Genomic DNA, 288,358 nt, shown 5'->3' with positions numbered 1-288,358 from the left:
GTTTAGATAAACAAAAGGCATAGCATATATATTTCTACCCTGCACTGTAGAATTAAAGACAAACCAAAATAGTTGTCCAAATAATAGACACGTGCATAAAGCATTGCAGTCTGTGCTCTTCAGCAGCCAAATATCAGAGTTAAGCATGAGGTTGCTAAAGGAGCGTCTTATATTGGAAATCAAAGGGGTAAAAAGAACGCTGGGAAAAAAATGTCTAAAGAAGGCCAAGTTAAAATGGGGTGGAAAAGAAGCAGGTGTAGACAGTTGAGTGGGATGGTCTCTTTGAAGACGCGTCCATAGACAAGGCTTTTCCTCTTCCTCAGCTTGCCTCAGGCCATGCTGTCAAGCTTCTTGGCATTGGAGTGCTTTCAGTAAGTACCTGGAGCGTGGGGTTGGGCTACTTTAGTGCCTTTTCTTCACTTTAGGTTAAACACCTTAAATATCTTTAGTACCATCTGAGTCATAATAATAAGATCATTTCCACAGGGGAGTGTCATGAGGCCTAATTAGTACCTGTAGAGAACTCTGTGATCTTAAGAGGAAAGGAGTGCAAAGTGCTATTTAACCTGGGAACCAAAATGGATAAAGAGATTGCTCAATTTAGTTAGAGTCATAGTCATCCAACACACTGGAAGGAAATGCGAGTCTCTCCATAGGGATGCTTTCCAAGGTCAGGATTTTATAAAGTCAATATTTTCCTACTGGTAGAGTAGCTTTCCATTTCAGTGATTTGGGAGGCAGCTTGCTGCTGTGGAAAGGATGGATACACAAAAATTGGGTTCTAATCCAAGTCAATCTGCCACTACCTAGCAGTGCAAAATAAATTGGTCAATTCATGGCTTTGGGTGTATTTTACTCTTCTATAAATTAAGGGGATAAATGACACCTGAACTAAATGAACTAAGTGAACAAATAAGCTAAAGGACATCTGAAGTTCTTTTGAACTCTAGCATTTTCATGGTTGCAATTCCTGGTTTTACATTAGACAAATTCAGTTCAATCAATGTCTACTGGGTAGGTTTTATGTGGCAAGCATTGTGGTAGCTTCTAGGCAAGGTCTGCTTCTTTGTAAAACATCAAAGGCACCATACATATAGAATCATCACTCCCTAGAAGTGTGCAACTAGAAGGGCCCTAGAAGGGCCAATTAATTGGCCCTAGAGGCTCAATTAATGAAGTCCAGTCATTGAATAGGGAAAAGAGAGATGAACTCAATTTGCATTGGTGGGAAGTAAACTAAAATATCTCCAATGAGTTAATGTCTGCACTGAATTTTTAAAGTTTGCTAGTAGACAAAGCAGATTAGGGAAGGTTCTTTAAGGGATGACAATCTGGTAAGAAAGAAGAGAATATACAAAAGCATGACCCATAGGTGAAGATTTTGTAAAGTTCCAGGGGGCATGGAGGTGACAATTCATTATACTTCTACGTAATCATGTGTCTCACTATACACAAGTATGACTTTTTAAATCCATGCCAGCTTCAAACAGCGGTAGTTATTTTTTTATTTGCAGTCAAGATTTGTTTAAAATCTTTATATCACAGGATCCAAAAAAGATGATTGAAACAATATAGAATCAAACACAAACAATGCAGGCTAAATCTTGCTTTGCATTTTCTGACCTATTTAAGAAAAAGAATGCAGGATTCCCATCAAGGCAAATGACCTCAGGATTGGAGGTTAGTTTTACAGGGAATTCATCTATGCCTGGCTTCTTCCAAAACTTGTCACAAAGAAGTGCAAATAAGGAGACCAGAGAAGCCAGCCAAGCGCTCTCTAAAATTATCCCTGTCATCAGAAACAATTAATACTACATACAGCACAGTATTGTTCTAGGACTAGGAGCCAAAGAAGTTTAGGGAGATTTGCAGATCATATAATTTTGTAACTGGGGTTTATGGTTGGCACTGGTTGGTGTGTCAAAGCTTAATAGGTGGGAGGATTCGTATAGGTCCAAATGAAGCTATTGAAGGGGTTCAAACAACATTACTAGAGGAAGTAGACGGTTTATATCATTGTCACAGCCTTTGGAAATTGAGTCTTTTATTTCTATTTAGAGCTGATCAAGTTGATTCGACTCAATAGAATCCTACATTGTGTTTGTGTATGTGAATGCATTTGTGTGCGTGTGTGCCTGAAAGTGGGTGAGATTTTCTTTCTTTCTTTCTTTCTTTCTTTTTTCTGCATAACATTCTATGGGTACTGAGTAAATGTCAAACCATCATAACCGGGAAACCTTTTCAGGTTGAACTAATGGGACCTCAAATGAATTTACTTACACTCCTTTGCTTTTGTTAATCCCGAGTTCAGTCACACCTGACACTCGTTACGTATTTTAACAAAAGGAAAGTCACATTGCCACTGAAAGGCTAATGTACGCAAGAAAATTAAAAAAAAATTAAAGAAAATGTGATAATAAAACAATAGGATAAACCATAACTTTTTCAATTAACATTAAATCATGACTCATTGTCTAGCACATTCACCTTTATGGCTCAATCTTCATTTATATGATCTTCATCCTAGTTTTTGTTGTAAAAAAAAGTACCAGCTTTATTTTCTTGTTCTATTTTTACATTTGAAAAAAACATTTTGGAAAAAAGACTAATTCATTAATAAATCCATCTTCTGGACCCTGGTTGACATTCAGTTTAATAAAAGCCAAGAGTAGTGTTTTTCAGGCTCATGAAGAAAGAGCAGAGAAATCAGTATTTATATTTTTGCTTGTTGTTAGAATTTGAAGTTTTTCCAGGGCAGGCTAATTTTGAGGTTCATGCAACTCTGGGGACTAAGTGAGAATTTCATAAATAATCAGAATGAAGAGAACGCATATGTAGATAAGGAAACATTTTCCAAGCAGGGTAAAGGTTTTCGGCAGCATATGTGACTGCACAGTTAGCCTAGCTCATCAAGTTGAAATTATAAGCAAAGCAAAACAAAAATACAGAGCTCATGTTTATCTGGGACACAGGGATTAAAAGAAACATCCTTGCTTTCTGAGGAAAACTACAAACAACCCCTCTCCCCCTAAAAAAAACTCTCTACAATAGAATCCCTAATGGTCAGAAGAGGACATGTTGTAGATTCACTTTGAAAGACAGCCTGAACCTGACCACCACCGTCGGTATTTGTGTGGAGGAAAGAGTGCCACCTACCGAATCACCACCTTTTAGATGTTTCTGTCAGCACTTTGATTTTCCTTGGAGTTCTACCAACCCTGGAGCGTGACCTTGCTTAGAATGAAACCTGACCTCATTACAATGCAAGCTTAGCTTTTTGCAGGCACATTACAAAATCAGCCAGAACCCCTCATCTGCAGATGTCCCCCCATATAGTGCCACACAAAAGAAAGATAAGGAAAGGGGCTAAGTAGAACCAAAACAGCAAGAACAGCTGCAAAAGAGGATCAGGCATCTGTGTAATGATATGTTTAGTCACTAAACACAACTATTTTATCTTAAGATAGACTAAAAATCCAGTACATATGTTTATGTAAAGTCTTCTTATTCTCAGTCAGAGGAAAGTGCCTGACTAAATGTTTTGTTGGATTGAACTTAATTGTTGACATCTGGAATTGGTTGATGTTAATATTAACCAAACCATTTGGCTAAGTAAAATGTTACGAGAGAAAGGTCTATTCTGAACATATTGTGTGATGTTAACATAGGTAACCATACAGTTTGACAGAAACCCTGCTAAATTTATAAAAATTTGAGATATCAACAAGTGTGACAAATATTGCTTTTTAAGTTAATTATAGGTATTGTATTTTCTAAGTCATACATTCAGGGAGTCCTCTCTATATTAAAATACATATTACAAAGATTCAAATATATGTATCAGGATAATGGCTTATCCTTTAGCTCCTAAGCATATTCATATGTTATGAACTGTGACAATACTAGAAAGAACAAAAAAATGTAAAAATATCGACCATATGTGCTTCTGCCATCTGATTCACTTTGAAATTTCCCATCATCCATTGTAACAAATAACTTATCTATTATATGTGCCTCAGGTACCAGTCACCTCTAATTGGCAAAACAGAAATATTTTGGGACCATATTTTTTCCCTAAGAATAGTGCAACTAATAATAATAATTTTAGGTATAAAGATAGACATGCACATTACTGTAAAAGAGGGCATATTTAGATACATTTGCTCATTTTGTGGCAGATACTATTGGTGTCCGTAATAGAATTAAAAAGTTTTATAAAATATGTACACTGGTCTTGGGAAATTCAGAAAGTACCAGCCAGCCTTGAGCTAGACTGAACAAAAACATCCAGAGCATCTTAACCCAATTAAATCGCTATCCCCAGACATCTTGCTGTAGCTAGTAATTGAAACCAATGACAAATGTTTTACTTTCATAAAGGGCACAGTGTTAGAAAAGCCTAAGTATTTTTCAGTTTTTATTACTTTTTTATTCTTTGAAAATAAATTATTGGAAGATAGTAGAAAGGAAGCGGTCAAAAATAAAATAAGGGATTATGTCAAAGGAACTAGGATGCAGCATTAAAGATCTCCCAATGGCCAAAGCTGGAAAAGTTTGAACAACAAAATAAATAGTACGATATTGATTATAGCCCAAAGTATAAAATAAATATAAATGTGGCTATACTAATATAAACACATATTAAATAGATTAAAAACGGAGAATAGAAAACTCTTCCTTACAGAAGACTGTAAATACTCTTTCACTTCTGAGTATGAATCGGATCTAGTGACTCATTTCCAATGAACAGAGTATGGAAAGGAAAAAAATAGGAGCTTTGCAGTGGAAAATACTGGCAATTACTATCTGTGATCAAGATTAATGTGGTCAATGATACCAGGTGGATATTATGTACCCCCGATATACCGTGATGAAGAGGGCATTTCCCCTCTGTGGTGGTCCTTCCAAAAACCCATAAGCCTATTCTAATAATGAGAAATACATTAGACAAACCATTTGAGCAACATCCTACAAAATACATGAACAGTATTTTTAAAATTGTCAAAGTTATGAAAAAGAAAAAAAGATTGAGAAAATGTCACAGACCAGAGGAGACTCAGAGACATGACAACTGAATGCAATGCAGGATTCTGAATTAGATCCTGGACCAGAAACAAGAGAGTAGTGTAAAAACTGGTGAACTTCAAATACAGTTTAAAGTTTATAATGTACTAATGCTGGTGTCTAGTTTTGACAAAGGAAAGATAATGTAAAATGGTAGTATTAGGAAAACTGAAGCTGGGTAAGTGGTATAAAGATTTAACTCTGAACTATCTTTGCAACTTTTCTAGAAATCTAAAATTATTCTAAAATTAAAAGCTTATTCAAAATATTTGAAGCAAATCCATTCTTTGCAGAAACAAAGTTTGTCAAATCTCTTAAGATATATCTATCTTTTGGCTGCTCTGTACTTATAAAATTTATTTGTGGGACTTCATTACTATACATGCTTCCTATCAAAATATATTTATTTGTAACACTTCTGTTTAAAAATGGTACAAATAGCAGCCTTACATTGTAAGTAGATAACATTGAGACTTTAAGTAGCTAATATCTGGGTAAGCGATGCTGTTATCTGCAAAGGAAATGGTGAAAAATTGGTTAGTTTCTGGATATATTTCGAAGATTAAAAACAGCAGATTTGTTGAAGTATTAGACAGAAGGAATAAGAGAAACTGCTGATTCAAGGAATTCTCCATGGCTTTGAGCCTAAGAAGGATGGTGTTACCATTAATTGAGATGGGAAAGACTTCAAGAGAAGCAGGTTTATGAGAAAGGAGGGGATCACACCTCAGGTGGGGATATGTTATCTCAACATATTAGGCTTAAGATATACATTTACGCTATATATTGAACATTTAAAATATGTACTTTAGACAAGGTGTCTAAGGTAGAGATATAGATTTGGGAGCCCTTAGCGTACAAATGAGACTGACTGATAGAAGCGAGGAAGTGGATATGGAAAGAAAAGTGGTCGGTGGGGTCCTACAATATTAAGAGATGAGATAGATGAGGAGGATCCAAAAGTGACCAATGTGTCAGAAAGACATAAAGGTGAGGCTTCATATACCATGGCAAAGAGAGGGGAACCCAGGTAGCCTCGGTGGACAACTGAGTTAGAGATAGAGCTGAGAGTTGCGGGAGACCAAGGTGGCAGGAATTTAAAGGCAGAGTATCAAGAAGAAGACAGTTTCAGAGAGAAAACATTCTGAATCTGTGCAGAGGGAACCCTCTCAAGTATTTAGCAAAATAAAAATCAGGACATGCACACCAAGTAACTAATAAAGACTGGAGAAATAAGTAATCCGAGACAATTAGAGGAAAGAGTGCCTGGTACTCACGCAGGCTAAGAATAGCACTTATTTCTAGCAACCAGATTAATAATAATAGTAAAGTACAGGGCTTGGGTGGAATACTTAGAAAAGTTTTGTCCCAGTGGAGGAGAGTAATTATTCCTAGAAAAAATGCTGCTCTGGTTCTGCCTAGCACAGAGAAATCCTTTCAAGAGAAAGACTTGAAAGGATTAAATTGTTTCCAAGTAAATAATTGTGTCCTAAAACACAGCTCAAAAGTATTACAGAAATATTAAAAAAAAAACGCACAGCTCCCATCAAAATAAAATTTATAATGTTTGGCATCCTATCAAAATTAGAAGGCATGAAAAGAAGCAGAAAAACATGACCTATGATAAAGGGAAAGATCAATCAATTGAAACTGACACAGATGTGACACAGATGTTAGAATTAGCAGACAAGGATAATAAAACTATTATTATAACTGTACTCCATATGTTCACAAAACTAAAGGAGGATTGAAAGTGTTAAATATAGAGGTTGGGTCCCTGAGAAAGAGAAGGGACACAGAAATTTATCTGTAGCATTAATGACCTAGTATTTTCCAAAATTGAAGATAACTGTAAACCAACAGATTCATGCAGCCCAACAAATCCGAAGTAAAAATAAATTAAAATAAATACTGGAAGGAAACTACACCAAAACACATTTAATCAAACGTCTTGAAACCAGTGGTAAGGAGAAAATTTTTAAATCTCCCAGTGGTGGGACAGGGAGCAGGAGAGACACATATGAGCTATAATAGCAAACAGAAGCAAAGGAGAAATGAGAACTCGATATAATATGATATCTTAGATGAAATCCTCAAACAGAAAAGAACATTACATAAAAACTTAAGAAAATATAAGTTTTAATAATAATAATGTATCAATATTTGTTTAATAGTTGTAAGAAATATACCATACTAATGTAAGATGTTAATAATAGAAGAACTGAGTGAAGAGTATATGGAAACTCTGTGTACCATCTGAAGATTTTTTTTTCTGTAAATATAAAACTTAAAACGTTTATTTAAGACTGTGTGAGGTAGCTTATGCTTATAATCCCAACACTTTGAGAGGCTGAGGCAACTTAAGGCCAGGAGTTCCAGACCTGCCTGGTTAACATAATGAGACTCCATTTCTTAAAAAAAAAAAAAAAAAATTAGAGTTAATTTAAAAGTATGCATAGAGGAATTAAAATATGGATGCTGGCAGATTTGTTGTTGTTGGAAATAATGTGAGTGAAAATACTGGGGAACAGCCTTTAATGGATTGAAGGAAAAACTGTCAACTTAGAATTCTACCTAGAATTCTATATACAACAAAATGTGTTTCAAACATGAATAGAGATTCTTCAGTCACAGAAAAGTTGAAAGAATTCATTATGAGTAGGCCTTGATGACAGAGAATGTTAAAGGGAAGTACTTTAAACAGAAAGAAGAGAAGATCAGATAGAAATACGGATCTATATCAAGGAATGAAGAGGACCAGAAATGGTAGCTACTTGGGTAAATAATGCAGGAACAGAAAACCAAACACTGCATGTTCTCACTTACAAGTGGAAGCTGAACAATGAGAACACATGGACACAGGGAGGAGAACAACACACAGTGGGGCCTGTCAGGGGTTGGGGTGGGAGAAGGGAAAGCATTAGGAAAAATAGCTAATACATACAGAGCTTAATACCTAAGTGATAGGTTGATAGGTGCAGCAAACCACCATGGCACATGTTTACATATGTAACGAAACTGCACATCCTGCACATGTACCCCAGAACTTAAAATAAAAATAAAAATTTTAAAAAGATACTCTTCTTATAATTTATATGCCATCAAAAGTAACTGAGAAAAAAGTAATTAACTGTGATATAAAAAATACAATATATGTAAAAGTAAAATTATATAGCCAAAAACTGTTTGAGAAAATTAATAACATTAATAAACTTCTAGACAGACTGATCAGGAAAAAAGAAAGAAGACAGAAAATTATTATATCAGTAATGAGAAAGATATTATTACAGATCAAACAGATAATTATAATAATGTTAATAATGTATTATTTGACAAATGTCATCCCAATAAATTCACTAACAAATAAAATAAACAAATTACTTAAAAGGCACAAACTACCAATCTCAATCAAGAAGAAATAGATAACTTGACTAGAACTATACCTATTTAAAATATAAATTTCTAGATATATAAACAAAATACTGGTCCAGATGGTTCTATTAGTAAATTTTACTAAACAATAAGGAAAACATAACAGTAATTTTACACAAACTTCCAAAAAATTAAAAATGAGGAAGTACTTCCTAACTCATTCTATGAAGCCAGCACTCCTCTGGTTCAAAAAACAAAGACACTGTAAGAAATAAAAACTACAAACCAATATATATAATAAAAATTGACATAAAATGTTTTTAAAACACTTAGACAATGAAATTTAACAATACATGGAAAGTGTTTTTAAAACAAAAACACTCTTTAAACAAACTAAAAATAAAAAAACATATAATCATCTCGATCATTAAAAAAAATCATTTAAGTTCCAACATCTATCAGTGATTAAAAACAATAACAACAACAACTTAATTCTCAGTAATGGAGGGGAATGTTTTCAACCTGATAGAGGATATCCAAGGAAAATCTCCAGATAATATTACAATTAATATTGAAAACTCAATATTTTACCTCTGAGATTAGAAAAGAAGCAAGGGTGTCCACTTTCTACTTTTACTTATCATGTTACTGTGGGTTCTAATCAGGATAAAAAGGCAAGAGACAAAAATAGAGGCATTTAGAGTGGAAAGCCAAAACAGAAATTCTGTATTCACAGTTGACATGATCATTTATGCAGAAAGTATGTTGACTCCACCAATAAGTTAATAGAAGTAATAAGTGCAGATGCAGTGTATGTAATAAAGGAACAATCAGTTGTGTTTGTACATATAAGCAACAAATAATTTAAAAATTACATTAATAAATTTATACCATTTAGAATAGCATGAAAAATATCAAATACATAGAAGTAAATCTATCAAAATATGTAAAATAACTATAATGGTAGCCATGAAATATTGCTGAAAGAAATTGAAGGTGCTCTCAATAAAGGGAGATACATGCTTTGTTGATGTTTTTCAATGACTCAACAATGCCAAGACAACAATTTTCTACGAATTGAAAAATACATTTAATATATTGTCAATAAAAATCTCAGCAGACTCTACTGTAGAAATTGATGAGTCAATTCTAAAATTCCTATTCAATGTAAAAAAACCTGGAATAGCCAAAACAACTTTAAATGAGACAGTATCAAGAATTATTATAAAGGTACAGTTGTTATCAAGACAGTTTAATATTGGTATAAAGATAGACACATATATCAAAGAAAATAGAGATTTCAGAACTAGATACACATATGAACAACTATTTCTAATAAAAGTGCAAAGGCAATTCAGGAGAAACATTATAGCCTTTGTAGAAAATAGTGTGGGACAAGGATATTCACGGGCCCAAAAAATGAGTTTCCACCTTGCACTACATACAAAAATTAATTTAAAATGAGATATGAGCCTAAGTATAAAATCTAAAACTTTGAGGCTTTTAGGAGAAACCTAAGAAAAAATATTTGAAACCCTTCCTTAGACAAAAATTTTTATATGTAACACCAAAAGCATGATCTACGTAAGGAAAAATTAATATACTGAATTTAATTAACATTAAAAGTCTTGAAGGACACTGTTCAGAGAATGAAAAGACAAGCCACAGATTGGGAGAACTTCTTAGCAATTACATATCAGTAAAAGATGTATCTAGACTAGCTAAAGATAGTCTAAACTCAGTAATAAGAGAATAAGCAATCCGGTGGCAAATGGGGAAAACAGATTCAAATAGATACTTCACTGTGGAGGAAAGAGGGGTGGCAAGTGAACACATGAAAAGATATTTAACACATAAATCAGGTCAATTCAAATTAAAAACATGATATATAACTACATATATATTAGATGGCTAAAATTGAAAAGAATGACCATATCAAGTGTTGATGAGGATGCACAGCAAATGTAATTCCATACAGTACAGTTTTGAATGCAAAACGTTACAACCAGTTTGAAAAAGTTGTACTTAATTAAATTAGATATAGCAGATGTATCTACTATATGATTTTCTAATGCTGGGCATTTATCCAAGAGAAGTGAAAACATAAGTTCATACAAAGACTTGTGCTTGAATATTCATAGCATCTTTATTATGGTTAAAAACTAGAATTAATCCAAATGCCCATCATGGATGAATAAATCAACAAATTGTTGTGTATGCATAAAATGGACTACTACTCAACAATAAAAAGCACTATGATATTAATACACGCAACACTGCGGACAAACCCCAAAGTAAGTAAAAGAAGAAAGTAAAAGAAGAGTAAAAGAAGAAAGACAAAACTTCCATTCATATAAAATGCTAGAAAATGTAACTAAACTACTGGGACAGATAAGAGGACAGTGGTTACCGGTGATGGTAGTTAGGGTAGGATGACATGTCACAAGCAAAGTTCTGGGGGTAAAGAGTATGCCCCTTACCTTTATTGTGGTATTGGTTTCAGAGACACAAACATATGTCAAAATTTATCAAATTGCACACTTTTTAAATATATGCAGTTTATTGTTTGTTGATCATACCTTTAAAAAGCTGTCAAAATGCGTTGGATGTTGCACGTATAGTAATTACACAGTAAATATTTTGTTGAATGAATGAATGAGCAAGTGAGTGAAATGATTGTGGATGGATCAGCATTTTCTGTAGAACAGTTGCAGCATTTGAAAAATACCAAGTATGTGACCAAGATTATATAGCAAATTGATTCCTGGGAGATCATCCTCTCCTATTGAAATATATGCCCCCCCAGTGCTCATTATCACTGTTCATCAGAGAAATGCAAATCAAAACCACAATAAGATACCATCTCACACCAGTTAGAATAGTGATCATTAAAAAGTCAGGAAACAACAGGTGCTGGAGAGGATGTGGAGAAATAGGAACACTTTTACACTGTTGGTGGGACTGTAAACTAGTTCAACCATTGTGGAAGACAGTGTGGTGATTCCTCAAGGATCTAGAACTAGAAATACCATTTGACCCAGTCATCCCATTACTGGGTATATACCCAAAGGATTGTAAATCATGCCGCTATAAAGACACATGCACATGTGCGTTTATTGCAGCATTATTCACAATAGCAAAGACTTGGAACAAACCCAAATGTCCATCAATGTTAGACTGGATTAAGAAAATGTGGCACATATACACCATGGGATACTATGCAGCCATAAAAAACGATGAATTCATGTCCTTTGTAGCTACATGGATGAAGCTGGAAACCATCATTCTGAGCAAACTATCGCAAGGACAGAAAACCAAACACCGCATGTTCTCACTCATAGGTGGGAACTGAAAAATGAGAACACTTGGACACAGGGTGGGGAACATCACACACCAGGGCCTTTCGTGGGGTGGGGGGATGGGGGAGGGAGAGCATTAGGAGAAGCACCTAATGTAAGTGACGAGTTAATGGGTGCAGCAAACAAACACGGCACATGTATACATATGTAACAAACCTGCACGTTGTGTACATGTACCCTAGAACTTAAAGTATAATAAAAAAAGAAAGATATCCCATTTCAAAAAATCTGATAAATAATATCTAAATAAATAATAATGCAAAATATCTTCTTTACAGTATGAATGCTGACCCCCAAACAGTGCAGAATTCTGAAGTGACAGAAGAAAAGAAATAAATCTCTTTCATGTAATTTTAGTGTTAAAGGGAAACAGTTTAATTTTGAACAAATGAGTATATATAATGTTCACAGTAACTTTCATTTAATAACTATATACATATTCAGTTAGAGAAAATCTACAATTTACTCACTTAAAAATGATTTCCCATCTCTGCATATCTATAAGACAATAACTGGGGAGGATCATTCTTATTACAGAGAAATTGTTCACTTTACAAAAAAGTTCACAGAGGAATTATTGAAATATCAGAGTTAACTAGAGCATTCAACTGTTAGTTATCAGGTCATTTACTTTATACGATGCGGTTATGCTGGAGGGAAAATGAACTTAATACCTGAATGGAGTATTGAAACTACTTTGAATTGAGTATATCCCACAAATAAGAGTTTAAGAATTTGGAAAACATAATATAAATCAACTGAAAAAGTACGCATAGTTAACACCAGTTACGTTTTGATAATACTTGTAGTGATATGTCTGTAGTGATATAAGGTGATATCAGTAGTGTTATGGGGTACACGTGATAGGAGTATATGTATAGCAGATGCTTGAATCAAGCATGTAAGTAAGCTAAGGTTTCCCAACTTGAATATAGACCCTATTTAGTTGAACATTCAGATATTGCTCCCAATTACCAGACAGACCACTGGTGTCTCTTATACCAAACAAAGGCATATATGAGGAAATCTGTGAGCAGCAGGCATCTCAAACCTAACAATGCATTTCTCTAGTCCTCCTTAGCCACCTTGCCTTGACAAGCATGTCTCCATGGAACCAAGAGAAACTAGAGCCAATGAGCCAATAACTTTATTTCCCATCCTCACTCCCTATCATGGCTTGAGCTAAGCAAACTATGCTGGGTGTGAATAAAATTGTGATATGTGTGTAGAGTTTCCCATTAGCATGCATGTCAGAGAACCAGACCAGCACAGGTCTACAGGTCTTTTATTTCACCTGGATAAAAAAAAAAAGAGGGAGATACAGCTATATAGCAGCCATTTTTTTTCTGGATCTTACCAGCCCTCCATCCTGCTACAATGAAATCACTATCTATTACTAAACAGAGCCAGAAGGAATCTCACTTGTGTTCACAAAGAAATCTTTGGGAAACCACAGATTAAAAACAAAAGGCAAGAAAGCAAACTAACAAAAGATACCACTTCTAGTCTGTCTTCCTTTTATTGGAAACCAATATGTTCATTAGGCACCACTGACAGTTTTATGGTTAACTTATTCCCAACATATGATGAACGTATTATTCCTAACATATGGTGAACCACAGTGATGGTACCACTGTATACTACCACCTTTCACCAGATACTGTCATATACCATGGGGTACTGACCTATCATATAAGGCATCATTGTCTTTTCTGTTGGTCAGCACCGTTTTGCACCCAAATTGGGTAATTTAAAGGCAAAATAGATAGAGCACACATCTGCTGATGTGTTATAGCAGTGTTGTGTTTTGTTCATCCATCCAATCAACATTTAGAGAAGCTTCTAGTAGGTGATAAAGAGACAATGGTTAACTTAAATAGACAGTCCTTGTTCTTATGAGGCTTTCTAATAGGGTAGTGGCACACAACAGAGATGAGTGTCTTGACCCAGCAAGGAGCATGTTGAATTTGAGTGGGGTTGGATTGTGCAGAGCTTTATCCTCAAAGCATTGGGAAGTCATTAAGTATTAAGGAAATAAGGATCAAATTTGCCTTTGTAAAATGTCCTGCTTGGTTGCACTGGGGAAAACAAAGTAGGTGTGGGGAAAGCAGTTATAAACCTCTTGCCTCAGCCCACATGAGTTGAAGAGACATGCATCAACCAAAGAGAGTTTCAGAGGGAAAAAAATTCAACAAGACTGGTTATTGATTAAGTGTGGGTTGTGACAAACTGCAAGAGATTAGGGACAACTCCCAGGCTTCTCATTTTCTCTGACAAAAGAAGGGAGAAACCCTCTTTAATTTTGCAACTCACATAGGATCCCAAAGCAGTACTCTCCGTCCATCAAATCTAAATTTTTACCAAAGGAGGCCACTATTTTTTTTTTCCTATGTGCCAGGTAGTGTTAAAGTTGTCATCATGCAATAATGCATTCACTTCTCTAAACAATTCCATGAGCTAAATGCTCACTATCCTTCCTAATTTAATGATCAGAAGAGTGAGGAACTGAACTTGAATGTCCAGCTAGGATAGGGCACAGCTGTGGTTGTTATTTGAGCAGCTTAATTCAAGAGGGCTTGTTTTAAAAACTGCAGCACTAAACTCTGGAGAACTGAGCTCTCAGTTTATATTTTTTGTCCTTTTCCTCTCCTAATAAAATGCAGACATAAATTCATGGAAGGTGTGTGTGTGTGTGTGTGTGTTTTTCTTTATGCATGGGGCTGTTTGTGATATACGTAAATAAGTGTATGTGTGTCACATGCATGTTACTATGCAAGTGTGTATGTTTAAGTCTGTGTTGTATGTTGCATGTGTGTATTCTTGTTTGGGAGTTAGTTGTGTTGTGTGTCTGTGTATGTGTAACATTTGTGAGTTCATGTGTGTTTGTGTGTAGTGTGTATATGTGTATTTGTGCTGAGCTAGGAGGTAAAATCTTCTACTCTGACAAAGAAGCGTTTACTCCCAATTTTGTTATGACCTGATTCTTTTTTCATCAACATAGTCTTTTTGCATTCTGAGTAATGTGCAAATTATTTCAAAAAAGATAATCTCTCAAGTTTCCAGCATTATACTGTTGTTTTTATTATACTGTCTCTTAAATGTTTGTATGTGTAAAGCTCTTATGTAATATAAAGCAAAAATAAGTTTATAAATTCAATAAAAACAGAAAAATATCTAAAAATAACAACATTAGTGTACTGTGATGGATGATGTTGTTTGGTTGAAACTAAATTCCGATAATGTGAATATGGCATCAATGTATTATGGCACAGTTTTTTTCTATTTTTAAAGGGGCATGTATTAGATTTCTCCACCAATTTCAACTCTTCAGTATATCATGGACTCTTGTTTTTAATTCAATGAGCTTTGATGTAGTTTGGCTTATGTTTTACGTTAAACGGTGTTTATGTGTCAAACAAATTTCTTCCTTTTTCTTTTTATTAGCAGACAGTAATTAAAATTGCATTATGTAAAAACTAACACTGACTCTGAAAACTCTTGCATTGCCCAGCTATAAATTAGTGTGTTCTTACAATATATTGTAGCTATTTGTATTATCATCCAAGTGAAATATAAAGCTCTTTAAAAAATCTTAGAATTCTTGAAGCCCTGATGGAGAAACACTGCCTTGGATTTTCTTTCCCTATAAAGGCTCATTAGTATATCACACAAATAGGTTCCTGTCTGCTAGTTCCTCCATTCTATAGACATACTTAGATCCATCAGAATCCCAGGAAGGATCACAGATTGGCCTTCAGCTCCTCCCTGCAACCTCCACTATCCCCAATCTAATGCAGCCTAAAGATTTCTCTGTATATACAATTTTAACAGCTGTGATCATCGGCTGGATAGCATTCACTTGGATGCTACCATTTTCATACATATATTCTTTCAGTCATTGCTTACATAAGTATATGCACTCTAGGCCTTTTGCTTGGCACTGGGATTACAAAGGTGGATGAGAGGCAGTTTATGCTTTCAGGGACCTTATTCTATTGCCACATGTAAGCAGTATAGGAACCTAATCCAATCTCAGCATCTGGAAGACTGTCTTTAAAAAGATGACCATGAGCTAAATTCTGAAACAGCAGCAGAAGTAAATTAGAGAAAGAAGGAGAGACATTTCCAGCAGCAGAAGCAGCACATTACAAGGGAAATGAAAGAGGTGAGATTGTCTGGATCAGAGTATAAGGGGAAAAGTGGTGGATGTTAAACAGGGCCATGTCATGAAGTACCTTATGTGCCAAGCTTAGGAGTTTGGACTTTTGCCCCAAATGCTGTTGTATTAGTCTGTTCTCATACTGCTATGAAGAAATACCTGAGACTGGGTAACTTTTAAAGAAAAAGAGGTTTAATGGCCTCACAGTTCCACATATCTGGGGAGGACTCATAATCATGGCAGAAGGTGAAGGAGGAGCAAAACACATATTACATGGTGGCAGGCAAGAGAATATGTGCAGGGGAACTGCCTTTTATAAAACCATCAGACCTTGTGAGACTTATGATCATGAGAACAGCAAGAGAAAAACCTGCCCCCATGATTCAATTACCCCCCACCGGGTCCTTCCCATGACACACGGGGATTATGGGAGCTACAATTCAAGATAAGATTTGGGTGGGGACACAGCCAAGCCATATCAGCTGTGGAAAGCCTGTGCTGAGTGTCAAACAGAACAAAAGAATTTAATAGCATCTTGAAAGTTCATTGAGAAAAAGGTGTAAGAGATAGATGGAGAGGGTGGGCATGGCTAAGATTAGGAAACCCAGTTAGTAGGATAAGATAGGAAGATAATGGTACTCTCAATTAGACAGTCATAACACAGAGATAATACTGATTAAGTTGAAAATATGAAAAAAGAGGCAGGTGTTTTTGAACTTGCTGAAGGAGCTGGAAACTTTTTTTAAAAATCAAAGATGAGGTCCTGTTTCTGGCTTAGACATTAATAGGATGGAGAATAATAAATATTGAATACTTAATATTCACAAAATACTAGAATGAGCGTTTTGCATTTATCATTTTGCTTAGTCTTCTAGAGGAGCCTTAATATTCTTTTAAGGTTGATGGTTCTCCCTTTTTATTAAGTGGAAGATCCAGATGACTCAGTGATTTTACAACTTGCCAATTTTGAATCTCACTCACTGAGCTAGAAAACACAAGAGGAGAGCAATGGTCATTTTGGGAATGGAAGATGAGTCTAATTTTGGACAAGTTGACTTTGAGTCATACATAAGGAAAGGTAGAGAGCTGCACAGCTCCAGGGAGGATCATTCACATAGACCATGACTGCTAGTTCTACTATGTCATGTATTTGCAAGTGAATATATTTAGTATGCAGATGTATATGCATGTGGGCAGCTCACCATCAAGAACCAGGCTACAGATTTAAATTCAGAATATCAGATTATAGTCTCTGGAAGATGAAAGACAGTAAATAAGTATTTATTGGCTATGTGTCAAATTGATGATGATGAAAGCTTTGGATATGGGTGAGATAATTCAAAAAATATATATAGAGAAGAGGTGTGTATTACATAAACCTTTAAGGATTAGGCAATAGAAGAAAAAGCCACAAAGAGGATTGTGAAGAATGTACCAGAGTAGTAGGAAGAAAACCAAAAGAGTTTTGTCTTAGAAATCAAAGAACAAATAAGTTTCAAGAGAATCCAGTTATCAGTGTCAAATACTGCCGAAAGTAAAGAAAGATGAAACCTGGAAGGTGGACATGAGACTTAATGGCAGACAGATCCAAGAATCATTTTGATGCCTTAAGAGTATGAACTAAGGAGAAGCTGGGAGAATATATACATTGGTGGCTTCTTAGAATACATAGAATTTTTCACTTGTCTCAGACCATAAGTGATTCTAGGAAGATGTGACTACTTGGAAACTCTGTCAAGTCAGGGCTGTTGTTGTTCTGTCACAGTAGAAATTTGCCAGAGACCATCTCACTGTTTGGGTTTTAAGATTACACTTAGTTTATACTTACATTGTTTCAGACCATTTCAGAATCAGCAATGGTCACATATTTGGAAAAAAAGTCAACCAAAGAATCATAGAATCTCATAATTCCAGTAATTCAACTATTCTGATCTCATTGTCTTCAAAGGAAACTGAAACTCCAACATTTATATCCCAAGTATTGACATATACTAGGCTGGTGCTGTTGTCTCTATACCATATTACTTGACTAAATTTAAATGTTGTGTTTAAACATTGTTCAAGGAAATCTCTTCCTTGAAATAATTCCAGAAAAGACACATTTTTTAATAAGTGATAAAATACTCAGAAGCACAAAATGAGGGGAAGACTCATACTTTTGAAAACTACACACAACAGGACCCTACCTTTAGGCCATATACATGTTAGGGATCACAGGAGCAGCTACACCCCAGTTTTTACTAAATTGTTGCTCAGATATATTTTCCCTTCCTCAGCTGATTGTTAGCAAGAATTAGAGCCGAAAGGTCTTCTGTCCACAAAATGAACAAATGATCAAGTGTTCATATTTATAATCAAATAAACTTAAAATTGATAAAAAGTCACAAAATGGTTATATGGTTTAGTTATTATGTACATGGAAATTTTTCATCTTATTCATCTTTCCAGGTGAGATAGATACCAGTCAGTTGGGAGACTCAAGGACTTTGGACAAAGAGTCAGACCAAGGTACAACAAAGGCCTCAATTTTGAGGTTGAAATTTGACCTCAAATTGAATAAACTATTATTTGGTCATGAAACTTCTATGTGCCTCAGTCAGGAGTCTAGGAACTCAAGGCAACTAACTCTTCTTAATTAGACCTGCAAATCCTAGTGACTATAGTTTCCTCCCTACGTTTCAATACCTAGCAGCTGTGTAGGATTTCTAAATTTTCTTCACCTTTTTCTTCCATTATGTCACCTTCCCAACAAGTCAGTGATATGGATAAAAACTACATTATTTTTCTCCTTGATAGATTAGAAGACAAGATGAGAGATTAAGAGATGTGTTCACAATCACACAGCTAGTGTCAGAACCAAGTTTATAGCTTATCTTATAAGCAAGTTTATAACTTATAAGCAAGTTTATACCTTATCTCTCTTAACCTTTGAAATGGACCAGGGAGCTAATAAAGAAGAATTCTTCCGCCCGGCACGGTGGCTCACACCTGTAATCCCAGCACTTTGGGAGGCCGAGACCGGCAGATTACCTGAGGTCAAGAGTTCGAGACAAGTCTGGCCAATATGGAGAAAACCTGTCTCTACTAAAAATACAAAAATTAGCCGGGCGTGGTGGCCGGCGCTTGTAATTCCAGCTACTTGGGAGGCTGAGGCAGGAGAATTGCCTGAACCCCAGAAGTGGAGGTTGCAGTGAGCCAAGATCATATCACTGCACTCCAGCCTGGGTGACAAGAGTGAAACTCCGTCTCAAAAAAAAAAAAAAGAATTCTTCATGATGCTTTTTTGATTTCTAGAAAGTTAAGAAATAAATGATTTTTCTCTTATGGGGAAGATAAAAAGTGGATGTGGATTCTTTCCTACTCCTGCAACTGAGAAGTGGAATCTAATTTTATCCCTGTGAGCCGAGGACACCCATAGTAAGTTGCTGGATCCACAGAATGTGGCAAAAGTGATGTTCTGGACTTCTACACCTAAGTCATCAGAACCTGTGCAACTCTGTCCATGCCTCTTGGAATGCTCATCCTAGGAGAAGTCAACTGCCATGTAAGCAATCCTGAGAATACCATTCTTTAGAGAAGTTCAAGCTAGTCATGGGGAGATACTATATACAGAGAGAGGGATGACCTGCTAGTCCCAGTCGTCTCAGCCATCCCAACTGAGGCAACAGACTTTTAAATTAAAAAGCCATCTTGGACATTCCAGCCCAAGGAGACACAATGTAGAGAAAAATGAAGATGAATTGGACAAAACTAAGGTTCTTGACATATGAGTACCATTGAGCTGGCCCAGATAAATTGAGATACTCGAGTCATCTTGGCTGAGGTTCCAGTCATCACAGAGCAGGGATGAGATCATCCTGCTCTACGTTTCTGAATTGTGAGCATAATAAAAATGAGTGTTTTACACCACTAAATGTTGAGGTGGTTTGTTATGCAGCAATAGATAAACAGAACATTTTAGTTAAAGCCTTTGATATGACTTCATGATTGAGTGCCCTTCAAAATCAGAATTGTTAGTCATGGAAATAACACAGCAAACCGCAGTTATTCAGAGCTCTTGGGGATTAAGTCATCTTGGATGATAGAATGATGGCACTTCAAAAGATAGAGGTGATTAATCTTTTAAATGTTGGTGATAATGTATTTTAACTGTTTAATATGCATCATTATACAGTCACTTATATATTGAAATGTATATATGTTGAACACCTATTATGTGCCAGGTCCTATGTTAAGGACTGGGTTAGAGTCTTGTACCTATCCAATGTAGCCCTTGCTCCCTCAAGTAATTTTCCCAAAGTTACAAAGCAAGAAAGTTACAGAGACAGTTTTCCAACCTAGATCTGCCTCATTCCAAACTTCATAGGAAGATATTTTGCAAGGACAAGTTCCCAGGTGGTACAGTTGAGGCCAATGGCCTACTCTCATGCTTTTGCCTTTACCCATTATTTATCATCATTTTTATATGTCACCTCTCTGAACAATAGTTACATTGAAAAATTATGCTTTGTTACCCCTTCATATCTGTGGGTTCTGCATGCATGAATTTAACTAACTGCAGATTTAAAATATTTTTAAAAGTAAATAAAAAATAATACAATGAAACATAATAAAAATTTAAAAATATAGTATAACAACCATTTACATACTCCTTACCTTGTATTAGGTATTATAAGTAATCTAGACATGACTTAAAGTATACTGGAGGATGTTTGTAGGTTATATGCAAATACTATGCTGTTTTATACAAGGGACTTGAGCATTTGCAGATTTTGGTATCTGGTGGGTGTCCTGGAACTAATCCCCCATGGATATAAAGAGATGACTGTACTTTTCTTTGTCTACAACCTTCTAAATAAGAAAAGCTGAGGTACATTGTAAAAATGAATTTTGCTTGTGTTTCTGCATGGTCATAGCTTAAATTTAATCAGCAAATTTAGGTGAGGCAAACTGCTTGCAATCATTTAAGATGGAATCAGTGATAACAATAATGATTTCTTACACTTTCCTGGTGCTTCTCACCTGAGGATTGCAAAAGGCTTTATAAACATTAATTAAGCCTTACAGGATTTCAATGAGGTCAAGAAACAGTTTAATTACTGTAATATATTATGATTTTTAAATAAAGCAAATGTAACATCAGAATCACATTTTGAAGCTCTCCTTTGCTCTTGTTGGGATAAACCCAGGAGTTTAGGAATGACTTTGTATTCCTTCATTTGTTTTCTAAATTTTAAATAAATTATTAAATAATATAGCTCTTTTTCATTTGGAAGAAACAAGAAAAATTACAGTGTGTATTTCATGGGAATTAATTGATTTATCGACTTAAATTTCATCTTTGGTCAATATTGGGCACAATGTTATACACTCAAGAATACAGAATATAATATGCCCTCAAAGGCTTCCCAACTCAGAGGGGAGATATACAAGTAAAATACAATAAATGTAATGTGATTAGAGCTGTAACAGAGGTATGCATAAAGTATTATTCAAGCATAGGAAAGTATACTTAACTCTGTAAAATAATGGCTAACACCATACAAAGCTTATTATGTTCCAAGTACCCTTCTAAGATTTTACTTACTATTAACAGCTTAATTTTCACAACAATTCTGACATGGAGGCATTATAATTTTCCTCATTTTATAAACAAGAAAACTGAGGCATAGAGATTGAGTAACCTTTCCATGGTTACATAACTCATCGGTATGTGGTATAGGTGGAATTTGATATTAGGCCTTATCTTCAGGGTCCTTGCTCTTGATCACTATTCTATAGTGTAAACATGGGTGGGTAAGAGGAGATCCTAAAGGAATAACAGAAAGAAGGAAGCACAGTGGAATATTTTATGCCTACAAAAAGCTCTTGTTAACTAAGCTTTGGTAATAGAGAAGCTCTATAGAAAAGTCAGTAAGAAATAATGTTGACTGCATTTCTAGTCAGCACTAACCTGTGGACAGAAATCATCAAAGAAAGGAAAAATTTTACCGTTGTGTTTTAGTACCTTCCAGCCTCTCCCAATGATAGGCTCGGCTCACAATTTCCTGAGTCAACTGTGACTACGGTTATTTCTAAGTAGCTCTGAAGTGCTGTCTGAGGCACATGACATGACACAGCTACACAAAGCAGTGGGCAGACATATGCTTATGCAATTAAGATACATCTCCCCCAAATTCCTGAGATTCTACCTTTGCTACTGCTTATATGTCTGTTCTCTAGTGATAGCATTCCTGAGTAGGATATGGCAAATTTAAGAAAGACAAGGTGGATATAAGAGAAAAAATAGAGAGATGCATTTACCTAACACGTAATTTTTGAGGGTTTATAATATACAGGCACTATATCACACATAGAGGATTTCAAGGAGCATGTCATGTAGGGAAAGAATCAAACAGCTAACCAGGTCTTAGTCCACTTTGTGTAGCTATAACAGAATTCCTAAAACTCGGTAACTTATAAAGAAAAGAAACTTATTTCTCACAGTTCTGGAGGCTGGAAAGTTTAAAATCAAGGTGACAGCATCTTGTGAGCGCTCCCTTGCTGTGTTCTCACATGGCAAAAGGCAGAAGGGAAAGAGACAGAAAATCTACTCCCACAGTCCCTTTTTTATGGCAGTATTAATCCCTTCATGAAGGTGGAGCCCTCCCAATCAAAACATCTCCCATTAACTGCACCTCCCAATACTGTTGCGTTGGGAATTAAATTTCTAACACACAGGGGACATATTTCCAATTTTAGGGGCCATATTCAGACCATAGCATTCTGCCTCTTGCCCCACAAATTCATGTTCTTTCCATGCAAAATACATTTATTCCATACCAATAGCCCCCAACGTTTTAACTTGTTTCAGCACAAACTTTAAAGTCTATGTCCCAAATCTCATCTAAATGAGATTTAGGTGAGATTCAAGGTACAATTCATCCTGAAGTATTTCTCTTCCGCTGTGAGCCTGTGAAACCACACAAGCTATGTGCTTTCAAAATGCAATGGTAGGCCAGGCACAGGATAAACATTCCATCACAAAAAGTAATAGAAAAGAAAGAAGGAGTAACAGGTCCCTAGCAAGTCCAAAACCCAAAATGGCAAACAGTATGAAATCTCACAGTTTGAGAATAATCTTCTTTGACTCCATGACCTGCCTTTCAGACACACTGGGGCAGAGGTTGAGTCATCAAGACTCCTGGTGGCTCCAAGCCCATGGCTTTGCTGGGTACTGCCCATACCACTCTCATGGGCTGGAAGAAAGTTCCTGCAGCTCTTCCAGGCTGGTGCTGCATGCTGGTGGCTCTACAGGACTGGAGTCTCAGAGCCATCCTGTTTCCCCAGGTCCACTAGGCTTTGCCCTTGTGGGAGCTCTCTGCAGTAGCCTGGACCCCATAATTCCACTGAGCATTGCCTGAGGCTGGGGGGATGGATCTTTTGGTGGCAGCTATATCACTGTAGCGCATCTCTGCCACAGTCCTGAGGCTGCTGGAGACATCCTTTGAAATCCATGTCGGGGAAGCCATGCCTTCACAGCTTATCCCTCTGTATGCCTGCACAATCAGCACCATGTGGTTGCTACCAAGGCTCACCACTTGCACCCTTTGGGGCACAGTGGCCTGGGATGCACCTGGACTGCACTTGGGCACATTTGAACCACAACTGGGGTGGTGCTGGAACGTGGGGAGTAAAGACCCAAGGCAGCCCTTGGCAGTGATCCCTGGAGTCCCACAGATGCCCTGGGCTCATCCCTTTAAACCATTCTGCCTCAAGGCCCTAGCATTGTGGGGCTATGATAGAAGAGGCAACCTCCTTGAAGATCTCCAAAATGCCTTTGGGGTCATTCTCCTACTGTCTTGATGAATAGCAGATGAATTTCTTTGATTCATACTAATCTCTTTATCAAATAATACTTTGGCCACACCCATGGTATTCTCTCTCCCTAACATAATTTTTAAATTCTTTACATGGCCAGGGTGAGAGGTTTTCAATTTTTTTCCTCTGTTTCCCTTAAGTTTATAAATTCCATCTTTAAATCATTTCTTTCTTCTTACATTTTACTAAAAGCAGTTAAGAACAGCTGCAGCACATCCTGAACAGGTTAGAGACTTGCTCTGCTTAGAGATTTCTTCTGCCAGATATCATAGTTTATCCCTCTTAATCTCTGATTTTCATAAAGTCCTGGGACACCAACATAATTTAGTGATGTTCTTAGCCACTTTATAAAAAAGATGGCCTTTTCTTCAGTTTTCAATGCCTTGTTATTCATTTTTGTCTGAGACCTCATCAGAATGGCCTTTACTGTCTGCACCTCTTCAAGCATTCTGGACATGTCCACTTAAGGAATCTCTAAGAAGTTTCAGACTTTTCCTACAGCTTTTCTCTTCTTCTGAGCCTTGAACAGAATTGCCCTTAATCCTTCATTCATGGCAATACAGGGTTTTTTTTCTGTTATGTGCTTCAAAACTGTTCTAGCCACTACCTATTAACCAGTTCCAAAGACTCTTCCATATTTTAAGTATTTGTTATATAGCAACATCCCATTCCTCTGGCACCAATGCCTGCCTTTGTCCTTTTTGTGCTCTTATAGCAAGATACCTGAAACTGGATAATTTATGAAGAACAGAAATTTATTTCTCAATTCCGGAGGCTGGGAAGTCCGAGATCAGGACACTGGCACCTGGTGAGGGCTTTCTTGCTGCATTCTCACATGGTGCAAAGTGGAAGGGCAAAAGAGAAAGAACTCATTCTTGCAAGTTCTTAATAGTGATAGTAATCCATTCATGAGAGTAGAACCCACATGACCTAAAGCCCTTCTATTAAGACCTACCTCCCAACAATGTTGCATTGGAGATTACATTACTAACACATGAATTTTGGGGAACAGCCACAGGTGATTAGGCCACAGGTAATATGCACTGATTATGAGGATGGGAAATCCCTTAAAGAGACCAATTTACTAGCTCTTATTATATCAATTAATAATGCTGGAGAAAAGTAATTTCTTATCTATGGTCTATTCAAACACTGGGATTTAGGTAGGTGGTGTCAGTGTATGTGTGAATATGCACATGTGATTGTCCAGAAGCAGAGAAGTGGGGATATTTTCTAGGTCAGAGGAAATAATATATAAAAAGTCATAAAATTAGAGACGGAGATTAGATGTTTCTGGCTGCAATGCTGCATATGGAAGAGATGGTGATGAGGACAAATAGAACTTCCAATTAAGGTACTGGTTGTGGAAATTTGTTGCAGAGATGTATTTAGGTGGCAGAACAATAGGAATTTATTGAATTTGATGAATTGATTGAATATGAGGGAGTAATTAAAGGTGACCTCTAGTTAAGCCACTTGCATAATGAGCAACATCACTCTTTTCAATGACATACTGGACACAGACAGAGACCGAGATTTACAATGAGTTCAGTGTTGGAGGTGATATATTTGAAATAATGAGAGTGAAGAGAATGGGCTCCAAATTCAGAGTGCCTAGTTTTAAATCCTGATTCCACCATTTATTAGCTGAGTGATCTTTGGTGAATCATCTCTACATATCTTTATTTCTTCATATTTAGAATGTTGTTAGATAATTGGAAAGGTTAATTTTACATGTCCACTTGACTGGGCCACAGTGACTAGATAATTGGTCAAACATTTTTCTGGATATTTGTCAGAGGGCATTTAAAAAATCAACACTTACACTGGTGATCTTTGAGGAAAGTAGGTTGCCCTCCATATGTGGGTGGGCCTCATCAAATCAGTGGAAGGCCTGAATAGAACCAAAAACTGACCTCCACCAACAGAAAGAGTATTCTGTGGCAAACACTGGCTCTTCTTTGCATCTGCAGCCTGATGGCCTCTGGAACTGAACTGCAGCATCAGCTGTTCTTTGAGACTCACCTTGCAGATTTAGGACTTGTCAACCTACATGATCTAATGAGTCAATTCCTTAAAATAAATATCTTTATATATGCATATGTATATGTGTGTGTTTATTATATATCTGTCTATCTCTCCATATAATATTGGTTATGTTTTCTGGACAATATTAATATAATTATAACATTACTAAACTCATAGAGTTATTATTAAAATTAAACAAGATAATACATGTAAATATTTCATAATAGTACTTAGTATATTGTGGATACTCAAAGTATGAGATATTATTGAGGTGTCTTAAGCATTCATTTCTCGATATCCAACATGTATTTGCACACATTGGCATGTATATGGGTATTATGTAGGACGGAGATAAAGGTTTGGTATTATTAGCAAATAGATGATAAATGATGCCATTAGAGTAGATTGGATTAACCAGAGAGAAAAGATGCTTTGTGAGAAAAGCTTAGAGCAAAACTTCTAAAAACCTAATATTTAACATATGGACAAAAAAGCTTTTCAAGGAGAAACCAGAAAGGAAAAAAAAACAGGAGGGCATTTTGCTAAAGCACTGCAAAATATACTATTTGCAAGATGAAAGTTAGCATATGACATTGACTATAATTAGAGTGAGCATATGACCAAATGTACATTAACCTGTTCTGGTTTATATTTGTTATCCAAGCATAGTTATTAATTAAATTTTATAGGAATCTAAGATTCAGTAAAAGAAGTCAGCATGTTATTCAACAAAATTAAAGAATTTATATACTCTGCTTGAGAAAAAAATTTTCTCACATTCTTCCACAAGATTTGTAAAAAGGAAGAATGTAATGCAGAAAAGCCCCTGCTGTTGTCTGAATGTTCATGTCCCTTTAAAATTCACACTGAAACTGAATCCTCATTGTGGTCGTATTAGAAATTGGGACTTTTAGGAGGTGATTAGGTCATAAAGCCTCTGCCCTTATACATGGGACTAATTGCACTTACATAAAAGGCTTGAGGAAGACTTCCATACCTTTGGCCACATAAGAATATAGCAATAAGGTACCACATATTAAGTAAGCATAGAGCCCTCACCAGGCATTAAATCTCCTGGCGCCTTGGTCATGGAGCTCCCAGCCTCTAGAACTGTGAGAAGCACATTTTTGTTTATTTAATCCCAATGCAAAATTCTGTTTTAAGAATTTAAGAGACAAATCTTAAAATTCTGTTTATAAATTACTCAATATTATAGCAGCCGAAATGAAGCCCCTGGCAACCATTTTAGGTTAAAAGAATGAAAGGAAGTACAGTGCTGCTTTAGTAGGTGTAATCAAGGAAAGACCATCAAAGGAGTAATTATATTTAAAATATATTTTTGATTAAGAGCCAAGTGGCTTGAATATGGAGGATAAAAGAAAAAAAAAGAGATGAGTCTTGTAAGTTTTTGAACTAAGCAACTGAGTGAATAGCCTTATCATTGAGTGAACTAGAAAACATCTTGGAAAGAGTCAATTTTGGAGGGAAAAACTACTTCTGTTTTGATCATGTGAAATTTGATATGCCTTTTAAAGATTCATGGAAGATGATATATAATAAGTGGGACGTTGCGTCTGTATCCCTGGGGAAAGTCCTGTGATAGACATATCATTATGATATTTATTATATTTAAAGTCATGGAACTGATGAAGTTACCCAGGGAAAAGTGGAGGTAGAAAACTCAGGGCCATCATTTAGAAGAGCCAGCAAAAAAAGATTGAGAAAGAGAAAACAGTAAAATATAAGAAAAAAACAGTTGCATATGGTGCCATTGAATCCCAGAGAAAAATACATTCAAGAAGGAAGCAATTAATGGAAGAAAATTATGAGTGATTAATGGAAGATAATTATGAGAATACTCAGAATTATTGAATATAGACTAGAGTAAGAAGAAAAGTCAATGATATTCTTAATAAGATGATGAAAGTCCAATTGGGAGAGGTGAGGAGAGAATGAGAGGTGACCATGCACAGTGAGCAGAGAGAGACAACTCTTAAGGGGTGAATTCAAAGGCAACCAGAGGAGATCTGTAGACAAAGATAATTTTGTTATTATAGTCACAATCTTTTTATTTTGGAATAATTTTACATTTATAGAAAAACTAAAGAGATTGTTCTTGGAGATTGTGTTTTAAGACAGGTAATTTTTAAAGAAGAGGGATAAATTGATGAGCAAAAGAGATAAATCCAGCAGATAATAAATTCTTCGAGGAAGTGATCCACAGGGGAGACATTCCTGATACAAATAGAGAGGTTTTTCACTGACTAGAAATAGACAAAGAATGGAAGGCAGAATACATGCAGATGATGGGGAGCTGGTAGACTTGATAATAGAAGGATGAGTAGTTCTCAATTATAAGGCATAGTCAACAGCTAAGGGTGAAAAGTGAGAGGATTTGGGGTTTTGAGAATATAAAAAATCATTTTCTGTAAGTGAAAGTGATCTTTCTAGATAAATATTCTCTGTATTAAATACCCATTCAAGATTTGTTGTCATGTCTTTGAAAAGTAGCCACTCAGAGAAACATGCACTTTTTATATTATGTATAATACAGGTATGTTTGGATATAGGTACAGAGTTAGCAGAAAGTTGGATTTAAACTAATGTGAACCAGGATTCAGGTTTTGCTAAGATTGTGTAGATATACCCTAAATTAATTCCCAGTGAGCCAAATGTTTAATTCTCTCATCTTGGCTTACTTCTAACTAACAGAATATGGAAAAAGTGAAGGGATTTTGCAGATATCTAGGAAAGGTCCCTAACTATTTGAATTTGTATTAATCAAAAGGGAGGTAATCCTTGGTGGGCCTGACCTAATCAGTTTAGCTCTTTTAAAGAGGGCTCAAGTCTTTCCTAAAGATAGATACTTAATGCAACAGAGACACACTTTCTCTCTTTTGATGGCTTTGATGGAGTGAGCTTCATAAACTCTACAACCACACAAAAAAGTATTCTGCCAACAACCTAATGGAGCCTGGAAGTGGTTCCTTCTCTAACCCAGCCTCCAGAAAAGAACATGGGCTGGCCAATAACTTGATTTCAGTCTTGTCATACCCTGAGCATAGAATCTAGCTAATGTTCAGACTTCTGACCTATAGAAGCTCTGAGATAATGAATGGGTATTGTTTTAAGCCATTAGGTTTTTGGTAACCTGTTACATAGCATAGAAAAACATAACATAGGGATTACAAAAATTCTAAATAGGAAAAAGGAAGTTGGGTGTTTTAAAAAAGGGATTATGATGCCAGACTATGACAAGGAGGCTAAACTTGGACAGAAGTGATAACGGAAAGGAGGTAATAGACAGGACAAATATTACAGGGTTATGGATTAGAAAATTCAATGATACTAGGTAGCTTCTGAAGTGAGCATTCGGAGAAGATGAGTTGGAAAGAAGAGCTTGGTCAAATGAAGGGTAAGACAAATGTGGGGTTATACAGGTACAGTTATTGGTGTAATATCAGAGTAGAACATATGAGAGGCTAAAGTAATGTGGAAGTATTAGGTTTGTACAAAGGTAACTGCAGTTTTTGCCACTAAAAGTAATGGCAAAACCAGCAATTTGGAATCAAGGACCAAGATGTGAGAGGCCAGCATGTTGGTTAAATCTGTTCTATTTATATTGAGAATTTTTAAAAATGAGGACCAGAGTGGTATTGAAAAAGGATATATACAGTCATCCACAAATGAGAAGAAAGGACTGAAATGATAACTAGCAACACCAAAAAGCAGAAGTAAATGATGACATCTCATTACACACACCTTAAAGAAATTGAGGTCTTTGAAGAAAGAAAAGGGTTTGAAAGAAGCAATCGGGGGCTAGGAGGGTAAAAAAAAAAACCCATTAACCAGTTACAATGAGGATGAAATTGTGAGACATCTAGTCTGGTAGAGAGAAACTGGGAATCAGAGTTCTCAGGGGGCACATATTTCAGTTAGAGAAAGAAAGGGATGACACCATTCAGAGAAAAATTTGAGGATAGTTGGTATATTTTGTTGACGGTGGATTGCCACTGCCCAGGATCAGTGTGACAGGGCTTAAGAGGACACGGTGATGAGTTCAGATTTAGGGACAGACAGCAGGAAGGGAAACAGCTTCTAGGTGAGGGAGACTTAGGTGGTACGTGAGGTAGGATGGAGAGTGACACATGATGGGATTGCTGCTTGCCAGAGTGTGGAAACTTCAAGGCTCTGAATTTGACCTGGAAAGAACACTGATTCACCTGAGGCTGAACAGAAATCACTTGACTATTCTAGACTACTACTCCCATCCATCTCCATTGCACTTGTGGTAGCCAGGAGTATGCTGGGTGGGAGGAACTGCTTACGCCACTGTCTTCATATTTTAGATGGAGTTATCACCACAAGAATGATATTTCTGCCTCTTATTTCTTCTCTATATTTTCAGCCTTTTCCTCTGGAATAGAAATACTCACAGGTCCACATTTCTTTACATAGTAAGATAATCCATTAAATGACTAAAGAACGGTGGAATTGTTCTTCTTATTCCCCCCAAACTTTACATGAAAATTTTTTATTCTTTCTTATTTATTTATTTATTTATTTTTTGAGACAGAGTCTCTCACTCTGTTGCCCAGGCTGGAGTGCAGTGTTATGATCTCAGCTCACTGCAACCTCTACCTCCCAGGTTCAAGTGATTCTCTTGCCTCAGCCTCCCGAGTAGCTTGGACTACAGGTGCACACCACCATGCCCAGCTAATTTTTGTATTTTTAGTAGAGAAGGGGTTTTGCCTTGTTGGCCAGGCTGGTCTCGAATTCCTGACCTCAGATGATCTACCCGCCTGAGCCTCCCAAATTTCTAGAATTACAGGCATGAGTCACCATGCCCAGGCAACTTTACATTAATTTTGTAGGCACATACTATCCCTCAGAGAGGCTGACCCAAAATCTAGAACAAGAGGGGATATGAGAGGGTGAGCATGGAAGAGAGAACCATAGAACCCTATTTGCTTGCAAATCAAAGCCTGGTTCTCCAGTCTAAATTTTCATTCGATAGTGAAGCTAACGATTGATTCCTGTCATTCTGGGTCTCTTAATCGTTTTCAAATCTTGGTGAGAGATAGATAATTACAATATATTTTGATTCTCTAAAACCCCAACAGCTATAATAGAAGACTTGTGTCCTTCTCAAGTTGGAGATATTCTGGTAACCTAGAATATACACCTCAGGGCAGCTGTTTACTCTCTTGACGGAAAAGGAGAATGAGTATATTTAAGAAAACTAGCATGAACTTGGTACATAATACATGTATATGTCCTTTTTTGTCCCTGCATAAAAAGTGAGAGGCCTTTGAATTGACTGTTGGTGGTAACCTGTGTTCTACAGTTGAAGATCCCAGGTCTTAAGAATGTCAGAAAATTCTGAATCATCATGTGAATTTGGCAGCCAAGGACAGGTGGAAATTTTAGTTCTGAGGGTTATCAAGGGGTCATTTTTTCATGGCAGTAGAAATGAGGTTGAGGATTATGAAGATTATCTAAGAGTTAAACACCTGACTAACAGTGCAGTGGGAGTGGCTGAGGGGAATGGAACTGACTGCCTTGTGCCAACTAGTTTACATGGGTTGGTCAAGTTGTTTCACACTTGGAGTTTGCAAGACCTTTGAAGATTACAGCTGCCAAATAAAGACAGAGTCAGCTGGATGAGGTATTTCTTTCCTGGGAGGTCATCTGTCAGCACTGATGCTAGACTCAGACTAAAATTGTCTGTGGTTAAATCTTCCCACCCCCTAAGCTGTCTAAGGAAGCTCTTGTGATGTAGGATAAAGTAAAATTTTCTCACATAGATAAGCAGAGATGAAAATGTGGAGAAAAATCTTGACATGTTCAATCCCTAGATCCAGTCATCCCTGAGAACAGAATCATCCTTGTTCTGGATGTGATTTGGTTTCATGAGTCAGCTCATTTCTTACTTACATAAATTATTTCAAATTGAGCATTGTTTTAACTCTGTGTTCTTAGTAATATGGAAAAACTGTATTTCTTCTTTCCCTTTCCTTCTCTATTTTGTTTATCACAATTTTCCATAATTTTCTATGAGGAATATTCATTTGTAAACATAAGTATATTAAATATCTATGGTATAAAAAAAGAGAGAAGAATAAGAATTTCTGCCTTTAGCAAGCCCCGAACATCAGTTTGGCTGGGGAATATCAAATGTAAAAATGTCATCTTAGTCCATACAGTGTTGCTATAACAGTATACTTGAGGCTGGGTAATTTCTAAAGAAAAGAGGTTTATTTGGCTCACAATGCTGGTGACTGTAAGGCTCAAGATTGTGCAGCTGCATCTCATGTTGGTTCAACTTATGGGAGAAAGTGAAAGAGGAAAGAGCATGTGAAAATAGATCACATGGCAAGAGAAGAAGCAAGAGAGAGAAACTGAGGAAGTCAGACTCCTTTTAAAAACTGGGTCTCATGGAAACTAATCCACTTCTGTAAGAGAAGAGCTCACTCACCACCTTGAAAAGGCATTAATCTATTAATGAGGGATCTACCCTCCAGGATCCAAACACTTAATACTAAGTCCTACCTGCCTACACTGCCACATTGGGGATCAAATTTCAACGTAAGTTTTGGTGGGGATGAACCACATGCAAACCATAGCAAAAGGTGTCAAGGACCAAAATAATCTCTCTCCAGTAATAAGTGGAGAGTCAACATCAGTTTGTTATTATTACTTGTGTAGATTGATCAGTTTGGAAATAAAAACTCAAAATTTGACTTGGATTATCTAAGAATGTATATCAAACTCATGGTGGATAACTTATACAGAAAAGGAATTTGCATAAGATTGTAGGAGAGTTCACAAAAGTAGTTTTAGAATAGGATAAGAGCCAGAACAGTGCCAAGGATCTAGAGAACATTGAGTAATAATCTCATCATGATAGCTGAGATGAATCAAGTTCTATTTTAAAATTTATTTTGGTAATTGTTTTACTCTTTCCAAGATTTAAAGTCCTGGGAGAGGCTTGTATTTCTTATTCTTGGTACTTTGATTTATTCCTGCACCAAGACAAAGACCAAGACAAAGTCTGACCTTTCCTCAGATTGAAAGAAAATTCCTCAAAAAGAAAAAAGGGGGAAAAAAAAGAAAAGGAAAAAAAAGAGAAGAAGAGAAGAAAAGGAAAAAAGAGAACAAAAAAGAGAAAGAAACGATATGTGAGTATTGTTGAAACCACAAAAAGGAACAACTGGGAAACAACAATACTTCCTTCTAGGATCAAGTAAAATGAATCAGCATTTGCTATTGTTCCAGATATCTACAGCTGTGTCACAAATCACTGGAAATCATAGAGACTTAAAACAATAACAATTATCTCATTATATTTCAAGATTTTGGTAAGTCGGACAGTTGGGAAGGGCTCAGCTGGGCATTTCTGGCTCCATCTTGTTTGATTGGTGTCAGAAGGGCCCTGGTGCTAGAACAACAGGGAGCTGAAGGAGCTGGGAGCTGTATGAACTTTTCATTTCTTCAAATAATTTTATGTCTGTTCTCTTCTTGTGATCTCCCCATGTAAGCTAGTTTGAACTTTCTCACAGCATAGCAGCTTGAAGACAGATTGCTCATATGGTGTCTCAGGGCTCCAAAGGTGAGTGCCTCAAGGAAATCAGCAGAACCTATGTCGCTTTTATGGACTTGCCTCAGAAGTCATGTAGCATCATTTTAGTCACAGTCACAAGACCATCCAGATTGAAAAAGAGGGAATTAAGACCTCACATTTCAACAGGAGCAATGTCAAAATCACATTGAAAGAAGATTGTATGTGCTGGTAGATATTGTGGGAAAATGCAATCTGAGACAACTTTGGACCCCAAACAGACTGAATCCCTATATAAGAAGCTTGGTGATGTCTCGAAGTCTTTATATTATTTTTCCCTCCCTCTCCCATCCACCCCCTATATTTAGGGCCTGAAACAGGCAGGATAATACTAGTGCAAATCACTGCCTGATATTTTTAGTGCACTTCACAGAAGTGAAGTTGCAAATGAAGTAAAATAAATTTCAATACGTGAATTTCTTTTTTCATCATAGTTTTATGAATATGAAGAATATCATTTCTATAGAACTATTCTTGAATACCTCAATCATAAAAGGGAGCCTTTCTTCTATGAAGAAATGTTTGAAGACTTTTCTGTTTTTAGCAGAGTACATTTCATGATTCAAAGCATATGTGTTGTGCATCAGCTATGTGCCAAGCCCTATTCTTGGTGATGAGAATACAGCAGTAAACAAAACTTATTTTTTAAAAAATCTCTGCCCCCATGGAAGTTACCTGAATACAATATTCACGTGGGAAAAGGACACTGCGTATTAATGCATATGTATTCAAATTCTTCCACCCACTATTGGATCAGGCTCCAGGGCAGGAACTGTGTCATTTTCACCACTGTATTCCCAGGGTCTAACACAGTGCCAGGAGGACAGCAAGGGTTCACTAAGTATTGAACTAATGTGGAGATATGGGGGAATTCAGGCCAGCTGCTTAAAAAAAGGGGGCTTTTCTGAGAAAGGAATCAGCATGTTCTCTTCTGAAAGGATTGGCCCAGATGAAGCTTGGGGAGATTGTTGAACTCTATCCTTAGGGGAAAAGGTTTAACAAAGCAAGGGGGAGCAGAGACAGGCTCTTTGTCATACTCTCAGTAAGAGAAAAGAAATCTGTAAGATTTCTTAAGCTTTGCAATTCCTCTGTGTTTGTTATTCTTGCTTTTCTCTGTTTCCCTGTAGTGATTAATAATAATTTTTAAAGAAAATGTCATGTGTACCTGTCTTTGGGGACTGGAGGAAGGAGGAAGCTAGAAAGACAGCTACTTTGTGCAGGAAGGCTGGAGAGGAGAGGACGCTCCGGGGACAGACTTGGAATTGGCAGCTTTGAGCAGGGAGTGGGAAGAGTCCCTGGGGCCTGCTCTGAGGAAAAACAGGGGAGTGCCAAGCCTGGGCTGCACAGGGTTCGAGGCTTCAAAGGGCAAAGCCTGTGTGCTGACTTGACCTATCTTTGCTGAAGTTTTCCTTGTACAGAATTAAAAACAAATTCATCTTCTTCTAATGCTTTTGTGGTCTGTCAGTTAAATGTGCCATCCAATACAGAAATTTTCTTTAAGCCCCACTCTGTTTCTTATCTTTCATTTATAATCACTTATCCAGTCCTGTCATTTCCACCTGTGAATATCTTCCAAATTAGTCCCCTTATTTCCATCCTCACTGTCTTCTGCCTGAGCTCAGACCACTTTATGTCTCCTAGATCCACCATAACTGCTTTCAAATTGGTCTTCAGCGTGAGAACCCTTAGTATTCCATATTACTCTTCTTAAAGAGAAATAAGATCATGGCTTGCTCTGCTTCACTTGCTCTGCTGTGAAAGCTTACTACTTTCAGGATGAAGTTTTAAATTCATATATGAGACCTCTGCTCCTCAACTAAATTTAGTCTCATTTTTTTTGTGCTTACTTCTCAAACATCTCCTACCCTCCTCATATAAGTTTGCTCACTAAAGCCCAAGTATGCCATACAATTACAAATGATGACTCACATACTTTTCTTTATAACATTCCCCTTGCCTAGAATGCCTTTCCCTGTCTCTCCAAGAGAAAAATTCCTTCTCAGTTTGAAATACTTAGCTCAAAGACCACCTCCATTTACTAAAGCTTTTGTTTTCTGCTTTCCCGCAGGCACTATTATCTTCCATATTCTATGCACATCCCACTTTAAAAAACTTTAAAATTTTCTCTAAAAGTTCTTAACTACATATTAACCATCACACCAGTTGGAAAGAGGATCTGCATTACTTAGAAATTCTAAATTAGGAAATTATGTAAAATATTTCTGATCTAGAGTTCCTTTAAATGTCTAGCAGGAGCAAATGCCAGTCCTTTTTCAAGAAGTGAACCCTTAAAATAAGCCTTTTGAGAATTCAACATCCCACATAGACTATCTTCCATAGCCTATGACACATATTCTTGTTGTGGGTAAGTTTCCTCACTAGATGGTGACTTCTTTGAGAGGAAGGATTTGCTGCTAATCAACACAGTTTCACAAGTGGCTAGCACAGCACATGTTATAACACTGGTAAATAACACATAAGAGGTGAGTAGCAGAATGTGAAAATACATAGGTAGTTGTTGGTCCTCAGTTATGTGATGGTAGATAAAGGTGGAAGTGCAAGTCTAGGTAGGTGTGGAAGTGGCGTCCCTGTTCCACGTCACTGATTGTACATGGAAATCTTCCATTTTGTTGCCTAGAGCTATAAAGAAATTAAACTAGGAAATACCAGTACAACAATTTGGTCTCTGGGCAGCTGGAAAACCTCACTTCTCTAAGAAATACCCAATTCTGTTCCTGGATGAAGGAGAAACACCAGATTTGAACAAAGCAGGGTTGTATAACTGTATGTACCTCTACACCTAAAAGTAATGTGTTCATTTGTTTTGTGCCAAAAAGGCCTGTTTCCAGGTGTCTTGTGAGGGGCCAGCCTATCTAGAAGTAATGACTTCAGCCCAGCAGTATGTTTCAAAGAGATGACACTACAACAACAGCAATAATAAGTACCAATAAAAATAATAGTAAATGTTGAGGTTTACTAAATGCTTGCTATGTAGAAGTCACAACTTTAGATGTTTTTATTTATATTGGCTCATTTAATACTTATACTGACCCTATGGAATAGATGCTAGTATATAGTATTCTCATTTTACAGATGAAGAAAATGAAGCACAGTTACTAACCTTCAGTAAATAGCGTGAGGTCGCCCAGGCAATCATTAGAAGAGCTAGAAACCAACATCAGTTAGTCTGGCTCCTAAGCTCAAAGTCTTAACCACAATGCTAATTTTAGATGAGGCAATGCTCTTGGAGATTTTCCTATTTAATGATTTAAAATATTTTTGTAGCCATGGAAAGTTTAATTTAAAATATATTATTTAAAAATCCTATTATATGAGATAAATAAAGGCTGAACTAGACTGCTTAGAAATATGGTGGACTAGATCCACTGGGAACTTTTCTTTTACAAATATGGGAATTTTTAAAATGTTTAATTATATATCTCAGTACTTTAGAAAACAGGGAAAGTTTACAAGGGACAGAAAAAAAGTGGGATCAGAAATAGAGTATACTAAAATGGAAGATTTCTTAAAAGCACTCATGAATTCCTGGTAAGCTAGAGCTGTTCTTTTAACAGCTGTGTGGGGAAGAAGAAAAGATCTTGGACCTATAGAAAGATGCAGAATCACAAAAGGCACATTTGAAAAGCTGGAATTCCCAAAAAAGATACTCCCTGAGTGAAATGCTGAGTAAGAAATACACGCGCGCGTGCGCACGCACGCACACACACACACACACACACACACACACTGTGTGAATAAATAAATCAAAGAAACTTGTCAATTCCAGCCTTAGATCTTAGGTAAGATAAAACTTTACAATTTTCTCTAAAAGTTCTTAACTACATATTAACCATAACACCAGTTGGAAAGAGGATCTGCATTACTTAGAAATTCTAAATTAAGAAATTATGTAAAATATTTCTGAACTAGAGTTCCTTTAAATGTCTAGCAGAAGCAAATGACAGTCCTCTTTTAAGAAATGAACCCTTAAAATGAGCCTTTTAAGAATTCAACATATTTCTATATGTTTCTGTATGTCTATATATATATACATATATATACACACACACACATATATATATATATATGCATTCTGGACCCAGATGTTGTAGAATTCAATAGCTAACACCAAAGCAACACAAATCTACAGAAGAAATAAATAGGCTCATAAAGAAATAAGGTGTGTGGTTTCTGGCGTAACATAAGAAGAGCTTGGAAAGTCATTACTCCTGTTCTCACCACACACACACACACACACACCAAATCACATAACCTTCTGTGTACCTACAACAGGTGCCCAAAACAGACAGCCTTTGCTAAAGCCAGTACTCATATGAACACTTAAATTGTAATTGATTGTAGAGGCCAGTGTGAACTAGCTTGGATATTAAAAGCTCCAAGAGTCTAGTCTTTGGAAGGCCTCTATACTTTTGTCAGTTCTACCTTCAAAACACCTACTAAATTATCAAGGTGAAGATTGGAGAAAATTCTCATCATACTTCAGAGGGAAAAAAAAATAACCACTGTGAAATATGTCTAGAGCATTCTATTCTCCTTAACAAAAGATTGCCCTCAATCCTGAAAAGAAGCTGTTTTGTCAAACAAACCTAACAAATTTGGGTTTACCACAGCTTAACTGATTTTGGGCTCTCTCTAGCATTCCTGTTTCACCTAAGAGAGAGAAGAAAAAAAAGGTAAGAAGCACTTTTATGGGTCATAGCCAAGGGCACAGGCTAACCAAAAGACTAAGACCTAATCATAGCATCCCAGAATGCTTCCCTTCCCCCTCATGCCTTACCACCATGTCAATCAGGCTCCTGTATATTAAAAGTGGGTTACAACTGAAAAAACTAGAAGCCTCAGATCCTATTTAAGGAGGAGCCTCTTGGGAAACCCAAGAATGACAGGAGACAAAAATAAGAGCATTTGAGGAAATTTTACTTTCTGATAGCTATAGCCACAGTAAAATAGTAAAGACAGCCTAACTCCTAGTCAAGTAAACATAAAACCTCACATAAAGACCTGTTTATTCAATTTATTTTATGTGATACGTCACAGCTAGCTTTTAACAAAAAAATTTACAAGCATTGTAAAGGCTAAAAACACAGTCTAAAAAAAAACCAAGTGAACATCAAAACCACACTTAAGTGTAGCAGAGATTTTGGAATTACTAGACCAGGAAATTAAAATCGCTATAATTAATGTGCTAAAAATTGCAACAGAAAAAAAATGAGCAACATGCAATAAATAGATGGAAACACTAAGAACAAGTCTGAAGAAAATCCTAGAAATCAAAAACAGAGTTCTGTAGAAACCTCGAACACCCTAATGCAAAGAAAAAAATGATTTTAAAATGCAAAGTAATACCTAAAAACTGTGGAACAATTACAGAATGTATAAGTGTGTGTAATTAAAATACCAAAAGAAGAGGGAAAGAAAAAAAGAGATTTTTGATGTAATAATGTCTTAGAATTTTCCAAAATTAACATAGACACTAAATCACAAAGCTCCTGGAAGCTCTGAAAGCACCAAGAAGGATATATATTTTCTACCTAAAATGTCTGTACCTAGGTATATTCTATTCTAACAGTTGTAAATCAAAGATAGAAAATATCTTCAAACAAGACAGAGAAAAAAAATAAGGCAGAATGAAGATAAACACAAAAATAATCTATAGAATCAAAGACTTCAGATTTTGGAATTTAGCATAATGAATGCTAAACATATTTAAACATATATTTAAGTACACAATTATAAATATATTTAATGGTGATACATATGAAATATATTTAAATGTTAAACATCATTAAATGTATAAAACATATTTAATTTTAAATATATCTAAATGAATTAAATACATATTATATACTTAAAGAGATGAACAACCAAACTGATTTTAAGCAGATTTTGAAAAAATGACCAGAAATAATTCTACAAAGAAGAATAAAATAAATGGAAATGTAAGTCTCATGTATTAGTCAAGGTTCTTCTGAGAAACAGAACCAATAGCATATATATGTATCAAAACATGGAGATTTATTGGAAGAAACTGACTCCTGTGATTATGGAGGCTGTCAAATCAAAGATCCATACAGTGAGTCAGCAGGATGGAGTCCAGGGAAGATGACCAGGACTTTTTTCTAATTCAGATCTTTAATTGATTGGATGAAACTCATCTTCATTGTGGTAGGCAATGTGCTTTACTCAAAATTCACTGACTTAAATGTTACTATCATTGAAAAACACCCTCACAGAATATGCAAAATAATGCGTGACCAAATATCTGGGCACCACATTTGCCCAGCCAAATTGATACTTCAAATATCATCACAACTCTGTATGAATATGGTAGATTGAATTGAGAGTCACCTTCTCCAGTCTTCCCCGGATCAACATCATTTGTCATAAGACAAGGCTGGTTCAACATATGCAAATCAATAAACATAATCCAGTATATAGACAGAACCAAAGACAAAAACCATATGATTATCTCAATAGATGCAGAAAAAGTCTTTGACAAAATTCAACAACACTTCATGCTAAAAACTCTCAATAAATTAGGTATTGATGGGACATATCTCAAAATAATAAGAGCTATCTATGACAAACCCACAGCCAATATCATACTGAATGGGCAAAAACTGGAAGCATTCCCTTTGAAAACTGGCACAAGACAGGGATGCCCTCTCTCACCACTCCTATTCAACGTAGTGTTGGAAGTTCTGGCCAGGGCAATCAGGCAGGAGAAGGAAATAAAGGGTATTCAATTAGGAAAAGAGGAAGTCAAATTGTCTCTGTTTGCAGATGACACGATTGTATATCTAGAAAACGCCATCGTCTCAGCCCAAAATCTCCTTAAGCTGATAGACAACTTCTGCAAAGTCTCAGGATACAAAATCAATGTGCAAAAATCACAAGCATTCTTATACACCAATAACAGACAAACAGAGAGCCAAATCATGAGTGAACTCCCATTCACAATTGCTTCAAAGAGAATAAAATACCTAGGAATCCAACTTACAAGGGACATGAAGGACCTCTTCAAGGAGAACTACAAACCACTGCTCAATGAAATAAAAGAGGATACAAACAAATGGAAGAACATTCCATGCGCATGGGTAGGAAGAATCAATATTGTGAAAATGGCCATACTGCCCAAGGTAATTTATAGATTCAATGCCATCCCCATCAAGCTACCAATGACTTTCTTCACAGAATTGGAAAAAACTACTTCAAAGTTCATATGGAACCAAAAAAGAGCCTGCATTGCCAAGTCAATCCTAAGCCAAAAGAACAAAGCTGGAGGCATCATGCTACCTGACTTCAAACTACACTACAAGGCTACAGTAACCAAAACAGCATGGTACTGGTACCAAAACAGATTTACAGACCAATGGAACAGAACAGAGCCCTCAGAAATAATGCCACATATCTACAACCATCTGATCTTTGACAAACCTGACAAAAACAAAAAAATGGGGAAACAATTCCCTATTTAATAAATGGTACTGGGAAAACTGGCTAGCCATATGTAGAAAGCTGAAACTGGATCCCTTCCTTACACTTTATGCAAAAATTAATTCAAGATGGATTAAAGACTTACATGTTAGACCTAAAACCATAAAAACCCTAGAAGAAAACATAGGCAATAACATTGAGGACATAGGCATGGGCAAGGACTTCATGTCTAAAACACCAAAAGCAATGGCAACAAAAGACAAAATTGACAAATGGGGTCTAATTAAACTAAAGAGCTTCTGCACAGCAAAAGAATCTACCATCAGAGTGAACAGGCAACCTACAGAACAGGAGAAAATTTTTGCAACCTACTCATCTGACAAAGGGCTAATATCCAGAATCTACAATGAACTCAAACAAATTTACAAGAAAAAAACAAACAACCCCATCAAAAAGTGGGCAACGGATATGAACAGACACTTCTCAAAGGAAGACATTTATGCAGCCAACAGACACATGAAAAAAGGCTCATCATCACTGGCCATCAGAGAAATGCAAATCAAACCACAATGAGATACCACCTCACACCAGTTAGGATGGCAATCATTAAAAAGTCAGGAAGCAACAGGTGCTGGAGAGGATGTGGAGAAATAGGAACACTTTTACACTGTTGGTGGGACTGTAAACCAGTTCAATCATTGTGGAAGTCAGTGTGGTGATTCCTCAGGGATCTAGAACTAGAAATACCATTTGACCCAGCAATCCCATTACTGGGTATATACCCAAAGGATTATAAATCATGCTGCTATAAAGACACACGCACACATATGTTTATTGCGGCAGTATTCACAATAGCAAAGACTTGGAACCAACCCAAATGTCCAACAATGATAGACTGGATTAAGGAAATGTGGCACATATACACCATGGAATACTATGCAGCCATAAAAAATGATGAGTTCATGTCCTTTGTAGGGACATGGATGAAGCTGGAAACCATCACTCTCAGCAAACTATCGCAAGGACAAAAAACCAAACACCGCATGTTCTCACTCATAGGTGGGAATTGAACAATGAGAACACATGGACACAGGAAGGGGAACATCACACACTGGGGCCTGTTGTGGGGAGAGGGGAGGGAGGAGAGATAGCATTAGAAGATATACCTGATGTTAAATGACGAGTTAATGGGTGCAGCACACCAACATGGCACATGTATACATATGTAACTAACCTGCACGTTGTGTACCCTAAACTTGAAGCATAATAAAAACTTAAAGTATAATACCCTAAAACTTAAAGTATAATAAAAAAAAGACTTAGTAAAGCCTCCAGTAAAACTGTAATATACTCCCCTGTATCTTAACTTTGATTTCAGCCATAGTGATTACTATGGCTAATATAGTGAAGTAGATGTAATGAGTGCCACTTTTGAACTCAGGCCTTCAGAGGTTTCTTTTGCATGTTTTCATTGTCTCTCTTATGTTTCTGCCATCATCATGAGAAAAGCATGTCAGGAGAACCCCATGGAGCAGAGTCACCTCAGTTGAGCTGCCAAGACTAGACTTACCAACCCCCAACTAATCCACATGATACCTCAGATCAGCACTTTCTAATTGAGCCCAACCAACATCAACAAATCTCCAGATACACCATATACTTGTGGATGACAGTAAATCATCATTAAGTTTTGGATTTTGTAATGTTTTACATAGCAATAGTTAACTAGTTCAGTTAAACAATTAATTAAACATATCTTTAAAAAGAATTAATAAGAAAATGAGTTCAAGTAAACATTTGAAATATAATACAGACACATAGAGCAAAAGTACAAAAGACAGGTAAAACTATGAATGATGAAATGAGATTATGAATAAATGACAAATTGAATTTGAAGAAGAGAGAGCAGATTTTAGTAAAGAATTAGTATCCAAAATATGTAAATGACTCCTAAAAATTAACACTAAAAATAAAAAAAACTCAAGAGAAAAAAAAGATCAAAAGGTATGAACAGGGATTTCATAGAAGAAAAATTTCAACCAGCCAATAAATGTATGAATGTGTCTACTAGTTATTAATAGCACATTACTAGAATAGTGATGTATAGAGGCCTGGAATTGTCCTGAGCTGATTCCCAGACAAGGAAGAAAACATACTGATTAATAGTGGTGTTTTATAATTATGAGTTTGAAGAGTTTGGGTTTATTTGTATCAGCTTGTCACTATTTGTTTATTAACAACAAGAGCATTAATTATTTTCATTTGGTTTTGATGAGACCCTCCAAGAAAGATGTGCCTTTGAGACTGGTTATGTGGAAAAAAAAAATGTGCTTATGTAATCAAGACGGTAAAAGACTGGGATAAAACTCTGTATTGCACTTTCTGTTTCTGAGGTGTGCTGTACACGTTAGTTGACCCTAAGAAAAAAAGGATGTATTCAGTGTGGCCTTTACAAGAGAAGACAACTGGAACTCATGCTTATCATTTCTAACCTCTTGCCATGAGGCAGTGTTTGTCATTGATACATATCCTTACTTTGTTATTATTTTGTTATTACTATTCTACAATAAAACATAAATTTGTAAGCATTGTGACTTTGGATTTTGTGAGTCTTCTTTTGCCATAAAACTCTGTCTAATTGTTGCTGCTAGTGAAAGCAAGATAAAAATAAAAAAAACCAGGAATAATAAGTATTGATAATATTTGGAACAACAGGAATTTTCATACAGAGCTATTTGGAGTATGGATTGATATGGCTAATTTAAAAGTGATTTGAAATGGCCTGGTAAAGTTGAAGATGAGTATATACCCTAAGATCCAACATTATTTCTTTATACTTTTTAAAAGTTCACACACATGGCCACTAAGATAGGTATATAAAATTTTAATAGAAGTAGCTGGTTCTAACACAAATATCTCACAACATAAGAAATAACATAAATATTTTGGTGTATATATAAGAGAATAATAATGAACACAAACAAGTCACTGAAGAATATATTTTATGAGACTGAATATGAACCATACATAAAAACTAAGAATATCTATGTTTAAGGCTACAAACACTTTAAAATTCTAAAGATGAACAAGAGAATGATATACAGTAATTCAGGATAGGTTATGTTTACCTGTGCTACCATTCTGTTGGGGGAGAAAGGATTTTTAATATTAAAGAGTTTGCTACTGGTTTTGTTAATGTTCTATTTTAGAAGAGTTTGTTATATTGTTTGATATGCCTGAAAAAAAGCTTGAAGGCTATTTGTCTTGACCCATGCCATCTATTGATAGCTAAATATATTGAAGACCTGAGAGATAGATAGCCTATATTATCACATAATTTACTACTAGCAGAGGTGTGTCTAGGCCACCTGACTTGTTTGTGCCACTTTCTATCCAGCCAAGAAATTCAAATATTGTGGCATGTAGTAAAACTATGGCCTGACATCCTGAATCCATCAAAATATATCCGTAAGATAGGGTGTAGTGGTAAGAAGCCATGAAATAACAACTGGGCAAGACTTAGCACCCTCATTCTAGGCCATACAATAAAGCACACCACTAAACAGTCTTTCTGAGGCAAGATCCCAGCCACCAGAAGCCGTGCAGTGAACTCTGCTAGAATGTTGATCCAAACACTGGAACTTTATTGGAATTCTCTGTAATGCTTTAAGTAACATGAGGAAGTGCTTTTAATGAGCCACTTGGGAAATTTGGAATAGTGCAGTTTGCTTTTTTCATAATGCTCAATGGCTAAGATTTTTTTTTTAACGTCTTTTTTTTTTTTTTGTCAGACTATGAGGCTCAATAGTAAAAATATGTTTCCAGCTTTCGAGAAATAAATTCAAGCTGGGAGAAATGTGATGCCAGTAAAGGCTAGCCAACCTTCAGAATCATTTTACGTCGTGCAGCATTTATGTTGGAACTTAATGGACATAAGACACCAGAATTTAATAAGAGACTAAAAGAAAATAGATGAGATACTTGAAGAACATATGTGGAGGAGGTAAGATTAATTAAGGTGGGGATATTTTCACAACTTTGGGAGGACAGGGAAGGATTTTATAGAGATTCTCTTCTTCAAAGGTAGAGCAGGATGGTATAAATCTTGCTCATTATAAGGATTAAAGGGAGGAATGAGGAATTTTCCACAACGATACGCAAATGTGTTTCTATGACTGGCTATATCAGAATACTGAATTTTTAATAAATGAAGATTTATGGAAATTCCAAGGCAGTATCACTTTTGGGGGAAGACGATGAAGGTGAGGCTCAAAAATTTGCATGAATAAAGACTTCTCAGATTATTTTCACGGGAAGCCAATTTTGAAATCATTAAAACAGTCAATCACAGGGATAGAATGAAGTGGTGAGATCTTAATATCCTGATATAGGAATGAGATTGCTGCACATGGAGGAGGAGTAAAAGAGACTCTCCATTCTCATATTCTCTGACTTCGGATTGAGAGAGTGAGAGCCAGCAATTTATAGTAAGAACACCATCCTTAGTATCTCTCTACCTCCTCTCTGACTAACACGGACACAAAGTACCCAGGATGCTGCTCAATACCCAAGTCTGGATGAAAGCAAAAACCACAATTAGGGAAGCCAACTGGTATTTTTTAGTGCTTCTAATGGTAGATCATATTTCTGAAGACTTGAAAGATTTATAGCACATACCGTACACCTGGTGCATTCCAGATGAGTGGACCTTGCATGCTCAGAAGTGAGCGGGAAGATGTGCTGCACTGAATTTTATTGATTTTCCTCTTTGCTTCTATAGTTTTATGATGTTCCATTTTCTCTTTCTCTTGGTTTGGAAATTGTGGCCTCACTTATTTATTTTCTTCCTTCATTTTACATTTAAAATGTATATGTAGCACTGCGTCAATTTTCACGGCCACGGGAAAGGGCTGGGTGAATTCTCTAACCAAGAAAAGATAAACTAGTGATAGAGGAATTAATTTTTTTCCCCTCTTAAGAAGCTTTCCCTCAAGTTCTCTTCCATTTTCATTTTCTCACATTCTTGGAATGCATTTATAATTTGCTTTTTCATTTCATAACTTTCTGATTTTTAGCTTTGAAATCTCACTTTCAGAGATTATATATTGATAGCTCTGAATTTTTTTCATTTGTATTCTGTACAAGCCCTTTGGTTGTGAGCAATTTCCTTCTACAACTTCTTGATATAACTCATCTAGCAATAAGACCAAACAGCTGAATTATAATAGAAATAGGGCTTTTGTCTGTAGAAGCTTGGTAATTGATGAGGATCAACTTCGCTAACGACTCCCCCCACTCTCTTTCCCCCGCTGGTCTTTGCTCAGTTCACATTGTGGTTTTAATTAGACTATTATTCCTTTTTTGTATTATAAAGTAGCTTTCTCTAAATAATCTCAAACTTTTAGATATACAAGCCAATTAGATGTTGAAGTCATATTTGGGCTCATGGCCCATGGCATAGTGTTCAACCTCTCATTTTGCTAGTTCTTTTCAATATCTGGTGAATTAATATACCAGATTAGAGAATGACAGTATATGGGTCATTGCTGGCTTGAAGGCTGAAATCAAAGTCAGTTCTCACTCTTCTTGTTAAAATAAAAGGATTTGCACACATAAGGAGAGGACAAAAGAAAAAGCTCTTTTAGTCAGTGTTACCCATAGGAGTGCCTGTAAAAGCTACCCATTATATTATAAGTATTCCCAGATTTCAGCCATTCTTCTACATCATAACAAAAGTTCCCTTATCACACCCCACCTGTATTATTACAATTAGTTTGCATCATGTAATATTGTCATTTTCATAGTTCAAAAATGGGTAAATATTGAGAATTTCATATGCTTCAATCTAATAGTTTACATTTTGTATTGATTCACTTTTTAACTAACATACTATCTTTAAAAGTAAAAAAAAATCACTAACACAGAAGGAAAACTTGTACCACTTGTAATAAATAAAATATAACAATACAAACAAATGCAATAAAAAACAACAGACACGGACAACGTTATTAAATTCTAGATAGATACTGTTGCCGGCCAAATGCTCAGAGCTGGGAATCTGCACTTTCTTTAAGAGAAGAGATTAACAAGTAAAACAATATCTCGGACTTTCTCTTGAGATCAGTATTGAAAAAAATTAAAGGGAAGAACTCTTTCAGTGTGTGATTTAATATTATTTAATTATAACACTATGGAACCACGCATCCTGCATTTTGATAAACATTATATTAGATCACTTATTTTGCCCAGTTTTCCCTTTTGTGTTCAGAGGATACTTCTAAGCATGCAAATAATGGCAAAGTTATTTATATGTCACCATCTAGGACTTAATTGATTTAAAAATTCTGTCACATGACACAAATAATATCTTGCAGAGAGTCCACAACATTCTTAACATCACTTATCAGAGCATGTTTTAATTTATTATAGTTTTTTATTTATATTCTGCTTTTCTTTTTTAGGCTCTGTGAATCCAGGATCTTCTCTCCTCCCTGGGTCGGTGCAAGAAGTGAATGAATAAGGTAGAGGTAGACATCTGAGTCAATGAGTACAAGATAAAGATGTAAAAAGTGATAATATTTACAAAGAAAAATAGTCTATTTCCATTTCTGTAACACTCATTTCTGAACTATAAAACATATGTAATACCTGAAGGTGAATGCATTCATTGTCCAATTAACCCCTTACTGACTTCTGGGCATTAGATATTTTGGTTCCTAGAGGTATGTTGTCATGTGCTACAGAGGATGATGACAAGCAACTGGATTTAAAAAAAGGCATATATGCCCACAATATAGCAATCAAATAGAAAAAAATATGTAAATCTTATGAGAAATGTAATATAATTTACAAAATTATTTTACTACAAATTTATATGCAATACATAACAATCACATATAAACTAGTATACGGGAAGACACTATTTCACGGAACTATCAATAAAATAAAATGAGAAAGAGAAATAGATCCATGGGAGATGCATAGGTAGAATTTATTAGACACACACTTAAAAATATCTATGTTTACTACATTCAAGTAATTATATAACAAGATGGAACTTTTTTTAAGGAGACATAAAACATATAATTGACAATAAAATAAAAATTATAGAACTGAAGATAAAATAACTGAAATAATTCAGTAGATGCTTTTAGAAGGTTAGATAACTGAAGAGAAAATTAGTGAACTGGAAGACAAGTCAGGAAAAATAGACAGACTGAAATGTGAAGAGACAAATAGATGGACAACAGAAAAAAGGCATTAGATACAAATGTGATACAATGACAAGTTCTAATATACATATAATTGAAATATCAGAGAGGAAGAAGATTAAAATAGAAAGGCAATATTGGCAGATATATGGCTGAAAACCTTATAAAACTATTGAAAGATATCACTTCAATATAAGAGATAAGAAAGTTACAAATCTCAAACAGAATGAATGCAAAAACAAACAAATAAGCAAACCCACAGTCAGTCATATTATAGTAAAACTGCTGAAAACCAAAGTCAATATCTTAAAAAAAAAAATCCGGAGAGGACACATTGCATTCACTGAAGTAATAATATGACAAATGCTCAACAGAATCAACAGAAGCCAGAAGGCAATGAAATAAAATCTTAAAATTTCTGATAAAAACCTTGCAATCTTAAAATTCAATACCCAGAAATTGATGTTTTAAAAGAGCATGAAGATATTTTCAGACAAACAAAAACCAAAACCAATAGCTGCCATTGGATTGGCAGTAAAGTCATTCAGTAAAGGAAATATTAAATGTGTTTAGGCAGAAAGAAAATCATCCAAAGAATGAATAAAAGTGAATAAAATGGCTAGAAATGTTTGTAAATACAAACAAATATTGACTGTTTCAAACAACAATGAGCTAGCCAGGCTAGACTGTGGAGCTTGGGCTTCCAGCACAGTGACCCTGCCCCCGCTTGAAATCTGTAGGTGGGCACAGCTCTGTGTTCCCCTAGAAAACATCCAGAGATGTGTGGCCTCCCACCCCTACTGCTCCTAATCAGGCAAGACTTACCAACATGGGAAGTCCCTAAGCAGGAGAGTAGCCCCCATTCTCAGAACACTGAGAGGGTTGAGATACCCATGTTCTTGGGCTGGTGGAGGAATGGGGCATGCCTACCTTCACAGGGCCAGACTGGGAAGAATGCGTCCTGTCAGCCATCCATGGCCACTGTCTGAGGGAGTCCCACAGCCTGGAGGCCTGGAACACATTAAAAAGTGATATGGTTTGGCTGTGTCCTCACTCAAATCTCATCTTGAATTGTAGGGTACCTGGTGGGAGGTAATTGAATCATGGGGGCTGTTACCTCCACGCTGCTGTCATGATAGTGAGTTCTCACAAGATTTGGAGGTTATATGAGGGGATTTCCCCACCTTTGCTCTGCACTTCTCCTTGATGCTGCCATGTGAAGAAGGACTTGTTTGCTTCCCCTTCTGCCATGATTGTAAATTTCCTGAGGCCTCCACAGCCATGCTCAACTGTGAGTCAATTAAACTTCTTTCCTTTATAAATTACCCAATCTTGGGTATGTCTTCATTAGCAGTGTGAGAACAAACTAATACAAAAGAAAATGTGGGTGTGCTATCAGTGATCAGTGGTGGCTAATTTAAAGCTTAAGAGTAGACCTGGTGAGGGACAGTCATCCATTTTCTTCCTGATCACACAGCATAAGTGAACATGTTGAAATGCAGAAGAGCCATGTGGCTGAATAAGAGCCTATCTGTCAGCTGTCATTCTTAAGCACCACCTACTGTATCACGGTCCAAATTACAATGCCAAAAATATTTTGCCAGTACACAGTGCCTGTAAAACCTAAGGAAATCTTCAGCCACAAATTGAGATCCTTTATAGATCCTTGACCTTTTGAAAGCATCCAGAAATGAAGCCAATTGACTACACTCAACCTACATCACAGTTAAAGAAACACTAGCCCTCTCAGATGAGAAATAATAAGTGAAAGAATTCTGGCAATTTAAAAAGCCAGTGTGTTTTTTTACCTTCAAACACACTAGCCCCCCCAGCAATGGTTCTTAAACAGATTGAAATGACTGAAATGACAGATATAGAATTCAGAATCTGGACATCAAAAAGCTCATCAAGAACCTGGAGAAAGTTGAAACCCAATCCAAGGAAAACAAGGAACCCAGTAAGAAAGATCCAAAAGTTGAAAGACAAAACAGCCATATTAAAAAAAGAACCAAACTGAACTTCTAGAATTGAAGAATTCACTATTACAAAGATTTCATAATATAGTCATAAGCATTAACAGAAAAATAGACCATGATGAGAAAATATTCTCAGACTTGAAGACTAGTTCTTGAAATTAACCCAGACAAAAATTTTTAAAAAAGAATTTTAAAAAATGAATAAACCTCTAAGAATATAGGGTTATATAAAGAGACCAAATCTATGACTTACTGGCATTCCTGAGAGAGAAGGAGAGAGGGAGAGAGAGTAAGAAACTTGGAAAACATAGTTGAGGATACAGCCCATAAAAATTTTCCCAATATGGCTAGAGAAGTAGACATACAAATTCAAGAAATACAGAGAACCCCTGTGAGATACTATGAAGGCAAATGTCTCCAAAACACACAGTCATCAGATTCACCAATGTCAACACTCACAAAAAGTCTTAAAAGCAGCTAGAAAGAAAGTTCAGGTCACTTACAAAAGGAACCCTATTAGGTTAGCAGCAGATCTCAGCAGAAACTTTACAATCCAGAAGAGATTAGGGGCCTATTTTCAGCATCTTCAAAGAAAATTTCAACCATGAATTTTATATTCTTCTAAATGAATCTTCATAAAGGAAGGATAAATTAAAACATTATCAAAAAAGCAAACACCAAGGAAATTTGTTACCACTATACCAGCCTTAAAAGGGGTCTTTAAGGGAATGCTAAACATAGAAATGAAAGATTGATACCTGCTACCACAAAAAACACACAAGCACATAGCACACAGACAATATAAGACAATTATACGATCAAGTTTACAAAACAACCAGCTTACAACACAATGACTGGATCAAAATCTTGCATATCAATACTAATGTTGAATGTAAGTGGTCTAAACACCTGCTTAAAAGGCACAGAGTGGCAAGGTGAATAAAAAACATGACCCAACTGTCTGCTGTCTTCAAGAAACCCATGTCACATGTAACATCACTCACAGGCTTAAAGTAAATGGATGGAGAAACAAAAAAGAGGGAAAAACATAAAAGAGCAGGAGTCATCATTCTCATACCAGATAAAACAGGCTATAAACCAACAATGATCAGGAAGACCAAAGAAGGGCATTAAACAATAATAAAGGGTTCAATTCAACAAGATGACTTACCTATCATAAATATGTATGCATCCAACATAGGAGCACCCAGAATCATAAAACAAGTTTTTCTTAACCTATGAAAACACATACACAGTCATACAATAATAGCAGGGGAATTCAATACCCTACCAATAGAATTAGACACACAAAAAAATTGAGGAAGAAAAATAACAAAGAAGTTCAGAAGTTCAGAACTTAAACTCAACATTTGACCAATTGGACATCAGAGACGTCTACGGAATACTCTACCCAACAATACAGCATTCTTCTCATCCACATATGAAACATATTCTAAGATTGACCACATGCTCAGTCATAAAGCCAGTCTCAATAAATTCAATAAATTCAAAAATGTAGAAATTATACCAACAACATTCTTGGACCACAGTGCAGTAAAAATAGAAATTATTAAAAAGAACAACTCTCAAAACTATGCAAAAACATGATAATTAGAAACTTGCTCCTAAATAATTCTTGGGTGAACAACAAAATTAAGGTGGCAATAAAAAACTATTTGAAATTAATGAAAACAGAGACTCAACTTACCAAACTAATTGGGTTGCAACTAAAGCAGTGCTAAGAGGAAAGTTTACAGTGCTAAATGTCTCCATCAAGCAGTTAGAAAGATCTCAAATTAACAACGTAACGTCACACTTAGAGGAACAAGAAAAAAAAAAAAAACTCCAAAGATAGCAAAAGAAATAAATAAACAAATCAGAGAAGATCTTAATGTAATTGAGATGCAAAAGTCCATTTTAAGCTCAATGAAACCAAGAGTCAGTTCTTCAAAAGAATAAACATGATTGATAGAATGCTAACTGGATTAACAAAGAAGAAAAAAGATTAAAACAAACACAATTAGAAATGACAAAGATGGCATTACAAACAATCCCAAAAAATACAAAATATCTTCAGAGCCTGTTACGGAAACACACAACCTCACAATATTGAACCAGAAAGAAAGTGAGAACCTGAACAGACTAATTACAAGTTCCACAATCTGAATCAGTAATAAAACAATCTCACAACAACAGCAACGACAACAACAACAAATGGACCAGATGGATTCACAGCCAAATTCTACCAGAAGTGCAAAATACTGACAACAATCCGTCTGAAAGTATTTCAGAAAATAAGGAGGTAGGACTCCTCCCTAACTCATTTTACAAAGCCAGCATCATCCTGATACCAAAATCTGGCAGAGACAAGATAACTTCAAGCCAATATTCCTAATGAACATAGGTGTAAAAACCTTAACAAAATCCTGGCAAATCAACTACAGCAGCACATCAAAAAGTTACTTCAGCATGATCAAGTGGGCTTTATTCCTGGGACACAAGATTGGTTCAACATATACAAATCAATAAATGTGATTCTACATAAACAGAATCAAAAACAAAAATTACATTATTATCTCAATAGATGCAAAGAAAAGCCTTTGATAAAACTCAACATCCTTTCAGGACAAATCCCCCAACAGGCTAGGCATTGAAAGAACGTACCTCAAAATAGTAAGAGCCATCTATGAGAAACCCACAGCCAACATCATACTGAATGGGCAAAAGCTAAAACTATTCCTCTTGGGAACCAGAACAAGACCACTCTCGCCACTCCTATTCAACATAATTCTGGAAGTCTTAGCCAGAGCAATCAGGCAAAAGACAGAAATAAAATGATTTTAAATAGGAAAAGGAGTAAAACTATCTTTGCTGATGACATGATCCTATACATAGAAAAAGCTAAAGACTCTAACGGTCTCCTGGATAAGATAACAATTTCAGTGACGTTTCAGAATATAATATCAGTGTAAAAACATCAGTAGTATTTCTATACCCTAATAACATTCTAGCTGAGAGTCAAATCACAAACACAATCCCATTTGCAATAGCCACCAAAAATGAAATACCTAGAAATACACAGAAACAAGGAGGTAAAACGTCTGTACAAGGAGAACTACAAAACACATCTGAAAGAAATTAGAGATGACAAAAATAAATGGAAAAACTACTCCATGCTCATAGATTAAAAGAAACAATAACATTAAAATGCCAAACTGCCCAATAAAATGTACAGTTTCAGTGCTATTGTTATCAAAATGCCTCTTTTTTTCACTGAATTAGAAAAAAAAAACTATTCTAAAATTCACATGGAACCCAAAATAAACCCAAACATCCAAAGCAATCGTAAGCAAAGGGAATAAAGCTGCAAGTATCACATTACTCACTTCAAACTATACTATAAGGCTACAGCAACCAAAACAGTATGGCATTCATACAAAAACAGATATGTAGACCAATGAAACAGAATACAGAATCCAGAAATAAAGCCACACACCTCCAACCATCTGATCTTTGACAAAGTCAATGAAAATAGCAATGGGGAAAGGACTCCCGATTAAATAAATGGTGCTAGGATAGGTGGCTAGCCATATGCAGAAGAATGTAACTGGTTCTCTACCTTTCACCATATACAAAAATTAACTCAATATGGATAAAATATTTAAGTGCAAGACCTCAAACTGTAAAAATCCTGGAAGAAAATCTAGTAAATACCCTTCTCGATATTGGTTTTGGGAAAGAATTTATGGCTAAGCTCTCTAAAGCAATTGCAACATAAACAAAAATTAACAAGTGATACCTCATTAAACTAAAGAACTTTTGCATAGTAAAATAAATTATCAACAGAGTAAACAAACAGGCTACAGATTGGGAGAAAATATTTACAAACTATACATCTGAAAATGATCTAATATCCAGAATCTACAAGGACATTAAACATCAACAAGGAAAAATCAAATAACACAATTAAGAAATGGGCAAAAGACTTGAACAGATACTTCTCAAAAGATACATGCAAGCAGCCAACAAACATATGAAAAAAAAGCTCAACATCACTGATCAGAGAAATGCAAATCAAAACAATAATTATATACTAGTCAGAATGGAAATTAGTAAAAAGTCAAAAAATAACAGATGCTGGCAAGGCTGTGGAGAAAAGGAAATGCTTATACACTGTTGGTGGGAATACAAATTAATTCAGGCACTGTGGGGAGCAGTTTGGAGAATTTAAAAAAAATTTAAAACAGAGCTACCATTTGACACAGCAATTCCATTACTGGGTATACACTCAAAGGAAAATAAATTGTTCTACTAAAAAGACACATGTACTTTTGTGTTCATCTCAGTGCTATTCACAATAGTAAAGACGTGGAATCAACCTAGGTGCCCATTTGTATTAGTTTTCTCTTGTACTGCTATAAAGTAATACGTGAGTCTGGTTACTTTATAAAGAAAAGAGGTTTAACTGGCTCATAGTTCTGTGGGTTGTAAGGGAAGCATGACGGCTTCTGGAAAGGCCTCAGGAAACTTTCACTCATGGCAGAAGGGTAATGGAAAGCAGGCATGTCTTACATAGCCTGAGCAGAAGAAAGGGAGTGAGATGGGGTCGGGGGACACCACATATTTTTAAACAACCAGATTTCATGAGAATGCTATCAGGAAAACAGCACCAAAGGGTTGGTTCTAAACCATCCATGAGAACTCCATCCCCATGATACAATCACCTGCCAGCAGGCCCCACTTCCAACACTGAGGATTACAGTTTGACATGAGATTTGGACAGGGACAGAGATGCAAACCATATTAACATCATCAGTGGATAAGATAAATAAAATGTGGTACATATACATGGAAGACTACACGACCATGAAAAAGAGTAAAATCTTGTCCTTATTAGCAACATGGATTCAGCTGCAGGCCATTATCATATGCAAATTAACATAGAAACAGAAAACCAAATACTGCATGTTCTCACTTATAAAAAGGAAATAAACATTGAATATACATGGACACAAATAGGAGAATAATAGACACTGAGGACTGCTAGAGGAGAATGGTGGGGAGAGGATCTTGTGCTGAAAAACTACCTGTTGGGTTCTATGCTCAGTACCTGGGTGATGGAACCATCCATAACCCAAACCTCAGAATTATGAGGTATACCCATGTGAGATACCTATGCATGTACTCCCTGAATCTAAACTAAAATAAAAATAAAAAAGATTCAAATGGAAAAAACATAAAATATATTTAAAAACCAACAATGAATATTGTTGGTTTATATAAGTAAAATTAAAACATATTACAACACTAGCTCATGTATCAGGAAAAGGAGAAAAAGAAATTAAAGTGTTTTAAACATTGTAAAAATCAATTTATATTAGACTGTATTAAGGCAAGGATTCATGTTACAATCTCAAAACAATGACTAAAATAAAAGCAACTTCATACACATTTATAATCTAAACCTAGTATCTAAACAGTAAAAGAAAGATAGTTTAGCTAAATAAATGTCTAACAATGAAGAATTGAGCACAAAAATATACACGTTCATGATAGAGGAATAGTTCAAAGATACAATGGTCAATTAACCAGAAAGAAATAGTGATTCTAAAATGGCATGCTCCAGTAACTCACTTAAAAATATCAAATAAAGTAAAAACTCACAGCACTAAAAAGAAATACATACATCTGAATCATAGTGGGAATTTTAACACACCTCTCATTATCTGAGAACAAATGCACAAAAACATCAATAAATATATAGAAATATACATGGTTTAATTGACAAATACAGAACACTGAACTCAAGAACTTCAAAATACACTTCCTTTTTCAGATCACAGAGAACATTTACCAAAACTTACTATATTGTATGACAAAGAGCATGTGCAAACAAATATCAAAGGTGTGAAAAGTTGAAGAGATATTCTTTGACAAAAGTAGAATTAAGCTAGAAGAAAATGACAAAAATATAACTAAAAAAATCCACATATTTAGGAAAAAAAGTAACATCCTTGCAGTGTTTGTTAATTTAGATAAAGCCATAATTTAATATCATCAATAGTGATGCTAGAAGTTATTGTTTACTATAGGCCAGACACTTTTTCAATTTTAGAGAAATGTATATCTACTCATTAAATTAAACATTTTCCGGAGAAAACAAGGAGATAATCATGGTAAATAATAATACTAATATTTATTTAGCACTTAACATTGCCCAGCATTGTCAAGTAATAATTTCACAAGAATTACCTTACCTAATTTTCTGAGTAGAAAGATAATAGAAACATTATCATTGACACTTTTCAAATGAGAAATTCAAAGTTACGATTAATTGAATAATTTTCTTAACGTTTTCTGTGAGTAGCAACATTGCTAGAACACAGGCTGCATGACTGTCGATTTTATATTCACGCATCTGTTATTTAAAATTCACTTCTTTTTTTGAAACAGGATCTCCCAGGCTGGAGTGCAGTGGCAGAATCATGACTCACTGCAGCATTTACCTCCTTGGCTCAAGCTATCTTCCCACAGTAACCTCGGAAGGAACTGGGATTACAGGTGTTTGGCACCAGCTATTGTTTTAGTATTATGTTTATTTTTGGTACAAAAGAGGTCTTGCTATCTTGTCCAGGCTGGTTTCGAACTCCTAGGCTCAAGTAATCCTCCTGCCAGTCTCCCAAAATGCTGAGATTACAGGCATGAGCCAACATGCCTGGCCTAAAATTCACTTTTGATTTAAAAAAAAAAAAAAACCCGCAAATATCCACTCAAAATAAAGTGTAGCAACATTTAAGTAGTCTATCCTAAACTAATAACAACCATCATGTTTAAAGGCAAGTTACTGGAAAAAGTCATGTCAAAGTCAGCACAGGGAAATTTTGTTATGATTCTCCATACTGTCCAATATAATTAAGTTAAAATTTTAAAACATGTTATAAATAGTGAACATTTAAACAAAACATAATTGTAAATATTATAAGTGTACACCTCTCAAAAAATCAATGGAACAATTATTTGAATTAATAAAAGAATTTAGAACACGAACAATTATGAGATATTTGAAAGAATAAGAGCCTTCTTGTATACCAATATTAGCCAGGTAGAAAATATTTTCAAGACAAAATACCCTATTGAATTAGTGACAGAAATATAAGCAACTAAAATAAATATTAAAAGAGACATATGATACCATCATGAGAATGTTGACAGAAAATCAATGGAGGACATGAAGAAGATGGTGATTAAATTAATAAATACAGAATTCTAGATTAACTTATATATTTTATGACAGTCAGAAACTCTAGTAGAATTATTTTTCTTATTAAAAAAATCTATGTGAAAAATTTGTCCGGAAAACACTCTTCACAAGTTAAAATTAAATTTGAAAAGAGGAATAATAAAAGAAGACTTTCTTTACCAAATATTGAAATAATTGCTTAAAGCTGCCATAATTAAAGTTTTCTTATTGGAGAAGTAAGCAACATATTATTAAAGCTAGACAGAGCAGAAATAGACAAATACATCTATTAATTTAATGTATGACTAAAATTAAATGACAATGAATGGTGTTCAAACAACTCCCTGATCCTTTGGAACAGAATTGATTCCCAACTCATGACTTGTACCAAAATTAAAACTTAAAAAGCTAGCATGAAAAATTTAAATATAAAGTATACAACCATAAAAGTACTTCTATTTAAATGAGAAATTTAATTTTGGTATGTTAAGTATGACAATAAAGGCAGAAATAATAATTCAAGTTTAGATAAAAGGCAAAAAATAAAATTGAGTACAAAAAATTAAACATTTTTTGAAAAATTGAAATTAAATAAAAAAAAAAGGTTTTCATTTTTAAATTTTTCCTTTACTAAGAGAGGAGGTGGTGTAATACAGCCAAATAGAAGTCTTCGCTGATTGTACTCCCCACTGCAACATCAAATTTAACAACAATGTACAGAAAAAAAAATCACCTTCAAAAGAATAAAAAATCAGGTGAGCAATTATAGTAACTGATTTTAATTTTATATTGATGAAAGAGGCATTGAAGAGTGATGAAAGACAGTCTTGAGTGGCCAACACCATTCCTCCCCCGCCCTCCAGCAGTGGCCATGTGGTGTAGAGAATCTGCATTTGGTGGTGGGGGACTGCAGTAATGCAGTAATTGTGGGAACTATGCACTGGAACATAGTGCTGCCCTGTCACAGCAAAAAGTATCGTCAGGCAGAACTCATCCAGCGTCCAGGGAGGGAGCATTTAGATGAGCCCTAACCAGAGGGGAATTGCACATCTCAGTGGATAAAACTTGAGTTTCTGCAAGCCTTGCCATTGTAGGCTATACTACTCTGGGATCCTAAATAAACTTGAAAGGCAGTCTAGGCCACAATGACTGTAACTCTTAGGCAAGTCTAGTGACGTGCTGGGTTCAAAGCTAGTGGACTCCGGGGGCGTGCAAACTAGTGAAACACCAGCCAGGGCAAGTAAGGGAGTACCTGCACCCTTTTTCCAACCCCATGCAGTGCAGCTCATAGCTCTGAATGAGAGTCCTTTGTTCTGCTTGACAAAAGGAGATGGAAGAGTAAAGAGAACTTTGTCTTGCAACTTGGGTACTAGCTCAGCCACAGTAAGATAGGGCACTGGGAAGACTTGTGAGGCCCGCATTGCAGGCCCTATTTCTGAGACTACATTTCTAGCACACCCTGGAATAGAAAGGAACCCACTGCCTTAAAGGAAAGGACCCAGTCTTGGCAGGATTTGTCAATTTCCGAATAAAATGTCCTTTGGCCCTGAATAATCAGCAGTGGTACCCAGACAGCACTTACCCTGTGCCTTGCACAAGACTCTAAGATGTTCAGTTTTCTGGTGTGACCTAGCACAATCGCAGCTGTAGTGGCTGAGGAGTGACTACTTTTGCTTGAGAAAAGTGGAGGGAAGACTAAAGGGGACTTAGTCTTGCATCTTAAGTACCAACTCCACCACAATGGGGTATAACATTAAGCAGGCTTTTGGGGTCCCAGATTCCAGGCCTTGGATTTCGGATGGCATTTCTGGACCTTCCCTGGGCCAGAGGGGAGCTCATTGCCTTGAAAGGTGAGTCTCAGGCAAGACAGCATTCACCAGAAGCTGACTGAAGAGCCCTTGGGCCTTAAGTGAAAATTGACAGTAGCATGGCAATATTGTGCATGGGCTCGAGATGGTGGTGGCCACAGGGAAAGACTCCTCTGCCTGTGGAAAGGGGACAGAAGAGTAGGAACAGCTTTGTCTTGTGGTTTAAAGACCAGTTAAACTGCAGTAGAACAGAGCACCAGGTAAGTTTTTAAGGTTTCTGACTCTACACTTTGCTTCCTGGGTGGCATATCAGGAACAATATGAGGCCAGGGAATCTTGCAACCCTGAAGGAAACAACATAAGCCTGGCTGGCTTTGCCACCTGAAGATTGTAGAGCCTTAGGACTTTGAGTAGACATAGGTGGTAGCCAGGTAGTGATCACAGTGATCCTTTAGATCCGGCCCATACCAGAGTAGTGGCCACACGGATGCTTGAGTCACCCCTCCCCCAGCTCCAGGTAGCTCGGCACAGAAAGTGAGATTCCATTTATTTAGAGGAAACTAAGGGAAGAGAATAAGAGTCTCTGCCTGGTAATACAGATAATTCTTGCAGATGTTATTCAAGACTACCAAGGTGGTACTTCTGTGAGTCTGCAAGAGCCACAATGTTACTGGGCTTGTGTTGGCCCCTGCTGCAGATATTGCAGCAGTGATCAAAAACTTGGATTACAAAACCCGAGTCCCTTTGAATATCTGGAAAGCCTTCCAAGGAAGGATGGGTATAAGCAAGCCCAGACTGTGAAGATTACAATAAATACATAACTGTTCAATGTCCAGACACAAATGAATATCCTCAAGCATCAAGACCATTCAGGAAAACATGACCGCATCAAATAAACATAATAAGACCCCAGGAACCAATCCCAGAGAAAGAGAGAGAGAGAGAGAGAGAGAGAGAGAGAGAGAGAGAGAGAGAGAGAGAGAGAGAGAGAGAGAGAGAGAGAGAGAGAGAGAGAGAAAGAGAGAGAGAGAGGTGGCTTTTCAGAGAATTCAAAGCACCTGTTTTGAGGAAACTCAAAGAAATGTAAGATAACATAGAGAAAGAATTCAGAATCCTATCAGATAAATTTAACAAAGAGATTGAAACAATTAAAAAGAATCAAGCAGAAATTCTGGAAGTGAAAAATGCCATTGACATACTGAAGAATGCATCAGAGTCTCTTAATAACAGAATTGATTAAGCAGAAGAAAGAATTAGTGAGCTTGAAGGCAGACTATTTGAAAGTCAAAGGAAACAAAAGTCAGAGGGAACAAAAGAAAGAATAAAAAAGGTTGAAGCATGCCTACGAGATTTAGAAAATATCTTCAGAAGGCCAAATCTAAGTTACTGGCTTTACAGAGGAGGGAGAGAGAGAGATATAGAGGTAGAAAGTTTATTCAAAAGGATGAAAAGAGACCTTTCCAAACCTGGAGAAGAATACCTATATTTAAGTAAAGAAGGTGATAGAACACAAAGCAGATTTAATCCAAAGAAGGGATTTAATAATCAGTCTCCCAAAGATCAAGGTAAAGAAAGGATCTTAAAAGTAGCAAGTGAAAAGAAACAGATAATATACAATGGTGCACCAATATGTCTGGCAGCCGACTTTTCAATGGAAACCTTACAGATCAGAATAGAATGCCATGATATATTTGAAGTGCTGAAGGAAAAAAAACCCTTTTTACCCTAGAATAGTATATCAGGCAAAAATACCCTTCAAACATAAAGAAGAAATAAATACCTTCTCAGACAAACAAAAAGCTAAGGGATTTCATCAACACCAGAGCTGTTTTACAAGAAATGCTAATAGGAGTTCTTAAATCTGAAAGAAAATAATATTAATGAGCAATAAGAATCACCTAAAGGTACAAAACTCACCAGCAATTGTAAGTACACAGAAAAACACAGGATATTATAATGCTGTAATTGTGGTGTATAAACCACTCATATCTTAAATAGGAAGACTAAAAACTGAACTGATCAAAAATAATAACTACAACAACTTTTCAAGACATAGGTAGTCCAATAAGATACAAACAGAAACAAAATGTTTAAAAGTGAGGGAATCCAGTTGATGTGTAGAGTTTTTATTAATTTTTTATTTGTATGTCTGTTAGTTTGTGCAATCAGTGTTATGTTGTCATCAGTTTAAAACAATGGATTATAAGAACTTATTTTCATGCTTTATGGTAACCTCAAATAAAAAATATACAACATACATACAAAAAATAAAAAGTAAAATATACCACCAGAGAAAATCACTTTGTCTAAAAGGAAGACAAGACAGAAGGAAAGAAGGAAGAGAAGACCACAAAAAAAAAAAAAAAACAGAAAACAACCAACAAAATAGCAAAAGTAAGTCCTTATTTATCAATAAGAGCATTGAATGAAAATGGACTAAACTCTCCAATCAAAAGACATGGAGTGGCTAAATCGATAAAAAAAAATGAAACTCAATGATCTTTTGCCTACAAGAAACACACTTCACCTATAAAGACACACATAGACTGAAAATAATGTGATAGAAAAAGATATTCCACACAAATGGAAACAAAAAAAGCAGCAGTGGCCACACTTATATCACATAAAATAGATTTTAAGACAAAAACTATAAAAAGAGACAAAGAAGGCCATTATATAATGACAAAGTGGTTAATTTAGCAAGAGAATATAACAATTGTAAATATATATGCACCCAACACTGGAGCAATAAATAAGCAAATATTATGAGAGCTAAAGAGAAAGAGATAGGCCTCAATTACAATAATAGCTTGAGACTTTAACATCTCACTTTTACCTTGGAAAGATCATCCAGACAGAAAATCAACAAAGAAACATCAGATGTAAACTGCATTTTAGACCAAATGTACCAAATAGATATTTACAGGACATTTCATTCAATGACTGCAGTATACACATTCTTTTCCTCAACACATGAATCATTGTCAAGGATAGACAATATGTTAGCCCACAAAACAAGTTTTAATACATTCCAAAAAACTGAAACAATATCAAGCACCTTCTCTAATCACAATGGAATAAAATTAGAAGCCAATAACAGAGGAATTTTGGAAACTATACAAACACATGAAAATTATACAACATGATATTGAATGATCAGTGGGTCAATGAAGAAATTAAGAAGGAAATTGAAAAATTCTTGAAACAAATGATAATGGAAACACGACACGTAAAAACCTACAGGATACAGCAAAAGCAGTACGAAGAGAGATTTATAGCTATATGCAACTACATCAAAAAAGTAGAAAAACTTCAAATAAACAGTCTAACCATGTATCTTTAAAAAACTAGAAAATAGGCCAGGTGTGGTGGCTGACATCTGTAATCCCAGCACTTTGGGAGGCCGAGGCAGGTGGATGACAAGGTCAGGAGATCAAGACCAGCCTGGCCAACATGGTGAAACCCCGTCTCTACTACAAATACAAAAAAAATTAGCTGGGTGTGGTGGTGTGCGCCTGTAATCCCAGCTACTTGGGAGGCTGAGGCAGGTGAATCACTTGAACCAGGGAGTCCTAGGTTGCAGTAAGCTGAGATTGCACCACAGCACTCCAGATTTGCAACAGAGCCATACTCTGTCTCAAAGAAAAAAAAAAAAAAACCTAGAAAATAAAGGGCAAACCAAACGAAGGATCAGTAAAAGAAAAGAAATAATAGAGAACAGAGCAGAAATAAATTAAATTGAAATGAAGAAAACAATACAAATGATGGATGAAATGAAAAGGTGGTTTTTGAAAAGATAAATAAAATTGACAAACTTTTAACCAAACTAAGAAAAAAGACAGAAGACTCAAATAAAATCAGAGATGGAAAATGAGACATTAAAACTGATACTGCAGAAATTCAAAGGATCATTAGAGGTAACTATAAGCAATTATTTGCCAATAAATTGGAAAACCTAGAAGAAAAGGATAAATTCCTAGACACATATAAACCACCAAAATTGAGCCATAATGAAATTTAAAAACTGAACAGACAAATAACAAGCCTTGAGATTGAAGCCATAATAAAAAGTCTCCTAGCAAAGAAAAACCTGGGACTTGGTGGCTTTACTGCTAAAATTTACCAAACATTTTAAGAATAAATAATACCAATCCAACTCAAATTCATTCTATTACACCAGCATTACCCTGATACCAAAACCAGACAAAGACACATAACAAAAAAGAAAAGAAAAGAATACTACAGGCAATCCCTGATGAACATAGATGCAAAAATCCTCAACAAAATTCGACAACACACTAAAATGATCATTTGTCATGACCAAGTTATATTTATTCCAGAAATTCAAAGATGCTTCAATATATGCAAATTAATGAATGTGATACATCATGTCAGCAGAATGAAGGCCATGAATCATATGAGTATTTCAAGTGATTCTGAAAATCAGAGAAGAAAAATTTAACACCCCTTCATAATAAAAACCCTCAAAAAACTTGTGTAGAAGGAACATACCTCAACATAATAAAATTCATGTACAACAGACCCACATTTAGTATCATGCTAAATAGGAAAAACTGAAAGTCTTTCTTCTAAGATCTGGAACATGACAAAGATGTCCACTATCACCACTGTTATTCAACATAGTACTGAAAGCTCTAGCTAGATCAATCAGACAAAATAAAGAAATAATGGGCATCCAAATCGGAAAGGAGAATGTAAAATTATCCTTCTTTGCAGATAATATCTTATATTTGGAAAAAACAAAAGATTACAACAAGAAATACTATTTGCACTAATAAATTCAGTAAAGTGGCAGGATACAAAATCAACATACAAAAATCAGTAGCATTTCTATATGCCAACAGCAAATATTAAAAATGTGAAAAAGAAACTAAAATGCAATCCCATTTATAGTAGCTTAAAATAAAATTAAATTCATAGGAAGTAACTTAACCAAAGAAGTGAAAGATCTCTACAGTAAAAACTATAAAACACTGAGGAGAGTAATTCAAGAGGATACAAAAATATGGAAAGATATTTCATTCTCTTGGATTTGAAGAATCAATATTAAAATGTCCATACTACCCAAAATGATCTACATATTCAATGCAATCTCTATCAAAATACCGATGACAGCCTTCACAGAAATAGAAAAAACAGTTCTAAAATTTATATGGAACCACAAAAGGCCCAGAATAGTCAAAGCTATTCTGAACAAAAAGAACCAAACCAGAGGAATCACATTATCTTACTTCAGATTATACTACAGAGCTATAGTAACCAAAACAGGATGGCAGGATGGTAGTGGCATAAAATTAGACACATAGACATCTCTTTTTATAGGAATCAGTAGTAGAAAAGGAACAAGATGGTCTCTTTCCTAAAACTCTTCAACTTTTTGTCCTCTTAGCCCATTGAGTTTACGTACTAAGCCTATGCAATAAAAATGTGGTTATCTGCTACATGAGAGGTTTTTGGCCTCTACCAAGATAAGATTACACTGCTTTTATCCTTATGAGGCTACTCCTTCAATGGCAACCTGAATATTTTCAGGTTTTATCCTTGGACCAACTTTGTGATTTATACTCACCTCATAAAGTTATGAAATGGTTTGGGAATATACATCATATAATCAACTTCAAGGTCAGCCTTTTTAACCAAAGTTGACACTGCCCTTCCTGTTACACTTTTCACTCCAAATTTTGGCCAGCCACACTGTCAATGGAGCTTGTAGGAAATTTATTTATCAGATGAAATGACAGCATTAAGATACTTCAATAGTAAAGTATACAAGGACAATCCAGTAGTACAACATGTAAAACACAAAAATGTTTCCATCTGAATATAAACTATCCTACTAATAAATTTATGAAGAGAAATAAAGCTATAGATATAACACTTTGGAAGTTAAAGATCAAAAATAATAAAGTCCAAACTTTAATTATTTTTATCTGTATGCTTAAAAGAATCTAGCTTTCCACAGTTTCATATTCTGCACAGCCTCTGCCAGAGATATTTTTGGTGACTGATGGCATTGGGGTTTCATCAGCAGCTGTAACCTGGACTGTCTTTCAAAAAGTTCTGTATACTTTCTTCAGTCGCATATGTTAACTTATTTCCAAGACTCTGATGTTTCTAACCTTTTAAAGATTTCAGAGAATTAATGGGACACATGAGATTTTCACAGTCCTGGCCCTGCAGTCATCCAATTGGAGAATGAGCCAATCCTCTTTCGCAAGGGCAGTTATCCCAGACAAGTTCACGTTCCAAGAAGCCAGATCAGTGTTTCCAGAGGCCGTGGCAGATACTTGGTGGCATTGGGGTAAGGACGATGAATGGAGAAAATGTGGTTGTCACCATTATTGGAATATGGGTTAGTTGTCTTTTTCTGGAATTTACAATCTGTAAACTTAACTTCATATTGGAGAAATCTCTGTGTAAATGATTCATTTTAACAAGGCCAATTTACCCTGTCCATGATGGAGGTGAACATTCATGTTTACATAACATATCTTCTGCCACAGAATGCCATTTTTGTATTTTGTTGTCCTTTTGAAAAATTCAGTGATTTACAATGTTTATGGCCTTATTCTCCATTTCCTATTTTTGTTGTTCTGCATAGACCCTCCTACTGATATTCTTAACACACTCTCCTGTGAGTAAGCATTCCCCATCCTGTTTTCATCAATTCTCAGTATGGAATTAATTTGGTGTAAGACACCTGCCTCCTTAAGTGATTTCTTCAGGAAGACTTTTCCTTAAGTAATTAACCAGCATAGAGCCAGTTCAGGACTCTGTGGTGATGAATGACTTTGGAGTCGCCGGAGAAGTTATATCCAACTCCTTGACTTTTTCATCTCACTGACTAGGAAGGCAATTGTTAAAGGGAGATAATTGTCCAAGGGTTTCTCCTTCACCATTTTCTCTTTTTGCTTCTGATAACCCATATAACTTTACAGCTTCAACCATTACCTTTTTTGCAAATTTATCCACTTTGCTCAGACTACCCGTTTATGCTACAACAGTGCAATTTCAATTTTTTAGTGAACATATATATTTTGAAAACTTACCATCATCTCAAATTCAACATGTCTGAAATTAAATTAATAATTTACCCTCTCCTACCAATAAGCTAGTACCCAAATTGTTTCCTCAGCTTCTTCAAAGGATGATACCATACTTAACCACCTAGGCTTGAAATTTCAGCATCATTTTTTATTTTTGTTCTGTGCAAAGTCATCCATCCTTTTAAACCTGTTTTATCTAACTTATCTTCTACAAAGCCTTTTCTCTTAGTGTGTCTATATAATTATATTGATGTATACATAATCTACACTTAATAATGTATACATATATACACACATGCACATACCATACATATTTATATGTGTATGCATCCAAATACACACACATAGAGAAAGGGGTAATTCAGACTGAACTCCCTTAACATTTTTTACCCTTCCATTTCTGAATTTACCCAGGTTTTCATCAACCACTACACATTTTTCTACTTAATAAGCTGTCCCTCATCCTTTGCGAAAGCTGTTAGACTTATGCTCTTATTGGTGTTTTCTCTTACCTTCCCTAGGTCTTTGTTCCATTGAGTATCTACTCTATTTCACAGATTACATTTTTTATTAAATCTGAAAATACATCTAGGCTCAAACCTGATCCTCCATTCTATACTGGGTAATGATATCACCATAGATTCAATTCCTCAAACCATGAGCCAAGAAATTATGCTTGACAGCCTTCAGTTTTACCACTCACATCTAGTTGTGAGGCCATACCTTCCAAATAACCCTCCAATATATTTCTCTTTACTGTCATTGCCCTAGTTCATTTCTTCTTACTCAAATAGATTATTTCAAGTTATCCAGCTGGTAGTCCTGACCTCAGATAGTCCCCTGTGCTTCAATTAATTCTTCACACTACAGACAGATTTATTACTCCAAAATAAAACTATGATCATGCTGCATAACTTCCTTGCTTGAAATATTTCAGTGTTTCCCTAGCCTGCTGCCTGAGGTCCAGATTCCTTAGGGAGACATACAGGGACATTGAATATCTGATACTAACCTTACCTTATGCCACTTCCTCCCATTCTCCAACCAGATTGACTATTTCAAGGGTTGTCTGAATATATTACGGCATTTTTTCCTCCTCTACTTTTATGTGTATTGTTGTCTCTGCACGTAACTGTTGCCTCAGCCTGAAACACATTTTCCCCTTTCTCAGCCAAGTACTTCAAGATCAAAGCCAGTTTTACTTGCCTTGGTTTCCTAAGAAATATTAGGCATTTTCTTTTCTGGGATTATATTTTTAAATAGCTCTTACTCATTACATTGTAACATAATTATTGTATTATCTTGGTCTTTATTTATCATTCCTTTGCTCTCATTTACTTGTGCTTTCCACATTTAGAGTAAGATTCAAGATGTTTTTTAAAGGTTTACAAGACCCTGATCTTGCCTTTGGCTACTTTCCTGACCTCATTTCCTTCCACCTTCTCCCCAGCGGACTCTGCTCCAGCCACATGGTCCTCCTTCCTGTTTCCACACTCATTCTCATATAAGGTACTTTGTGTTTGCTTTTCCTTATGCCTCTTGTCCTCTTCCCTAGGTATTTCCATGTCTGGTGCCCTCCTTTCATACAGGTTTCTGCTCAAGCATTGCTTCCCTCTAAAGGCTGTTTTTCCTGAGTATGTAGCTTGGGATGACCCGTGCTTCATATTTCCCAGGCATCTTGAATTACATTCTTCAGAATAATACATTCCCAGCCTGCCATCTGAATTACAACTCTTTGACTTGTTCGTAAGGGTATATGTGCAACTTGTTCATCATGTCGTAAGCATTCTGGTGTTGGCAAAGTATGGCTGGTATATTGTAGTTTTCTTTGGGAAATAATACTAGAGCCAAGTTTTCATGTGAAGGTCATGATTAACCATGGATTAACTTAAACCCGAAAAAGCCTTTGGGAATATTTGACTACTGTTAATTAGGATAGCATGTAATGTAGTGGAATGTTTATCTGGACTTATTGCATAAAGAAATATACCTCAAGATAATATAGAACCTATGCACATTATTTTGTAAACAAATGTCATAATGTGGACACTGGCTTTGTGTGCGACCTAATTTATAGTATAATACATACAACTAAATGTTGTTGTACAGTAGATGGTAGATTAGCACCTGTGTGTTCAAAAATGAGGTTTACCATCAAGAATAACGTACAGTTGAGATAATCAAATATCTGCCTTTGCCCTAGGAACACCAGAGGACCCTCACTCTCAGGGTGAATGTTGGGTTGTACTGACCCAAATACTAAGCGTGCAATCAGGGATTATCCCAACATCTGTTTAGGAAAGACAGATGTTGTCATTATAGACCTTCATTCGTGTGCTCCTCCATAGTTAAAAAGAATGATTCCCAGACATTGAATTCACAAAAGCAAGCAAGAAACAGGCAGAAAAAGAAAAATGGAAGTCTCCAGAATGTTTTGAATAAGAAGTTTCAAGACCAGAGGAAAAAAGAAGAAAACAGAATGGGGAGTTAGGGGGTGTGGCAGTGGTGAGGGGAAAAAACAAAAGGTATTGTGAAGAGGTCTACAGCTACATAAAAAGCCTTTGTATAGTTTGTCTTATGTGAAATTTAATAACCATATAAAACCCAATACGCTTGTTTCATTGCAAGCAGGAGGATGCTATATATAAAAAAAAAGGCTGGAGAAACAGCATGCAACTCATAAAAGACATGCAGTTTGAATTTATACATGCATCCATCATGGGATAGTGTGCACCAAGAGGCAGACCAAGACATTTAGTGGGAATACAAGGTGGTGCTTCCTTCTCTACAGAAAAAGCTGTTCAATCACAGCCAAGCACCTGATACACATAGGCATCACCAAAGAGAGTGACTTTTCAGGACAATAAAGAGTAGCAATTCATACTTTGCTTTAACAAATGGACAAAGCAGGCTGGCTGTAGTCTCACTGTTGATGAGGAAAGTCAAGGGCTGCCTGCAGGAAAAGGTCTTATTATGGCAAGGGACATCTAGTCTTTGCCCACATCTTGCCTCCTTGGCTGTGCCTTGAGAATAACAGGTGGCCGAAGTTTTGTGCCAAGTTCATTCTTGACCACAGAGCTGCCCCTTAGTGGATTCTGTGATTCAGAGCTTCAGGAAAAAGGAAAGGGCATAACTACCTGGTCACTGACATAAAAATTACCACCAGCCTGTGAATCTCAGGTCCTCCCCTTGGAGATTGGCTTGGACCCAAAACCACTTCTATCTACTGATAACAGATTGTGATATTTGTGCTCCAGTTTCATTGATCAAGGCTGCCAGCAAAGTTCATCTTACCTAGATTTTATCCAAGTGACTAAGAGAGGGGCAGATGGACCTGGCACAGTGCCATTTGTCTGGGGCCTTGACCCTGCCTAGGTATGGTGCCTGCTGGCAGTTGAACATTTTATACTCCTGGGTTTTTATCCAGGTTCTAATCTTGCAGCTGCATTCAGGGAAAACACCCTAAATACAGCTTCTGTCAAACGAGCCCCACAGTTGAATGTTCTTCCCAGGACCTGTAAAGGACAAATTGAACTATTTACTCACACATACCTCCCTTTTCAAAAAGACTGCTGTCAACACACTTCCTAAACACAGACTAATTGCACAAATTAAGATGGCGGTTTGGTGATTTTCAGGGAAATCTAAAAGCTTCAAAAAACCTAAATGGTTTTGTAAGTCTTCAGAATGCACACTTACAACAGCACAAATGAGGGCTTCTCTCCCATTAGGGAACTGGAGTCTGTTACTTTATCCCCATTGACTCTCGTAATGTCCCTGGCTCAGCACCACATGCAACAGATGCAAAGGGTCACCAGTGAAGGGCAAAATATTTTGTGAAAATAATAGAACTATGCTATCTACGTAGCCAGTTTTTCCCACTCCGCACTTTCAGTGTTATCGCCTTGCTTTCATATAGTGATTTTCTTTTTATTTGCTAGAGTTTATTTTGTTGAATATGGCGAAAGACAAAAAAACAAAACAAAACAAAGGGAAGGTCGTTTTGTTTTTCCCCCAAGTATTAACCAAGCACTGTCCAGAGCCTTCTTCATATGAGCTTTGCCGTCCTAAAAAATTTTCTTTGTTATGCCCCTTCCTTGCTCCTGAACCTGAGTGATTTGCTTAGCTAATCAAGCTTAAATAATATGTAACAGGCAAGAAAAAGAAATCACTAAAATATAGAAATGGCTGCAGCTGTTTTCTGCATTATAGGAGAATAGCAGAATTCATCTCTGGAGTAGATGTTCTTTTGTTTAGGAAAACACACTGATGAAATTTTTAGATTATTCAAAATTAGGTCCCCAAGACTGGTCCAGGGTGGAAGTGGAGACAGAAGAACAAAATTACTCTGAAGTATCAAGTGTCAAGAAGTTTGCCTTTGAGCCTTGCTGGTTTTAGGGGTAGAAGTAGTGGTGTATTCTAGAAATAGGAGAATATGGAAATTGAGACAAACACATTATATACAAACACTCACACACACAGACACACAGAGACATCAGGAAATTGTGGCCAGCTGGATTCTAAGCAAGAATAAGGCTTTCTAAAAAATGTCTTGGGATAGAGATGGCTAAAAAATTTTAATAGTCATATTTATGAATCCTAGGCTGTTTGCCATTTTGTTGTAATATCCCCCCAATACCTCTGTATAATTCCCCTAATCTTCAGTTAGAATGTAATATTCTGTACCTTATAGAATATTATATTCTGTACCACTTTGAATTAGTGGTGGTTCCAGCAATGAAGGGGACAGACTGCGTCTATGCACAGAGCCAGGTAGTACCTAGAAGGTTCAGGAGATGTAGAAGTAAATAGGTATTGTAAAAGGAAAGATGTGGAAGGAGAAGCAGAAGTAAGATGGAGAGGATGGCAGAGGTAGGTGCAGGAGAACATCAGCACTCCTGCCCTGGAACCCTCAGGAAATGGAGAAGGGTGCAGGCTTTCTCACAGCTGAGATTGGATCATGGTATTTTATTTGGATATAAAAAGAAACTATAGCCACAGCAAGTTGTATCTTGCCACAAATAAAACTGTTCACAGTTCCTTTTGGGTACCCTCAAACCTGAACCTCCTCCCCATGTCTGCCAGCCCTGCTGTACATTTCCCACTCTCTCCAAACACTGCCTATAACCATTCTGTGCTTTATGTTAAGACATTTTCTTCAGTCTGGAAAGCCCTTGTGTTCATTTCACTGCTTAGTCGCATTCTACCCGTTATTCAATGCCCAATTAAAATTCCACCTTTTTCATGAAGTTGATTCTGGCCCTTGGAGCCTACATGTTAATCTCCCATTTCTGAAGTCCGATAGCACTCATCGCAAGAAAGGCATAATAGAGCAATGTGATAGTAATCTTCTATTTTCTGTTTCTTCTATCTTCACTTGGTTTGCCCCAGACAATAATGGATATTCTTAGGGTAAAGAAAATGTGTTGTTTATTTTTCTTATATGTTTCGACTCCACCTAGCCTATTCCTGGATACCTACTAACGTTTCAATTTGCATTAGGTTAACGGATAAAGATCTGCATCAGTCTTTAAAATAAGCATTTGTTATCCAGTAAAAGTTCACTCGTGGGAATCCAGCCAAGCATTGTGTCCTCAGTTGATGCTGCTTAGGTGGGCCAGTGTACGGTAAATAAAAAAATTACTATAATGAATAAAACATTATTAAAATCTTCAAAATAATTTTGAAAAATAAGACTTTCTGATCTCTATCTTTATGTGCTGTCCAATTCCACATAATTTTTCTACCTCTTCCTATTCATAAATGAACTTTTGTTTCCAATATAACTTCATTAAGAGAAGCCGAAAGAAAGAAAAACCTAATGAATTCCTTTAGTCAAAGAGTGATTCAACATGGGAGAACTTATGAATTCCTTCAACAATTATTTAAATATTGGGAGTACAATTAGATTAATGAAAGGCTAGTATTTCAAACCTCAGATCAACTTGAGTATGGCAAGTTCAGACATTAAAGTACAATCACAGACACAAATAAAGTGTATATTTTGAACAATTCTACATGGGTCAAGGGTACTGGAAAGCCTACAAAATTCAATCCATGTGCCCATTTTTACTGTTGGCTTCCCTTTTTATGCTTTCCACTTTTTGGTTTTGCTTCTTCTTTCTCTTGCACCCTTTCCCTTTTGCTCCATGCCTTATTCTGCATACAGCTTTGCATCTGTTACCTTCACAGCTCTTTCTCATTTATGAGCTGTTGTTGGGCTACCGTCTTCTGCAAAAAGGCTGTATTAACTGAGAACACTTGGAAATAAAATGAAGGTGCCCCTCACATGAAGGTTAGTTTATAAAGTCAGAGCATAAACAAGAAGAAAATTGGATATTTTGAAATTACCCTTGGAACTCCCTTTGGTGGGTGCCATGTAAGAGACCTTCTCTCACCAAATTGAGCAAAGTCAGTGTTTCCTCCAGCACTGGAATTGATCACTGTATATTCAGCTGAACCCCTGATAAAGGAGTTGGCTTCTTCACATAGGCTATGTTGATCCAAAAATGAGGTCTTTAAACACATTTAATGGGATGAGCTGCTAAGGCTTTTTGAGGCATATGGCAACCAAGATGCCGGCAGAAGGCAGATTCTGGGCTCCCAATTTGTGCAATTTATGCTAGTTCTGGAATATTTGCACACTGAACGACTGTACAAGCTGAATATCAGTATCAATTTAATGGATATGTCTTCTTTTCTACTTCTTTTCTTTCCTTTACCTTCTTTTTCTCTTTCTCTCCCATCAAAATACATATGATAAAATCCCATTGAGTTGAATATGTATATCATGTAATAGTACCCTAGCGTCAGATGAAAGTGCCCATTGCCTTGTAAATAAAGTCATATATCTCTCCATTATGCTCTTAGTCATGCACTTGAAAATAATTGAGGATATGCACAGAGCTTCTCCCATCAAAGGTGGCAACTTGCATGGCCCAACAGATGGGTTTTTTGTCTTAACCCTTCATTGTCTCTTATCTTTGAATGTGTTAATAGATCTGATTAAGCAAAAAGAAAAAAGAAATGAAGTAAATATTTTCCATCATTAAAATTGTTTTTGCTTGCTTTGCTTGTCGCATGGGAAGGCTTTGGATCTGTTTTTTTCCCCTGTGTCTCTCAGTCAAGATGCGATGAACAATGATGTTGGTGACCCTCATCATTGCACTGCTGACCGGAGTCAGCCTGGCTTCATCTTCCCTCTCAACTTCAGAGTGAGTGACAGAGCTGGAGGGAATGGCATTGAGAGTCCGGCTGCTCTTCCACTAACTGGAAGGAAACAGCATGCAGATCTGAGTACTTCAAACCAGCCTAGATGACTCAGTAGATTGGCTTTCAGGGAAAAAAATATTTCTCAGTACTTATAATAACTATGTTATACATTATGGGCATAAATGCAACTCCTCTTGGAGCAGGCACTGAAATTAACCCACAGAGTTTCTAAAATATATGCTTTGGGAGTAGATCAACATTATATATCCATATTTTCTCAATGACAGTATTAAATTTACTGACTCATACATGTATGCTGTAGTTCTTTTCATGTGGTCATTTATTTGGCAGATTTGGAGAAAATTTTATGACTACCATTTAATTCATTTTTAAGTGATGGTTTTACTCTTCAAGTTCATTGAACAAAATAAGACTATTTGATGGAGAAAATATTTTCTCCATATGTAAAAATAAAATTTATTAGGCAATTTTTGCCTTGCCGATAATTTTTCTAACTGCATCTTAAGGAAAGTTAGTATATTTTGAAGTTCAATATAATAAATAACAATAATTGATTTACTTAATGTTTTATTTGTTAATTCACACAAATGTATTAGTATGATTTTATAGTTTAGTTACAGTAGCAGCAGTATAATATATAATTACTGATCTGAAGAACAAACAATATCTATACTTTATATCTTTAAACATATCTCAATTTATATTTGTAATAATTGGATGCCCTCAAAACCCAGATGGCTATAGAAGGAATAGAAAGTAGGTGCTCCTCATAAGTAATCTTTTAATCATGGCAAGAACATAATTTCCTAGGTGCCTATTACAGGGTCAATGATAATATATTATCACATTAATCTTTACAGCATCCCTGTGAAGTTAAGGGAGTTATTTATCTGTACCTTTTACTGAAGCTCCATGTACCAGGAAAGCAGCTTAGTTTATTCAGCTTGTTGGTGGCAAATGCAATCATCAAAATTGGTTTGAATTTCTGTCCATATTTCCTGCTGCCTCTTGAGTTTGGAGTTATGCTTTCATCTCTCAAATCAGAAACAATAATACAAACATCCACCATGTTTGGCATGGTGCTAATTTTAGACTAGGTTTCCAAGGCAGTTTGAGATAGTCTCTTAGATTATAAACTGTTACCTGCATTCAAGCTGGTTGGTTATTTCCCACCCACATGCAAGACTGGCAAGATTACTAGCTAGGAAGATTCTAGTGTTGATACTCTTCTATTCGAAGACCTTCAGGAAACTGTAATAGGATTATTTTCACAAAAAATTGTTGAAGATACGGGTCTAGAACACTCTGTAGCATGCATCAAACATGACCTTTGGACACATTTCTTTTTCTCTTTAGATTTGTTTTCTTATGACAACTTTAATTTTCTATTGGCTTATTATAAGAAGAATATTTCACAGAGAAATGAAATATTTAGACTGTCTAAACATCAAGCAATAAGTATTTACCAATTAGCCACTATGGAGATATTATAGAGAATTAAAAAGAAGTATGTGAAGTTAGTCTAACTCTTAAAGAAGCTTAAAATAAGCAGAGGAGGCATATATATACATTTGTGAAATCACTAACACTGAAGTACTGTATGACTAAGTGGAAAATGACTATGAAAGAAAATAAAAGCTGCCCTAAATCTTGTGCAATTTTAAATTAAGAAACTTTATTAAAATGTGTCATGAAATAGAAAGTAATTAGTATCAGGCACATGATTGTAAAAGTTTCAGGCATCATAGTATACAATCACTGGAGTTAAAAAGCCTGGATACAAGTCTGTCATTTGACTGCCATTTTTCAGCTGTGTAGTTTTAGAAAACCACTTACCTCTCTGTGCTTCACTCCCTCATCTATAAAGTGGGGGGACATTCTTTGTAGGTTGTGCTGTTTATGTGATGTAAGTGATGCTCATGTTTACTATACTGCTCTAGGCTAAATAGTCATGAGTCATTCATTCAGGCAGTGGCTATCAGTTACATACTTAGCAATAGCCATTAGCTGCCCATAGTCTTTGACTAAATAATTCTATTGATATATCTTTATTATAAAGAGAAAGGCTTAGGGAGGGTAGAGTCAATTGGCATTCGTTGAGTTTACACTGGGTGAAGTCCACATACTCTTTTCGACTTAATCCCAGTGAAAACCCTGTGAGCTTGGCCCAGTGAAGCCCAGAGTGGTCAAGTAATTTGCCAGTAAGTAGAAGTGAAGTTAGGTTTGAACATACACCTTGTACAAAGTTCCTACTGTGCAATTAGTCATGCCACAGCACATACACATTGCTAGCTACACAAATACGTTTCTGAAGTATAATCTACTGTAATGAAAATAATCAGAAACTACCTAAATTGCCAACATCAAATAATAAGTTAAATTAAATATGGTAAATGAACTTAATAAAATGGATGCATTTATAAAAATTATAATTTAATATACTATTTAGTAGGACTATAAAGAGAATAATAAAATAATATGAAAGAATTCTTAATGTTACATAAATATGTAAACATTTGCTATACGTTAACATAAAAGATATGTATTTATGTATAATTTATACACAGTTTAGGCTGTATTGCATTTTTACATAAAATTTCTGAAGTCAGAAATTTAAATATAATGTATTAATTTGCACATTTCTGAAGGTTGCTAATTTGTTTATAAAATAACTTCAAAGTATATATAGAGCAACTTCTAATTGTTAGTCACTGAAGTTAGTTCCATGTGTTTAATGATGAGGAGGTGGAGTGGCCTCCCTGAAGGAGCTTGAAGTCCACTAATCCAGTAAAGACATTTATACTTTCAAAATGCTTTTGCCATTTAGAAACAAACACAAAACTAGTTTTCTATAGTATTCTTCCTTTAATCCAAATTGAAATCTATGTAGTTGGAATATACAAGGATAAAATGAAATAAACATTTAAACATAGCAGAATATTTATTATATAAGCCTGAAGTGTGTAATTCACTTTTAAAAGAAAAAAACCCACTGACACCATGAAATAAATTAATAATAAATTCACCTATATGAAAATTACTATGAATGAAGAAAAAAGAAAACAGGACTGGGGAATAATATCTGTAACACACAGGGCAAATTAATTTACTATATACGATTGGCCAAATCCTAATAAACAATTAGATAACTTGAAAATGTGCCTGAATAAATAACATAGCATAGAAAAGTAAAGACATTTTTAAAAATTTAGAATTTCAGAAGCAGCATATGGAGGAAATGAGACAAAGGCCCAAATGAAAAGAGATAATGGCTGAAAATGTTCTTGAAGTGATGAAAACCAGTGATCTTCCATTTCAGGGAAAAAACACATCTCAAGCAAGACTTAAAAAAGAAAAAGATTCATATATAGACACTTTTTTTTCTTTTCAAACTGCAACACACTAACGACAAGCCTAAGATCTCTGAAACATCCAGAAAAGAGAAACAAATCATCCACAAAGAATATGAAATTAGATGATCATTGGAACTCTCAAGGTAAAAGTCAGAGCACAGTAAAATTGTGACCTTAAACTTCTAGATAACAAAGTAATGAGAGCCACCCTAGTTTCAGTCTCTGTATGTTTTTTTTTTAATGGTGGCAAAAAAAAAAATTTCAGAAACACAAACAAAATCTTAGAGAATGGATTACCCTTAAGAATAAAGGATGTACATTAGGAGAAATGAAAATACTTTTAGAAGGAAATTCAGACATTTAAGGGGATCATGGAAATAAAAGGCAATTGTGTGTGTAAATTAAAACAAACCCTGGTTGTTGAAAAGAATAAAAATGCTGACCAATGACAGTGGCTTAAGAATAAGTCTAAGTGATATGAAAACACTAGCCAAAAACATGTAAGTTGGAAAGAAGTGATTAGAGTTGATACATTCTGAGTTATTTTAAATCATCTATATTGTTAAAAATTTCAAGGGCTAAACATGAAAGAGTACACACGTATTACTTTAAAGGGAAAAATAAAATCTAGAGTGAAATATTCCACCAAAAATCAATCAATAAAAGAAAAAAATGAGATAGAAAATAAGCAGAAAAATAAATCAGGACAAACTAAAATACAAATAATCTCTTAGAAATAAAACAATATGTATAGTTTATCCTAATCAAGGTTAGCAGGCTAATCAATACATAAAAATCAAGACTCTTTTACTGGGTTAGGAATGGACTTCTGGCTGGGTGTGGTGACTCACTCCTGTAATTTTGGTACTTTGAGAGGCTAAGGTGGAAGGATTGCTTGGGCCCAGGAGTTGGAGACCAGCCTGGGCAAGATGGTGAAATACTCCCATCTCTACAAAATTTGCTTTAAAACTCAGCCATGCACTGTGGTGCACCCCTGTAGTCCCAGCTACTCGGGAGGCTAAGGCAGAAGGATACCTGGAGCCCAGGAGTTCAAGGCTGCAGTGAGCTATGATTGTGCCATTGCACTCCAGCCTGGGTGACCAAATGACACCTCATGTCTTTAAAAAAAAAAAAAAAAAAAAAGTGACTTCTACTATGTGCTGCTTAAAATAAACACAGCAAAAAGAGAAAGATGCAGTGTAATTGTAAGTAAATGATGGAAAAATTATAAACTCAAATGTAATAACAGAAGACTATAAGAGAAAACTAATACATCAAGACACTTTCCTAGACCTGAGGAGAGTCAATGCAGAACTATAATATTTTCACTAAATTAAAAAGATACAACAATTTTAAATGTATAATTTCTATAATTTCTGTATCTTAAAAACTAATGCAGCATTTACCAAAAATGAATGTAGTTTGGCTGAAATGCAAAGCCCAATAAATTTTTTAAAATTAGAATCATTTGAAATATAATCTTTGATAAAATTCAATTAAGCCAGAAATAAAAAAACAGAGACATAATCTAAACTTCTCTATTTTAGAAATTTTAAAATATACCTAAAAATATACTACTGAAAAATTTGGGGCCAAAAGAGAAATCATAATGAAAATTCAAAAATACTTAGAACAAAATAACAATAAAAATATCATGCAAGAAATTTTGTGGGAGGCATTTAAATTTCACAATAATTAAAGAGAAATATATAGTTTTAAGTTCTTATGGTAGAAAAGAAGATATCTTGAAAGCTAATAAATTAGGCATCTATCTTAATTTTGAAAAAAACTTAAGGAATGAATAATGAAACAAATAATAAAGGTTAGAGTAGACATGATGAAAAAGAAAAAAATACATCATTACAAAGGATTTAGAACTATAAAAGTTCATTGAAAAAGGCGAATAAAATGAACAGAAGTCTGGCAAGATTAAGTAAAAACATTGGAGGCCATATAGTAAATATAAGTTATCATATTAATAATGTAAATAAACTAACAGGTTTTTATTGAATTAGGCTTCATCTGTATGCGTATCTGCTGCCTCCCAATACATTATCTATTCTTAACCTCCAGAACTGAATGCAACTTTTTAAACAAGGACATTCTGATGCACTAGTTTTTTGTTGTGGTTGTTGTTCCACTTTGAGGCAAGGTCGTAGTATTTTCCAATTGAGATGAAAAATGTTAACATTATTTTTATCTCTCTCATGGATTCATGATTCTTCCAGTTTTTTGGTCTTTACAAAAATTTCTTAAGATAAAAAAGCTCAAACTATAAAAGAAAAGCTACCATAGTTTTAAGATCTGTTTCTCAACAGACATTATGTAGAGATTGAAAAGAAGACAAGCCCTAGGAAATGATATTTGTAATAAATAAAACCAGCAAAGAATTAGTGCAGAAATTGTACTCAATAAAAACTTTTATGAACCAATAAAAAAAGACAATCCAATATAAAAATGGGCAAAATATGTGAACAAACATTTCAGAATAGGAAAACCACAAATCAACCCCAAATCATATGAAAATATTCTCAATTTTATTAGTAATCAGAGAAGAGCTAATTGTTTACTTACCAGATTGGAAACCACTGTAACATCTGAAAATATCAAGCATTTTCACATGAGTGGAATAATCACTGGTGGGATTCCCCATTTAAACAGCCACTTTGGAAAATAATTTGGCATGTTTAATAAGGCTCAGCACATCTGGTAGCCAGTGATTCCACTCTTAAAGTCCTGTATCTTTGAGAAGCTCATATGCTAGTCAACAAGGATATGAAACAACATCTGTAGAAGAACTGTGTTCAATAGCAAAAAATGTTCATTAATAGTGGGATATATAAATTTGTGATTATTCATTTAATGGAATATTATATAAGAGTAAAGATGAATAAACTAATTACATGCAACAATATGGATGAATCTCAAAAATCGAATGTGTGAAAGAAGCAAATCATCACTGGATATATAGAGTATAAAATATTATTCTATATACTTAATGTTCAAAACCAGCTATTACCAAATAGTACATATTTTAGGCATACATACATATAATAAAAATTTAAATCAAAGTTGTGAAATTATTGGCACAAAAAATTCAGTTACCTCTGAAGATGCTGAAATAGTTTACAGAGGTACATTTAGAAACCTTCAAGGTATTTCTTAAGCTCGATGTTAGGTACAGGGGGCTCTATTTATTTATTTATTAATTAATTTAATGTATTGAGACAGAGTCTCACTGTCACCCAGGCTGGAGTGCAGTGGCATGATCTCGACTCACTGCAGCCTCTATCTCAAGGGTTCAAGCGATTCTCCTGCCTCAGCCTCCCGAGCAGCTGGGATTACAGGCACCCACCACCACACCCAGCTAATTTTTTTGTATTTTTAGTAGAGACAGGGTTTCACTATGTTGGCCAGGCTGGTCTCGAACTCACGACCTCAAGTGAACCGCCCACCTCAGCCTCCCAAAGTGTTGGGATTACAGGCGTGAGCCACTGTACCCGGCCTACTTTATTTACTTTTATTAATGTTCTTTAACATGTACATACATATTTATATACCCTCTTTGATATGTATGGCATATTTCCCAGTTACAAAATGAAAAAAAATTCCGTTCAAATGAGCTTCTTTTAATCTATTGAAATTTGGCCATTGAAACCATTTGTTGTTTTTTGTGCTTTCCCCAAACCCTGGCTAATAGTTCAGTACAAAATAACAGGAAAAATCACTTTTCTTAAGTAACATGATATTCTCTAAGAACCTCCCCGGAGGACAGCACATCTCTATTTATAGGAAAGGACATGGGAAAGTAAAACAGCCTTTGTACTGAATACTGTCTACCAGGTGTTGTGTTATAATCTTTACATCTATCTTATCTGATAAACACAGTGACCCTCTGAAATGTTATTTTTGCCATTTTTTTTTTCTCCAGAAAACAGAAAATTAAGGCCCATCTCTTTTCAGACCTGTGACTTGAGGCCAATGTAGTTTCACTCCAAGTCTCTATTTTCTCTTCACATGTTCAGTACCTACTTCTGACACTCTGAGATAGTGAGCTGCCTGAGATCAAGAACTGTTTTTCACCTTCCTACCTTTTAGTTCTGAGCACAAGATGAGGCTTGGAGTCTGCACAGTAAAAACTTAATTAATGATTCATTATCGCTGGAAGTTTTAGGATTGACATTTTTGGCTCAAGAACTCATTTGCGACTCATAATGGCCACCACAAGAGAGGAACATTTTAAATTATTTGATTCAATGTTTTTACATTACAATTAAGTAAACTGAATCCTGACATATTTAGATGGCATGTCTGGGACACTACATCCACAGAATGAAGTGGAAAATCCATCTCTTCAGCTCTCTTGTCCTGGGCTTCTCATTCAAACACCTCCTCCTGTAAATTAGCTACTTTTTCTATCTGTTGAATAGGGCCCAGTTTAAGAGTTTAATACCTGTTTGTCCAATCCATTCTCTGACTTAGGTGTTTTCCTTAGTGAATAGAGCTGAGGACATTTTAATTAATTTATTATGTCCCTTCAATTAGGGGACCCAATTAATAATTGAAATGGGTTTTTAATTGGTTTATATCCTCTAGGGTATCATATTAATAACATAAATAAACTAACAGGTTTGCACTGAATTAGGCTTCATCTATATGCATATCTGCTGCCTCCCAATACATTATCTATTCTTAACCTCCAAAATTGAGTGCAACTTTTTAAACAAAGGCATTCTGATGAACTAGTTTTTGTTGTGGTTGTTGTTCTGCTTTGAGGCAAGGTCATAGTATTTTCCAGTTGAGATGAAAAATGTTAACATTATTTTTATCTTTCTTATGGATTCATAATTTTTTCAGTTTTCTAGTCCTATAATGTTGAATTACCATTGAGTCATGTCTCTTCTTCAGATGTCAGTCTAATCATAGACTCATATACCTTTAGAGACAGGAAGATCTTTAGAAATTACTTGTTAAGAACCAATGCATTTGAAAACCAGAGGGGATCCATTGTGTGCTCAAGCTCACACAGCAAGCTAGTAGCAAGGACAGTGGTTTCTCTTTAGACATCTTCTTGATTTTTTTCTCAAATATCATTAATTTTAGTTGTTCATTTGCTTTGGTAAGTCACCGTAGAAGGCCCACTTCACATTTGGATTGGTCTTCCTTTCTCTTGAGAATAATTAAAGGATTTGCTTATTGAAAAAATCAAACGTAACTGTATTATTCTCAGCACTCAGTACAATACTAGACTCAATAAAGTCTCCATTACACGTTAATTGGAATAAATTGCCCAATGGCAACTATCATTTTCTCCTGTCTGTAGCATTAACTCCATGCACCTCAGGAGGGCATTCAAGCACAATCCACATCTGAATGCCTGGTCTAAATTTATGTTTCCAATCTTGTTCCTGATGTTTCCCTTACACAGATTATCTTTTGAATGTAGCTATCTCCTTTTCCGTTGAATCCCACTGGTTTATTCTTTCTTCCATGTCTCTAGTTCTGAAGGTTTTTTTTTTTTTAATTCTTTGGTTTTTAAAGTATTACCCTCAGAACTTGATGAAGATTTTAATTCTTGTCCCTCTTCACTAACTCTGTGGGTGATGTCTACCAATCTGTTTTAGCGAGTCTTCCTGGTGATTGATGTGTGTGAAACTTTGAGAACCCCTGCTCTAACTTCTGGGATGGAGAAAGAGTCCTGGTAACCAAATTACACAGGTACCTCGAGACTCAAGTTTTTCTAAGTGGCTACAAGAAGCCCTTTGCAATACTCAAGTCTACATCAAATTTCCTTTTTCAACAACTTAGAATAAGTTTTTTTTTTAATTTGAGGTACATGCCTTATTATTCCCAGGTGAGAGCTGGTTGAGGGCCTTTATTACTAATTTTTCTTCTAGAGAATACCTCACACTTGCTTGTGCTTCAATAAATGTTTATTGGATCACTAGGGGCAGTAATAATGATGATGACAATAACAATTAACTATTACAGTGGATGCCTGTCTTGTTTGTGGATCTACAACATCTTTTTCGACACTCTAAGTTTGGGGTTCCTTATATTATAGATTCTATTTTCTTTTCTTTTCTTTTTTTTTCCTTTGAGACAGAGTATTGCTCTGTTGCCCAGGACAGAGCGCAACGGAGTGATCTCGGCTCACTGCAACCTCCGCCACGTGGGTTCAAGAGATTCTCCTGCCTCAGCCTCCTGAGTTGCTGGGATTATAGGCACTTGCCACCACGCCTGGCTAATTTTTGTATTTTTAGTAGAGACAGGGTTTTGCCATGTTGGCCAGGCTAGTCTTGAACTCCTGACCTCAGGTGATCCACCCACCTCGGCCTCCCAAAGTGCTGGGATTACAGGCATGAGCCACCATGCCTGGCCTTAGATTCTATTTTCTCAAAATAAAAGAATAAACTCATCCACCTTCTCTTATAGCCAGTGCACCACCAGAGGCCTCCAAGACCTAGTGATGGAGAAAGGAAGGGCCTGAGAGCTCCTTCTTCTCTAATACAGCAATAAGGCCAAGTTCCTCAGAAATGACAAGTTTCCAAGAATAGAGCATTGGCATCTAATGTTCAATGGTGGGGGCCAAAGTTTTCTTGCTTTTCTTATCAGATCAGCTCCTGAAAGATTAGCAGTTACCCTGGTTCCCCAGCCCGCCTAATGATTCTGTGGGCTACTCAATATATTTTCAATAAACTCTCTTTCTTAGTAAGCCAGAGTCAGATTTTGTTGCTTGCAATATAGAACCTTGGCTGATGCAGTAATAATAATCACTGCTTTATTTTATTGAGTAGTTGATAAGTCTATTACATGGACTTAACTTTCCAAATGTAACAGAAAATATATAATTTATAAGTCTGAAAAGGCATTACAGTCAATATATAATATAATTGACTAGTCTAAAAAGACAAAGATTGCAAATTAAGTCACATTTGTTTATCTCTTGTTCAGTTTTCCACATATGAATACCTGACACTCTCACAGTTCAGAAGGACAGCATGAAGTAATGGCTAACACATTCCTTTTTGTTGTAAAGTACATTGTCATTTGTCAAGGGAACAGTGGTGATCACTATCCACCACGTGTACCTGGGTGTCACTGAATTCTTTGATTTGTCAGCTCACATTCCTAATCTTTAAGGTCACGGTGCCCTGCTCTTGGTACATCTTAGATTGGTAAAAGGAAGCATTCACATGCCAAAATTCAGAGAGCATGACTGGGAAAATCATCCCTCTTACCCAGAGGGACTATGTCCCTGGAAAAGTACTGAATTATGCACAACTATTAAAAACTCTCTTTGAATTGCCCAACATGAATCTCATTCAATGTTCACAAGTCTCTGCGGTAGGCATGGGTAGGGTCATCCTCACTGTACAGATGAGACTCATAAAGGTAAAATCAAGGTCATGATTACATAGCTCAATGTCAATAGAACTAGGATTTAATTTCATACTGATCTAATTCAACAGCTCTTATTTTCCTGCTGAAAATGCTTTCTTGCAAGGAAGCTCTCCCCTATGAAGTATTTCTGAATACTCTTCTCTGTCTCCTTCCCAGATCCTATTGAGCACATTCTCCTTTAAGCCCTGCATATGCTGGGGCTGTAATAGACAGAACACTTTACCAAATGCCTCTGTTTATAAGCACACCTTCCTATCTGAACTCTTAAGTTACAAGGGCACAGTTTATACTTTATTCATCTTTGTCTTCCATGTTCCTAGTGTAGTACATGGATTATAATTGTTGCTTGATAAATATTTATTACACGAATGGATGGGTGAATAAAAGCAGAGGGAAAACATCCATTTTGTATAGGTAACCATAAAATATTCACTTAGCATTCCCCAATGGCACACTACTCACAGGCTGACACTGCCCCTTAAACCAGAATGAACTCACTGTGGCCCACTTCAGAAAAAATAACTATGCTCTCCTAGATCATTACTCATAAACTCCAATGTCTCAGAACACTCCATTGCAGCTGGCATGCCTGGCAACTATCTGTGGCCCTTCACAGTACTGCACACATGGCCATTTCATTACTGACAAGGGGGCTGTGGAGCCACACAACCACAGCTTTGTGTGAAGGATGAAGTGGCAACTCGTGCTGCTGAGAGGTCCTCCCCTATCAAGAAGGGGTGGGACTTGTTGATAAGGGACCCTGACTATAGTCACTGACAGGGCGAGTCAAGGAACTTTTCAAAGCATGTGAGTCACTTACTTGCATTCAGTGGTGCCTGGGCTCTGGGGATTGGCATGGAACCAGCAATGTATGCTATGGCCATTCAGGAGATTAAAAGCTGCAGCCATGGTGATTACATGGAATTAAAAACAAATGCAGAAGTGGCCATGGAATCTGATTGCATTCCACTCGGTGTAAGCCAGTTCGCAATTTTTTTCTTTCTTTTTTTTCTTTTCTTTTTCTTTCTTTTTTTGAGACGGAGTGTTAGAGTCTTGCTCTGTCACACAGGCTGGAGCGCAGCAGTATGATCTTGGCTCTCCACAACCTCCACCTCCTGGGTTCAAGTGATTCTCCTGCCTCAGCCTCCCAAGTAGCTAGTATTACCGGATTACAGGCTAGCGTCACCATGCCCGGCTAATTTCTGTATTTTTAGTAGAGATGAGGTTTCCCTATGTTGGCCAGGCTGGTTTCAAATTCCTGATCTCAGGTGATCCGCCTGCCTCAGCCTCCCAAAGTGCTGGGATCACAGGCGTGAGCCACCATGCCCGGCCCAGTTTGTAATCCTGAGGGCAAGAAAAAAAAAAAAAAATATATATATATATATATTTTATTCCTTTTTTTAAAGGACATGGCAATTTGGGGGAAATAGTTCAAGAGCTTTGGATTCTGGAAGTATGGAGTCTAATGTTGACTTTCTCTCTCATTAGTTGTTGACTTTGGGAAAGTTTCTTTGACACTCAGATTTCTCTTCTGCAAAATGAGTATTATAAGCCCTTCCCCTAAGTCTGCTAGAAAGGATTAAATAAGATGATATGTATGAAGTATCTGCTGCATTATAGGAACTCAGTGCATCTTGGATTTTATGCTTTATTTCTTTCTTATCTACCACTTATTTCTTTGTGCTCTCCTCATCCCCTTGTCTCAGCAGAGACATCCTTGGCGTTCTAACAGGGGAGGCCTGGAGGCCATTCTGAAAGAAAAGGCAGAAGCCAAGGAAAAATAAGTATTTATCAGTTAGGCACCTGAACTTTACCTTCAAGGACAGATATTCCATAGTCAGGAGAAAGAAATCCATTGGGGATCTGGGCCAACTGAAACATCTTGTAAACGAAGGAGGTTTATGCTGGGAGGAAGGCATTCCTTTCAAAGTGTTCCCGCATCCTTAAAGCACCACAATGGGGGAGGGCAACTGATTTGCCCTCTCCTGAGCAAGGCTGAGACATCAGCATTAACCTCACTACACGTGTGGGAAGGGCTTTGATGACTTGAGAATCGCGTCATAAGCAATTCTTTCCCCAGTGGTCCTGGGCCATAAAAAAATTGTGCATTGCTAATGGAGCAGACAGTTCCATTTCTAATTTTTTCTGGGTGTACTCCCTCTGGTACACAGAGAGGTTGGTGAAATAGTCTTTGATGTGGGGAAGCTGACCATTTGTGATGGAGGAGGGGAATGGGATCTTGTTGCTTTTAGGTAAATAAGCATTAGAGACCTTTTTGTCAGTAACTGTTGTATTCCAGAGCTAGACTCTGGCCCACGCAAAGGCACAGATGACTGGGTCTTTGCATATATATTAGTAACTCCATTGGAAGATAATATTTTGCATTTTAAACTAAACATTTCTTTGCATGGATATTGACTGTCTCTAAAACCCTGAAATAAAACAGTGTGTTAAACTTCTGGGAGTTCCTCATTCGCTAGAATGGACTTTGATCCTTTGAGTCACTATAAAGTTGGCTAAGGTAGATAACCCCATTTTACAGACGAGAACAATAAGGCTCAGAGAGAATATTCTGTGTCTAAGATGCTGCAGCTGGTGAGCAGCAGCATCAATACCAGAACCACCGCCATCACCTACCTCCCCAAAGTCCGAGGTTGAACAGGATTTATGGTACCCAGAGATTAAATATTCCTGAAAGATAATTAAAAAATATTCTTCTTTGTAAGTTTTATAAAATACATGACTGAATGAACACATTTCTAGGGCCCCCTCTCAGGACCATGAGTGGGGCCTATGCAAGTGAGGGCCCTGAAGTGTAAGCTTTATAGCTTCATAGTAAATCACTTCTGCTTCCTTAAAGGAGCATGCTAGCAAGAGACCTGCTCTATGCACAGAGCACATGCTCAATAACTAGTAGTCATTGTGATTAGTCTTTTTGCCTTATGTCATTTTGACAGGGACCTAGAGATAAATGTTTCAAGGTGTGAGCAGTGGGTGATCTGGATATATCACGCAGGAGCTCACTGTTGTCTTCAGTACACTGCTACCCACCTCCCACTCACTATGCGACCCTCCTCCCTTCTCTGGGGCTGTCATCCTTTTCCAGAGCCTGCTTTGTTTGGACAATTTCCCAGGCCCCATGACTTGCTTTACACAATTGAACATAGCTGTTCTTCTCACACCTCATAGCCTGATTCAACCAAGGGCCTACCCACCGCAGCCCTTGCTTCATTCTTTGCTATCTTCTTTCATTTTTAGAAATTGGCATTGTTAGAAATTTGCATTGTTTTATCATCTCATTCCCAGAACTCACAACTCCTTTTTCTTCTGGCTGTCTTTTTACAGCACTCAACAATGACTTTGTCATTTTTGGAGCCCTGTGGAAGCCTTGTAAGTGTCCATCTGCCTTTTCCATGCAGAGTCCAGGCCTCATTCCTCATTTGAAGCTCACGTGGTAAAACCTGGGCTCTGTTGGAGTCAGCTGAGTGCAGAGGGCCAGGAGTCAATGAGATGCCAGGACACTTGAGGTCTAAGCTTGTTCTGCTCCTGTCTTCTTACTTGATTTTGTAATGATAAGCTTCCCTGTTTGTATCCTGGAGACAATAGACTCACAGTGCATCAGGTTAGGAAGAAACTTTAAGCAGTGGCTTCCATTTAGACTACATTAAAAAAAAAAAAAAAGGTGCACTTTTAAAAATGTAGATTCCCAGACTCAGTCACAGACCTTGTGAATTATAGGAAGGAACAGACAGTCACTACGATGCCTCCTACAACATCAATGGCCAAAAAAGTAGATGTCAGTTCCAATATTCCACAGATAAGTCAGGATTTCGGGGACTATTTCCACTCTTCCCTTTTGTGCAGAGGGAAATTACCAACACTTTGAGAAAGAAGAGAGGGTTTCGAATCCCCTTTTCATCTAAATTTCAGATAATGATCCAGCTGCATTTGAACTTTAATCTGTCGGCCATGTGCAGCTCTAATAGGTACCTTTGGGGCCCCACTGGCCAAGGAACCTAAAAAGCTGCCTCTTTGCTGAGCTTCCATTGGTGTTGGCAGTCAGGTTCCCAGGGACAGCAAGCCTCCCAGTAGCAGAGCTGGTCTTTGAAATGCCATGGGCAGTGTCCTTGCATAGACTGGGGCACAAGAGAGGGAGGGATCTGTGTGGCGCCTATTCTGAAATGCCAGGGCAGAGCCTGTGAAAGATCCAGTGGGGTATCAGATTCCCAAGGCCCCAGCTGGCAGGATGCAGTAGGAAAATCAGATTCCTGTGAGTCCTTAGAGGTCATGGGAGGGCACGTGACTGCTCCTGGTGGGAGGCAGGTGGCTCAGGACGGAGACAGGAAGGGAATGAATAAGAAAAAGGGAAGGACAATGTGACCAGAATAAATTTACTCTAGTTATTATTTTTGCAGTTTGGCAATCCTAGATGATGTGTGTCTTTGTGAGAACTACACAGAAAAGTGGCCTTTAATTTCAGCAACCATAATCATACACCAAGTGACAACACACACCCACACATACACACACATCCCTTGTGTAAATGACTCAGCCATCAGTTCACAAATATTACCAAAGATAGCAGTAGCACAGCTAAGAATTGCATGTGTACATAAATTTATACACACTCATACTCACTCACGTGCTTGCAGCACACTGAATTAGCAGAACTTCACATTCTAAACATTTTTAACCTTTTACTAGAGCAAGAACTCTAGTTGATTCATATTTACACTTCCGTAAGCACAGTACCTGGCATCCCATAATAAATATTTGTAAGATAAATTAATAGATGTGGCGGAACTGTTGAGTATACTACTTCTTAGTATTAAAAAGTGGATATGGTATATACACGTCAAACATCACATACATGATGGATTGTAGCAAGATAGAAAGGTTCGATATATTTTAAATGGAAAACACTAGGCATCTACATTTGAGAGTTTTTAGCTAACGGCAAGTGAACTTAGTAAAATCCATGCAATGCATTAACTCCAGGACAGATACATAAAAGATAAAAAAATTGGAAGTCATCTGTGTTAAATAGAATAACAATAATCACATTGTATTATTATTGGTTGCATAAAACGCTGTCTTTTCTACCAAACAATGAGTTGCTTGAAGGTAGCGAACCTGCATTCCTTATGCCTGTAGCTTTGGTGCCTAGCACTGTGTCAGACTGTAAAGGATCGTTATGTACTTACTTGTTGAAGTGCACACAAATGTAAATATTGACACAAACCTATTTGAAGTGCATGCTTACTACTACATCACATATGTACCTTTTCCAATTGACCTTGCAAATGAAATGCTTTGCAATTGAAGGGGAATAGAATCTGTACAGAGGTTTTTCCAGTGTTTATTTTTACAATGAACATCTACTAGGCCCCAAGGCTAAGGCTATTGACCTGTAACACGCATACAGATATGGCAAAGCAACTGGCCACTTGGTCAGTGAGCTGAAAGGCTAGAAACATCTAGTCCTCAATGGGACACTGCCATCTGGTGTATGCCCCAGGTTAGACAACCAATAGCCAGATATAGCTAGGGTCAGGAAAGGTGGGGAGGCGGAGCTAGCTCTTGAGTGCAGGCATACTTCTGTGGCCCCAGTGATGATCCGTAGAAAAGAATGATTGCCTACTTGGTTGGCATCTTGGAACTAAAAGTGTGTATTAATCATTCATAGATATGATGGAGACAATTCAATTCGGGAAGGAAAAAAATCCTTAGTGTCTGGTATGGGTTGAGTATTTCACACTGGTTATCTCATTTAATCTTCAGAGTCACCCAGTAAAATGTTCATATCACAGGTGGGAAAATGGAGGACCAGAGAAGTTAAGTAACATGCCTGAAGTCACACAGGTACTGAGTGGCAGAGATAATAATCAAACCACTGCTTTTTTTCTTCCCTGTAACTTGCTAACTGTATGACTTTTTTTGTTTCAATAAATAGCCTCTTAAGAAGAAAGACTGTCTTCTCCTTATCCAAGTGTGGTTTTAAGTAGAGTTAAACAGTTATTATGATCAGTAGTTTACCGCAATAGAGAGGTATACCCAGAGTTTCTGATTTCTAATAATTTACAGTCTCGGTGGAAAAAGAATCACATATTAAAGTGAGTTAACACTTTAAAACTAGTGCAACGTCAAGGCTGAAAATATTATTATACAAATAATACAAAGTGAATATTTACCATTGATCTGTTAAGAAATGGAAACATTCCAGTGTCCTGCTGAGCCATAATAGAACCTGAGGCAAAGGAAATATCAGTGATACTAACCCTGTCTTGATTTAAAATTTTGGTATTTTGTTCATTAAGTAGTTTTGCATTAATTTAGATTTTAAATATCATCTTAAAGTGTTATTTATCTTGATTACTGAGCTTTTTGGAGGCCCCCTAAATTTTTTGCTTAGAAAGTGTGTCTCACTAGTCCTGGTCCTGAGGAATTCATCACTGAAAGGATAGCATCCATCTAGAAAAATCTCATTTGGGCACAATGACTGTCAAAGAGATTTTGGCTTGCTTACTATTAGCATAATTTACTCGATTTTCTCATGTGACAAAATATTTATGTTGTTATAACAAATCAATTAATAAGACATTGATAGAAAATAATGATATTATAAATCCTATACACATTGGGTTTATAAATGTGTCCTATATGAATAACAGCTGCTTTAGATATAATCAAAGTTAATCAGAAAATTAGATTAGCTATTAGATGTAACATCTCAATTTCAAAGCACAATGCATATGTGTTAGGGCTGTTAATCACAGAATTATGAATACTTTTTATGATGCGACCTCAAGAGATTTTTTGTGTGTGTACATAGTGTTAGTGCAGAATTCTTTTGCATTTAATTTTCAAATTAAACCATAAATATCACAAGGGAAATAATGTTTTCTACCAACATGCTGCAAATTTAGAACAACTAAATTATTAGCCTGTAAGTTTTCACTAACAACAGTTTGATAGTGATGGAAAGGTTCCCTTATGTAGGACAAAGTTCTCTCTAATGGGAAATGTTTGGGGTCCCTTTCATGCAACAGTAAGTCAAGAACATCCTTAAGCCATGATTCATCTCAAATAGGACTATACAGAATCTCAGAAACACATTTAAAATGTTTCAAAACAATAAAATATCCCCAGAAAAATTCCCTATTGATGTTTTGAGATTTTGCCCAGAGGGCACGAATCATAAAATGGAAGAGACACCATCAAGCTTTTGTTTATTAAGTTAAGGTTTCATCCTACTCAGCTCAAGTTATATTAATTGTATTTCAACCCATAGCAAGCAGAAAGTAAGAAGGTTGTGTCACGGTAAGTAATTCACTCCCAGTCCCTAATGCAATGTCTCAATCTAGATCATTCTTGTGAGAAGATTTAGTTGAAACTTCCATCCTGCACCTCCTGGTAAGAATAACATTTAATGTTTCACTAGCTAAGCAGAGCATTTGGAAGACTTAATGAAGAAAACTCTCAGAAGAACTCAAAGAAGACTTGAGGGAGGGCCCTGTTTTCATATTAATCTTGAGCTAAGTCTGAGTCCGGGTAAAGTTGTACAAATTCCTTTGTAATTTATCTGACAGGAAAGATTTCAGTCAGACAATGTACTTACAACCGATAAACCAGCTTCTCCCCAGCCATAAAGCACGCTAATTGGAAAGTTGTGTGCAGAATTCCTGCCAAAAAGCAGGGAATCTTCTCAAATATTAATGATGCCCTCCTGCCAAACTTTTGAATGTTGTTGTGAATCTGGTGGCTTACAATTTTATGTCACTTCATCATATCTTCGATCTTGCTTTCAGTGCACCCTGAAAAGTGTCACTGTGCTGTGGTGGGCTATAAGACATGACATAAAAGTTTGTACATGTGAAGGGGGCTGGTGTCTATGCAACTGGACTCATCCCATAATGGTAACATGAATGACAAGATGGAGACAGATATTGATGAACGAGTTTAGGAGTAAAATGAAACTCAATAAGAAATTTAAATATTTCTAAACTCAATGAATGTGGCTGCCTTTGGTAGAAAATGTAGAAGAGAATGGGAATGATGGTATTGGGTAATAATTTAAAAGTTATAACAGCAGATTATGAGGTAAAAAAAAGAAGGAAATCTCCCAACTTTGTTGAGAAGTTTTTTCAAGGGAAGAACAGCATTGGCTGTAAGATACAGCTGACTTTGATCACATAAGCAGTGTGCTGGGAGGCTGAAGTACTCCGAACTCAGTTTTAAGCAGCTTGACAGAATTAATACTATTTCTCCAGATGCCTAATTTAGTCTACAGAAGTGATCCCCACCTCCAGTCTCTACCAGAAGTTGATTTGGAGACTGGCAGGCACATACCCTTGGCAAATGAGACCATCAGCAACAAGAAAAGAGCCTTCAACTTTCCCCTCTGCCCAGTAAGGGGTCAGAACCTTGCCACATCATTTTGGGACGATTGCCAACTTTTGGTTTTGGACAACCCATCTAAATGCCTTATCAGAACTATCTGTTATTTCACAGCTTAGGGCCTCTCTAGTCAGCCAACGTGGTCAGACAGACACTTGAGGAGTACAGGTTGTTATGCCAAAGTCATTTTTGCCCTTTGTTCTCAGATACTTGTGAGAGTGATCACCAGCTCAGTGCATTGAATAAATAGTTGTAAAGAGGGTTTCCATAGATGGGAACTTGAAGTTCTTGTGAAGGCATTCCGGAGAAGAAATTTCCACGTGGAATAATGGTATAAGAAAAGGTATAATAAATTACCACCTTGATATAGCATTTTATAGTTTAATACAATGGTGAAGAGGACAGGCATTGGAGTTAGACTAAATGAGGTTCTTGAGTTATGTTAACACCTATGAAAATCAATTGCTAAAATTCAGTTTTCATAATTTCTCAAGGGCTCCATCACTTACTAGCTGTGTGGTCATGGGGCAAATGTTCTAATCTCTCCAGTGATACTGGAGGATACTAATAATGCCTATGAAATAGGGTTCATTTCATGATTTAAAAAAGGTGCTATGTGCAATATAAGATGTGTAAATCTAATTTTTTATTATTGCTCCTTGCAAGGAAATAATCAATGACAGATTATAACTTTATTTTATATATTAGGAAGACCTTCACATCAACTCTTTACAGCCAGGGACGGAGTTTTATGAAGATGGTTTAGGCAAACGTGTTAAGTTAGCTGGGCTATTTAAGATACCCTGAGATTTAAAAAACAAACAGCAACAACAACAAAAAACAAAACCCATGTAAACAAAAATAAAAAACAACCAAAAACAAAAACATGTAAACGATTCATAATGTCCATTTGTAAGAAACACTTTATGTCCCAGCTATCAAAGCATAGATAATATATGAGTCATCTAACCAAGGTGTGAAACAAGCTTGAGAGTACAGTTAAGTTTTCCTTATGCCACTTGTAGTAAAGTGTTGTAGTGAAGTGCGGAATGATAGTGTCAGGTAAATCTAATTTGCACCCTGGTTTGACTGTTCACTGGCTGGATGACCTTGGGGAAAAAAATTAACTTTTCTAATCCCCATCTAAAAAATGAGAATATATTTTTCTCACTTCACGGAGTTGAGAAAAGTTTGTGAGACAATCCTTATAAAATGCTCAACATTGAGCCTGCCATACAGTACAAGTGCAATAAGTACTAACTGCCATTATTATATTCAGAAGAATAAAAGAGGAGAGGAAGCAAATCAAATCATTATTTAGTACCAATTTTGTGTAGGACACTCTGTGAGGATCCTTTTCTTTTTTTTTAATACATATGCTGCCTAAGTGAGCACTTCTGCCAAAACCTTTATGTGTATGATCCTTTTTATCCTCCCACCTTCTCTGCAAAATGGGCAGTGATCTCATCTTTACCAAATGGGCAATCTGAGGCTCAAGTAAGTTATAGAATAGAGTAGGTAAGACCTCGATTTTTCATGTGTTGCTTTTAAAAAACATAATGAGTGCCTACTGTTTTCCAGGCACTGTTCTAAGTACCATGGAAACCCCCATTCCCTGTGTTCATAAAGATGACTCTGAAACAAGTGAATAGGGAGTTGCATTTGGATCAGTACTGAGGAGCTAAAGGAGGTGGGACACAGATCATGGGAACCTGGTAGACCACTGCGAAGATCTTGTCTTTGACCCTCAAGTACAGGGTCTTTGTACTTGCTTTAATGGTCTGTTAGCCTTTTCTACATCTTTTTTTAAAGTATCATTTTATTGGCTTTAATATTAAAATCCTATCTCAGGGCCTATAACCAAAATCCTCAAGAGGGCCACAGCAGGCAGGAACAGTGTAAGAAAGAAGCCCTGGTGTGTGTTCCTGGACAGGCAACAGTGTGCCGGTGGGTGGGCTTCCACCCTGACAGTTGTCTCAAGACATCTCACAGTCTCCTCTGCCACCTAGGTATCCAGTGATGTGGACAGTGGCCAGGATCACCCGGAGGTAAGGTAGAGGTCGAATAGACTTCACCTTGATTCTCTGACTAACATGACTTCCCTTTTCACGAGTGTCTTTTATTGACTGTCAATATTGTTTCTGCAAACTTAGACCCCTCTGTGCCTGGTGCACCTAGGTGCCTCATGGTGTCATTGCCTTCACCAAACCTAGGATTAGCATCTCCTGTGGACATTCAGAGTGAAAAATTAATAAAGCATGTTCAACAGAGAAACAGGGAATGCTTGGATAAATGAATCTTTAAATAAATGCATCCTCCTTATTATGAATCAAAACTTACCTGCCCTGTGCGATTTCCTTTAGTGGACAGACTATTCAGATGTGCCAGTTTATTCAACAGTGTCTATAAGAAACAGTGTCCCAAAGACACAACTCTTAATATACTGACTTTATATGTGATACATATTCTTAGAGGCATTCTAAAGCAAAATGCTAAAACCCAGAAGGATGATGATATTCAGGGTGGAAATTATAGGCATCATGGAAGGCTGATCAAAGAAATGGATTTTTCTGAAATAAGACAAATATATCTTTAAGTCAGTTTTGGAATTTGACCATAAAATTCCTCTTAATAGGTGCTTTCAATATGTTCTTTCACTAAGACAAGAGTATCTCCCATATTCCCCAAGTCTCTAAAGTGAGACTATCTTGAACATGAAATTGATATCTTGTCATTTGGTCCATCTTAGTTTCCAATTCAGAGCAGTCCAGAGTAATCGTATTAAAAATTAATGAAAAGGACAATCAAGTTGGCACACAAAGTGAGAGTTTTGGGGATACATACAGACACATCCATGTTCTCAAGGCTTCCTCTCCACAAGGGAAGGAAAGGCTACTTGAAGGACTGTCTGCTTATCTGTGGCAAGGTAGTGCTGTTCACTGGGGCTTTATAAATTAAACATAAGTGCAGAAACAGAGCCTAAAATATGTGTGTATATTCCACACGCACACACACCATGTGCACACTGCAGACTGTGTTCACAGCCATGAAAATAATTAATTTGTCAATGTGAGTAAATGACTTTCACTACACCCTCTTGGTGCCTTGTTTCCTCAGGCATCTGAACATCCCTTCCCCTTTGGAAAACACTTCGCATTAATCCAACACCCCTCATGAAGCATGGTGAATGTTCCTTTCAACATAGGAAAACTAAAGCTAGTATTATCTGTGCATGCCAATGGGTAGACCTCCTTGCTGAAGAGGTTTTCCCTGCTGCATATGGAAGGTGCTTAACTTGTGTCCAGTTGCCAAGAAATGATGATCATGCACTGTATATAAAAGCATAAGTAATTTTATGGAGCGTGAAACTCACTGTGGGTCTCTGGAGATATTAACTGAACTCTTCCATCTTCTAGACTTGACATTTCCATGAACTCAGGGACAATGTAGCTTCCTTCTCCAACATAAGCATTGAGTCCTCCATCTGTTGTGACTGCAGAAAATAAGTATAATCTATGAAATTGTCACGGGATCCTTGGGGTGTTGCTTTGGATCCTCTGTGCCCAGAAACCTCTGTGCCCAGAAACCTCTGTGGCCACTGGCACCTTCTGCCTGAGTACTGCTTGTGCCCGCTGGGCTCATCCCACCCACGCAGCCTAGCAGGCTGCACTCAGTTCACACTACTGGCCTGGATCCCTCATCTGCCAAGGGCAAGCCAGGCATGGAGCAGCAAGGGGTGTGTGGGCAAGCAAGTGCAGGGTTTCACCACTGTGCACAGCCAGGCACACCAGTTGTTGCAGCAGGGTGGGCAGCTACAGGCACCGGTACAGGTGCCAGCTCTGTACAAGGCTACTGCTGAACCAGATGTACAACACATAGCTTCTGCTACAGGCACCTGCGTCTGCACAAGGGGAATGTGGTGATGCCCAGAAGCTTGGAAAAACCAGGAACTGCAGAGCCCAAGTGAGGGTGACACAGCCCTGGCTCTGGGAACCCCTAGGTCTAGGCTCCCCAAAAGGTCACAGCTCTTCTCTCCTTCTCGTCACCCACAACATGGCAAATGAGGGTGCATGTTTCAGCCCTGTTTGTGTCACAATTCTCAGTCCCACCATTCAGCAGGTCCCAAGTTCTTGTCCTTCGTCCTAGAATAATTAAGTATGTGGACAACTACAGGGTGAGGAAAGTAGAGAGGAGCTTCATTAAGTGAAAGAACAGCTCTCAGGAGACCCGCAGTGGGTAGCCGTTTTCCACAGGCAGGTCGTCCCCACAAGCGTCCAGCTCTCAGTGAAGAGGAGAACTGATGTGTGTAGCTCCCTCCTGGAGCTGGTAGTGCTGATGTCTGTTGGAGTCTGGCTGAGTCCAGGGGTTTTTTGGGCTCAAAAGAGAGGAAGTGTGTGCTGATTGGTCCATGGGCAGCCATGGGTGGGCCCAGAAAAATCACCATAAGTTCTCACTTCGATCTGGGGACTCCACCTGGAACTGACAGCCCAACCCCCATGCTTCAGGCCTTCCCTGACTTGAATTCTGGGCTTCACCAGGGACTTGCCCCTTTCTGCCCAGGAGCCTGTCTGCCTCCTGCCACCATCTACACATGTAATCCACTGTGCCCAGGCTGTTTATGCCAAGGGGCACCTGCAGGCCTGCACTGAACTGCCCTCAGCACCCCCTCAACCTTCCCATGCTCCTCAGTGCCCAAAGTCTGGAGGAAGCCAAGGTGGCAGGGAGCTGGTGTGTTAGTGACACCTCAAGCATATGCATACCTGGCCAGGTGGCAATAGCTCCCAGGTTTGGCCTCATCTTTGCTCCAAAATTCAATCAGGTGCTGGGAGCAGTGAGAGGCTGGGCAGTGGCAGTAGGTACTTCTGAGCCTGTGGGGGCAGTGGGGTAAGTGTTTCCTGGGGCCCCGAGAGCACAGGGATGCCCCCATCTGCAGCTGTGGCTGGGTGGCTGCAGCTGCACTCAGGGGAGGTGCTTTTTCCGGGCCCACCCATGGCTGCCCATGGACCAATCAGCATGCACTTCCTTCCTTCTAGGCCATAAAAACCCCCCACCCAGCCAGACTTGGACAGACTAGGGACTACCAGCTGCAACTTGGAAGGAGGCAGGAATCCCACCTCTTCCCACCTCCTGCTGGCTCTGTGAAGCACTGAGCCCCAGCAGTACTTCTTCCACTGCAGCCAACGTCTTCACAGTGGCCACTCTAGATGGGCCACCTCTGCCATCAAAATTTTCTCTTAAAGGTCACTGAGCAATAAACAATAGCATAACAGAGAGTGAATGTGATTTCCACAACTCTCTCTGTAGATAGAAACTTAAAGTTCTTATAAAGGCATTCTTTCATAGGGTACAGATATAGATATGCAACAGATGTGGAATACCTCTGTCTATATATAGATATATAGATATTTATACCTACAGTTTAGATAGATACATAGACACATACATACACACATATGTATACCTCATTTTTAAGTTAAATCTTAGACATTTAAAACAGTTTTTATGCAATGTGAAATTTATCTTTCCAAGGATCTTAGAAGTATTGCCAATGATCTGGGCATTAGCAGAAATTCTGGTGTGCATCTTGAATAGGCCTATTACCCCAGCTGAGCCTCAGTTTTTATATAAGTAAAAAATAGGAACAACTACTTTCACCCTGTCTTCCAAATCAGATTATGGGATAAAACCACTAATGTGAACATACTTGGAAACATGAAGCACATTTCAGATCCTAGGCAGGGGTTGGAGGATTAGAAATTTAAGAATGTAAATGTCTATAGCATATTTGCATAAGCTTCAATTTAGTAGTACCTTTAAAGGGAAATGTGTTCATCTCTACTCATAATTCTTAAAATTACTTTAAATTCTGCAGCTTGGTATTTGGTGCATTATACATGAGGTAGAACTAGTTTCACAGCTGGACTTTATAGCATGGGAGTACTTAGAATATTTTTGTGGATAATGTAGTCCTCTTGAAGGTTTTTTCTAAATTTTTGAAAAAAAAAAAAAAAGATGTTCAAAGCATGATTTTCTATTCCCAACAAGTCCTAAGATGGTTTAGGACATATTTCAAGAAATGTCAAATTTCTTACATTCTTTTTTCACATTCACAATGAAACCTTCACAGATTAAAACTCCAGTTCACACTTAAGCTAAATTGAGAAATCCAGAGTACAGTCTTGAGGAATGATGAAAGAAGACAATCTAGTTCCTCCTTCAGAAGAAGGTGCTGAAACATTTGGAAAAGTTGGAAATATTTATGTAAGTAGACCCTGGTTCAGCAATAACAACACACAATTCACAACCCAGTGATAGTAAGGAGGTTAGCTCCAGGGTAATAACGCTGCCACATTTCATGGGAAAAGGACTTTGCCTCCCATGCGGTTCTCTGAAAGATCTGTTGGTAAGTGATATCATTTCTAGTTTTCAAATAAGGAAATCAAGACTCAAGCAATTATGTGACTACCATGCTATATATTAATATTAATCTATAACCATCCTTTCTCCAGAAATAATTTAAGATAAAAAACATACGCATATCCATGTTCCCATCACTTCACAACTGAAATATAAGAGCTACTTGCTAGTCAGTGTTTCTGTCTTTTTTTTTTTTTTCCACTCTCAGGGTCAGCAAACTCTTTCTTAAACTGCCAGATAGTAAATTATTTCAGGTTTGCAGGAAATACCATCTCTGTTGTAACTGCTCAATTCTGCCACTGTTGCATGAAAGCAGCTGTAGATAATACATAAGCAAATGGACATGTCTATCATCCAGCAAAATTTCTCTTACAAAAACAGTCAGCAAGCTAGATTTGGACTGTAGTTTACTGACTCTTGATTTAAAGAATCTTGTAAATGTCATGAATTCTTTCCTTTCAATTCAAAGTTCACTTCAAATTTGCTCTGAGCAAACTTAATCAATAATCAGCCCAATATGCCAGGAAACCCCACAGCCTCACATCATTTATAAACATGTTGTGTGATGGTGTGTGTGTATTATGTGGCTTATAATGGGCTTTACAAAATATTTTAGAATTTATTCTCTTTCTCTTTTTAGGTTGTATTATCTTGAAAGACAAAGGGCCTGTCCTCTCATTCCTATTGGGATTGCTTATATAATCAATCCATTGTGCTGATGAATGTTTAATAAATGTGGTTGAATACTGAAAGGGTATAAAGGAGTTCAAATTTGTTGTAAATTTAAGTAACTGAATATAAAACTTGTGAAGAAAGAATAACAGAATTTCATTCTCAGAAATAGGAAAAAAATAAAAATACATGTGTGACTGTTGAGATTTCCTTAAAACCCCTAGATTTGGGCAGGGGGTTCACAAATGTTGTTTTATTTTGGAAAGAATAGTTCTTTTCCCAATAATAATAGTCACTGTGCCTGTGCACTGCCTCCTTCGAGGAACACCATTCACACAGCATTCTATGTAAAACCCTGATAAGTGGACAACTGCTGGTCTATTTGCTGTTCTGTTCTAGGTTGTTTCTCAGTTGGGGGATTGTTTATGGCCTTCATTAAATGCCAATACAATACACTATGCTGAATCCTATAAATAAAAATTGTACTTGTTCCAGTTTACCAATAGTTCTTGGTGTCTGTCAATTTGATTCAACTTCAACATGAATAACATTATTGTCATGACAAAGTAAACATGAGCTCAAGAGTTGCCAAAACCAATAAGTCAGCACTTGGGTCTGGAGATAGTCTCTGTGCTGTCTTTCTCACTATTTTAAATGAAGGATAGACCAACTGCCACATGGTAGGAAAAGCTCTGTTTGCCTTGTATAAAAACAACCAAACAAGACTGATGCTGTCTTTCAGGCCAGCAGAGAGAAATGTCCTCATTTATTAGGCTTGCTTTCACGGGTCAATCAGCAAAGAATTTTGTTTCCAATGCCAACTATATGAGATAGAAATAGAAATAATAGCTTTACTCTACACTTAAAAGTTATGAATATTCTTGTGGTTGGATATTTGTCATTCTATAGTCCAGAGGTTGGGAAATTGTTTTCTTAAAGAACCAGGTAACAAATATAGTAGACTTGCAGGTCATAACAGTTTGTATCGCAACTAGTCACCTCTGCCTTCGTACTGATAAGCACCCATGGATGATACTTAAAGAATAGACAGAACTGTGTTCCAAAATATATTTACTTACAAAAAAATGCAGATGACTAGCAAACTGTAGTTTGTCAAGGCTGGATGTAAACCTTTGTTCCATATGTTGGTTCAGGCACTTTACATTTTTTTTTAATTTTATTTTAATTTTATTTATTTTTGAGACAGAGCCTTGCTCTGTGGCCCAGGCTGGAGTGCAGTGGCACAATCTTGGCTCACTGCAAGCTCCGCCTCCCGGGTTCACTTCATTCTCCTGCCTCAGCCTCCCGAGTAGCTGGGACTACAGGAGCCTGCCACCACACCTGGCTAATTTTTTGTATTTTTAGTAGAGACGGGGTTTTACCATGTTAGCCAGGATGGTCTCGATCTCCTGACCTCGAGATCCGCCTGCCTCAGCCTCCCAAAATGCTGGGATTACAGGCGTGAGCCACCGCGCCCGGCCACATTTATTTGTTTTTACTGCCTGAATTACGCTGTAGACTCCCGTAGGACTTGACGTTGACTTTGGTAACATGGATGTCACTTGCAGTTACTTGGTTAATGTCCGGATGGTTTGTACCTGTTATGTTAGTGTCTACCACAGTCTCTGGTACAAAGTAAGTGCACCACAAGTATTTGTTACAAAATGAGTTACCTGGGATATACTAGTGATACAGGGCATATCACTCAAGATTAAAAGGGTGCCCTAAGATGTCAAGAATGTATAATGTATCTGTTTTTACTTTTCTCAGTCAGAAACAAAACATCTTTAGAATTAATAGAATTGCATGATTTTCCTACTCTCTTTGTTTTGCACCCCCTCAGGAATTTAGCAATGAGTTGTGAAAAGTAAGTAGATAATAGCAGCTGATCTAAAGATAAATTTAAAAGGACTTACAGCTCAATACCAGTGGTCTGTACAACAGTTTATTTTTTCATACCAAGGCTTAATTCAAATCTTTATCTGAAAGCTGAGCCATTGACAAATCTTATCGGGCCAATTTTCAAAACAGACATCTTCTTGCTATTTCCAATGTCCTCATCTTGATCCATGGGCCTTGGTCTATTCCCCCAGCTTTTCTCACTTGAATTATAGTATCTTAAATGGTCTCTCTGCTTCTTTTTTGCCCTCTTCCCTGGTCTTGAGACTTTAAAATATAAGTTTAGTTTGCTACTTTTTCTTTAAAACACATAGTGCCTTCTTGTCTCACTCATAATAATAGTCTTTTTAATGATGTGAAGAGGCCTATATTATATGATGTTCTCCTCCGTTAGCTCTGTAACCCCATTCTCTACTTCTCTCCCCTTTTTCACTCTACTCCAGCCACATTCATCTTAGTGTTCTGCAAGAATACTGGGTATACTCCTGCCTTAGCATCTTCGCAAATTCTGTTCCCTCTGCCTGGCATGCTTGTCCAAAAGTTACCCATATGACTTGTCTTCTTAACTACTTCACATGTTGATTAAAATTTTACATTTTTGTAAAGCTTTTTCCAAGCAGCCTATATATAATTGCAATCACTCTATTCCGGACTCTTTCTTCCCACCTTTGTTGCTTTGATATTTTTCCATCACATGCATATTCATGACATACTAAATAAGCATCAGAATGTAAGGTTTATGAAGATAGAGAAATGTTATTCACTCCTATATCCTCAGTCCCTGGAACATTTCTTTATACATGGCAGGCTTTAATCGTGTGTAAGGAATTGAATGAATTAAATATGTTAGTCATTATCACTGTTCACCAAATATTTATTTCTCTCTTCCATCCAGGCACATGGTAAGAGTTAAGCATGGTCACATGACTTGCTTTCACCCAGGGAATATGAGCAGAAGTGGTATATGTCACTTCCTGGCAGAATCTCCAACATTCAGTGTGTAGTTTATGCATTTCACCAAATTCCACTAGTGGACTTGTATATCAAGGGAAAGCATGTATTGTCACTGATCCTTGAATGACTACGGGGGGAAAATCTTTTCTGCCTGTTGTCATATAGTATAAGCAAGAAATAAGCTTTCTTTAGACACTGAGATTTTGGATTATTTTGTTCTGGCAACATAACCTGACATAAACCTAACTGATACAGAATCATTTTTGATATTTTTTTATGTATAGATAAAGTAGGAAAGCCCTACCCTAGTTTCCTGTAGATAAATTGGGCAAAAAGTGCATTCTGCACATAGAAGTTTGTGAGCATCGCAGACTCCAAAGGAATATCATTTTTGTGCCCTTAGATACTACCAAGAAGGATGATAGTGATGTTAGACAAAGTCATGCACAAGTCTCTGATGTGTCAGGAGGCTTGTTCATGACTAAAATGAACATGCATGGAGATAATGGAGGGTGTATACAATTAGCATTAATATAAATTCTAAAAATAACTACTGAATAGTATAATTCAAATTTTGAAAGGGCATATGTGGCATGTTATACCACAGAGCTTTATAAATAATTATTATCCCAATAAACTAGACTTCATCACAAGGGATTTTCACAGTATTTTTTGGTTCTCACATTCATTCACACCATGTATATTTATCACATACTTGCTATGTTTAAAGCACTGGCACATCTATAATTTAAGTATTTGGACCTTTCTCCAGCTCTATAGAAGAATAAATTTCAATAAGAAAGCAAGTAGAGGAGATTGCCTTGTGCAGCATTTCATTTCTACATCCCAAAACTTTAGTCCATGAGAAGCTCTGCAAATTGCTGGGTCTTATGATCCTAAAACTCCTAACAGAAGGGCTGGCATATAGAAGGTGCTAGATCAGACCTGATATAGTGGCTTACTCTTGTAATCCCAGCACTTTGGGAGGCCGAGGTGGGCAAATCATGAGGTCCGGAGATCAAGACCAGCCTTCCTAACACAGTGAAACTCCCTTCTCTACTAAAAATAGAAAAAATTAGCAGGGCATGGTGGTGTGCACCAGTAGTCCCAGATACTCGGGAGGCTGAGGCAGGAGAATGGTGTGAACCTGGGAGGTGGAGGTTGCAGTAAGCCAAGATCGTGCCACTGCTCCAGCCTGGGCAACAGAGTGAGACTCCATCTGTCAAAAAAAAAAAAAAACAAAAAACAGAAGGTGCTAGATCAATAATTCTTAATGACAATAATAACCCTGGGGCTTTCATGGTCCTGATGTACCTACCACTCAATAGTAAACTAGGTGCAGGATCATTTTTGTGCAAAGCTGATGTTGTGGACTGAACTTTACCCTCCAAAACTCATATGTTGAAATTCTAACCCGCCGTTATCTTAGCATTTCACTGTAGTTGGAGATAGGACCTTTGAAAAGGTAATTAAAATGAGGTCACTCAAGTGGGCCCTAATCCAATATGACTGGTGTTCTTATAAGAAGAGGAGATTAGGAAGGAAATAAACTGTTGTTGTTCAAACAATCCAGTCTGTGGTGCCTTGTTATGGCAGCCCTTGGACACTAGTACAGTTGAATTCAAGAAAATAACTTCTATTTTAGAGTCTAAGATCCACCAGAGTCCACAGAGGTTGGGATAGAATCAAATGGTATCAAAGGGTACCGTAAAAATATTCACTGGGCTCTAAGCACAATCTCGTTACTAACAAGATATGCATAATGAATGATCTATCCCTCTTTTTACTTAAAACTGTGATTTTTACGTAATCTCAGTCTACATTAAGTGAGTCTCTCCATCCCATCCTGTTGTGGTGGAATAAGTTAATTTCAGCCCAGGGAGGGCTTCTGTATCCGTCTCTAAGATTATATCCAGTTCTCAGAGACTTAAAAGATATTTGATGAGGAGAAACTGTAGTATCACACATTAGGAAGATCATTTCTAAATGTGCTTATTTTCATCTGTCATGCAGATTGCTGCTATGCTGTACCTCCCTTTTGGCCTCAGGGTCTTTTGTGTCTGAATATTTTTAGCTAATTTGGGTCCATCTGGCATTCAGGAATCCCTCTGCTATTACTAGGTCATGCCGTTTCTTCAAAACTGTGTCTCTTCAGAACAGTGAGTCCCTTCAAGTTTTCTGCCACTCTTGAACCAAAAGATTCCTTCAATTACTGATTTTGCCCACTGCTACTACATACTGCTACTACATACTTCTTGTTGAAACTGATAGTTTCGGCACAATATCCATTCTCTCCTTATTTTAGTTTAAATGAAAAAAAACTATTTTGTTTAAGGGTAGCAAGGTGCCTAATAAAAGACTACTTCTTTGTATCCTTTCAGCCAAATGTGGCAATGTGACTAAATTCTGGCCATTGAGATGCACACAGAAGTTATGAAGCAGGAATGTTGCAACGAGGCATGTTCTTTTGCCCTTCTGTTTTATCTCCTTCCTGCTTTTAAATAAGAATGAAATGGCTCACACAGCCATTTTAGAGCCCGAGAAACACGGAGACAACCTTGTTACCTGACAATTACAGAGTTATTGTAACTGGACTTTTTGAGCAAAAAATAAACTCATTTGTTTCAAGTCATGCTATTGCCTTGAAAAAGGTGGAAGGGAAGCCAGTCCCTTGGGATTAAGCTGGAAAGATTACAGCGTTCGATGAATGTTCCAGTTCTTTATTTTCTTGCAGAGAGGCTAAGAGCCAGAGCTTATCTCCTGCTTGTCCTGCCCTACACCAAGGAGAGGGTCTGAGGCAGGTGCCTATACTCTTGGTCAGACTGCTCGCGTTGAGCCTGAGGATTTGACTACTGAGCATTTGCAAGTTTAAAAGTCACCTCCATCAACTCCCAGAGTGAGGTGATTTAGGAGCCAGTCCCTCAGGCGAAGGCTGTAAAAGTTGGGGCACTTGTTGCATACAGAAACTACCTCCAGGAAGAATCTACAGATCTGGATTCATCCGAACCAAGCCAGGCAAGAAGGTGTGGCGAGTGCCCACTCTCCTTTCTTTTTGAACAAGCAGAAGTCTCACATTCTCCTAGCAGGGGGAGACTTCTGCTCTGGAGTTATCACTGGAACAAGCCAGGAAGGAAGGCAAAAGAAATGTCTACTTTCCCTATCAGGAACAGAGAGGTCTCTGCCTCCTTCCAATGTGAGATTGCAGCAGCTTATTTCTTTTCTTTTCTTTTTTTTTTTTTTTTTTTTTTGAGGAGGAGTCTCACTCTGTCGCCAGGCTGGAGTGCGGTGGGACGATCTCAACTCACTCCAACCTCTGCCTCCCAGGCTCAAGCAATTCTCCTGCCTCAGCCTCCTGAGTAGCTGGGACTACAGGTGCATACCACCATGCCCAGCTAATTTTTGTATTTTTAGTAGAGATGGGTTTTCATCATGTTGGCCAGGATGGTCTCAATCTCTTGACCTCATGATCCACCCACCTCAGCCTCCCAAAGTGCTGGATTACAGGCGTGAGCCACTGTGCCCGGCCTGCAGCAGCTTATTTCTAGAGCAACCTGGGGAAGAGGGTGCAGGGATTGTGAGCCTCCATTATTTTGAAGTTTTGTTATAGACAGCTGAATTAAACACTAATTGATCTCTGTTATCTCAGGAGTGAGCTCTTAGCCTAACCACAAGGTGATTTCTACTCTGGGATCTTGTCCTTTCTTGGGAATGGGGCTCAAATCTACTCTTGTCTCAGATTTGCTCTAAGCATACCTTGATATTCTTACTTTCTCTTTTTAGGGCTTAGCCCCTGAATGATTGAATAGTTATTGAACCTCCTCTCAAGGAACTGCTAGCATCAAATTCCTTATTCCTCCTCCTCCGATTCGCCCTCTTCTCTACAGTGAATGTTATTATTTCTATTCAGCATGACATGATGCTTAAGAGAACAAGGGTCTGAAACCAGATTGCCCAAGGCTGAACGCTGGATCTACTTATGCGTGACCTTGGAAAATGTACTCAGGCTCTCTGTGCCTTAGTTTTCCCATTTGTAAAATAGAGTACAACAACTCAAAAGGAAATTGTGAAAAGGGTCGAAGACATTGTAAGTGCCCAACATATTTTAGCTGTCATTGCTATTATTGTCATCATTTTCAGTGATGAAATTTCTTATATATACATCATCATGTGGGCTACCAAATTTATTGTCCTTATTAAAGACCTTCCCATTTCTTAGAAGAACTAATCATTTGAAATAGACAAGGAAACGACTCCTTATTTCCTGTTGTACACTCTGTCTGGACAGTAATGTACATGGAATGGCTTAATTGACTGACTATAAGAAAAACCATAATGTATACTCAAAGAAAAATGTGTAATATTTTAAAATATTATGCATTTCATACTAATATTTTCCTCTAAAACAATTTTTTTTTTGAGATGGAGTTTTGCTCTTGTTGCCCAGGCTGGAGTGTAATGGTGTGATCTCCACTCACTGCAACCTCCACCTCCCAGGTTCAAGCAATTCTCCTGCCTCAGCCTCCTGAGTAGCTGGGATTACAGGCACCCGCCACCATGCCCAGCTCATTTTGAATTTTTAGTAGATACAAGGTTTCACCATGTTGGCCAGGCTGGTCTCGAACTCCTGACCTCGTGATCCATCTGCCTCAGGCTTCCAAAGTGCTGGAATTACAGGTGTGAGCCAGTGTGCCCAGCCTAAAACATTTGATTTAGCAAATCTATAGATACAGCCATCGCATGAATCCATAATGTGGTACTGTGAAAGAGCCTAGGATTTGGTGAGCGATCCCAGTCTTCTGGTTCGTGTAAGACCAAAAGGAAGTAAGAATTCTAGTGCTAAAATGGAAAGTCTTGGGAAAACTAGGACTACTTGATCACCCCAGATTTATTTAAGATAGATTTAAAATTAAAGCCTGCTATCTTCTTCATTTCCTAAAGTGGAAGTTAGTGAATTCTCCTCTTAATGCTACTGTATCCCAAAGTTAACGTGCTTGACCTTTGGGTCCTCAGTGTATTCATCTGGAAAATAGAAATAATATTACAAGGTGCCTGTTGTAAGGTACTTGCAAATAGAAACAATGTTTATTAATAATCATTTTTTTCTCCACTCCATATGATACTTGAAGACTAAATTTCTTCAGTAATAAACTCAGGGAATTCAGAGCAGAACTCCCCATCTAGCCGTCCTCAGTCATGTATGACTTGAATAAAACTTTTAACAAAAACAAATGGCATACTGCACCTTCAGCAGTGATATGCAGAAACCTCCCATAAAAGACCCTATTTTAAAACCAGTGAAAAGAAACTCCATCACTCTAGTTGAGTGAACATAGTCATCAGCAACTGAAAATGGAAATTAGTTAGCAGAGGGTCCCTGGAACCTGTGGAGAAATGACTTAATAATCATGGTGACTGAGACAGAGCTTTCCTTTTTTACCACAGCAAATAAAAAGAACTGTGAAAAATATACTTCCTTGGGCTTTTAGAAATAGCTTACTTAAAACTTATTTATAATAGATACTTACTATTAAAAAGTGACTAGGGAAAAAATAATCTGAATTCAGAAGAAGAAGACATTGAACCACATCTTACAGACGTCAGTACGTCTCTTTTAATGAGCATAGATACTGGGTTATCCATTGTGGTCATGAGAAGAAACTTCCCTCTTAATCAACTCTTCTGCAGACTGAGAGAAAATACTTTCTTTACCTGCCACCAATTTTCCTAAGAAAGAAAGTTTGTGGCATCGTTCATTCCTCTTTGAAATTTCCAATTATTTCATCTACTATTAAAACCCCAAATGGGAGGAAATTAACTTTGAAGGATATACAGTAGCCTCTCTTCTCACTTTGAGATCTTGCCTTGCAGATCTTTCTCTGCAAATTGAACTATGCAGCTAGAATGTATTTGAATAGAGACATGCCAAGTCATCTTAGAAAAATAAAGTGGATCTGTGGTAAGACCAAACTGTAAACATGTCAATTGCTTTAGGTAAAAACAAAACAAAACAAACAAAGCTAAAGAAATAATGAGTTCACCAGAAGAATAATGGCACTATAGCAAAGAAAAAAAGTCAGAGAGTTAATCTTTGATAATGCCAATTTAAGAGCCAAAAAAATCAGAGCACTTGGTTTGGCCAATGTAAATACTTTTCTTGTCAAAGCCTTATGCAATTAAACATTGACCTTCTTATAATGGTGGAATCCAGCTTCCAGCAGAAATATTTTCATCATGTTAAGAACTATCACATTGACTTCATCTATCACTTGGAACTTCTTTTAAAAATGTTTTAGCCTGTTGTGTTAGTCTACAAGGACCCTTATAACAGAATACCATAGACCAGTGGCTTAAACAACAGAAATTAATTTTCTCACAGTTCTGGAGGCTGAAAGCCCACCTCAAGATGTTGGCGGAGTCGGTTTCCGGTGATGCCTCTATTTTTGGCTTGCTATGTCCTCACATAGTACTTCCTCTGTGTGACCACATTGCAGGTGTATCTTTCCTTTTCTTATAAGAGTGGCCCATTTAACCTTAATTACCTCCTTAACAGGCGCTATCTTCAAATATAGTCCCATTGAATTTTAGGAGGACACAATTTAGCCCATAACCCTCATGGTGATTGTGTGAGTTGGCCAAAACATACCAAATAAGGTCCATTCATGTCTATGAAACCAAATAGCTGAGAGGATTTCTAAGAAATTAATATTAGACAAATGGTTCCAAATATGAGTTAATACCTTGAAAGTACCATCCATGGACTATGTTGGCCAGAAACAACTAGGAAGTTGACTAAAAATTCAAATTTCTGGACCCCATCCAAAATCTGCTGAATCAGAATCTCTGAAACTGAGGAAAGAGAATCATCATTTTCAATTACTTTCACAGGCATTTTTATGTGTTTTAAAATGTGGAAAAATGACTTAGGCAGTTTATCCTAGATTAAGTTACACCTGAGTTTCAAGATATTAATGGAAAAACCCTTTCCTAGGACCCAAATTAGAAGCATGAGTCAAAGACTGTGGCCTGAGAGAGGCCTAGATTTATATAAGGAGATTCTAGAATGCACCTTCTGAAAAAGCTCCTTATCATAGTGCACCATATCCCTTCTAATCTTATAATCTGGCCCTAGTTACCTGTGAGGTCTAGAAAGCTTAAAAGGGCACCTTCTTTTCATGTTTTTAAAGGGGAAATCTAAAGCCTATAAAAACAAAGTCTAATTATTCTTCCTATAAAGATAACATATCCTGATGGTCATTCCTCAAAGCACAATATCTTCAGAATTCACTTGTGAAACCTTGGATAAACATCAGAAACTTACTGAAAAAATCATAGCCTTTAGGGACCTAATTGTTTTCATGTAAAAGTAAGATAAAGTCCACAATAGATTCAAAGAGCACACAGTGCCATGAGACAGAACACAAACATATAACAAAAATATTTTCCTGTTTTCTTTATAAACAAAATTATTGGATTTAAACATTTTAAGACAAGTGAAAGCAAAAAGAAAAAACACAGGAGTGAAACTTTAAAGGCCATTTCATCACGAAGGGCTCATTTATCATTTGACATTCATGTACCATGTATGTGGTTTCAAATGGTGGTTCTAAATTGTTAGCTGAGTATCCCTGGAGTTCAAGATCTATGCTGGGGGACCTAAGAGGTCAAATAATACAAAAATGTTATTTGCCATTTTCACTCTCTTTCTCTGAGAGCTGTACAGTGGACTTTTTCAGAGACATGAACTGTCATAACATCATAGGATAATGGTTAATGGGTCATATATGATCTAATGGCTATTAGAGTGTATGGCTATGCATGCTTGCATTCCAAATTTTTCAGATTTAATTGCCAACATGTTAAATATTAATAAATACATCCCCCTTTAACAACAACAACAAAAAAATAAAGATAACATATCCTGGCACCCTTCCAACATCCCTCTGTTGTTAAATTATAAGAATAAAAGAAATGGAGGGCGAGTCCTATTACAGACATTTAGGACCCCTGTGCAGTACCTGGACAAAGTGTTCACCCTTTGTCTGTCCAGTAAGAGATGACCATACATCTTCTAGTAAATTTATACAGCTATGCAATCACCCAGACATACCCATGGTAATCTTTCCCCAGACATTTGCTGAGTATGAATGGAGGCCTACATACCACATATCTAAAGGTATAAAAGTTATAAATTAAACTACAAGCCATTAAATAAATTCTACTTTACCAAGTGGCGTTATAAAAATGTTTAATAATTGGGTCTTTGAAGGAGAAACAGGGGAGACACTGATTGGTAGCATTTGCTGATTTCTGTGGTATCAATATTCTCTCCATGGCTAATTTCAAGCAACTGACATGATTCCACTAAACATGAAGTTTAGTGGAACTGGCTTTAGCACTCATTGAATTCATCTATGAACTGGCTTTAGCACATCACTGAATTCATCTTCTTTCCTTAATGACCTATAAGGCTAGGTTAAAATATACAGGGCTTGGATTCCCTGTATATTTTACACCATAACTGACCTTCTTCCACGACTGGCTTTCAGTAACATCCTTCAGCCCCAGATAGAGTCTGTCCCTTCTTTTCCCATCCCTAACTCCATCGTATACAGCTAAGCATGTTTATGTGTTGACAACCCAGAAACACTGCTAAGCTTTATACACACTGATGCTATCCAGCTCACTCTCTTGAAAATAGCTGTCTTTTGGATACCTGTTAATAAAGGCAAACAGGGAACTTGAAACAAGGGCTTGGGACCACTGGGCCGAAGATTCCAGGATTTGAGGTATCTATGCATTTTTGAGGTGAGGCTAGAGATACCTAGGTCCTGTGTGGTCATGCCCAATAGGCCCTGTGTATGCCTTACTCTGTGAAGGATAATATAGCCAAAGGCAGCCAGAGAAGAGGTCCCTAAAGTTTGGAGCTAAGGGCAGGGCCCCTCTTGCCTGGGTCTGAGACTGAGACTAAGTCTCTAAGAGCAACACATTTTAGTTACTATTCCATTAATCTTTAGGTAATAAATGGCCTCTGCAATACGTATTCATAAACCTGAGCATTTGATCCCCAGTTAGAAGATTTTCTGGTCCAGTTTTAAGCATAGCAAGCAACATCAGGCAAAGTGGAGCTCCTCGGTGTGGGGCTGAAGAAACCGTAAGAAGAAACTGAGATCCTTGAATGTTTCAAAGGAACCTTGCCTAGCCTTGGGAACAATTTGTAACACCCTGTCTAGCTTTGTCCCACCCATCTTTTAGTCTGCACTTTGCTTCGGGTGCCCTTGGGTGTCTGTATTTCCTGCAGGCTCCAAGCTGTTTCTCAGCACTCTGTCTTTAGTTGGGTTACTGTTCCATCTGAGTGTCCTTCCTTTTCTGCCCCTGGTCCATGCCATACCTCTGCTTGGTGGTGTTCATTCATCTTTTCAGACATCATGTACAATGCACCCCGGAAGAGCTTCTCCATTTTCATACCAATTCCCTTAACCCAGAGAACATGAACCCTAGTTCTAAAGATCTGGGAGGTATGCCCACAAAGGGGAAATTATTATTATAATTGTTATTTTAGGTATCCTATTTTATCTTTTTAAAAATCAACATTAAAAATTACACTGTCTTCGGAAAAAAGTAGAGGGAAGAAAGAAAAATAATATATTAATGAGTTAATGGAAGCCCTCTAAGAAAATAACTTGTTATACTATGGACAATAGTTACCGTAGGACTTTTGAAAGTGTCACGGATATCTTTATCTTAAAACTTAAATAATTAAAATTTCTTATTCTGTATTTATGTCGATATGAAGTAAAGCATTGAACTACATAAACATTTCTGGCCAGGAGACTTTTAGTGTAATTTGACAATGTTTGAGAGAAATTTCAGTTATGGTGTAGGCTGCTGAACAAAAATCCAACTGTCCAAATATTACAATTTTTGTTCCTCTATTTTATGAAATATTCACTGGTTTAAAAAAGTTATACTGAAGAAATTAAAATTTAGTGTTCAATTGCTATCATTAAAAATAATCAGAGTCTTATGGGGGCATTGTTGATACTTTTGCTTTTAAAGCATGATCTTCAGGGCATTTATGTAAGCTGACAAATTAATGACTTAGCAGAGATGTGGACAGTTAGGAAACTTAAATTGACAAAGGACTGACACCTTAATATCCACAAGTCTGCACAAATAATTCTAGGGATGTCATGAGTAGTAAATGTGTTAGTTTAAGTTCTGAATATCTATTTCTCCCCCAATGACAATATATTTATTGTTGATATTTTAAAATGATATATATTAATAGTTTTGTGCATTTCCTTCCACATTTCTCTCTGTACATACCCCGTATCAGTATATATTCAAATTTCTTTTTAACAGTATACATAATGTTATTTAATCTATTTTTTTACCTAACAACATGCCATTGACATATTTTCTTGTCAATAAATATAAACTCACGCCATCTCTAATAATATTATAATATTTTACTTATAACTTATCTAAATAGCTTCCCATTGATGAGTATCTCAAAATTCCCCATTTGATTTCTCAGGTTTTTTTTTTTAACCTTGAAAGTGATGAATATTTTTTTACATACATATATCTTTCTGTACTAGCCCAATTTAGATAAATTTCAAAAGTTGAACCCCTATGTATCACAGGTAAAATTTGACTTAACATTTAAGATTTTAAGAATTGCTTTAGATAGTGTAAAATTCCTGCATTCTTCCTTTAGAATATCTCCTGCATATGCCTGCTTGTCACCAACGCCACCAATTTTGGCCTAGGCCAAGTCTCTGTTATCTCTTTCCTGGATCCTTGCAATTGATGCTTTAACCTACATTTGCCCCTATGCAGTCAATTCACAACATGGAAGCAAGAGTGATCTTTTAAAATTCTGAGCCAGAGCATGTAATTTCTCTGGGTAAAATTCTCCAATGGCCTCTTCTTTCACCCAGTGTAACCCCATCTTGTTACTCAGATTTGCAAAACCCTGAAAAATCCAGCCTATGTCTAAATCCTTGAGTTCCTCTTACACCATTCTCTCCTTTCTGAATTTTTGTGCACACTGGAGTTTATTTTTTTGAGGGAGCCAAAGCTCATCCTTCCTATTAGTCTTTGCACTTGCTCAAAGTACATTTTTCAGCCTTAAATGCTTTTATCCTTCCTTTAAAGATGGTTCAATCTACTTGGTAATTTAGATCTCAATATTAACTTTCTAGAGGTGGCTTCTTTGACCATTCATAAAAACAGCCATTCGTTCATTTTCTAACATGTCATGTATTCTGTGTCTCAGCTGAACACATCACTGTGTGAAGTTTTTCTTGTTCATTTATTTGTTTAAGGCCTCACTCTTCCCCACTAGACCATCACTTCCGCAAGAATGAGGACATTGCCTGCCATACCTTACACTGTCTGAGAGGTAGCAGAGGCTCAGTACTTTTTAACTGAATTCATGTTGCTTCTGGAGTGTTTCCTCTTAGAATTAAAAGACTCATTGAGGTAAAGGAGTAAAGGTTGGAAAGTAAGGGTTCAATAAAAACAAATCAGACCTATATTGGAATAATATGGTCTTGGTGAAAACATTATCCAGAAAGAAATAATGTTAAGAAGCTAAGGATCTAATAATTATTTTACTTTGTGACCATTTGTCTTTACAATTAAAGCTGGTGTTATTAACTCTTCTTCAAAGGACAGGCCTTTAAGGACCACGAATAAGAAGCTGTGGTCCAAACTTTGGATGGCACCCCAGTGACAACATCATCTGTTTTATGGTGGTTTCACGCAGATCTTGTGCAACTTCGAATTTAAAATACTGCATGTCAGAGTTATTCCATTAGGTTCAAAAGAATTGGGCAGCTTTATGTGCTCTAGTCATATTCTTGGTTCAGAGAAAGACCTTGGAGGCCTCTCTCAGAAATATCGAGGTTCTGCTCGTTCAAAAGATTAAGAAGATTGTAAGAAAATTTTTCTAATCTATATTTATATTTTCCTTTTCTAAAACAGTGTGTGCTCTTTCAAGGCCTAGATATGTTTGTACTTCTGGAATCAGAAAAATAAGTTAATTGATGTAAGTACATGACAATTATTTATTCTTCATTATTCACATTCTAATGATCAACCAGGCATGTTGTTTTCTATATTGTGTTATTATCAATCATTACGCTATCATACTATCAATAAAATTGTCCAAGAATTTCTCTGCAGATGGATCTAGAGAGCTTGGTTACTAGTGTGTGACTAACTTCCTTCTTCTTAGTCCCCACATTGATGATTTAAAGGGCATAAAGAAATCAGTCCAGTTTTGTGTCTCAATAGGCAGTTCCTCTTTGGTTTATCGGAAGCCCTGAGCTTGGGCAAGCTCCAACCCTGGGAGTCGCTCATCTTAGTGTCTATTAAGCTATGAGATGTGCATCCTTTTCTCACTTTCCCATTGAAGACATCCATTTATGCTTATTTCCATCTTTCAATTGATGGATTGATATAGGAGCCTAAACACATCATTTGTTTTTCCATCCATTCCCATTGTAGTAGTTGTGGATTCACTTCCGGTGCCAGATTGAATCCAGGGCGATTTTAAAGTCTAATAAAGCAAGGAAAATCTCTTCTCCCAGTTGGAATTTTTTAAAACATGTTTCTTAATATGTAGCAGTCGGGGGAGGGATGAAGTCTGTGGCTCATTTTCAAGGGAGGAATCCAATTTGGATTTTATGGATGTTGCTGTCACTGGTCCGACATTTCTTTATTCTTTCACCAAGGAGGCAGAGTCAGGGTTTACTGCTGTTGCCGCTAATGTAGATCTCTCTGGCTGCTCGAGTTGAGAGCATTTTCGTTTTTTATGTGTTGGAGTAATTAGCCCTCCTGACGATATCTCAGGAAGTGTCTGGATTGGAGGATTAGGATAAACATCTTCAGTCAGGCTTTCTGAGTGTGATCAATGTGGGGCGTTAGCATCTCATTTGATGTGTTTTTATCAAGGCTATGGGGTTTCATAGCTCTCCCTTTGAAGGGGCACTCTTTCATTTCTGGAATCACCAGGGTTGAGCTTAAATGACTGGGACAAAGTTAAAGATACTTTTTCTTCAAACAGTTTATATGTTCAAGGCTGAGCTTCGTCTTGGCTTCTGTCTGAGGCCATCTCTAAATACAGGTGGGTGTGAACTCTGTTTCCTTTTTGTTTCCATAGAATTAAATTCTTAAACACAACAAAACGCACCATTTATGCAATACACATTTTTTGCATTTCTTTTTTAATAGACTTCATTTTTTAGTGATTTTAGGTTCACAGCAAAATTGAGCAAATGCTTTAGAGATTTCCCATATATCCCCAGCCCCCAAACATGCATAGCCTTCCACACTGTCAACATTCTCCAACAGAGTGGTGCCTTTGTTGCAATGGATGAACCTTCATCAACACATCATAACCACCCAAAGCACTCAATTTACATTAGGTTTCACTCTTGGTGTGTACATTCTATAGGTCTGCATACAAGTACAATGACATGTATTCACCATTATAGTATCACATAGAGTAGTTTCACTGTTCTACCAATTCTCTGTGTTCTGCCTATTTATCCCTCCCTTCCCTTAATCTGGCACTCTTTTTTTTGGTTTTAATTTTCTTCATAGTTTTGCCTTTCACAGAATGACAAACACTTGGAATCATACAATATGTAGACTTTGAAATTAGTTTCTTTTACTTAGTAATATGCATTTAAGTTTCTTCTCTGTCTTTCCATGTCTTGATAGCTCGTTTCTTTTTAACAATAAGTAATATTCCATTGTCTGGATATACCAAAATTATCTATTTATCCACCGAAAAGTAACTGAGTTAACTGAGTTGCAACCAAGTTTTGGCAATTATGAATAAAGCTGCTATAGACATCTGTGTGCAGAGTTTTATGTGGACAATAATTTTCAACTCCCATATGTCCAAGAAGGACAATTGCTGGATTCTATGGTAAGAGTGTGTTTAGTTTTACTAAGAAACTGTCAATATGTCTTCGAAAGTGGCCATACCATTTTGCATTCCTACCAACAATGAATGAAAACTCGTGTTCCTCCACATCATCGTTCGCCTTTGGTGTTATAATTATTCTGAATTTTGGTCATTTTGATAGGTATGTAGTTGTATTTCATTGTTGCTTTAACATTTCCTTAATGGCATATAATGGAGAACATCATTCCACATGCTTATTTGTCATCTGTGTATCTTCTTTGATAAGATGTTTGTCAAGTTCTTTGTCTCCTTTTATAGTTAGGGTATTTGTTTTTTTTTTTTGTTTGGTTTTTTTTTTTTTGAGTTTTGAGAGTTCTTTGTATACGTTGGATAATAATCTTTTATCAGATATGTCTTTTGCAAATGATTTCTCTCAGCCTGTAACTTATCCTTTTATTCTCTTGAGAGTGTCTTTTGCAGAGTAGAAGTTTTTAAGTCCAGCTTATCAATTATTTCTTTCATAGATGGTGACTTTGGTGTTGTATCTAAAACATTATTATGAAACCATATGTTACCTAGATTTAACCTTTTGTTATCTTCTAGGAGTTTTATAGTTTTGTGTTTTACATTTATGTCTCTCATACATTTTGAATTTTTTTGTAATGAGTAAATATCTGGAATTTTTTTTTTTTTTTTTGCATGTGAATGTCTGGTTATTTCAGCACAATTTGTAAAAAGATTTTTATCTTCATTTTATTCCCTTGCTCCTGTGTTCAAAGATCAGTAAACTGTATTTACATGGATTTCTTTCTGTGCTCCCTATTCTGGCTCAGTAATCTATTTGTCTCTTTTTTTAATTTTTAAATGTTTTATTTGTCTTCTATTTTGCAGATAACACTGTCTAAATTATTGCAGCTTTGTATTAAGTGTTAAAGTCAGGCATCAGTCCTCCAACTTTCTTCTTCTCCTTCAATATTGTGTTGGCTATTCTGGTTCTTTTCCTTTTTCATATACATTTTAGAATAATTTTGTCAATATCTACAAAATAGCTTGAAGAGACTTTGACTAACCTATAAATCAATTCAGGAAGAACTGACATTTTGACAATATTGAGTTTTTGTGTCCATGAGTATGGAATAGCTCTCCATATATTTAGCTCTTTGCTGTTTTGTTGTTTTGTTTTGTTTTCTACGAAAGAGTAGGTTTTCCTCATATGTGTTATATTTACGCTTAAGTATTTGAATGTTTTGAGTGTTAGCGTATATGTTGTTGTGTTTTTAATTTCAATTTCTGCCTGTTCATTGTTATTATATAGGAAATTAATTGGCTTTTGTATATAAACCTTATATCCTGCAGTATTGCTATAATTGCCTATTTGTTCCAGTAGTTTTTTTGTTAAAATTTTTGAATTTTCTACATAGACAATCATGTCGACTGCTAACATAGACTGTTTTATTTCTTCCCTCCCAATTTGTGTACATTTTATTTCCTTTTTCTGTCTTATTGCATTATCTAGGACTGCTAGTGTTGAAAAGCAGTGGCAATAGGGAAGATACTTGCCTCATTCCTGATGTTAGTGGAACACATGCTGTTTAATCTCTAGTATTTTGGAATTTTCCAGCTTTTTTTTTTCGATTTCTAGTTTAATTCCATTTTGAACTGAGAGCAGGCATGGTAAAATTTATATTCTTTAGAATTTTTCTAGGTATGTTTTATGGCCCAGAATGTGGTCTGTATTGGTAAATATTCCACGTGAGCTTGAGACAAACATGTATTCTGTTAATGTTTGATGAAGTAGTTTATATTCACTTTATTGACGGAGTTGTTGAATTCAGCTGCATCCTTGCTGATTTTCTGCCTGGTGGATCTATCTATTTCTGATAGAGGGGTGTTGAAATCTATAACTCTATTAGATTCCTCCTTGAGTTGTATCAGTTTTTTCCTCATGTATTTTGACTGTTTATAAATAAATACATATTAAGAATTTTTATGTCTTCTTGGAGAATTGACCTGTTTATCATTATGTAATACCTCTTTGTCCATGATGACTTTTCTTGCTATGAAGTCTGCTCTGTCTGAAATTAGTATAGCTAGTCTTTTTCTTTTATTAGTGTTAGCACAATATATTGTTCTACATCAATTTATTTTTAATCTATATTTCTTTTCATATTTAAAGTGAGTTTGCTATAGACAATGTATAGTTGAGTCTTGTTTTTTGATCCAATCTGACAATCTCTATTAGTTAATTAACCATTGACATGCAAAGAGATTACAAATATAGTAGGCTAATATCTACTGCATTTGTTATTATTCTCTTTTTGTTACTCTTGTTCTTTGTTTCTATTTTGTCTTTCATTATTTTCTACCCTTTTTGTTTGTAATTAAGCATTTTATGTACTTTCATTTTTCTCTCCTTCTTTAGTACGCCTTTCTTTACTGTTATTAGTAGTTACCCTAGAGTTTGCAATATAAGTTTACAGCTAATCAGAGGCCACTTTCAAATGACACTACATTTCTTCATGGATAGTGCAAGTACCTTCTAATAACAAAACCATTCCAATTCTTCCTTTCTGTTCCTTGTATCATTACTGTCATTTATTCCACACATATAAACATGAATATATAATTGAATATATTGTTGCTATTATTTTGAATGATATATTATCTATTTAATCAATTAAGAATATAAAATAAAACATTTTAATTTTACATTCACTTATTTTTTTATTTGATGCTCTTCCTTTATGTTAATCTAAGTTTCTGACCTACATCAGTTTTCTTCTCTCTAAAAAACTTTCTTAACATTTTTTTTTGCAGAGAAAATTTATTGGCAAAAAATTATTTCCATTTTTGTTTGAGAAAATATTTCTCTTTCACTTTTGAATAATAATTTCACAGGATAAAGAATTCTAGGTTGGCATTTTTTTTCTTCTTAACAACTTTTCCTCACTTTTCACGTTCTGTGTGCATGGTTTCTGAAGAAAAGTTGGTTGGATGAAATTTTTTCTTTGCTATCCCATAGTTAAGTTTTCTTTCCTTTTCTCTCTAGCTTATTTCAGTATTTTCTTTATTTTTGATTTTCTGTAGTTTGAAAATCATATGCCTCATGTTAGTTTTCTTGCATTTATGCAGCTTGGCTTCTCTGAGCTTCCTAGATATGAGGCTTCGTGTCTGAGAAAATCCTTAGTCAATATTGTTTTAAATTTTTGTTGTTGTTGTTTCTTTCTCTCTTTTTTCTCCTTTTGGTATTCTCATTAAGCATATGTTACTCAGTTGGCAGTTGTCCCACAATTCTTGAATATTTATTCCCTTTTTTTTTCTTCAGTTTTGGTGGTCTTTGTTGATATATTCTTAAATTCAGAAATTCCTTCCTTAGTCATGTCCATTCTACTAATAAGCCCATCAGTGGCATTCTTCAATTCTGTTAATTTTTAATCTCTGGCATTTCCTTTTTGTACTTTCTTAGAACTTCCATCACTCTGCTTATATTGCCCATTTATTCTTGTATGAAGTTTCTGTTATCTATTAGAGCCATTCGCATATTATAGTTGTTTTAAATTCACATCCTGATAATTTCAACTTCCCTGCCATATAAGTCTGGGTGCTAATGCTTTATATCTTGAAATATTTTTTGACTGTGGGCCATGAGGTATCGTGCGAAAGGAATGGCTATAAATAAGTCTTTAGTAATTTGGTGGTAAAGTGCAGGGTGGAAGGAAGCATTCTGTAATCCTATGATTGATTAGGTCTTAGTGTTTCCCTGAACCTGTGCCTTTGGACTGTGATCTTCACATGTGCTTCTCAGCCCCACCTTAGGTGGAACAGTGTTGGCCAGAATAGGCAAGAGTTAGGTATTTTCCTTTCCCCAGGTCAGTTAGGCTCTGAGGAAGCCTCAGCAGGTTAGGCTCTGGTTAAATAGTTTCACTTGAGGGCAACCTTCCTTAGGAAGAACAGAATGCTCAGGCTGATTTAAAATTTTTTTTCTCCCCCTGCTGGAAGCATTAGAGAATTTTTCCTTTGATACTCACCCTGAGAATCTGGTGGAGCATCAGAAGGTAAAACTAACAAAAGTGCAGGGGGCCTCCTGAAGGCTGGGTCCCCTATGGTTTTTATCTCTCAGAGTTGTCCTCATGGAGCTTCCAGCTCATGAATTCACAATTCATTAATTACACTTCAGGTTTTCCTAGCCTGGCACTGGTTCCTGTGAAGGTTGTTGCTCGTGGCTTTCTGCTCCAGTAAGTTGTGATTCTCTGTTTTTGCCTCTCAGTTTCTGCAATTTGGGGAACAGTGGTTTGCCTTGGGCAAATTATGCATCAAAGGATCGCATGGACAATTTCTGTTATGGATTTAACAAGAGTTATGAATTTTTTAGTTTTTTCAGCTTTTTATAAGTTGTTAGAATGGAGTTGCAACTTCCAAGCTTCTTCCATGCTGGATTGTTAACTAGAATTCCTGCGCATATCTTAGAATTGACTCTATAGATGGTCAGTTCTTTGAGCACAGATACTGTGTTCTTTATTCCATACATTCTTTTTTTAATGAGATATTCATCAATTACCAGTTAGTTACTTGATATTGTTCTAGGTGCTGATGATACTGTAATAAGCATAATACACATAAAGTCCGTGCCCTTCATGGATGTTATGTTTTAGTAATGCAAACAGGAAAAGTAAACATACAAATCAGAGGAAAAATAACATTATTAATGATAAGTACTTTGAGGAAAATAAACCAGGGCCTTATAATAAAAACTATCTACAATAGAGGGTAGCAACGTTTGATGTGAAGCATAAAAAACAAATGAGAGGTAGCTATAGGAAAACGTGGTTGGAGAAAATCCCACTCTATGCCCTTACTACCTGTGTGACCTTATGCAAGTTACTTATTCTCTCTGAATCTAAGTAAGTTTCAATAGGAAAAAAGTTAAGATTTATAAAGTACAATGCCTAACTCATAAAACACTCAAAACTGTTGCTATATCATTATTACCCCATTGAGACACTTGAATTTTATTTTAATTCCAAAGCAAAATCATTGACATGCTTTCAGCATGGGGGCTCTTGAATCCCTAATGATGCTTAGCATAATGCCTGCTAAGTAATTAGTTTTATAGCATATTATTTTCTTTCTGAAATTTTCTAAGTGATGTTTAGTCAATCAAATTATCTCTACATACTTAGAGATCAGCTACTCCATGTATTCCATGGCTACCTGGTCTACAGTTTCTGTTGGAGATAATTCAAAATAATTTTAAGACATAGACCTTGATTTTAAATATATTGTCATTAATTCATGAATAGAGGACTTTTATAAAGTTTATTTTTAGTTCTTCTTATAGAATGTATCTAATTGGCTCCTCTTTCTTGACTAATGGTGATAATGTTGAAACACTTGAAAAGTGATAATGTTGGTAAAAAATAAATAGTAATAGTCAATCATATGGGATTGATTAAATAAATTATAAGCATGAATACTCCCACCAATAAAAATCGGATTGTATCATAAATCATGATGGGGTAGATATCCAAAAAATAAATTTTAGGAAAATAAAACAGGTTATTAAAATTCTCGAAGAAAATGCTTGAAAATGCCAACAGTGATTAAGTCTGGGTGGTGGGATAAGATGATTATAGATTGGTTAATTTCCCTTGTCTCAGTTTGTTTTGTGCTGCTGTAACAGAATACCTGAGACTAGGTAATTTACAAAGTACAGAAATGTATTTCTCATAGGTCTGGAAGTGGTAAAGTCCAAGATCAAGGTACCAACAAGTTTGGTTTCTGGTGAGGGCCTGGTCTCTGCCTCCAAGATGGCACCTTGAATGCTGTCTCCTTCAGAGGTGGAGCAATGCTGCTTCTCACATTGGTGAAGAGTGGAAGGGTGAGAGCCCACTCTCAAAAACCATTTTATTGTGGCATTAATCAATTCATGCAGGCAAAGCTCGCAAGACCTAAACACCTCCCATTAAGCCACCTCTCCCAACATTGTGGCCTTAATGATTAGGCTCTCAACACATGAGTTTTGGAGGGGACAAACACTAAAACCATAGCATTCCCTTCTGAATTTTTCTGTACTTTCTAAATATCTCAAGAAAAGTATCCATTAGTTCTGTAATCCACTAAAGCCAATTAATTACAAACAAGATTAAAGAAGAAAGGAAATTCACAATCACTACAAAAATAATTAAAAGAAAGTAACAGCAGATTATATAACAGGATATATACTTAGGCTAAAATATGAACCATTATTTCAGTTAAATCTTCATATTTTCTATGGTCTTAGAACAACAGACTTTATTTTGAAGACATATAGGGAATATCCTCTGGTTATTGCCTAACCTTTCTTGACCCAAGATCACCTAGACAGAAAATGATTTGACGACATACTTGTTCCAAAGGCCATGCTTATTTATCTACACTGCACTATGTCTGTATTTATGTCTTCAAAATAGTCTCGAAGATGATGGGAGACATGAGAAGAACTTTCCATTCCCTCTGTTTCATTTTACTCTGCAGTGCCCTTCAATCCCTTCCAACTATACTGAGTCTGTACTTCTGCTACAACTGCTTATGCATAATTGTTCTCAGAGACGCTGGGCTCCTTGAAGCTGGAGAAATAGTCTAAATCAGTCTCTGGTATCTCTGAGGCCTAGAGCAGTGCCCAGCCTATCAGTAGCATATAGATGTTTGTAGAATTTATTGAATTGCTGCATTTTCTCCCACATTTCCTCTATGTGTCAGAAGTGTCAGTGTTGCTAAATTCTTCAACTCTGAATTTCAAGAGAACCCCAGAGCCATGTTGCTCATTTCCCAATGGACACCTTTATCTTGTACTAACATTTCAAGAATTGCCTTGCTTTCTGGCTTTTTTTCTTGTTTAGAAAATTCTAGCAATGAGTTACTTTAGAAAGCAGCCCAACGTCTGACAAAGTCTTCTGTTTTCTGACCTGTAACAGAAATTAACTCTCAGCAAAAGAGCAACTCTCCACCTGCAGGCCTAAGCACGGAACTTTAATGTAAATGACAATTGCAGGAGCCCTTAGAAAGGAGATGGGGATGAGGGTGAGGTCATGTGACAAGATTTCTACTCTGTGTCAGCCCTTTTCTTTGGCATTTAGATGAGTTGAATGACAGGTAAAGCTTAGGGCTTAGACTGCCAGGAACAAAAAAAAAGTGGGTAAATTTAATCATTTGCTCTAGTCTTTAAATATCCTGTACAGCTTTCAGGCACAAAGCAATCTTCCTACAGAGAAACAAACCCAGGATGTGGTTACAACGTACTGTTCTACCTCTTTGTGTTAAAGTGCCTTAATGATCAGGAAAAAAAAAAGATTTGCATGAAGGCTTTTTATGGAAAGCACTTAACACAATGGTTACGCAAGACAAACGTCAGCACAAGTGGATATAACTGATATGATGAGTCATCCTATGTGGTTTAAAGCCACCACAAGTGAATGTCTTTTAATTCAGCCTACATAAGCCCAGAACATCTTTTATAGGACTTTGAGGGTATCTATGGCATTGACAAGATACAATTAGCTCCTTGACTGAATCATAAGATTGAAGGACAGTCTGATTTAAAAATGATTAAGGTGAGTGGCATATGGATGCCAAAGCTTCTTCTGAAATCAGCCTTGGTGATTTGTTTTTCTCTCCAGGTATAATGTCATAACACACACACACACACACACACACATACATACACTCAAACACATAGTGACATCACCTTAAGATCTGAGTAATGTAGGCAGGATAGAAATATAATTGGCCACAATATTGTCTCATGTAAGCACATTAGTGATGCTTACTTAATCTTTTGGCATCAAGTCATTCTCTGGAGTAAGAAGTAAGGCTTTCTGTTTTAATTTCGTGACTCGAATTTGGAAACACCTTTGCTCTTCGAAGAAAGGTACAAGATTTTATTATTATACTGATTACATATTTGATAATTACCCTGGTCTTATTGTCACTAGTATGGCTGTCATTACACATTGATTATAGCATTTCTTTCTGTTGACATCAAACAGAACCTCAGAATTCTTCTCGGCAAAGTGCCTGAAGAAAACACGGTAAATCAACTGGAATGACCGTGTGAAATAAAGTCTACTTCTCATTCACAGCACATATCAGACAACCTAATAATCAAGGTTATGATTTTCAGATATCCACTTTATCCAAATGAACATTTGGTAACATTAGGTTCTGCAACAGCAATTAATACAGGGACTCATTTAAAATTGCTGTTACCTTGTCTTTCTGATATTTTAATGGGTTGTCTTCAGTTCACATATTCTTTTTATTTCCCATTTCTTATAGAGCCCAGTTATAAGGCCCATGGTAGTATAATCAATAAAAAACTGTTGACTGATCAATTAATAATGTGATGATTTGTCTAAAAGCTGCATTGGTAGAAAGGAAATAATTTTGTACTAAGAGTGAAAACATTTGAGTTCTATTCTTTATATCTGCAAGTAACCATGGTTTGGAAAATGTGTTTCAACTTCTCTAAAACTCAGTTTCCTCGTTTCTTAAAATAGGGCAATAAACTGGATATTTTCTAAGGCTTCTCCCATTAGAAAATACATTAATTATTCTGAGATATGTGCATGAATAGGTATCTCATTTATTTTAAAGTAAATAAGGTACCGTAAATGTCTATTTTCAAAGATAAAACTCTTCTTTATCTTTCCATTTCCATTCTCCCCATCTCCAACATTTATTTTCTCAATTTACTTGGAGCGTACAATATTTAGGTAGGGTGTGGCTCTGAGAAATAGTAAAAACATCCCCTCCCACACACATCCCGTAAAACACACACATATGCACTCACATTAGTGAGAGGACCAATGAAGGAATTCCCTTGAGTTACCAATTTCTTCAAATTTGACTCAGTTTTATTCACTACCAAAAGGAGCTATTGGAAACCTTGTAATCTCACTGAACTCACATTCAAGGAAAATCTCTCTATTTCTCAATAGTTCTTACCGTTTTTGCATATGCTATTCACTTTGAAAAAACTTTCTCCAGGAAAATTCCTATGACTTCTAGACTGAGCCAAAATGCCAGCTCCTCATTGATGCATATGTAATTCTCCTTGTCAGTGTCAGGTTCTCTGTTTGCAGTGATTTCTTAGCACTTTAATTGTGCCTCTGTGGAAGAAGTTATATATTGTAATTTAAAAATATCTGTTCATGTTTGTTTCTCCCAACTACTTAAAAGCAGTCACATTTTAGGTACATCTAGTTTATCTTAAGGAGCTGTATTAGATTGGCTCCTTTAAAATTCTGGAGTCCACTTAATATCCCATTTCAAGGTAAGCCCCAGAATGCTTTTCAGCGGCATTCTTGACCTCTCTATTACTATGAAAGCTAGACTCTGACACTTTCGCATGTCAAGTCCAGAACTCCCTAGAGAATCTTCCTAAAAGTTTTTAGCCTTTTTCAAAATGAAGCTTATCAGAGAAGAGAGTGAACAAGAAGGCTTTAGGTCTTGTGATGTTAATTATTTTTAAAGAAGAATAGATTATCATATTTTAAAACTAAAATCATCATTTTTCTTCATGTTACTTCTTTGATTATCTGCATACATTACTAGAGAACCAGTGGTCTAAATTCTTAGAACCTTGTTCCTGGTCTTTCAGCCCTCACAAAAAAAGGTGACTTACACACGCACCTGACTGGCATCTGACAATTCCCAAAGGAATTACTTCCAAAGTAAAGCATCTTGCATTAATTTTCTCATCTCTAAATTTACCTCAGACATCTATCCTCATATCAATATGAGTCTGTATGTCTGTGTGTACAGGTTTCATATTTAATAGCACATATGATCACAGATTTAAAGCATCAATTAGCAACTCGCATATAATGGCAAATGCATTTGCCAAATGGATGGAAAATGCTTTTTTTTTCATCTCTTCTTCCTCTAATATCTCTTACTAGACAAATCATCATTACTGGTGAGCTCTGACAACAGACCTTTCTAAGTCCGATTCTGTCATTTGCTTGGTAGACACGTTGACTGCAGCAAACAGTCCCCTATCATCAACTTTTCCAGATGTTTGCACAGCGGGTTCGGTGTTTTTAAACTATCTAAGTGACGGTCCCAAATGACAAATGTTCATTTTCAAAATTAAAGCTTATTACGAATTACCTGCCAAGTACAATGTGTCAGGAGAGACTGAATGAGTTAGAAATTTTGCCCATTGAGAATGAATGAATAAGAAAAAACATAAATGAGGCAAGCTATTACACATCCTGGAGGAGCATAGAAAGAATTTTAAATAACAGTAATTTACTAAAAGCTGTTGCATTAATACTTATGCCTTACCTTAAAGAGGCCCATCCCTACCTTTTGATGTGAGTAAGGCTTCAACTTTTTTAAGTGAAAATAATAATGTCTAGGAAAGATAAGGATAATCTCTAAGATGAGACTGTATTTCTCTTTTTAATCATCATCCACAGAGGTTCAGGCTTGCTATACTGGGAAGAACATGGTCTGATATAGCCATCAAAAGACTAACCTTTTTTTTGCTTAGTTGTCTTCCAGCTCTGTGATCTGCTGCTGGTTACTAGTCCTTGAACCTCAGTTTCTTCTTCTATAATGTGAGAATAATAAAACCTGAACAAATAGGTTGTGGTGAAACTTAAATCAACATAAGTATTTGAATGTACTTTGTAAACTATGAAGTATCATAAATATATACTGATGTCATAATAATATTAACTACCATATATTAAGTATTTACTTTGTACCAGATACTATGTAAGTCTTCACATATATTATCTTGTACAATCTTCACAACTATTGAAGGTAGGTAATATTATCTCTATTTTATAGATGAGGAAACTGAGTCTTATATAGAGGTTGAGTAACTGGCCTAAATAACTGCTAGCTTGAGCTGGATAGGATTGATAAAAGAATGTCTGATTCCAAAAACATGCTTTTAATCTCTATACTGTGCTACTGTACTTTTAATTTTAAGAGCCTAATGTTCAGTGATGCCAATTTGATGCAAAACATTTTGGAGCTTTCATTTAAAATTGCCTTCAGATACAGATTCATCAAGGCACAGACAGCAAGCAGCCTAACGACTCTTAGACAACTCTTCTTTTTGGCCCCCAAAAGCGTCATTAAGTCTAATCATCCCGCATTCCAGGTAGGAAGGCAATGACTATCCACAGCCAAGAGTTCTCTCTTTCTGAAGGTTCTACAAGATTGACATTTCTTTTTAAGATGGACATGGATCTTTTTTCATTACATCCCCACAGCCTGTGTATAATATTAATTATAATGCCAATCACACGGTATGTTAACCATTTTTTTTACAGATCCAACTTTCAACTAGCAAGAATTTTTAAGTTACTGTACCCCAGAAGCAAGAATAGAAAGTGCGTACTTCTATTTGAAGAAATTTTTAAAAATGTAAATTCTCTTTTTGCTGCCTAGGAAAATTTTTGGTCTCAGCTAGAGAAATACGAAACCAGGATGACCAAGAAGTCAGGGTTTGTTTCATAGGGCAAAATAGAAGCATCTCGATTTTCCATCTTTAAAATTATAATCAGCAGCAGGAAGCAAAGCAATATCACAGTCCTGTTATAGGAATCTAATAGCTTTTTATAGAATGCACAGCAGCAAACGTTATCACTATGCTTGAAAAAACCATTTTCATTATCAGTTGCTATTTTTTTCAATTGATTATGACTTTTCCTTTAAGAAATGTGTTTAGGCAAAAATTTCCTATGTTTGATTGAGCCCAAGGAAAAAATTTTTGTGGGAATGGAGAGAGTACTCCAAACTGAATTCATTCTGCCTTTAAGTTATGCAAACATGGACAAAATATATCACATTCTACTGAAATTGTTTTTTATTTATACTTCGATTGCTTAGAAAGGGTGTATCAATGGAAAATACAGCTTTACAACATTACAGGAGCCACTGAATGGGATGAAGGTTAAATTTTTCTTCAGAGTTATGAAGGTTTAAGTGGTAGGAAAAAGGATGCTCTTAAAGTCATGTCTTCTTTTTTCTAAGGTGATGCATTGGACTGAAGCCTCTTCAGAACACTGAGGATATACCAATTCATTTTAGAAGCCTCCAAGGTGAGCAGTGAAAGCAATCAAAGTTAAAGTTAGCATCATTTAAGACAAAGTGAATTAACAGCACCACTCAGAGTGGAGTGTGAATGTATTTGTATGTCTGGCATAGCCTAAGGTTTATTTATTTATTTATTTATTTATTTTTTACCATGGAGAGAGGTCAAGAGATCAAGGTATTTTAAGATGACCAAATCTCTTTAAGATTCTTCAGGAAAAAAAAAAAAAAAAAAAGCAGTACATAGATGTGAAATTTGAGGCTACACCCATTATGCTGAACAAAGAGGTAGTACTCCCTGAGAGCAAATACTAAGACTTGTTTGAGCAAAACAAGGGATTTAGAAGTCTAGGACAAAACAGGCTTTCCATTTCATAGAAAAGACAAATAGCTTTAGAACAACATTTTGATTAAGCAGATGTAAGGGACCCCTATATTTAAATTTCAATATATAAATCCCAATAATGGATTTCTCTAAAGCCAAACCCTCTTCAACTTTCGTGGTAATTCTCTTAAGAAAGCATTAAATAAAAGCATTTCACTTCTAGTTGAAAATCAATGGCACTTCAGTGAAGCATGCATCTTCCAAGTATTATGGAGTCAAGAATCATACAGTTCTGCTAGTAAGACATGGGGCCCTGGCTTTGGTGGTAATAACTTCGTGCAACAGTGCAACATAGGAGAAAAATCATGCAAAATAAAGAATTGAAAATTGAGTGTGAATGTGCTCTAGTTCTCTTTGAAATGCCAACCTGATACATAAAATTATAAATAATGAAAATGGTGTGATAGGAATAGGAATGAGAGTAGTAATAAGTAGAAACAATATTTACTGTCTACTATGGACCAGACACTAAATACATGATATGCATCATCTCACTTGATTCTCTTAAGAATCCTGTAACTTGGTATTATTACCTACATTTCTGGAGTAGGTCTGAAGAAGGAACAACTACGTGTGGAGACATTCAATAAATTTAAGATGGGTTAAAATATTTTATTATACACTAATGTATGGCCATTTCAACAATGAATCAAAAGATATTATAAATTCTATCTACTTGGAAAGTTCTTTCTCCCTTTGCATAGTGATAAAATTGTATTCATTTTTCACTGTGATAATGATAAGGGTGAACAAGATATAGCTCCTGCCCTCCAGGAACTCACAGTCTGAAAACGGAGATGAAGCATGTATTAAAAAGCCAAATATAATTCATGGTAGTTTGTGGTAAACTCTGTAATACAGGTATATTTAAAGCTATGGGTAGGCAGAAGAAAGAAAATAATTCTCAGAGCTAGGGTAGAGTTGGAGGAGGAAAGGATTAGGGACATCTCCTTAGAGGAGTTCAGCTGGGTTCTAAAGATGGGCAGAGTTGAAACAGACAGTGTTATGAGGCTCAGGGAAATTTTTGATGTGCAATGCCTTTGAATCTAGGGTATATTCAGAATGTCAATGTTGCTGAAATTTTTGACATATGATTGAGCAATAATATGGGTAAGGACTAGATTGTAGAAGACCTACACTACTACTCTAAGCAGTTTAAACTTCATTTGGCATTCAGGGGCAAGTTTTGGACTGGAAGTATAATATGATCAGAGCTGTACTTTGAGAATATTATTCTAGTAATGCATTAAACTCATTTCTCTAATTTTTTACTGAATAATTATTGTCCTGTGACTGTATGGCAGGACTTATGCTAGGCAATGGGGATATAATGGTGAATATGACTCACTCTCTGCTTGCATGGAAATTATAATCAAGAAAATTAAACATAAAATAGAACATTGTCATCAATATCATAATAGAGAAAGTACAGGGTAGCATGTAGAAGTGCCTTCTCTAGTATTGGGATAATCAAAGAAACTTCCTGTAGAAATTGATTTCAAGTTCTGTGTACGGCATGTACGTATATACACAGGTGTAGGCTTATTGAATAAGAGGGTCAATCTATGAAAAGGCTCAGAGTGGAAAGTGTGCTTCAGGAACTTGATGCAGAGTTATTTGCTTTCCAACCACATAGATCCTTAACAACCTCAGGTATGCGCACAGGGCTCCTGGTCATTTCATCTTGGACTGGACAGGCAGGATTCACCATCTGTCAGCTTCCAGGAGAACCAAGTAAGTATTATGCACAAGGACCGTATGAAAGCAAATTCTGTTGAATTGAATTGGCTTTCTTCATAGATCTAGAAATCATCTGGTTTAAGATTCCTTTTCAATGCCAAATATGAATAGTTCAGTCAAGCCTGAAATAAACACCGTGATCAAGTGTGGCTTTTACTGTCCAATTTATTCACTCACTTACTCAGTATTTGTTGTTTGTCAGCACCATATAACCCACTATACTAGGTACTTGCCTTATCTAATCTTTTAGTCATAATTAATCATTATTTTATCTAAACATCTACCTCATTTTTCCTAGAACACTTTTCATAATTTGGGTCTATCACTGTAAGTTGTATATAACTGTGTCCTCAAGTAGATTGTGGCATTTGGAAAAAAATGTGTTCTCATCTTGTGTTCCATTCAAGCAATGTCAAGAATACAATAGAGGTTCTATAAATGGTGGGTGGATGGATGGATGGATGGATGGATGGATGAACAGATGGATGGACAGATGGAGACAGATATGAATAAGAATTTGTTTCTGTCCTCAGAATCTTATAGTCTAATAATGCAGATCAAGGACAAGCATGCAGTTAATGAGAAATATTTTCCACTATTAAAACCATCATGTTCTCTCTTTTCAGTTTATGTTTAATGTTCTAGAGCCACAATCTTATCATGATCCTAAAGATATCATGAAGGAGCCTCATAATGTATTGAGAGTTTGAAATATGAAAATTTCTTATAATAGCTGAAATTTGATTTTTAAATTTCTGAAAATACTAATTACTGAGCTTTCTCTTTAAACTCAAAATAAAAGCAGCCCCGAATACCTCATTTAACCATTTTAATATGTTGTTATTTTACTTCTGGTGAGATGCAATGGAAGTAGAAAAGAACAGAATAGGAATTCTAGAGAATGTCTGCAGTCATCATTAATCCAACAACAAAATAGAAGTATGTCTTTGCCTTTACATGTAATGGGATTGACATCATTTCCTACGTTTCTATTCAGTAGTCTCATTTGATTGACATTTCCCCAGGAGTGTTGCCATGTTTTCTTCTTTCCACTCAGTAGTTCAGCACATCTTTATTGATTGTTGCATGCCATAAGCTTTGATCTGGCCAACCAGATGAAAGAGATTTCAAATTTTCAACGGCATTGTCTACCTGGACTCTTGTTTCTCCATGACTTATTTTGAGAAAAATAAGTAAGACTTTTCTTCTTTTGTATATATTGGAGATGCATATCTTTGCATTTCATTGGAGCAAAGTGATTCAGTAATACAAAAGGTAGTTTTTCTGTTAAACTCAGGGGATTGTAATCATTTAATATACTCTAGAAGTTAAGGAAATGCATGATTTAAGAAGGAGATGAAAGAGATAGGAATTATAGTCAGAAAAACGATTTTCTTAATCTTAGTGGGTTTCCAATTCCTCTTCTGTAAAACGATAACAATAGTACAACTTTTAAATATTGTTATAATGTTATTATGAGAATTTTAAAAGATAATAGGTGTTAAAAATGCCAGGCATTATTCTCATATGTGATAGGCTGTCATTTATTTGTTGATTACTGTGTGGAGATGATGTACTAAGCACTCTACCTGCATTTCCTCATTTGCTATTTCCCCCAAACTCTATGAGGCAGATTCTGTTTTTATCATTATTTTAAATGAGGAGACTAACACACAAGAAAGGTAAAACATATAATTTGGCACTGATCCTAGAATGAATACAGAGAAGACCAGTATTTGAGCCCACATGTTGATGGGGTGTGGTTCAAAGACAATGTTGAAACTTCTAGGTATTTTTTTGTTGTTGTTGTTTTTGATTTTTTTTCCTGCCAAATTAAGAAAAAAAAAATCTGGATTTAGTAAGGAGAGGCTTTATTTGAAAAGGGAAGAAGTGGAAGAGAAAATGGACTATTGCAGTGAGAATCATGCTCTGGCCATAAGATCAGCAATGTCTCAGAGGTTAGGAAAACAGGAGTTCCTCCTTTATTAAGGGGAGGGAAAGAGGCTACAAAGAGCTGATGTGACATGTAAGAGTTGTGCGTCCCATAGTAGACCACAGGACATTTTTACTCTGAGGCCAGCCTCTTCTCAGGAAAGGCTTTTAGGCAGGGGTTTATGCCAGCTCAGGCTAAGGTTTGCTAAAAATTCAGGACCTGGGAGGAGAAGAGAAACTTCACCAGAGTTTGATTAGCAAACATTTGGTTCCAAATAATCATAGGGATAAGCAGTTAAGATAATTCTTTATGAGTCATAGAATTGGAATTTCGAGTTTGGGTCTAACCTTTTCCTAGGTAAACAAGCAGTAATTCATGCATGTTATCTAACATACATGAAAAAGAGTCATTGTTTCTGTCCCAGGACACAAAAGGATGAGGGGATTTCTTAATCTTCACTGTTTTCCAGAATCACAGGGTCCAGGAAAGGGTCAATATTGTCATTTCTCTCTGGCTAGACATGCTGAAAATGAGAAACCATGTCTTTGGAAACCATGTGATGAGGGTAGCGGAGTCTCTGGGTGGCATTGTGACCTCCCTGCCCTAAGGTGTTAATTAAGCCAGTTAGTTTTAGGAATCCTTTGCTGCAGTAGCTTCCCCAGCATCCTGAAGAGCAGCGAAGTGCTCAGTTTTTTTTTTTTTTTTTTTTTTTTTTTTTTTTTTTTTTTTTTTTTTGAGACGGAGTCTCGCTCTGTCGCCCAGGCTGGAGTGCAGTGGCGCGATCTCGGCTCACTGCAAGCTCCGCCTCCCGGGTTCACGCCATTCTCCTGCCTCAGCCTCCCGCGTAGCTGGGACTACAGGCGCCCGCCACCACGCCCGGCTAATTTTTTGTATTTTTTAGTAGAGACGGGGTTTCACTGTGTTAGCCAGGATGGTCTCGATCTCCTGACCTCGTGATCCGCCCGCCTCGGCCTCCCAAAGTGCTGGGATTACAGGCATGAGCCACCGCGCCCGGCCGTGCTCAGTTTTACAACTCAATGCCCACTGTGATTTAAGCCAAGTCATTTCATCTCATAAAACTTGGTTTCCTTATCTGCTAAATGATGGAGATGGACTTGGCGAAGACTTACAGTCTCCTAGCTCTGATCTTCAGAAAGGCACAAAGATATGCCCAAGTGCCCTGTGGTTTGAGGTGTGGAATTAGAGGCTGAATCATCCATTAGTCTTCTTCCTAATACTCAGGCAACATCAGTACAGGAAGTCATTTAAGAATGCTCTGGTAGTGGATGTCACTGACTGTAAATAGCTTTTTCATCAGCAATTCAGAATAATGTTATCAAGGTTGCTTTTGTTTTCCATTCTGGCAATCAGTCATTTATCATTCCTAAACCTCTAGTACCCCCTTTGCATTACCTTGCATAAATTGGGTGATTTCTCAATTTCCTCTTTTTCAGCCTTTCTGATTTTCTTTCCATAGTGTCTCTGAAATTTTTTCTGCGTCATGCAAACTCCGTTTGGGTGTTTTATGCCTCTGCAAAGGCCAGAGCTGGTTTTCTACTTAATATTCAATAAGCATGTTTGAAGATCGCCTCTTTCAGGAAAAGCCCATGAAACTCACCACTGCTCAGCTGATGATGACTTACTTAAGACTCTTGTTGCCCTGCATTTGGATTCTTGATGTAAGCTAGTTGAAGCAGGACTCTGTGGGTCTTATTATCACACAGTGCCTTAAGCATAGCATTGTGATAGATGTAAAAATTACCCACTTTCCAAACCTTTAGGGATACTTAGGAAAAATGTATACTGTTACTAATAAATGTGTGTTGTATTATAAATATGGTGACAGCTGAAAGTGGGCTTTCCAATGAAATTAAGATATATTGGAATTTAAAATTAGTAGTACACTTAAACTTTACTATATTTTTTGTTCAAATTGGAAAGCATTGAGTGTGAATGTGGTGGACAAATGGGTCGGAGGGTAGATGTGGCAGAACAGCTGTCTTCAAGCATTTAAATAGAGCACAGTGGATGAGACCCAAATCCAAAGACCTGTTGGTGACTCACTGCCTGTGGGACCTGGAAGGAGGTACTTCATCTCTCTAAGGCTTAGTTTTCTCAACTATAAGAAAACAATAATTTTAGAAAATAATAATAATAACAACAATAATTACCATAAAGAATTATAGAAGGAAATAAATAACAACATGTGTGTAAAATATCTTTAGCTCTGTTGGCATATGGTAGACGTTCATTAATGTTGGGGTTGTTGTTAAGACTTTGTCATTAATTAACATTGACTTACCCTACTGTGCTTAGAAAAATTCACCAGTCCGAATGGTAGGCTATAAACCTAGGAGCTAGAGAATAGAATCTCTGGGCTCTAAATGTGGACCATTATGTGGACTTATAAAAGAACCACTGTCCATGGAAAGAGAAAAATAACCAAAATCTGAAGAGTAACATTGACACTTTCCATGTTAGGCTGGTTAAACTTGTCCCTCAACTCCTCATCACAGTCAGTATCAATCTTTTCTTTTTTTAATTTTTCTTTCTTTAATACCTGTTCTACTCATATTGCTGAATTCTTATCTGTCCTATTTCCTCTTATTATGATTTACTAGACTTTCTGAAGGCTGTTACATTTGGGTCATGTTCTCAGATGTAAATTCTCCTCATTTATCTTGCTAGAGTTCTGTCAGGAGACAACAACTAGACAAATACACACAGAGAAATCAAAGTCCAAAAGAAAAAAAAGAGAGAGAGTCTGACTTTTGCTGGTTGATTAGATCAAAGAAGATGATTTACATGGTTTGGAGTTATAAAGAGTATATGTTTATTGGATAATTAAAATCTCTCCCACTTATTTTGAGCTAATAAATCCAGTCCTTCAAACTCAATGCTGTCAAATACTGGAATTAAATAATCAAAGAAAAAAACCAATAATCTGAGAAAAAATAATTAAACAAAGTAAAAACTTTGTCTTTAGGAAGTTTATAAGTAGATTTGGCTGACCATTGCAATTTGGAGACTTTTTGAATGTTGAGGGTAGTAATGAGACAGAAATTAATCAGTTGGGGCTGGTTTTAAGAAATGGCTTCAGACCCTAAGTGGTTTGCCAAGTTTCCCTTAAACACCTCACATTATTGAGGATACAAGTCAAAATCACTTATCAGCAGTTCTTCCAAATAGCAAGGAACATGTATTAAAGAGGCCGTGAAGGAATTTCTAATGAGAAAAAATGTTCTTACTTTTTGAGAAATTAACTGCTTCAATAAATTGCAAAGATAAAGTAGGAAAAGTTATCACAATAATGTCTGTTGTAATAAAACTGAACTGTACAGCTGATAACAGTTAAAATGCCAGAAGGTGAGTTAATGACATACTATTCTCCTAAAAGCCCCTTTGGTCCTTATTCTGAAATAGAATTCTGAGACCCACTTATAAGGAATATGGCGGAAGCTACACGGAAATACTGTATATTCATATGTTCTACAGATTCACTGCCTGTGAACTTTTGAATATATGTAAGGTTTATAAGGAGAGTATATTAAATGAAAGTTTTGGGAAGGTGAAATCAAATAACCCTAGTAGCTAAAATTGATTCTTGAAGTATATACAAGATGGAAGTCTGTGGTCAGAGAAATAAGTCTGAATTTCTTACTTGGAAAATTTATATCAAAGATCATGGGAACAGGGGCAACGACAGGGCCATTTAATCCTCCCTAACACTTTCTGTGGATTCATGAATGTAGGAGAGGCCCAAAGCTTCTGCTATGATTTTCTTCAGTCAAATTCCTAAGCAAGCTAAAGATTATAGCAATGCAGAGGAATTCATAAGGATAATGAGAGGGGGAAAAAAGAAAACAAATGGAAATAGCGCAAGCAGACATTGGAAAGTAATTTGAAGTAGGAGAGTCTGGAGCTAATAGTTTTACTTTGCATTATTGAATTTCTCCCATACATAGTAATGACAGTGTCCATGAATGATGAAAATGTGTGTGTGTAGTATGTGTGTGTGTCTGTGGTGCGTAGGAAGAAAATGAACAGAGAGAGAGAAGGAGAAAGAGAGAAAAATAGAGAGGGAGAGAGAGAGAGAGGAAAAGAGAGACAGAGAGAAAGAAAAGCAAGGGAAAGACTAAAGTTGAGAAAGCATTAGAAAGCTCAAGATAACATGTGCACACATGCTCAGATACTAGGGCTGAAATTCTCAGGGCCAGCTTCTTGCTTTATGGTGAAAGCCAAATCAGCTAGAGTATTTTTCAAACAAACAGCAGAAGGAAAATAAACAGAGCTGTCTCCTGTTACCTTGAGTTCAAAGGGAGCCAAGCTAGTGCCCCATACACATAAACCACATTCTGACTAATTAGGTGAAAACAACAGCAAAAAATATAGTAGAACAATTATCTGAGAAATATAGAAAATTGAAATATGCCAAATCTCTATTAAAAAAAAAGAGACATGAAGAAATAGCATCAACCATGACAGAAACAAACCTCTCTGCTCTGAGCCATCTGTGCCACCTATCAGCTGGTAATAATGTGACTCTGAGTAGCAATAGAAATCATCAAAGGAAGAGCTTTAAGAAGGCATGGCAGCACTAATAGATTTTTTTCTGGGTTTCTGGTCTTTGTTTATGGATAATTATAATTTGGCAATGTGTTCAGAGGCCCATCATATGAATGTCTCCCTTGTGTTTTATTTAAGCAACAGCTCACAGAGGACTCACTTCTGTTTCCCACCATGCCAAGTAAATTCTTGTAGAAGGAGAAAACTTCCAATGATGTGTGAATTTAAAATTATGAGTTGATTTAATGAATTACAGCAACTAGATTCCTAGATAAGTGTATTTAACATGTTTACCTGTCCAGTGAAGACATATTTGGTTATCTTATTTGAAACAAATTTTTCCTTCAAATGATGGCAATTTCATCCAGTGTATTTTAGGGCTTGCTTTTATATATTCCCAACACATCTCTCTATACCATTATATTTGTTGAAATCTCAAAGAAATGGAAAGTGAATAATCTGTCTGTAATGTACATAAGAATATCTTATTTTGAGAATGAGAAAGTATTTTTATGGACAGGATATGAGAAATAATAAGCCAGTTAAGCTCATTTATATTGTCAGATTTACCTTCAAATACAGGTTGCCCTTTTGTTAGAAATGAATTCTCAGAATATCAATGATCAATTAGGATTTGTTGGTTGCATGTAACAGGAACAAATTCTGATTCATTTGCGTAAAAACAGAAATGTATTAGGAAGAAGACAGAATAGCTCAAAGATTCAAAGGAAGAGTTTAACAAACACATATTAGCAATGGCACATAAGGCAATTCCAAGAATCTAGGCAGCAAGCATCAAAGGGCAGTTTCTTCAAAGTGTTAACTCTAGATGAGTGAAATGTAGTTTGTTTTTTGTTTTTTGTTTTTTGTTTTTGTTTTTTTTTTTTTTGTTTTTTTTTTTTGAGAGGAAGTCAGGCTGGAGTGCAGTGCAGTAGCGCGGATCTCAGCTCACTGCAAGCTCACTCCACCTTCCAGGTTCATATCATTCTCCTGCTTCAGCCTCCCGGGTAGCTGGGACTACAGACGCCCACCACCATGCCTGGCTAATTTTTTGTATTTTTAGTAGAAACGGGGTTTCACCTTGTTAGCCCGGATGGTCTCGATCTACTGACTTCGTGATCTGACCGCCTCAGCCTCCCAAAGTGCTGGGATTACAGGCATGAGCCACCATGCCCGGCTAGCCATTTTTAAACTCTGTGTAGCTCAATTCAATATTAAAATTTCTGGAATAAAACTTAGTCATGGCCTAGCTTGAACTTTTACATATCCTTTACCAAAGGGAGGGCAGAGACACATGATTGGGTAGTTTAACAAGACTAAAACCAATGAGGAAAATTGATTTTATGTTACCAGAAAAAAAAAAAAAAGGGAATAGATGCTGGAGAGACAAAAAGCAATTCTATAATTAAGCTCATTCAGGATGAGAAATTAGTATACAAAGTATGGTGAAAAACTCAACATGATGAATAGTTCAGGGATATTTTATGCTTTTTAAAACTTAATTTATAACTGCCCCATTAAAATAATGAAGAAAGTTAAGTAGATTCATATTGAGTAGCCATTTATTAGAAATATATATAAACTACTGTAAGACAAAGTTTCACATATCTCATTAAATTATCATGTAAAATTCCTGTTAGAATTGATATTTCCATTTTGTCCTTATAGAAACTGAGGATCAGAAAGTTATATTGAATTGCTCATTGTCACTCCATAATCAAGTGTGTAAAAGGTCTTATAGTACAGCTCTACTGAATTAATTAGTCCACTTTTGGTTATATTTCTATTTTTTGCACAGAAGGATTTCATTGAATGAACAGTTGCAAAGCACTAACGTGGTATCACTAAAGTAAAGAAATAAGACCTAGGTAATGATGCAAACACACACACACACACACACACTAGTTTTTAGGTAGCCATCAGCACTGAGTCTCTATCTACAAATACAGAACCTCATAAACAACATGATGAGCTTAGCTATACACAGCAGATGGAACACACACTTACCACAACTCCTTCCAAAAATCTCACTAAAATGAGAACAGGAAAATGAAATAAAAGGACCAGGGGAACTATTGGTAAACCAGAGAGGACAACAACATTTTGGAGCACAGAAAGCAGAAGAGAAGTTAGCCAGACAGAAAATAGAATACTAATATATTTTCTGAATCTGTGATGTCATTTATTATAAGATGCACCATTAGTTTGTTTCATTAAGGAAGAAAAATCACTGCCAATTATAACTGTTAAATTTATAATGATAAATGTTCAGTTATCTATTGCTGCATAATAAGCCACACCAAATTTTGTAGCTTAAATCAACAATGTTTTCATTACTATAATTCACAGTTTTGGGAGCTGACTGGGTTGGCTGGCTCAGGGTTTCTCATGAAGTTGTCATGAGATGCAGGCTGGGGCTGGGGTCATCTCAAAGTCTTCACTCTCATGGATGGTGATTAATGCTAGCTGTCATCTAGGACTTCAGCTGGGCTTACTGGTCAGGACACATACATGTGGCCTCTACATGTAGCCCTGGCCTCTTTACAACATGGTAGCTGAGTTGCAAGATCAAAGATCCCAAGTGAGACAGCTAAGCAGAAGCTATATCTCTCTTTATAATCTATTTCAAGTCACATAGCCTCACTTGCACCTTACACTGCCAGTTGAGGCAGTCTCAAAGGTTCAACCAGTTTCAGTGAGAAAAGATGTACATTCCATGTCTTGATGGCAACGTAATAAAAACATAGGTCATAATAAACATAGGTCATAAACAAGGTCATAATAAAACATGGCAAAGTCATAATAAAAACAATACATGTGAGATAGAAGATACTTTTACAATCATCTTAGGAAAATACAAGCTGCCATATTGCCAATAACTGTAATATAGTTCCCCATGTTCAAAAATGTTAAGATATGAAAAAAATTATCTAACAATTAATGAATGTATTAATTACCTATACTTAAGGAAGTATCAAATGAGAAGCAAGGCAAGCCCATGTTGCAGAATCTTAGCTCAGGCATTTGAGGCATTAGCTACCTTAGAAGTTCCTATAAGGCTTGGAATTCGTTGAAAGTTTGAAGAAGGAGTAGTTAGATTCATGAAACTCTCTCTTTATCCTCTGTATCTGTGTAGCTATCCGTCTCACTCATAGTGGGAGAAAGCTTGCTATGTAGAGAAATTAATGTCAAGATTCTCCAGCTCTTGCAGATAAGCAGCACAATAATGATAATAGAGATATTAACAAAACTCTGCACATTAAATAATAAGACCCTCATCCTTCTTAGCTCCCAGAATTTTGTTAATTTTGTTATGGAGGTTTATGCTTTATTCTTTCCACTGCATTGTCATTTATAGATAGTGGATTGGAAGATTCTTCTCTGGAGATACAAGGATGATAACAAAGCACATAATGGGCCTAGAAAGTGCACAGAAAGATATGCAGATAAGAACATTTGAGTTCACTGGGGCAAAGAGTGTTTAGTTCCTGTCTCAATCACGCAACAGTGATACCTTGCTCACCTAGAGCTTCTAATCATCTCGTTAGTGCTTTCACTTGAAATTAGAGTGGGTACTCAGGAATCAACAGGCATATATGGGAAATGTCACCATGGAAGAAGGAGATTGAAACAAATAATGGAGGGAGCTTGCCGTGAACAGGGACAAAGAGCAGGAAAAATCTCAACACAAAACAGACAAATCACACTGAATTTTTAATGTTGGAAAGATAAGAGAAGATACAACATTCCTAAAATAAGAGCAAGGTAATATACAAAGGAAATAATTAGAGAACAATATATATATCTTGAAAAGACAACATCAATTAAAAATTCAACAGAAATATCAAAGAAAGTGGAATCAAAAGGCCAATATTTTTAAAAGTAGAAAAAAGGGCATATTTCTTAAATAATAAATGACAATCTGGAGGTCCATCATCTGGCTAACATAAATTCAAGAAAAAAAAAGAAGAGAAAGAAATTTTAAAGGGGGAATTATCAGAGAAATAGAGCATGGAAATTTCTCAGAATTGAAGACCCATTGGTGTTCAGAACAATTTAAAAGAAGGGAAAAAGGACCCATACTAAGTCCTATCATCATAAAATGCCTGAAACTAGAATAAATTAAAATCAAAATATTCCCATGGAGACAATAACATGTCACACATAAAGGAAGGAGAAGTAGAATGGAAATTGACATCTTAAGCAAAACTAAAAACTACATAAGAATAGAGTAATTCCTTTTAAATTCTGAAAAAATATTCCAACATGGGATTTTATTTTTTTTATTATTTTTTATTTTTTTGAGATGGAGTTTTGCTCTTGTCACCCAGGCTGGAATACAGTGGCACAATCTCAGCTCACTGCAACCTCCACCTCCCGGGTTCAAGTGATTCTCCTGCCTCAGCCTCCTGAGTAGCTGGGATTACAGGCACCCACCACCACGTCAGGCTAATTTTTTGCATTTTTAGTAAAGACGGAGTTTCATCATGTTGGTCAGGCTGCCAACATAGGATTTTACATCTAGTCAAACTATCAAATATGAAAGTAGAATAAATATATTCTCAGACACGTTAACTTTCAAACCACAGTGGACCCTTGAACAACACAGGGGTTAAAGGTGCTGAACCCTGTGCAGCCAAAAATCTACGTATAACTTTTCACTCCCCAAAACTTCACTATGAATAGCCTACTGTTGGCCTTACTGGTAACATAAACAATCAATTAACACATATGTTGTATGGTATATGCGTTATATACTGTGTTTGTATAATAAAGTAAGCTAGAAAAAAGAAAATGTTAATAAGAAAATCATAAAGAAGAGAAAATCTATTTATTATCCATTAATTTGAAGGGGATCATCATGAAAATCTTCATTCTCATCATCTTCACGTGAGTACGCTGAAGAAAAGGAGGACAAAGAGAAGGAGTTGGTCTTGCTGCCTCAGGGGTGGTAGAGGTGGAAAAAAATCCACTTATAAGTGAATCCACAGAATTCAAACGTGTGTTGTTCAAGAGTCAACTATACTTACTGCTCAGGCACCTTTTCTTAGGTGACTATTCTAGCATCTCAAAATGTGTTCCATCAAAACAAGAAGATAATCAAGAAAGAAGACCAAGAATCCAGAAAGAATGGGTTTGTCTTGAAGAAGGGAGAAAAGAAAAGAGAAATCCCAGCATGAGAGCAGCATACCTGGCCTGACATACAAACTGTTGAAACTGGAGTAGGAAAATGGAGCAGTACCTCCAGCGGGAATAAATAAGTAGATGATCTAATGTGTTTGGCCCTCTAAGAAAGAGGAATCAAAAGTCATTTGATAATTTTTAAAAAATTTAAGAAAAATTAATAATAGGGACATAAAAAGTTATGGAAAAATTAATTTTAAAAATCATTTAAATCTTAAAACAAAATATTACACAAGAAAGGCAACTGGAACATAGTGCTTGACTTGGCTGATGAGCAAATAATAATTACTTAGCATCTATAAGGCAAACGTTGAAATTTGCTTTCTGAACTATTTTGATACAACTTTATTGGGTGAATGAAATAATGCAAAGTAGATGGTGAAGATATTTGGGTGTTAAGTCTTCATTATAGAAGACAATGAAGAATATTTAAAACTAATAAACCAAGAAATAGAAAGATTAATTTGTTACTGGAATTAAGAAAGCAGAGGAAAAAGAAGAGGGTTGCTGTTGTTTGCATTTAAGTCTTATTCATTATTATTATTTATTTTATTTTATTTTTTACAGTTTCTTTTTCCTTCAACTTTTATTTTAAGTCCCAGGGTACATGTGCAGGATTTGCTGGTTTGTTACATACGAAACATGTATCATGGTGGTTTGCTGCACAGATCATCCCATCACCCAGGTATTAAGCCCAGCATCCATTAGCTATTCTTCCTGATGCTCTCCTTCCCTGCACCTCACAGGCCCCAATGTGTGTTGCTCCCCTCAATGTTTCCATGTGTTCTCATCTTTCAGCTCCCACTTATAAGTGAGAACATATGGTGTTTGCTTTTCTGTTCCTGCATTAGTTTGCTGAGAATAATTGCTTCCAGCTCCATCCATGTTCCTGCATTATTTTGCTGAAAATAATGGCTTCCAGCTCCATCCATATCCCTGCAAAGGACATGATCTCATTCCTTTTTATGGTTGTATAGTATTCCATGGTGTATATGTACTACATTTTTTTAATCCAGTCTATCTTGGCATTATGTAGATAAAATTAATAATCTTTATAAAGATAAGGAAAAGTAAGTCTTTCAATTTAAAGAAATAGTGTCTAAATCCCCGCTCTTCTACTTACAACCTATGTACTCACAGACAAGGTATTTTCTTTCTATAGTCTCAGTTTGGGGTATTTAAAATGAAGACAATAATAGCAGTTACCATGTATAGCGTTTATAACTTGCTACACTAAACACTTAAATACATTATTTAGCTTAATCATCACAAAACTTCCATGACTTTTCCTGTTCTTTTTATTCCCATCTTATAAATGAGAAAAACATCTATCACAAAAAGGTTGGATAATTTGTCCAAGTTCATGTAACAGGTAAGTGATGAAAATGGAATTTGAACTCAGGTAGCAAAATGGAAGAAATATGTCCAATCCTTGCTATCGCAAAGTTAATATGAATTTAAATAAGAACACTCATTAGTGTATCATTACAAACAGTAAATGTTCAATAAATACTTGCAAATGAGTGAGTGAATGTTCATGTAACAACTTCATTATGTGCATAAAACACATATAATATACACATTATAATGCTGATGTCTTGAACCCACAGAGTTGTTAACGAGGCATTGCCAGGACTTTAGTGTATGATTTTGAAACATATTGAAATCTATAGGCACACAATCACCAAGATCTCTACAATTTAAAAGATCCTACGATAATGACAGTTTTCTGTATTAACTTATTCTGTGGCCTAATTTTTAAGAGTTTACAGATTGTGAGGGCTATTTTTCATCCTGAAAGTCTGGGCAGGTCAAGAAATTTCTACTGTTACGTAACAGCCAGAAATTATGTTTTTTTAAATACATGCTTCAAGAAGGAAACACCTTTGTCAGTTCTTCTCATCTTTTTACTGGATCAATTTCCCTATTGATTATGTTAATATGCATCACATCAGACATGCCACCTAGAAGCTGGAATGTCTAGAATTGAGTCTGTGAGAGGGTATGAATGGATTTCTTATCACCCTGTTTAGGTTGGCCTTTTTACAATATTTTCATCAGTCTTTGAAGGAGAGTCTTATCAAAACCAGTTCAGATTTTATTTCAGTCAATAGTTAATTACCATATATCCATAAAAGTTCTGCTATTAGATTTTTAAAATCCTAAATGCCTCAAAGATCTTAAAGAATGGCAAAAAAAAATCTTCAAGGTTTTTAAAGATGAAAAACCAATAAGAAATATTTTTTTTAGCCACACATAGTCTTAGAGCTCAAGAAAACTGGCTTTTTAAAAAAGATTTAAAAAGAAATACTGAAAGGAGTTTGATCACTGGCAAGACAGATTTGTTTAATGGGCCAGCCAGATTCAGAAAATTAAGTTGAAACAAAGAACTCTTAATTCTAAATTCAGTGTTTTTTCAACTATATCATATTGTCTGCTATGAAAAATAACTCAATGAACATAATGAATTGTAGCATCAAATTAGAGTAAAGATTACGAAATTTGAATATTGATAAATAGTACTATCACTGGTTGCTCATATATGTAACCATGATACCTTGTTCAGAAATCCCAGAAGCTTAAAACAGAAATCTGACTTTTAGCAAGGTTTCCATTATCAGACATGCAAACCAATTTCTCATTGCTGTTCACAAGTTACCAAACTCTAAAAATTGATTTTGTTTTCATCTGAGCTTAGAAGAGTTTGATTTTAACAAAGAAAACAGAGCTAAGAAAATAAGCTTGATTTTAAAAGGACAGATATTAGGGAAGCTTACTTTTTTTTTTTAATGGGAGTATCCACACTACCAGAAGTTTCTTTTGAACGGATCTTGGCATTGTTTATATGATGCACATTTTAATGCATACTGATTTTTACTTCTTTCAGACCAAAAAAAATAATTCTGTAATTTCAGCATAATACATTAGGTATACTGAACTTGAAGTAGTTTTTGGTTTATTTCTTGCTGGTTGTAAATGGCTGCTGTATTCTATTTTTATAAAAATGATTTATTTATTAACCTAATGATTTATATATTAGTCAGCAATTTTCACAATTATATCATGGGTCATTTCTTTAATATATTGAACCTCATTCTGTCCTTAGTAATAAAAGCATTATTATTTTTTCTAGTTGACTTTGCACCTGTACATTACCATTATTATAGGCCATTATTTACCACTTAACTTGGTAGTCAAAGTTTAGTGGTGAACTACCATCCTTTAAAGAGTGTAGTCTGAATCAATCAGGTTAATCACATGCAACTGTGATTGTGCTTACCAAGAAACCAAAAAAAAAAAAAGACAAAAAAAAAAGAAATTGTGCAAGCGTTTTCACAATGTATCTGCTTTGAGACAACATGGAATAAATAGTGTAGGTAGAGTGACCATATCATTGGGATCACATTTGAACATGGTTGATCACCCTGAATGGCTTCAGATAAATGAACACTGATATTTAAGCAAGTGATTCCTTTGCTCAAATGATTATAGAAAGAAGAAAATGAGACACTGAAAAGAGTTCAAAAGGATGGTATTTGATTTGGTTCAGATCCCATCGAAATATTACCATTGTTACTGTTTGGGAACATCTCATGATGGGAGAATCTATTGACCAAAGAAGTGATAGGTTTAAAGTACTATCTTAACATAGAGAAGGTTGCTTGGGGATTCACACTGTAAATTGGCTTGTAGCTTTGTAACTTGGTGGTATTATTCATGTGAGGGAGACACAGGAGCAGTCCAGAGAAGCATGAAGATTGCATCATAGTGCTCCACAGTATGCCTTTGTAATTTGTATACAAGTCGATGGAAGAGCACTGAATCAAGAAAACTTAATTTTGACAGGTCTGATATATAGTCTATTTTGGTTAACCAAAAGGAACACATACATTTACTACATTAGAGAAATTTCCATTATTTTTCTCTCAGCCATGAAAATCGATTTTGATGTGATTACACTCAGGGCTGCTTGATCTGCCTCTGACAGGACAAAATGGTTAGAGACAGTGGGTGGCGTAGCATGTGGGATACTGTGGTTTGGCTGGACTCCGTGAAAAACTGATCATAGTGAAATTCAAATATCAATTAGGATAATTTGCATGAAAATGAACATAAGACAAAATACTATGCTATATGTAAACTGTAAGAAAAAATGTTTTGATACATCAAGTAACCAGGTATTTTCATAATTTCACTTTTACTGTAAGTTTTATTTAGAAAAGTACAAGGATATCACTAGTTGTGACCGATAAATATATTTTATCTCTTTAATAAAATTATTGAGCTTTTATATTTAAGGCATTTATTTAAGAAATCTTTATTGAAATATAGATTTGATTTTTTAAGTAAGAATTAGAGACTATGTGGTAGCTGGCAATTTTATTTCTGAGCACCCCAATACAAGGTGCTTTGCTACATATCTGGGATACAATCATAAACGAAGTAGACAATACTTGTTCTCATGGAGTGTAAAGTCTAGCTGGGAATTCAAACAAGTAAAGAGTGATTATAATAAAGTGTGACAAGATCTATAATAAAAGAAACATAGTGTTTCATAGGAGCATCTAGAAGGGATGTCTAATCTAGTATAGTGTTCCAAGATTTACTGAAGGAAGTTATATCTAAATTGAACCAAGGAGGAATGAACAGACTCTGTTTGGTAGAGGTTAGTAAGAAATCGAGACTTAAGATGAGGGTACGGATCTGGGAGGAAGGAGGATATCCCAAATAGAAAATAGCATACCCGTGGTTCTAGAGGGGAGAGTGTAAATGACAAAGAGAAACAAGATGAAGTATTTTTACTGCCTGCAATGTAGAATGTGAGCAGAGGAATATTGAGCAGTAATGAGAAATAAGATCAGAATGCAAGCGATGGTCATTTTATGTGGGCACCATAGGAGAAAACCTTGACAAGGGGCTTGGACTTTCATCTGAAGGAAAGAGAGGTCATTGGATGGTTTCAAGCAGCAAATATATATATTTAGACTTGCACTTTAAATACATGGAAAGCATGGATTAGATGTGAATCAAATTGAGAGAAGGAGAAAGTTAAGGGATTGTTTAAGTAATGTAAGCAGGAGATTATGGTCATCTTAACAGGAATATTGCAAATGGGGATGGAGAAAAGTAGTACAGTGTAAACGTTTTTGATTTTTTGTTTGTTCATTTGTTTGGAGGATAAATATGCAGGGATATGTATAGTCCTATAAATATATATGTACAGATACATAAATGTATATGTATGTCCTATAAATTAGGACTGAAGATAAAATAAACTAAGGCCTAAAAGCTAGACAGACACCACAGTTGCTGAAGTTCAATGATTGAAGTCCCTTGGGGAATTATTAATAGCAATGATGCCATTGGGAAATGGCAGGAGGTTGGGAAGGAGAACTTCAGTCTAGATTATCAGAAAGGGCTGAAATACTCACAAGTTTCCGGCATTCATTGGCTTCTAGCATAAAGCTTCCTAACCCTTAATTTATGCTCACTGAACTTTCACTGTTTAAGAAACACATAGTTCAAGATTCCCAAAAGAGGAAAGCAAGCCATTATGTCTAAGGATCATCATAAAGGAAAACTAGAAATAAAAATGAGAAATTAAGTCAAAAATCTCTGCAGTTGATGTAAATGTCAGACACAGAAGATAAAAGAATATATGAGACACAATAAAACAAAAACTGCTGTCTTAAAGGTACTCAGTCAGTTTATTAGAAATAAAAAGATACATTTTCGATTACGTAACTTCTAAAATTAAGCATATATTGGTTGAAATGAAAACTTTGACTAGATTAAACAACTGAATGGATACAGCTAAAGAGAGAATTAGAGAACCAGTATACATATTCAACAGTAGTCAATAGGAAGCAGAGAAAAAAGATGGAAAATATGAATGAAAGGTTACAAGATATAAAGGATAATACAAGTAATTTTAACAAACACATAATTTAATCCCAGATGAAGAGAATAGAGGAGAGGCAATACGTAAAGAGATGAACATCGATTTTCCAATATCAATGAAAATATCTATCTATGAATCTAGGAATTGGAATGTTCCTCAAGCAGGATAAATATAAAGGAGTCAAAATTGTAACATATTGTAGTAAAACTTTGGAAGAATAAAGACAAAAAGAAAACTTTAAAAGCAATCTAAGAGACATAGCTAATGTTCAACAATGTTAGCTATTTTGAATATTGGTGTATTTAACTTATCAGACTGCTTCCTGAACCCCAGACAGCATGAGCAGCTTGTGTACAATTCACACATGATGACCCAAATCAGGGGTTGAACAAGCTTCCTTTTCTTCTCTTGATTTAGCATTATCTCTTGGGCATGTCTCCAAACTAGGCTCTCAGGTAATTGTTTCCATATGCTATCTCTTTCTGTCCTCTTGACAACCCTGTGAGGGGGATACTCACTTGAAAGAGGGAGATGCTGGAGCTTGAGGGGCTTTTGTGATTTGCCCAAGGTCATACATCTAAGATGTGACATAATAGGGACAGAAACCCCGGACTTCCAATTCCACATTTATTTTCCTCTGAACACTGTCTCTTGTAGCGATTTGCCTTTTATTTCTTGTTCCTATGAGTCCTACATTAGAATGTTTTCAATGTATAAAGTAGAATATAATAATTGTTCATTCTAAAATAAAAATGATTTAAATAATTTTAAAAAAGACAAAGAGAAATAACATATAACCAACAAATAGATAAATAGGGAGCATCATTGGAAGCCAGCAAGCAGTAGCAAGAGAGTTGCTGATGGAAATGACTGCTAACTTAGAATCATATTATCAGCAAAACCATTCTTGAAGAAAAGTGTGAAATAAACCATATGAAAATAAACAAAAGTGAGACATTATGACAAAAAAAGCTGAATGAAAGAAACTTCGAAAGAATATATTTAACATAGAAGGAAAATAAAACTAAAATGTGGCACATGTTTTGTATATTATGCAAGTCAGAAGGAGAGTGATCTAATTTAGAGAGTTCTATGGTTCTGAAATTATTACAAAAGAGGATTAAGATATTGTTTAGTTTGTGACTTACTAAAACTAAATTTGCATGATAAAATTTCAGGGGTATACAAACTAAAAAGATGAAAAAAATAATAATATGAGGAAAAAACATTAGCTAAACTTTTTTAATGTAAGTAGCATGGTGATAGGGAGACACGTATAAATTTAAAAGTAAGATGGTAGAAACAGACCCAATTATGTTTTAATTAAAAAATTTATAAATGTATTATGATCAAGAAGAGACAGTGATTATCAATTTGGATTTTTAAAGTGTCACTATATGCTGTTTACAAAGACATGGCTAAAAATTAAAGACATGGAAAGGCTTAAAGAAAAATAATTTAAAAAATACAAAACAAATACTAACTTAAAAGAAAGTGGACATAACTATCTTAATAGAAGAAAAATATATCTTAAGGTCAAAAGTATGTTTATGGATATAAATTGTTATCAGATCAGGATAAAAGGCTATATTTACCATGATTCTCTAACAATTCTATGTTTCTATGCTCCTAATAAAACTATCTCCAAATAAATAAAACAAAATATTGAAAAAGCTACTTCAAAAAGTTAACAAATCCTTCATCCTTGTGTCAAATTTAACATGTTTATCAATTCTTGATAGATAAACTGGAAAATATGAGTATAAATACAGAAAACTTGAAGACTATTAAGAATCTAGAATTAAGAGACTTATATAAACTCCTTCAACCAAGAATAAGAAAATGTACATTATTCTCAAACACCTGAAGCATTTACAAAACCTGTGCACTGAGTCATAATGTAGGTTTTAATAAATTTCCAAATATGGTCAATATAAATGGTCAAATTCTCTGATCACAAGACTATTAATAACGAAAGAGTTATTACACATACACACTTCTATTTAAGAGTAATAACTTACTATTCTTAAGTTGTTGTAACCAAATGGAGCAAAACTACTGCATATTAAAGCTTTTACTTAGAAGGAAATACACTAAGTGCTTATATATAAAAAAGAAAAGCTGAATGTCAATGTGCTAAGTGTGCAACTAAAGAAGGTAAGCCATAATCAACCTAACAGCAGAATTAATAAAATATAAAATTATTTTAAAATATTTTTTAAATATAAAAATGTTATTTTTTGAAGACATTAATAAAATGGATAAATCTCCAGGAGGATTTATCAAAGAAAAAAAAAGTCTAAATAAATAATAATATAAATGGAAAGGGTGATATAACTGCAAATGCACGAAACTTAAAAAGGTATTAAATAAGAAAGAAGTGTTGGGAATGAGGTTCTTAATAAGTATGCCATTCAATGAGTTAAGAAACACATTATGAAAAAGAGACTTGGGAAACTATGTTCAGACATTGGATTTGTGGGCTTTCTGGGTCAATCAAATAGTGGTATCAAATAGCCAGTTTACATACAAGTTTGAAATTCAAGAGAAAGAGCTACAGGTAGAGGCAATAAAAAGCAGGTAAAATGTATTAAGCACTTTTTAACATGTCACTGATTCTCTTAAATAATGTACACATGCTTAATTAATTAGAGTATAAAAGAAATTATTTTCAACAATTTTTTACAATAAACTGATCTGAAGCTTAGACTAGTTAAATCATTTCTCTATCAGATATCCAGAAAGTAGCAAAGTAAGAATTCAAACCTTGAGCATAGGTCTCCTGTCTTTAAAAATTTATGTTTTTAAACACCATCCCACTCTTCCTCATCTGAGCTGGAGATTTATAGATTGGGACCTATCAGGTTATAGATGGAAACTGCGGCCTTGAAAGCAGAAAATTGTAGCCAGGGAAATTATTTAAAATATGAAGGTAAAAGAGTTTAGAGCAGCATTCTGAAAATTGCTAATCATTAAAGGGTAGGCCAAGGAGAAAGAGGAGCTCACAAAAGAGACAAAAATGAAAGGGTCAGAGAAGTATAAGGTAAGTAAGGAGAGTGCAGTAACAGAAAAGTCATAGGGAGAGGGCATTTCAAGAAAGGAGAAGCAGTCAATAGTGTCAAACTCTGCCAAGTGTTCAGGTAGATAAGGCCTGGAAATTATTTATTGGATTTAACTACAAGGCCATCATCACTGACATTGACAAGAGCAGTTTCGGCAGAGTTGGAAAAGCAGAATCCAGATTTTGGAAGGTTGTGGAGTGAAAAGGAGAAACAGAAGCAGAGATCAAATTCAGACTTATCTGATAAGTTTGATTGCGAATGGGAAGAGAAAAATATGTGAGCTACCGAAGGAAAACATGGAGTGAGTGTGTAAATGCAGGTTAGAAGTGAATATAATAGTAGGTTTGAAATATACAGGAGTGCAGCAATGATTTGTCAAACACTTTTATTGTGCTTACTCTTCTAAGGTCTTTTATAAATATTATTGTTTTCAATTCTCACAACTCTGCAAAACAGACATATTTCATATCCCCATTTTATATTTAAAATATAAGCCTGAATAGGATAAGTCACCTGCTCATTGTCACACAGTCATTTAGTGAGAAGCCATGGTTCAAACCCAGGCTGTGACTGACAACATTAAACCAATTACCTACAGATAAACAAGAAAGCAAAGCCTTTGAGGAGAAGGAGCTATAGGGATTCAGCAAACAAGTTGAGAGGTGAGCTTTGAATGGGAGGGGGGACATTTAACACAATATTGTGCAGAAGCAAATACGCTCGATGCTGTGGTAGCTGAAAGTTCAGGGAGTTTTCATTAAAAGGATTCTGTTCTTACTGTGAGCTTGTCATTTAAGGACATCTGTGAGAGATGATGGGGCTAGAGATTCGATGCAAATGGAGATGGTTTGACATGTGTCATAGAGAAATGGAAAATCGAGTTTATTATGCACACAGTAGGACTGCAGGGCAGCTACAAAAATCATTTTATATTAATGACTACAAAGTATTGACAATAGCAGTATGAAAGGTTGTATGTTATTCTTCTTTCAGCTTAGAAGCTCAGTACTTTTCAAAGAGGCCTTAAGCTTTACCCGTGAAAAAAAATGAAAGTGATCATAAAAGAATGGAATTGAGACTATCGGGAAAAGGGTAATTTGAAGTGATGAGACTTGGAATCCAAGCTGGGTAGAAAAGTCATTGAAGAAAGAAACTAGAGTAGAGACATAAATACCCCAGGGCAGTGGTTCTTAACCTGCCTACACAGTGCTTGGGTTCACTAGAGCCTAAATGTGAAGTGCAGAGATTGTAAAATAATTGGTCTTTCATAGGACAAAAAAGCATCCACATTGTCTTAAAGACCCTCAAGTGACTTGAATGTGTGCCAGTCAACGCCTTGGGTGTTCCAATTAGGTGGAAGAAGTGATGCAAGAGAGATGAGTTGAGGAGCTGCAGGAATGGGGGATTGGGAGAGAGAGTGAAGCCATTGAGTTAATTATTTCAGAGATACTTTTTCTGATGAGGATAAAATTTAAGTGGCAGCCAACTTATGGCTCAAATTTGTGGCAATGGCCAGTAATGTATGCATCCTCTGTGTGGCTCAAGAGTTACCCTGTATAATAGTGGGAATTTGATGAAAAGGAAGAGTGAGAACTAAGGGTCAAGGTCTTTAGTTCAGTGAGAAGATTAACTCAGATGTTTGTGGATGACCCCAGGAAGGAATACAGATGATTTAGCCAGATGACATGTACTTCAAAGAAGTAGGTTTTAGTTTCACTTTTGTTTGTTTTTTAAACGGAGGTTAATGCATAAGAGTCAGAAGAAACACGATAAGGGTAGTAGGATTCTCAGGTTATATTTTGAGATGTTTGCAAAAGTGTAGAAACAGGAGCTGCCGTTTAAAAGAGAAAGTGGAATCCTCTAGAATGGGACAAACTGCAGTTAAGATCGAGAAAAAAAATTAAGATCTGAAAAAAAGTCTGGATTGATATGTAGCTTTATAAAAATTATAGAGGATTAATCTGGAAAGGAAGGAAATAAAGACTAGTTATTAACAAGAAATTAATGGGATGAGAATTTCTTGGAAGGGTAGATAATTGGACAGATTTAAACATTCACATTGCAATCAGATAAGGCATAGAAGCACCTTACCACATAATGCTTCTAATAATTTTAAAAGCAGTTTTTTTATAATTGCATTTTGTGTCATCTATTGTATTGTCCAGGGAAATAATCTGCCTATTAATATAATGAACATAATAAGCCATTATGCTTAAATTTGGGGGGCCCAGTCCATTCCATCATCTTATATTATTTATTTAATATAATACTAGGCAAAATTTGTAGTGTTTTCTTAAGGATCTTTATATCTATAATCTTAAGCACAGTCACTCTATGATGTATTTTTAGTTTTGAAGGTTTATAGATCAATCTTTTCTAAGCTTCATAAAGTATTATCTATGTTCTAAAACAGTTTAAATAAGAAAAGAATAATTTTGACATAACTTTTTCATAAAATCATCTAAACCATCTTCCACTGTCACAATTTTTGGGAGATAATTTTTTTAAGTTTTGTAGTTGTAATTGGTCTTACATGATTCTCATGTTAATTTTGATAATATAATTTTAAAATATATTTTGCAATTTGTTTTTTCCAATTTTTAGTTTATAGTAATTTTACACTAAAAATAACATTGTGTTTTTAATCTAATACTTCTTACTTCGAATGCTTCATAAGTAATTTTCCTCACTTTTATTTCCTTTCTCAATTAACACTGAAAGGCTTGACTATTGTATTTTTTCAAATTATATTTTACATGCATTTTTCATTCTTGTACCTCTTGTTTATATAATTCATTCCCTTCTATTTTTTATTAATACCTTTATATTACTTTACTCATTTAATTTTTCATTTGCTTTGTTATGAGTTCTTGATGTGAACATTCACTTTTTAAAATATCCATTATTTCTAGCTTAAATATGTGCATGTAGGTTTATATATTTCTCTATAGATGGAGATTTGCTGCATTTTATTGATATAACATGTGGCAGTCTCATTTACATTGCATTCTTTGTCATTGTCAGGGCAAATTTAATTCGTATTGACCTCAGAGTTATTTATGATATTTTTATTTGTTTTTCTAGCATTTTAAACATATGTTTTTCTATTAATACCTAGTTTTGTTGCATTATCATATAATATGGCTCATAGACCTTTTAAAAAATTTACCTAGCTTTTCAATGGTAGCCTACTACATGTTCAGTTCTTCTAAAAAATTTGTGATTAGCAAGGTTTAGCAAATTAGCAAATTTGCTATTTGTAGGGTAGAATGTTTAGCCTAAACATATACTATATTACATTTAATAAAGTAGGATATAATAAAATGTTATGATATATAGTAATATATAATAGCTTACAAAATCATATGTAGTATATAGTATAAATTCATAGCTTTTATATCCTGATTAACTTTGGCTAACAAGATTTGCCAAAGACTTAAATGAGTGTGCTATTGACTCCCATTAATATTACATTTTAACTACACCTCCATGTATTTGGAGCCAATTTTATTTGATAGCTAACACTTATATTATTGCAAATTATACTTATTGCTATAAAATGGCTATTTTTTCTTATAAAATGCTTTTGCCTTAAATTTTATTTGATGGATATTAACACTGTGACCTCTGCTTATCTGCAATTTAGGTTTACCTGAAAATATGTTTACTCCTGCTTTGTTTAGAATCATGTAGTTTCACTTAGCTGTAAGTGTTTCATTTTAAAGTCAAGCCATCGGGCAAGGCTTGCAATTCTGCCAGGGCCCTTGCAACCGAGTCTCTGAGCCTTTTGCTCTGTTGCTTCTGCAATCTACAGGATCTTCTTCTGAGGTTTTCCTGTACTGCAAACTTCCCTTACAACACTAATTTTGTCAACTTCCATCCTTAACCATATTTTCTCTACTTCATTCACATTTTTCTCAAGGCCACTATATTATGGCATTCATATTTTACATATGTCTTCTCACAGTAACTCTGTATTCCATGAAGATAGGAATGGTGACTTTAATGAAGTATCCAAAAATAGAGGACAATTAATGCTTATGAAACAAATACATGAATCAATGAGTAGATGGAAGCTTCTGTAAGCATCTACAACATCAGGAAGTGATGAGGTTTCTCCCTTGAAGGTATGCCAGCAGTAACTGGATTATATATATTCTATCTAGTACATTATATTTACACATGAATTGTGTATTTTATATATATATTACACACATATATAAACTCTTCAATCTTTATATGTATATATACAGTGTGTGCATACACACACCCCCCCACACACACAGACATACACACACACACATATATATATACACTCTTCCATCCATTTATCTCTCTACCATCTATTCATATATCAACTCCTCTAAAGTATTTTCCAATCCAGAAAGCTCTATATGAAGACATATTTGTATAATGAAAAGTTTTAATTTTTGTCTTAGGAAACAAAGTTTTCAGGGAATCTTTTGTTTCTCATAGTATTCTCATTCCTTTATTATTGTTTTCCAGAGAAATCATCATTTTTCTCTTTTAAAAACATATCAAGCCATGAACATTTTCTACTCTATTATTTTCTAAGCCATTTATAAAATCGAGAAACTTCTACTTATAAGTAAAAAATCCTTTTTGCTAACCTTGTAACTTATTACCCTGAGTCTTATGTGGACTTTGTGTATGGCAGTAGATATAAAATTCCTGAGACAAGTTTCTACAGTTCATAGGCACTTATTCGGGTCTCCAAATAAGGTAAATGAAGAAACTAGCCAACAAAATTCTGTAGACGTCAAACCTGAATGAACTGTTTTAATACCCAATAAATATTGATTTTATGTTGTGTAACTGTACTACTCTTTTAAATTAAAAATACTGTTTGGTCTCTCAATACCCATATCAATGGATATGTTTTCCCTTGATAGGCACATATTAACATTAATGAGAATTATGTTATGGATTAGAAACAAAAAGGAAATTATCTCCTTAAAGTTATACATTTTGTACGGCATGCAAATCACATCATTGAATAGGAGTTTATTCATTCAGTTTTGCTTGTGTGCCCATAAATATATCCCTTGAAATTAAGAGTTTTTATGTATCTCTGTATGTTTGGGCCATTTTTACCTTTTGACTCCTTAGGAGTTTTCTTTTATCTACCTCATTCTGCATATTTGAAAAGATATAAATATACTAGATGGCACTATCATGTTTACCTGTGGTTTGACAGTAAGTATCATCCAATAGATTCACTCCCTCTGCTAACACTTCCTGTTCCTTCTGTTGACCCAGGTAGATAGACATGGTCTGGCTCAGTTGACAATAGCGTAAACTATTTCAAGTCTTAGAGTAAAGAATGCTAGAAATCGTAGACTTTGGAACACAGTAGAAAGAATTCTCTTTTTGTATTCTAGTCCTGGCATTGTCACTAATTGTGTGAACTTCCATGTCTCTTTACCCCTGAGTCTCAAACTCTTCAATAGATTAAATAAGAAGGTTGTAATGGAGAAATTGGAATCTCAATGGGGTTTTCAGAGATAATACAATGAGAAAACTAGTGACAGGCAAGTGGAGGTGTTCTAGGCATAGAGGAGGGAAGAAGAGTGTTACAAGGTAGAAATTTACTGGGGATATTAACCAATGTGTTTAGTAATGAAAAATCAGGTAAAACATTTTACTGTCGGCCAAACTGTGGAAATGTGAATTATTACATTAAGTTTTTTAACCTGGCTTATTTATATCTCCATATTTATCCTTTCATATCTTTTGGACTTTGGCTTAATTTGCCTTTCACTTTCATCTATATCTTGTTCGACTTTTTCTTATTCATTTGCACTAACATTGTTTGCTTTGCTTTGTTCTTTTTCCAGTATTTCAGCTCCACAGTTCTGACGGGTACCTTTCCTCAGACACAAAAGAAAGAACTGTAACAAGTCACAGATATCCTTGATGTTCAAAATATGTTGTTGCTGAAAATTTTAAAGGATTTTTCCAACAAAGTCCCATGAATTTATCCAATATCTCCCTGTAATGGCATGTAAATAAATGTACGATTTATTGTGTTATATTTGCCGAAGAGAAATCTGTCAAATGAGGATGTCTAGAGAGAGTAATAATGTTTTTATTCATCCATAAACTCACCAATCCATTTATTCATTAAACTGATATTTATGGAGCCCTTTCTGTGTGACAGTCACTACGCTAGGGGCTAGAGACATCGCCCTCATTTTCTAGACACTTAAGATCTAATATGGGAAATGCAGAGTAGACAAGCAAACTCTGACTTAAATATATAATTATAAATTATGATAGATGCTACAGAGGAAAGAGCTACCTCCTATGATAGACTACCAGGGGTGGACACAACTTATACGGGGTAGTCAGCACAGGCTTTGATGAAAAGTATGTTCTTAATTACAAGCCATGGCTTTAACTTCAAGATAAGTAATTGTTGGGAAATACTGATCTCTCTTTGGCAACTATATTGACTGTTATTTTGCAAATCAAGCATTAGGCCATTTTTCCTTCCTTTTTTTGGTGATTTTTTGACTTTTCATTCATTCATTGGTTTGATTCAGTTCGACTTGCAGTGGAAGTATATCAGGGATCATCTTAATTTTGAGTTTTGACCTCAATATAGAAAAGCACATCTTTTTTTTAATCTTCAGTAAAAATTTTTAGTCAGAACCTCTATTTATTCCTAAGAATTAACAACTTGCAATATCTACTTAGGCTTGTAGTTCATTTTTAGTGCCAATCATAATTACACAAACAATTGAACAGGAATTTGAGTTTCTATATACTCCCATTTTATTTATATTATTTCTACAGTTCTGCAAAATAGTTAATACTACTATTTGTTTTTGGCTGATAAGACTGAATCAAGACATTTTAGCAACCTTCTAAGATCAACAATGCAAAAATGGTAATGTAAAAAGTTAAATAATTGGTCGGGTGTGGTGGCTAATGCCTGTAATCTCAGCACTTTGGGAGGCCGAGGCGGGTGGATCACGAGGTCAGGAGTTTGAGACCAAACTGGCCAACACGATGAAACCTCGTCTCTACTAACAATACAAAAAAAAAAAAAAAAATAGCCAGGAGGCGGCGGGGCACGTGCCCGTAATCCTAGCTACTCTGGAGGCTGAGGCAGGAGAATTGCTTAAACCTGGGAGGTGGTGGTTGCAGTGAGCCGAGATTGCACCACTGCACTCCAGCCTAGGCGACAAAGCAAGACTCCATCCTGGGAAAAAAAAAAAAAGTGAAATAATTAGCTATCTAAATTGCTAGACCTGTATTCTTTCCATTCACTTTGGTTGCTAAGTACTTCACATTTTTTTGTGTAAACTTTTTTTTTCTTTTTTTGAGACAGGGTCTTGCTCTGAGTAGCTGGGATTACAGGCATCTACCATCACGCCTGACTAATTTTTGTATTTTTAGTAGAGACGAAGTTTCACCATGTTGGCCAGACTGGTCTTGAACTCCTGACCTCAGGTGATCCACCCTCCTAGGTCTCCCAAAGTGCTGAGATTACAGGTGTGAGCCACCATGCCCGGCCTTTTGTGTAAACTTTAGAAATGACCGTTTTGGGTTGAACTGCATTTCCCCAAAATATATGTTGAATTTCCAACTACTAGGGCCACAGAATGTGACAATATTTGGAAATGGGGCCATTCTAGACCTAAGTGGTTAAGATCAGGTCATCCTGGAGTAGTGTGGGCTTTTCATTCAATATGACTATTGTCCTTATAAAAAGACAATATAAAAACTGCTACATGAGGAGAGAACACCATATAATGACGGAGGCAAAAATTACTGTGTGCAGCTGCATGTCAAGAAATTCCAAAGATTGTCAGCAAATCACCAGGAGCTAGAGGAAGCAAGAAAGGATTCACTCCCATGGGTTTCAGAAGGAGAATAGCCCTTACTCTTTGATGTAGAAGCTGATTTTTTGGAGTAAAGGTATCTAGAAAGAAGAGAAGATTATGTAATAGTAGTGCATAGTAGTACATGTGGAAACATACTCAAGTCAAATGCTCCTGGGAACTTGCCCACTTCCTCATCAGGTACCTTATTATGCTTAGAGTGGGTCAGCCACCACTTCAATTTTGCCAGATGTTGACTCTGCAATAGGTGTCTTCATTGTTACCCTATTGGGAATGGCAGACACAGGGAGCTCCTTCCTTCTGGTATAAGGCAGAACAACTTAACCTTGTGTGTAAGTATGAGTATGCTTAATTAAGTAAATTTGGTTTTTGTCAACAATACATTATTTTTCAGGGTCATATATTATTTCCTTATTCGCATGTCATTTACTTAAAGAATTCTTTCCTGTCCATCTCTCTCACTCTCAGTTCCTATTACTTCTTATCTTGCCATTACCGCTTAACATTATAATTCTTTTCTTTCCTTTCCTCTTTCTCTTCCTCCTTCCTTCCCTCCCTCCCTTTTTTGCTTCCATCCTTCCATCCTTCCTTCCATTCATCCTTTCTTCCTTCCCTCCTTTCTTTTCCTTTTGTCTCTTCCTTCTTTCCTTCTCTTATTTTCTTATCTTGTCTTATTCAGGACTGAATACCTAGCATGTTGAATAGTGCCTGTGTCTGCAATAATATAGTCAAGAAATACTGGTTAAATAATAAGGGTAAATATGTACATTGTAGGGGAAAGACATACATCGTTGTATTCCATTAAACTATAAACTGCCAGAAACATTATAGGAATTTGAATCGATAAGACCATGAAAAAGTTCAAACAATCTAGCAAAGAATTTACACCATCCATGAGATATTCACAGCAAAAATAATGTTTATGATGCTTGTGAGCAACGTAGATGAACCAAGCATCTTATAGGCCAATGGTAAGTAACTAACACAATAATGCTACTCTTGGTGAACAAAAATGCCCACAAACTTGTGACTAGGTCTCAAGTTTTGGCAAAATGAGAAAAATGGGTAGACTTGAAAGAAATACAACTTACTTTAACATGATTCTTACCTTGAGTTCCCATGTATTTAAAACTAGTTTTCAGGAAGGTTTCAAAAGATTGTCAAAATGGTCCATTGCACAAAAACAGGTAAAAACCTCTGTGCTAGAGTGACCTCTGATGGCGGTGATGGGCAGCCCTAATGATGTATACCTGTGCCGCTAGTGAAGGCATAAGACTGAAGTAAAGCACTGCAAAGGGTTTTGATAATTTTAAATCAGAGACGTAAAGCAAATGGGTAATGTGCTATTATCATCAGCTTAAAGGATATGGTTTTAGAAATTACAGCAATTTCCCCAAGTAGTCTTGGCTGAGATGGAGGTCCTCTCTGTCCTCTTTTGTCAAGTTAGACTTGATAGATATTTCCAACTATTCATTAAATAATATCTAAATCATAAAGCAATAACCATCATATGACTCTCACATAACTATCTGTTTCTCAAAGAATTATAGCGCCGATGGCTTTTAATGGCCATTTACAATGCCAGAATACTCTTAGGTGATCTCCAGTGGAATCAGTCCACATTGGTTACCCAGTGGAATTGATCTTTAGTTAAAGGTCAAATTCAATTTTACCTTCAAAATTGAGGAGACTTGGATGTGAAAGTTGCCTCTTGATAATAATCTTAAGTGTAAAATTCTTTCTGTATTCATTTAAAAAATCTTTAGGTTAAAGACAGAGGAATAATGTCATCTTCCACCACCCCCAAGTTTCAAAAGGATTGACAGATTGACATGGAGACTATCAATATGGAGATTCAAGTCATCACTGCTCATCCTATATAAAGCTCTTTAGAGAAAGTCTCTATGGAACTGTAGCAAGCTAGACTTGCTAACACTTCACCAGATATTTAAGTCTACTCATCTAGTCAAACACAATTGCTCAACAGACAAAGACACCCCACTGGGGGGTTGACTCTTTAAAACTTACATTACAGAGAATTAGAAAACACATTTTCCCCCCTGCAAGTAAGGTGGGTCCCAAAATAAGAGGACCAAAGTGCTGGCTAAGCTAAGCATACCCAGTTGCTTTTTTCCCAACTCAGCTGTCAAATGGTATGCTGCTATGGAATGAGAGAGACCAGAAGTCCCTCTATATGACAAAAAATAGTGAAACATGAATAGTCATTTCAATCTTATTATGTCCAATGCGGTGATCCTAACCTTCCTACCATCCTCCCTCTAACCTAATTTCCTTTCAGTCTTTACACACCTTTAAGTGGCAACTTCATCCTTGGCTCCATCCTCCACCCCCCCTCAACAAATCCTACCTCACCAGCAGGTCTATGTGCTTCAAATCCTGCTACCCAGAACTTACTCTCAATGCTTGCCATCCAGAACTTAGTCCCAATAATTTAAGTAATCACGTTAAAGCAATGGTCAGATTTTGCTACTCCTCTGCACAAAACCTTTCAGTGGCTCTCACTGTACACAGAATGTAAACCCAAATTATCATTTTAATTTGCCTAGGTTATTGCTGTTAACTTTTAAAATAAGTTTTATTTACACCAGTGTTTACAAGGTCATTTTTAGTCTTTAACCTGTTAATTCTCTCAAGTCCTCTTCTAATACCTTCTTGATACTGTTGCAGCCTCTCCAGCCTCCCGGTGGCTCCTTAAACCCCCAGATGTGCCTACCCTGTGGCCTTTGCTCTTGCTGTGCTCTCCATCTAAAGACCTGCTCACCTAAATATCCTCTTGGCTGATTCTCTCTCTTCCCTGACACGCTTGTTCAAAAGTCATCCACTCAAGCAGGCAGACCATGGCCATTTATTACTTTAACCCAGTTGCTCTTCTTTACCCCACCCCCCTTTTTTTTTCCATAGCATGGAACAATTTGTAACGTACTTTGCACTCTATTTTTTTCAATGTTTACCGCCTACATATCAACATTATATTTCAAATCCTATAAGGGCAGGGATCTCTGTTTTGTTCACAATTCTATCTCGAGTACCTAGCATAATGCTAGCTCATAGAAAACACTCAATAAATATGTTTTGAATGAATGAATCTAGCAGAAAATCATGTTGAGTCTACCTTCAAAATGTAGCTTGAATCTCTATCATACCACATTGTCACAAACTCCTTTGCCACTAACTTGGTCTTAGCCATCATTTTAATTTGCTTGCATTATTGCTATTAACTTCCTAAATAAGTTTTAATTTATACTTTTTCTTTCCCTCCTTTAGTCTATTCAAACACACACACAGACACACACACACACACACTGCACATACACCACAAATCAAACAAATGCAACAACCAAAACACACACACACACTGCACGTACACCACAAACCAAACAAATACAACAACTACAATTGTAACATATAAGTCAGATGGTGTCAGAGCTCCAAACGCTCTAGTGTGCTCCTTTTTGTTTTTTACCCTGAGTAGAATCCAGTCTTTCTAGTGGCTTTTAGGTCCTGTGGGATCTACCTTCCTCACCTCTTCTCCTGCCTGACTCACTCCACTCCATCATGCTGGAGTCTTCATGACTCCTTGAAAACACCAGGCTCACTTTTGTCCTGGGCCATCTGCCTCTGCTATTCTCTCTGCTTGGTATGCTCTTTTCCCAAAAAGCTTCACGGCTAGATCCTTACAGCTCTGATGTATTTGTTGAAATGTAACTTTCTTAGTGGAGCTTTCATGACCACGCCCACTTTAAATTCCCCCCACACCCCAACATTGTTATCTTTATTTTTTCTTCATAATACTAACTGGTATATCTAATATGATGTTGCATATTTATTTTGTTCATTGTCATCTCCGACAATGGGGTGTAAGCTTCATAAGAACAATTGTTTTCCTCTACTTTGTTCACTGGATGTCCCCATGGTCTATAACAGTGCCTGGCACATGGTAGGCACTCAATTAATAACCGCAGGGAGAACAAAATGAAGCACGTACTCTTGGCATTTGGAAATGCTCAAAGGAAATACATGTGTATTAGTCAGTGCCCCAGCAAGAAACAAATTACACATTTGAACTAATTTGAACAGAGTTTAACAGGAGGACTATTTTCAAAGGTGAGGGCAGGGTATAGGGAGCCCACATAGGAGAGTGTTTTATTCCCAGGCTAGAATCATTGCCAACCTCCCTTTATTCTTTTCAATGACATCCAGAAAACAAGAGTGCCCTTTGATATGATCACACAAACTGGCATCAAGCAGTTGGAAGGAGGAGGCAGAGTAGACCCAAAGGGCAAACAGATGATATTTGGAATAATACTGTTGGTGATTTCTCATGGTATGACTGAAAGAGGGTCAATAATGTATGATCACTGTTCATATTCTCTGTGTGTGTGCACACATGTACATGTATGTGTTATATATACGTATGTTATATATATGTATGTATATATACGTATATATATAGTTATATATACGTATATACATAGTTATATATACGTATGTATGCACATATATAAATACAAATACATGTTTTCTAGGATATACTTAAATTCTCTAGAAATTCATTCACCAATTACCACTATTTACCCAACTTAAAGGCTAAAGCTTTGCTTATCTTCTAAGACTGACCTTAGGTGCCATCCTGTATAAGATTTCCTGGTGGCATGGATTAGTTTGGTGCCATGGACTGGAGGTAGAGGTATTCATTTAATAGGTCATTGTGATGTAAAATTGTGATGTAAAATTGATGGCTTTATAAACAATTGTATATGACTTTCACAAATAAATAATATCAAGTGATTGGAATATTGGGAAGGTATTAGTTAAGGAAAAGTGGTAGAGCATAACAGTGAGTCACTTCAGGTAAGATGGGGAGGACATCTCTGAAGAAGTGATCTTTGATCTTAGATCTGAATGATGGACAGGAAATCATGTCAGGGAAGTGCCAGAGAGAGAACATTTTAGGCAAAGAGAAGAGTAAGTATACGGATAAGTTTGGGTAATAACATTCTCAGTGGACTCATAACATAGGGAGGGATATCCAGAGAGGAGGAAACAAGGTATAAAATTAGGCAGGGACCAATTAGATGATTTGTGACTTTGTAGGTCATTGAAGGAGTTGGTATTTTATTCGAAATACAGGAAGAAGCCATTACATGGCTCTGAACCTGGGAATGGCATGGTGTGATGAACATTTATAATATTCTCTGGTCAGTCTCTAAAAAATATTGTAACTCCTTACTTTCATTAAAATGAGACTGTCATACCTCTATCTCATTTTATTTCTTAAAAAGGCATATTGTAGAAATTTGTTTTAAATTATTGTTTGGCTTTCTTTAAATTTCCATATTTTACTTGAATTTATATCAGCCATCTTATTTGGATTTCTTCTCTATGCTCTTTTTTGGCTTTCTGAATTTTTCTGCCTTTTGCAGAATTTTTGGAGTACTCTTTGTTTCCGTTTAATTTCCTCTAGTTGTTTGGATAGCATACAAAGGGATTTTACATCCTTTATTGTATGTAGTTCACTTGTAGCACTTAAACTTAACAAATCGGTTAGAGACACAAATTTTAGAATTAGACTTGTAGATTCTAACCCTTACTCTACCACTTACTCCTCCTGTGTGTTATCTGGGGCAATTTTTCTTATCAGTAAAATGGGAAAATAGTACATAGTTCATAGGGGAAGATTACATCAGTTCCTACATATAAAGCACCTAGTGCTTGACATATTGTAAATGTTATAAGAGTTTACTACATTGGAGTGGTAGAAATGGGACCACCCAAAAACATACTGCTTCCCAGAACCTGTGAATATGACCTTATTTGGAAAAAGGGTATTTTTAGATATAATTTACATAAGGATTTCAAGAGGACACTAGTTTGAATTAGGGTGGGTTCTAAATCCAATGACAGGTGTCTTTATAAGAGGTAGAGAGGCCGGGCATGGTGGCTCACACCTGTAATCCCAGCACTTGGGAGGCCAAGGCGGGAGGATCACGAGGTCAGGAGATCAAGACCATCCTGGCTAACATGGTGAAACCCCGTCTCTACTAAAAAATACAAAAAATTAGCCAGGCATGGTAGCAGGTGCCTGTAGTCCCAGCTACTCGGGAGGCTGAGGCAGGAGAATGGCCTGAACCCAGAAGGTGGAGTTTGCAGTGAGCCGAGATCGCGCCACTGCACTCCAGCCTGGGCAACAGAGCAAGACTCCGTCTCAAAAAAAAAAAAAATAGGTAGAGATAGACACCCAAGAGGGGAAGGCCTTATGAAGATAGAGGCAGAGACTGAAGTGATGCAGCTACAGCATGAGGAACACCAGGAAACTGTTGCACAGCTGCCACAAACACTAACAGCGAGGTATGCGATGGGTTTCTCCTTCAGAACCTTCAAAAGGAACTAACAGTGCTGACATCTTCATTTTGGACTTCTGGCCTTTAGCCCTGTGAAAGAATAAATTTTGGTTGTTTGAAACCACCCAGTTTGTGGAAATTTATTATGGCTGTCCTAGGAAACTAATACACACATTCAAAATGAATTTAACATCTCCCTCAAACCAAGGCAAAATTCTTACCTTCCTGTTCTATTTCTCTCCTGTGTCCAATGCCCTCCCATGTTCGGTGAAATCATCTACACTTTTACTTTCAGTTTATTATAACTGTGTGTTGTGTCTTCATATTTTTACAAATCATTCTTTAACAATTGTTTTAAGATTAACAGCCATTATATTAATAATAATTTAGACAGTTGTAAGACCTACAAATACCTTATTCACTAATGTTCCTTGAATCCTACATCTTTTTTCTACTAGGAAGCTTTAAAATAGAAAGCAAATGACAGGTAGGGCCCTAACAATTGGGTTTACAGGGTGTGCTGGTGCTAAACCTCCTGTAATCTATGCAGTACATAGCATAAGTTTATACATGTGAAATATAATTCATATAGGTAAATGTTACCATAATTATGATTAACTTTATCATCATCATTACATTTAAGACAACATGACATAAACAGTTGCAAACCTTCACATGGCAAGAATAGGTGAAAAGTGTAGATTAAAAGGTGTCATTTTTGTGTGTGTGTAATCACTTTTTGCTTTTTACTTTTCAGTCCTTTTCCTACGTATCTCTCCCTCTACTTAAAGACTTAGTGTGAATGTCAATTACTCAAGCCTGAATTAAAAGAGGTGAGAAATCTTTCTATTTATCATGTTTATGATTTTCATACAACACATCTACAGAGCCTAGGAGCATTAAAGGAAATGCAGTCACCTTTGATTTCCTGTCCAATTATTTGCATACTTTTTGGAGAAAAGTGACAGAAATCAGCACTTTTTAAAATGTATATTCATTAACTTCCAAATGAAATTGCTCTAACTGCCCAGAATAGTGTTTGGGATCTTCCATCGGCAACACTGACAACTGTCTCATATTTCATGGAATTATTTAAAGTGAGTTCCTGACTCACATCCATATTTTGCCAGCCATTCATTCATTCAACAAAGATCTTTGATCACATGCCCTGTGATGGGACCCGTTTTGGGCACAGATATTCCTGAAAGTGAAGAAAACAGATAAAACCCCAGCTTGCATGGAGTTTTCATCAGGATTTTACTGACCAGGATCAGGATCAGGATTTTACTGACCATACACAAGTAAATGAATATGCAAGTTCAGGTAATGATAAATGTCACAAATAAATTAACACTGAGAGAGACAGTGTGAAGCTACAATACTTTGATAGGATTTGATAATACCCTGTAAATAACTGTTTTTCAGTGGGTGCTTTACTTATTTGTTTGCTTTTCTGGCTTACTTTTAAGTTGACACAGGACAGGAAAATTCCAGTCATCCTCAAGGGAAAAGAGGTCCTGAAAAGAGGAAACAAGGAGAGACCTCACGGAGTCAAAACAGGTGTTCACCGGCATTGAATATGGAAAATGACTCAAGCTGCTTAGGATGAGACGCATGGTCAGAATGATTCAGCACAAGGGATATATAACACCCTGAGGATTAAAACAAAGGTAGTGTCTAGAATGTTGCTAAATATGACAAAGAACTTTTAGATTAGAACTCCAGGAATGAAGAAGATGAAGAAAAACAGACCTCATGATTATCAGCTAAGGCCACTCCTAGCTCAATCATGTGTAGTCAGTGACTATACATACCATCAGTAAAATAAATAAATATTATGTCTATTTAATTGTTCTATAATCTGCTCATTCTTCTTATTCATGTGGCTTATCAGAAAAAATTGCTATAATCTTTAAAATTCCTATAATTAGACTGATTTCCCATATTATTTAATTTCCTTTGAGAAAATGTATTTAAATCTAAGCTTTTTGAATTAGCTATTGCTTTAATCAAACTCCCAAGCTATTGCTTAAATTGACAAACATATATTAAAGGGAAAAAACAAAAGAGAGAGTGGGAAGGTGGACATGCCAGGATGCAGAATCAATTTTAGCAGCCAAGGAGCAACATTAGGGAGTGTCAGTGAGCAAGAACCCACATAAGCAAAGATGAGGGCTCCGACAGAAGAAAGGCAATAGAAGCTATATTTACTCTATTGGACATTTTGCCAGGAGGATTTTTACAGTGTTTTACATTTTCATCATCCATCTCTTACACTTTGATGTTCATTAACTCATTTTTAAAATGAGCCCAGAGGTTTCAGTGGCTTTGGTTTTGCTATTTAAAATGGGCAATGGTGTGCTGAACAGATGGACTCACTCTAGACTATACAGAATGCATGAAACAGTCACTTTGGGAGTAAAAGACCCCTTTTTGTTCCTCATACCAACACGATCTCCTTATAACTTCAGCACATCTAAATGTTTGATATTTTATGCACATCCCATTTAGATAGAGCTCCTAAATAAAAACTCTCAGCATTTTCTCTTTTGCTCATCTTATTGGCATTACTGTAAAACTTGGTTCATTCTCATTCCATGGAAGCAGCAGATTTTTATATTGATTTGATGAGTATGAAGTGGAGATAAATCTTGATGTCCATGTCGTCCTTTCATTGGGATGGAAAGCTATTGACATTGCAGGAATCAGGTATCCATATGCCTTTTAGGAAAAGAAAAAGTGCCCCAATCCCTTGCACAGCACTTTTTTTTTTCTCAGTGTACAGATATCCCGTAAGGCATGCCTCTCCAAAATGGAATTGGCTTCCTTCTTAAAACTTGCAGACAAGATTTACTCGAACACACTGTTTCTCTATTCAGGTCCATAATAAGATGGTCTACAAGTACAGTAAATCCACAATATTTGCAAGTGAAGATGGGTAGTCGCATACTTAACCATATAATTTTTTCTCAAAGTTTCTTTGCAAAGTTTCTTTTGGGAACTTGGGACATTTTCTCATGAGTCTATCATTCTTCTTTGGCAAACTCTGTTAGCTTTCTCTATTGGTACATGGGATGATGTGGTGAGCAAGTGGAAGCTGAAGCCCTCCAATCCCATAACCACCAGAATAAATTTTAACTCATGTGTTCTATTTGTTTACATATTCTTCCAGAATTCCACAGCAAAAAATGAATTGAAGTTATTGTGCTGCTTTCCTTGATCAGCGATATGAAATTCTAATTGTTTTCAAATTGTCCAGCTACAGAATTCCTTGAGATGTCCTAAAATGCCATTTTTAAGCTCCTTCTCAGTATAGAATTGATGTCACAAGAAAATATGAGAAATCCTTCAGAAATTAAGACCCTCAAACAGAAGCAAATCCAGAACGGTAATTGAGCAAAGAAGCTAAAAGCTATCTTGGTGCAATAGGCAAGAATAGTAATCTAGAGCTTTGACCTTTAATTACCACATAGGTTAAAAAAATAATAAAAGATTCTTGAGCCTGCTCAAAGTGGGACACGGAATAGTGACTTCTGCATAATGTCATGACCGTCAAAAGCCTATATGATTAGGGAAAAGGTATACTAGGAAAAATGTCTGCCTGAAAAAAGATGACAGTAATATCTTTTCCATTGACGTATGGAAAGGAAAAAGTTTTCAATGAATACGTATATACATAAAACAGTCTAAATTTATTATAAAATTTAAATTCTTATTTTCTATTTTGCTAAAAACCCTCAAGCTGAGAAAACAGTTTATGGTGTTCCAGGTTTGATAATTCCCCCAGAAGCCTAGCAAAACCAAATGCATTAATTTATATAGAAACCATCCCTAAGCCTACTCACCATAGAATTTTCAAAAATAAAAACCCAGGAAATATGAGTAGATAACTTTTTAAAATGGATAAGCAAGACTTATACAGTTGACTCGAACAACATGGATTTGAACTGCATGGGTCCACTTATATGTAGATTTTTCTTTCAATAAATATACTGGAAAACTTTTTGTAGATGTGTGATAACTGGCAAAAACTCACAGATAAGCAGAGTAGCCTAGAGATATTTAAAAAGATATGTTATAAATGCATAAAATATATGCAAAATATTAATAGTTTATTTTGTTATTTACTACCATAAAGTATACACAAATCTATTACAAAAAGTTAAAATATCAAAACAACACACAAAAACACGCAGAGACTGGACATAGCACCATTATTGTTCAGAGAAATGTAAATCAGTATATAGATGCAGTATTGAATCATAACTCCATAAAATTACTGTAGTACATACTATACTATTGTAATAATTTTATAGCCACCTCTTATTATTGTGGTGAACTCAAGTATTGCCAGTATCTGTTTAAAATGCACTGTGATGCTAATCATCTTCACATGAGCAGTTAGTCTCCCCAGTAAATTGCATATTTCAGTAAAAAGTGATCCCTCACCATTCTCACGTATTTTTCATCGTGTTGAGTCCAATACCAAAAACCTTGAACCCATGTGTAGTGCCACTAGTGATGCTGGAAGTGCTCTCAAGAAGCAAAAAACAGTCAAGATACTATATTTTGTTAAAAGTTGAATAGTTCAAGATATACCATAGATTGAGGTCTGCAACTGTAGTTGCCCACCATTTTAAGATAAATGAATCCAGTATATAGACAACTGTAATAAAAGAAAAGGAAATTCATGAAGCTGCCACTGTAGCTGTGCCAGCAGGCATGAAAAGCTGTTATTTTACAAAATATCTTTTAATCTCATACTGAAAATGTAGCTTTTCTGTGAGTGCAGGATTGCTATAAAAAAAGGAAAAAGGCATACCTACAGACTCTAGTATGATTTAAGAAAAAGTCAAGCCATTACAGTATTTGAAAAAGTAAAATGAACGTGAATAACCTAAAGCTAGAGAATGTAATGCCAGCAAAGGATGGTTCGATAATTTTAGAAAGAGAGTTGGCTTAGGAAACGTCAAGATAACAGGAGAAGCAGCTTCTGCCAACCAGGAGGCAGCACAACAGTTCCCAGACACCATTCAGAAAATCATAAAGGAGAAAGAATATTTTCCTGAACAAGTTTTTAATGAAGATGAAAGTGCCCTATTCAGGATGTAAGACAAAGGGATAGGCTAATTCTATTGTTTTGTTTCAATGCAGTTGGGTTTATAAACAACCCTTCCTTCATCTATAAAACTGTTAACTCCTAGTCTTGAAGGAAAAAGATAAACATCACCTGTCAGGTTTTTGGCCGTACAACAAGAAGGCTCATACAATAACTCTTTTTCTGAATTGCTTTCATTGATGCTTTGTCCCTGAAGTAATGAAGTACCCTTGCCAGTAAAGAATGGCCTTTTAAAGTTCTTTTGATATTGGACAATGCCAGTGACTACCCAGAATGCCATGAGCTCAACACCAAAGACATGGAAATGGTCTACTTCCCACCAATACTACAGTATTCTATGAAAAGATTGTCAACACTATGAAAAAGAACCCTGATAGAATATCATGAAAGTCTGGAAGGATTACACCATCGAAGATGTCATGGTTGTTATAGAAGAAGCCCTGAAAGCAATTAAGCCAGAAATAACAAATTCGTGCTGGAGCAAACTGTGTCCAAATGTTCAGGAGTTCATCAGAGAACCAATAAAAAAAAATCATGGAAAAGATTGTGGATATGGCAAAAAATAGTGGGAGTGGCAGGGGCGAAGGAGTTCAAGATAGGGATCTTGGAGAAACTCAAGGGTTAATAGATAGCACACCAGAGGACTTAAAAGATGTCTGCTTGATGGAAATGAGTGCTCTTGAACCAGTTCAGACAATAAGGAAGAAGATGTAAAAGAAGCAGTACTGGAAAGCAAATTGACATTAGACATTCTGGCAGAAGGATTCCAATTATTCAGACTTCTTTTGACTTCTTTTATGATGTAGCCTTCTATGACACGGGCACTGAAACTAAAGAAAATGGTGGAAGAAGGATTGATGCCATATAAAAATATTTTTAGAGAAATGAAGCAAAAAATTCAGACGTAAATTATGACATATTTCCGTAAAGTGTGCTTGCCTCTCCTGCCGCCCGTTCCATCTCCTCCACTTCTTCTGCCTCTGCCACTCCTGAGACAGCAAGACCAGCCCCTCCTCTTTCTCCTCCTTTTCGGTCTACTTAATGTGAAGATAACTAGGACGAACACTTATATGGTGATCTACTTCCACTTAATGAATAATAAACATATTTTCTCTTCCTTATGATTTTAATAACAATTTTCTCTGGCTTATTTCATTTTAAGATTACACTGTATAATACATATAACAAATATTTGTTAATTAACTGTTTATGTTAAGATTACAGTATACAATACATATAATGTATATGATATTTGTTAATTAACTGTTTATGTTATTGGTAAGGTTTCTGCTCAGCAGTAAGCTATTAGAAGTTAAGCTTTTGGGGAATCAAAAATTGTACATAGGTTTTTCACTGTGCAGGAAGTCAGCACCTCTCACTGCCATGGTATTCAAGGGTCAACTGTGTAAGAATAACAAAATATACCATCAAAAATGACCAGACATTTTTTATGAAACAAATATGTTTTTCATGAATAAATTTATACTTGACATTTGAACTCCAATGGATATATTAAAAAGCAGACTTGATTTAGCTAAAGAGAGAATTAGTGACCCAAAAATAAATCTAATATAATTACCCAGAATGTAACACAGAGATAGGAAGCGAGACAGAATACAGATGATGATACTTAACATAGATTTCATCAGATTTCCTGAAGGAAATAATACAGAGGACAGAGTCAAAATATTTCAGGTCATAATGGCTTAGAACTTTCCTGAAATGATGACATTAAATCACAGATTAGGAAACATAGTTAATCTGAATTGGAATGCATTTTTGGAGATCCACACCAATTTATTCTGTACTCAGCCTATAGAATGTAAAATAAGATCTTAAATATAGCCAGGAAAAAGCCAAACTTCCTCAGAGAAATGAATATTCTATTGATTCCAAGGGCAGAAATGGTAAGTGTAATATACAGCAATGTGTTTACAATAATAACTTTAAAGTGATGGGAGAAATCAGTTGCTAACTTAGGACTGTACAACCAAATAACTTATCAGAAATGTGGACAGAATTACCACATTTTAAATTTAAAAAGAAAGAATTTACCACTGACTGTTTATCACTAAAGGAATTTCTAAATGCCATTTCCAAGAAAAGAATAATTCCTGAGAGTCTTAAAGTGCAGAAAGAAATGATAAGCAAAGAAAACAATAAGGCAATAATAAATTTAAACAGACTTCAATAATACAAAACAATAATAAACATAGATAATACATGGAGATAGATATAGAATTACATTTCTGGACAAATACACGTATGTGGTGATTTGCTAAAAAAAATTCTCTAAGGTCCTTATGTTATTCAGGATTAAATTAATTATACCTGTTAAAATATCTAGACTAGTCACTAACAGATTAGAATCAGATGACATATGTTTCAACTATACAGAAGGATAAATGAAATAAACTTTTAAAAACTCAGTCCCAAAAAGTCAGGAAAGAATAAAAAATAAGACAAAAACACACAAAATAAAATGCCAGAAAAACTCCAATACAGTAAAAATTTCTCTATAGACTAATCTTGGTAGTTAAAAGATAAAATTTGTCCTTCTGGAGTAAATGGTACCTAGTTATATGCTGCTTACAAAAGATAGATTTAAATCAAAGTAAAAGAGTAAGGTTAAACAAAAAATTATTGAAAATTTCCAAGCATTTGCTAACTGAAAGTGTAGCTATATTGACATAAAAGAAACTTGACGTTAAGCTGGAGGGTATTGTTCAAAATAAAGAGTATCTCTCCATAAGAATAAAAGTTTCAGCTTAACAGAATTATATGCTTTAGACTTACAAAAAACTTTGAGTCATAATATAAATAAACATTTACAGTATTAAAAGGGTTGATTAATAAAACATGATCAGCATTTAACACACATCATTTAGTGGTTAAATTAAACCTAACAAATAAGTAAAAATATAGACAATTTATATAAGTTGATGTATTAACAATATCCTGCATCCATCAATTTAAGAGTATACAGTTTTATAAAAATTTGACTACTTATGAGGTCATAAGTATGATCTCAACAAAACTCAAAAAGTCATTATTATTCAGAGCATATTCTAAGACAACGATGCAATGGAGTGAAAAATAAATATTAAAATTTAACTGTAAAATGCCAATAAAATTAGAAATTGAAAATAGGCATTTCTTTACATCATTTACTCTTCATCATTTACTTCAGGCCTAGTTATAAGATACTGAAAAATACAGTACAAGGATTGAAAATGAATAAAAAGTAAGATTCTTTTTCACAATTAATAAGATTGCCCTCATAGGAAACTCAAGTAAACACACAAAGAATTTCTTAAAAATTAATAAGACATGTTATTATATTTGTTGGACATAAGACAAATATATAAAAATCAATTGAATTTCTATGATATGATAAATAGAAAATGTAATTTTAAAACAAGATAAAAATATATGCCATGTGGGAATAAAATTAATAAAAGAGGTACATGACCTTTATAAAGTAAAGTTTAAAACTTTACTATTAGACATAAAAGAAGACCTAAATAAATGGAGAGATATACCATGTTCACAAATAGGAAATCTCAACATTTTAAAATGTCAATTCTCCCCAAATTAATGTATACATTCAATCTAATTTCAATAAAAATTCCAACAAAGCTTTCCAAGGTGATTATAAATGAATATGGATAAGAAAACGGCTAAATGTAGAAGACATTTCTTAAAAAGAATCATAAGAGGGAACTTGTGATATACATTAAGACATCTTATAAAAGCCTAAGAAGTAAGACCACATTATTGGCACACCTTGGACAAAGAGACACATGGTCTAGAATAAAGAGTTCAAAAAATTAACCCACACTTATGCAAACATGATTTATGATAGAGGTGACATTTCAGAGCAATAAGAAAGGATTGATGCTTAAATAAACACTACTGGAAGAATCAGTTATCTATAGGAAAAAATATAAAATTATATCTCTATTTCAAGTACTTATTAGGCTTTAGGAGATTTTTTTTTTTTTTTTTTTTTTCTTTTTTGAGACGGAGTCTCGCTCTGTCGCCCAGGCTGGAGTGCAGTGGCGCGATCTTGGCTCACTGCAAGCTCTGCCTCCCGGGTTCACGTCATTCTCCTGCCTCAGCCTCCCGCGTAGCTGGGACTACAGGTGCCCGCCACCGCGCCCAGCTAATTTTTTGTATTTTTAGTAGAGACAGGGTTTCACCGTGTTAGCCAGGATGGTCTCGATCTCCTAACCTCGTGATCCGTTCGCCTCGGCCTCCCAAAGTGCTGGGATTACAGACGTGAGCCACTGCGCCCGGCCTAGGAGATACTTTTAAAAGGCAAACTTTTACATTTTTAGAATAAAATACAGAAAAATGAACTTGGCATAGAGAAGGATTCTTAATATACATAATTCATAAAATAAGAGAATTAATAAATTCATATATGTTAAATTTTTTTAAACTTCTGGTCATCAAATGGTATCATAAGAGTGAAAAGATCTGCCACAAACTGGGAGAAAATTTCTGTAAAATATAGACCAGTAAAAGATTAGAATCCAAAATACATAACGAAAATATAAATCAATAATTAAAAGACAGATAGTGCAATAGAAAAATGAACAAAATGCATCCAGGCGCGGTGGCTCACGCCTGTAATCCCAGGACTTTGGGAGGCCGAGACGGGCGGATCTCGAGGTCAAGAGATTGAGACCATCCCGGCCAGCATGGTGAAACCCCATCTACTAAAATTACAAAACTTAGCTGGGCATGGCGGCACGCGCCTGTAGTCCCAGCTACTCGGGTGGCTGAGGCAGAATACCTTGAACTTAGGAGAGGGAGGTTGCAGTGAGCCGATATCGTGCCACTGCACTCCAGCCTGGAGACAGAGCGAGGCTCTGTCTCAAAAAAATAAAAGAAAGAAAGAAAGAAAAATGAACAAAATGCGTGAATAAACATTAACAGAACATGAAATATATGAGATAAATAACATTTTTAATAACAGAGAAATAAAAATAAAAATCATAATGAGTTACAATTTCACAGATTGAGTAGAAATAAAAAATTTTGACAAAACCCCAGATAGGCAAGAATTTAAAGTAAAGAAGAATCTCCCACACTATTGGTGGAAATAACACTGCTGCAAAAAATACTATGGGAAAGCCTTGATATTATTTAGTAATATTGAAGATGTGACTGTCTTATAACTTTACAGTTTCTTCTCTGGATATATGTGGAGAAAATCTCACTCATCTGCACCAGAGAACACAATCAGAATGTTCATAAAGCCCATTTTTAATAGTTCCCTCAAATACATCTCAAAGGTTATTCAGCAGTACAGTGTTTAAATAAACTGTGATCTATTCATACAATTGTGAAAATAGTTATGTAGACTACGACATGATTCTTAACAAAAAAGTAAATTTCTGAAGAATAATGTGGCATTTTAATAATATTCAAAAACAGGTGAAGTTATGATAAACATAAAATTTACATTAGTTGTTATCTCTGGAATGCGTAGCTGATGATGGGGAGAACCTCAGAGAGTCTTATAATGACCCTGGTGATGTGCAACTTCTTAAGCCAGAATTACGAGACAGTTTATTTTTTAATATAATATTAAACGCATACAATAAAAGATACATAGCAAGTATACAACAATTTTGGAAAATAACGTGACTAGGCATCTAAGCAACCCTACTTCTTTATTCAGGAGTCCTCTGGTTGCAAGTAAAATAAAACATAACCCAAATTGACCTAAGTAGAAAATAAATACATTGGTTCAGGTAACTGAAATTGCAGGCTGGAAATGATGCTTCAAATGATGCTCTTAAGACCATCTCTTTGCTGGTTCTTACTCTCTCCTGTTACTGGTTTCATTTGCAGTTGCTATGTGGTGGTAAGAAAGCTGCAGTAGCCCCATGTCTTTTCTAAAGAGAATACATTTATTTCTTACAGCTCAAGAGGCTGGGGAGTCGAAGGTCAAGGGGTTGCATTGGGGTGGGCCTTTTTCTTATTTCTTAACATGGTGGAGGGTATCATATGGCAATGGCGCAAGAGCATGTTAGCTTAGGCCTCTCTTCCTCTTTTTTCTTTATCGAAAATCATTGCTTTTTTTTTAGTACTAGATTCTTTCTCCAATTTTTAACTATCATCCTATGTGGCATAAATAAAACGTTGGAACTATTAGTATGTTTTTATATTGGCATAAGAAAACCATGTAATTTTTAAAATGGGATTTTATATTTCTTTCTTACATCATAGCCATCTTAAAAATGCCTCATAATTCTGTAATCACATAAGCATTTCTCTTCTACAATTTAAAACGTATATTTTTTCTATGTGTTACATTTTCTATTGTGATAATTTATCACAATGCATTGTATTTGTGTTTACATTTCTATTGTCTTAATAGATTGGGAACCTCTTGTGGATGTTAAATTGATCATTGAATCTCTAATATTGTTCCTTGCGCTTAATGGAGAAGAGGTGGCAGTGTGGCATAAAAGGAACCCATATTGATTAGGAGTCTACTTGGTAACATGCTATAGGACATATATTACACACATCATGGTATGTCTTTTCATAAGAACTCCATGATATAAGCTGTATTATTCTCATTTTTTGAATATAAAGTTATTACATTATATAACCTGGCTAAGATAAAGCATCTCATAAGTTCCAGAGCCAGGATTAGAATTTCAGTCTATTTGAGATCCAGAATAATTCTTTTTTTCCTCTACACTACCATTCCTAAAACTGTGGAATAACGTCTCTGGCATTCTTAGGATATATTTTTCTGGTCCACATGATCTCTGAATTTCTTTTTGAGTTTCAATAATGATATTAAAAATACAGATGAACATATTATTGATGATCACCTTATAACTTGGTATTATGTTTCAAACACTAACATTAGCCTTTGTTTTCAACAACATTTTACTATCAAGGGAACAACTAAAGTGGCAGACTGACTTCACCTTTTATTACGGTTTCACAAATTGGCATCAGTAGACCCTTGAAGATGGCTACATTCCACTTGATAAATGTTTGTTGAATAAGTGATAAACCTGTCCCCAAATAAGAGATCTCCCTTGTGGCAGAATTTGGAACGTTCCTTTCCTCTAAAACATTCCTACTTATCAGTCCTCAATTTCATTTCAAATCCTAGGTTTCATGTCCTTGAGAAGGCAGGTGCTAGGGTAGAGGTGGGGAAGGACCTGGAACACTGAATGCCAGATGGGGATGAAAGCATCATTAGCTACCACATAAAGAAAGACCTTGTGGAAGTCTGAGTTTGGGCACTTTGAGTCAATATAACATTTAGAGACACTACCTGTCTATACCAGTCCTGCCACCTTACGAGCAATCCTTTCAAAGCCATGGGAGTTGAGCTACCCATTTTCTTCCCTCACCTTTTGCTTTCAGCCAATTCAGAATATTTCTTTCTGCTTTCATTGTGCCTGATGAAAACAAAGGAACTCTTAGGCTTTCCAAGAAATAATCCTACTACAACACATAAAAGCATGTGCAGAAGTACAGGCATACCTCTGAGATATTGCAGGTTCAGTTCCAAACCACCACAATAAAGTAAATGTTGCAATAAAGTGAGTCATATGAATTTTTTTTGTTTTCCCAGTGAATATAAAAGTTATGTTTACATAACACTGTAGCCTAAGTGTGCAATAGCATTATGTCTAAGAAAGCAATGTATATACTTTAATATTAAAAATGTTTTATTGCTAAACATGCTAAGAATAATCTATCTGAGCTTTCAGCAAGCCATAATTCTTTTGCTCGTGGAGCGTCTTTCCTCAATGTTGATGATGGCTGCTGACTGATAAGAGTGGTGGTTGCTGAAGGTTAGAGTGACTATAGCAATTCCTTAAAATAAGACAGCAATGAAATTTAACCCGTGAACTGACTTGTTCCATGAAAGATTTCTCTGTATCACTCAATGCTATTTGATAGCATTTCACCCACAGTAGAACTTCTTTCAAAATTGTAGTCAATATCAAGTAAGCTTATGTATTAATAATATTCTGAATTCTTTGTTGTCATTTCAACAATATTTACAGCATCTTCCCCAGGAGATTTAATCTCAACAAAACATTTTCTTTGCACATCCATAAAAAACAAAACTTCATCTGTTAAAGTATTGTCATGACATTGCAGCAATTTAGTCATCTCTGAGGGTTGGAATGAACTTCTCCTAAACTCTTGCTAATGTTGATATTTTCATGTCCTTCCATAAATCTCAAGTGTTGTTTTAAAAAAAAATAGATTCAGAAGGTACACATGCAGATTCGTTACATGGATATATTGCGTAATAGTGAGGTTTGGGTTTCTCATCACCCAAATATTAAACACGGTGCCCAATAGGTAACCTTTCAACCCTCACTCCCCCTTTCATCCTCCTCCCTTTTGGAGTCCCCAGTGTCTATTGTTTCCCTTTGTATGTCCATGCATACCCATTGTTTAGCTCTCACTTGTAAGTTAGAATATATGGTATTTGATTTTTGGTTTCTGAGTTACTTCACTTAGGATAATAGCTTCCAGCACCACCAATGTTGACATAATTTCATTCTTTTATGGTTGTGTAGTATTCCATGGTGTGTGTATGTGTGTGTATATATACACAGATATATGTATACATATGTATATACACATATGTATATATGTATATATATACACAGATATATATGTATGCGTATATATGTATACATACATGTATGTGTGTATATATACACACATATATACATATATACACATATATATACATATATATATATCACATTTTCCTTATTCAGTCATCTGTTTGATGGGCATTTAGGTTGATTCCATGACTTTGCTATTGTGAATAGTGCTGCAGGTACACAGATGTACAGTTTTTGATATAATTATTTCTTTTCCTTTGGGTAGATACCCATAGTAGGGTTGCTGGGTCAAATCTATTTTTAGTTGAGAAATTTCCATATAGTTATCTTTTGTATTATTTTTAGCATTTTTTATAGATTCATAGGGTACATGTTGAGATTTGTCATGTGGGTATATTGCATAATGCTGGAATTTGGGCTTCCAGTGAGCCCATCACCCAAATCGTGAACATAGTACCCAATAGGTAGTTTTTCTATCCTTATCTCTCTCCCTCCATACCCTCATTTGAAGTTCCCAGTGTCTATATTTTTTCCATGTTTATGTTCTTTTGTATCCATTGTTTAGCTCTCACTTGTAAGTGATGCCATGCAGTGTTTGATTTTCTGTTTTTGCATTGTTTTACTTAGTATAATGGCCTTCAGCTGCATCCACGTTGCTAAAAGGACATAATTTTCTATTTTTTTTAACTCCATATTGTTTTCCATAAAGGTTTTACTTTTCTTAATGGCACTAGAAAGGTGAACTCTTTCTGGAAGTCTTTCAAATTTCTTTGCCCAGATCCACTAGAAGAATCACTGTCTATAGAAGCCATAGCTTTACAAAATGATAAGATCATTTTTTAATGTGAAGACTTGAAAGTTGAAATTACTCTTTCATTTATGCACTGCAGAATGAATGTTGTGTTAGCAGGCATGAAAACATTAATTTTCTGTACATCTTTGTTAGCGTTCTTGGGTGACCAGGTGCACTGTCAATGAGCAGAAGTATTTTAAAAAAAATTTCTGAGTCGTAAGTCTCAACAGTTGGCTTAAAATATTGAGGAAACCATGTTGTAAACAGGCATGCTGTCATCCAGGCTTTGTTGTTCTGGTTCAAGTGTGCAGATAAATAGATTTAGCATCACTTTCAAGGGCTCTAGAATTTTCAGAATTTCAAATAACCATTTGTTTGACTTAAAGTCATTAGATTCCTTAGCCCCTAAAAAGAAAGTCAGCCTCTCCTTTGAAGCTTTAAAGCCAAGTGTTGACTCCTTCTCTCTGGCTATGAAAGTCCTAGATGACATCTTCCAATATAAGGCAGTTTTATCTACATTGAAAATCTGTTGCTTTGTGTGGTCACATTCATCACTTACCTTGGCCAAGTCTTCTGGATAACTTACTATAGCTTCTATATCAGCACTTGCTGCTTCACCTTGTACTTTTATGGTATGGAAATAGCTTCTATCCTTAAACCTCATCAACCTACCTCTGCTAGCATCAGATCAGATTTTTCTTCTTCAGCTTTCCCACCTGTCTCAGTCATTGTAGAATTGCAGAGAGGTTTTGGTTTAAGGGAATGTTGTGGCTGATTCAACCATGTATCTAGACCACTCCAACTTTTTCCATGTCAGCAATAAGGCTGCTTTGCTTTTTTTTTAATCTGTGTGTTCACTGGAGTAGCACTTTTAGTTTTCTTTGAGAACTTCCTCTTTGCATCTCCAACTTAGCTCTGGCACAAAAAGGCCTGCCTTTCAGCCTATCTCGGTTTTCAACATGCTCTCCTCACTAAGTGTAATCATTTCTAGCTTTTGATTTAAAGTGAGAGACATGCAACTTTTCCTTTCACTTGAACAGTTAGAGGCCATTGCAGGATTATTAATTGGTCTACATTCAATATTGTTGTGTCTCAGGGAATAGAAAAGCCCAAGAAAGGGAGAGAGAAGAGGGAACAACTTGTTTGTGGAGCAGTCAGAACACACACATCTATTGATTAAGTTTGCCATCTTACAAGGGCACAGTTCATGGCACCCCAAAACAATCACAATAGTAACATCAGAAATCACTGCATCACAGATCACCATGACAGACATAATAAACATGAAAAAGTTTGAAATATTCCAAGAATTACCAAAATATGATGCAGAAACATGAAATGAGTACAAATAATGGTGTTGATAGACTTGCTGGACTCAGAATTGTCATAAACTTCCAATTTGTAAAAAATGCATTATCTGCAAAGCACAATAAATCAAAGCATGATAAATCGAGTTGTGCCTGTATGCATTTAATCCTGTAACTTCTCACACTGCACTTCAGTATTTTCTCGCTGTCTTATTCCCTTCTCCTCTAAAGAGGGAGAACAGCTGACCTTGATAAGTGAGAACCCAGGTATGGTAAGAACATACTTTTAGTAGTGGGTGTGGTTATCATGCAGCAGCTCATTGCTGAGGTCAGGTATAGTCTCTCGCTGTCCTGGAACTGCTTACACATATAGGGAGTGAGCTTTCCTTCTCTGTTCTCTGTTCCCATAACATAAGTGCCCTGAAGAAGACCTGCCATTTCTCTCTCTTTCTCTTTCTCTCTCTCTCTCTCTGGTAACCATGCATGAACCAGGCCTACAGTTCTTTTGGCAGGCAAGCTTTGTATAATTGGAGTCTATTCTGCAGACCCAGCTCTCCTTGAAGGTCTCATTTTAAAATGAAAATAAAAACTTTTCATCAGGCTTTGGTTCTAAGCTACATTCTCTAACATACTTTATCAGGAGGCCTATATTAGGAGGACAATTGGGCACCTGATTAGCCATTAGCAAAGCTAATACCTCGTCACATTTAGCTAGTGATCCTTGTGTCTATTTTCTATTTTTGTGACATAGAGGGAAGGAGAAATAATGACTCTTAAGCTTTGTAATCTCCAAAACTATATTTTGAGAGATCCTTCCTATGTCATGCTCTAACTTTTCTGATTTAGATGCTGTAGAGAGGCAAAGTTACACATGGATGATATTCTTTTGGTAGATAAAAATGGCCTGATATCTTTGCAGAGGAATAAATCTGAGGTCCATCATGGACCTTGAAAATACAAACTGAACTGAAACCAAGAGGGAGATGTTGGAACAAAAGGAATAACAGGGATTTGCTAAGGAAAAATTTTCTTCATCATCCACTTCATCTCCTCTAATCCATTCCTATGAGCTGTTATACATGAGGGGCATCTACAAAGGTGACAAAATAATGGTTGAAAATGTCTTTTTCACAGAAAACTAAAAGCAGCCACAATATCTAAAGTCAAAATCTCTAACACCTGAGCTAACCTATTGAAAACAGAACCCACCAAACCATACTAGTATTAGTATTCATTTTAGAAAATCTAGTAATATCAGGGCCGGGCGTGGTGGCTCATGCCTGTAATCCCAGCACTTTAGGAGGCCGAGGTGGGTGGATCATGAGGTTAAGAGATCGAGACCATCCTGGTAAACATGGTGAAACCCTGTCTCTACTAAAAAAAAATAGAAAAAATTAGCCAGGCGTGGTGGCAGGCGCCTGTAGTCCCAGCTACTCGGGAGGCTGAGGCAGGAGAATGGCGTGAACCCAGGAGGCAGAGCTTGCAGTGAGCCAAGATCACGCCACTGCACTCCAGCCTGGGCGACAGAGCGAGATTCCATCTCAAAAAAAAAAGAAAGAAAATCTAGCAATATCAATGACCTAATGACAACATACTGATAATGTCACTGTGTGGAAGCAAATCTAGATATCGAAGTGTTCTTTAAGTTCACCAAAATATATCTAATTTTGTTTTCAGAACTAGTAGGTTATTCATGCAAAATTAATGTGGCCACTGAAGAAGTCCTGCAAGGAATTCAATTGAGAGTCTGATGAAAATGCTCTGATACCTAATTCTTATAAGTCATAGTTTATTTTAATAAATGCAAAAAATGTTGAGTAAATATTACTACAAATGGGCACCAAGTGAAGGATATGCAATGAATATTGCTTATCAAATATCTCCAATCCCTCCCTGGAGAACTGCTATAGAAAGACTTGGAATGGTACCTTGTTCCTTGTATCTAATATAGGAAACATCTAAGAGTTTGCGCTTTCTTTGTTGCCAGTTTATTTATGGGTGTATAGATAGCCTCCATTTCACCACCCCTGAAGGTACCATGGGAATACAATGTGATTGGTGGAGGTTTCAATATTTGCAGCTACTATCATACCCAGCTGGGCACTGCTACCCTATAACCAGGCTAGGTCATAACATAATTGTATTGCATAGGACCAGTTGAAACCATTTGCCAAGCCTGTTAAATTTTTGCCCATGAGGAATTACTCAATTTTGGTCATGGAGTAGAGACAGCTTTGTAGACAAATGGAGATCTGACTGCTAGAGTGGCTCCTCATCCTTGGTAGTGAGAATCTTAACAACAGCAGATTCCAAAAACCATGACCCAGATGGACTGGACCTAGGCCACTGTTTCAGATGTGGCTGTAGGTAAGAGGTTTAGCAAGCCCTCCATTGGGGTTTTTCCTAACATGGCAGAACTTCATTCTCAAGAGGCAGAGTCACTCTTAACCCAACTGTGTCTCCCAGAAGACACAGAAAATTTGAGAACCCACATTCTGATAGCAACCCCAGGCTGATGATCACTAGTGACAAGAACCTTTGAGCTTAACACATTAAATTGGGATTTCTAAGAGAGTTTTTGTGTAAGAATGCTCATTTCCAAACCTTTTCGTCTTTCAATCCTGTCACACTAAAATTCCACTTTGTAATTGATGGTCTCTTGGATCCAACAACTGGGTTCCAGAAAAACTATAATGTCACTGTGGTGGTCACTGTCACCTGAAACCAAAAGCCATTTCTTCTTCTTGGGTCCACAGACAGCCTGCATTTCACTATTTATTTTATTTTTGCAATTTTGTGCAGTTATGTGACCAAGGGCTAATATACATGCAAGTAATATTTCCAGCTCCCAGGACTGGGCCTTATAAATTTCCCATGCATACTCCTTCATACTCATTTCTAATTTTCTGACTGGGTAGTAATGCCCAGGTCATCTGTGAAGACACATGTTAAAGATGACAGAGCCTCCATCAGACTGGATCTTTGAATGTTTTGTGAGGTGGAGATTTATACCCCCACTTTTGCCACAATGTCTCCTGATCTGAAGAGCAGGAGATGACATAATAGAAAGAAACAGTGCCCAGGAATGTGAATTGCCTAAGAGAAGATGCCTGACCTGGCTTTGAGAAAGAGATCATTGTAGAAACCATGTATGAGGAGACGGGAACTGTTTATGAACACATATAGGCCAGACATGGTGGCTCACGCCTGTAATCCCAGAATTTTGGGAGGCCGAGGCAAGAGGCTCGCTTGAGCCCAGAGTTTGAGACAAGCCTAGGCAACATGGTGAAACCCCATCTCTACCAAAAATACAAAAATTAGCCAGGCATGGTGGAGTGTGCCTGTAGTCCCAGCTACTCGGGAGGCTGAAGTAGGAAAATAGTTTGAGCTTGGGAGGCAGAGGTTGCAGTGAGCCAAGATCATGCCACTGCACTCCAGCCTGGGTGACAGAGCCAGACCCTGTCACAAAAAAATAAATAAATAAAAATAAATAAATTAATTAATTAAATAGACACATGCAAAACCATCCCCCACCTCTATTTGATAAATCTTTGAAAAGCATCAGTGGTAGAACCAGATGCAAGAGCTAGAGTCTATGAATAAGCTCATGGAAGTGACAGCTAAGGAAATGCAGGATACAGAGAAATGGATGGTAATTTGCAGACACGCTACTAGCGTCTAATATTATTTTGGGGCCTCTCTGCACCATTACTCTTAAATAAAATGGAGAGAAATAAGTGTTAATACAAGTGTAGAATTACACTACAAGTTCTATTTGTATGTAGCCCTGCCATTCAGGCAAAAAAGGTAATAATGACTTAAGAGATCAGATTGGCTCACTGGAGCACAGCAGTAGCAAAGAAAAGCCCCAAATGATTTACACAGAAGAAAGAAAAGGAAAGCAAGGTTGGCCTTTTTACATTCAGCCACATTTCCTTCACTTAGTCTTACTAGCAGCTATTAAAAAAATTCTTTTTACCAAAATATTTAAATCACGAATTCATTCATGAAGGATAAATGAAGACATTTTTAATTTCTTGTGCAACAGAGAATGTGAATTATTACTTTTCATTCTTTAGGATATTCATCAAAATTACTTTGAGGAAGGCTCCCATATTTCAAATGCTCTATGAGTTCCATTATACCTTCCAATCCTCAGCCAGCCACAGATACAGTCATCGCAAATGTCCAGAGGGCATTCCCCATTACCAGATACATGTGAGGATAGATGAGCATTTGCTGCACTTGTGTTTATTTCAAAAACAAATGCATCTTAGTGACTCATTCCTATTGAGTCTCTCTCAAACATCTCAATTAGTTTTATACAATTTACAATTCTCTTTTTATGCTCACGTTTAATTAGTTTACCTATTTAATTAACTCCCATAAATACACTAAAAAGAAAAACTGGTACACACAAAATTTAGAAACCAAAAAAGCATGGTTTTCCATAAACCCATACTTCAACAGAGTAGGAGCAGTTATAAAAATGCAGGGTGCTACATTATTCAGTAGGTTTGAGAGGGAAAATGGAAGGGTTGATTAGAAAGTTGTTTAGGCTGAACGGGTTTGAGGCAGCTTCTTCTGTATTATGTACCTAGCCTTATGTACAGATATAAGAAAAGTGTATGTTATGATACAGCAGCAGCTAGAAGGCCCTGTTCACTAGCAATACCCAGTGCCTAGAAGTACCTGATAAATATTAGCATCCTAATTAGTATTTGTTGAATCAATAGATGATATGCCTATATATTTTAATAAGAATACAAACTCCAGATATCTTTACTAAGTACCCAGATTTGTTTTCTTAACTACTAAAATAGTTATGTTGTTTTATAAATGACTTTTGTTGATTGAAAAGTGCTGGAGGGCCAGGTGTGGTGGCTCACACCTGTAATCCCAGCAATTTGGGAGGCTGTGGTGGGTGGATCACTTGAGGACAGGAGTTCAAGACCAGCCTGGCCAACATGGTGAAACTCTGTTTCTCTTAAAAATACAAAAATTAGCTGGGTGTGGTGGTGGATGCCTGTAATCCCAGTTACTACAGAGGCTGAGGCAGGAGAATCGCTTGAACCCGGGAAGCGGAGGTTGCAATAAGCCGAGATTGTGCCACTGCACTCCAGCCTGGGTGACAAAGCAAGACTGCGTCTCAAAAAAAAAAAAAAAAAAAAAGGAAAATGCTGGAGATACTGACCACATTCCAAGTTCCGATTATCCAGCCCCTAAGTGATAAAATGTTCTTTTAAATACTATTCTTCTAAATATGAATATTTCTTTTCTCTGGATTATTGCATAATGTGCCCATCTCCATGTTGTTGTAGTTGTCCCTGGATTGTCTTCATGTCACAGCTGACCTTTTACAAAACATGTGGGAGCAGAGGTAAAGAAAGAACAGAGAATGTGTTTAACATTTTACTGCTGTACACGCTGCCTCCAGCACGTTGCTTTGGCACAAAAAAAATCGCTATTGAATTAATGAATAAATTTCCTGTTGTAGGAGCTCAGGACTAAAGTACAGGTCACAGAAATATGTCCCATAATCTCATGTTGGCAACACCAGCCAGAGAGCCCTGAAACAAAGACTTCCATCCCTATTTAGGAAAAAGGGAATAAAAGGGACCCTTGACTTTAAGAAAAATCCACATAGTTTGATAATGGAATAGAGGGATTTGAGTGTGTTTACCATGGTCCTGAGGTACAGAAAAGACCTTCAGATGATTTCATAAGAATATAATGTAGATGGCATAATGTCCTGACTGGGAAAGTCATGGAACTCCTACAGCAAGGGGCCTTGGATGGCACTTGAATGATCGCATCCTGCTTCTTGATGCCCAAACACCTAAAGCACCTCTAGAAACAAATCTGTTCAGTGTTAGGTGCCAGGATGTTCAACTCAGGATGGCACTGTTAGGCTCTGTACTGCCCTGAGCTCCTTCCCCTCACATCCCTCCCATGTTCTCTATTCAGGTGTGTGAGCAGTTGGCTACACGGTCAAGGTGTTACATCACCACTCCCAACACTGGGGTACCTCTTCTTGCCAGGAATCAGCTTAAAATGCTCACTTCTAATGATTTGCCTGCAGCTTGAACGTTATTCTGGGTAAATCTGACTTCACATTTAAAAAACAATCTTTAGGTTCTATATTGAGTGAATAAGATCTTTGCTATCATAACCAAGATCTCTATATTTGGCAAATCACAACTGGAAGGGAACATTAAGCCAATAGAATTTTTCAAATCAAAATGAGTTAGTCCATTTATAGAAAGAAAGAAAAAAAGAGTTATGCTTTGTGCAAATAACTCTGAGATAAAGCAGCCCATTTTCAGCATGACATTGGTAGAAGTTCAGCATAGCAGCTTTGGAAAATCATTTCTTTGTATGGGCTTTCATTATTTTTGTTTGAATCAGAAGAAATTTCTAGATGATCAGGGAAGTCTGTTTTACAAATCAGTAGAATACATATCTACATATAAAGTAGAACCTATAAAATGGTTATGAGGTTGTAATAGTGATTTCAGATTCTCCATGCATCTATACTCCTTCATAATTCTAACAATAATAATAACGAAAAGTACCCCATACTGAGTCAGGCACTGTGTTGAACCTTCTGTATACATTATTTTTGAGTCTTCCCAATAGCCCCTCCTAATGTAGGTGTTATTCTCATTATACTGATGCAGAAACTTAGGCACAGAGGTTGAACAACTGGCCTAAGTCACACAGCAACGAGCATCAGAACCAAAGCTGAAACTCAGCTTTGACATGACACAAAACATATGTTTTTTTTTCCTTATGCTTTGCTGTTTCATCATAGATACTTTCCAGTAATTCATTGCAGGCATTTGTGTAATATTCTGAAACATGCTGGTTGTAGATGAAAGAGGAGCATGTGCCACAAACGTCTGGGGACATGGCACCAGTATAAAATGATTTGATTTTTAATGCAGCTCTGCTGTAATACAGAAAGCTTTCCAATTCATACTTGTTAGTACTTCCATATAATAGCTTCCATAACACTGCTCTGTTGAGAAGGCAGAAAGCAGATAAAAAGGGCCTTTTTTGTGTATGTAGAGAAAAATAAAATGCCTTGGAGTTGAACTGATGTAATATTGAAGAGGAATGAACCACTATTAAACACTGCACCTGGTGGTTAGATATAACGAGTCGTTTTTCCTCTCTGTCTTTATAAACTAGTGAGCAGGCTGGTAACCTGATAAACTAGAAATCCTCCCTCCGCATGCTCTGGTTTTTAAAACAGGCAAAAAGGAAAACAAACAGTCTTTATAAATAAATTAAACTTCTAACTAAAAAGCTAATTATAAGTGTATTTGTTTTGTTGGAGGTAAGGCACATCTATTATCATAAAGATAATTAACTCAGTCTGACAGATCTAATAAAAGGACAAGTTTAGCACCGGCTTAGCCGGAAGCCGAAGGCAAGCAATTTTTATAATTACTAGTTATTGTAACTGGGCTCAGAGAAAATAGTCTGTGATATTTAAACAGTAATGTTAATTTGCATTTAGACCTGCCCTTTTTTTTCCATGAAAGAAAGTAAAAGACTGGATTAAGTACAGGAAACCTCAATAGCTAAAATATTTTTAAATATATAAAAGCACCCAGAATGAAAGTCTCTTCATTTGTAAGCTGAAGAATTTCTCTGAATAGATAATGAATGCCCTTACAAGGTAAATGTCTTAACAATCAGCAAACAATTAAATAACTTAGCCTAACTTTCTAACGCATAAGAGGAAAATACGCTATGTACAATGATTAAAACCATTACGTAGTGTCCCTGTTTCATTCTCTCTTTTATAGATGTGCATGGTTGCATCTATGATTGGCTATCTCTTGAAATGAGGGGATTAAAAAATAATGATAAAATAAAGAGCATTGCAAACAGGCAAGCAAGGATACTGACTTTGTAACCAATTACTTTCACTGTTAGCAAGATGGGGAAAGAAAAGGTAAGGTAGGATACGAAGGAGATGAATGATTTCTACTGTCACCTGGCAACTGCCCTTTAAGTAAGGCTTGTCTCAACATTTCACACCAGACTCCTTCCTGGAGCAAAACAAATCAACCTTTTTAAGAGTGGAAGTTACTCTTTAACTGCTCCTCTAATAAAGGCTGTAGAAATAAGTAATAACCAGTGTCAGAAAATAGGTTTGTAATACACTAAGAAAAGCAATTTAAGGTAAAATACCTGTTAGTCAAATACACATTTTATGTTCTAAAATATGGTGATAGAATCAGCCCATTACATTTGGTAAATATGTTGTATAATTTCTCCATAAATGCCCTATCCACGCTACTGTTACCAAGGTGAATATTTAACCCATCAGCCTAACTGTCTTGCCAATACTTGAAGAAAATGCTGACAAATATACGGCAAATGGTCTTTTCCCCTGCAATCTCCAGGTCTCTGGCTAATAGTTTATTTCTTCACATTCTCTTTGGTTTGCCTCCATTTACAATTTTTTTTTTCTGTTTCCTGAGATATTGTAACTGGGAAAGCAATTTGATATATTCTCTTGTTTTCAGGTTTGTCCTGAGGAGTTGTACTCTTTAAACAGGAACAATGAAAGTTAAAAAAAATGCAATTCTGGCCAGGCATGGTGGCTCAAGCCTGCAATCCCAGCACTTTGGAACTCCGAGGCTGGCAGATTACTTGAGGTCAGGAGTTCAAGACTAGCCAGGCCAACATGGTGAAACCCCATCTCTACAAAAATACAAACATTAGCTGGGTGTTGGTGGCACGTGTCTGTAATCCCAGATACTTGGGAGGCTGAGGCAGGAAAATTTGCTTGAACCCAGGAGGCAGAGGCTGCAGTGAGCCGAGATTACACTGGGTAGGTAACAGAGTGAGACTCCATCGCAAAAAAAAAAAAAAATCCCTGGCTGGGTGACAGAGTGAGATTCTGTTAAAAAAAATAAATAAAATAAAAAAGCAATTCTGTGAAGGAAGAACCTCTGTTCCAAACCTGGCAAAGCGACGTTCTTCTCCCATCTCCATTTCTTTTTATTTTCCATTTGATTCCCACCCCTAACACTTAATGCTCTCTCCTCCGATATCTGCTAGATCATACTCTTTTAAACACATTTATGATACACATTTAACTAATATTCATGAATGCAACACGTTTTTAGATAGATGCTCAGAAAGAAAGAAAAGAAGAAAAAAAAAAAAGCATTCAATGAATAGAGTTTCTCCTGCCAGAGATCTCCTATTTGAAACCAACATAGAGTTAGCCACTTATAATACAAGGTAAAAAGTGCTACAAGGGATAAGTTGGGAAGCTATGGGGAAAGTGGGGCATCTAAACCAAATTTACCAACAGAAAGTTGTTTAAGAAAGAATTCTAAGAGAAAGAGTTTGCAAAGATGCTTCTGGGAGGATGAGTTGTGAGGGGAGGGGGGTCAGAACACACTAGATCCAGGGGACAGCACACGCAATGCCAGCAAAGGAAGAGAGGACAAGATTATTCATGGAATGACAATGATATTATTCTTAGAAACCGTGCCTACATCTACTTACTCATTGAGATTAATCCCTGTCTAGTTTTGGCAGCTCATGTGAAGATTAGACAGATAATCTGAGATACTGTATTCATGTGTATGCCTCTATGTTTTTCTTTTAATTCTAAGTTATTAAAACTCAAGCATCATACCCATGACTTCAGTTCCAGAACAAGAATCTACAAAGCAAGCACCGAGAGGTTGCAGAATGCCTGCAACTGAGATCTCAGGATAACAGAAATTAGAAAAATTTCATAGGACAGACAGGCATCCTTTTAAGCAACTAATTCTTATTATTATTATTATTATTATTATTTTTAGTTCTGGGGCACAGGTGCAGGATGCATAGGTTTGTTACATAGGTAAATGTGTGCATGATGGTTTGCTACACCTATCAACCCGTCACCTAGGTATTAAGCCCAGCATGCATTAGCTCTTTTTTCCTTATGTTCTCCCTCCCCTCCCCCACCACCCCCCAACAGGCCCCAGATTGTGTTGTTTCCCTCCCTGTGTCTATGTGTTCTCGCTGTTATTCTTAACAGCCTCCTCACTGCCACAGTGTGGTAGATTTGAGGCATCAAAAATGAAGTCTTAAGCTTTTATGGGAGTAAGGCAGTAGTCTTCAAACTTATGGGTTTCAGATAATTTCCCTTTATCCAGATATTTATGAAGTAGACAAACCAGAAGTGATTCTATGTTTTTTCAAGGACCCATTCCAGGTCATCGCTGGGAATGTACCAGTGGCAATGGAGCTTGAAAAATGGGGGAAAAACTGACGAAATAGATGTTTCCAACCTTTCTCCACATACGAGTGGTCAGAACACATGCTTCGTTTCTTCTGATTGCCAGAGGTCACCGTGTAAAGGCAGGGTTCATCTGCCTGGAATTGAAACCAAATTAACTATTACTTATATAGTCCCAGGCAGGAGTACATAGCTTTGTGAGGTAGGAGAAAGTTGCTCAGAGATAAAGTGTGGAAAATCTGCATGCTAAGAATCCACATCCTAGTCCTGCAAGTGCAGCATAATAGAGAATAAATAAATGACATAGAGTGGGTAGGAGGTCACAGTAAGAAGAATACAATCCTCGATTGAAAAATGTGAATACAATCCCCGATTTTGCAAAACAAGAAGACATGGTGCAACGGATTGTCAAGTCGGTTTGCAGCAAGGTGTGCACTTGGAGAAAGCTATGCCGCATTACTTAAGAGTGGAAAGATCAGTAAAGAAAGAAGATAGAAGGCTGTGATAAGTAGGAAGGGAGGAGAGAGCAACTGGTCACAAGTCCTGACTTTGAAAGACTATGCTTGTTATATATTTATTAATTTATCATTGAATGCAGAATATAGATTTAATAAGATCTTAAACACTAAATCAGGAAACAATATTATGCCTCAAATATCTGTTCTTAAAAATTTCTCTTGGAAACGCATTTGTGAAGGTTTTGTTTATTAGAAGGAATCTAGAGGATTAGGAGGCTCACTGAAGTTTTACTGACGCTATTTTATCCTCATTTTCACTGCAGTATAATTGGCGGAACACTCAGGAAAGAGGTTTGTTTTAACTGTGATTCATTAGTGGAATCAGTCACAAGAGGTGGGGCAACACTGCCTACTTTAAGTGTTACCCAAAGACTGTGCGTTTTTATTGTTATCCGTAATTTCTCACACAACAGTTCTGTTACACAAAGCTGCTCAGAATAAGTGTATAATTCCTCTTCAGCTTTTAATGCAGGTCAACTTGTGGGTCTTAAAAGATTGACTGTGGCCCTTTAAAAACATTCTCCAAGCTGTAGTATGTAATTAATCATAGCAACAGATACAAAATGTATTGTTTCCTTGCTGAGAATTGCATGTTTTCTTTGCTTATGAATTGATCCCTTAAACATTCCTCATGGGAATATATTTTTCCCTTCTCATGCAAACTGGCTTTAAACTACAGATGTACTAATCTATCTGTAGGAAGTTCTACAGCTCATTGATTTGTGGGATGCATAGGTATTCATCTACTTTAGACAGAAAACTGAAAGAAGGAACAATTAATTAAGTCATCCTGCAGTTATTTTTCAAAACTGAAATATAAGCAGTGACAAGAAAACTCCCAAGGCTTCAGAGTTTGGAGCTAGTTTTAATAAGCATCTGAACTTCTGCAAATTGAGTTATTTTGAGGAGGAATAAAAATGTTGTGTTTTGTGTTAGAAAATGCACACACTATTCCTCTCTTATGGGGTTTATCATGTTCAGCCTTCAGGTAAAGGCACATGTGTAATGATGTGCACCTTGTGTGTTTGTGGGTGCGATATCCTCTATTTGATTGCAAAAGCCTCTAGAAAGAGATTGTTACATGCACCACTCCATATGTTGCCCAGTGCTTAATACAACACTTGCCATTGCTTCCAGGTCATCTACACTTTACATCTTCAACAGAGTACTCATTCATTATTCACTTGTTACTGAACACTAATTGAGCATCTACTAAGTATCATGCCAAAGCTCAGAGAGCTCACAATAGGAAGAAACTCACAATAATTATTTAGAGATAAGTATTACTTGTCCCAATACTTGTCTTCTAGTTTTATAAACCAGTGAACTTTTGAGAAAAAACATTCCCATAAACACAGTCTCTGAACTGTGCTCCAAATCCTTTTGGAAGCAGGCAGGATATAAATGTAAAACAAATAAAGTGAAGGAGATTATTTGTAGTTATCCATGAAATATTCAATAAAAACACATCAAGAATCTACAAAATGGAAAGGGCAAAGCTCAGTCTGTTGGTAGCATAACTACTAGAGACTTCAAAGAAAGCAGCAGGAAAGATTCTTCTAAAATGCATAATTAATTTGCCCATTAACCAGTTTAGAGACATTCAGTGAAGTCCAGCTCCCCAACATGACTGATGTGGCCTCTATGCTGTGAGCTCCGCATCTTCATTCTTCCCATTGCTTTCTGCACTCTGGGCATTCTGAGTGCTCTCCAGTTAGTTTCTTGGAGATGCCAAGTTCTCTCTCACTTCTGAGCCTTCATATATGCTGTTGTTTTTGCCTGGAACCTCTTTCTCTGGCACTCAATTGCCTATTACCTACCGACCTTTCTGGCCTCCACCTAAACATCACTCTGAACATCCTATGTTTCCACTATCTTAATTTTCAATTCATATGAATTTTGGTTTAACATCTCTCTTCTCTGATAGATGGTGAGCTCCTTGCAGGCAGGATTATACCCACAGCAAATGGCATGCGGCCTGGTTTTAATATGCACATAGAAAAGATTTGTCGAAGTATTGAATTAATAGGAAATTACATATTCTTTTCCCAAATTTCAACAGAATGATTATACAACAAAATAAATTTAATACTTTAAATCTAGTAACCATATTTTAAAATTTCTACTAGTCAGAAATGATTTGGAATGTCTCAGTGATCTGTGGCTCATTGCTTTCAATGAATATAGTCATGTCCCTGCAGACACAGTGCAATAGTAAAAGAGAAATTTCTGCCTGATTAAGAGAAAAATACGTTTTTATATTTTATTCATTAATATAAAGTATTTCAAAATACAAAGTTACTGACACTGTCTCAACTCTTCCATCATTAACACAGTTAATCAAAGAAAAATTATCATCTCTCTATTGCCAGCTATCAGAAAGCATAGTTATTTTTGTTACTCTTCTCAGATTACAGTTGGTAGGTAATTTAAAATATTGATTGAGGTGAGAACATGTTTTTGTTTGATTTGGTTTGTCCTAGTAGAATGGAATAAAATGAAACATTTTAGCATCTGAAAGTCTGTGCTCAAGATCTAGCTCTTTTACTTTTAAATTCTGGGCTAGTAATTTAAATTCTCTGTGCTTCTGTTTTTCTTATTTTTAAAAATGGGAATACTATAAAATATTTTAGAAGATCAATTCAAAAAACTTTTATTTACCAGTTGCCATAATTTCAGTCACCATTCCAGACCCTTCAAATAAATTAGATATAAGGCAAATCCAAGACTCACCACTTACAGAACTTATAATTTAGAGGAACGTCCAGAAAGGAAATTACTTATAAATGCTGTAGTACTATACAAATGACAAAGTGTTTTTTATTAGCTTTGATTGCTTTCAGCTCTGAATCTTGTAACCTTAAAGAGCTTAGTTCTATCAGACATTGCACCTGTGATATTTAGTGATAACATGGCCTTTATGCTTGAAGAGGCTGAATCTATTACCAAATTGATAAATCTCTAGCCAGGTTAACTAAGAAAAAAGATAGAAGACAGTAATCATTAATATCAGAAATGACAGAGGTTCCATCACTACTGATCCCATGAACATTAAAAGGATAATAAAAATATATTATGAAAAATTCTATACCTACAAATTTGATATCTCAAAAATTCTTATTCATGTACGTGGAATATCTTGTGATTTATTTAGATCTTTGATTTATTTCATCAGAGATTTTTAGTTTTCTTCATAAATATATTGTGAATATTTTGTTAGATATATATCTATGAATTTCATTTATTTATGCTAATGTAAGTGGTATTGTGATTTAACTTAAAATGACAATTTTTCATTGCTTTTATATAAGAAAGATGATCTTCACATTTTAATCTTACATTCTGCAATCTTGTTATAATTGCTTAGTAGTTCTAGAGGTTTGTTTTTGTTGATTATTTAGGATTTTCTGCATAGACAATTATGTCATCTGAAAGCAAAGGCAGTCTTATTTCTCCCTTCCCAATCTGTATACATTTCTTTTTATTGTCTTATTACATTAGCTAAGACTCCCATCACACTGCTGAATAGGAGTGGTAACAGGGCATATCCTTGCCTGGTTTCTGATTTTAGCAGAGATGCATTTATTTTTTCACCATTAATTATGATACTAACTGTAGGGTTTTTGGAGATGTCCTTTACCAAGTGAGGAAATTCCCCTCTAAGTTTGCTGAACATTTTTATTACCAATGTTTTGGTTGTTATAAAATACTTATTCATGATGGATTGATTTATATGAATTGATTTTCAGATATTGAATAGACTTGAATACCTGAAATAAATCCCACTTGGTTGTGATGTGTACCTCTATTATTATACATTGATACGATCAACTTGCTAAAATTTTTTGAGGATTTTAGGTAGGTCTGTGTAATAAGAGATGTTGGTCTGTAAATTTCTTTGGTTACCTCTTTGTCTTGTTTCGCTATTAAGGTAATGCTAGCCTCATAGAATGAGTTAGGAAATATTCCTTCACTTTTATTTTCTAAAAGAGGTTGAAGGGAACTAGTGTAATTTCTTCAAGATATTTAATGTTTGGTAGAATTCACCAGTGAACCTATTTGGGCCTTGTGCTTTTTTGGAAGGTTTTTAATTATTGATTCAAAATCATCAGCAGTTATAGGCCTACTCAGATTATCTATATCTTTTGGTGTGACTTTTGTCAAATTATTTTAAGAAATGGTCAATTTCATCTAAGTTATCAAATTGGTGGGCACAGAGTCATTTATAATATTTCTTTACTTTTATTTTAATGTCCATGGTATCAGTAGTGATGGTCCTTCTTTCTCCGACATTAGCAATTTGTACCTTTTCTCTTTATTTCTTGGTTAATCTGGCTGGATCTTTATAAATTTATTATCTTTTGAAAAAAATAGCATTTGGTTTTATTGACTTTTTTCCCATTGGTTTGTTTATAATTTCATTGATTTAAAATTTAATTGTTACGTATTTCCTTCTGATTATTTTAGATAATTTGTTCTTCTTTTTCTAGTTTTCTAAGGTAGAAATTCAGATTATTTTAGCTTCCAAATGTAGGAGCTCTAAAACTATAAAACCTTTAGAAGAAAACACAGGGGTAAATCTTTATGACCCTAGATTTGGCAAAAAAAAAAAAAAAAAAAAAAAAAAAAAATCTTAGATATGGAATAAAAGTCACAGGTAACCAAAGAAAAAAGTAGGTAAATTGAATTATATCAAAATTAAAAACTTCTGTGATACAAAGAACTCTGTGAAAAAGTAAAAAAACAACACACAGAATGGGGAAAACAAAATCACACATTTTTAAGGGATTTTTGTTTGGACTAAATATATCAATAATAAAAAGAAACTCAGTTTAATAAATGGGCAACTGATCTAAATAGACTTCTCTCCAAATAGACAAAAAGTACATAAAAAGATGCCCAATATTATTAGTTATCAGGGAAATGCAAACTAAAATCACGAGATACAACTTTATACACCCTAAGATGGCTAGGATCAAAAAGACGGATAATAGCAAGTGTTGGTGAGGATACAGAGAAATTGGACACTTTGTACACTGCTGGTAGAAATGTAAAATGACCAGTGCAGCCACTGTGCAAAACACTCTATCAGTTTCTCAAACAATTAAGCATGGAGTGGGCATATAACTCAGCAATTTCTCTACTAGGTATACACCCAAGAGAAATGAAAACATATGTCCACATAAAAAACTTCTTCACAAGTGTTTATAACGGCATTATTTATGACATTTAAAATGTGGAAACAACCCAAATGTCTATCAGCAGACAATTGGATAAATAAAATGTGTTATATACATACAATTACTATTTGGAAATAGAAAAAAATAAAGTACTGCTACATCCTACAACCTGAATGAGCCTTGAAAACCTTATATTAAATAGTAAGATGCCAATCACAAAGATTCCCATATTATGTGATTTCATTCACATGCAAATCCAGAACTGGCAAAACTATAAACGATAACCATAAATCCAAATTTGCTTAGAGTTGGGGACAGAGAGAGGAGTGAGGTGGGAGGATACAAAGGTGAAAGCTAAAGGATATGGTGTTTCCCTTTGAAGTACTGAAAATTTTCAAAAATGTATTAACTGTGGTGATGGTTCCACCTATCTGTGAATACACTAAAAATTATTGAATTGTACACTTTAAATAAATGAAATATATGCTATGTAAGTTATATTCCAATAGAGCTATTTTTAATTTGAAAAATTTATTCTTATTTTTTTTCCTAATACATGCACTCAAAGCTGTATGTTTCCTTCTAAACACTGTTTTTCTTGTATCCTACAAATGCCAATAAGTTGTATTTTCATTTTCATTCAGTAAAAACATTTTTAAATTTCTCTTGAGGCTTCTTTTTTGATCTATGTGTTATTTGGAAGTATTTTAACTTTGAAATATCTGCGTGTTTTACAGCTATCTTTCTATTATAATCTCTAGTTCAATTCCATTGTTTTCTGAAAAGACACTGCGTGATTTCCATTCTTTTATCATTTGTTAAGTTTGTTTAACGGCTCAGAATGTAATATGTCTTGGTGAATGTTCCATGTGAGATGGAGGATAATGTGTATTCTGCTGTTGTTGGATAAAGTTTTATATAATGTCAATTGGAATCAGTTGATTGATGGTTCTGTTCTGTTTAACTATTATTTGATGATTTTCCACCCACAGTGTCTATTAATTACTGGAAGAGGGTTGCTGAATTCTCCAACTACAGTAGTGGATTCATCTATTTCTCTTTGTATTTCTGTTAGTATTTGCCGCATGTATTTCGATGATTTCTTTTTAGGTATATACACATTAAATATTATTGTATATTCTTGGAGAATTAAATCTTTTATCATTATGTAATGTCCCTATCTATCCAAGGTAAATTTCCTTGTTCTGAGTTCTGTTTTGTCTGAAATTAATATAGCTACTCCAACTTATTTTGCCTAGTGTTGGTATGGTGTCTTTTTCTCCATTCCTTTAAAACTATCTGCATTTTTACATTTCAAGCAGATTTCTTATAGACAAAACACAGTTGCATCTTTTTATTTTTTACCCACTCTGCTAGTCTCTGCTTATTAATTGGTATATTTAGACCATTGATGTTTAAAGGGACTATTGATATAGCTGCACTTATACATACCATATTTTTTACTCTTTTCTATTCTTTGCTACTTTTCTTTCTTTCCTTCCTTTCTTCCTTTTTTTTTTTTTACCCCCCTCTCTTTTTTTTGTTTTTTATTATCTTTTATTCCTCTCTGGATGTGAAGCATTTTATATGATTCAATTTTCTGTCCTCTCTCTGCATATTAATTCTGCCTTTTTAACATTTTTATCAATTGCTCTAGAGTTTGCAATACATATTTACATCTATCCCAAGTTCACTTTTAAATAAAACGAAACCATTTCACAAATAGTAAATGTACCTTCCAACAGAGTATTCTCAATTCTTCCTTCCTGTCCCTTATAACATTGCTGTTTTTCATTTTACTTTTCCATAATCTATAATCATTGAATACATCTTTACTATTATTATGTTGAACAAACATTTTCTGTTTCATTAACTTAGGAATAAGAGAAATAAAAGTTTAATTTTACTTTTATTTGGTCCTTCTCTAACACTCTTTATATGTAGACCCAAGTTTCTTTTTATTTTACTTTAAGTTTGGGATATGCAGAATTGTTGCGTAGGTATACATGTGCCATGGTGCTTTGCTGCACCTATCAACCCGTCATCTAGGTTTTAAGCCCCATATGAATTAGCTATTTGTCCTAGTGCTCTCCTTACCCTCATCTTCCAACCCCCAACTGGCCCCGGTGTGTGTTGTTCCCCTCCTTGTGTCCATGTATTCTCATTGTTCAGCTCTCACTTATGAGTGAGAACATGTGGTGTTTGGTGTTCTGTTCCTGTGTTAGTTTGCTGAAGATGATGGCTTCCAGTTTCATCCATGTCCCTGCAAAAGACATAATCTCATTCCTTTATGGCTGCATAGTATTCCATGGTGTGTATGTACCACATTTTCTTTATCCTGTTTATCACTGATGGGCATTTTGGTTGGTTCCATGTCTTTGCTATTGTAAATAGTGCTGCAATAAATATATGTGTGCACGTGTCTTTATAGTAGAATTACTTATATTCCTTTGGGGTATACAACCAGTAATGCCTTTGCTGGGTCAAATGGTATTTCTGGTTCTAGATCTTTGAGGAATCACTACACTGTCTTCCACAATGGTTGAACTAATTTACATTCCCACCAATAGTGCAAAAGTGTTTCCATTTCTCCACAGCCTCGTCAGCATCTATTGTTTTTTGACTTTTTAATAATCGCCATTCTGATGGGCTTGAGATGGTATCACTGATAATTAGAGAAATGCAGACCTAAGTTTCTAGCCTATATTATTTTCCTTCTCTGAAAAAAATTATTTTTCCATTTCTTGCAAGGCAGATCTACTGGAAGCAAATTCTCATAATTTTGTCTGCCTGAGAAAGTCTTTATTTTCTATTTTGAAGGATAATTTCACCAGATACAGAATTCTAGGCTAGTAGTTTTTTTTTTTCAGTACTTTATTTTACTCCACTCTCTTCTTATATGCATGATTTTTGAAGATAAGTCTAATATAATTCTTATTTTTCTCTATACACAAGGTGGCCTTTTTCTCCGGCTTCTTTCAAGATTTTTCTTTGTCTCTGGTTTACTGCAGTTTAAATATATGATTAGGTGCAGAATTTTTGGTAATTATCCTACTCTGAGCTCCTGGATATGTGGTTTGGTGTCTATTGTTAGTTTTGGGAAATCTTCAATTATTACCACTTCAAATATTTACTGTGTTTTACTCTCTCTTCTCCTTCAGGTATTCCCATAATACATATATCATACCTTTCATAATTGTCCCTCAGTTTATGGATATTCTGCTTCATCCTTTTCATTTTTTTCTCTTTGCATTTTGATTTTAGATATTTCTATTGCTATTTACCCAAGCTCACTGATTCTTTGCTTACTATGTCTAGTATATTAATAAACCCATGAAATTCATTCTTTTTTATAGTGTTTTGGATTTTTAACTTTTTATTTTAACTCTTTTATACAGTTCACATCTCCTTGCTTACTTTACCTTTCTGTTTTTGTATGTTGTTCACTTTTTCCATTAGAAATCTTAGCATACTAATTGTCATTGTTTTAAATTCCCAATCTGATGATTTTAAAATTTCTGCCATGTCTGAGTGTTGCTCTGACATCTGCTGTTTCTCTTGTGTGTTTTAGTCTTCTAGCATCACTGTAGTATTTTATTGAATGTTGAGTATGCTAGGTGGGAGGAATTTAAGTACATAGTCCTGTAGTGGGGGGGTTGTGCTTATATGATTAGTAGTTAGGCAGTGTTTGATTTGCTGCAGCGGTAGGGGTGAGAAGCTAAAATTTCTTCAGTTGTTCTTACATTTTTTTCTTTTGCTGTCTTGTTTCCCTAGAAATATCTTCTTAAATAAGGTCTAAAATGTTCAGTTCTTTCCATTGTAATACATGAGCTCTATTGGTGTGGTGGAAAAATGTGGAGAGAAGGGAAGTAATCACGGTGTATAATCCTTTTAATGTGCTGCTGAATTATAGTTGCCAGTATTTCTCAAAGAGTTTTGCATTTATATGTATCAGGAATATTGGCCTGTCATTTTCTTTTCCTATAGTGTTCATGTCTGGCTTTGGTATCAATGTAATTCTGGCCTTTTAATATCAGCTTGGAAGTATTCCCTCCTCTGCAGTTTTTTGAAGGAGTTTGAGAAGGTTAACATTCATTCTTCTCTAAGTGGTAGAATTCACCAGTAAAGCCACTGGGTCCTGAGCTTTTCTTGCTGGGAGATACTGGATTACTAACTGAATCTTCTTATTCTTTATTGGTCTGATCTATAAATTAAACCAAGAGGATGGAAAACTTGCATATTAAAAACTACAAAACATTAATTAAAAATTAAAAAGATAAAAATAAATTGAAAGACATCTATGTTCATAGATTGAAGAACATATTATTAAAAATGTCCATACCATACAAAGTGATCTACAGATTCAATGCTATCCCCAGCAAAATCCTGATAGTATATTTTTACAGAAATAGAAAAAAATTGTAAAATTTATTTGGAACCACAAAAGGCCTAGAATAGCAAAATCAGTTTTGAGAAAGAAGAAACCTGGAGGCATCACACTTCCTGATTTCCAACTATATTACACCACAGTATTTTAAACAGTACAGTACTGGCATAAAGACAAGCATATAGACCAGTAGAGCAGAACAGACAGACGGAAATACAGTAGTCCTACCTTTATTCATGGTTTCACTTTCCAGAATTTTAGTTACACATAATCAATCATGGTCTGAAAATATTAACTAGAAAATAACAGAAATAATTTATCAGGGTTAAATTGTGCACTGTTCTAGGTAGTGTGATGAAATCGCACACTGCCCCACACTGTCCTATCCCATATATGAATCATCACCTTTGTCCATCACATCCCTACTATACATGTTACCCTCCTGTTGGTCACTTAGTAGCCATTTCCGACATCAAACTGACAGATCACAAGGAGAAGAGTGGGCACAGTACAATAAAATATTTTGAAAAAGAGAGAGACTGAGAAACATTAACATAACTTTTATTATAGTATACATTATAATTGTTCTACTTTATTATTAGTTGTTGTTAATTCCTTGCTGTGCCTAATTTATATTAAAATGTATCATGTTTGTGTGTATATATGCATAAAACATAGTTCATATATACATATTTGTATGTGTGTATAACACAGTTTATATACACGTGTGTATATATATATATAAAACATATATATATATATATTTTAAAAAATAGTATTTCTAGGGTTCCCTACTGTTCAAAGTTTAGACATCCACTGGAGGGCTTGGAACATTTCCTCCACAGATAACAGAGAACTATTATAACCTCACAGACATATGGTCAACTGCCAAGAATACATAATGAGTAAAATACAGTCTTTCAACAAATGCTGTTGGAAAAACTGGATATTCATATGCAAAAAATGGGCCTTATACCATACACATAACTCAAAATTGATTGACAAATTAAACACAAGATTTGAAAATGTAAAACTATTAGAAGAAAAAATAGGATAAAACTCCTTAATATGGATTTTGGCAGTAATTTATTGGATATGTCACCAAAAGGATAGGCGACAAAAGCAAAAATAGGTAAGTGAGACTAAGTCAGACTAAAATCTTCTCTACAGCAAAGAAAACAATCAACAGAGTAAAAAGGAAACCTACAGAATGGGAGAAATATTTATAAACCATATATCTGATAAGGGGATATTATCCAAAATATATAAGGAACCACTATAACCAAAAGTAATAAAGAAATGAACAATCTAAATTTAAAAATGGGCGTTGAAAAGCAATTTCTTCAAAGAAGACATACAAATGGTCGACAGGCATATGAAAATGTGCTAAACATCACTAAATATCAGGAAAATGAAAATCAAAACCACAATGAGATATCACTTAATACCTGTTAGGATGGCTGTTACTATTTTTTAAATGCTAAGAAATCCTGGCAAGGATGTGGAGATATTGGAACCATGTATGCCATTGGTGGAAATGTAAAACAATGCAACCACTATGGAAAACAGTATAGAGGTTCCTCAACACATTAAAAATAGAACTACTTTGTGATCCAGCAATCCCACTTCTGGGTATATATGCAAAATAATAAAAATAACTATCTTGAAGAGATATCTTTACTCCTATGTTCACTGTAACATTATTCAAAACAGCCAAGATATGAAAACAACTTAAATATTCATCAATGGATGAACAGAAAATGAAAATGTGGTGTATATATATGAATGGACTATCAATCAACCTTTAAAAAGAAGGAAATCCTATTATTTATGACAACATGGATGAACCTGGAAAACATTATGCTAAGTGAAATAAGCCAGTCACAGAAAGACAGATATTGAATGAATCTATTTATTTGAGGTATCTAAAATAGTCAAACTCATAGAAGCAGAAAATAGAATGGTGGTTGCCAGGATCTGGGGACAAGAGGGTTATAAGGGAGTGTTGCTTAATGGATACAAAATTTCAATTATGCAGGATGAATACGTTCTAGAGATCTGCTATTCAGTGTAGTCTATCTATGTAGTTAACAATACAATACTGTGCACATTAAAACCTGTTGAGAGGGGAAATCTCATATTACGTGTTACCAACAACAACAAAAATGCACAAAGGGACGTAGGAAACTTTTGGAGGTGATGAATGTTTATTATCTTGATTGTGGCAGTGTTACCATGGGTGTACGCACATGTCCAAATTCATCACATTGTATACATTAAATATATGCAGTTTTTTTGTGTATCAATTATATCACAATAAAGCTGTTTTAAAAATTGTCTCCTTTACTTCCAAGTTTTCAAGGGGTTTTAAAAATCAGAAATAGATGCTGAGTCTTCTACATGTTTTTTCTGCATCAAATGAAATGACAGTATGGGTTTTCTTCATTTATCCAACATGATGAATTATCTTAATTTTTGAGTACTGATCCACAATTCCAGGGATAAACTCCACATTTCATGACATATTATCTTTTTGTATCTACTTCTGAATTCAGTAGGCTAATATTTTTCTTGAGAAGTTTTGTGTTTATATTCATGGGCAATATTGTTCTGTACTTTTCTTGTAATGTCTTTATCTCATTTTGATCTCTTAAAATGAGCTGAGATGTTCTCTCTCCTATTTTCTAGAACACACTTTGCAGAATTAGTTATATATATTTCCTTAACTATTCAGTAGAATTCACAAGAGCAAATACCTGGGAATGTGGTTTTCTTGTTGGAAAAGTTTTAACTATGAGTTCAATTTCTTTAATTGACATGTAATTATTCTGTTATCTGTTTTTCCATGAGTGAATTTTGGTATTATGTGTCTTTCAATGAATTTGTGCCTCAAGTTGCAAATTTATAGAAATAGGGTTTTTATACTATCCTTTTCCTCTTGTTAATATCTGTGGGGCCTGTGATGTAAGTTGTTCATTTTATTCTTTTAATTCTATTAGTGTTTATGGGGTCTGCAGACATATCCTCTCTTTCAATTCTGATATGATAAATTATGTATTTTCACTTATTTTCTTAGTTCGCCTAGAAATTTATTAATTTTTTCCATTGTTCATTGATTTTATCTAATGACTTTCTATTTTTAACTTATCATTATTATTTTTATTTTCTGTTTGCTTTGGTTTAAGTTTACTCTTTAGTTTATTTTTCTAATTTCTTAAGGTAGAAGCTGAGATTATCTGACCCTTTTTTCTATTCTAATATAAACATTGAATGGTATAAACTTCACAGTGACCATTCCTGTAGCTGCACACCACAAACTTGAATATGTTGTGTTTTTGTTGTCATTCAATCCAAAATATTTTTCAATTTCTCTTAAGAATTTCTACTTAATTCATGGATAAGACATAATTAAATGTGTGCTATTGACTTTCCAAATATTTACATGTTTTCTCGGGTATCTTTGTTACTTACTTCTAGTTTCATTCCATTATGGCCAATAAATATACTTTGTATGAGTTCTGATCTCTAAATTTGTTGAGATCTGTGGCCCAGAATTCAGTCTGTCTTGATGAATGTTGTATACACATTTAAAAATTAAGTGTACTCAGGTATTGTTGGGTGGAATCATCTCTAAATGTAAAATAGGTATATTTGGTTATAGGGTAATTCAATTCTTGTATATTCTTATTTTTCTTCACTTCTACTATCAATTACTGATACTGTCAATTACTGATGAATATATGAGTGAAGTCTCCAACTATGATTTTGAATTTTCTTTTAATTCTGTAAGTATTTTATCAAGTACTTAAAAATTCTGCTGAGCACATACACATTTATAATTGTTGTATGTTCTTGAAAAATTGACTATGTTACCATTAGGACACTTCTTAAAGTCAGCTACTTTCTTTTGGCTAGTATTTGTATGATATATCCTTCTCCATTTTTTACTGTTTTGTTGTTGTTGTTGTTTGTTTTGTTTTTGTTTTTTTGTTTTTTGTTTTTTTTTTTAAGAGGCAGGGTTTCTCTGTTACCCAAGCTGATCTCAAACTCCTGGGCTGAAGTGATCCTCCTGCCTCAGCCTCCTGAGTACCTAGGACTCTAGGACTACAGGTGCATGCCACCACACTCTGCTAATTTTATCATTAGATTTTTAAGACTTCCCAGTGAACAATTCCACAACTTCTCTTTGTAAGTAAATCTACTGACTTGAAAAGTGTAGAACCAGAAAAATCCAAAATCAGAATCCCTCACACTTCCATCCAAAATCATTCAACTGTAAAACACCTCTCCCTTCCAAGCTGAGATAATCTGTTTACCTTCACCTAACAAAAAGACTTTTGTAGAGAAAAATGTTACTTGTTTTCTTTATTACTCATATTCCCATGTTACCCTGAAAGTAAAAAACGGAAACAGTTGTTTAGCACCAGAAGAACAGTATTAGTTCTTCTGGTTTTTTATTTATTCTGTGAAATTTCAACTGTGAAAATCAAATTTTTATCTTGATCTAATTATTCAGGAATCAGGGTCATAACATGCATTTATATACAGTTAACTTTACTGAGTGGTGGAGTATCCAATAAAACTATTGGATATCTGATATAGATATCTGAAATATCTATATTCAGACATGTGTTATGTTCTTTGGAGATACAAAATCATAGTTAGCACACAATTATATTGATTGTTTTTTTGCTATCTAGTTAGGTGACCCAACATAGACATTTATTAGTAATATAAGATAGTAAATGCTGAGTGTTTAATATTTAATTTATAAATGCTTGGGTGGGGCGGTGCTCAGGAAAAGTGTTTAAGGAGCCATGACCTTTTGATGAATGCATTACAAATATGCCTAATACTTGGAACTATCCTGTGACTAGGAATTAATATCCCAAATATTGAGGCAACAGAGGCTAAGAGAGGTTAGATCTCAGGCCTAAATATTTGAACTACATACAGTTGGTTTACATGATACAGTGACAATAAAAGTGTTATGTGATCTTATTTGAAAATAGAGTCAGTGCAACTGTAATTAGTGAAGACTAGTTCATACTGGAGTAGGAGGGCTCCTTATCCAATATACGAGCTTACTTATAACGAGACAGTCATGTAAGAACAGCAGTGCACACGAGATCTCCATGTAACAATGAAGACAACGATTGCAGTTATGTAGCTGCAAGCCAAGAAATGTCAAAGATTGCTAGTAAACCACCAGGAGGGAGAAACGATTCTCCCACAGATTTCATAAGGAGTATGTCCCTACTGGACATCTTAATTTTGGACTAAACGCCTATAGAACTGTGAGATAATACATTTCTGTTGTGTGTTGTTTCAAGCCACCCAGTTTGTAGTACTTTGTTACAGCAGCCTATAAATTAACACAAGTGGCTAGTGTATTAGAAAAGCATATTGGGTGGTACACTCTCCAGACTGTCATTTCATTTTGAGTGGGTACAATGGTGTGAAGCTGAGTAAGAAATATATTATTGTAGGTCACTGATATTAGGTCACTGGCTATACCACAGCAGTAAATTTCAGCCATATACAGTGACCCTTAAACAACACGGGTTTGACTTGTGTGGGTTCAATTATAGGTGGAATTTCTTCCACCTCTGCCACCCCTGAGATACCAAGACCAATCCTTCCTCTCCCTCCTCCTCCTCAGCCTACTCAACATGAAGACAATGGAGATGAGGACCTTTATGATGATTGACTTTTACTTAATGAATAGTAAATACATTTTCCCTGACAATTTTTAATAATATTTTATTTTCTCTAGCTTACTTTATTGTAATAATACAGTATAAAATAGACATAGCATACAAAATATGTGTTAATCAACTGTTTATATTATCGGTAAGGCTTCTGGTCAACAGAAGGGTTAAGTTTTGGGGAAGTCAAAATTTATACACAAAATTTATACACAAAAATTTAACTGTGCAAGCGGGTCAGGACACCTAACCCCTATATTGCTCAAGGGTAGTACTATTCTTGTGCAGGCCAATTAAAAGGTACAAACCAGGCCAAGCACAGTGACTTAAGCCTGTAATCCCAGCACTTTGGGAGGCTGAGGCGGGCAGATCACGAGGTCAGGAGATCAAGACCATCCTGGCCAAAATGGTGAAACCCTGTCTCTACTAAAACACAAAACATTAGCCAGGCATGGTGGCGCGTGCCTGTAGTCCCAGCTACTCAGGATGCGGAGGCAAGGGAATCGCTTGAACCCAGGAGGTGGAGGTTGCAGCGATGCAAGTTCGGGTCACTGCATTCCAGCCTGGCGACAGAGCAAGACTGTGTCTCAAAAAAAAAAAAAAAAAAAAAAAAAAGGGACAAACCAGAGGCTTTGAGAAAGATGCTGATATAGCTACCTTTGGTTCACTAGAACCACAAAGTGGGCTCTCTATACTTAGGAAGACAGGAATAGGTACAGGTAGTACACAATTTGTATTGTAGTGTGGGATTGTTAAAATGACCATGCAAGCTGAAAGTATGCAAAACGACATTTATGATCAATGGGGAAAATTAGGACAGCTTTTTAACATTTGAAAACTTTTGTCAAAACATTCTTTTACTGTCTACTGAAGATGCATAGAAACATAAAAAACACAGTAACACTAATAGTTATTTAGTACACTGTAATTTAAAGCATTGGAAAGATTGAGAATTAAAGTATTTTATGTGTCAAGATTAGTTTGAATGGTGCTTTCTTTCTTCTTCTTGTCATATGATTAAAAATAGGGAGCAAAGATCTTTTCTATGACTTGGCAAATTACCATACATCTTTGTAAGGTGGGCTCAGTTTCCAGTATTTTATCTTCTGCAATTTTAATGTTTTAAAATATTTTGAGAATTCCTTTAATGTAAAGTTTCTGCTGGAATTACTTCAGCTAGGGTATGGGCATCCTTTTTGTCGTGACCGCTTTCTTCATGTATGTTGATTCACTATTTCATATTTAGGATCTTCAAATGGTGGCAGTTTCAATATTCCACACTCAGCTATTTCTTCTATAACCCCATTTACATTTTATTCAAGTTTTACTTCCAATATTTTCACTTTTCTTTGCTGAACTTTTTTGTTAGCCAATTCTCTCCTTTAATTATCCATTTGTGTAAAATTCTAAATGCCATGGACTGAATGTGTCCCTCAATCTCCAAAATCTATATGTAGAAGCCTAAATCCCCAATATGATGGTATTTGGAGGTGAGGCCTTTGGGAAGTAATTAAGTCATGTAGGTGGAGCCCTCATGAATGATATTAGTGCCCTTATATGATAAAGCACAAGAGTTACGATCCTCTCTCTACAGCGTGAGGATGCAACAAGAAAGTGGCCGTCTGCAAGCAAGGAGGAGAGCCCTTGCCAGATACCATATCTGCCTGCACCTTCTTCTTGGACTTCCCAGCATCCAAAACTATGAGAAATCAGTTTATATGGCTTAAGCCATCCAGTCTATGGCATTCTGTTATAGTTGCCCAAACTGACTAAGACAGCTTCTTCATTACTGGGAGACAATGAGGCAAAATAACTGCATCACTTTGCTATCCACAGGTCAACTGACACACAATGCACACAGTAACAATCATCAATAGACTTTGAAAGAAGTGGAATGGTTGATTATTATTAGGGACATCTGTTATGTATATAGTGATTTGTGGACTGAAGAGATTCATGGAAGTTGGTCCTTTATGCAATTACTCATAGTTAATAACCATGGTAACTGAAATTTAAACCTCATTCTGAAGGACTGGTGTTATTTAAACCATGCTAAGTTTGTGCATATTGGAACAATCAAAGTGAGGATTGCCTGCATATATTTACATATGCATGAGGGGTTAAGAGTTATATAGTAGGGAATGAGTTTAAAGAAGAAGTAAATGTATAGGACAGTGGTTCTCAAAATGTGGCAATCAGAACAGAAACATTGGCATTATCTGAGAACTTCTTAGAAATGCAAATTTCAGCCCCCGCTTCAGACTGACTGAATCAAATACCAGGAGAGTTGTGTTCCATAATAACATCTCCAGGTGATTCTCATACTAAAATCTTGGGACACATTGATGTAGAATATACAAAGTAACATGGTGGAAAGTGAGGATAGGAGTACACTTCTTATTTTAGAAGTAAGAGATATATTTGCAGAATAAGTTCTTTATGATTCTATGAGTCAGAGTTGCCTCTACAAATAGGTGGTATGTGAATAGGCTCATGCAGGTTTATAGCAACTAAAAATACAAATTGACAGGAGGTACCAGCAGAACTTTCTCAAGTCCATGTCGTTTAGGCCATGGAAAAATCACGGTTAACAGGGAATATTAATGGAAAGGCCATCAAAGTCACTGCTAGTAATTGGCAGAGAAAAAAACTAAGCTCACTTCCTTTTGCCTCAATGTTTCATGTTCTTCAACTTCTATCACACCGTTTATTCATGATTTCAGGGAAGCACCACACTATATCAAGGGCTTATTCATGGCTGGGCACAGTGGCTTACACCTGTAATCCTAGCACTTTTGGAGGCTGAGGTGGGCAGATCACTTGAGCCCAGGATTTGAGACCAGCATGGGCAACATGATGAAACCCCATCTCTACAAAATAATAATTTAAAAAAAATAGCCTGGTGTGGTGGCTCATGCCTATAGTCCCAACTACTCAGCAGGCTGAGGTAGGTAGATCACCTGAGCTTGGGGAGGTCAAGGCTGCAGTGAGCCACGATTTCACCACTGCACTCCAGCCTGGGTGACAGAGAGAGATCTGTCCCCCCCCCCCCAAAAAAAAAAAAGAAAGAAAAGAAAAAGAAAAAAAAGATCTTTTTCATGGGTTTAGATTTATATCTCACAAATGTGTATGTGGTATAATAATAATAATACCTACTTCATCTGGTTTTCGGAAGGATTAAAAGAGGTAATGTAAGTAAAGTTCCTAGTCCAGTGAATTATACTTGATAAGAACTCAAGTCTATTCCCACATTCTCACATGAATTCAAATCTCCCATTTCTCATTACTCGTTTTATAGTTATCTTATATGCACAAATGCATCACTAGTTTAAGATGATAGGGTCATGTGTTTTGTTTACTGATATAATCCAAGATTCTAAAAGTATGCCAAATAGAGTAGGTTGTTAATTAAAATTTGTTGAATAAATGGCCTCTCCAATTATCATCTCAATCAAAACATTGAGGGTTGAACACATGATCATCTTCTTACTGCTAGATGTCTCCCAGTGTATTTTCTAAATTTCTTCTAAAGTAATAGGGGCCTCTCTGTCCTAGTCCATTTTGCTGCTATAACAAAATACCTAAGACTGGATAGTTTATATGAAATGGAAGTTTTATTTTCTCCTAGTTCTGGTGGCTTAGAAGTCCAAGATCAAGGCACTGCCAGGTTCAAATGTCAGGTGAGAACTGAATCCCACATAGGAGAGGAATATTGTGTCTTCATGTGTCAGAAGGAAGCAGGGTATGAAAGCCCAACATTGTGTGAAGTCTCATAAGAACCTTAATTATAGCTGTGCAGAAGGAGCTTTCATGACCTGATCACCTCTTAAAGCCCCTACCTTTTCATGCCATTACATTGACCATTAAGTTTCAACACCTGAATCTTGGGAGGGACACACTCAAACTATAGCATTCTCTTTCAGCTACATAAACCCAAGTAATTAAGTTTTGAACACTGAGACATGAATGAAAACGATTTGTGCAATATCTGAGCATGCCCTGTGCCTCTGCCTTTCACAATAGCTGAAACAGGGACTTAGGCACCATCTTGGTGCATCTTGGTGTGTGCAGATATAGACAACCTGATTTTGTGGATGACTTATAAGAGAGAAGGATCCTGGGCATCTGATGGCTTTTCAGAGATGCCATACCTTCGGACTTTCATGTGTGAAAGAAAAAACCAAGCATATATTTGGTTATGTCAAGATGTCACCATCATTCTAGTCTTTTAGTTCCCAACATATTTCCCTCTTTCTTTGAAGGACCAGCTAACCTCTCCAAGCTTTAAGTCCTTGTTCAAAGTCCTTATTCTCCATAAGGACAACCAGACAATTTTCAAAGCATGAGAATAATTATTTGAGAAAGAGAACAGTGTTTGCATGGGATGTGATAATACCTAAGCTTTGTCTCAGTCTGTTTGAGGGGTTGGGATAAACTTGATGAAAGCACTCCTCATAGAGAAAGAGGCTGTCTGTAGTGGAAGATCTCAGCATTATGGAACGTGGGATAAAGACAGCATATTCAGAGGAAGATGTAAATCATATTCAAGAATGTATGCAAAGGCTATATGGCTAGAAAGGGCCTCGGTGAACATATCAAAAGGTCAGAACTTGGAAGAATCAGTGCAAATTAGGAAGTAGAAAATGAGATAGATCCAGGAAAGTGGTATAGGAATGACACTCTAAAAATTTGATGCCCTATGGTGTTCTCTGCATGGTGCTAAGCCTTGCAGGATTGAAAATTTTTTCTTGCATGCATTTTAAATGCTTTGATTTGTACTTAATGACAGGGAACTTGTATATGCCACTCAGTAAAGATGGATTTGTCCGAGGCCCTGCTAAATCAATGCATATTCACTGAAATCTCTTGTCATTGTTCTGTCAGAGAAAGCTCTGCATCCATTCTGCCACATGGAGATTTGGCTAGTCTGTATCTGTGTTTGTAACCAGCTGGGACTTTTACTGGCTTCATTATGTCATTTATTTTATCAGTAGACAGTTTTCCTCTAGTCTTTGTTTTCCTTGGTGGAAGTTATGTTCCTTTTGTTTGTCTTATAATAGAGAACAAGTCATTCCTTTTTCAACATTAACAATCCCATCAGTCACGCACTTTGACTTATAATTTTGAGTGCCTTTCAGCACTTTTAGGACTAAGAAAAGATGACATTATTCTGAGCCACAACATTAGGGAAGCAAGAAATTCCCTCAAGAGTTCAGATAATCCAATCCTTTGACTCCAGTTGAATATCAGTTTTTGAAGAGACCATCATTTATAGATAAAATCTTCCTCTTTGTTTTAAATCACATGGCATGAAAGAGGATACATTTTCTATGAGCCTCGAGGAAAAGAAAACGGCTCTCTTCAAGTAAAATCATCTTACTTCTTCCTTCTACCAAGATTTAAAACGTGTAAAGATTTAAAACCTGGTGAAGAAACCTGTAAACTGATAATCTCTGTAAATTACAGTTCTTGCTATATCTGATACTTGAAAGTCTAGGTTGGTGTATTCGCTTTCTCTTTTTGAATAACAAATTATCATGAATTTAGCTTAAAGTAACTCACAGTATTACCTCACCGTTTCCATGAGTCAAGAGTCCAGGTTACAGGCTAGCTGGTTCTTCTGCTTGGTGTCTCACCAGGCTGAAATCTAGGGACCAGCTAGGGCTGTGACCTCATCTGAGGCTCAAGGTCCTCTTTTAAGCTACTGGCTGTTGAAAGTGTTCAGATAAAGAATGGAGATCCCCAATTTCTTGCTGGCTTTTACCTGAGGGCTATTCTTATCTATCTAAGAGGCTGCCCACTATTCTCTGCCATGTGATCATCATATGGCAGGTTGCTTTTTCAAGGCCAAAAGAAGAGTTTTTACTTCTGTTTCAAGTCCTTCTTAACTCTTTTAAAGACATACCTCACTAGGCCAGGTTCATCCAGCATAATCTCCCCTTTGATTAACTCAGCTGATTAGAGGCTTCGATTATATCTTTTTTTTTTTTCTTTTTTAGAAAGGGTCTCACTCTGTCACCCAAGCTGGAGCGCAGTGGCTTGATCTTGGCTCATTGCAACCTCCGCCTTCCGGGTTCAAGCAATTCTCCTACCTCAGCCTCCCCAGTAGCTGAGACTACACACACACACACACAACACTATATCCGGCTAATTTTTGTTTTATTTGGTAGAGATGGGGTTTCACCATGTTGGCCAGGCTGGTCTCGAACTTCTGACCTCAGTGATCTGCCTGCCTAGGCCTCCCAAAAATGCTGGGATTACAGGTGTCAACCACTGTGCCCGGCCCAGCTGTGATTATATCTGCAAAATCCCTTTGCCTTTGCATAATCCAGGAGTGGTATCCTATTGTATCCACAGATTATACAGGGCATACGGGGGTAAGAATTTTGAGGATCATCTTCGAATCTGGTTTATTGTAGTTAGATACACATTAACCTGTTATGTTAGTGTTTGATATTTATCATCTACTTTCGAACTTAGTGGCTTGAATCAATAACTAATTACTTAGGATCCTACACGGTTGGGGGTGGGGACAATTTGGGCTGAACTCAAATGGACAGTTCTTCTGATCATCTCGGCTGAATTTTCTCATGCAACTCGACTAATCTCTTGGGTTTCCTTGGGGCTTCTTGGCCCCAGATGGTGTTAATCACATTTCTGGTGGTGGCTGGAGAGAAAAGGATAACTAGGCCACCATGCTTCAGAATCTAGAAGGCTATCTTAGGTTTCTTTACTAGGTAGCTGCATTCCAAAACAAGCAAAAGAATTGGAGAGTACATTTCAACTATTGGCTTGTATTATGTTTGTTAATGTCCTTTTGGTCAAAGCAAGTCCCATGTCCGTGTCAAGATTCAAATGGAGAAATATACTCTTAATGGTAAGAGCTGAAAATCTAGTAGCCACTTTTAAAATATCAAGTCAGTCAAACAAGACAAGAGGAGGGTCACTGTATAAAACAATATGCTAACATGAATCAAAAATCATATTCAGACTTCGCAACACACATACACTTGACTCCTCTAAACAAATAGTGATTTTATAGTTTATCTGAAACAAACCCCGACACCTTTCAAAGTTAGAACATGCTTCTTGCCACTCAGATTTTCCTGTTTTTATATCAGTTTTGATCTCTTTTCTGGCTTCTTTTAAAGCAACTTCTCTCCTTGAAAATGCAACAGCGAAAGATATAAATCACTATTTCTCTGTTACCTCATGAAAGATTTTGTAAGTACATGCACCCTTATGACCCCTTCTCATTTCAGCTTCATTAAAAATTAGTATGTACAATTAGAATATGTCATTTGACTCAATTATATTCAAAAACCAATGAGACTTGGACCTCATTTCTAATGACATTGAAGCCCTCAGCATTCAAAGAAAACTGCAAATGACTCAGCAAATTTGATGGTAATGTAGGCAGCTCTCCCTGATCAAAGACTACAGGAAAAAATAGAAACCAACTAAAAGAAAAGAGAAGGAAAAAAAAAACTGTTATTTAGCTTCATTTTATTAATAGAGAGAAACCAAAGAAACGGAAATCTCAAGGGTAGTTTTTTTGGAAGATGAAGGACAAAGAGAATTTATGATTTAGTCTAAGTAGGAGTCACTATGGCATAGAATTCTAAAATGATAATAATAAATACTTCCAGTGAAAACGTGAATATTAGAAAGGGTGGAGCAAAAGTGTGAGGAAAAAGGCTGGATAATATTGCTGTAACAAAAGGGAATACTTCACCTACCTGTGGTTAAGACATTTATGTATATACCTCATGATCATACTTCCGTTCCAAAGAGCCATGTAAACACAGACATTATCTAGACTCAATTTCTCTTAATACTACCAGCAGAATTATATTCTTAAAAACAAGTCTGTTTGTATAGCCTACCTGTTTTAAGGCAAAAACAAAAACACAGATTTTTTTTCTCATTATCCATAAGATAAAGCCCAAACTCCCTAACCTTTCAAACAATCTGGTCATAATCTAATGAATACGGAAGGAACTTGCACAACTATATCTAGTATACCTAACAGGGGGTTGGTTCAGGGCCATAACTTGAAGAACACAATCCTGAATGATAATCCTGAATGTTAAGGCCACATATTAAGATGACCTTTGGTTAGAATGAAGTAGAGATTACCCATGCAAACCTGAAATAAATCTGGTTTTATGCCTATTGTCCTGGAGTAATTATTATTTGTGCTCCCTTTCACTGCCACAGATGTTCTTGTTTGGATGGTGAATTAAATGATCATCCTGAAGCTGCAGTCCTTTCTTCTTAGATTTATGTATCTAATCCATGAGAATATTTAGAGGACACAGAGTAGATTGAATTTGTGACCACAGACAGATCAAAGAATTAGGAGATTCAGATTCTAATTGAAGCCCTGTCCCTAACTTGATGTAGTATGTTTTGGAATTCACTTAACACTTAATTTACTTAAGTTCCATTTCCTGGAAAATAAAACAGGGGAGGGAAAACAGTATAATATATGGTTTAAGGTTACAAAATTTTAAAATGAGCATACCTAATTCCATAGGCTAGTGGGGAAAAACATAGCATACAGAAATGAATTGACAGAACATCTCTAGATCTTATTATATTCATTACTTTTTAAATACTTTCCCCTTAGTGAACTTTTTACAAGAGTTGCAGCAAATAAAATGTTGATTGGTTTGGCTATCACATCTTTTCTTTCTAGTAGAGGTGCAAATGAGCAATATAATGGTTACCTGACTGGTAATAGAAGAGAGATAATGAAAACATTGATGACAAAGCAATCCATAAATGGGACAATAAGATCCAGAATAATTGGATTGTGGATGTTATCGTCTTCTTCAGCAGAGAGAGGGAAAGGGATGTATAAACACTATTTCAAAAGGACCTTAAAGGTTGAGACCGGTCAGCTGGGTGCAGTAGCTCACGTCTACAATCGCAGCACTTTGGGAAGCCAAGGTGGGAGGATCATTTGAGTCCAGGAGTTCAAAGCAGTGACCTATGACCACTCCATTGTACTTCAGTCTGGGCAACAGCAAGACCCTATCTCTATTTAAAAGAAAAAAAAAGAAAAAAAAAGAAAAAAAAAAAACAGGATGGTTGCGGCAGCTTACGCCTGTAATCCCAGCAATTTGGGAGGCAAAGGCAGGTGGATCACCTGAGGTTAAGAGTTTGAGACCAGCCTGGCCAACATGGTGAAACCCTATCTCTACTAAAAATACAAAAAAGTAGCCGAGCATGGTGGTGCACACCTTGTAATCCCAGCTACCCACGAGGCTGAGGCAGGAGAATCGCCAGAACCCGGGAGGCAGAGACTGCAGTGAGCTGAGATTGTGTCACTGCACGCCAGTCTGGGTGACAGAACGAGACTCTGTCTCGGAATAAAAAAAAAAAAAAATTAGACCCATGAAATCTAGCTAGTGAAGTATTAGTTTTCAGAGGTTAATTATTTGTTCAAAGTCATAGTGTAGGTAAAACTCATAAAGACCTTAGGTCTTCTCTCTACTGCTCTTTTCACTATACTATATCTCACAGAAATCTTTAATAGTGTGGGCCTACATCAATTTTTAATGGGAAGAATGATTTTGTAAACTTCATGCCATCGTTAGTAATATCTTACAAAATAAATGTCTTTATTCTATATAAAATCTCACAGTGGTTTATTTACCATTGTCCATGGGATATAATTTAAATGCTTTAATAAGAAGAACTTTCCATGATAAAGAAAGCCTGTCTTTTCATTTATTTATTTATTTACTTATTTATTTATTATTTTTTTGAGACAGGATCTTGCTTTGTTGTACTGGCTGGAGTGCAATAGGGCAATCACAGCCCACTACAGCCTCAACCTCCTGGGCTCAAGCAGTCTTCCTGCCTCAGCCTCCTGAGTAGCTGAGACTATAGCTTCATGCCACTATGCCCAGCTAACTTGGTTTTATTGTCTATCTTTCAAGTATCTTTTCAAAATCCTTTCTGTTCATCATTCACCATGTTCTCAGCATTTATCCTGTAATAAAGCCATTTTGACAAGTGATCACACCCCAAGTACACTATGACATTTCAGAACTTTGTGCATGCCCTTGACCCTATTTGCAGTGCTTGGTGACTTTCTTCTCATTCTTCAAAACTCAATTTTAATATTAGTGTCTCTCCCTTCTTTATTTTCCACTTCAATTTATCTCCACATATCACCTTGCTCAGACTTAGAGAGGTTGGACAGTTTTGCTATTTCCTAAAATCCAGCCAGGACTTACTACAATATTCCCATTGACACACATATTACTCAATATTCTAAATTGTTAAAAACCTAAATTGTGAAATCAGGACAGTTTTAATTTGAGCACTGCCATGTATCTCTGAACATTCTAAAAAAATATGTTAGTGTATTAGTCTGTTCTCACGCTGCTAATAAAGACATAGCCAAGACTGGGTAATTTATCAAGAAAAGAGGTTTAATTGACTCATAGTTCCACATGGCTGGGGAGGCCTAACAATCATGGTGGAAGGCAAATGAGGAACAAAGTCACGTCTTACATGGCAGCAGGCAAGGGAGCTTGTGCGGGGGAACTCCCATTTATAAAACCATCAGATCTCGTGAGACTTATTCACTATCATGAGAACAGCATGAGAAAAACCTACCCCTATGGTTTAATTACCTCCCACTTGGTCCCTTCCATGACATATGGGGATTATGGGAGCTACAATTCAAGATGAGATTTGGGTGGGGACACAGCCAAACAGTATCCATTATGCTCAGTTTTCTCACCTAATTTTTTTTAAGTAAAAATAATGTCAATCTCATAAGGTTGTTCTGAGAATCAAGTGAAATAATGCATAGGAATTGTTTACCTCAATGCCTAGAAATTAATGAAAACTAGCTGCATGGATAATTTTCTTGCTAATGTGCAATAAAAATTTTTATTATTCTGTTTGGTGTCTCTAGCATCTTTTCATGGTGACCATCTCAAGTATGAAGCATTTTAATGACCCATGTCATAGCCTTCTTCTGCTTCATATCTCAAATCTAGAAAAGCTAATCCAAAAATGGGTGATTAATTTAAATCTAACATCCAAAGAACCATGTATGTTTTCTCTATGATTTTCTCTGGAGATGATATATGCCCGGCTGTTTAAGACCTAAGCCTATCATCAAGGAGATTGATAAGCACAGATTGGTGGAGATGGAGTTGGTGGAGATGGGAGAGTCACATGCCAACCAATTTACTGGCAGACAAACAATCTTTTCTTAAAATTGCAAAAATTTGACTACTACACCAAAAGAATAGTCTCTTGATTTTTTTTTTCTCCCTAATCAATGGCAGACCATTCTTATTTGGCATCCTCTCTCCATTTCTCTCATTTTGTGCTTCCTCTATCCTTTTCCACATGAAATTTTTTCCTCACCTTGTACAGATTTCTTGAGAGAAGTTGGACCAAAGTCACCCATTGTTTCCAAGTTAATTTAAAACGACATTTCAGAACTATGGACAGCAGGATATATTTATTCTCCACATCCAAAGACATTTTCTTTACGCTGTATCTTAGTCAGAACCTAACCAGGCTACCTCTACCCATAATGAAAGAACCTATCAGAATAAAAAAGAATATATACACTGTTTCCAGCACCACCGCCTCTATCCTGGTATTGAGATGAGAAAAAGACAAACTCAGGTCAGGAATTTTGGAAGAGAGAGGTTCTTAGACCTGTGGCAGATATAATGAATATGACTATAGGTCTTCTATGACAACAACTGAAAGTTAACAAGAGTATAAGCCTATAAAACTCAACAATATAATAAGCTCAACTTGGAATTACTTATAACTTTAATATTTTACAATTGATATTTTATTTTTTTTCTATTTCTTCAAATCCCCAAGAGCCATATTAAAAACTTTAAACAAGTGTGAGCTGGTGTGGTCAGCCTATAAGAAAACACATGGAACTGGGTTAAAAACTGAGGTGCTGGGCCTCATTCTGCTGCTATGGCCTTAGGAATATTTATCTCCCTAAGCTTCAGTTTTTTCATCTATGTTGTAATATGCTAGCTTAGATAATATTTAATTAAGGTGCATATATTTCTACAAACTAAAATCAATAAATGTATTCTGAAGTATTCATGTCCTTGGATAGAACTTTTTCACATTTATAACTATGCTGACAGCACCAGGACTAACAGTTCCTATTATTCTAAAGTCCTTACAAGCATTAAAATTTGTTAATTCTATGAAATCAACTTAACCATTACCACAGCATTTAAGATAATAAAAAACTGAGTATATTACATTCGAATTTCTAATAAGCAAACATGTGACTATAAAAGATGATAGTCCAGAATTATCTTTCCAGAAACTAATGAGAGGGTGAAAACAAAGATAACACTAAGAGTCTACCTAACATAGACTACCATGGTGGTTACAATCCCACAAAGTGCTTTCTACTGACAGACATCATATTAACACTAATATTAAACAAATCATTGCCAGGATTTCCAACCAGATGGTCAGCAGTCACGAGCTCCTTGCTGAGCAGCTCTTGAAAGGGTGCCAAAGCAGTGGTGTGGTTCTCGTGATCTTTCTGGATATCAGCCATGTTGTGCCCTGTGTGACTTATGTCCCAGGGACAAACACCAGCTGCAAATGGTCAAAGCACCGTCATTAAGCTGCAATACCACATGACCAGAAACTGCTCTTTGAGATGAGGGATGGTGGTAAATGCATATAATTGTCCATATTCCATAATAACAATCTACCTATTTATTTAGATTTAATAAAATGCCTTTCAGATACCATAATGTCTAGTTATACTTTGGCAGAAATCTAGAGGAATGGGCAACTTTGTATTCACCCAGGTTTATGAAACCAAATTATTCTATTTGTCCTATTTGTATTTGGAAAGGTATTTGAACCTTCTTACCTGACTTTTGTGGGCATATTATCAGGCTTTTAAGAATCTTAGTGTCTTAGATCATTTAATACTTTTGTTCCTTTGCTAGAGTCCTTTCAAGATGACTTTGTGCTATATGCCTCACTGTGAGTCAGACATGGTGAATTTTGATTCCAAATTTTGTAGCTTAAGTGAAAAGTGTTAATGAAATAATTTCTGAAACTTTTTCCGCTCTCTGAGGCACAATGGTGAATACTATAAGAGTAAGGGCAGCTTATCATATTACTTTTCTACTATTGACATATGACAGTTGAAATGGCTTTCCTGAGCCTCTGTAACATGAGCTGAGAAACCAGAATGAGTCTCCAGTAGCCCTGACATCTATGATTAATGCAAAAAATAAATGGAAGCAATTTCAACTTTGTAAACTTCTTGAGATGGCATATCATTTGTCACAAGACTTGAAGATTCTTGAAGATTCTGAGCTATTGAAGGTAGGAGAGTGAAAGAAGGTGAGGATGTGGACATCTATTGTTTTTTATTCATGTAGCATTTAAATAAGATTAATCATATTTCTGACTACAAATGCGATTTTCATTTTAAAAGTATTGAAAGTTATAGAATATTATAATAAGTAAAAATTACCAATAACTACCAAAACCAATATAAACATTTGAAATTTTAGAACGGAAGCCTCTAGTCTTTTTTCTCTTCCAACACACACACATATACACATACTCATTTTTATCGTTAACAAAACTGAGATATCTCCTTAGTGTTTTCAATCTGATTTTATCATTTGGAATTCACCTTGAATATTTTCTATTCCATTAAATATTTTTCAGCAATATGAATTCAAATCGGCATAGCTTGTGCTTTCATATGGACAAGCTATAATTTATGTATTCAATCTCCTTTTTGTGAAGTTAGTTTGCTCCCAAATTTTACCACTACAAATGTGAAATAAAGATCCTAATAGAAAAACACTTCTGCAAATGTCTCATTATTTGTATATAAATGCCCCCAAATTAAATTACTAGGTCCAATGCCAAAACTGTTTTTTTAGGACTTTGAAACAAATATATTGGAATATTCTTTGAATATACTTCATATTAGAGCTATAGAAAATATCGCTTTTAGGAGTGCAGAACATTATGGACAAGGAAAAAAAAATAAAAGCTGCTCCAGACAGAGTAAATAATTTTCCCAGCAAGCATGGTTAGAACTTGAGATTAGAGTCATAGTCTAAACGTCAATTCAGTGTCCTATGTCTTTCTCTTTCCCTCTGACAAAGAGTTTCCTTTTTATTACTATGTTTTTAATAGTAAATTGGGGAACTCCAGAAGAAACATGCTCCTTGGCTCTGTCCCTCCAAGGAGAGTGCAGTGGAAAGGAAGTCAGTACGCTGTAGCTGTCTGTGTGCCAGCATGGGACGGAGACAGACCAGACTCAGCACTCCTCTCATGCTTTCTGAAGACAGAGCTACTGGAGTGAGACCGTCCTTTCGTTCCCCTGAAGCTATCTGATCAGCGTCTGCCCCTGATCCCTTGTGGATGCAGGGGAATTGTTAGCATAAACCCTCCCATCAACAACTCAGTCAGCTGAAGTGCCAAAATTAAGCTTCTTAATTTAGCACTTTGATTTGAAAACCTTCTTCTCTCTCACTTCCAAGTCAGGTATTTATAAAAAGTTTTCACTTATCTGACAGAGTCCAGCCTCTTCCAAATAACTTCCTCCTCCCTCTGGGAAGCACTTATTCAGAAGCTTGCCTCCTGGAGCAATGAAGAAAATCATTCCTGTGACAAAGGGCTTCAGGAATTGCCTGAACTGGAGGGACTCCAAATGAGAGGACCTCGATTTCATCAAATGCAACATCTTAAGACAAGAGCTACCCAGGGAATTCACTAAAACCATGAACGCCCATGTTTGTTGAATACCTGTTATGGTATGTCTGGCACTGCCTGGGGGCCTGAAACGAGAGGATTTAAATTGGAAATTCACAAACGCTGCCCACTCACAGCTTCTGTGTAAATCAGAGCCAAGTGAAGTGAAGCTAAAAGAGACATTAGAGATAATCTATTTCAATCTTTCAAAGATAACGGTATCTTGAGCTTACAAGTTCTGCATCTTCCATATTGTAGCCTTATGGGACATATTCAATATAACCATCCCAGGGCTTAGCCATACCCCAAATGCCCTTTCAATTACTAAAGAGAAATGAACCATTTTTACTAGATGTATGTTGAATATTTCAGTTATTCTCATCTGAGAAAGTCTAGTAGTGTAGTGTATCTAAGGCATGACTCTGTCAGAATGCTTGGTTTAACCATTTCATACCTACACATAAATAAATAGGTATTTCTGTATGAAAAGTTGAAACTACTGCCACAGTCACTGTCAGCCTTTGGGCACAATCATTTTGTTAAGTTCACAGGGGTTGTCTTAATGAAGAAAAAAATAGATTAAAGTTATTGAATATATGAAAGTGACTTTTAAAATGATAAAGCATTCTTTCTACATGAGATTAGTACTTTGAACAAAATTAGAGTTAAAGGACAGTATGTTTAACCATAATTATTTACCTTACCTGTTGCTCATTTATCAGGTTCATCATATAAGGATCAATGATCATAATGAGCTGTGAAGGTCAAACTTGGCCAACCATAGCAGGATGTGCATTAAAAAGATCAGAATGCTTTGACGCAGCGTGGAGTCAGAGAAAGTGCTTGGAACTGGAAATCAAGATACATGAGTCATCGTTCCAGTTATACCTCTTCCTATTTGGCCTTGAGCAAGTCACTTCCCTGCATGAGCCTTTCTTCCTTTGCTCTGTGAAATGAGGGCACTAGAGAAGGTGGTTCCTTATGTACCAGTGTGGGCTAAAGGTCTACTGGTACTTATAATAGGAAAAAGAAAGAAGGCAGCGATCCTGTTCTGACATTTAAGAATGAACAAGAAGCCCAGAAGTTTCCCAGAATGGCAAAGAGAAATTTGATTAAAGACAGGATGCATCATTGAAGGCAAAGTAACTGTGCCTCTGCCCATTGCTGAGCGACAGGCTCCGCGGGTGGCCCTGCTGGCCCCGAGAAGGTGCAAACTATATTTGCAGTCAGCATGGAACAGACTGTAGGTCAGAAATGAGCCCTGTTAGCCACACTTGAATGATGGGACAGCAGCTTTGTCAGATGTGTCTGGTGTTCAGTGTCGAGAACAGTGATCGGCATATGCTGGCCATCTTTCCCATCTCTTAATATTCTAGATGCTCAGAAAGAATGTCCGTAGCTTAAGGATTTAGAAGTCACCTGCTGAATGTGCTCAGATTTTGCCAGGCAATTTTGCTGTTCAAATGCAAACTTCTATTACTTGAATGTTGAAACACACTCCTGGTCCTCCACTGTGCGCCCACCTCTTTGTATTGCTAAGCAAAAAAAACTTAACACTTCTTTCTCAGGCTCAATCCTGAAATTCTTGCTAATTTTGGTATCCTGGTTTGCATTCCTTGGCATTGATAACAAAGAGAAGCTCTATTCTCTTTAATATAAGTCTGTTCAAAAGGAGCCCCTAATTATCTACTCTTAGTTAGAAATCTCTGTCTTCCTATGTCACCTGAGCAGCACAAATTTATATGGAAAAACATTTTGATGAGAATTCACCAAGCATATCCTATTCCCAAACCAGCACATATACAAACTTAGGAATGAAGGAAGAGAAAAAAATTAGTTACAATAAAATGTGAATGAATGCAACTTTAAACAAGAATACATAAGTGAAAATGCAACTAATTTTTCAAAGTTACAGAATTGTGGAGCTGACAGGAATTTATGAATCACCTTATCTAAATCCCACAGTTCAGAAACTAGGAATCTGTGGCTCACAATGATAAAAATGATCCACTCATCATCAGCTAGCTACTTAGTGGTAAAATCAGAATTCAGAGTTTAGTTCCCCATAGCTTATTTATTCTAGTTTCAGTTATAGAACCTTCAAATGGAGACCGTGACTTTATTTATGTAATGATTTTTTTAAAAGTAAGACAATAATACTTTTAGAGAAAATTTATAAGTTACTCTTTTGGGTGAAAAGTGTTATATTGCTTTATATTAATTATAGGTAAGTGGACTTTAAAAACAAAGCGGATGTTCCTAAAATATATACTTTTTCCCATTGGAATTGTATAATGAGGAGTTCACATAATTAAAACTTCTCTGGCATGTATAATAAAAAGCCATCTGCTACCTAAAACTATGAAGCAGGACCCTGAACATTTTTCTCCCTAGAGAGCTTCAAAAGGGTATAAGAAGCATGGGGCAGAGAGTGGCCCAAAGATTGGAAGACAACAGGGTTTAGAATAATAAGGATAGGTACCACAAAAAGAATTCTATATACAGTGATCAAAGATTGGATAAGTGTAACCTGTCTAGTCATCTCATGAATATGTTGCAACTTATTCTGCAGATTTGGAAGGAAAATGTGGATGAATCACTACAAACGCATCACTACAGCTGGAAAACCAAGCCTTACACAACAGAATGTAACGTGTAATCACCACTCACCTATATCTCTGATACATGTACATATACACATAACAAAATGAACTATGCAGGATAATATTTATTGTCAAAATAATTATATAGAGAGAAGGGAAAGACAAGAAAAAGAAGGAAGAAAAGAAAATAGCATTTGAGTAGGATGCTCTGTGGGCCCAGCTATTTTTCTGGAAAATTACATTTAAATTTATCAAGAAGCAGGTGGAGCAAATAGTGTTATTCTCACTTTACCAATAAAGAAGCTGAAATTAAGAGAGATTCAAATATCTGCTGTAGGTGATAAAATCCAGTAAATGATAAGAGTCAACTCAAACCCACATATATCTGACTTTAAGAGGAAAAAGATTCCTATGAACTAGGATAGTTAAGAAAATTTTTATGAAATTTGACTATGGCCTAGTAGAAGAAAGATTAACAATCATTCTTGAAGAATAAGCATGAGATTAAGTATAAAAAAAGATAGATAGGTAGACAGACAGCTAGACAGACAGAAAGAGAAAGAAAGAAAAAGAAAGAAAAGAAAAGAAAGGAAAAGAAAAAGAAAAAGAAAAGAAAAGAAAGAAAATTCCTTGGGAAACTAAGCTGCTGGTTACAACTAAATTTATAATATATACCTCAAGCTTCCACTCAAGTTAGTTTTCTTTTTGGAAAAGTGTTACCCTTGTCTAAGAAAAATGGAGATCAAATAAATTTCAATTTCTAACGTCCATGTTAAGAATATATTGTGGAATGTGGAAGAGGACTAAGCCAAAAACGTCTGCCATCATCCTCACCTCCTGGAGTTCATGTCTTTGTGTAATGGCTGCCCCTTGTGTGAGGGTGAGACCCTTGACTTATTTCTAACTAGTAGACGGTAACAAAGTTGTTGAGATGTCCTTCACATAATTATGTTACATTTTATAGGACTCTGTCTTGCTAGCCCACTAGATCTTACCCTCCAGCTGTCCTCAAAAAATCCAGCTGCCATGGTGTAACTGCCTATGAAGAAAATAGAATGTTAGAGAACTTGGAAACCCTCTTGGAGCTGAGAGTTGCTTCCAACCAATAGCCAGCAAAAAAATAGAAGCTCAAGTCCTACAGCTGCAAGGAAATAAGCTTTGCCACTAACATAAATAAACCTGGAAGAAGGTCCTTCTTCACTGGAGCCGCCAAATGAGAAGGGAACCTGTTTACACTTTGATGACGGCCTAGTGAGACCCTGAAGCAGAGAATCTAGCTAAACCATGCCCAGTCTCCTCACCTACATAATCTGTGACATAATAATTCTGTATTGATTTAAGCCACTAAATGTTTGACAATTTGTTATGCAGCATGCTCTTTGATACTGGAAATTCTGAGTTTAGCTATTAAGGAATCTCCTGTCTGATGCTATTTATTGTTTCTAGTTGCAGTCCTAACAGTGATGATTCTTAATGGCAATTAATAAATAATAAATGAGTTAGCAATTTGCTCAGCTGTTGCTAGCATGTGGCATTCATTGGAGACAGTTTCCAGGACTAATTCTTCTCAGTAGCATCTCTGGATAATATCCCTCCACCAACCTCGTGTTTCTTCTGCCCTCAAATAGCTCTTGGTACTTGCAACTGTGGCCCTTTTATAGCCACCATTAGGAAATAAGTCATATCAGAGTCCCTGCTTAACCAGGGTGACCATATAATTCATTGTCTAAACTGGAGCACTCTTAAGAGGGAAAAGAGCACTATCAAAAATTAAACTGGAAAAACAAGCACAAATCTGGACGTCCCAGGTGAGACAGTGTGTATAGTCATCCTATACTTGATACTCTGAGGTCTGCTTTATTAATAAGAGCTATTAAAAAACCCCCACAAATCCAAAGTTTTAGGATTTGTTCTAAACTGAGAACTTCTAATGATATCACACTTAAAGCTACAGCATAGATTGCCTATGACTACATTCATAATTCTTTTCTGGAAGGACTATTTATTGCTAGGCAGTGGACCCTTGGTGCAGAATAAAATGACTGGAATATACTTGGCACCATTTATATCTTTTAATGGGATAGAGGTGTGGCTAAGGTTTCTCCATATAATGGGCAATGTTGGTGCTCTATACCACAGTGTAATTACTACTAGCCACCAACTAGAATGATAGAAATAAAAAGATTTACAATACTACATGCAGATGTGGAGTGATTGGAAATCTCATATGAAAACTGGTGGGAAAGCAAAATGGTTTAGATACTTTGGAGACAAGTTGGGGTCATTCCTTATAGGCCAAACATATACTTTCTGCACTACCCAGCACTGTCAATTCCAGGTTTTACCCAAGAGAATTAAAACATGTGTCTCCACAAATATTTGTAGACAAAAATTCACAGCAGCTTTATTTACAATCGTGGAAAACTAGAAACAACTGAAATTGTATCAACTAAAGAAAAGATAGGCAAATTGTGATATCATCATATAATAAAATGCTGCTTAATAATAAAAAGGAACAAACTACTGACAGTTTGGAGACTCTCACAGACTAACTCCTGAGCAAAATAACCAGACAGAGCAAACTGAATTTACCTAAAGTTCAAGAACTTGAAAGAAAAGTACATAGAAACAGGGGTTGTTTCTGTGGTACAGATAAAGGAATTGTTTTGAAAGAGACATGAGGATACATTCCGGAGATGTGGAAATGTTTCATATTGTGAAAGGAGTGCTAGTTAAATAGGTGTATTACCTTGTCAAAATTGTACAGTTAATATCTCTGCATTAAAAGGCATGTAAATTTTAAAGGACTATAAAAATGAGCAAGATAAAAAATATCTTGTTCTGAATAGAGTTAATTTTAAAACCACCTGAGTATTTTTCTCTATATTAGCAATATTTTAGCATTTTAAATAAGGGAGATGACAGCCCCAAAGTGCTACATGTAATTAGAATCCCTTATAGAGTGTTATTCTGGCCACTAGGTTGAAAGGGACATTGACATAAAACATGTCCAGATCAGGAAAATCTGAATGACCAAGAATCTGACAATCATGTTTTATGTAAAATCATAAAGGGGAATGGGTTCATTTTTCTAGGAAAAGAGATTAGAGGAACCGCAATAGCTACCTTCTGATATTTGAGAATTTGGAATGTGGAAATAAGGACATATCCTGTGAGGCCTCAGTAGGGTAGAGCCAACAAATAGGATAAACTTTAATGCATATGAAACAGAGTTTTGAAACAGCTGTACTGCAGAGGAACAATCGGCTTGGTGAAGTATCACATTCTCGCTCAGTAGAATATCAAACAGGCTTCAGCCATGTTTTGTCCTAGATGTTTCAGAAAGAATTGCTACATTGGAGGAGGAATGGTCTTCTCCATTTCTAAGAGATTATGATTCTGTGTTGTGAAAGCTTGAAATCTAAGATTTCATGGGTTTTAAATCTTTATAGGACCCAAAGGTGGTATATGATACATATTAATCAGTATCCACAGAATAAAGCAAAAACACTACTGTTTCATTAAAAATTTCACAGCAATGGCTTTCATTACAAATGGAAAGTGTATCTTTAAGATACACCAAACTCTCCAGACCATGCAGCCATACAGTCTCCATACAGTTACAGATGTGAAATAGCCAAAATAGCTAAAATATCCCCTGAAATTCCCTGAAATAACAATCAGATTCATTGGCTCTTGAGTAATCTTGTACTCACATTTTCCATTTTTGTATGTTGTTATTGTTTTTTCGAAACAACAAAAAAAAACTGTTTTAAAAATGTGTTTATCTCAATAGATGAATGAAGATACCATAATTTGTTCAGCTGTGAAAGAGTTTCAGAGGAAGTGTTATATGAGCCCTATGAGATATTATTTTTACAACAGAGCTGAGTGGTTTTTAAGTTATAGGGCATTCACAGGAATTACTGGATCCAATAAGATTCATTTTTACATCAAACTCTATGTAATAGGGAAACGTTTTCATAATGCTATAGACCTTAAGATTGATTTTTTTTGCATATAATTCAATTGGTGAATTGCAAATGCTCTATAGTCTTCCTTGGTCTTCCTTCATGTTCCTTCTTTTAACCGTGTCAATGTGATTCTTAGAAGATCCTTAATCAGAAGGGCATAGGCTGAACAAAAGAGCAGTTGTAAAAATCAGTTCAGATATTGCTCTCATAAAATTTTAGTGAAGACATTTGAAATTACTGGTTGTATATTTTGTATCTCCACACAGACTTTCCTCCATTTGTAGATATAGTTGAAAGTTATCTGTGTATGAGTTCCATAAACCACTTTAGAAATTAGGATATTTCTTTGCTCCTGAAACTTAAAATTTTATTTTGTGTTTTTTTAAGTTTTCTGCACTTGAATATTCAAAGAAAAACATCATGAAAATATTTTAAGCTATTAACAATGAGTGCAAGATTCTCTTTAGATTCCACATAAAATACAATATTCTCTAGTCCTGTGTGTGTGCCTTAAACAGCTGATACATTTAAACTTATAAAATTATCTCTGTAAAATCTCTCATTCAGAAAAAGAAAAAAGAAGTATGTTTCACTACCAGCAAGTAGATCTTAGATTTGAAGTAAAGAAGAACTTCTGTGGTGGCGAATATTGGATAAATTTTGGGAAAACCTAGATTAAAAAGTTTAAGAAAATATTTTAAGCCTTATTCAAATACAGGGTACATTTTTCTTAGTGAGATGCTTTTCTTGTGGTCTTACAGGAAGCCAAGGTAAGCTTGATGAAATGGCAGCTCCTTCTAAACTCAACAAGGCTATACAAATAATTCCAACCCTCTTTTCTTTAAAAAGTTGTCTGGATTTAATTCCCCACATTTGTGAAATCTTTATGATGTTAATGATGAGTTCTCACACGCATAATAGTGTAAAATACCACTAGACACAAGAAAGATTGCCATCAGATTCTACTTTGCTATTTCCAAGAGGGTTTCCCTAAAAGCTGTTCAGAAGGTCTGACAATTATATCACAGAAACACAACACAGAAAGGCAAAAAATAAAATCACCTTTCAAAAGCTTAAAAGAATATCTGAATAGATTTAGGTGGTTTAGAAAGTTATAAGCACATTGAAGCCACATTGATTTATATTCCACTACAGTATTGTGAAATTTGTAATGACTACTTGACAGGTAGATCTGGAAAAAAGTTTTCATGTAATTAGGTAGTATAAATAAGATTGCTGGGATAAATCAACTGTACAAATTAATTTTGAAATATTAATATGGAGGCAAATGTTTGGCCAACTTCAAAGGCACCTAGTACTCAATAGGCTCAAATACTTACATGTAATCTTCCCTATCCAAACCTGGTTTTCCTTCAGTTTCTTTGAATTCACTAAATTAAACCAGCATCCATCATTCCTCAATACATACATCATTGTCAATATTCCCATAATTCCCCATATCTAACTCTTTAACAAAGTCCGTTCATTTCACATAATAAACAGCTCTCACACCTATGTCTCCTGACCACCACTACCATCCTCCAGATGCTAGCCCAAACTACTGATATTCTTTTGCCTACACTTTCACAATAGTTTTCCATTTTCCTTTCCCAATCTTTTTAACTCACAACAGCTAGAAATAGCTTTTCAAAAGATTACTCCAATCTATACCTCTTAAATCCTTTACTAACTTCTTATTGTCCCTATGATCATGATAGACATCTTCGAAGTCATCTATAAGACCAACATTGTGTCCTGTCCAACTCTTTATCCTTTACCTAGAACCACTTTTCTCCTAACTATTGGGAAGGAAGATTTCTCTTCTCATACTAGACCTGTTTCCCTGTGGAAGATCCTGCACTTCAAACAACATTCCTAGCCTTTTGTGCTACCCCTACTCATTCTGCAAGTGAATGGGTGGGCGCCATTGGTTCTCATTTCTACCTCTGTAGAGTTTATCAAATAAAAAGATAGCATCAGCTGGGCTCCGTGGCTCATGCCTGTAATCCCAGCGCTTTGGGAGGCCAAGGCGGGGAATCACGAGGTCAGGAGATCGAGACCACCCTGGCTAACACGGTGAAACCCCGTCTCTACTATCAAAAAAAAAAAAAAAAAATTAGCCAGGCATGGTGGTGGGTGCCTGTAGTCCCAGCTAGTTTGGAGGCTGAGGCAGGAGAATGGCATGAACCCAGGAGGTGGAGCTGACAGTGAGCCAAGATCACGCCACTGCACTCCAGCCAGGGCGACAGAGCGAGACTCTGTCTCAAAAAAATAAAATAAAATAAAATGGATAGCATGAATGATTTTATCTCTGTTCTTCCATCTCTTTTGTTTCCTCTCCTCTTCACATTGATCCTAAGTAGGTGTGCTTTACCTGCACATTTGACTTTCACTGGATTATTCTGAGGTTTAGACTGGAGGAGGCTGGAGGAGGTAGCATGTTAGAAGACTTTTTTGTCCCAGATTTTAGCTGATCACCCAAAAGAGTGATCAAGATGACTAATGAAGCTCATATTTTGATCTTCATTTACCTGCCACCTCTGCCACTCATGATTGGTTTTGAGGAAGACACGTGCATTCTACGTTGACCACCTAACCCTGTAGCAGGGTATTCTTTATTCTCACCATTTCAGCTTCCTCTCTCCTTCTAGAGATTATTCTTCATGTTGTTCCTTCTGCCCTGGACACACATCTCTTTATTACTTCTCATAACACAGTTCAAGTTTTTCTCTCTCTTACCAAAGCAAACCCTAATTTTATAGGCTCTGTCAATAGGATCATGTTATCATAGTTGTGAGTTCTGAAGTTTTTTGTAACAATTTGAGTAGAATCCATTATTTTCACTATTCTAGAAGCCCTCTGAAAGCAGAGGCTATATAGTTTTGTTCATCACTGAATCCTCACTACCTAGCACAGTGCCCCTTAAATATTTGCTGATTGAATGAATAAATAAATGCATGGGAAGCATTCTTAGATAATAATTAAAATAACAATAAAAAGTCAATTTGATATAATCCTTATAACTCTGTACACTATGAAGTTTATCAAATAAGCCAAACTCAAAAGCTGGAAAGAATGTTGGGTGAATTTATATTCACCAAATATTTCTTAATTCAGACTTTTTATTTAGCATAGACCCCTTCCATACATAATTTCATATTTGCAAGTTCTACTTTATGTTAATAATTAAATATGAGGAATGCCAAAGGAGAGTGCTAGGGAGTACTTCATCCAGTGATTCATAAAATATTTGCTAAATGCCTACTTTAAATTTGGATAAATTGCTTAACTTCTGACAGGCAAGCCTTATTTCTTGAAAACTGAAGATAAAGTCTGTGTCATATTATGACCATTGGGATTAAATGAGATAAAGTACTTTGTATTGCCTGCATATCACCTGTTCATTGTAGGTCCTCAGTGACGTATTTTTCTTATTTATTGTACACACTGAACTTTCTCCTTTTTGATCTTTACAATAATCAGGCAACAAAATATTTATTTTCATTATCTTTATTTTACAGTTCAAAAATGTCAAAGAGTTTAAGGGTTTTGTCTAAGTCACCCAGAAATTATCCGCAGAATCCAGACTGAAAAATCAATTCTAATTTCCTCTGTACTATATAATTGCTTTTAATAAAGAATATGTGATCAGAACTTATAGTTATATAACCTAAGTCATATTTTCTATTTATCTCTTGACATATTCTCCCCTTTTATTTGCAGGTATTTTATTTAACATGTTGGGGTATTTTCTGAGTCTTTCTTCTGAATGATCTTTGCCTTTCCAGATACTCCATATATAGATTTTTACAATCACCACCCTCCCACTTCCTACTACGATGTTACTCAGATGTCTTATATCCTCCTCATTGCTTTCCCAAATTCTCCTTGGCATCTCCTTCTCTGTGTCTTTAACAATGAGACTTCCTCGTTATGCACTGGCTTAATTTATGTTTGTTTTACACAGTATTCATTGCCAAGACATCTGGTTCCTTCCCATCATTAAAAACACATGGGAAGAAAGAATATTCATTTCTCAAATGGTTACAATTAATAAATTAGTTGAAATTTCCCATTATTTTCTGTTCCTTTTGTTCTAAACTTATCTACTATCATTTAACGTTTTCCTGCCTGTATCTTCCTTCCTTTATCAAACATTTAATGAATACCTCCTATGTTTCAGATCCTTACCTTGTTGGATTGGAAGTGCAAAGATGTTAGATGATAGAGATAGATAGAGAGAGAGAAAGATAATTTTGCATATTTGTGTACATGTATGTGCATATATTGGGCAGGGTATATGTGTGTATGTTTTTCCTGCCTCCAAAGACCAGAAGGGGAAACACATCATTATGTTTGAAAATATCAATGAAAACAAAGTACAATCTAGTTCTTTCTCTAATTACCCTTAAGCAGTATCTATTTGGTTGAACCTTATGAAATTGCCAATAATCCACTGTTTGTGATCACCAAAAAATGGCCATGTTATATTGTTCAACATAAAGCATTAAAACCATTTGTTAAAAAGTGAAAGACGTACTTCCCCAGTTTTTTTTTTTTTTTTTTTTTTTTTGGCCATTATGAACTCAGATAACTGAATTATTTCACTTTTTAAATAAATGAATGGAATTGACCTATTTGAAGGCAGATAATGAATTAATGGTATTGACCTAATGTGAGCCTCACGCAGAAGCATTTTAATTTAAGCAAAATTCTTTTTCAATGCTACCTTTCTCACTTATAGATGTTAGTTAATATAACGCCAAAGGATGGTGACCTACTAATTGGCCACCTGGTCTTGCCCTCTTCAAGTGGAGTATAGTGCAGAGAAGTGAGAATTCTGCCTGACTGCCTGTCTAACACACTCACTCTCTCGCTCCCCCCACCCTTGCCCACCTCACCTCTCTCTCTGATTGTGCTCCAAGGCAAGCTTAAGCAAATGGTTTTTTCCCACAGTCAGGCAACATTTATTCTAACCAACATTTACCTAAATTGATACATTTTAATTGAAACTAATGGCAGTTAGCTTAAACCAACAGATTTTTCACTGGCCTAAGTACATTAAATCAATGTATTTTTCAAAATTGCCATATCTTATGTAAAACAATGCATTTTCATTTCATCCAGGACACATTTTTATTCCACTCTAATCTGCCAAGTTAAAGAGTCAGACTGAAGTAATAGACTTCTTTTTTTTTATACCAGCCTAAAGATCTTGAATGAAAGAAACATATTAATCATTCAGATATATGAAGTCGGTTTCATTTGGTTTAATGTAACAGACATTTATTGAGCACCTACTGTTTGTGAGATACTGTGTTTGACATTCTGGAGGGTACAAAGTGATTAAGATAGAGTTTCTGCCCATAGAAGCTCATAATTTAGTAGTGAATACCATGAACAGGATTAATTATAACATACAACAAACAGCTAGAAAAATGTGATGGAGGAAGACATTAAGTGTGACTAAAGGATTCGGGGGGAGATGTGAAGAAGGTGGCATTTAAGCTCATCTTTGAGCAATGGATAGCTCTAGTGGGAAGAGCACGCTACATAGAACGAATAGATTGAACAATATGTTAGTTATGTAATGCCAGCTACTACTGCCAATGCATCCTACATTTTCAGTCTCTTAATAGAAATTAATTTGTCACACACATAATCGACCATGGTGGCTGTTTCTGATGTAGAATTAATTGTTCTTAACTTGACGATTCTAAGATGAAGGTTCTTTTAACTTGTGATTCTATCATCTAGGACTTAGAGTATTCTACATTTGGCAAGTAGAAGAGGAAAGAACTTGGAGAAGGCACAACTGCTTCATAACAGCCTTAGCCAAGAAAGGGTACCAATCATTTTTGCTAATACTCCATTGGTGGGGACTGGTCTTATTGTCATACCTTGATGCAAATGGACCGGGATATGTAGACCTTTCCTGGGAAGCCACATCCTGTGACAACTGTATTCTATGGAAGGAGTAACACGAATTTAAGTGGACCGCTATCTACTTTGCTGCAATAAAAGACAGAGTGGGAAATACAAAGGGTTATAAACGTGGCATGGGGAGCATTCACAGAACACTTTAGAAGGTAGGAAAGGCAGAGTATAAAGAGTGTTCTATACCATCTCAGTGTTAAATTTGCACATGAATGGGAGTCACTTAATGTTTTTGAAAGAGAATATTTTCATAAACCCAATTATTCACTAATGTCTATAGCAAAACAAAACAAAAACATAGTACACAGGAAACAATAAAAATTATGTAGTAATTATGGGTGTTTACCTCATCTTTTTAGGCCTCAGTTTCTTCTTCTACATAAAGAGATGGTTGGTATAGCCCCAAGATTTTTGACTTTAACATTTTCCTTAATAAACTAACCAATTCCTTCTATATTAATAAGCATCTTCATATATATATATATATATATATATATATATATATATATACACACACACACACATACACACACACATCATATATATGCCATTCCATATATTTACTGGCTTTGCCCCTGCTATCTATCTATCTACCTGGTTTGTATTTATAATACATATGTATATAATATATACGTATATGTGTGTGTGTATCTATATACGACCTTTATAGGACTTAATCTTTCTTGGTATCAAGTAGGGGAATTAAATAAAGCAGAGTAAGAGAATTTAAATAACAAGTGGTCAGGTCAGCGCTCCCTGAAAAGATGACATTAGACCTGATACTTATATGAATGGAGGGAGAAGAGAAAGATATACAAAGAACAGGGGGAAAGAGGATTGGTCTAAGAGAACAATCAAGTATAAAGGGCCTGACACTGAAGCTCATGGTAAGTGGACACAAAGCAAGGAAGTCAGTGTTACTGAAAGGCAAAGAATAACAAGAATCATCTGTATTGGCAACCAGGAGTGAGATTGTATTTACTCTTTTGCTACTTGAAAGAGTTTTCTATTTTCTGACTTGTAAGAGGATATGTCTAAATTAGGTATTAACGCATAACAACCACTCTAATACGTATCAGCCTAAATCAACAACTATTTATTATTTTCTTTTAAGCATATGGATCGGCTAGGCAGTTCTGTCAAATTGTGCTTGTCTTTGTTCAACTAGGCTGGGTTTCCTCATGCCTATGCAGTCAACTCATGAATTGGCTGGGCCTAGATAGTCTTGGATAGCCTTTTCTGGGAAGATTCAGCTCTCCTCGAAATATCTCTCACGTTCCTCCAACAGGATAACCTGGGCTAGTTTTCAGAGCAGAAACAAGGGTTATAGAGCAAAAACAGAAATATACAAATGCTTTTAAGATTTTTGCTTGTATCAAGTTTGATTTTGTCCTGTTGGCCTTGGCAAATTGTACAGACAAACACAGACTCAGTGTGGAAAGGAAGGCACAAAGGATGTAATCAGGTGTGATACAAAAATCATAAAAATTGTGCTATTAGTTCAATCAATCTATCAGTTCTCCATTCTGTTCTCAATTATTTCTTGTGTCTTCAACATGCAAAACAAGATCACAGTATCCAAGGATCTCAAAAGATTTTAATGATCATGGCATCAGGCTTGGAGTCCAGAACTTTGTGGTCCGTCTCACACCTGGATGTTTTTCTGATACAGTTCCTCAGTTTATTTTTCTCTATGGCTTTTGACTGTGCTCTTCAGAATTGCCACCCTTTTCCATTGGCCACTTCTGAAAGAGTATTAGGAAATAATCCCTTTGGAAGCTTTCTTCATCCTAGTGCCTGCCTGTAGTAAGTTGAGAATCCAACGCCTTTCAATAATGTCAAGCTCTTTTAGTCCAACTGAAGGCACTTTTGCTAATGTAATTCCCTGAATAATTTGGGGGGGGGGTGGTTAATGCATCTGATTTGAGTTCATATTAACTCCAAAAGCCATGCCACAATGTTTTTCAAGACATGTCTTTCTCTTGGCTTACCATTACTGTAGGATCATGCTTCTGTGAGAACACGCCTTTAAGATTCTTAGAAGCACTTTTGTTGATCTTAAAGAAGGTGCTAGGCACCACTCCAACTCCTTCTTATGGATACACCCTTAATTTAATCTCTGCTCCAGGCTATATTTTACTTTGAGAATCCCTTCCCTGAAAAGAAAACTACAGATGAGAAACACTTATTTTTCTGGTATAGGAAGTCCTCATTCTGCTGGCAAACTAGCCAGATCTTTTAAAATCTTACTTCTTTTTTTGTAGTACCTTATCATAAATAAGTAGTAGAAGCAACTCTTCATAAGACTCTGACTCAAATCTCAAAATTTATTTTTATCTCCCAAGTTACAATAGGCAACAGTTTAACCATTTTTTTATAATTACATAGTATAGGTTACCATTTCCCGGCCTTCTATAGCAACTCCATTACTCTATCGCTGTTTTGTTTTGTTTTTTCGTCTCTTCTCACTACCTGATCCCGAAGCTAATGTCACATATTTTATATTTGTTATGGCAGAACCCCCGTTCTTGTACTGAAAATTACTAAAAAGGGTTTAGTTGGGAAAACAGAACCATTATAAGAAAAATGGGAATAAGGGATTAAGTCTTACATGGTTGTGTGATAACATAGGGAAGTGAAGATCTATAAAAAAGAAGAGGATAAGAATAAGAATCACTCATTTAAATCTTGTAAGCCAAATACATCTCGATGCCAAAGTGGTCCCATAAAGGGAAGCTTGTGGAGAGGGCTATGGAAACTCTGCTACTATGTAATTGCTGCCAGTGTGGATCTACAGGACGCACCTACGTCTGGGTCTTCTGTTTGTAAGCAGAGACAATAGTTGAGAAAAAAAAATGCTAGACATAAAGTAGAGGGGAGGGAGGAAGTGCATGTCTGCCATAGAGTCAGCATTTCTATCTGACATAGATTAGTTATGTATTTATTCAGCAATTATCAAGCAAGTACTGAATGACAAGCAGTCATTTCTTAGCAGTAGAGATCACGGATATGAAATGCAACATTCTCTTAAATGAAAGTGCTCACAGTTGGACAAAGAGAGACATGAGAAATGCAAGAAGCAACATAATGCTAACTGTGAAGAGATTAAGAGATTAGCACAGGGCTAAGAGAAGACATTGATTTATTTGTTCACTAACTTAACCAATACGTATAGAGTGCTTATTATGAAAAGGCAGCAAAGTCTTCCCACCTCATGCTGACTATGTCACCTACAGGGGGCATTGTCCAAGTATCTCCATACAGAGATTCTAATTCTTCTTCTCCTCTCCTCTTTCAGCAAAACCAGAGGTAAACTCTGAAGCTAGAAGCAACTTAGGAAACTGTACTAATTCCAAGTGAACAGTATCCTTAAGGATCTAACCTTCATCCTTTTGCTATAGCTTGTCTCGCTTACTTGGAGATATGGAAGAAAGTGGTATCCCTTCCATTACCCAAATTGACCCCTGACCGTCTTTATTATAACATTAAAGGAATTAATAATTTATTTGGGGAAAAAAAAGTCATGCAATTTTTTAGCATCAATACAGTATTACACACAACTGGCACTATTAACTCTTAACTAAAAGAGGTTATTGGACGTATGGATGACCAGAGAGATTTGAAGATGGGGAAATGGAGCCACATTTGCTTAGGCTTGCCCACAGAAAGAGGTGGAGAAATAGTGCTAAATAAGCACTATCATGACATATTTTATCTCCTTCCAACTTCTATGTCTTCCTTTAAACCACATTTCTTTTCTGATGCTCCATCTTCTGAGGGTTGAGTAGCAGAGTAGAGGAAGCGTAAAGTCAAGTCTCTGGACAGATCTGAGTTTTTAATTCCAGCTCTGCTGCTCATGATTTAGAGTAAGTTGCTTAATGACATGGCATCCTACTTACTTTCTCATCACTAAAATAGATAGAGCAACACTTTTTTCACAGGGTGGTTTTTGGATTACCCATCAAAGCAAAAAAGGAGAACCCTTCTATAAAGGAATCCATTAATTATTGACTGCATTTTTTCTCTTAGTAATTATTATTATTAACTCCTCCATTATCAATGACTTTCATAATCATTTCTTTTAAAATGAGGATGTATGTTTATATGACTTAGGTTATATTCAATAATAATTAATGAGATAATGTAGCTACCATTTGTTGAGGAACTGCTATATGCTAGGAGTACTATATACATTATTTCAAATCCTTACAAAAGTAAAACCCTCCCATTTTGGGATTCCCTTCAACTAATGATCTGGCCTTCAAGTAGCCTTCTCTACCCTCATTTTGTATTCTACTGAATTTCAACAGTGTTATTTTGATGTGATTAGACAGCTTAAATACTCTGTTTTTTAGTAGGTGCACTTGTATTGCTTTGGATAAAGCTGGCAATTGCATGATTATGCACCACTAACATAAAAGCAATTCCAGCAAGTGGGGCTCTTGAGAAATGAAAGTACCTCTTACCTTGGTGAGAACCTCCAAACAATTGGTTGACCCTCAGTTGGAGGCTGTGGTCATCTCTTTGAATGTTTAGTTACATACAAAGATAATTAGCTATTTGATTGCTTACCTAAAATTTACTCATGAATTTATTTGTGTAATTATGATTTAAGCTTTGCAGTTTCATTTCCTTCCTATGAAATTTCCCAGGGGTATATGGTGTTTACATAGGTCATAAGTATATATGCATCAATTTATTTATAAAAAGTATCACAGTCTCTAAAAATGAGAAAAATTCCCATAGCTCTTACACCACAATGCATTTCCTGAGAGTGTCCCCAGTTTGCCGAATGGAACATTCCTCCCTTGTCTCTCCCAATATGGTCGATTTGATATGACTGATTAGAAGAAAGATTCCTTCCTAGTTGTTTTTCAGAAGGGAAGGGATTGGGTCTTGTGTTCGTTTTTATAGTGACCATGATGTATGAGAACAAAGATACTTCATGTTCAATTGTCAAGGCTTAGGAAGCAGCTGCTGTGGAGTTCCCTAAAGGCCAGAATTCAGCAGAACCAAAGACCTGGATTTGATCCTACTGACTTGATTTCTTTAGGTGAATCTCAAAATACAAATACCATTTATGAAGTCTTAGCTTTACAAAATATAAAATCTATTACCATGTAACATTCCTATTAATGCTTTCGTGCATGTGAGAGCGCCATATACTACATCTGAACCTTGGAGGTGAACACCTTAGGTCTAAGTCCCTGCTCTTACCACTGCTGATTACTTACTCATCATGTGATTGAGAACTACTGAACCTCTTCAGCTTCAACTTTCTCTTCTCTATAAAAATGAATGTCTCTTTAGCTTACAAATTGTTTTGAAAATCAAACATAAAAGATAGATATAGCACCTACTATCAGGCCAGCCACCTAGTAGTCTTTAAAAATGTAATATTAATCTGTATAAATATATGACATAGGTTTAATGATTCTTACTAAGATTTATGTGCCCTACATAATTATATAACACAAAATTAAGTGGGATTTTTCCTTCTGCCCTGGATTTAGTGCCTAAGGCTCAAAGCTGCAAACAAATTGGTACTGAGCTCCCTATTTTCTAAAGAGAACTTTCAACAACTATGTTTTGACAGCTCCTGCTGGGTCTTACTTTAAGTCACTAGAAATGGCCCTACCACCACCTGCCAAAAACAGAATGCCCCACAACCCTCTTCATGATTAAAAAAATAAGACTGGGAAGAAAAACAGTTGAGAATGACTAATGTGCTGGAGAACATGGTGTTTATGATTAGAAAGGAAGTGCTCCTCCACTCCTTTGCAAAGTTAAGTCATGATGTTAGGAAGATAATTCTTAGAGATCAGCATCGTCTGAAAGAAATAAAGGCTCTGATCTCTTTCTTGCTAAATGATTGATGGACTGCAGAATCAATCAAGGGGGAAGCAAAAGAGTGGTTGGGGAGAATGACTTGCACTTTCTCAAGGTTAGGGTCTTACATGTGCACAGAGCATGGGGTCACATTATCTGGAGATTTCAGAAGATGAGAGACTTGCTTTTGACAACAGAACAAAAAGAAATCACAATGTAATGTGCCTAGGAAGAAGATGGAGCAGCTTCCCACTTCATCTAAGTTTCTGTCAGCCTTTAAAGGGCATTGATAATGAAATCAGCTATTTCTGGTTTCAAAATCATCAATGCTTTGAGGTAGAAGCAGGTACCCTGGGCTGACCATGTGATCAAAGCAAAAATAATGTGTTGGAGGCATGGATTACTGGTAAGAAATAAGAAGAGATATGACTGCTCTAAGTGGGTCAGCAGTAACAGAGTGCTGGATTAATGTTGATCACAGTTGCAGCAAAACTACACATACTCTACAGGTGGAGACCAATCCACTGATAGAGACTACCCACAATGAATGGAATAGGTCAAGCTAGAACGAGATCAAGGATTCTTTCCTGCAACCAACATGTCTGGAAAAGTGGTCCCTTTCTCACCTATTTTTCCTGCCAAAATTTAATACAAGGGGCTTTGAAAAGAGGTAGATGCCAGAATAGGATGAAGAGGAAAAATAATGGCTCTTCCCAACCTCAGATGCCTTTGAGCCATGGCTTAAGTGTGAGACAAAGACAGTGATAAAATAACAATAATTAAAATAATATGAATAATTATAATAGTAGCTAACACATATTTCTCTCCCTATGTCAGGCAATGTTCCAAGTGCTCAACATATAGCAAATAATAAGAGTCATAGGATGTAGGTTATTTTATTCTCTCCATTTGATTGTTGAGAAAATGGAATCCATTTGAATTTGAGTGACTAACCCAAGTGATGACTAAACTAAAAATCCAAAGCTGGTGGTGGTGGTTCTGGAATTCAAATCCACAGAGTCTGGATCCAGTATAAGAAACTTTTAGACAAATTCAGAATTGTAATCTGGACTGAAATCGTATTCAAATTTACACAAATTTTCAACAAATGATGTGTGAAAACTTTGACAGAGCAAACCTAAAGACACAGATTGCATGTAAGCAAAATCCTTTCAAGTTTATACCCTGCCAAGCAAAAACTACTCATTCAAGTCTTAATAAACTGTTTTTCAAAGCACAACTAAACACATCTATGTATACCTAATTAAAGGCAAGTAAAGGACACCCAATACATTTTCTCTAAAAAGTAATGTTTACCAATGTAACAACTACTATAATGTGTATCACTTACACAGTATATGTGGAAACTCTATGAAAATATTAGGGATAAGTATTGATAATAATAAAAATTATTGATCATGATATATTCAATTTATCTTTATTTTCTATGTGCTCACCACAAGCTTTCTTTATTGAAAAACAGAGAGGATAAACATAGATATATCCTCTTAAGAAAACTACTTCTCATTCTTTATATTTATGTCATTACAATGGAAACGGTAGATGCTGGATCACAGGGGATGTTTAATATTAGATTGAAGAAGATATTAAAAAGTACAGCAGACTGGCTAAAACAAGTCTGCACTGGCACTGGGGATGGTCCTGTTGACATGCGAGGTCTTTTCCATATCTAATTTTGATAATATGATTGATGAGGTGATTTCTCATAAGTGGTGGAAAGAAACAACATCAAAACTAATCACATTATGCTGGCATTTGGAAGTCTAAATAAAAGGTATGTGAACTCATTACAGGAAGATATTTTTTCATTTGAAATTTAAATTTGCCAGCCCATCCATATTTGTCTGGAAAACTTGTGAATTTGTTTGTAGATGAAAATGACCAGAGTTGAGTAATCAGTTCCAACTGATTACAGTGCATAATAGGCAGCCCAGGGTCTTCCTGGCGGTTACAGATCTGTCTTTAGAAATCTCAAGTTCAGGGAGAAGGATGTGGCGACCTCAGTCTCTGTAATCATGTTTCTCTGCCCCCTCGAAGGAAGAAATGACCTCCCCAGATGCCAGTGGAATTTCTCTGCAAATTTAGCTTCCTCACTGGTTTTTATTTTTCTTTAATAAAGGAATATTTGTAAGTTTTAAATGGAGAGAATAACATGCCTTTATTTCATCGACTTTTCAAAGATACAGTCACAGCTGTACAGCAATCTCCACCAAAGGGGAAATTAACTTTAATATAAAAACACACAGCTAGGAGAACTCGAGAAGTCTATCATTTTTCCAATATGCAGTATTGAAGCCCCACAGTTTCACACCCTACACTTAAGCTATCAAGAAATTAGGCTATTTGAAATGTTACAAATATGCTAGCTATACCCATTATCCTAGATGGGCAATACAATTTATGGAAGATATAATAAATAGAGGGAAATTTAGTATGTTTGTTCAATACAGAGTAGGTAATTGAAGTGCAGAATCCAAAGTAAAACCATAAACAATAATTAGATAGTGAAAATGTGGAGAGTTGACCATGACCCACATAATAATACAGCTGAGCATCAGCAAAGACAGAAGCCGGCTTGCAGTTGGAAGCAGATTATAAAGGGAATGTATGCTTAATAAACATCTGGAGAAGCTGTGATAATATCTGAAGAAGAATCTTCTGAAGAAGGGAACTCTCTAATCTTAACCTTACAATCTTAATTTGTGGAGGAACATATGATTACGTAGATGTTATTATGTACATCTGGAGGAGAGTTACTCTGATGCCTCTGTGAGCCTCAGCACTGAGCAAATTGCAATAAAAATGTGTAGCATTGCTTAGTACAGCTAGTATCACTGGGAGTTTGCAACTTAAAAGTTCCCTTCAAGGTTGTTGTACTATTTAGGTTCTTTGGTGCAAATAATAGAGAGAAATTCTGTTAGCTTTAAGCAAAAGTGCAATCGACTGAAGGAATTTAAGGGGCTTGGAGCTGGAGGGTTGGAGTAGAAAACTGAGCAGAGCTAGGCGGCAGGAACAGACTGTACAATGTATCAGCACTTCAGCTGCAATATACACCTTCTAACCAGTGTTTAACATGTGCTTAAGAGGCGATGTACCAGGAGAAAACACCTGAATGGCTGACAGTAAGTTACAGATGCACCCTTAGTTGTACTGGGACAGGGAGACATGAAAAATGGCCCTTGGAACTTTCCTCAGCAACCGTGTGCTTTTGAGGGTCTAAAAAGTGTCACATTTTGAGTGTCACATTATATAGTAAACACTGTACTACACACTGGGATGCAAAAGTACTAAAGCCTAGGATGTAATTTCTGTCTTTTAGGAATTTTTTATATACATGAATCATTGCAGGAAGAAAAGAGAGAAACTAATACACGACAGAAGCTAAAAAGTAGACAGCACTACATCCTTATTTTACATATCAGGAAAGAGAAGCACCAACGGGTAAAATAACATGCCACATATTTCATTACTTGAAAGGAAGGAAGTGAATATCATGAGCAGTGTGCCATGAGGCAAATTAAGGTGGCCATAATTTACTGACCAAATTGGAACATTTTTCAAAGTAAAAGAGGGACGCTATTAGTACTTATGCCAAGTCAGCATGCTTAAGTAGAAGTATCCTTGACATATCAGAATACAAAAAGCCTGAGAAAGACATCATAGAAAGGATGTTGCTTACTGGGTTTGCACACTTTATTCAAAAGCACCTAGAAGAACAGTGCTATCCAACAGAACTTTCTGCAATGAGGGAAATATTCTATCTGTCCAAAATGTGGCAGCCACTAGCCTCATTTGGCTATGATCTCATGAAAAGTGGCTAATATGACTAAAAACTAAGTTTTTTAATTGATTTAATCTTACTTGAAATTTAAGTAGCCACAAGCATCTAGTGGTTACCAGTAAGGATAACACGGAAATAGTTTTAACTTGTGATTTATTGTATTTGTACAGCTGTTTGTAACAATACTGCAAGAAGTATTTCAAGACTCTAACAACCACCAATAGATTGGTGATTGACATAGACGGAAAACTATACACAATTGAAATAAGTGGAAATATAAGTACAAAATATTGCAAATTATACACAGCACGTCTCTGATATTTGTTTCTCTAATTTCACTTCACTAAGAAATTTTGAAACTCTGGATATTCCCCTTGTTTGTTATGTATGGTCATGCAGGGTATTTTGTTGCTGTTGCTGTTTTTGTTTTTCTTGTTGCTGTTTTTATCCGTGACTGATGACTGATCATCTGCTTTGGATGCCATGCTGTTCTCATTCCAGTTAGTGTAAAATGCTAATTGTCTTACCCTGCAAATAGCCGCTATCAAAATAATGCTAATGTTCTCAGCTCCTTTCCTTATGTAGCTGCTTCTGTGTCTGCTCTGCTTCTGTTGAGAGAAAGGCGTTTTATACTGCATTTCTTGGCAGAGGGATTTAGTTGGAACACAACAAGTTGGGTCACCCATTGGGCTAAGGTTTTAGAAACCATTAAACAATTTAATAGCATGGTTGAAAACTGATATGGTTTGGCTGTGTACCCACTCAAATCTCATCTTGAACTGTAGGTCCCATAACCTCCACGTGTTGTGGTAGGGACCTGGCGGGAAGGAATTGAATTATGGTGACAGTTACCCTCATGCTGTTCTCGTGACAGTGAGTGAGTTCTCAGGAGATCTGATGGTTTTATAAGGGGCTTCCTCCTTCACTCAGTACTCACTTCTCTCACCTGCCACCATGTAATACATGCTTGTTTCACCTTCTGCCTTGATTGTAAGTTTTCTGAAGCCTTCCTAGCCATGCGGAACTGTGAGTCAATTAAATTCTTTTCTTTATAAATTATTCTGTCTTGGGTATGTCTTCATAGCATCATGAGAACAGACTAACACAAAAATAAAAGCTCCAGTGTTAAACAGAATAACATGTAAAAGGTAATTTAACTAACTACTAACTAGGTGACCTGGAGCAAATTATTTCACCATCTTAAGTCTCAATTTCTTCATCCACCAAACAAGTAAAAAAAAAAAAAAAAAGTTACTTTCCAGCAAGGTGCAGTGGCTTATGCCTGTAATCCCAGCACTTCAGGAGGCCAAGGTCAGCTGATGTCTTGAGCCCAGCAGTTTGAGACCAGCCTGGGCAACATGGCAAAACCCTGTCTCTATAAAAAATACAAAAATTAGCCAGGCATAGTGGTGCATACCTTGTAGTCTCAGCTACTTGGGAGGCTAAGGTGGGAGGATGGCTTGAGCCCAGAAGGTGGAGGTTTCAGTGAACTGAGATCTTGCCTCTGCATTCCAGCCTCGGGGACAGAGCCAGACCAGCCTCAAAATAAATTACTTTCCTCATTGATTTATCATGGGGCTACGCATGTAAAACACCAAGCATAGCTTATAATATATAGTAAGCATTAACTCAATCAACTAAGTTTTTCTGGGCCCTATCAAGCATACTCCAAGTGTACAAGGAGCTGAGACAAGTGTCATGCAGTTTATAGTTTAGTGGACAATTCTTCAAGATAGCAGTACCTGCCTCTGTGGTGCTATGGGCTATAAATGGGCAAGTAAAGAGATCTTTAAGAAGATGCTGAGGAGGTCAGGCTTACTGAAAAAAGCATATAACACTTCTCAATTTTGCTAGTACAATCTTGGGAACTTCATATACAGCCAGGTTCTAGGAGGTCAACACTAACATTCACAATTGAATTTCAATGCTTTTCTTCTTTGTCTTTGTTAAGCTTTGTATTTTATGTTTTTTTAATTTTTAGTTATTTTCAAGTGTGTGCCCTAATCTAAGGAGCCAAAATTGTGTAATCACAAACTGCACTGTGGCTTATTTATGCATTTAGTCAGCAAGGATTGACTGAGTGTCTAAGACACACCCAACACCGTGTTAGTTTCCAGACATACATTGGTGAATAAATCAGACAACCCCCTTGTGCTCCATGGTGCTTATAATCTAGTTTGTAGCTAATTGTCTATATCCACTCTTATTATGGACAGCATACTCAGATACCATCTGAAGTTGCACTTTTCATGCATATCATCCTTTGTATATGGGCCAGTGTTCACACAGTGGTGAAGGCTAATTTTTTCTTCCAATTCTTGCACCAATATTGACTTGCAGTTCACACTACACACAAGCCACCACACAAGATAAACAGCATTAAAACCAATTGGTAACCAGTAAAATGAGCCAAGTCCATTGATCATGGGCTTCAATATTACAGCAATGGCAAATTGTCATAAAGTTTCTAGACACTTTCCCTTTGTGTACTAGTAACAAACTGTGAACCAACTGCTGTCCACAGATCACATGGCAAAAAACACTGTCATAGGCTGCAGTACCTTGAAATAAACCTACCATGTTCATAGAAGCTATCACAGAGGAAGAGGGAAGAAGAGAAGGAAAGAGTTATCTCTTTTCTTCAAACTTTCTCATTTTAATACCCCTTATATTAGATAGACTGCATATCATTTAGACCTGTTCATACTGAAATTGTTATGAATGTTCATCTACATTCACAGCAAGTAAAATACTCTATCAGTCAGCTCCATTGAACCGTACCCAGAGAATCTAGACGAAAAACCTGTGTAGCTATTGTAGGGTGGGGTTGAGTGAAGAAGTCCTCAACTTGCCCTTGTAAATGACTCAAATAGGAAATTAAATGGGAAATATTTGGCTTTCTAATTGAGAGCAGAGTGAGGGATCAAGGTAACAGTAGCTACTGGGTAATAATTAAGTATACTGAAAAAGAAAAGCAGCTAGTCACTTTCCTGGGAAAAGTTAATATTGCCTTTTTAGTACTTATTTTACTTGCAAGGATTATAAACTTCCTCAAGTCAGATCATGCCCTGTTGGCCACTTATTATAAATATATATAATAAACTAGTGTATAATATATATATACAACTAATAAAGGTAATTTTTATCTTTTTAATTTTTTAAGTTATAAAACTATGATGAAATGAGTATTTTTATTGAAGTTAGGCAGGAGAAGCTCACATTACTATATTAGTAAGATTTGTATATGTCCACTATTTTCCAAATCCAAAAAATTTTTTTGATGATTTTAGTCTTTATGATTGTTTTTTTCTAAATTGGAAAGTAAAGAAATGTAGAATCTAAAATTATCCATAATCTCAGCATCTAAACTCAAATACTAAATTTACTTTGTGATGTATTCGGCTCTATTCTTTCAATAACACTGATTTTTGTGCTTGAAATAACTGGGCCTGACTAACATTTCTAGTTCTCGTAGTAATAAGTTTCTGTGGGAAATTAAGATTCAAACACTGCAGCAGAACTTTGAATAGCAAGCCCTTTGTTGATACAACTACTACAAAGTTTGACTCTATTGGTCTTGTGAATAAAACCCTGATATTCACAAAAGAAGAAATTATCTGGAGCTTTTTAGCTCAGCAAGAATCAATTCTTAAGCCATATCTGAATTCCTGTAAATTCAGAATTAGTGAGGTCTGAGTTAATGAGGTTTGATTGTATCCTGAGCTATTGGTAAAATTGCAGTGCTGCAGTGACTCCCACTGAAGTTAGATTCATTGCTGTTTCAACAAGGGTTGAAGAGGGCAGATTCTTCCTGGTACCCAACATCAGCGCTTTTTAATTACACTATTATGTGGTATAAGGTGGACCTATAAGATGGCCTACTAGAGGAAGTCAGCACTTTCTGAGTAAGCAACAGCATATTTTTTTACTTCTCTCTGCAGTCCCCTATTCACTTTCAAATGGATCAGGTTTCCTTTCTTTGGATCTCTAGCTTTTGTCCATTAGAGTTTCCCCCAAAGACTATTTTATCAAACAAGGGAAAACACTTTAGAAAAGCCCGTAAGTTCTTTGCAGAGTTATAGCCTGTGCTTTGTTTATGCATAGTGAACACTTACTGAGTTAGCACTCCCTAAAGGAAAATCTGGGGAGGTATCAGAAAAATGTTTTTGGTAATTGCTACTTGGTTTGATATCCTGGTATTTTGTGATGTTTTATGCAGCATTAATGGTATCACCTGAGATTCTAAGGACACAAAAGAACTTCTAAGTCCATTATCAAATGTAAGGAAGTCATTTCAGACCTCTGAGGGAATTAAGTGAGCTGATCGTCAAATGCCATTCTTGGAGGAATGTAACAACAACATGCCTCTAAAAGACTTAACCCATTTTAATTGGCACGTGTTTGTACGCAAGCATATTCCAGATCACATATAACTGTGGGTAAAGATACAGTACCTCTCCTTCAAGCACATGGACATTTCTAATCAGGTTATTGCTTTTGGCAAATTAGCCTATTAATTTTCAGTATCTTTCTGTATATTTGTAATTTATACAAATTTGGGAGCTACCGAAATGCCTTTTAACTTCATTTAGTTTGGCCTGAAGATTATTATTTGGAGTCTCCAAAGGTTGATTACTTTCATTCATGAATACTTGGGACTAAGAGAGTGAGAGAGGATACAGCGAGTAGGTAGTTGATATAGTTTGGCTGTGTCCCCACCCAAATCTCATCTTGAATTATAGTTCTCATAATCCCTACATGCCATGGGAGGGATCAGGTGGGAGATAATTTAATCATAGGGGTCCTTACCCTCAGCGGCTTTTCCCCCTTTTGCTTAGCACTTTTCCTTGCTGCTGCCATGTGATGAAGGACGCGTTTGCTTCCCTTTCCACCATGATTGTAAGTTTCCTGAGGCCTCTGAAGCCATGCTGAACTGTGAGTCAGTTAAACCACTTTCCCTTATAAATTACCCAGCCTCGAGTATGTCTTTATTAGCAGAATGAGAATGAACTAATACAGTAGTGAAGAAGTTTATTTCACTTACCACCTAGGATAGTGTACCAGTTCCACACACCAGTTTCCTGGCTCTCCTCCCAGGCCTGAATCCTGGTCTTACCAATGGATTATAAAAATGCCTGTTTATTTGGTGGAGATAGAAGCATATCCTGGTATCTGCAGCCTTTAATACACACTATAACTAAATTTTGTGTATACTAAACAGGGAAAAGTTGAAAGCATTCCCCCTGAGAACTGGAACAAGACAAGGATGCCCACTTTCACCACACTATTCAACATTGTACTGGAAGTCCTAGCCAGAGCAATCAGACCAGAGAAAGAAATAAGGGGCATCTAAATCAGTAAAGAGGAAGTCAGATTGTCACTGTTGACTGATTATATAATTGTATACCTAGAAAATCCTAAAGACTCATCCAAAAAATTTCCACATCTGATAAATGAATTCACTAAAGTTTCAGGATACAAAATCAATGTACATTAATCAGTAGCACTGCTATAGATCAGCAATGACCTAGCTGAGAATCAAAGCAAGAAGTCAACGTCTGCTGGGCATGGTGGCTCATGCCTGTAACCCCAGCACTTAGGGAGGCCAAGGCAGGCAGATCACCTGAGGTCAGGAGTTTGAGATCAACCTGGCCAAGATGGCAAAACCCCATCTCTACTACAAATACAGAAATTAGCTGGGCGTGGTGGCAGGGGCCTGTAATCCCAGCTACTCAGAAGGCTGAGGCAGGAAAATAGCTTGAACCCAGGAGGCTGAGGTTATAGTGAGCTGAGATCATGCCACTACACTCCAGCCTGCATGACAGAGCAAGACTCAGTCAAAATAAATAAATAAATAAACAATCAACTCACTTTACAACAGCTCCAAAAAAAAAATAATAATCAAATACTTACAAATATACCTAACCTAACCAAAGAGGTAAAATATCTCCACAAGGAAAACTGCAAAACATTACTGAAAGTAACCACAGATGACGCAAACAAATGGAAACATATCCCATGCTTATGGATGGGTAGAATCAATATTGTAAAAACGACCATACTGCCAAAAGCAATCTACAAATTCAATGCAATTCCCATCAAAATATCATCATCATTCTTCACAGCACTAGAGAAAGATTAAAATTCATATGGAACCAAAATAGAGCCCACATAGCCAAAGCAATACTAAGCAGATAAAAACATATCTCAGGGTATCACATTACCTGACTTCAAACTATACTACAAAGCTATAGTTACCAAAACAGCATGGCAACGGTATAAAAATAGCCATGAAGACCAATGTAACAGAAGAGAGAAATAAAGCCAAATAGTTACAGTCAACTGATCTTTGACTAAGCAAATGAAAACAAAGTGGGGAAATGACACCCTAATCAATACATGGTGATGGGATAAATGACAAGCCACATGTAGAAGAATGAAGCTGGATCTTCATCTCTCATCTTATAGAAAAATCAACTTAAGATGTATCAAAGACTTAAATCTAAGATTTAAAACCATAAAAATTCTAGAAGATAACATTGGAAAAACTCTTCTAGACATTAGCTTAGGCAGAGTTCAAGAACAAGAACCCAAAAGCGAATGCAACAAAAACAAAGATAAGTAGATAAACCTAATTAAACTAAAACACTTCTGCATAGCAAAAGAAATAATCAGCAAAGTAAACAGACAACTCATAGAATGGGAGAAAGTCTTCACAAACTATGCATTCAACAAAGGACTAATATCCAGAATCTATGAGGAACTCAAACAAATCAGCAAGCAAGAAAGAAATAATCCCATCAAAAAGTGGGCAAAGGACATGAATAGACAATTCTCAAAATAAGATATCCAAATGGCCAACAACATGTGAAACACTGCTCAACATCACTATTTAACAAGGAAATGCAAATCAAAACCACAAAGAGATACCACTTTACTCCTGGAAGAATGGCCATAATTTAAAAAAATCAAAAAATAATACATGCTGGCATGGATGTGGTGAAAGGGAACACTTTTACACTGCTGGTGGGAATGTAAACTCATACAACCACTATGGAAAACGGTATGAAGATTCCTTAAAGAATTAAAAGTAGATTTACCATTTTACCCAGCAATCCCACAACTGAGTATCTACCCAGAGGAAAAGAGTTCATTATATGAAAAGACACTTGCACATGCATGTTTATAGCAGCACAATCCACAATTGCTAAAATATGAAACCACCCTAAATGCCCATCAACCAATGAGTGCACAAGGAAAATGTGAAGTATATCATAGAATACTATTCAGTCATTAAAAAAAATGAAATAGTGACATTTGCATCAACCTGGATGGAGCTGGAGATGATTATTCTAAGTGAAGTAACTCAGGAATGGAAAATCAAACATCATATATTCTTACTTATAAGTTGTAGCCAAGCTATGAGAACTCAAAGGCATAAGAATAATATAATGGACTTTGGGGACTCAGGGGGAAGGGTGAGAGGGGTTGAGGGATAATAGGCTACACATTGGGTACAGTGTACACTGCTCAGGTGATAGGTCCACCAAAATCTCAGAAATCACTACTAAACAACTTTTCCATGCAACCAAACACAACTTGCTCCCTAAAAACTATGGAAATTTTTTAAAAAATCAATGAATCCAGTAGTTAGTTTTTGGAAAATGTAAATAAGATTGATGGACCGCTAGCCAGAATGATAAAGGAAAGAGAGAAGATCTAAATAAACACAAAATTAGAAATGACAAAGGGGACATTACCAATGATCCCACAGAAATACAAAAAACCCTCACTTAAAGACTACCATGCATACCTCTATGCATACAAACTAGAAAACATAGAAGAAATGGAAAAAATTCCTGGAAATATACAACCTTTCAAGATTAAACCAAGGAGAAATTGAATCCCTGAATAGACCAATAATGAGTTCCTAAATTGAATCAGTAGCAAAAACCTACCAACCAGAAAAAGTCCACAATCAGACGGATTCACAGTCTAATTCTATCAGATGTATAAAGAATAGCTGGTATCATTCTTACCGAAATTACTCCCACAAAATTGAGAAAGGATTCTTCCCTTAATAATTCTATGAAACGAGCATCATACTGATATCAAAACCTGGCAAAACAACAAAAAAGCACATTTTAAGCCAATATCCTTGACAAACATAGACACAAATTTATCGACAAAATATTAGCAAACTGAATCCAGCAGCACACCAAAAATCCAAAAAGCTAGTCCATCACCATCATGTAAGTACACTTTATCCCTGGGATGCAAGGTTGGTTCAACATATATGAAAATCAATACATGTGATTCGACACATGAAAAGAACTAAAAATACATGATATCACAATAGACGGAAAAAAAAATCTCAGGATAAAATTCAAAATCTCTGCCCAACTTCAAACTCTAACACAAGGCTACAGTTAACAAAACAGCATGGTACTGATAGAAAAACAGACACAGAGACAAATGGAACATGATAGAGAATGCAGAAATAAGACTACACACCTACGACCATCTTATCTTCAACAAAGTTGATAAAAACAAGCAATGGAGAAAGGATTCCCTATTCAATAAATTTGCTGGGATAACTGGCTAGCCATATGCAGAACATTAAAGCTGGACCCCTTCCTTACACCATATACAAAAATTAATTAAAGATGGATTAAAGACTTAAATGTAAAACCCAAACCCATAAAGATCCTGGAAGACAATCTAGGCAATAGCATTCTGGACATAGGAACAGGCAAAGATTTCATGAAAAAGATGCCAAAATAATTGCAACAAAACAAGAATTGACAAATGGGATCTGATTAAACTAAAGACTTTCTGCACAGCAATAGAAACTAGCAACAGAGTAAACAGACAACCTGCAGAATGAGAGAATTTTTTTGCAAATTGCATCTGACAAAGGTCTAATATCCAGCAACTATAAGGAATTCAAACAAATTTATAAAAAAAAATTAGGTAACCCATTAAATAGTGGGCAAAGGATATGAACAGACACTTTTCAAAAGAAGACATACATGTGGCCAACAGCATATGGAAAAAAAGCTCAGCATCATTGATCACTAGAGAAATGTAAATCAAATCCACAATGAGATACCATCTAACATCAGTCAGAATGATGATTATTAAAAAGTCAAAAATAACAGACGCTGGCAAGGTTGCAGAGAAAAAGGAATGCTTATACACTGTTAGTGGGAGTGTAAATTAATTCAACCATTGTGGAAAATGGTTCCTCAAAGGCCTAATAAGAGAAGTACCATTCGACCCAGCACTCCTATTACTGGGTATATACCTAAAGAATATAAATTTTTCTGTCATACAGACACAGGCACGCAAATGCTCATTGCAGCACTATTCACAATAGCAAAGATAGGAAATCAACCTAAATGTCCATCAGTGGTAGAGTAGGTAAAGAAAATGTGGAACATACACACTATGCATCCATGAAAAACAAGAAATCATGTTCTTTGCAGAAACATGGATGGAGCTGGAGGCCAGTATTCTTAGCAAACTAACTTAGGAACAGAAAACCAAATACTGCATGTTCACATTTATAAATGGGGGGTAAATGATAAGAACACGTGGACACAAAAAGGGGAACAGCAGACATTGGAGACTATCAGAGGGTGAAGTGTGGGAGGAGAGAGAGGATCAGGAAAAAATAACTAATGGGTACCAGGCTTAATACCTGGGTGACAAAATAATCTGTACAACAAATCCCCATGACACAAGTTTACCTACATAACAAACCTGTGTGTGTACTCCAAACTTAAAAGTTTTTTAAGTAGGTTTCTGTTAGGTCTAGCACATTAAAAGTGGCCACAAGACAGTGGTGATTGTTGGCTAAGTGTGTCAGCTAAGGAGATATACTCAGTTGTAAATTTAGCTCACTACTTCTCAGCAATTACCTCTCTGTAGCCTCAGATTCTCCATCTTAAAATGAACTTATTGCAACCTTTCAGTAGACTACCTTAATATGTTTATGTGCTTAAAGTATTTGGAATGAACACAGACTTAGGTAAGCAATGTATATGTCAGTTAATATTATTATTTGACTTCATACCCAGAGCTAGAATCAAAAAGTAGAAGTTTCTGGGAATAAATTTCAACTTGCTACCAAAAGCTAATTTAAAAGATAATAGAAAGATGGAAGTAGAAGAAATGAGCTCCTCCTCACTAGAGTATCCAAGGAACCTGAACTTGGTCTGGATTCTTGTACCTTTTTTTTTTTTTTAAGACGGAGTCTCATTCTGTTGCCCAGGCTGAAGTGCAGTGGCACAATCTCGGCTCACTGAAACCTCTGCCTCCTGGGTTCAGGTGATTCTCCTGCCTCAGCCTCCCGAGTAGCTGAGAATACAGGAGAATACAGGAGCCTACCATCATACCCAGCTAATTTTTGTATTTTTAGTAGAGATGGAGTTTCCCCATGTTGGCCAGGCTGGTCTCAACTCCTGACCTCAAGTGATCCACCCCGCTCGACCTCCCAAAGAGCTGGGATTACAGGTGCGAGCACCGCACCCGGCTACCTTGGCATGGATTCTGAAAGCTCTATTTACTCACTCGATTGCTATCAGATTAGCCTGCTAGATATTGACTTTTAGTACCGAGGTTTTGTGCTTCTTTGTAATGTTTATCAACTATGACCACTGTAATGCTAGTTAGTTCATGAAAATGAGAAAGTAAAGGAGTTAGAATAGTAAGGTGTAGTATGAAGAGAAAGGTTTAAGGCGGCAGACAATTTGACCTTGTGACAAATCCTTGTGACTTAGGAACTTGGAAACATTTCTTAAGGCCTTTGAACCTTATGGAGAGAGAAAGAAGAGATAAAGAAAGACAGGGAGAAAAAGAGATTCTGGCATATATTGTGTATAACAAGCAGTTAGAACCTATAAAGTACTGTGGATGAGGGTTGCATTTGCTATGAGGAGGAGGAAGTCTACAAAGGTATGGAGTATGAAACGCTGTCCAAGATGACCCAGAACAGGCAAAAATCAGGACACTGGTTTGCTGGAGGAGCCCAGTCAAATAGGAGAAGAAAGCCCAGGAAAAGAGGAGGAGTTGGGTCTGAAGGTGAAGCTAGTTGCTGCATAAATCTCCCTGAGAACATCAGCTACAGTATTGCTTCCCTTTTTTGAGAAACAGCTCTATCTGGGTTTCCTAGCCATAGCAGCATTAAAAACAACAACAACAAAAATGCAGGTGAAATAAATAACACCTCCACCCCACATTTCAGCCGTCTGTGGCCACGGTACTATAGAAGCCATCATTCTTAAAGAGTGTCATCTTTTATTTATTAGCAACATGAAACATCCTGGAGGTAACTGAATTATGCGATCAATGTTAATGCTAATCAAAGTGATCAACGTTGAGTGTTCTCTTCTCCACATGGCGTGGCCCTTGCTGCTCCCAAGATGCCAATTGCATGATTTGTACATAGCCCTAATTTGCTGATTACACTGATCTTCTCAGTTCCTGCTATTCTGAGTTCTTACCCCCTTGCTATCTTTAGTTTTAGTTCAGCGTTGATATTAGGGAAATGGCATTAGACAAAACAAGGTATTCAAAATAAAATCCAGGAAGATAAATTTTAGAGCTTAAAATAAGTGAATCTTTTGAGTATCCAAGTTGCTAACCATTAGATATTTAATAAATAATTTAATCAGATCAAGAGGAAAACTGATTTTAAAAGATATACATTTATTTCACATGTATGTCTCAGTCAAAATTTAACTGGACTCAATAAGTCGCATGCCAAGCATAGAAAATTATTTTCTACAATAAATGCATTTTTCTTATTTCATTCTCAGATGAGTAAAAATTCATACATAAATGTGTTAGAACATCAGTGCATAATATTCTAACTTTTTTTTTAGACAGAACAGAGTTTTGGAATCAGAGAAGGAGACAAATGATTCCAAGGATGTTAAAAGAGAAGAAAAGCTAATGCACACAATTGGTGTAAATTCTCTCCCATTGCACCAAAACACGAAGCATGTCTACTATTCCCTCTCTTTACTGTCCCAAGTTAAATGGAACAAAAGAAAAACCTCGCCGGGGCGCAGTGGCTCACACCAGTAATCTCAACGCTTTGGGAGGCCGAGGCGGGAGGATCACGAGGTCAGGAGTTTGACCAGCCTGGCCAACATAGTGAAACCCTGTCTCTATTAAAAATACAAAAATTAGCCAAGAGTGGTGGCACACGTCTCTAGTACCAGCTACTCGGGAGGCTGAGGCAGGAGAATCACTTGAACCCAGGCTGAGATCATGCCACAGCACTCCAGCCAGGGCAACGGAGTGAGACTCTGTCTCAAAACAAAAAGAGAAAGAAAAAAAAGAAAAATCCCTGCCAGTTACTGTGCTGCATGACCTTGGACACTTTATTGCTCCACTCTGAGCACCAGGGCCCTCTTATGGAAAATGTCTGTTTCCCAGGTATTTGTAAGGATAGAACAAGTGGGCAAATGGAACTCTCCTATGCAATGCGGTGAGAGCACACAGTCAGAGTTCGGTGACTGTTCTCTTCTCCCTTTCTATTTATGGCTCCTAGCCCTCACTACTTCACTCCTTGATATTCATAATATCTTGACTTTATCAGCACAATGATGTGCTTTGGGTTAGGAGATAAAAAGGTTGAGACATATTCCAGGCTGTGCTGCTCACTATGAATGGTTCAGCTTTGGATCTGAGTTTGCTGGTGTATTTGTTTCCTACATTTACACTGTTGATACAACCGTGAATTGAAAAAAACCTCTACCATGATATTCTGCATTTAAGAAATCACCTTTGTTGTTATTGTTTATATTATAAAGTTATTGCTTGCTTAATATTTTAATTGAGATTTTAAAAAGACAAGTATAACAAAAACAAAAATTAGTCATAATTCCAGCTTATTATTAACATTCTGATATATTTTTTTCTGGCCTCTATGTGTCCATACATGCAACATATATACAGATGGATATAGATACACACAAAAATACCATATACATACATATACGTGTTACATGCCTGTATGTGAAAATGTATATTTTCAAATATGCATAAATGTACATATAAATACATATACATATATATGTATACACACATATATTAACATGCAAATATACAATGTATATGTAAATAGTGGATATGTATGTGTGTATGACCTAATAGATTGTTTCCGTTCCATTTTTTTCTGTATTATTAATAATGTTATAACCTAGATATTATCATCTTTCATCTCAATTTGTATTGTAACCATAAGGTGGATTTCAATAAGTAGACCCATGAGTCCTAGGCAGTCTAATATTTAGCTCTTGTGGATTCAAATGGTGCGTCTGTCAGGATTTCTTTGGGCTGCTCAGTGGTAATGACATATCAACGGTTTAATATTTTGAATTGAAACTATTTTCTAAGGGTATGGACATTTTAAATGCGTTGCTTTTCAAAAGAGATTTTTACATTTCAATTTGCATGACCAAGCTGAGCTGGGAAAATAAAATCTACCAGGTTATCTTGGAGCTCTCCGCTTGCAAGCACATGAACCACAAGTTTATCATGGGGGATTAATCAATAGAATAGAATGTACAAATATTAAATTTGTAGATTACTCACAAAATTGAAAATCTCCCTAAAAAAAGCATTGTTTCTGGTGCATTTCCATATCCCAGGCTCACACCAGTCACCCAGAGAACCAAATGTTCCTTGTGTTCTGTAGTCTCCCACCAGTCCAGCCCTGTGGACCCTACTCCCTGCTGTATGGGGTCACCAGTCTTGGTTTCTGATGTCAAACACACCCTCATCACCATTCCCAACTTACCTTGGTTCTTCAGAATCTACTCCACTCTTACTTGCCGAGCAAAGAGCCCCCATTTTTAGGTCTTCTTTGTGAACTGCCACCTTACTTTGCCCCTCCTCTCTCTGAAGAGTTGAAGGTCCAATTCATGCCATGCAAGGCAGCACACAAAATACCTTTATCTTAGCTCCCCTTCACAAGACTTCACTGATTCTTATCTTAGAGCAGGCTTGTTTTCCAATTAGTGCCTAATAGACAAAACTATCTGGATACCCTCAGAAAAATGTAAAAGGGTACTGCTATTTTGATCTGCAAAAAAATGAAAAATATAAATAGATATATAAATATATATAAATATATATAAAATATATAAATACATAAATATATATATAAATATATATATAAATATATATACATATATATAAATATATAAATATATATATAAATATATAAATATATATATAAATATATATACATATATATAAATATATAAATATATATATAAATATATATTTACATATATAAATATACATATATATATATATATATATATAATCCAAAGGCCACACACAAGCCTGTGCCAGAGCATTTCAAATTTACCAAACTTACAAAGGCTAAATTATACCAAATTTAGAAAGGCTAAAGAGTGAATTAATAAATGAATGAATGGACACATCTTTATTTTTCTATGATCATCTTCCTCAAGTATCCTCACCCAACAGAAGTATAGAGGTTGACCTAAACTGCTAATTGTGAATATATCCCTCTTCTTTCTATGTAGTAAGTCAGTCTCTGTGCTGTAAATATTTCTTGAAGACATTCTTTTTTCTATTGCCTCCTTACCAAGATGGCAACTGAAAGTAGGAGAAAGTTTTTAGCTATTTTGTATTGGTAGAGGAGTTCTACCTTGCCTCCGTCTCTTTTTGGTGTGCTTTCCACAGCAGGACAGCTGATTTCTGGGTGAGTGCTATGGAATGTCTATTGAGATGTATATCTAGTCCAGTCTCCGGGTTTCCTACTGGTAGATGTTGCTGCTGTCTGCCCCAGAGGCTCCTGTGGTCCACTTGTTTGGCATGGCCAGAGGTCTTAGCCTCACCTCAGTTATCTGGTTCTGTGGATGCCTCCAGAGAACGGACTGTGACAAGTAGACTATCCGCGATGTCGGTGCTGCTCTGTTGCACTCAGTTATGGAGCCACATCGCTGCTGTCACAGCGCTTCTCCCTGTTAAGTTTTCCAACCAGTCCATCAATTGTCTTATCATCCTCTGCTCAATTACCCCCCTACACACTTGTCAGGCCCTTTCCACTCAGGAGCTCAGGGTCATGCAGCTCTGAAATGTTAACTTGGGCTTAGCTTACACCATCGTTCTTCAATTTCGCTTCCCCATGTTGGAGAGGAGCCGTGCAACAGAACTTCTGTACAGACTATGAAAGAGGAACTCATCAAAGCTCTGTGCCTTTTATCTTTCTTTTGTTTATGATGTCTCTTCCCCTCTGTGAGGGAGGTCAGGAGATCTTTCACTCACTCTTCCTTCTCCTCCCCACAAATCACCAGACTGGAAGAACCAGCTTTTCTTTTTCTCTTGCTGTCTTGCAGTGACTTTTGCCTTGTTATATTATCCTTTTTCTCTGGAAGACTAAAACCTGAAAACTTACTTTTAATGGTAGATAGGATGAAAAAACTTACTTTTAATGGTAGATAGGATGAAAAAAGGGAAATAAGCTTATAAGTAATGAATATACATGGATTAGAATTTTAGAAATACTACTTTTTAATTACCTCTTTTATACATGTTGCTTTCCTGGCATACTAAAAGGAGAGATTAACTTATAAGATGCTCCATGAAGTATTCTATTGAAGTTAGGGGAAGACGAATACCCAGGGTCTCATACCAAAATAATAAGTTACACATATAAGACATTGCTACGTGCCAGGTTCTGTTCTAATTGTGCTACATATATTAATTCACATTCTCAAAACAATCCTATAAAGTAGGCACTATTATTTTCACTACTTTAAAAGTAAGGAAGAAAAAGTATGGAGAAGCTATTTATCTAAGGCCAAACAGCTAGTTAATATAAGAACTAGATTTCAATGCAGACAATTTCCTTGTTTGGAAATTCCAGCAGAGACAAAGCCAAGATTATATATATATTTTAAAATAATAATAATGATAAGCAATTCACATGGAAAATAAAAGATTTGAGGTTTTCATTGAACATGAATTCTATATAAATAAGCCAACAATAAAATGTGGCAGTTAAAGTAATCACAATGGATCTTAACCAGCAGTAGCCAGTAGGTAAAATAATCATAATGAATCTGAATCAGCAGAAACTGAAGCAGAGAGTGGAACTCACAAGAAAGAGCAGCTATTCCATGTTCGTCACTGGACATAGCATAGCTGTAGTACTAGGATTTATCCTTGAGACTACACACAGTGAAAGATACCAGGAAACTGAGGTCCACTCAGATGAGGGCAACCCAAGTAATAAGGGTAATGAAAACCAATTTCAAATCACATCTTGACGTATCTGAGGGTATTTAAACTGAAAAAGAGAAAATCAGGGAAAATGATAGTGATCCCTAAACCCTTATAAATCAGTAAGAAAACAAAAATAGACTTGCTTTGTGCCATGGAAACTGCAGTTCTCCCACCCATCTCCCAGTGGGGATACACTTCTTTTTAGTCATTTGGTAGGTGAATCCCAACTGATGTGTTACTAAAAACAATTAAAGACTACAAGTCTGTGATTGAGACTCACTGGTTATAAATTAGAGATTCCAGTTTACTCCCATAACGTCATTTTTATTAATTCATTCTTTATTGAAAGAGATCCTGGTAAATGTATATCCACTGGAATGTCACATAAACTCAGTTAAGCTCAACAGAGGATTTCTCATATGTAAACCTCTTTAGAAGGTAGAACTAGTGTCTGGGATTTACATGGAGCTGAACTTTAATATTAATAATGACAATATGGGATCTAATAGTGGAAGGGTTATAACGTAACATGAAAATTAATAATTATCACAATACTGTTAGATAGATCCTGATACACTCAGGTTGTCTAGCTTTCTTTTCAATAAGATAATACATTTTTATTGAAAGAAAAAAGAACTTTCTCACACCTTCTCCTGCTTTTAGCTCTAGTATTCACCTTACTCCTTCTATTTGTTGCATACAGCCCAGCCTTTCCCAAAGTGTAGAAGACATATGTGGCATATGGGTTTAGCAGGCATAAGGAATGGGAATAGATATAGTTTGTGGCACATAAACCTCAAATGAAATAAAAAATATAATTTCAATTTTCTTTCTGCCCTTCTGTCAAAGAGAAATTCTCAGTTTAGTACTACCCATCTTCAGCAATCTTGAATGCTTACATATCTTACTGTGCTCCAACTTTTTTAGACAACCATATCTAAATAATTGTGTTTTTATCGCATCTTTTATATGGTTACTTTCTATGTAACTGTCTTTATGCTAGTAATAGAAACCTTCCCTTTTGATAAAAAGTTATTTGAACAAAAGAGTAAATTAGCATAAAGAACATCATTAAGTAATGGCACAGTTGGTACAGGACATGACCGTATTGGAGAAGGTGGTCTGATAATGACTGTGTTACAGTATCTTTGGGGTGTTTTCTGGCTGGAACCTCTGTGGCCACAGCACCTTTGTCTGAGCTCTTGTCTTGCATCCAGGGAGAATGAGGTAGGCAGACAAGTGAAGGATGAACAAGATGAAGATGAGCTTTAATGAGTGTTACAACAGCTCAGAGGAAACCCACAGTGGGTAGCTCTCTCTGTAGGCAGGTCATCCATCAAGTGTTCCATTCTCAGCAGAGAGGAGGCCCTGAAGAGGGTAGCTACCTTCTGCAACTGGTCATCCTGAGGTCTGTAGCTCTCAGTGGACAGGAGGCCTGGAGAGAGTGGCTCCTCTCTGCCAGCAGGTCTTGTCTGCAGCTCTCAGCAGAGAGGGTGGTCTCTCTGCCCTGTTTGTCCTCTGGCTGTCCTCTGTCCTGCTCTGGCTGAGCCCAGGGCTTTTATGGACCTCAGAGAGGAGGAAGTATGTGCCAATTGGTCCATGGGTGGCCATGGGCAGCCAGGAAGAGGCATCATGAGTCCCTACTGTTGCCTGCAGGACTGTCAGCCCGTCCCCCAGCCTTCAGACCCTCCTTAACCTGAAGGTGGGGCCTTACTGGGGACCCACCCCCCTGCATCTAGGAATCAATCTGCCTCCCATTGCCTTTCATAGCCCCTGGGGCCAGTCCCCAACCCCCTCTGAGAGATCAAAGCAGTCACCTGGAGCAGAGAGAGGCCAGTCAGCGGCAGCAGACACCCCTGAGTCTGCAGGGTTGGGGAAAGAGAAAGGTCCTTCATGGGGCCCCTGAGGGCGCAGACTGCAGAGATGCCCAGGTCTTGTCCCTAGGAAAGCAGCTGCAGTGGCACTGGGGGAGCTCTGGCTCCAACTCAGAAAGGGCGGGGCTCCCACTGGCTCCATGAAGTGTGCAGCCCCAGCCCCTCCTCCCTGCTGCAGCCATCATGATGGCAGCAGCCACCGCCATCAGCTGGACTTTAGGAAACACTGGACAGTCTTTCTAAAACCATCTACCTTCAATATGCTAATAATGGGATGGGGAGGTGAGCTTACTGTTTGCTGTAGTTTGAGTGATTGCCCCAGAATTCATGGGTTGGAAATTCAGTTCCAAATGTGGCAGTGTTGGGAGACTGGGCCTTTAAGAAGTCAGTCCGTCAGAGAAATTAATGCTGCTCTGGCAGGACTTGGCTTATTCTCATGGGAGTGACTGAGACCTTGCTCTTGCTCTCATGAGACTAGATTAGCTACTGAAAAAGTAGCTTATTATAAAGTAAGGTCACCCCTCTGTTTCACCCCTTTTGCAACTGCCACTTCCTTTTCTGCTATTCTGCCTCATTATAATGTGGTACAAAAGCCCTCACCAAAAGCTGCCACCATGCTCTTGGATTTCACAGCTCCAAAACTATAAGTAAAGTAAACTTCTTTTCTTTATAAATTATCTATTCTCAGGTATTCTGTGATATCAATAGAAAACAGCTCAAGATACTCTTATTCATCACTTATACATCTATTCTTAATTAGATGATCTTTTTTCATGCCTCATTTATACAAAGTGTCTTATGACCCTTCAAAATAAGCAATAAGTATTCCTATTAAAGAACATGGCCTGGTGTATTTAATTGCCTGTTAACCAGTCTATTCCTCGAGAATGTCAAAAGCAATACATCTTGACTTGCTCTTCTTGTGAAATGTATGTAGTATACACTAGATTGTCAAAAACTTTGACAATAAATAAATGAATAAATCAAACTGCCCATAAATAGAATCATGATTTTCATACCCTTATCTAAGCACTCACATATATTTTCCCCTTGTCTTGTATGCAATATTCTGCTACTTATTTTTCACTCTGATACCTTCATGCAATAAGACATATAATATTCTGCTTTTAGATTACACACTTGTGTAATGTATTTATTATACTTCCAAAATATTTAGGTTTTCTGTGTCAGTTTTCTGTGTTATTAGTGCTTAAGTTTTTAGAGGCCAAAGTAGGGACTATGTGAAACTTTCCTTCCCATCGAGCAAAATGTTATAACAAACTAATCATATTATGAGTGCATTCAGCTATGTGCATTTTACTCTTTGATAAAATGGCCAATTATGGTGAGACTTAAACAACAAGTTCTACACTTTGACATTGCTTTCTAATAAGTAAATAGCTATACTATGTGTTTGTTTTAAAGCTCAGAGACTGAACCCTAAAATTGAGGAAATTCATTTAGAGGTAAATCATTGAAATACCATCTAAAGAATAAAAGAAAAATAGGATTCTACATTTTTGACATTCTGTACTTACTTCCCAAGTTTCAACTGTGCTTAATACTTATTTGGTTTATGTTTGATTTATGAGATGCTATATTTCCAATCTTAGGGAAGACAAGAGTTTTTAATACTCCTGACATTCTGCCATTTCTCATGCCATGTTCTTGAACTTGGGGCCTGAATGCTTGGTTTATTAAGACTGCTTCTAAAGCTGAACACTTTTTATTATACATTTCCTGTCATGTTTTTGAAAAAGTGTTGTACCTCACCAAATAAAAGCGATTCCCTCTGCTCATCTTCGAAGTCATGGGAGTGTTGAAATCTCACTTCTTTCTCAGTTCTGTGGATCTAAAATTTACCTAGGGTGACAAAAGCATCGCAAGCTTAGCAGCTGGTCTGCCAGAGTATCCCTCCTCAGAATGGTGTATTATTCCCTATCCATTGTTCCAGATGTGGTAATTCATCTTTTAATAAATGTTTCCTGTGTTTTTGAAGCCTTTCTTCCTCTTCTCCAACCCTCACTTGTTTTATTCCTTCTTATATGTTCTAAGATAAGAAAGAGCATATTTCTCTTGAGAAACAATCCAAGCATGAGGATAGTAAAGCAATAGCTTTCAAGTACTGAGAGAAAAAACTGCCAACCTGGAATTTTATATCTGGTGAAAATGTTCTTAAAAAACAAAGGCAAGATTTCTGGTTTTAACTCCAACCAGAGAGCTTGGAAGTCATCACTTTTGTTCTTACAATAAGAAAAAAGCTGAACAAACTAAAAATCAACAACTTTTCTTAGAGCCATCAGAGGATTAAGGTGACGGAGTAAAGTGCCATAACAAAAACTGGAGACACAGGAGAATACAGAAAATCACAGCCCCAAACCACCTAACCTATAACAGAAGCTACTGGAGCCAGAAAGTGGTGGGAACACTTAAAAGGCAATTGTGAATAACTGCTGAAGGCTGTGGCCTACAGTGAAGATGAGAAGCTACTAGAAGCTGCAGCCTAAGATCCCTGCCCTCGATGCACATTTTAATGGACTTTGCCTCCAGAAAATTAATCAGGTTCTCAGGATCCAAAAGACATTCCCTCCAGTTTCAATTACGGTGAGAAAAATGTAGCCATTTCAAATACACTCAGAACATTCATCATAACAAACGCTTGCTCTTCAAGAAAACCTAGTTTTACCGGGGCCTTGCCTACCTGGAGGAAAGGCAATTAGTCAACTCCATCCTTCTCTAGCTTTCCTGACTCACACTAAGAGGGTGGAGGGAAGGCTAAGAAACTCTTCTGAATGTCACAACTCAGAAATTCAGTCCAACAAATAGTTTTTATTTTTTTGAGACGGAGGCTCGCTCTGTCGCCCAGTCTGGAGTGCAGTTATAAAATTATAGAACGCTTTCCTTCCCTCAGTCCTTACCACCACATCAACATAACTTCAGTGTAATAACAGTAGATTATTATGATGGAAAACACTGCAAGACACGGACTTGATTTAGGTATTCTTAGGGAAATCCAAAGACAACAGGAAAAATAAAGATAAATAGGGACAATGAAGAAAATGGAAGCTTTTTACATGTAAATATACGGTAAATATTAAACATAGCCTAGTCCCTAGCAATATTAACATAAAATCTCACACTAAAAGTCTATTTATCTCAGTTCTTATTATGCAATACATCATGTCCAGAGTTCAACTAAAAGTACAAGACTAGCTAAAGCAAGGAAAAACCCCAATCTCTGAGGAGACAAAATGAGTATCAGGACAAGGATTAGTTAGAGTCACAGACTTTCAAAATATCACCTAGAAAATTTAAAACAACCATGATGAATATCTTAAATTCATTAGTTAAAAAAGTATAGCCGGGTGTGGTGGTTCACACCTGCAATCCCAGCACTTTGGGAGGCCAAGGTGGGCAGACCACGAAGTCAGGAGATCGAGACCATCCTGGCTAACACGGTGAAACCCGTCTCTACTAAAAATACAAAAAATTAGCCAGGCATGGTGGTGGGCGCCTATAGTCCCAGCTACTCACTCAGGAGGCTGAGGCAGGAGAGTGGCGTGAACCCAGGAGGCAGAGCTTGCAGTGAGCTGAGATCGTGTCACTGCCCGCCAGCCTGGGTGACAGACAGAGACTCCATCTCAAAAAGAAAAAAAGTACGAAACATGCAAGTATAGGTGGTAAGCAGAGAGATGAAAACTTGATAAAAATATCAAAAATGAATGATAGAACTAAAGGATATTTTGACAGAAGTGAAGGCTACTTTGAATGGGCTCATCAGAAGACTAGAGATAGCTGAGGAATGAATTGATAAGCTTGAAGATATGCGAACGAAAACTTCCTAACTAAATTAGAAACTAAAAAAAGAATTTAAAAAATCCAGAATACCCAAGGACTGTGGGACAATTATAAAAATTGTTACATCTGCATAATTAAAATGAGAAGAGGAGATGAAAGAGAGAAAGGAACAGAATAATTATTTGAATTAAAGATGGCTGAGAACTTTTGCAGATTAATGATGCACACCAAACAACACATATAGGAAACTCAAAAAGCACTGAGTACTATAAGTGGGGGAAAAAAATAGACAACAATAACAAAAAGCCCTACACCTTGGCAAATCTTGTTCAACCTGCAGAAAATCAAAGATAAAATCTTGAAAGCAGCCAAAGGTGTGGATAAATGCCTTAGCTGTAGAGGTGCAAGGATAAGAATTGCGGTAGCCCTCTTATCAGAAATGATGCAAACAAGACGACAGTGGAGCGAAATATTTAAAATATAGAAATGAAAACAAAACCACCAAGCTAGAATTCTATAATCAGTGAAATTATTCTTCAAAAGTGAAGTAGAAATAAAGAGTTCCTCAGACAAACAAAATATGAAGAAATCTGTCAGAAGAACTGTCTTGTAAAATGTTGTTAATAAAAGAAAATCTTCAAAGGAAAAGAAAATAGGTAAGAAATTAACATCCACATAAAGAAACTGGTGAATGAATAAACGCAGATAAAATAAAATCTTTTACTGTTTTAATTATTAATTGATTGCATAGATACTTCTTTGTTCAAAGAAATAAGAATAACAATGAATTTAGTGATGATAAAATATGGTTAGGTAAAATGAATTACAGCAATTTTATAAGGAACAAAAGAAAGGAGAAATTGGAGATACTCTTTTACAAGGTAATTGCACTACCCTGAAGCAGTATAGTGGGTTTGTTTGTTTATTTGTTTGAGATGGCATCTCACTCCGTCACCCATACTGAAGAACAGTGGCGTGATCTCGGCTCACTGCAACCTCCACCTCCTGGGTTCAAGCGATCCTCCTGCCTCAGCCCCCCAAGTAGCTGGGATTACAACCATGAGCCACCACACCTGGCTAATTTTTGTATTTTTAGTAGAGACAGGTTGGCCAGGCTGGCCTCGAACTCCTGACCTCAAATAAAACACCCACCTTGGCTTCCAAAGCACTGGGATTACAGGCATGAGCTACCGCGCCCAGCCAGTATAGTGTTATTTGAAAGTAGACTTAGGTTAGTTGCAAATGTATATCATAAATTCTAGGACAGCCACTAAAATACTTCAAAAAGAAGCACCATTGATATACTAAGAGAAAAAATAATAATAGTCTGGCTCAGTTAAAGCCAGAGAAGGTAAAATACTTTTTTTAAAAAGTAAAGGGTAAGTGCAATTAATATACAAAATTCAAAACACAATAGACACTAATCAAAATATGTCAGTATTCACATTAAATGTGAGGGGTCTAAATATAACAATTAGGAGACAGTCTATCAGACTGAATTAAAAAAAGAAAACAAGGTTCAACTATAAGTAGTCTACAAGAAACCCACTTTAAATAAAAAGCAAGACAGGTTAAAAGTAAAGACATGTGGAAATATGTATCATGCTAACACTAACCAAAAGAAAGTGGAGGTAGTTATATTAACTTCAGATAAGCAGAATTCAGACCAAGAAAAATTATCAGAGCTACAAGAGAGGCATTACATAGTAATAAAAGAACCACTTTTCCACACCTGAAAACAAATCATTAAAGAGACAAAACTGAGAAAAAAGCAATGAGAAATAGACAAATCTATGATTATAGTTAGAGACTTCAATACCCCTCTTTCAGCATCTGATAAATACAACCAGTAGAAAATAGGGAAGGGCATGGTTGAAATAACCACCACCATTTATCAACTGGATCTAGCTGACATTTGTAGAATACTTCAGTCAACAACAGTGGAATACTCATTCTTCTCAAACTCAAGTGGAATATTCAGCAAGATGGAAAACATTCTGGACTGTAAAATTACCATACCATATTTAAAAGAATAGAAATAATGCAAAGTACAATCTCAGATTAGAATGGAATTAATTAGATTTAATTAGATTTAATTAAATTAATTAAATTTTAATAACAGAAAGCTTGAAAATTCCAAAATATATGAAGCTTAAATAACACTATTCTAAATAACACCTGGGTCAAATATAAACAAAAAAAACTCAATGGAAATATTAAAATAATCTTAACTATGTGAAATAAAAAGACAACTTATTAAAATGTGTGCAATATAGCAAAAATGGTGCTATGAAACTCTGCACCGCAGTGCATATCCTGCACCAATAGAAAAAAATTTATTGCATTGACTGCATATATTATGAAATAATATTACAATGTTATTATATTATTCATTTTATAACAATTATTAGTTATGTACTGTAATTGTGAATAATATTCATAACATAAAAGATTATGAAATAAGAAAGGAATCAGAGCAATTTAATCCTAATAAAAACAGATGAAAATACATCGTGAAAATTAGAATAGAAATCAATGAAATTAAAATCAGAAAATCCATAAAGTCTGCAAACCCAAATGCTGGTTTTCAAAAAGATCAATCAATTTGACAAATTTCTGGCTAAGCTAACCAAAAAAATAAAAGGCGGAAGGCACAAATTACTAATATTGTAAAGAAAAAAAATGCATCATCACTAAAGATCCAGTGGACATTAAGAGGATAACAAAGGAATATTATGAGTAACTCTAGGCCCACTGATTAAATAACTTAGATAAAACAGACCAATTCTGTGAAAGACACAAACTCCAAAAAATTCACAAAAGGAGAAATAGATAACCGGAATAGGTTTATAATTATTAAATAAATTGAAAAAGTAATTAATACTTTTTTTAAAGACAGTACCAGACCAAGATGCTTTCACTGGTGAATTCTACCAAACATTTAAGAAACAATACCAGTTCTTTACCATCTCTTTTAGATAACAGAAATAGACATTTCCTAACTAATTCTATGATGCCAGCATTATACAATTCTAAAACCAGATTAAGACATTCTAAACAAAGGAAAACTACTTGCCAATATCTCTTACGGAACTAAATAAAATATCTTCAACAGTACATTAGCAAGTTGAATCCAACAATGTACAAAAAGAATTATACAAAATAAGCAAGTGGCATTTATTCCATTTATGCAAAGCTAGCTCTACATTTGAAAAGCAATCTATGTAATCCATCATATCAATAGGCTAAAGAACAAAAATCACATAATCATATCAATTGATGCAGAAAATGCACTGGGCACAATCCAATATACATTTAGGGCAAGAAAAAAAAACTCAGAAAACTAGAGGTGAACTTCCTCACCTTGATAAAGAACATCTACAAAATAACTGCAGATAGCATCATACTTAATGGCGAGTACCTGTATATTTTTCTTTTAAGATTAAGAACAAAGAATGAATGTCCCCTCTCCCCAGTCTTATTAAATATTGTACTGGATGTCCTACCTAGTACAGTTAAGACAAGGAATGGTCATAAAGGTATACAGATCATCAATGAAAAAATAAAACTGTCTTTTTAAAAGGATGACCAGATTATTTATGTAGAACATCCTAATGAATCAACAAGAAAATGGAACTCTGAATTAATTGTAGCAAAGTCATAGGAAACAAGGTAAATATGAAAAATACTTCTTTTATGCCAGCAATGAGCAATTTGAATTTAAAATTAAAACATAATACTATTTACATCAATATCAAAAAATGAAACATTTAGGTACATATATGACAAAATATGTATAGGATGTATATATGGAAAACTAAAAAAACTGAAAAAATAAATTTGAAAATGATGTAAATTAGTAGAAAAATATACCATGTTCATGGAACATTGTTCAGATGTCCGTTCTTCCGAATTGATCTATAGATTCAGCACAACCCAGTCAACATTTCAGCAAACTATTTCATGAATATTGATCAACTGAATCTAAAGTTTGTATGATAAGATAAAAGACCTGGAGTAACCAACACAATTGTGAAGAAAAAGAACAAAATAGAGGATTGATATTACTACTCAACATCAGACTTATTATCTTCAGACTCATCAGCTTCAGCTACAGTGATAAGAACAGCATGATACTGACAAAATAATAGACACACAGATCAAGGGAACAAAATAAAGATCCCAGAATTAGACCTACCTACCTATAATCACCTTGTCTTTGATAATGGAACAAAGGCAATACAATGTAGAAAAGACAGTCTTTTAACAAATAATGCTAGATATTCATAACCAAAAAAATACAAGAATTTAATAATTTGTACCTTTTATAAAAATGAAGGCAAAATTGGTCTTAGATCTAAATGTAAAATGCAAACTCCTAAAACTTCTAGAAAATATTATAAAATGTGGGTAAACTTGTTTCCTAATAGTTTTTATATACAACAAAAGTATGCTCCATGATAGAAAAAATTGATAAGTTGAACTTTATTATTAAAAATTTAAACATTCTTCTCTGTAAATATCAATGTAAAGAGAATGAAAAGACAAGCCATAGACTGGGATAAAATTATGGCAAAATGCATATTTGATAGGGGCCTTATTTTCAAAATATACAAAGAACGGTGAATTTTCCACAATAATAAAACAACCCAATTTAAAAACAGGCAAAATATCTGAACAGACACTTCACCAAAGGAGATGTACAGATAAGGATATTAAAAAAATGTTTAAAACCTTTTGTATTTTAAAATTGCAAATTAATACAACAATGAGATAGCACAAACCTATTAAAATGGCTAAAATCCAAACATCTGACAACATCAAATGCTGATATTTGAGGATGCAGCACAACAGAAACTCTTAGTCACTGGCGATAGGAATGTAAAATAGTGCAACCATTTTAGAATTAGTTTGACAGTTTCCTTGCTCTGTCAGCTAAAAGGAGCAAAATAGAAATTACACCTCAGCAGCAATGACCACATCTAGCACCTAGATATTACTTTCTAATACTGTTCTCCAATAAAATAAACCAGAGGTTTTTTGATAAACAGCTGATTCTTGGACTGCAGCGGGAAATGTACAAGATAAGCTTGGAGAATCGTGTTAATGGTAGAAAGTAAAAAAGGTTTTAAAAACTTGATGGTGATATGTCATATGTGCACAGCGTAGCCATTTGAAAGAGTTGCCAACGGCCAAATCTGAAACAATTTGAGCAACAAATTAAAATGGTATTGGATTATATGCAAAAGTATAAAATAAATAACAATGTATTCATATTATTATAAATAAATTATTAAATAAATTAATAAATGAGGAAAAAGAGACACATCTCCAATGAAGAAGAATACAAGTGAATTATGTAGAGATTCCACTTTAAAGGAGATGGAACATGACTTCCACTCCTTAAGTGTAGACTGTAAGCAGTGACTTTTCCTTCCAAAGATTACAATTTGAAAAAACAAAAGAATTACAGTAAAGAAACCTGAAAATCATCAACGGTGGTAAGAAGTTATGTTAATAATAAGCTTTATATGTAATAAAAATGGCACTTTACCTCTATGATCTTCCTTCTAAAAAGTCACAGTTCCAGTGTAATCATGAGAAAAGCATCAAGCAAATCCCAGTGGAAGAAAATTGTCAACGTCTTCAAAACCAAGAAAAGCGTGAGAAACCATCACAACCAAGAAGAGTCTATGGAGACATGGCAATGAAACATAATGTGGCGTCCTCAATGGGATCCTGGAATAGGAAAATGATATTAGGTAAAAATGAAGGAAATCTGAATAAACTGTGAACAATAGTATACCAGTATTGGCTTACGAACTGTAACAAATATACTATGCAAATACACATATTAATAATAGAGGGAACCGTGTGTGTGTGGGGGGGGAGATAAATGTATAGAAAATTTCTGTACTATCCACTCAGTTTTTCTGTAAACCTAAAACTGTTTTAAAAATAAAGTTTATCAAGAAAAATTTAAAAATAAAGATGAAGTAAAGACATATTAAGGAATACGCATGGTAAAAGAAATTATCGCTCTAGACCTGCACCATCAGAAATAATAAAGGACGTTCTCAGGCAGAAGAATAATGATACCAGACAGGAACATGGATCTATAAAAGAAATAAAATACCTGGGAAGGAATAAAAATGTGACTAAATATAAAATATGTTATTCTTTATGTTTAATATCTTTAAATGATGTGACTGTCTGAAGCTACGATAGTACCAAGGTATTGTGGTACTTACATGTAGAATTAAAATATTTGACCAAAAATAGCAAAGAGTGTAGAAGGAAGTCAATGAAGTATTCTAAGTTTGTTATACTTTACATAAAGCAACATAATATTATCGGGCAACAGACTGTGACAAGATAAAGATATATATATCTATATAGTAAACATTATGGTAACTAATATAAAATAATTATAAGTAATAAATTAAAAACAGAAAGTAAAAATAAGAAACAAAAACCAGATAGAATAAATAGAAAAAAGTTGCAAGATAGTATATTTAAATGTAAGCATATACATCAATTACATTAAATGCAAATTACATAAATCCTAAATTAAAAGGCATAGATTTTAAAATCATATAAAAACAATAATATATGCTACCAACAAAGAGATCAATGACAAATATAAGACATAGATTAGTTAAAATCAATAGCAAATATGCCACACAACTCTAATGGAAAGAAAACTGAAGTAGCTATAATACTATCAGACAAACTAGACTTGAGAAAAGGAAAGATTGTATTACATTAAAATAATGGGATAAGTTTATCAGGAAAATATAATAATGCAAAAATATATTTGCTATAGAAATACAAGGAAATATATTTAATTCCACAATTAATGATGGAGAATTCAGCACTGAAAAGCACTTCTATTAAAAAACCACATCTAACATATAAATGCTGAAAGACTGATTCCTCCATAAGATCAGGGACAATGCAGGTATGTCTGCCCTCACTACATTTATTTAACATTGTACCAGAAGTTCTGGCAAAGACTGTAAGGCAGGACAAAGAAACAAAATACTAACATAAGAAAAATGTTTAAAAACTATGTGCATTCACAGATAACAATCATCTACAGAGAAAAATCACAACATAGCTAATAAAAAAAGGCTCATGAGGAAATGAGTGACTTTAGCAAGATAACAGAATACAAGGTTATTAGAAACAAAAGCAACTACTTCTAGCAGTGCTCAATTGGAAATTCTAAAATTTTAAAAAATACTTCCTATAATAGCATCGAAAACATTAGAAAATTTAACAAAATATATGCAGTCTGTACACTGAAAACCATAAAACATTACTGAGAAATATAAAAGACCTAAGTAAATTTTAAAAATACTGTATTCCAAAAATTAGCCGGGCATGGTGGCATGTGCCTGTAATCCCAGCTACTTGGGTGGCTGAGGCAGAAGAATCGCCTGAACCCGGGGGACGGAGGTTGCAGTGAGCTGAGATCGCACCACTTCACTCCAGCCTGGGCAAAAGAGCGAGACTCCCTCTCAAAAAAAAAGAAGAAAAAATACTGTACTCATGGGTCAGAGGACTAAATATTAATGTGATGGTTAATATTAGGTGTCAACTTGAGTGGATTGAAGGATGCCCAGATAATTGGTAATGTATTATTTCTGGGTGTGCCTGTGAGGGTGTTGCCAGAGGCAATTGAAATTTGAGTAAGTGGACTGGGAGAAAAAGACCCACCCTCAGTGTGGGTGGGCACCATTCAATTGGCTGCCAGCATGGCTAGAACAAAGCAGGTGGAAGGTGGGATAACCTGGCTTGCTGAGTCTTCCAGCTTTCATCTTTCTCCTGTTGTGGATGCTTCCTGCCCTTGAACATCAGACTCCAGATTCTTCCTCCTTTGGACTCGGCCTTACACCAGTGGTTTGCTGGGGGTTCTCAGGCTTTTGGTTACAGACCAAAGACTGCACTGTCAGCTTCCCTACCTTTGAGGCTTTTGGACTCAGACTGAGCCACTATTGGCTTCCTTCCTTCTCACCCTTCAGATGGCCTATTGCGAGACTTCACCTTGTGATCATGTGAGTCAATTCTCATTACTAAACTCCCTTTCATATATACATAGATCCTATTAGTTCCGTCCCTCTGAAGGACCCTGACTAATACAAAAAAAGTCAATTCCTGCCAAATTGATGCATAGATTCAAGACAATCTCAATCCAAATTATAAGGTATTTGTTTTACTTTTAGAAATTGAGAAGATGATTCCAAAATTTAGATAGAAATTAAAAGAGAATAAAAAGAGAATTCTTATTACCTGATTTCAAGATTTTAAGATAGAGTTAAAAAATCTTTATTCATGAATATCATAATTGACTATGCAGAGAATCACAGAAGGCAAATATGCACATAAAATATGTTTAAATATCTTTAGTTATTGTAGAAATACAAATAAAAAACAATGAGATGTCACTATCATCTGCTAAAATGACAAATTAAAAAGACTGACAATGTTAAATGCTGGTGATATGGAAATCTAGAACTTTTCATACTTATCTTGTGAAATGCAAAATAGTACACCTCTCTAGAAAATAGTTTGACAAATATTTATAAAGTTTATATATATATATATATATATACACACGCACACTGATTATATAATCTAGTAATTCTATTTGCTGTGTTTTAAATATGTCCCTCAAAGTTCATGTACTGGAAACTTAATTCCCAATGCAACAGTGTTAAGAGTTGGGACCTTTAAGAGGTGATTAGGTCACGAGGAGCCTGCCCTCATCAATGGATTAATGGGATTATAGCAGGAGTAGATTAGTTCTCATGGGAGTGGGTTCTCAATAAAAGGAACAAGTTTGGCCACCTTTCTCTCTTACTTTCTCCTGCTCTCTTGCCTTCCCACCTTTACCCCTAGGAAGACACAGCAGCAAAGCCCTCGCCAGATGTGGGCCCCTCTACCTTGGACTTCCCAGCCTCCAGAGCTATAAATTTCTTTTCTTTATAAGTTACCCAATCTGTGGTATTCTGTTATAGCAATACAAAATGGTCTAAGACACTATTTTTGTATATTCAGCAAAGAGAACCAAAAACCTATCTTCACACAAAGACATGTACACAAATGTTTATACCAATTTTATTCATACTAACTAAATATCAGGAATAATGCAAAAATGTATCTTATAAATGAATAAACAATATGTAATATATCCATATAAGGAAATAGTACCCAGCAATAAAAAATAATAAACTAGTGATACATGCAACAACATGGATGAATTTTGAAAGCATCATATATTGCACAGAAGCTATATACTATATGACAGGACATTCTAATAAAAAAGATAAACATACTAAATATACAGGGAAAGTTATCAGAAGAGTCGTCATCAAGGCCTGGAAACTGACAGACAGGCAAAAGGGCAAGAGAAAATATGATGAACTGAAAAAAAATTCCATTTTTATTCTGATAATTATATAACTACATTTGTCTAAACTCATCAAACTGTACACTTAAAAGACTATTTTACTGTTTATACATCAATAATACTTACTTAAAAATAAATTAACTGAGAAAACAATAAGAGCGATCGTTCCCTTATTCCTGACTTCAGGGACAATGATTCTAATGTTTTACAATTAGACATAATGTTTGCTGTCAGTTTGAAATAGCTAGCCTTCATCATTTTGGGGATTTATTCTTGATCTCCAATTCCTAATTGACTAACACTTTTTATCAATAATTGATGTTGAATTAGTTTAAAGCACTTTTTCAGTATCTCTCAAGATAAAATTTTCTTTTTTCTCCTTTGATCGATTGTTGTGATGAATTATTATTTGGTTTCCTAATATTGAATTGTTAGCGCATTCCTGGAATAAAAACCTATTTGGTCAGAGTGCGCTATCATTTAGTAAGGAGCTACATCTGATTTGCTAATATTTTGCAGCTGTGGTTCTAAAGATGTTTAATCTCTTTTTTTTAAATGTTCCATTTTTCTTATGTTTTGGCACAGGATTATGCTTTATTCATAATTGAAATTTGGAAGCTTTCCATCAATTTTTATAATATGAACTAGTTAAACTCACATCAGTTTCAAAACACAACCTAAATTATTTGGTGAGAATGATCTTTTGATAATTATTTCTTTGTTATTATTTTCTATTTATTTGATATTTATGAAATTATTTTAAGCTTCATCATAAAGTATTAATTTTAACAAAAAATTCCTTCTGGAAAATTATTCATTTCATTGATATTCTAAAAAGTATAAAGAATTTAAATAATCTTTACAAAAATGTTCTCTACATTTGATGTTGCATTCCTTTTGTTTCATAATGTAACATAGATACTTTTAAAATTTTTTTCTGTAGTATCAGCAGCTCACAAAATTCAATACAATTTGGAATAGCCTGGAAAATTTTTCAACATGAATTGGTCTTAGCATAACCTCAGAACGAATGAATTAACATTTCTTATATGAAAAAAATAAATGTTGCATTTGATCTTTAGTCTTCCATTTTTATTTAATTTCCCTGATAAGTGAAGGTTGAACGTCTCAAATCCAAAAATGTGATATCCAAAATGCTCAAAAATCCAAAACTTTTGGAGCGCTAACGTTACAGTCAAACGAAATGCTCATTGGAGTATTTTGGATTTCAGATTTTTAGGTTTGGGATGCTAACCCAGGTATGATGCAAATACTCCAAACTCCAAAAAAAATCCAAAATCTGAATCTTTTTTTGTTTTTGTTTTGTCTTTGTTTTGTTTTGAGATGGAGTCTCGCGCTGTCGCCCAGGCTGGATTGCACAGTGGCGCGATCTCGGCTCACTGCAAGCTCCGCCTCCTAGATTCATGTCATTCTCCTGCCTCAGCCTCCAGAGTAGCTGGGACTACAGGCGCCCACCACCACGTCCGGCTAATTTTTTGTATTCTTAATAGAGACAGGGTTTCACCGTGTTAGCCAGGATGGTCTCAATCTCCCGACCTCCTGATCCACCAACCTTGGCCTCCCGAAGTGCTAGGATTACAGACGTGAGCCACTGCGCCTGGCCCGAAACACTTCTAATCCCAGACACTTCAGATAAGGGATACTCAACTTGCATTTTTTTTTTTTTTACCATGATCTATTTTTTAACTATTTTTTAATGCTAGTTTGTAATTTGAAAATCATGCTTTTATTCTGTATTTTTCCCTGAATCAACCTTAAAATATTTGAAAAAAAAATTAGTGGTCTTATCTTTTATAAAATTACATTTTAATTTTTTTCTGCATGGGATACTTGTTTCTTCTCCCTCATTTATTTACATATTCAATAATTGATACCCATGTGGGATCATACATATTTATTTTATAATCTAATATTATTTAATTTTATTAGTTCCCATTATTCCAGGTTTGGCTATTAGAAGCTCTTTGAGTGTCTCTGTATCCTTTGACAGGGTTCCGTCAGAGCAGAATTTTGTTTTTTTTTGGTTTTTTTTCCCTCATCATTTCCTTACCATTAGCAATACAAGATGCTCCAAGCCCCAGGCCTAGATCGGCCATTTCTTAAAGGAGCCTTGGCTCCTTTTATTTAAGAATGGTACTCAGAACCAAGACCTGAGCTCCAGATATACTCGTTAACATACTAGGATGTTTTTACTTCCAGGTTGATGAAGAAAACATACACATGTATACTAACCTGTGTATATACACATCTATAAATACTTCTTCTATGTAACCACACATATGTATATAAAGTTACCCATGAGTTCATACTGATGTCTACAACTCTTATCTATTAAAATATGGATTATTCTAGCCTCCTCCCTTTGCTTATGGGTAAATCCTGACTTCCCACCTGACCCCCATTACCCACCATCCACTTACTTAATTGTTCAATTCTTGTATACATGTATAGCAGTACAATAATTTTAAACTAATTGTTCTGTATGAAACAACATTTTCCACTCAATTCCCATACTTAATATGCACTGTTTTTTGCCTGTAATTTTACAAATTCCACTCATTTCTAGTTAAATCAGCGTGTTATCCATCATCCTTGTGGTGATGTTGCTTCCCACATTTGTAATACAGTGAGATTGATTTGTCGCATTCCACATTCCATCCTGGGATTTCCCAATAACCTATATTTTTAATAATAAATTGCATACATTATATGGATAATCTGCTTGCAAGAAAGTGGATTATCTGCTTGCAAGAAAGTGGATAATCTGCTTGCATAAGGCGCTACATCTTGACTGTGGACAGAACGTAGTGACTTCCTTCAAGAGAGTATATTGTTCAACGAGAAGAAGAAAACTTTACAGTGGAGAAACATGACACAAACACCATGTTAGCCAGGTGATCAACTTACAAAAGATGTTAATAATAGATGAAATTATTCAGGAGCTATGGAAACTCTCTGTACTATCTTTACAATTTCTCTCTAAAGTTAAAACTTTATTTTAAAAAAGTTTGTATCTAATCACTATCTCTTGATAAGTAAAACAAACTTTCATTACTTTTTTCCTTTAATCTAATATTTTAGATCATGATAATGACGATGATGATGATGATGATGATTTGTTGTTGTTTTCTTCAACTTCTAAGTTCCAAGGAATATGTGCAGGATGTGCAGTTTTATTGCATAGCTAGAAGTGTGCTATGGTGGTCTGCTGCACAGATCAACCCATCACCTTGGTGTTAAGCCCAGCATCCATTAGCTATTCTTCCTGATGCTCTCCCTCCCCCCCACCCCACCCTTGACAGGCCCCAGTGTGTATTGTCCCGACCTTGTGTCCCTGTGTGCTCATCACTGAGCTCCCACTTATGAGAACATTAGGTGTTTGGTTTTCTGTTCCTGCATTAGTTTGCTGAGGATAATGGCTTCCAGCTAATCTATGTCCTACAAAGGACATGATCTCATTCCTTTTTATGTCTGCGTAGTATTTCATGGTGTATATATACCATATTTTCTTTATCCACTCTATCATTGATGGGCATTTGGGTTGATTCTATGTCTTTGCTATTGTGAATAGTGCTGCAATGAACATACGCGTGCACGTATCTTTTTTTTGGCGGGGGGGGGGCGGGGGGACAGAGTCTCCCTCTGTCGCCCAGGCTGGAGTGCAGTGGTGCGATCTCGTCTCACTGCAAGCTCCGCCTCCCAGGTTCACACCATTCTCCTGTCTCAGCCTCCCAAGTAGCTGGGACTACAGGCGCCCTCCACCACACCTGGCTAATTTTTTGTATTTTTAGTAGAGACAGGGTTTCACTGTGTTAGCCAGGATGGTCTTGATCTCCTGAACTCATGATCCACCCACCTCGACCTCCCAAAGGCGTGCATATATCTTTATAATAGAATGATTTATATTCCATTAGGTATACACCCAGTAATGGGATTGCTGGGTAGAATGGTATTTCTGCTTCTAGATCTTTCAGTCATCACCACACTGTCTTCCACAATGGTTGAACTAATTTACACTCCCACCAACAGTGTGAAAGCATTTCTTTTTCTCTGCAACCTTGCCAGCATCTGTTGTTTCTTGACTTTTTAATAATCATCATTCTGATTGGTATGAGATGGTATCTCATTGTAGTTTTGATTTCTGTTTCTCTAGTGATCAGTGATGTTGAGCTTTTTTTCATGTTTCTTGGCCACATGAATGTCTTCTTTTGAGAAATGTCTGTCCATATCTTTTGCCTACCTTTTAATGAAGTTGTTTGTCTTATTATTGTAAATTTGTGTAAGTTCCTTATAGATGCTGGATATTAGACCTTTGTCAGATGGATAGATTGCAAAATTTTTCTCCCATTCTGCAGATTGTCTGTTCACTCTGATAATAGTTTCCTTTGTTGTGTGGAAGTTTAGTAGAATTCGATCCCATTTGTCAATTTTTGCTTTTGTTGCAATTGCTTTTGACATTTTTGTCATGAAGTTTTTACCCACGCCCATGTCCTGAATAGTACTGCCTAGATTTTCTCTAGGGTTTTTACAGTTTTGAGTTTTACATTTAAGTCTTTAATCCATCTTGAGTTAAATTTTGCATAGAATGTAAGGAAGGGGTCCAGTTTCAATTTTCTGAATATGGCTAGCCAGTTCTCTCAGCATCATTTGTTAAATAGGGATTGCTTTCCTCATTGCTGCATTTTGTCAGGTTTGTCAAAGATCAGATGATTGTAGGTGTGTATTTTTATTTCTGAGTTATTTCTTCTGTTTTATTGGTCTATGTGTTTGTTTTCTTACCCATACCATGCTGTTTTAATTACTCTACAGAACTCTCCACCCCAAAACAACAGAATATACATTCTTCTCATCACCTCACGGCACTTACTACAAAATTAATCACATAATTGGAAATAAAACACTCCTCCTTCAGCACATGCAAATGAACTGAAATCATGACAGTCTCTCAGATCATAGCACAATCAAATTAGAACTCAAGATTAAGAAACTCACTCAAAACCACACAACTACATGAAAATTGAACAACCTGCTCCTGAATGATTCCTGGATAAACAATGAAATTAAGACAGAAATCAAGAAGTTATTTGAAACAAATGAGAACAAAGAGACAACATACCAGAATCTCTGGAATGCAGCTAAAGCAGTGTTAAAAGGGAAAATTATAGCATTAAATGCCCACATCAAAAAGCTAGAAAGATCTCAAGTCAACAATTTAACATCACAACTAAAAGAACTAGAGAACAAAGAGCAAACAATCCCGAAAACTACCAGGAGACAAGAAATAACCAAGATCAGAGCAGAACTGAAGGAATAGAGTCACAAAAAAACCCTTTAAAAAATCAACAAATGGGCCAGGCATGGTGGCTCATGCCTGTAATCCCAGCACTTTGGGAGGTCGAGGTGGGCGGATGAGGTCAGGAGTTCAAGAACAGCCTGACCAACATGGCGAAACCCCGTCTCCACTAAAAATACAAAAATTAGCCAAGCGTGGTGGCATGCGCCTATAATCCCAGCTACTCGGGAGGCTAAAGCAGAAGAATTGCTTGAACCCAGGAGGCGGAGGTTGCAGTGAGCCAAGATTGTGCTGCTGCACTCCAGCCTGGGAGACAGAGCAAGATTCTGTCTCAAAAAAAAAAAAAAAAAAAAAAAAGAAAAATTTCAACGAATCCAGGAGCTGTTTTTTTGAAACAATTAACAAGATAGACTGATATCTAGACTAATGAAGAAGAAAACAGAGAAAAATCAAATAGACACCATCAGAAATAAGATTATAGCACCACTGACCCCACAGTGGTGCTATAATGGTTATTTCTAAATAACCATTAGAAAATACTACAAACACCTCTATGCACATAAACTAGAAAATCTAGAAGAAATGGATAAATTCCTGCACACATACACTCTTTCAGGACTGAACCAGGGAGAAATGGAATTCCTGAACAGACCAATAAAGAGTTATAAAATTGAGGCAGTAATAAATAGCTTACTAACCAAAAAAAGCCCAGGACTAGACAGATTTACAGCTGAATTCTACCAGAGGTACAAAGAAGAGCTGGTACCATTTCTACTGAAACTATTCCAAAAAAAAAAAAAAAAACTGAAAAGAAGGGACTCCTCCTCAACTCATTTTATAAGGCCAGCCTCATCCTGATACCAGTATCTGACAAAGATACAGTAAAACAAAAGAAAACTTCAGGCCAATATCTCTGATGAACATCGTGCAAAAATCCTCAATAAAATACTGGCAAACCAAATCAAATACTGCAAATAGCACATCAAAGAGCTTATCCACCACAGTCAAGTTGCCTTCATCCCTGGGATGCAAGGTTAGTTCAACATACATAAATCGATAAGTGTAATTCACCACATAAACAGAACTAAAGACAAAAACCACATGATTATCTCAATAGATGCAGAAAAGGCTTATGATAAAATTTAACATTCCTTCATGTTAAAAACTCTCAATAAACTAGGTATTGAAGGAACATACCTCAAAATAATAAGAGCCATATATGACAAACCCACAGCCAATATTTTACTTAATGGGCAAAAGCTGGAAGCATTCCCTTTGAAAACTGGCACAAGACAAGGATGCCCTCTCTCACCACTCATATTCAGTATAGTATTGGAAGTTCTGGTCAGGGCAATCAGGCAAGAGAAAGAAATAAAGGGTATTCATTTAGGAAGACAGCTGATTATGATTATTATTTAAAATCTTAAAGTACCTGAGTTGTTTTTTAAAAACTGTATTTTTATATTTGCAATTTAAAACTCACACTCGGAAAACTTTTATTGGTTTATTGTTCACTGATGTTTAGCTAATCCTATTTCTTGAGGAAGCTGGTTCACTTTTTAAAACAATGGATTATTTACCATAAATAGAATTTAAAGACAAAATTGACAAAGTCAACATTTTTAAATTTTACCATGTTAAAGGTTCTAAAACTGATCTCTATTTGTTAAAATAGGAGCTTTTGAAGTGCATTAAAAGGACCAAAGACATACTAAGTCCAAAACAGAAGCTTTCTTCTTGCTGTATTCTGAAAGGCTTGAAAAAAAATGAAAAAAATAATGTCATTTTAATTATGTAATTCTATTGAATTATTGCTGTGATAGTATAGCATCTAAAAGTGCCTCACGTATGCCAATAGTGGGCTCACTTATTGAGACAAGGGATACAAGAAGGTGACAATTTTATAGTGAAGACAGACAATAAATTCATTATTACACATTTTAAGTTTGAATTTAATTTAAACTTAAATTCATTAACTTCATTGAAAAAAATGAATTCATGTTGAGATGTGCAGTAAATAATTAGACGTACCCGTCTGGCATTACACAAATTTCCCGGGTTGCAGAATTTTTTAAAAAATGAATCTTTAGAAATGGTAGTTGGAACTTAGAGAAAATTTATATTAAGAAGGAAGGAAAATTTAGAGGGGAAAAACCAACAGACATCCATATTAAGTGTGAAGGAATGATGACAAGGTAGGAACAGCCACAACACTAAGAAGAGGCACAAGAGACTGTGGTGCTACATGAACAGGGAGGGAGAATTTCAATGAGAGAGTAAACAGCAGTGTCAAAGGATGAAGCAAGAGTGAAGTCAATGGGTAGGACAGTGTATTAGTCCATTCTCACACTGCTATAAAGAAATACCCGAGACTAGGTAATTTACAAAGGAAAGAGGTCTACTGGACTCACAGTTCTCCATTGCTGGGAGACCTCAGGAAACTTACAATCATGACAGAAGATAAAGGAAAAGCAAAGGCACATCCTACATGGCAGCAAGGGTATGAAGGAAATTGCCAAACACTTTAAAAACCATCGGCTCTTGTAAGAAATCACTCACTATCATGAGAACAGCAGGTGGGAAACCAGCCCTATGATCCAGTCACCTCCCAACAGGTGCCTCCCTCAACACATGGGGTTTATGGGGATTATAATTCAAGGTGAGATTTGGGTGGGGACACAGAGACAAACAATATCAGACAGTTAAAACTTATTGACTAACTTTTAGAAGCTTTTCATAAAATGCCTAATTTATTCCTCCAAAAATCCTGCTTAGATAAAATTATCCTTGCCCCTTTGCAGAAGAAAAAACTGGAGCTCAAGAAGACTAAGAAAAACTGCCAATGGCCATAATGCTAAGAAGCTGAAAAACTGAAATTGAAACCCAAACTCTAGTGTGAGGATCCAAAGTTCACACTTTCTTCCTTTCTCTGTGCCAAATGAATGCCATAAATAAGAGTCTTAAAAAAAAAAAAGAAAAAGCTATACTGTAATGCTGATGGCAGTGCCCATATTTTCAGAAAATTGAAGAAAGTTATTGGAAGTGAGAACATTGAAATTATGAGAGTAAATTACGTTGTTGAAAAGGAAGACAAGTCCAAAATTCAAGGAAGTTGAGTAAAAGAAAAGCAAAATTAAAGTGAGAACCCTTGGAATTGGTTAATAATCCTGGAGAAAGAATTGGTAGAGAAGAGGCTGAAGACACAGAAGAGGGACAAAAGATGGAGAACAGTCCCTGAGATGGTAGGAGAAATAGAGAGAGACTGGGACTAATTTGCCTTCAGAAAGGAAATGCTTTTCACTGAAAATGGAGGGAATATAAGAGGATATGTGGCCATGCATGCTGTTCTACATTAGAGTCAGAAGTTGAGCGTTTCCCTACACAATGGCAATTAGTGTTGCTTTTCCTTGTGACGTAGAGGAGAGTTAGGTGGATGAGTAGGTAATCTAGGAAATAATAATAAATATATGACATGTTCATGAAATTAGAAGAAGAATTAGCATGGATATTCTTATTTGCAGTTCTGAAGGCTTACTGAGAGTTGGAAAGCATAAATATATGCATGGGAATAGACAGGACATAGAGCTGCAGAGTGGATTTGAAAATAAAAGTAGGTGGAAAGAACATTTAGCAAAAGAGTACAGTAAGGGGTATATCAAAGAATGCTAAGTGGGTAAATAAAATGAAGAGTGGGTATTAGGTGTTATAGACAAAAGAACAGTTACAACTATTTACCAAACTGGTGTTCAGTAGATCACCAGGCTTTTTTAATTGTTCACATAAATTTAGTTAAAACCATTACAAAATCTTAGCTATTCAGAATAAATGTTAGTGTTTGTAATTCTTCAGTAAAGAAACATTTCAACTTTCATTATCCCTGCACACCATTTTATCTTTAATATGGTTGGACTCTTGTGTCTCCACCAAAATCTCATCTTGAATTATAATTCCCACAGGGTCCCAGTGGGAAGTGATTGAATCATGGGGGCAGACTTCCTCCTTGCTGTTCTCATGATAGTGAATGAGTTTCTCGTGAGACCTGGCTGTTTGAAAGTGTATGGCACTTCCCCCCTTGCTCTCTCTTATGCTCTGCCATGGTAAGACATGCCTGCTTCCCCTTTGCCTTCTGCCATGACTGTAAGTTTCCTGAGGCCTCACAGTCATGCTTCCTGTTAAGCCTACAGCACTGAGTCAATTACACCTCTTTTCTTCATAAATTACCCAGTCTCAGGTAGTTACAGCAGTATGGAAACGTACTAAAATCTTCCTCTGTGTCTCTCCTATGAACACGCTAAAACACTATTGCTCCTTGTAATAACATAATTTGGTAACTGATGCTATAAAGGAAGTAGAGAAAGGAGAAGACTGACATAAGCAGATAAAAGTCAAAGAATGAGTATTCAAATTTAAACTTTTAGAGCTGATACATAAATACAAGATATAGGCCAGATAGAGTATGTATATGATTAGGCAGCAGCAGTAGACTGTAGCTGAGCACACTTGGGTTGAAAAGGTCAATAGCAAATTGGGTAGATTGCTGGGTGGCTAATTCACATGGCTACAGAAGTGACCAACAGTCATGCCAGAATTTGATGAGAGAATAATGACCAGCTGTTCAAGTAATGGTCAAATGTCGGGATTAATTTTGAGGTTAGTATATGAGAACACATCATAAAAGTAGGAAATGTATAGCTGGTTCTTTGGAATTTGTGAGACATGAAAGTTAATGGATGCAATAATTTAGCAGCATCTTAGCAATAATGAAAAAAATTACTCTTGTCTTTGGAATCTGCTCTGGGGATGTATGAGTCATCTCTGTTTGGGAAGGTAGCAGGGTAAGAGATGGCACAAGTGGGAGGATCCAAGTTTTGTTTTGTTGATATTGCTTGTTTTTTTTTTTTCCTTTTTTGAGTACAAGATGTGTTATGGATTGAATTGTATCCTGTCAAAAAATCACACATTGAAGTCCAATACTTCACAAAGACACACAAGAGAGAAGATGAAGAGGCACAGGGAGAAGATGGCCATCTAAAAGCTAAGGAGAGAAGCCTAGAACAGATCCTTCCTTCACAGCCCTCAGAAGAAACAAACTCTGCCAACACCTTGATTTTGGAAATTCTGGCCTCCAGAGCTGTGAGATAATAAATTCTGTTGTGTATGCCATTCAATTTGTGGTGCTTTGGCATAGCAGCCCTAGAAAACAAATACGGATTGTATTAGTCTGTCTTCACGCTGCTAATAAAGACATGCTGAGACTAGGAAAGAGGTTTAATTGACTCCCAGTTCCACATGGCTGGGGAGGCCTCACAATCATGGCAGAAGGCAAAGGAGGAGCAAAGTCACATTTTACATGGAGGCAGGCAAGAGCAAGCTTGTGTAGGGTAACTGTGCTTTATAATACCCTCAGCTCTCATGAGACTTATTCACTATCGTGAGAACAGCATGGGAAAAACCCACTCCATAATTTAATTACCTTCCATCAGCCCCCTCTTATAACATGTGGGAAATATGGGAGCTACAACTCAACATAAGATTTGCATGGGAACACGACCAAACCATATGACAGATGCATTCAGTCCAAAGGTTGAGGATGAATGGAAAATAACTGTTTTTTTTTTTTAACTTTTATTCTCCTTTTTAAATCAAGAATTAGGCTTTTCTAAGAAAATAGTAATAAGTTCTAGGAGAGAGAATTTGGGAGTTGCTTTTTTTTCTCTAGAAAGCTGATGCCTTAGAGAATCAAGGTGCTAGGTGGGTTAGTTATTGTTTCATTATTATTAAAAGCAAAGAATTTACCTCAGACTGCTCTTTTCCTTTAATCAATGTGCTCTCAAATGTCACAACATCACAGAGAGGTACAGATGACCTAAATGCTCGAATACAATCTGCTCTCATATTTTAATATCCCTTGATGAAAGCAAATCTTTGGCAAAGAAGCTCTCCTTTTGCTCTTCAGAAGAAGGGTGGGAAATGCCTCTGCTTTGTAGGAGACATTCTGTTCACATCTTTTTCCTTGCTGAATTTACTTGCTCACTATCTAAGGCACATACTACGTAAAGATCCATATTTGGTGGGAATAAGTTTTTCATCGCACATGACACCTTGAATGGTAATGCAGAAGCCTGTGTTACTCTGATGTGTGCAGAACTTGAAATTTTAGTGAATCAGCCCACTGGGGGTTGGATTTTTTTCTATATACTCTAAAATATTTCTGTTTCCAGAAGACAGCAGAAGAACTGCTGTTTGAATGAGTGTCAGGTGTTGTATGAATTTTTTGAATATATATAAAAATGAATACTGTGCAGACTGAGGTGGCTTCTTTTCCATCTGTCAGCACATTCTTTACAACCATGCATAAACCTTATTATCACACTCAGTGTGTTACTGCAAAAACTATCCCGGCTCTCAGAACAGTCTCTCTACAGCTTTGAGTAAAATTCAAACTTCAGTGCAGTTAATGTAAAAACAAGCAACCTAGTAAAGAAAGGGGGAGGAAGCAACAGAAATTTTTTTCTTTCACAAAAAATGTGCTACAGCTCCTTCATTTTATCGTATGTAGAAGGGTAAATATTTTTCATTGAGTAAAATAGTTCCTGATGACACACATTTGGCCTTGATACTATTTTTCCACTGTATTCACATATATTAACCTTTGATGAAAAGACCACAAGAAGTAAAAGGCATAAGATGAATATGGAATAATTTCAGGGATTTCTTTTTTTTACATTAACCTTTGAGTTCTGAACTGTTGTAGTTACGTGTTTGGGGGTATATTTGGATAGAGACATTACTGCCACCCTGTTCATATTTATGGGCATGACCTTTGTATTATAGTAGCCCGCTTGGAAGCACAGTTATTTTTAATTGCTTTATGTGTCCATGGAGACTATTCTGTGCCTCTGTCAGTTATATACAGTACCCTGGCACATATGTTTGTTCAATGAATCTTTCAATGACTGGATATTTATAACCACATCTGAATATAAGAGGAGGAAATGTTGCAATTGGGGTGGTGCGTGTGTTGTTTGTTTGAAAATGTATTTTATTGTCAATGTTGCCATACACTTAATGAGGTGACAGGAAGAATTAAAAGTGACAGATTGTTTTGGCTGCACTGGGGCCATCTGAGATATAGTCTCCTATAATGCAGCTCAATAAACCCAGCCTGTGTGAAGCCCTCAGAGTATGATTCATGGTTGCAGCAGGGCTACTCACAGAGGTTTAACGAGAGATGGTCACGGGGCAGGCAGCGGGAGCCTGAAATTGCTGTCGGAAGACAGTGAGAAGTGCTGTG

At 36.1% G+C, this 288,358-nt stretch overlaps 1 long non-coding RNA gene across 1 annotated transcript; it reads right to left on the bottom strand.

Moving 5' to 3' along the window:
• Positions 1 to 49,044: 49,044 nt before the first annotated feature.
• On the bottom strand, positions 49,045 to 272,074 carry LOC134758304 (uncharacterized). The gene is made up of 3 exons (XR_010133349.1): positions 271,890 to 272,074; positions 95,984 to 96,103; positions 49,045 to 49,143 (listed from the first exon to the last, which is right to left on the bottom strand). It is a non-coding gene; the product is annotated as an uncharacterized lncRNA (long non-coding RNA).
• Between the last annotated feature and the right edge of the window lie 16,284 nt (positions 272,075 to 288,358).

Source organism: Gorilla gorilla, chromosome 3 (assembly GCF_029281585.2).
Source record: "Gorilla gorilla gorilla isolate KB3781 chromosome 3, NHGRI_mGorGor1-v2.1_pri, whole genome shotgun sequence".
NCBI lineage: Eukaryota > Metazoa > Chordata > Mammalia > Primates > Hominidae > Gorilla > Gorilla gorilla.
This window is presented reverse-complemented; position numbering and strand designations above follow the sequence as displayed.